The 227,643-nt window shown below is 37.5% G+C and overlaps 4 protein-coding genes across 6 annotated transcripts; 1 reads left to right on the plus strand and 3 right to left on the minus strand.

Annotated features, from left to right (window-relative positions):
• Window positions 1–6,506: 6,506 nt before the first annotated feature.
• Window positions 6,507–106,820, minus strand: HS2ST1 (heparan sulfate 2-O-sulfotransferase 1). The gene is made up of 7 exons (XM_007423784.3): window positions 106,297–106,820; window positions 29,316–29,554; window positions 24,985–25,070; window positions 18,103–18,241; window positions 15,025–15,122; window positions 13,796–13,953; window positions 6,507–11,101 (listed from the first exon to the last, which is right to left on the minus strand). Exons 1-7 carry the CDS (start codon window positions 106,418–106,420, stop codon window positions 10,875–10,877), a joined length of 1,071 nt encoding a protein of 356 aa, XP_007423846.1. The 5' UTR covers window positions 106,421–106,820; the 3' UTR covers window positions 6,507–10,874.
• A 476-nt stretch (window positions 106,821–107,296) lies between these two features.
• SELENOF (selenoprotein F) lies at window positions 107,297–131,823 on the plus strand. Its single transcript, XM_007423785.4, has 5 exons — window positions 107,297–107,455; window positions 109,623–109,790; window positions 121,646–121,709; window positions 129,530–129,579; window positions 130,980–131,823. The coding sequence occupies exons 1-5, from the start codon at window positions 107,360–107,362 to the stop codon at window positions 131,109–131,111; spliced, it is 510 nt and encodes a 169-aa protein (XP_007423847.3). The 5' UTR covers window positions 107,297–107,359; the 3' UTR covers window positions 131,112–131,823.
• Window positions 131,824–145,721: 13,898 nt separating this feature from the next.
• SH3GLB1 (SH3 domain containing GRB2 like, endophilin B1) lies at window positions 145,722–167,563 on the minus strand. Of its 3 annotated transcripts, XM_088154279.1 has the most exons (10): window positions 167,361–167,563; window positions 161,440–161,581; window positions 159,852–159,980; window positions 159,387–159,520; window positions 159,046–159,138; window positions 156,582–156,668; window positions 151,448–151,537; window positions 150,620–150,720; window positions 148,433–148,667; window positions 145,722–146,197 (listed from the first exon to the last, which is right to left on the minus strand). In XM_088154279.1, exons 1-10 carry the CDS (start codon window positions 167,430–167,432, stop codon window positions 146,090–146,092), a joined length of 1,191 nt encoding a protein of 396 aa, XP_088010405.1. In that variant the 5' UTR covers window positions 167,433–167,563; the 3' UTR covers window positions 145,722–146,089. The 3 variants fall into 3 exon arrangements, with proteins under 3 accessions (XP_088010405.1, XP_007423848.1, XP_025019586.1); XM_007423786.4 differs by lacking the exon at window positions 156,582–156,668 and having other exon boundaries at window positions 167,361–167,562; XM_025163818.2 differs by lacking the exons at window positions 156,582–156,668; window positions 167,361–167,563 and adding an exon at window positions 166,816–166,939.
• A 20,998-nt stretch (window positions 167,564–188,561) lies between these two features.
• LOC103058926 (calcium-activated chloride channel regulator 1-like) lies at window positions 188,562–222,984 on the minus strand. The gene is made up of 14 exons (XM_088153526.1): window positions 222,807–222,984; window positions 217,735–217,875; window positions 215,813–215,963; window positions 212,835–212,943; window positions 210,962–211,130; window positions 209,960–210,181; window positions 207,556–207,805; window positions 205,174–205,329; window positions 203,126–203,232; window positions 202,459–202,686; window positions 194,004–194,271; window positions 191,388–191,552; window positions 190,343–190,582; window positions 188,562–189,992 (listed from the first exon to the last, which is right to left on the minus strand). The coding sequence occupies exons 1-14, from the start codon at window positions 222,957–222,959 to the stop codon at window positions 189,604–189,606; spliced, it is 2,748 nt and encodes a 915-aa protein (XP_088009652.1). The 5' UTR covers window positions 222,960–222,984; the 3' UTR covers window positions 188,562–189,603.
• Window positions 222,985–227,643: the final 4,659 nt, after the last annotated feature.

Consider the following 227,643-nt stretch of genomic DNA (forward strand, 5'->3'; position numbering starts at 1 on the left):
GATGTGCTTAACAACCATGGCAGAAGTGAGGTCCTAAGTCCATCACGATCACATGATGTCTCGTTTAACAACTGCATTGCTTAGCGATGGAGTTGCTGGTCCCAATTGTGGTCATTAAGCAAGGACTACCTGTAGAAGAGTTTGACCATGGGGTTGGAGAGGGAGAGAAGAACTTCACCTGTCAAGTGTCCATCTCAACAAAATAAAGTTTCAGACGAATCAGCCTTTGTGGGCCTTCACTATGTGTTTCTTGAGCCAGTACCAGTGGTCACTGACTGTGGGGGCATGGTGTCTTACTGACAGGCTGTGGCCCCTATCCATCAGAAGCTATTTTCCCCAGATGGTGGAAGCATTCGTGAGGAGGAGAAACAAGATGGCTATAAGAAGGAAGGAGGAGGGAGAACTAGCAGAGATGGCAAAATTAACCTGTTTGATTAGAGAAAGATCAACAACTAAATTTGTTAGTGACTGGAAAGTTCTTATGGACTTTTTGCGAAAAAAGGGAAAAATGAACTTGTGATTTATAGGTCTGAAGATTAGAAACGTAGCTTATGGAAAGAAGGAAATTATGATGTAACCTTAGAGAGACAGGGCAAGGTAAAAATGTATAACCACTGTCAAGATCAGAAGCCGCTTGTTTATAATCTTTTTTTTCTTTTCCTTTTCCTTTTTCTATTTTCACTATTTACTATTGTTCTTTATTATCTTTATTTTCTCTTATGGTTTTTATTTTGTTAAAAATTTCTTTAATAAAAATTATTTTAAAAAAGAGAAAAGGAAGGAAGAGAGGAGATGGCAGCAGAAAAAACATGGAGGAAAGACATGGCTTTTTAAGAAGCTGATTCATCCCATTCTGTCTGCCATATGCTGGCTTGGCAGTGGCAACAGAATTGGTGCTGACCGTGCTCCATGGTGATGAGGGGGATTCATGGGAAGAAAATGTTGGTTCTTTAATCCTGATTTGTTTCAGTTTTGATATCTTCAGTCCTGCTGTATTTGGGACTTCTTGAGATTCCAATGAAAAGGAGGAATATAATCCTATAGGCACGTTCAGTTCAATTGCTTAAATGGTCTATTATGAATGTGAAAGGGCACCATCAGGAACAACTTGGGTTTCAAAAAATTGGCAGAAATTTTTGCCTGGCCCCTTTCATTTTGATGGGGTTCCAGTGTGTTCTTATCAAAAGCTGAAAGGTCCTGAAACTTTCGTTTTGAACCTGCAGGTGTTCTTAGCAAGGCTTTTTTTTTTTTTAATTTGCTTTTAAAACAAATAGCTCCTATTGTGAGTTACCACATCTGTGCTATGTGGTTATGGAACCCAGGGGGAGGTCACCACAGGAGGGGGGAATTCTGTAAGAAGAAAACATCTGGATATTGCTTTGAGATTCAGTTGTAGCTTCTTATATTTTATTAAGAAGCGAGGAAAGTTGTGTTATGCTCAACTCTAGCATGGGGGTGGGGAGGGAAAGAGACTCACAAAAAGGCCAGTGAACAAGTATGCCCTCCCCTCAGTGAATTTGGGACTCATGCAGGCTATTCAGGCAGCATCTGTTTTAAAAGATGTCTTGGTAACTAATGTGACAACCCAATAAAATCTGCACATTTCTTGTACAGGATGCTAATGTGTTCCATATTGAGGCATTGTTACGTTCCTGGGCAATAATTGCTCAAGTGGTTCCATATTTCAATTTGAATGAAGGGTGCCCTGGGAGGAAGCGTGTCCACCAGCTTTACAGTCCAAGCGCTCGCCTGCATAAAAGATAAGGCTGCACGGTGAGGGTAGCTCAGCGTGATTTTTAGCGTGGGCTCTACATTTTCTCTAATCCTAGGATAAGTAGTCTTCCATTTTTCTCTTCTCTCCCCCCCCCCCTCAGTCAGCTGCAGATTTAACCTTCAGGAGTCTCCTTGGCTGGCTATATGCCTCAGCCTTAGAAGGAATTGAAACTCCATACAACTGTTGCCTCAGCAAGTAATGCTGATGACTAAATATTTAGGAACTATCCCATTAAGAGATGAAAGCAAGCACGTAAAGTGGACTCAGCTGACTGTTCCACAGCTAAAAGACAGCTGCAGCAAAGTGCGTTATGATTTCAGAACATTTATAAAAGGTTGCGTTTACGCATTATAGCTTCTGGGTAACAAACCGGAAAGTTACATTGGCTCATTCAGTCTCATACTGAATATTTGCTAAAAACAGCATGTTTCAAGGGGCCACTTGGGAAGAGAAAGTACAGAACTCATTTAAGGGCATTCTTCAGGATTCGGTACAGGGGCAACTAGCGCCATGAAGAGGCCTATACTGGTGATTAATTAGAGCGATGTTGCTTTAGCAAATGTAGTCCCCTGTGAGGAAAACCTGGACAGACAACAGATACAGACTTTTGTCTAATTGGATAGACAAAAGATACAGACTGATGGCCAGGCTAGGGATGGTTGTTATCAGTGAAAGAAATTTACCATACATGCCCAAAAGGAAAACAAACATTTTTCTCAAGGGGTTACCAACAAATTCTAAGTGCAGACGTGTTACATTTGCTAAGAATACAGTAATAGAGGAAGCATTGAATGCTCAAGTTCGATGGGGCAGCAGTTAATCTTACTTAGTGCAGGAATATAAATCCAACAGGAGGATGCTGTTGAAAGGGCTCAAGCAGGTGAAAAATGCAACTATTTAAAGGAAGGGTCAGAAGAAAGGAACTCACTTCATAGGGGAATGGGAACAAATGCACTCATTCTGTCTCCTTGTCACCCTTCTAGAGGAAGAATATCTGCAGTGCACAATCTCATCCCCAAAGATATGCAGGGGAATGAGGATTTTGAAAAATCAGTTCAAGCAGCAGAGAAGTTCTGTACTGCAAACACTCACCAACACATGGAAGGGAGAGAGGGGAATGGGGCTAGCATAGACTTAGTTCTTAGGTACAGAACTCCACGGGACTTCCTACAAAATAAACATGCACATTTATTCTATTAAGTTCTCTGTCATTCCATTTCCTTTTCTTACATATAGAAGGGGGGGGGGGGAGTCCAATATCCCAAGAATCTCTTCCCCAGTTTGCACATTAGTTTACACAATTCAGTTAATTGGGTTGGTGGACTAGGGTAGCATGTGGTAGGGATAGATCAGTGTTTTTCAAACTTGGCAACTATTAAGATATGTGGACTTCAACTCCCAGAATTCCCCAGCCACTCGTTAAGTAAAATCACATTTAATCCTGGCCTGGCCCTTTCTTGGAGTGTCATTTGTTGTGTACAATTATATGCAGATAATATATACATAATATATACAGTAATGTCACATGTCCATATTTTGTCAAGGAAAACCGTCTTTAGCACTGTTTTTCACTGAAAATTGACAACGGATACAAGCATCTACAGATAGTCCTCACTTACCAACCACAGTTCGAAATTGTGACAGTGCTGAACAAAGGGTACCTGAACCGGTCCTCGAAGCTCTGGTTGTTGCAGCACCCCCATAGTCACATGATCACAATTCAGGTGCTTGGCAACCAGCTTGTACTTACAGTGGTTGCAGTGTCCTGCGGTCACCTGATCGCCATTTGTGACTTTCCCTCTCAGCTTCCCACAAGCAGTCAATGGGGAACCCGTCAGGGAAGGCTGCAAGTTGCTCTGGCAAGTCCCCCGTGCCTTCCTGCACACTGCGCCATGCCCTCCTTCCCTGGGCCTCCCTGTGCTTGCATGCGTGCACCTGCAGCACCCCCTCCCCCAACTCACATGCAGCCTACACCAGGCCTCCCCACCCCCTTGCAGCACCCCACACTTACCTGAGCTTCCACCAATTCCCACTTAACGACCTGGGCAGGGGTTACGACGGCAACTGGGACTGCCTGGATTACTGTCGCTAAGCGATGCAGGCATGTGATATCGTGTTTTAAGATAGCATTGCTTAGTGATGGCAATCTTGGTCCCAATATTGGCCATTATAACTCAAGGACTACCTCTATAGTTTTGTGTGTGTGATTTTAAACTTATTTTCTATCTAATCTTCCTTTAGGGGGTGAGAGTGTCTCCGATTTAACAGAGTCTTCCTTTCAGATAATGTTCTGCAGAGTTACTATTTGACTGTGAGATGACTCTGCTTTCTCCCTGCCATCCACTCGAGTTATGGAACGAATCCTAAGCAGTGATGATCAGTGAATTATTTGGACTCCACTCCTATTCCTTCAACTGCCTCAGCTTCCTACATAACTGTTCCTATTCAAACCTCAAATGTGGGCTGTCATTCCAAAGCCAACTCTAACTCTGAATATTTCACTCACCCATATGTTTTAATTAACACAAGATCTCTACCTCCTTGTACATTCCTCTCACAAAAAGTCATATCCAAACCAATACACAGGTTCAAAGATTACTGAAGTATAAGAAAGGCACTCCTGCAGCTATTTCTCATTTTAAGTTCAACTGCCTGCATTTTCCTAGGATACATCTACTGAATGTTCACAAAACACATTTCAAACAAAGACACCAGACTTGTCTTCCCCCATTCCCATTGGGTGTTTTATTTTATGTATTATTTGCATTAGGTAATCAACTGAAACACTCAACAAGAGAAAGCTTTCAGCAAAGTAAAGGAAAAAAATAAAGCAATTCTATCAAACAGCTGTGACAAAATGGTTTTAAATTTGGGAGAGTATTGAACAACTGAATCCATATGTGAAAAGGAAGAGTGAGCATCTTCTAACACAGACTGTGAGGAAAAAGGCACTAGTTTTGATGTGTATCTTAAAAAATAATGAGTCACAATCTATATTCTCAAAATTACATTCAATAATGCTTCTGAAATGCTGCAATATAGAAACTACAGCTTGGCTTACCAAAATTTCAGTAAGAGAGAAATCCAAGCATCTGAACAGATTTTTTTAAACCAAATATATAAAAATCACAAGGGTTTCCATTTATAAATAGGTGCCACAAAAGGTTACATACCTACATGGGCTATGTATACAGTATATCTTGGCAATGGATCATTGATTACACTTGTTCTAGTCTGTACTAGAGTGATCACAGAATGCTCCACTCTTAAGAGCTAATTGGCAGTGCACACGGAAGAGGCTTTTTGGGTTTTCGTGGTAGCACAGATTAGGCACTGAATATAGAAAACAACATTTCCAAGACCTCTTTCAGCTGCAATGCTGGAGAAGTTAACGTAAAAGCAAATCTTACTGAAATCATAAAGGTTTTATTTCAGAGTACACAGAGCACAGACAGGGAGTAAGGTTCACGGTGGGGAAGTATCAGCTGCTCATGTTTAGATATGCAAAATATCTAAAAAGCAATCAATTTGTAAAGGACCGCCTTTCCCTTATCCGTTAGGCTCCAAAAACAGTATTACAGCTTAGCTTCCTTCTAATCACTTGAGAACTCTGTGCATATACAGTATTTGAACAAATTGATGCATAAACCCATTGTGCATTTTGAAACATTGTTTGCTAGAATTCTGACATAAGTATAAAAGCTTACTTTATTATGCGGATCAAGTTGTGCACATTGGAGAAAAAGTGTAACAGTTGAAACTTTTATTCAGTGCTGTTTTGTTCTCCAAGGCATGTGATTTCAAAAAACGTATTCTAAATTATCATGTTGAAAGGCAGGTGTGTGTTCAAATTTGGGCATGTACAGCAATGGCTCGGCACGAGGCTATTTTAACCTGTGAAACAGGTCTATGCAACAATGTACTTTCCACAACTGTGTTTTAATTCCAGAGTCAGACGCCTTGCCTATTTATGTGTACGCTTCTCGTTCATTTCAGTAAGGGCAGCAATTCATGCGCATAACCACCCCATCCCCTGCTCGTGTGAATACTACCTCCATCTCCAGTGGGCACGGTGCTTTCGGGTAAGTAATAATTCACTGGATCTGGGGAATACTACTATATCTGAAACATTACGATATACACATTTCATATATTTGGATTTACAAAATATATAAATAATCCGAATATCACTACCCACCTCCCACTGCCTAAAGATTTATAAAGCAATTCTTTTAACTTCATTCAAGTGTTCCTACTAATCAAATTCTTTAAATGCATGCATTAAAATATTTTAAGGAATTTAATATTCCAGACTAATAATCATCTGTACTATGGGCTGCACTTTTAAAGAATATATGTTCTTCAATATTTAATACAAACTTGAGATTTACAGTCTTAAAAAACCAATGAACAAGTTATCCCTGCTTGCTGAAATGTAGAAGGGAAAGTCAGTTGTAACAGTTCAGTATATACTACTGAGTCTGGAATATTAAAAAAAGAAATCTCTGTTTAGCTACTATTTGACAGTCTTTGATTATCAATTTTGTTTTGACAGTTTCCTCTACTCTATCCCCACCATTTTATTTTCAAATTCAAAATGTTTTAAACAACTTTCAGAAAAGTACATTTGTAGTTTTCAACTGAGAAGCAACAGGAAAGACCCATCCTGAACCCACATGTTCAGTATGAAGGAAAAATGCTTCTACTCACAGATAGAAGAGATTGTTCAATGATCTTCTTTATAGAGTGCCACCACAAACGACTCCTAACCACAAATATTTTTTTTCAGGGGACCCAATACTTAAAAGATTGAAGAACTCACAGACCCTAATAAAATTCAGATGTAACAAGAAACTATGTTCATCATAATCCCTCATCCAATATTAAAGTACCATAGTTTGTAAGCAACTATAAACCATGGTTTGTGGGTGTCTTGACAATCCACTTATAGTAGACCATGTAGTATTAATTCAGAGGTAACAAAAGCCCCAGTTTGTGTTGGCTGTTCTACCCTTCAAAACCAGTTTAGAATTTACCCAGAAATTATTAGGAGAGGCGGGAAAAGAGGGAGATCATACTAATCATGATTTGCTCCTATATGTTTGGGATACCAGACAGTTGGTGATGTATCTGAATCAATCCTACATGCAACCAGAGTAGCTACTTATATTTTGCCTGGAATGCAAATTATCATCTATGTGTTGCAAAGAAGAAAAAATGTAAAATTCATACTTGTAATTATTTCAAGGTGTACTTAAGAGTAATTGTAAGACCAAAACTGTTTCTTACTTTTACAAGTCCATTCTGTGGTTTCCCAGGGAAGAGTGAGAAAACTTATGTAAGTTTTAGGGTGTTTATTTTGTGTAACAACAGCCATTCTACCGTTAGCAGCCCTTCCTGGAACACCTTAAAACTATACTAGATCACGTTATAGCGTAAGTCCTATTGAGGCTTTTTAAAAATGACAGTCACAGATACAGTCTGGAGATGTCCATACCAATTTCTACTCTGGATTTCCTGATCTTTATAGGGAAGATCTGAAAACAAACTTCATTCAGTAAGACAGTCTCACTTCCACATTAATAAGAGAATGTAGAAGTCAGCTGGAATCATGTTCCTATAGATCTTCCATAGTTATATTTCTAAAATTCTTGAATATGGCTATAATCCTCTAGACATTCCAGAAAGAGATTGCAGATCAAGCCTGGGTTCAACACAGCCTTTTGTTGCTCTATGCCAGTGTTTACAACTGCATGCAAGTTTAAGACTAAAAAGTAAGGAGACCTCCTCAGCCACGCTAAACAATACTGCCCTGCAAACCCCCCACCCCAACCTAGAGTCTCTTATTTGTCCTTGTTACACACTTCATCAAATGAACCTCTCCCCCACAAAAAGCTCAGCTAAAGTTTCGGTGGAGTTCTAAATGGAATATCCAGAAAAGCTGGTGATTAAAAGGAAAGTATTTAAGCAACACATAAGTCAATTATTGTAGCAAAAATCAGAGAATGTTAACTATTAACTAACAAGAAATAATGTAGTTCTTTAGAGATCAAAGCCCTGACCACCCTCCCTTTGACTAAGATTCAAACAGAACTGCTTCAAAGATTCTTTCTAAAGAAGGAGTAGAAATTGGCCTTTTAAACCATGCTTGTACTTGCAAAGTAAAATCATAGTCAAACAGAAAACCAAACAGCCCTCCCTAGGAAGATAAATAATTCCTTTTTAAAACTTTCAATACTGTTGAAATGTGTAGGCTATCATGTCCTGTTTCAAATATTGTTTGTAATTTGCAAGTTTACGTCAAATGTTTAGATGCCTGTATTTTACTTTGTAAACATTAAGACCTTTATTCAGTGCTTTCTTTAAAAGTAATTTACAACCGCATCATGCAAAGAACATTAGAGAATAAAATACAGATGATTTAAGAGTATGCAATAGCGGTGTTGTTGGTCTCAAAATATTGTGTTTCATTTTAAATGCAATCATACATATTTTAATTTTTTGCCAATATCTTAATATTGCAGTAACCTCTTTCTACAATTCTCTAACTTTTCATACAGCTTATCGGGCCTAAATTATCATGAGGAAAATTATTTTCTCTAAATGGAGTAGTATCTGATGATGTCTCATGAAGCCAAATATAACTCATTTACGATTTACAGTAACTAGGCTAAAACATATACAGCTGCCATAGTTTGTGTTTAAAATGAGCATTTAGGAAATAACAAAAGGGCCTTCCTACTCTTTTACCCACTTGCTGTCTACTTTACAATATTGCCAGCACAATCATATGCATTTACTCAGGAATAAGTCCCACTGTGCTCAGTAGGGCTTAATCCCAGGTAACTGTAGACATCATTGTAGCCTGAGTATCTAAAATAAACCTGAACTAATGAAGATAGACCTAAAGGCAAAGCAGCTCATGTCCAATTAATAGACACACACTCTTTCCTTTAACATACATCCACATAGTGGAGAATTTGCAAGGACTGATATCCCATGTAGTCTGCACCATGGTACTAGGATGAAGGATCCATACTGCTTTTTTGGAAATAATTTGCACAGTCACATATCTACATGGTGGCGCTAGCTCACATTACGCTGGACGACCCCTTGTTCTGAAGCACAACGTTAAATTCTCTTCCTAACACACAAGAATGAAATCAACAGGCAAACTATATAACCATTAGCCTGGACAATCAAGATTTTTGTTGTGCTCTGAACATCAACACCTAAGGTTCATAAGCTTACTATATTTTAAGTAGCCAAGTACTCTAATAGGAATTACTGCGTTTTCCCATAACTAATTCTGCTGGACTTAAATGGCTATAAAACAGTCAGGCTCATGGTAATATAGTAAAGTGACATAATCAGTGTTTGTCATCTAAACAAAAGCACACTGCATAGGAAAGCAGCGCCATTCTAAAATCTCTCTAAGAAGTAGTCAAAGTAAAATATACATAAAAGTAAAAGCTTTACTTAACAGTCTCATTACCTTATTATAATAGCATCATGTTTTTGGCATTAAAACATTCAATTATAGATAGAACTTCTTTCATTTGTATAACAGATACACACTTTTGATAAAGTTTTCCTCTCCATACATCTGCACGTTTAGCACTCTACTGAATGTAAAATTCAAAGGTTGATTTTTAACTGATTCTTTTAAAAATCTTCATACCTTAATGCTATTGTTTTAAAAAATCAAGTAGAATTGTGCACCAACAGGGAATTTTAAGAATGGCAAATGTTCTTGAATTTTGTTTAAAATATAGCATTTCAGAATGTAACTAACTGCGAAACAATCTCATTTATGTTGTAAGGTGCTAACTGTGGCAAATGCAAGTTTACTAAGTAACATAAGGCAGTTCAATGAATACACTGACATCAATTTCTTCATATCTCTCCTGGCCAGGCCACATGCTTCAGTTTTCCTTTTCCTTTTAATCATGATAAAAGGATGAAGATTAAGTTGTTTTCTGAAAAAGGAGATCCTGGACAGACACATGGTATATTTAAATTTGTTATGATCACTGAAGTATGTTTCAGTGATGTCCAACTGTTAACTCAAAGTGGGGACTTGAACAGCAAATGGGATTCTTTTACTTTACATCCAACAAAACTGGTGCAAAGACACTTTAAACAATTTACTTCTAACCTTTTGGTCCGAATACATAAAATATGCATTATTTACAGCTGTTTTCTCCTTCTGCAAATGCAATGCTTTAAAACACATTGTAAAGCACCTTAGTAAAAATATTCTACTGGTAAAAGTATCTAAATAGGAAAACCCTAACCATACCACAGCTCACTATTTGAGTCAGAAAATGGATTTGCCAGTAGTTGTTAAAAATTACAAAGAATCCATGGAACATTGATACAGAATCCATTATCTGTTTTACATTGAAGTGTAGGCAAAAGCTAACTTCTTAACAGTTTTTCCAACGTAGGTTGGAGATTCAAAAGATATTAAAGAAACACTGAGTGATTTTCAGCCTTTTCACAATATTACTACAGGATTTGATTTTTTAAAAGAACACACTGATGACCAGTTCTAACTTCTTAAAATGAAAATCCATATTTATAAATATGGTCATGTCCAGCTGCATCATTTCTTAGCAGAAGGTGAACATTCCAATGAATGTCATGTGATATGAATTCACAAGAACGAAGCACAAATGTCAGCCAGTTATTAATATTATTCATAAGTGTATACAACCCATGTTGACACCAACAGCTTCCTCTCTGCACCACGTTAAGTAAAATAAGCTGTTCTATGAATCAAGAAGACAATAAAAGGAAGCCTTTCCCCTAAACTTCAGCTACAACTGGTATGTGGTTAATTTCTGTAAATTTCTGTGCAAGTTTCTTTAGGTTAGGTTGTAACCTTCTTTCAGAATATTAAAGAAACTGAAGCTTAAACATAGAGATGATCAAGGTCTCTAGTCCTCAGCTATCTTCTTCAAGCAACCCACAGTGCACTCTACTGAGCTCAAGATCAAAGCGCTTCAGTTGATTTATCAATCATCTACCAATTGGTGCTGAGAATAAGGATGTGACCACAAGGTTTGTTTTCTTAACCTAAAAATATGCATTGTATTTAGTTCGATTTTGGGTAGATCTTTTCATAAAAAAAGTTTTGTGCCAGAATATATAGCTCTCCATCTTTTTCTCGAACTGCATGTGCTCTGACAAACTGAAATTGCTCAAGTGCAAATTCATAGAACTCGTTCTCCATTTTCCAGATTTCAGACTGCTGCAGCTTTGCAATGGTTTCTTTTGTGGGGAGCTTTTTCTCCGTTGTCTTCCTAAGGTGAGACTTCTTACCTAAAAAAAAAAGTGATAAGTTACAACTTCGTAGCATAAATATTCTCATTACTGTCCAGCATGGGCCATACATTTGTACAAGCTTGCATAGGTTGTTGCTGCTTTAGTCTGAAGGTTTCTAAATGGATATGCAAAGTGACATAATTTTGGCCAAGATTTATTAAGCTTTTGTAACTGAGCACCAACTTTAACCAAAAAAAAAAAAGCATTTGCATTCATTTCACCACTAAAGAGCTTAATTACTGAAAATGTAAAGAGGAAGTAATTGCATTTCTTCATTATCACATTTATTTATCATGATTAATGGTTATTTGGAAATTCAGCAGTACTGATAACAAAGTTAATAAAAACACAAAGCAATTTGTTTTGTGGTGACATCTCTTATGATATAAATGCTTCACCTTAAAATCTCTTTTAAAAGACAAGAGGACAAAGTCATTTATTGTAGGGATATACCACAAGACTTATATGTGCTTAGAATATAAGCTATAGTATATAGCTATAGTATATTATATTACTTTCGCACTATGAAAGTTAGCTCCTTATGCTCTACTCTCCAACCATAATTATGAAATAATAATAAAGGTCAGGCTATAAACCACAATGAGTTTATTTACTAAAGCAAATAGTAAGAATGTCTCCTATCAAGTGGTGTGAAAAGTGTTTAAATTCCAAACAGTTGTTCTCTACTGGGAACAGGCCATTTTGATCATTTGAGGAGTGTTTTAAACTTGAGACACTTCTGACAGGATTAAAACAGCTTATTTCAAATAGAAAACAACTGTTTTCAGCTTGACACATGGTATTTCAAATTCCAAATAGTTCAAATTTGACATGTTATACACATCCCTACTTATTAGTGATCTGAGTGCTTTGGATTCAAAGGGGAAAAGGTGGTTTGCAGGGTGTCAGGACATGCATGTAGCATCTGTTGGCAACTTCTTAAAAAGCTGGATCTTTTCCCAGGGTTATGCATCTGCTGCTATGCAATCCTGGGGAAAAAAATTTTGCTTAAGGAGCTGCTCACAGGAGCTACACACATGCTGTGAAGCACCATTTTGGCTTTGACCCTGAAGTGCTGCACAGCCCTGCTACATATAACTGAACACTCAAGAGTATATTTGCTATCTAGAAATGCAGTCTAATCCCAAAGGTGATTTGGTCTAGTGCCTATTTCCTAATACCAGGTAGGAAGCTTTACTTCCTTTTTTCCAGTAATACATTAGAAAGCCCCTGAAAAATTGAAGATCCTCTTCAAACTGTGATGAAAAAGTTAGGTCTTTGGAGCCTAAAACAACATGGCAAAGCCATTCATGTTTCGTTTAGTTTCCAGCAAGTAGTAAAAGACAAGCATGCATGTAGATGGTTCTGAGTACAAAAGCGAGAAGTGGAAAAAGCCATTGGTCTTACACATAGGTTCTCAGTAGTAATGTGCAAAACGTTCTGTGCACACAAACTGTGCCCAGACCAAAATACACATCTTCAGGCAGAAGTGCTTTTGGAGGGTGGGGGGAGGCAGAAAAGCAAAGGACATTTAAGGATGCTAGGGGAAAAAAAAGGTGCTTAGAAGATCAGAAGTGGTGATGAGCTGTTTGGATATGCTGCAGCTGAAGTGAAGGAGGCGGAGACTAAGGGGATGTAGGGAAAGGAAGGGGCCGAGAGGATTGGAGAGGTAATCAGGCCAGCTGCATACATCACGGCCAAGCACCATGGTGGCAGCTAAGGGTAGCTAGGGAAAGGAAAAGCCTGGAAAGATTCAGGGGGAAGGGGGAGAGGCAGCTGAACATGCTGCACTTGAAGCCAAAGACATGGGCGGTGGCTACAGAGAGTAAAGTACTGAGATTAGTGAGTGGCCAGTGCTTAGATCAGGGGCTGGCAGCCTTCTTCTGCAAAGAGGCCAGAGACTATGTGGCCACTCACTCTCTTCCTCTTGACATTTGGGAGGACTCTTTGGGTAAACCACAGAGATGCACTGCTTTGTCAGGAAAAAGGAAATGAGGTGTGGCCAGAGAGGAAAACAAGAGTGTGCTCCACAGAGTCTCAGTGTGCCTCTTGTGGTTGGGGAAGGAAATGCTTACAGAGGGAGGAGGAAGAAATCTCAGTAACAGAAGGTATGCTATAAACGCATATGTATATTTATATAGACTTGTAACCCACCCAAATTGTTACAATTTATTAGAATACTGTGGTTCTACATCAGGCCTGAGACAAAATTACTAACATGAATTATTTTTTAAGAACCACCATGGGCCAGGTAGACATATTTCTTTTGGGACTACTGGCTGGATGATTTTGGGCGGCAGGCCAGATCCGGCCCCTCAAGGCTAGGTTATTGGCCAAGTTACCTGGCTTAGGCATGTACAAAAAGAGCAGACTAACTTGCCCTATTCACCCTGTAATAGATCTCCAAATTTTGTTTCAGCCAAACCCAGAATAATTGAAATGCTCTTCAATTTTGCTGAATCACACCCCAGCCAAACAGTTCCAAAAGCAGAACTTCTGAAATGCAGTGTGCGTGTTCTAGGCTTGACACACATTTTCTATTTCATGCACAGCCTTAATACATAGCTTGTAAGAATGAAATAATGAAAATCTCAGAAAACATGCTCCATTTTGTCCTAAGAGATATAAAACACAGAAATACATACACACAAGCACACAAAGACATGATGTAATTGATGGGTATTTAAATACCTGTTCTATATAATTCTGTAGCACCCCTGAAGAAGCGAGGCAAAGCTGCCTCCAGCAACATAATGAAGTCTTCAAGCTCTTCAGTAACTCCCACTAGGAAATATTCATTAATCAAGTTGTATTTGGCTTGTTCCAAAGCCCATCTGCTTCCCACATTCCTAAAATGATAAAAAGTAATTACAGGATGGTTTTGATGTCTGCCAAGAATTTTGGTTCCCTTCATTTAGATATTCTCACACCAGGCTAAAATAATGGCTAAGCTGTTATCTTTGCACAGGCAAGAAAACAAAGTTTCAGCCACACTCATTTTTAATTTCCTTTGCTTTTTTCCCTGCTTCCCACTTTTTACTCTCTTCATTGCCTAGGTTAGATGTCAAAAGATTTACAGCTCTGATTTCTAACTTCTTGATGGCACAAATACCTTTTTAAAGTGTGCTGTGCAACTACTGAATGGGGAAAGTTTTGCTTTTGTACTAAAACATTAAAGAATATCATTGTGAATGTGAGAAAAAAGATTCAAAAGAACATTTGGGTTCTTCAGCAGTCTTCTACAACAACTATAGAATATTTGCATTTTAGCAAGATTGCTTTATAAGCAGAAGAAAGAGATTTTCTATTTCTGGAATGATTAAGCATTCAGATGACACTTAATACTTGGAAAGTAGTTGCTCAGGCCTTGCGTTGAATAAATTGAAGAAATGATCACCAACACATTTATATACAAAAACACTGCGTTGGAAATTAAGTTATACTTGAAGTGGCCTCCAGACATCACATGTTTGGGACATTATCATGACAAACCCTCTGTGTTTGCTCCTTTTTCCCTTACTGATAAATTCACAGTGTTGTAAGTTTTTTAAAATGGAATTCAATCGTATCTATTTCCTTCAGTGAAAATGAAAAATAAGCTTAGCCCCTGTTGACTGAATACTTTTTAAAACTATCAGTACCAACCCCCGCTTCCTATTAAATAGTTTTTAATCAAGATATTCAGTCATTGATATGGAAGTTTAGAAAGGGAAGGGACAGCTTAGCTTGAAAATGGTTTACAATCCTCTGCAGCTTCAATCCTTGGAAGACACCAACAAACTACCCTCGTTAATTAAGGCTCACTATGAGCATCTCTCCCTCCCCCCACCAAATCTAAATTCCTGTTACCCGTTCTCATTAGTTCAAATCAATATAATTCACATTAAGAATACATTTCTTCTGTAGTGTCATATTCTTACCAGCATTCAGAGCTATGGCCACAGAAAAATGGTATTTGAAGCCAGAGTTTCTCAGGAGCACAATCTGAGCCTCCAGCTGCTACGCATTCGTCAAAGGTCTGGAAAAAACAAACTCACTCAGAAGTAAGCTATAAACCTCCTTCCTGCATATGAAACTTTTCAATATGGTGATATTGTTAAATGAGGGATAGAAGAACAATAGCAAAAAGTCCCATTTCTACAACTGTGTCTGCACATATCAACTATGCTTGCAAGTCAATCTCCATTGGGTTCCAATTGTAGATACCATTCAATGAGACAGACACCTGAAAAGCAAATGTTATTTGCAGAGATCACAACAGAACTCTTCAAGGTATTTCCTCAATTATATATTTTTTTATTTTTTTATTTTTTTATTTATCAAATTTGTCACCACCCATCTCGTTGGAACACCTCTGGGCGGTTTTTCAGCAAAAATAAAATTCGTTAAAATACAATATAAAACAGACCTAATAATAAATAGCTTCCAAGGAAGATGGAAAGTTGGGAAATAATTCAAGGGAGCATCATCAGGGTGCTAACCACCCCCAAGCACAGTCAGAGCCCATATCACCCCATGCACACTGGCAGAGTCAGTTCTTTAAACCTTTTGGAAAGCTGAGAGGGTAGGGGCCTGTCGCACCTCTGGGGGCAGAATATTCCAATGGGCAGGGACAACAGAGAACACTCTCCTCCTGGGCCCCGCCAGCCAACATTCTCTCACTGACGGGCTCCACAACATGACCTCTCTGCCAAAATAGATTGATGTAATGGGGATGAGATGGTACCTCAGGCAACCTGGACCCATGCCATATAGGGCTTTAAAGGTGATAACCAATACCTTGAATTGGATCCGGAAGCAAACTGGCACCCAATACAGTTCCCGCAGCAAAGGTGTTACATGTGCCATCCTAGAGGCACCTAATATCATCCGCGCAGCTGCATTTTGAACCAACTGTAGCTTCCAGATACTCTTCAAGGGTAGCCCCATGTAAAGCGCATTGCAATAGTCTAACTGAGAGATGACCAGGGTGAGTGACTGACCAGAGAGCCTCCTGATCCAAGAAGGGGTGTAACTGGCACACCACACAAAGGTGGGCAAAGGCCCTCCTGGCTACGACTGCCACCTGCTCCTCGAGCAGGAGTCGTGAGTCCAGGAGGACCCCCAGATTACACACCGGGTCTGTCTGGGGCAGTGCCACCCTGTCCAAAACCATGTTAACATATATGACAAACAGAGCAATAGTCAGTTCTGTGAGAGAACATAATACCATAACTAGAAATGAAGATTAAAACAGCTCAAGGGAATATAGACAAAATATGCTAATTTTAAAAATGGTTTATATTATATTAGCAGGAACTAATCTGAAGGAATTACATCTGCTGATTAAAGAGCCTGCCTGTTGGTAAGCAAGTCATACTACTACTGCTGTTGCTACAGCAGATCATGCTAATTTTGAAAGTTCTGAATCCTTGTATACAAAAGCTCTCCACTTAGTACATAACTTTCTAATACTACTGGAGCAGAATTCAAACAAATGTTGCAGAACAATTCATGCTTATATCCAATGTAAAATTCAAGTAGCACAAAGGGCTCTATATGATTATCACCAAGCGAGTACATCAAAAGTGTTCATAAAAAAGAAATGTATGGTCAGGAACTGATTTTGAGACAGCATTAGTTATAGCTGACTGATCAACTGGATCACAGCCAACTTCCTTCCTGCTAACAAACTATACAGGCATTGTAGTGAGAGTAGGGCTTCTGGACTGAATTTTCCAAGTAATGCTATGATAAACAATCCTGTAAGTAGAATTCATCTGCTTAAAGAGAAAGGTATCTCCTGAATATGGTTAGTATGGCATCAAAGCAAGAGGAAGAAACATAAAGTCTGGCTGAAATGGATCCACTGATCGCTGTAGTGTTGCCATAACATAAAATGAAGACCCGCCTGAGGGTGGAAATGGATCTACAAGAACCTGTTCCATAAATAGCAGGAGTGCTACCAGTATATGCATACTCCATATACATTGCTTCATACAGTTGCTATGAAAAATAAAGGAAGAAGGCTCAACTCAGTAGGACTGTACAAAAATGGGGCAGGAATAAATTCTCTTATGTTCTTTGTTTCCATATTTCCTGGTTGAATTACCTATTCTCTGTATTTGTGGGTCTAACAGTTTAACTTTGTTTCATACTGAGATTATAGTGATAATCTCTCATAATGTTCAACCCCAAACCATGAAATACTGTACTGGGAAGGGATGACTATATTACTTGCAGTTTGAAGGATTCTAGCATACAACACTCTGTAATACATGGCAAAAGTTTCATGATTCAGCATTAACTAGCTGTAATAATGTCCCCCCAGATTCAGGTTAATGCAGAACAATTTATGGTCTTCACACAATTCATAACAGATTGTACTCTGCTCACGGTATGAACTCTCCAGATATTTGCTAAGAGACGGGAAGCTATCAGAGGCGTCCGTGGAGGAGGGCAAATGACAAAAGCAATGTTGCACTGTGTAAACTCCATCTCTTTTGGGCATGCATCATTACAGTTCCTGCACATACAAAAAGGGTGAGGTTTGCATTGTGACACCATGACACTACTCTCGTCATTTTGATGAAACCTCTGATCCTACAGATGCTTCTAGAAGATATCTTCAGTTAGTCTACACATATTTATGTATTTACTTGTCAGCTGGCAAAAAGGCAAATGTGAGAAATCCAGAACAGAGCTGGGAAAACAAGTATGTTCACAATTTACAGCACAAACTTCTAACATGATATAACCAACCTAAGATCTGCAATAAAGGATTGTGGGGAATAGCAAAAGAAATATATGGAGGAGTGCTTAAAAAAACAGCTTATTCCTGCTTTCATGAACAGATGCTTTAAAGGATCAAAGATTCTTTACAGAAGACTCCTGTGAATGGAATGGTAAATTTTGGTCCAATTTTGGTTTTGAACATTATTGTCTTATGTTTTTCATTTAGTTATAAATTACATAGTTAAGATTGAGCCACAAAGAAAGTGAACAAGGTATACTTTTACTTTTTTATCCCCTTGCTTTCGCCTTCGGAGTCCAGGCCTGTAATCATCACCAAAGCGCAGGAAGTAATAATAAGAAACCAGCCGTTCTATAGGATCTCTTATGACATTGATGTATATTGGTTTCTTTTTAACACCAAATCTGAAACAGAAAAGATAATCCAATTGACAAATCAAAGCATTTCCTGCATGATTTAAAAGTGGGTCCCATGTCAAGTTTGTTTCAAAAGACTGTTCCTCTTCCCCCATATTAATGTATTCAGGAAAAAACAATAAGTAGACAATACATTTTCTATTTCAAGGGTCTTTTAAGAATGTTCATATGCTAGATAGTTTTCAAAGGAAGGTCACTAGACCTTATCCTAATACATTCCATTTTGGTGGATTTTAAATGTGCATATTTAATATTTACATACAGACATTCAGTTTATTTTGTCTAACAAGTATTATCAGCAGAAGTCTCGTCTGGTACTTCTGCTTCCAGCAGATGCAACCTTTTAAAACTATACTTTGCCACAAAGAAGATAATGCAGCTGGTGTTACTACAATGACCAGATGGAGGAAAGGTATGAGAATGAGGGAGGTGCTCAGAAATAGCTTTTGCTTTGATAAAGTCATGCCTTTTAAAGGGTTGTTGCAGAAATGATAATTAAGCTTGATGCATACAGGAAGCTGGAAAAGTGATGATTAGCTATATTCAACAGATCAGAAACCCTGATTGGATTGAGTGCAACAGTTTTGTTCTTTTGTTGGCATGTTATTTTAAGCTGTTTATACAATGATCTTGTGAAAAAAAAAATTTTTTTTTTTTTGGTGCTTTCAAGTCAATGTTGACTCCTGGAGACTGGTTGGACAAGTCCCTGCAGTTTTCTTGGCAAGGTTTCAGAAGTGGTTTGCCATTGCCTCCTTCCTGGGACTGACGGAGAGAGAGACTGGCCCAAGAAAAATCACGGTCTCCCAGTTCCTAGAGTGATGCCTTAACCACTACACCAAACTGGGTTGCCTGTGAAAACTTAGCATATAATAAAGCTTTAATCATCATCACATAGTGCATATTACTGATTAGCAAAACACAGTTAATATTGTACTGTAAGGATATTTTTATAGAATGTTGATGTACACAAGACTAATTTTGTGCTATCCTTATTATTTTAATGTTCCAGGCAGTCTTCATGAGGTTCAAAAACAAATGCCTTTTATTAAATGAAATATGAACATCAACTTGATGCAGCAGGGAAAGCTTAGTTGAAGAAGTGGAATTAACCAGAACACTGGGGGAAGTGCTCATGAAATGTTGGATTTCTTGATTTTAAGGAAAATTAAAGTCAGGTAGTTAAGTGTACGTGTGTGTGTATGCTTAAAAGTTTGTGAACCCTTCTGAGTTTTTAATATTTTTGCATAAATATGACCTAAAATGTGATCTGTTCTTCACACAAGTCCTAAAACTAGAAAAGAGAACCCAATTAAACAAATGAGTCAAAAACCTTATACTTGTTCATTGATTTATACCTGGCAGGAAAAACTAATGGGAAAAGGAGCTCAAGAAGAGAGTTCTTAGAAAAGGAGATTAGAAAAGTTCAACTGCAAACAATGACAATGAGGAAATAAATAGAGGAAAACAGAAGCAACCAATGTGACTATACAGAAAGTTTAATAAAAATCTGAAAATGAAAAAGGATACATATAGGAGGTAAAAAGAGGGACAGGACATAAAGGTGGACTGTATAAAGGCAACACAGAACTGTAGAGACTGTGTCAGAAAACAAAAGCTTAGAATAAACTAAGATTGGGGAAAGGATGCTCAGAACAAAAAAGGCTTATATGGTTATATTCAAAATAAAAGGAAAAGAATCAGTATACCAGTTGCTCAATGAAAATGGCAAAATGCTAAGAGGTAACAAATAAAATAAACAGCTGCTCAGTTCCTATTTTGGTTCAATCATCTTCGACAAAGAAATTACGCATTCTACCAAGCAGTTCAAAAGAACAAAACGAAGGAAAAGCAGTTTGAGACCGATCAGAGCCTGGTCATGGAATATCAATTTATTGTGAATGGGTTTAATGTCCAGGAACAGATGAATTGCATCCTAGAGTACTGAAGGAATTTGCTGATGGTCTGGCTGAAACTTTATATACTGTCTTTAAGAAATCCTGGAGAATAGGTAAAGTGTCTGACAACTGGAGTAAGGTAAACATATTCCCTGCTTTCAACAAGGAAAAAAAAAAGGACTGAGCTAATACAGAGCAGGTGGTTTGACAGAAATACTTAGAAAAATTATAGAATTGATCATAAAGAGGTCAGCCTATAAGGACCTGGAAAACTATACAATTATCAGACATCAGCACCGATTTGTAAGGAACAAGTCTTGCCAGACCAGCTTTCCTGATTTTTTTTTATTGGTAACTTCTTAACAGATAGAGGGGAATGCTACAGATGTGACATACTTTGATCTTAGCAAAGCATTTGACCAATTACTCCATGATGTTCTGATTAGCAAGCCAATTATGGGGTAGACAGACTGGCATAATACTTATACATATATAATACTGGCTCAAAAATTGTACACTAAGAATGCCTACCAATGGCTCATCATCAAGCCTAATATTCTAAAAGACAGAATGAACTATCAAAAGAATCTTGATAGTTTAGAAATACAAGCTAAAATCAACAGAATTAAATGTAACAGTGCCAAATGCAGTGCAAAGTTCTTCACTTACAAAACTGAAAGCGAATGCGTAGGTATAGTTAGGCAATATCTAGTTTGGTAACAGTACTATGGAAAAAGATCTTGGAATACTCTTTGCAAAATGAATATAGGACAGCTGTGTGATATAGCTGCAAAAAAAAAAAAAAAAGCAAAGGCATTTTTAGGTGTTATCAATGGAAGTATAGTTTCTAAATAATGGGAGATTCATCTCAAACACCGTATCCAATTCTTTACCCCCTAAGGCATTACCCCCTAAGGAGTCTGACAAACTGGAACGTGCTAAGAGAAGGGCGGCTGGGTTGATCAGGAGACCAGAAACTAAATCCTATAAAGAAAAAGGGGAGGGGGAGAGAGAATGAGAATGTTTAGCCTTAAGAAGAAAGAGAAGGGTTATGAAAGCACTTTTCAAATACAGAGGAAGGCCAAGAACTGTCTTCCATTGCCCCAGGATACAGAACCACTATGTGCTGAAGTGGAAGATAATTATCTATTGAGGATGCTTTAAAGCTGGATGTACTAAGCAGGAAGTTGGATTTTTTGACCTAAATGGCCCCTTACAACTCCTCTATGAAACATTCATCAAAACTAGCTTGTATCTTGGATTATTTCTAATAGGGTTCTGAATTTCCCATAAGAGGGGGGAAGTGTTTTTAATGCTTTGCAGCAAACTTAACACTGGCAACAAAACTGCAGGCCAAAGGTGTCAGGAGCAGGCAACCCAGTTATGGCCTGTTTTGCTGCTACTCTTGATTTTGTTGTTTGTATTAAGTGCTTTCATTTTGACTTTTTGATACATTTATAGTTTTGTTCATATTAGAAATGCCTCATGGGTATAAATGCAATGAACATATTCTAAGATTAAACTTTCTATCGCAGCAAAGAAAAAAAGAGATGAGTCAACGTCTCCATTTAGCATGTTTCTCAACTCGAGTTTCTCATTCCTTTACTCAAGCAGAAGTGCCAGCTCAGCTATATATGTGGGAAAGTAAAGCTTAGGAAAGAGGAAACGTGAAGCCTACTGTTACAATCATCCATCATATACCTTACGTCCTCTTATGGGAAGATCAGTCTAACATATGCCTTTCATCTCATCTATGGTAGACTATACAGTCAGCTACCAACACAATCCCTCAACAGAGAAGAACAGATTTGACTTTCCTCTGCAGATGGGAGAGGAGAATCAGTACTATTATGAAAAAGACTCAGAATATAACAAGATCCCCTAGAATTCAATCAAGGTAAAATTTAAGCACTAAGAGAGACCCATTGGTAAATTAGTACTGAATAGTTATATTTCAAAGAATGAGAAAGCAACAAAATTGATTTTATAAAATTCTTGGGTATATAAACTCATTATCCTGTTTGATAACTTTTCTATAATATATTCAACTACAGCTATTGTAAAACTTTTTAACTTCATTTTAACTTTATGTGAGTGCATATTGAATCAAAACACTAGGGGAGAGTTTACTAAGGAAGATAAATCTGTAGCAGTGTTTCTCAACCTTGGCAACTTTAAGATGTGTGGACTTCAACTCCAGAATTCCCCAGCCAGCCTTGCTGGGAGTTGAAGTCCACACATCTTAAAGTTGCCAAGGTTGAGAAACACTGATCTACAGCATTCAGAGACTGTATACTTCTCCACTCAGAGAACATCACATATATGTTACTCAAGAGCAAATACTGCACTCAGTTTATTACAAGTAGTCCTCGAGCTACGACCATTCGTTCAGCAGCCGTTTGAAGTTACAGCTGTGCTGAAAAAATGGACTTACAACTGGGGATGCAGGGTGACCAAAAGGGAAGAAATGGTGGGGAGACAGGCAGGTGGGGGGCAGTTGGAGGCAGTCCCTTATCTTACTGAGGCTCATGACTGAGAGGGACCAAGCCCAGAATGGCTTGGATTGTATGTGTGTGTGTGGGGGGTGTCCTCGGCTAATGACCGGTGAAATTCGCTTAACAATGGCAATGGGGAATGTTGGGATTGCTGTCACTAAGTGATGTGGTCACATGATGTCTCGCTTTAAAAGTACATCACTTAGGCACCAGAAACTCCAGTCTCAGTTGTGGTTGTAAGTCGAGGACTACCTGTATTTTAAAAACTAAAATTGCAAATATAAGAAAGCAAGCTGCTTGGAGGGCAGGTGCAGGGGGCAAAAGTCACTTAACAAACAAAAAAACGTAAGGATAATGCAGTCCTGGGGAAAATATGCTTAAAAATGAAAAACGTGATACTGTTTTGTTGCCTTTCTTGAGTAAGATGTTTTAAGTTTTAAACTATGAATAATGTATAGAACAGAGAAACTCTTACATAAAAGTTCACAAGGTTATTAATTCATTATATATTCAATCCAAGACATGGATTAATATAGTATGTTACACTTCTGAATTTGGAAAAACAAAGCAGTTTTATACTCAGGTTTCTTCTTTGATACTGAGGTTGGGCAGTTATTTCTTTGTATGTAATATTTCAACAACAAAAAAATTCTCTGCCATTGTAGCCTGCAGCATTACATGCTATTATGTTTCATGAATATATATAATATGAACTTTTTTGAAGTTGCAATTTTTACCACAATTACCAAAACAAAACAGAGGAGACATAGGACAGGGTTACCTCCCCACACACACACACATTTTTTGTAACTTGATTTAAAAGCTATCCTGCTTCCAAGGTTAAGCAAAACTGAGAATTAAACGAGCACAACATATAAGCAGAAGAATCTGAAGAAAATATGCAAATCCTATCATATTCGATCTATATCCTTTCTATTCTTAAAATAAATGTTCAAACCCAATTTCCATATACTGGAATAAGGATCATGCTCAGGAATTGCATGCCAGCCCTCTGCTCTCTGTCTCAGAGACTGGCAGCGTATAGAACTGTAGAATCTACAGGGGCAAGCATCTGCGGAGGGATCAGGAGAGGTCCCAAAGTGATACAAGTAGTGTCGTGGTACTGCAATGCAAGCCCCACCTTTTTCTATGTATGTTGCACATTGCGCACTGCCCTAAGGGGTGGAGCTTGTGGCACAATGCTATGCTGCTTTAATCCCTCTGATGAAAGCAGCAAGAGCCTGAGGATACCAATGCACAGATGAACCCAAGCAACTGTGATTGTCCCATGCAATCTATTTCAACTGTTCAATGCACAACTTTTAGAGAAAGCTGATTTACCACATATAGGGCAAAAGATTAACTAGCATATAAGTAGGCATTTATTATTTTGACTCAGAGAGTAGACTGTAAAGTATGATACACATCCTCCACCTGACGCCCTCCAGACATATTTGGACTACAACTCCCAAACTTTAAGCCACCAAGATGGTAAGTTATGCTAAATGGAAACTTAAGCATTGTAGTGTCACACAATGAGAGGATGTAATATTTGTCAAGAGGAAGAGAATCTGATGTCACTGAACCAACACTATTATTGTGTCTATCCTGTAGGCCTAAACAGCTAAACACTGACCTTTAAAGCGAGGTTCCCACATAGTTGGAATCTCAGGCAGTAGAGTTACTATTAAGTACCCATTTAATTAGCTCAAATAATAGCACAGAAAATGCTATGCTGAATGGAAGGCCACTGTACAGAAAACACCACAGCAGGTACATAATCATGGTGGATTTAATGGTAAAACTAACAATTACATGGGGTACCTGAGATTTTCACAACAACAACTTCTGCTAAGAAATCCTTTGACGGAGAGTAGGCAGTCACTCCTAACATTTGAAGATGGGATGACATTAACAGTTTAATATCACTTGGAAAGTAAACAAAATTCAGAGAATCTTTAAGTACATTCAAGATTTAACTCTCAGGAAAAATAATTTCTCTGACTTAATGCTTGGCTATTCAGATGTGTGAATATGTATCACTTGGTCTTTTGATGCAGGCAGTATGATTTTCAATATTCTTGCAACCAAAACCTATTAACAGGAAAGGACATGTTAAGAAAATGAAAGACGAGGCTGAGGCAGAGAGATATAAAGCTGGAAGGAGGAACAAAAACAAGTATTTGGAATTCTATACAGTGTACTTTCTGGTCATGACCATTAGAGGGCAGTACAAACTAAAGTGAATCATGAAATACTATTATACTAGGAAAATTACAAATGATAAAGAATTGTTCAAGCTCACATTGGTGCAAATTGAATTATTTGTTGCATAGCTTACTTTGCAAAATCCAAGAAAGATATATGTCCATGATAAAATCCTGGTTTCATCTCTTTCCACGAAGTCACATTCTTCACAAAACGTACCTATAAGGAAAAGGAAGTTTCTGTAGTGTTTTACAGAACAAAAACGCAATAGTTTACATATTTGTTAGATTTTATATCATGCTTTTCCTCCAGGAACACAAGGCAAATTACAGTGAGCTCTGCCTTCATTTTATCCCCATGCCAGCAACCCTGTGAAATAGATTGGGCAGACAAAGAATGGCTGGCTCAAAGTCTGCCAGGAAGTTTTCACAGCTGAAGATGGACTTGAATTGGGTCTCCCCAATCCTAATGCAACATCTTAACCACTACACCATTCTGGCTCTGCCAACAAATATACAAATATTATTAAGAAATGCAACTCAGCTAAAAGAGTATCATGAAAATAGTTTACACTGGTGCTATATTTGCCTAAAAATTTAAAGTGTTTCTCAAGTAACAGCTAGTACTGTAATCCTTTGAAAGGCCAGGAGGGTGAACCAGCATCATCAGTATTTATGATGGACAGATAGCTGAAAACACTGGGATTTGCTAAACCGGGCTAAGTTTTGAACCAGGAATTTCTTATAGTTCATATTCTGTAATAATACTTTGAACAGCTAAGTATATTTGCTATAATTATTAGTCAAGGTATATATTTATTATTCTTTATCATTAGATTTATTTCCCATCTTTCCATAGTTAGAATATAGGAATTTTACACTGACTGACCCAATAAGAACTGGTAAATACAGGTAAAAGTAAAATCTCCAAGTTAGGCTGGTAACTTCAGCAATACTTCAATTAATTTTCTTAGCAATAACACAGAAATGTTTTTTCAACTTTTCATTCTAGCCCACAGTTTGAGTTGGAAATTACTATATATTAGGGCTATGGAAAGTATTTGAAAGTGATGCTTAAAAAAGCGTCCTAGTGTAAACCAAGGACCCATCCTCAAAGCATTAAAGCGGTTACATCCTTAGGACAACTTACATGGCTGTTGAGACTGTCCCCACTTCTCGGCACAGAAAGCCAGTAATAGCCTTTTTGAAGGAGCTATGTGAGGTTTTCAAACATTTTGGCCAGCCCCCTCCCTCTATATGTATGTGTGTGTGTGTATGCTTTCTAATCTTATGCTTTCAGAAGTTTAAACTGTAATGGAAAATAGATGTAAGATAAAGCAAAAATATCTACATTATTCTCATAATTTATCAAGTTAATATATAATGATATTTCTAGAATAACCTTCCTAACACAATGTTCATGCTGACTGGAATTTTTGAGAGTTGTCTGGTAAAATGACTTTAGCTACTGCCAAAGAGAATACCAAACATTTGATGTAAGCTCCATCCTGACCTTTGGAGAAGGAGCTTGCTCCAGCCAATGCACATACACACAATTGTGAAGTAAGTTTAAAATGGGGAATATTTCAACTGTAGGATTTGATTAACTTACAATAGTCAATTCAAGTGCCAACTCCTATCATTATTAACAACAGAATCAGCTATCAACTTGCTCAACAGAATTGCAAAGTTTGAAGTACCCCCCCCCCAAAATAATCATAAAAATCTAAAGAGATAAAAACAACACCTAGCACAATGAGAACTGAGAGTGCTCAGTAATAATAGAACAGTAGATATTAGAGGAGAAATAGAAAACCAGGTGGGGTGATAAAGAAAGTTGAATCCTACAGGGGAATATGGCTACCTGACATCCTAACCAAAAGCATTCCTTTAGGAGGTGAGGAAACATTTTGTGTCATTTGTGACTTTCTAAAGAGGCAGAAATTTAGCAGCCATTTAAATACAAATTTAATTTTGTTTTGGTATTGTATCAATAACTAGTTCTCTATGCTATGTCAAATGGACAAAAATATATGATATAGAAACCAAATGTTATTTAATTACCTTCTACAGCATTATCACAAACTCTGATAGAGTATCAAGAAATGTGTCCTAAGAAATAGCTATCATAATCTGCTACAAACAAACAAACAAAAAAATACACTAAATAGAATTCTTCATTCCATGGGCTGCTGCAAGTTTTTCAAAGCTTACTACAAGTTTGTAGTAATATACTACAAATATATTTTTAATGCTGCTATTCAAAAGTTGCTAGGAATCTAGTTGCTATGGGTCCAGTCTCCAGATCTGAACTCTCCTAGTTTATTGCAAAGACATACAATGAATGAATTCCCAGTGGTTTTAAGTGAACAGTCACTGTAGTGCATCAGAGATTAATCTCAACAAAATTTAAATACTGTCACATGACTCTTAAATTTAACTACACAGCTTATACTTAATAGGATGGCAAAGTTTTGAATATCTTAAATATGAATTGAACAGCATGGGCTACAATAGTCTTACTGGATGGTGAAAATCTGTCCTACAGCTAACCTATGTAAGATCTAGACATAGTGATGATACTCCAGAAGATGACAGAAACATTCCAAATATGACAAGCTAGATAAATAGGAAAAATACTATTCCAACAATCAAATCTCAAGCTCCAATAGGTCACAGATCCTGCCTATTATTATTACATCAACTCAGTTGCATCCAGTTTCAATAGACTCATGCAGTATGAGTTCCCAATTCAATCCAGGGAGTTTAAGTATAAAGGCTACAAATACTAATGTGTGATTACTTTTTTTAAAAAAAACTGTGCTATCTTGATGCCCAAACCCCCACCTCATCCAGTACCCACATGATGAAAGAAAGATCCCGGGAAAGTAAACTGGAGCAAATATTAAACTGCCCATTCCATGTTCTTAGTAACTTTTCTAGGGGAAACCTACCATCATAATAGCAGTAAGTACAAAAAATTGTACTGAAGAAAAATCCTGTACACCTTCTTTCATACCAGTATTTTAGTCTACTATCTCATAGTAGTAAGCAACTGCACTAATAGTTAAATGTATGTTGGTATCACTATATTTGATGCCAAAGCCTTTCATGAACAAAGAATATTAATTTGTCATCAATTATTCAGAGTCATATGCAACTCTGTAAGTATTTTCATCAATACTTCCTCTTTTGTATTGTTACAAAAGTCATAAGCCAAATAGACACACACACACACACACGTTTGGGGTTTTGGTTTTTTGGGGGGATGTTTTGAATTGGAGATTTTTTTAAAGCATTTTACTTAGGAAGGTCAGAAAATATAAAAAGGGTTCTGCAGAATATTTTTTCCTGATACAGTACTTAAAAAGAAAATACTCAAAAGCTATTTTTGAATTTCTGGCATATTTAAACTGTTTTACATTTTCAACCCAGGTGAATTTTCTAGAAATGAAAGATAGACTAAATGAATCCTGATAGAGAATAGGTACCAGAAATCCTACAGGGAAAAAGCGAAAAATGGGAGCTTCAAAAATTATCTGAGGTCCAAAGAATCACATATACTCAGAAAAACACAAGAGAATAAAACAGTTTACAAATTTCAAAACTGTTGACATATATGATAAAGAACAAGTACAATATTTTACTTTAATGATGTATGATTTCATTACACATACGTATTAAGGTTTGAGCAAATATGTTGTCAACATGGTTTCCCAGGGAACTGTTGAGGTTCCCTGGTGTGGGATATACATTTACAGTATGTAAAAAATAGTAATTCAGCATGTTTCTCTGGACATTTAACTTGCCTCAATAAAGTCCTTCTTGATCAGCTATAAGTCAGGTAATGCTTTTTTGCTACCACTGATAGCATATAAAGGGTCATCACATGGTTAGCACTATTAAGCTAATTATAGAATTTTGGAAAAGAGGGCTAAAGGGTAATAAGATAGACTGAGAAAGAAGATGGAAAATGATCTGAATATGAATCAGTGGATTCCATCAAGAAGTTTGTATGGAAAAAAATGATATGACCCAATTGGAAATAAAGGCTTAAACAACTAAAAAAAGCCAAGAATTTTGTATCTGATATGAGGAGAAAACCATTAGGAACTGATATATAAAATACAGAAGGAGAGGAAGAAAGATTAATTCTATTTTAAACAGTAAGAGAGCACTCTCATTTACCATACAACAAATGCCTACAATTGTTTAATCATATATTACACATACATTTGCCTTTATTCAAATTTAAGTTCAGTGAAGCTAGAATTTAAGATAAATCAGATATGAAAACTTCCACTCTGACTCTAAGTCAGCAATTTTATTAGAACCTATATTTTGTTGTTCTCCACTGGGAATGAGACATCACCTCACCCACAATATTGTATGTTTGACAGAGAAGAAACCATAAGTAAGATTAATGAACAATGAAGGATATAGTATCTTAACTATGGTAACTTACCTGATCTTGTAGAGACATAACAGGATTGTTTTTGGTTGTGTTGATATGAAGAACATGATACTTGTTCCGCGCACAAAGATCATATGCAATGTTCGTGAAAGATGTACTTGCAGTTTTAGGTACCCGATTATAAATGATCACCACATCATCGTCTTCATCTGGGACTACATCTGATCGAGAGCCATCTATTGTATGGCGCTGCTCTATTTCCCGAACTTCGTGTTTTGCAATAGCCCTCTCTGTAAAAAGAAACAAAGCACACAAGCAAAATGAACAAATGTTGAATTTTGTCATTTATTAAACCAATTTAATTTCAATTTAAGCCTTTCTTATATGTAATACTAAAAGATGGCTCATATGACAGACTAGGCTAAGTGACCTTTGGTTAAACTATGGTTCAACAGGAGCATCTTAAACATCCTAAGTTCATAGACATACCTTTTACAATGTTACTTTTTTCTAAAATGAAGGAGCTGTGTGCCATCTGAACCTGAAAAGTTAGAACAGTCCATTCTTCTGGCCTCCAGACACAGAAATGGTAGGCAGAAACTACAAAATAGGGTCATATTGGCTGCAGCATCTCTGCTGTTCCCAATTTTCTCCCTTCTGGTATGTGGAAGTGTAATAAAGGAAGGCAGAGTCTTCCCTCCTTGCCTCACCTCTGTCCAAGGGCTTTGAAACTAATCACATTTATCATGGTAGTCTTTTTTTTTTTAATGAAAACTTCAACAACTATCTTGTTGTTAGTTCGGCCACCTCTGTATTAGATCCATGTCTCTCCTGGCTGGTCAAGGCTGCCCAGGAATGAACGTGTGATTGGGTCTGGGTAGTGGTTAATTCTTCCTGGAAGGAGGGGGTGGCTCTGCTGGCTCTTAAGGAGGCAATGGTCTGCCCTCTTCTGAAGGGGACATCGCTCAGGCCAACCAGCCTGGACAGTTTTCATCCAGTTTCCAACCTTCCCTTTTTAGGGAAGGTTGTGCAGAAGATGATCATGCTGCAGCTTCAAAGGACTCTGGATTAAATGGATTATCTGGACCTCTTTCAGTTGGATTCAGGACAGGGTGTGGGATGGAGATGGCATTGACTGCACTCTTGGATGACCTCTAACAGGAGCAGGATGGGGGTAGTGTATCCACCCTAGCTCTTCTTGACCTCTCAGTGGCTTTTGATACCATCAATCATGGTATCCTTCTGGACCAGCTCCAGGAGCTGGGGGTACTGTGCTTTATTGGTTCTCTTCCTTCCTCCCGGCAAGTTCCAGTTGGTGTTGAAAGGAGGGGAGAGATCCAATCTGCGCACCCTACTTTGTCAGGTGCCTCAAGGCTCAGTCCTTTCTCCCCTCCTGTTTAACATCTACATAAGGCCACTGGGTAGGGTCATCCAATGGTTTGGGGTGAGGTATCAGCAGTATGCTGATGATACTCAGCTTTATATCTCCACCCCAGGCTGTCTGATGCCACGAACATCCTGTCCCAGTATCTGGAAGCTATGGGGGCCTGGATGGGGCGCAACAGGCTTTAGCTCAACCTAAGCAAGACCGAGTGGCTTTGGGTGTTTGGAACTTTTGGTGTTCGGGGCCTTCCATCATTGGTCTTGGATGAGGTGGCACTGCCTTAGACAGACACAGTACATAATCTGGGTCCTTCTGGGTCCTCAAAGAGCAGGTGGCAGCCGTGGTTAGGAGGGCCTTTGCCCACCTTCAGGCTGTGCGCCAATTTACAATACAATACAATACAATACAATACAATACAATACAATACAATACAATACAATACAATACTTTATTGGCCAAGTATGTAAATGCACAAGGAATCTGACTTCAGTGCAAAGAGCTCTCAGTGTGTTTGCATAGCATCAAGAATAAGAATACTAAAAAATATAAATCAATAAATAAAAATAATAACAACAGCAACATTATACTAAAGAAACCATGCAGTCAGAAGAGGAAAACTAGAGGAAAGATGGCTCTAACTGTGGCTATTAACTAACATATATTCATTTTTAAAAAGGAAAAGCTATTATCTAACATATATTCACATTTACAGAGCATTATCAGTCACATCTTAGCAGTCATATTTTCATGCAATGTCAACCAGTACATCATACTGCATTAATTAGGTGTTCAGCAGAGCAATGGCACGAGGAAAAAAACTGTTCTGGTGTCTAGATGTTTTAACATACGGTGCTCTATAGCGCCGTCCTGAAGGGAGAAGTTGAAACAATTTATGTCCAGGATGAGAAGGATCTGCAGATCTCTTCTCCGCCCTCCTTTTGACCCTCACAGTATACAGATCTATAGAAGGCAGGCGGATTGCAATTATTCTTTCTGCAGACTTAACTATCCATTGGAGTCTGTATCTATCCTGTTTGGATAAAATAAATTAATGAATAAATAAATAAAATAAAATAAAATAAATAAATAAATATTTTTAATATTTATTAAAAATATTATATATATATATATATATATATATATATATATATATATAAAATAAAATAAAATAAAATAAAATAAAATAAAATAAAATAAAATAAAATAAAATAAATTTATCAGATTTATATAGCGCCCATCTCACAAATATGACTCTGGGTGGTATACAATAAACAGTCAGTCAAAACAATTAAAACAACAGTTAAAAACAGACACAATTACAAATAAAAATAAAACTGCGGGAGAATGGACCAGCATCCTACATACAGTGTAACTATCTCACGGGCTCCCCATTTCTCTGAGATCCCCAAGTCTGCTGAAAGAAAACCAAGTTTTTAGGGCTTTCTTAAATTCCAGTAGGGTCAGGGCTAATCTCACCTCAGGGGGAATGTTTCTAAGGGTGGGTACCACGGCAGAAAAGGCCTACCTCCTAGGTCCCGTCAGATGAAACTCTTTAGCAGACAGGACACAAACATGCCCCTCTTGCTGGACCTGATGGGATAGGTAAATGTGACTGGGGAGTGGCAATCCCTCAAATACCTTGGCCCCATGCCATGTAGGGCTTTAAAGGTCAAAACCAGCACCTTGAATTGAATCCAGAAGCAAACCGGCAAACAATGCAGCTCAAAGAGCAGATGTGTAACATGTACTGTTCTAGGGGCACACATAACTATCTATGCTGCTACATTTTGTACCAGTTGAAGCTTCCAAATGCTGCTCAAGGGCAGCCCCATGTACAGCGTGTTACAACAGTCCATTTGGGAGGTGACCAGGGCATGAGTAATAGTTGCACCTGTGCCTGGACTGGGAGGCCCTGCTCACTGTCACTCATGCCCTCGTGACCTCCCATCTACACTACTGCAATGCACTCTACATGGGGCTGCCCTTGAAGAGCATTCAGAAGCTTCAACCGGTGCAAAATGAAGCAGCATAGGTAGTAAATGGTGCCGGTTATTGAGTGCATGTAACACCCCTACTCCATGAGCTGAATTGGTTGACGGTGTGCTTCCGGATGCAATTCAAGGTGCTGGTTGTCACTTTTGACTTGGGAGCAGGTTACTTGAGGGACTGTCTCTCCCCAGTTTTTTCCTATCCATCTGATCCGGTCAAGCAGGATGAGTATATTTCAGGTCTGGTTGGCAAAGGAATGCCAGTTGGTGAGGCCTGGAAGATGTGTCTTTTCTGCCATAGCGCCCACCCTATGGAACATTCTCCCTCCAGAGATCAAGATGGCCCTGAGCCTGCTGACTCCTTGTAAGCCCTTAAAGACCTGTTTCTATGCCTGGGCCTGGCGCCCTGTGTGTGAGCAGGGACCTGTTTCTTGGTTATATTAGTGACTATGATGTATCATATATTCTTGGCTGCTATGTATTTTAATTTTTGTATTATTGTAATTATTTTTATTTTATTCCTAATTCTGTTCATCACCCAGAGTCACTTGTTGATATAGGTGGCCATACAAATTGAAAAAATAAAATCAAATAAAAACAAAACCTTGAAGGTTGCTAGTTTATGGGCTAATCTTAGTCATGGTTAATGCTAGGAAGAATTCAGTATGTGTGAATATGATCATGGTAATTTGGAACTGAAACTACTATTCAAGGTTAACAAGAATAAGAAAAATGTTTTGCACACTAAGACTTTTTCCATATACATCCTACAAATAACGAGTATAAAATATCCAACATTTTGAAAAGGCAGACAGTTGAAATGATACTGCACATAATATGAATTTTACAAAACATTAGCTGCTGACCATTCTGGATTTAGTCAATTAATTGCAAAAAGGAACTGAAATTTAGATAAAATGAATCCTGCGCTTATTTTAATTAAGGCTTCTCCCTTGTGTATGATATTACAATGAACGACTTTGCAAAATCCAATTAGATATTAATTGCAAGTCTGATAAGAAAAGAAGTAGAAGCACTTTATGACAATATCATCATTAAAGATGCAGAGTTTCCATCTTGAGTACAAAAACATAAGCCACAAAACAGAAAGAAGCTAATGAAGCAAGTAGAAAACCTGAAATGGACATCCAAGAAACTGGGATACCTTACTTTTGTGTTCTTCTCAGCATCTTTCCAAGTCATTGCTAAATGAATTTATCTCAAAACATAGCCAGTACTATTATCCAAATTAAATGTACTTTTTCTATATATGGATGCCTATCACTTGTAACTGGCCTGAAGGTAAACTGCCTAGCTTTACTGTTGGTAGTTATTGTATAACTATACAACTCAAATCCAACAAAGTCCAAGCTAATAAATGTACTCTTTCCATAATGACTATAGCAATCCTCACTGCAATCTCTTAAACTAGTCAAGAAAATAGAAATAAGAATCCTAATTCTGTAGCTATACATGGTATACACTGTCTTTGCAATGGGGAGGGGGGAGAGAATATTGGGATTTTAGGGCAGGAATAGGCAACCTGAAGCTCTCAGACAAAATTCACATAGGTAGAAAAAATACAAAAAGGGGGTAACAGGAAAATCTGAAATCAATAGAGTGAACAAATGAAGGAAAATCCAATGAAAGAAGTCAGTTTAACATTCTGGAAATGATGGGGGTGGGGGGGATAAAGGGGGGGATAAAGAGAGGGAGACTAAAATGGGCAGAAGAAAAGCAAAAAGAGGAAATGCCCTGCAAGCGATCAGTTGAGGTCTCTGGTAAAAAATATATTAGTTTGGCAGTAGCTTGTTGGGTGGGAAAAGAGAAGCACAAGGGCAAGAAAATGGGTGGCACTAACAATGTCTTCCATCATCTCCTTGCTATCAATATGTGTTTCCCAATACATTAACCCCAGAGAAGAGGGGGGCTTTCACAGGAGGGGGAAAAACGGCTCCCTTCCCCAAATAAAGAGCATGCCCAGAGCTAGCACACAAGCAGGAATAATATAAAGTATTTCATTTCTATATTTGCTTTCTGTGGCACATATAGCCTTGGGACATACAAACAAACAAAAAGGAACAATCTGACCAATAAAAATCCTTTTCTGAAAGAAAAAGGACAAGCAAAACCTAAAATATGTAATGAAATGCTCAATGGCATTAAACAGGTGGCAGATACAAAATATATATATTTTACAAAAGCTACCTTTTAAAATTAAATTCTAAAAACAGCAATCTGGGTCATTTTTCTCAATGTACCATCTCCCTTTCTTTTTACTTCCCTTCTTTGTCAGGTTTGTTCACTTGTTTGTGCTTGCATTACATGCAAATTATTTCATTGACCCAATTGTGGAGGCTCACTGTTGCTTTTAGCTCAGTGCTACTGAATGATGGCAGACTTAACTTTTTGTATCTAAAAGCTGGTGGGAAAAGAAAGGTGGGCACTAAAAGAAAAAAAAGGCACTAAAGAAAAGTAAAATAGTCTGTTGTATCTACAGTCATGTGAAAAAGTAAGTACACCCCATTGATTTTCCTTTACATTTTCAACATATTTTGACCTACAAATATCTGATCTTCATTTCAACAATATTAATAAACGGGATACAGTATAATACTATAAACATCATGCACCATTTACATTTTGTAGTCCATTGTGTAATTTAAATAAACATTAATGAAAAATTTCACATGTGGAAAAATAAGTATACCTCTACATTTATCACTACTTCAAATACCTAAAATTAGAATCAGGTCCACCAGATCAGGTGCAAATGATTAGAACATGGTTAGAGAGGATCTGGCGGGAACCTGTCTTTAAACCTCAGACATTTAGATGCCAAACAACTGGACATCAATGATTCCACTGTCTGGAAGATCATCTACAAGTGGAGAATATTTCAAACAACTGCTAACTTGCCCAGGCCAGGCCAGGCCAGGCCAGGCCAGGCCAGGCCAGGCCAGGCCATCCCAGCAAGTTCAGCCCAAGAGCAGAACACAAGATGCTGAAATAAGTCTCTAAGATCCCCAGAATTTCATCACATGACCTACAGGTAGCTCCCAACACTATTGATGTCAAAGTGATGTCACTATTGATGTCAAAGTGCATGAGTCTACCATTAGAAAGAAGCTGCATAAATCATCTACATGGGACATGTTCCAGGACCTTTGCTATCCAGAAAGAATATCAGGGCAAGACTAAAGTCTCCTCATGAACACCTAGGCAAAGACCAGGACTTCTGGAACAATGTGCTCAGGATAGACAAGGCAAAGACAAGAGTTATTTGGCCATAATACCAGAAAACATGTTCAGCAAAAACCAAAGACAGTATTTCACCAGAAGGACCTGATGCCAACTATAAAGCACAGTGGTGGAAATGTGATGGCTTGGGGCTGCTTTGCTGCATCAGGGCCGGGGCAGCTTACCATCATAGAATCCACGATGAATTCTTCATTGCACCAGAGGGTACTTGAGGATAATGTGAGACCATCTGTCAGAAGACTGAAGCTCATCCAAAAGTGGACCTTGCTACATGACAGTGACACTAAACATTCCAGTAAATCCACCAAGGAATGGCTGAAAAAAAAAAAGAAATGGAGGGTTCTGGAATGGCCAAGTCAAAGTCCGGATCTAAATCCCACTGAGATGCTGTGGGAAGATTTGGAATGGGCTGTGCGTACAAGAAACCCCTCAAATATCACAGACCTGAAAAAACTCGTCAAGGAAGAATGGGAAAAAAATTCCTCCCAGTTGATGTTAGAGACTGGTAGACAGTTATAAGAAATGCCTATCTGAAGTTGTTTCTGCCAAAGAGGGCAATACCAGGCATTAGAGCCAAGGGTGTACTTACTTTTTCCACAGAAGGAAATGGTATGTTAATTTTTTTGTTGAATAAATGGTTGGAAAGTCAATTTTTCAAAGTTTGTTGTTCAATTATATCACCTTTCTCTATAAACTACTTGAATGAAGATAAAATATTGGTATGTCCATATACATCACAAAAGAAACAACTTTACATGGGGCGTACATACTTTTTCACATGATCATATTCAGTCTGCAACCCATAGCACTAACACAACCTGTTAAAACCATTCTCATTCACGAAAAAGGAGAAAACTGTTAAAATCAGGCAAGTTAAAGTTGACAGATCCTAATTAAAAATCACCTGTACAGATTCTTGCCTTAAGGCACGTCCTTTATATTTTAATCACATGCTAGCAGTTACTCTTCATTACAGGATTTATCAACATCTCAGTATGAGATATTCAGATTAACAGAATAACTTTCTTTCACATCAATTCAAACATCATAATTAAAATTCTTATGTTTCAGAAATCCTAGTATTCAGAAGAAAAGACAGGAGACGCCACTGGCGTGATGGTTTTTAAACTAGTCTTATAATATAGATATGAATAGCTCTTCCTCCTTCCTGGACTCTTACCACCAACAGGTTTCTTGTCAGGATTTTCACATCAGACCTGATAAAACATATCACCTGGATTAGCTTTAATAGATACTTTGACTTTCCAAAAGATTTTTTTCCCCATGATTCTTGCACTTTGAAATTTTCCTGTTCCTAAACTGTTAAGAAAAGTGTCTTCTTGGAACAGACCAGATTCTAGTCTGATCAAATTTAGCATAGTTCTGTTTTATTACATGATCAAAAAATCCAACCTGTGATCACAACTTGCTTCATTTTTTCTATGCCACCAACTCAGCTTTCTCCTTTGCCTATTTTGTACTCTATTCTTGAATAACACAGAGATTTCTACTTAAGCCCCAAGGGAGCAACATACTTTTATTACAAATTGGACATGTAAGATATGCATCACAGAGATGCAACATCTTTGTGTTTCTACCATTTTTTTTTTCCTGGGGAAAAGTACTTGACCACAATATTGCTATGACCTTGAAAAGGAAAAGACAAGACCTTCCCTTCATTTGCCACCAAAATAGAGCACTTTCTTGAAAAATTGGCAGCAAACTACTTGGGAAGATTTTCTATTTCTCCAAAAGGATTCAGGTTAGAAAAAAACCTTGACTTATTAAAAATACTGTAAGCCTTTAAGACAAATGGATGAACTTTATTTATCCTTATTTATCTAAAGTCAAACCTCACAAATATTTTATAATTAATCTGTTTTATACTTTCAATTGCACTTTCTTTTTCAAGTATCTTCACATAAAATACCTTTAGTCTTATATTAAAGCAGTTCTCTCGATACAGATGAATCCCAAATTCAGAGGAAATGTAGGAAATTGTAAAAAAAAATAAAAAAAATTGTCATGTACTAGGGCATAATGATTGGTTCTAAGTGACCCATTATGAATCAAAAGCTCCATGAATCTTCAGTCCTAATCTACTGCTATGGAGCTCTGATGTCCTACAATGATGCCATTAAATATACACAGCAGATATGGCAGCAAGCATGTAAAAGAGGTTGGGAGGACTTCTGATGCTTGCATATACTGCCATGGTGGAGAGGGAATTGAATCAGATTAACTCATAATCCTTTTGACATTGTCCATGGGGTTTTCTTGGAAAGGATATTGGAGTGGGTTGCCATTAATATGCTACTGGGGAAGAGCGGAGAGCAATTCCAAGTAGCTCCAGAAAGAGTGAAGCAGCTGGGCCAAGGCCAAAAGGACGTTCAGCTGTGGGTGTATTTGGAAGCAAAAAGAAGGTCTGATGCTGTAAAGAACAATATTGTATAGGAATGTGGAATGTAAGAACTATGAACCAAGGCAAGCTGGATGTGGTCAAACATGAGATGACAAGATTGGACATCGACATCTTGGGAATCAGCGAATTAAAATGGATAGGAATGGGTGAATTTAATTCAGGTGACCATTATATCTACTACTGTGGGCAAGAAACCTTTAGAAGAAATGGAGTAGTACTCATAGTCAATAAGAAAGTGGGAAAGGCAGTAATGGGGTACAACCTCAAAAATGACAGAATGATCTCAGTGCGAATCCAAGGCAAACCATTCAACATCACAGTAATCCAAGTCTATGCCCCAACCACTGATGCTGAAGAAGCTGAAGTTGACCGCTTCTATGAAGACCTACAACACCTTCTAGAACTAGCACCAAAAAAAGATGTCCTTTTCATCATAGGGGATTGGAATGCTAAAGTAGGAAGTCAAGGAATAATCAGAATAACAGGCAAGTTTGGCCTTGGAGTACAAAATGAAGCAGGGCAAAGGCTAATAGAGTTCTGTCAAGAGAACAAGCTGGTCATAGCAAACACTCTTTTCCAACAACACAAGAGACGACTCTACACATGGACATCACCAGATGGTTAATATCGAAACCAGACTGATTATATACTTTGCAGCCAAAGATGGAGAAGCTCTATACTGACAGCAAAAACAAGACCAGCAGCTGACTGTGGCTCAGATCATGAGCTTCTTACTGCAAAATTTAGGCTTAAATTGAAGAACGTAGGGAAAACCACTAGACCACTCAGGTATGACTTAGATCATATTCCTTGTGAGTACACAGTGAAGGTGATGAATAGATTTAGGGGATTATATTTGGTAGACAGAGTGCCTGAACAACTATGGACGGAGGTCCATAACATTGTACAAGAGGCAGCAACTAAAACCATCCCAAAGAAAAAGAAATGCAAGAAAGCAAAATGGCTGTCTGATGAGGCTTTACAAATAGCTGTGGAAAGAAGGAATGCGAAAAGCAAGGGTGAAAGGGAAAGATATAACCAACTGAATGTAGATTTCCAGAAAATAGCAAGGAGAGATAAGAAAGCCTTCTTAAATGAACAATGCAAAGAAATTGAGGAAAACAACACAATGGGGAAGACTAGAAATCTCTTCAAGAAAACTGGAGATATCAAAGGAACATTTAGTGCAAAGACGGGCATGATAAAGGACAAAAAAGGCAGGGACCTAACAGAAGCAGAAGAGATTAAGAAGAGGTGGCAAGAATACAGAGAAGAACTCTACAAGAAAGATCTTAATGTCCCTGATGGCCATGCTGGTGTGGTCACTGACCTTGAGCCGGACATCCTAGAGAGTGAAGTCAAGTGGGCCTTCGGAAACATTACTAACAACAAAGCTAGCAGAGATGACAGTATTCCAGCTGAGTTATTTAAAATACTAAAAGATGCTGTTAAAGTGCTGCCCTCAACATGCACTCAATATTCCAGCAAGTTTGGAAAATGCAACAGTGGCCACGGGATTGGAAAAGGTCAGTTTACGTTCCAATTCCAAAGAAGGGCAATGCCAAAGAATGCTCAAACTATCGCACAATTGCGCTCATTTCACATCCTAGCAAGGTTATGCGCAAAATCCTACAAGCTAGGCTTTAGCAGTATGTGAACCGAGAACTACCGGATGTACAAGCTGGGTTTCGAAGAGGCAGAGAAACTAGAGATCAAATTGCCAACATCCGCTGGATCATGGAGAAAGCACGAGAGTTCCAGAAAAACATCTACTTCCACTTCATTGACTATGCAAAAGCCTTCGATTGTGTGGATCACAACAAACTGTGGCAAATTCTTAAAGAGATGGGAGTACCAGACCACCTTACCTGTCTCTTGAGAAATCTGTATGTGGGCCAAGAAGCAACAGTTAGAACCAGTCATGGAACAACCGATTGGTTCAAAATAGGGAAAGGTGTACGACAAGGCTGTATACTGTCACCATGCTTATTTAACTTATATGCAGAGTACATCATGAGAAATGCCAGGCTGGAAGAATCACAAGCTGGAATTAAGTTCACAGGGAGAAGCATCAACAACCTCAGATATGCAGACGATGCCACCCTGATGGCAGAAAGCGAAAAAGAACTAAGAAGCCTCTTGATGAGGGTGAAAGAGGAGAGTGCGAAAGCTGGCTTGAAACTCCACATTAAAAAAACTAAGATCATGGCATCTGGACCCATTAATTCCTGGCAAATAGAAGGGGTAGAAATGGAAGCAGTAACAGACTTCATTTATTTGGGCTCCAAGATCAACGCAGACGGAGACTGCAGCCATGAAATTAAAAGACGCTTGCTCCTTGGGAGGAAAGCTATGGCAAACCTAGACAGCATATTAAAGAGCAGAGACATCACCTTGCCAACAAAGATCCACATAATTGAGGCTATGGTTTTTCCAGTAGTAATGTATGGCTGTGAGAGCTGGACCATAAAGAAGGCTGAGCGCTGAAGAACTGATGTCTTTGAACTGTGGTGCTGCAGTAGACTCTTAAGAGTCCCCTGGACTGCTAGGAGGTCAAACCAGTCAATCTTAAAGGAAATCAACCCTGACTGCTCATTGGAAGGATTGATAATGAAGCTCAAGCTCAGACACTTGGTCACCTAATGCGAAGAGAGGACTCTTTGGAAAAGACCCTGATGCTGGGAAAGATTGAAGGCAAAAGGAGAAGGGGACGGCAGAGGATGAGATGGTTAGATAGCATCACTGAAGCAATGAGCATGAAACTGAGCAAACTCAGGGAGGCAATGAAGGACCGGAAGGCCTAGCGCAATATGGTTTATGGGGTCATGAAGAATCGGACACGACTTAACGACTGAACAACAACAACAACAAACTCATAATCTGACTATAATCAGTCGCCCAATCAGTCTATTGGGTGGATAACAAGAACACAGGGATGGAGCAGTTTGGGCATGGATTGGGTAACATACAGCCAGCTGGAGACATTGAAGTGTAAACGCCTGATATCAGTGTCACTGTTCACATGGCAGAAGTGATCTGAGCAGGCAGTTGCTAAGGTCCAGAGATAAAACAAAAGAAAAAACAAAGAAAAGCAAATAAAATGCCAGTGATAAGTGGTTCCAATTCCAGAGTGATTTGCCACTATCTTCTTCCTAAGGCTGAGAGACTGACTGGCCAAAGAGATCTAGTTCTCTTCCCTGCCCAAGGCAGGAGTACAACTCAGGTTTCTCTACTTCTGGGCCAGCATGTTAACCATTAGACCAAACTGACTTTCCTAGGTTGGTATAATGCTCCTCAAAACAAGATGTGTTTAGAGGACCTAGAGGGAATAGGGCAAAGACTTGCTTTTATTATAGCAGCTGAACTCCTCAATTCCTCAGTTAAAGAATGGAAGAGAGAAATAGACACCCTATATTTATATCTTTTTTTTTTTAATTCAGCCCTGCTACTTTTCTCTGGCCTTGGGCCACTTTTCTGAGTAAAGCTTTGGCATGCCATTCAAAAGTAAATGTATCTCTTAGTTTAAATATTACCCTACCTTCCATGAGAGAGTGCACAAGTACAACTATGGCAACTAACACAGGGAACTCCTACCTTGTAATGAAATCATTATTAATATTTAAAGTACATGCAACAGTGGTATAATGGATTATATAAATCAAATCCAATTATTGGATTTAATGATTGCACAAGGATGAAAATGGGATTTTTGAAAATAGTAAAAGCTGAATGCTAGTTCAATGCTGACACCCTACTAGGTAAACACAAAATTGACTAATATTAAACTTCATTAAAGTGAATTAAACTAATGTGTTATTTGTTTTATTGGATGTATGCACTTTCTACTTACAAAAATACTCAAACAGTATACAATATTTAAATTAAATAGTTTAAATAAATACGTTTAAGCATAATATTACAATCAATACATCAAAAATCAACTTTATCATTATAAGTATGATGAAAAAGATATCTTTACCATTTTTCCAAATACTGAGAGAGTGGCAACTAAGCTGTTCTAGGAAGAACGAAACCACACACTTCTCTCTTTCAGAGCAATGAACCTCTAGCAGGAGCATGTTGAAAAGAGCCTTACCTGTTGATTCAAGTAACTGGGCAGGTTTATAGCCTGAATGTCAGTTTCTCAGTAGGTCCTAAAGTTCAAATTTTATATAATTTCTTGTATTCACAATGCCAGTGATACCTCACTCCATCTTGCATGTTAATCTCAGCTGTCTCTACATAGCCCAATCCATTCCCAAACTGCTAGGCCTCTATGATCTTATTACCCACCCAATACAATATGCTTTGGGTGACTCATTACAGTCTCATCAGAAGAGTTATTCTGATTTGAATTCTTCTCCATATGGCAATGATTACTTCCATTAATGATGAGGCCAGTTCTGTTTTAGCTGGTTTAATCAGCCAAGAGAGTTGCAAACAGGAAGAGCTTTCATCTCTCCATTCTTCAAGATTTATTGTGTAAGAAGACTCTATATGAAGAGATAAGCAATTGCCAAAGTTATGCCTCTGTGACCTGTCCCAATAGCAGAGTTAAAGTGAATCTGAGTTTGTTCATTCAATTCTCATGCTCTTCTTTCAGCCAAATCTTTGTAAGACATGTTACCTAAGTGCTTCTATGTAGAATTATATCTTATATAAATGTTTTATCAGCAAATGACCTGGCATTATAAAACAAGATCTTTAATTGGAGGACCACCTTCATTGTCACCCTGACTTCCTTTGGTAGACCACAATTTGAAAGGATGAGAGATCAGCCAATGTCCTCCCTCCTTTCCTTGATAGCCAGGTTATAGCCCTCCCCCTCAACATATTAATACCTGCCAGTTATTCCATCAATATTTACTGGCAGGCCATGCTCTATTCCTCACTCTCCCCATTTCCCATGACCAGGCAACAGTTAAACAGTACATTAAAACAACTCCTACTCATTAAATCCTCATTTGACTGCTCCAAGATACTAACACTGCAACCACATATAAACCCTATTATCACCACCCCCTAAAAGATAAATTCAGTTCAGTTATTCACAATAAAATCACAATTTCTAGTCCCACAAAAATATCCACAAGCTCTCTTGAATTGTTCTATCATGAACCACTGTTCTTGCAAAAAGCTCAAACATGTTAGTCAGGGAGTCATTGCAACAACAAGCCTCTGTCATTATCATGGCAAACAATCCCAAAGGGCAAGACTGACTTCCATTCTACAAGCATCACACTATCCTGTTGTATCCCTTTCAATTCTGAGGAGATTTCTCCTTAATGCACAGTATCCCAACAAGACTCCAAAATGACTCATTTGTTTCCTGCAGCCCAGACAGTAAAAACCCTAAAAATGTGAAATCAGAGCAAAGATTCTCCTCCCAGTAAGCCCCAACTCACACTATGTCTGAATTCATCTCTAATCTCTCAACTAACATCTGCATCTGATTTCCAAAGGAGATAAATGCAAAGGAATATCCACAACAGCTTTATATAAGCTGTCCTTAGCTGCTTGTATAAATTTCCCTAAAATATCCTCATAAAATAGAAAAACCTACAATCTGCAATTCTGTGTTCAAAACCAAATCGATTCACCAGATCATTCTTACATTCCACTCTTCCATTATGGACACCACCAATGCTGACAAAGAATCAGATGATATTATAGCTCTTTCAATTTGAACATCCTTAATCTAGTCTAACACTGACAATACTGCCATTAATTTAGCTGACATACTTGAAAGACAATCCAACAAATAATGTTCAAGGAAGGAACATAAAAAGCTACACTCACTTCCCTAAATGCAACATCTTTTGAACTATTAGTACAAATTGAACAGTATTGATTCCCTCAATAGTTAGATATACTCAAGGGCCCTCAGTTTTAGATTCTATAGGCTAGACTCACATTTTCCTGTCCCTATCCCCTCAATAAATTCACTTGAACCCAGGAAAATATCAACATCCATGCAGGATAGAAAACAACCCTCTCATAAGGAAGCTACATGTCCAACTTAGCAGAACTTAACCAAGAACAGACTTTTACAACATGGAAATAACACCTAGCATCATCTTTCCTCCAAACAGTAAATTCCCAACACTTCTCATACAACACAGTTATATGGTTAACTGTATATGCACCAATTCTAAATTTTATACTTTAATGTTGGGGGGATCAGATTTACACCTCACTCTTTTCTAGGATTTCAAGATGGTTTTGTTCATAGGATCAACAACTCAGGAAACTGTTCTGAAATGAATTAGACCATTGGTCTATTAGTAGCAATATTTCTTACTCTGGCTGATAGCAACTTTCCAGGATCTTTAATGGGAGTCTTTCTTTTCACTATCTGGAGGACCTAAAGAATAAAGCAAGGAATCTGTATGCAAAGCATACAAGCATGTTTCATCCATTGAACTGAACTGTAGAGACAAAATAGAGTGATAATATTTGGACAGTCATACTACATCACCCCACTAAGAAGTTGAAAAGATCCTGGATAGCCAGCAGAATAGCTAACATAGATCTATGCTAACTGGCAGCCTGGGAATTCAGTCTGATAAGGGTTTCTTTAGCATACGTACGATCAGCCTGCAGCCTTAAGACAGTCAACAGCTCTTTAAGGCCAAAACAGAAAAGAGAGAAAAACATACAGTGGCAACAGTGCTGCTTTAAAACATTTTATTACCACGAATGGATGTATATAATGCTCCATCTGCATTACCAATCTTGGGCTGAAGATAACTGGTAAGATGATATATTGGTGACTTACCTGAAGAAATATTTCCAAATGTAGTGAAAATAATGGGTCTGTAACACTGTTCGCTAATGGAACAGTGCACTGTCAATTCTTCCACAAGAAGTCTACATGAACTGCTTGGAGCTGGCACTACACTTCTTAGATTACCATTTGGACAGATGCTTGTAGAACAGTGGTAGGAGCTTCTTACCTTATATTCATCTCATGAAATTAAATAACATTAAAAATAAATTGCCCTAGACCACATTAAGACATGAACACATTAGGAGGCAATCCTCACATTTATAAATAATTAATGACTGTTGTAAACGCTTTGCCATAAATAGAATTGGACTAATGAACTAGTATTTACTATGTCCAAAGTATTTATTTTCTCCAACAGCAAGTAAAAACATTTTGAGATAAGAATGTAAATAGCACAGCTGATAGCTTATATAGAGAGTTATTTTCACACTTCAACACACACACCTGGTGCTCTCTACTACTGGTAAGCAAAGTCAGCTAAGACAACTCCAGCTGGGCTTTGATATCATTAAATACAATTTAATGTAGCAGCTGTCTGAAAATTGGAGCTAGTGATGCTGAAAACTTTAGTTTTGTAAGCATCAGATAACCCATTCAAGTATCACTTTTGTATACATATAAATATATATAATGCACCTAGAAAGATGTTCAATGGTTAATTTTCAATTAAATTTATTACTAAATGCAAACATGATCAAATGCTATAATTAATCTTATTGTACTTTTACTCTGTGCTTCTTCTATATAGCCATTCTGGATTTCAAAAGGAAAAAAGGTGCATTTTTTAATTAATACAGCTTTATTATAAAATCATCCATACAGTCATAGGTATATATAGGACAATGTATATGCATGTAATATCATAACACATTAAACCTTTTAGACCCCTTGGAAATATATGAGATGTTCTTTTCCCTTTTAATCTTTATACTCAGTTCTTTTTCAGACTGAATGTTTTTTTCAGAATATTTAAATGAAAATTCATTAAAATGTTAATTAACATCTAATTCAGTGTTGGTTCATTTTGCTTATATACTCTGCATAGCAACCACAGCTGTGCAGTATATTTATCACCACTCCCTATTTTCCCACATCATGAATTTTACACTAGGACATTCCTATTTATGGTCTGTGGTAAGGACTGATGCCTAAGTGAAATATGTGCAAATGCCCAGAAAAAGATGCTACTTCCTCGTTCTGCTGATATCTATGTCTCATAATAGGAATTATAACTTTTAGAAGGAAATTTTAAATCATTAAGCGTGGCTTTCTACAATGTTCCATCATATACGATCACCTGATGCATTTTTCCTGAGAACTGAGTGATTCATTATACACATACACACCATGAATCAATATTCCTTTCAGCAGCAGATCACAGGCATGCATTAAAACTTGGTGTGCAGATTGCAAGAAGAACTTCAAAGTTACTAGATCTTAAGGCAAAATAGCCAACCATGTGTACAAGATGCACTGTGAAATGGGAACCTGGCTCACAGGGGTTATTACTTATTGCAGATAATTAGGTCAAAGTTTAATTAGAAAAAACACTGCTTATCTTTGAGACTCTAAGAGTTCATCCATGCAATCACACATATATATTCTGTACCTTCATAGCAGCTTTCAACAGAATTTATTTTAACTGAAGTTTGGGGAGGGGAGAACTCCTTCGTACATGTTTAGAAGTATGATTCCCATTTTCCCCTCTGCTGCCAAGATCAGCACAGCAATTGTTGACCCTGCCAAGGAAAGCAGAGAAGTGTGTGGCTTGACCACCTATGCATCCTTTTTAATTTAGTATTATATCATTGCGCATCACATGTATGAAAAGTAACAAACTTTCTTACACAGGTGAGCAACTACAGCGGCGCTTAAAAGTTTGTGAACCCTTTTGAATTTTCAATATTTCTGCATAAATATGACCTAAAATGTGATCTGTTCTCCACACAAGTCCTAAAACTAGATAAAGAGAAGCCAATTAAACAAATAAGTCAAAAACATTATACTTGTTCATTGATTTATTGAGGAAAATGATCCAAGGCTATATACTTGTGTGTGGCAAAAACCTTTGCTTTCAGTAATTGGTGTGCCCCCTTGGGCAGCAATAACTGCAACTAAATGTTTCCAATAACTGTTGATCAGTCCTGCTCATCAGCTTGGAGGAATTCTAGCCTTTTCCTCCTTACAGATCAGCTTCAACTCAGGGATGTTGATGGGCTTCCTCACATGAACTGCCCACTTCAGGTCCTTCAACAGCACATGTATAGGATTAAGGTCAGGACTTGGACTTGGCCATTCCAAACCATTAACTTTCTTGTGCTTTAACCATTCTTTGGTCATACAATTTGTGTGTTTTGGGTCATTGTCTTGCTGCATGACCAACTTTCTCTTGAACTTCATCTCATGGACAGATACCCCAATGTTTTCCTGTAGAGTTTGCTGGTACAATTCAGAATGCATAGTTCCATCAACTATGGCAAGCCGTTCTGGTTCAGAGGCAGCAAAGCAGGTCCAAACCTGATACTGCCACTCACAGATGAGATAAGGTTCTTATGCTGGAATGCAGGGTTTGCCTTTCACCAAACATAACACTCTTCATTCAAGCCAAAAAGTTCTATTTTGGTCTCATCCAACCATAGAACATTCTTTCAATAGCCTTTTGGCTTATACGCATGATCTTTCACAAACTGTAGGCAGGCAGCAATGTTCTTTTTGGAGAGCAGTGGCTTTCTCCTTGCAACCCTGCCATGCACACCACTGTTGTTCAGTGTTCTCCTGGTAGTGATCTAATGAACACTGTCATTTGCCAATGCAAAAGAGCCCTTTAGTTCCTTAGATGTTACCCTAGGGCTCTTTGGGATCTCCCGCAGTATTACACACCTTGTTCTTGGCGTGATCTTGGTTAGTCGATCATTCCTGGGGCGGGTAACAATAGTCTTCAAATTGCCTCCATTTGTACATTATTTGCCTGACAGTGGAATACTGGAGTCCAAACTCTCTGGAAATAGTTTTGTAATCTTTTCCAGCCTGCTGAGCATCAACAACTGTTTTTTGGAGGTGGTCAGAAATCTCTTTTTTTGAACCATGCCACACTTCCACACATCTGTGTTGTGAAGATCGGATTTTGAGAGTGAATACCCAGAATTCTGTTCTTTAAATAAGGCAGGATCTCCCACGCTCACACCTGAGTATCATTCCATTGATTGAAATGCCTGACTCTAATTTCCCCTTCAAATGAACTGATAATCCTAGAGGTTCACACACTTTTGCCACACATACAAATATGTAGATTTGGAACATTTTCCTCAATAAATCAGTGAACAAGTATAATATTTTTGACTCATTTGTTTAATTGGGTTCTATCTGGTTTTAGGACTTGTGTGGAGAACAGATTGTATTTTAGGTCACGTTTATGCAAAAATACTGAAAATGCAAAAAGGTTCACAAACTTTTAGGCATCAGTATATATCCCTTAACTGAGAACACACATTCATTCTATATTATTACATGAATGCCTACTGGCTAGGCCAAGCCTTACAGAGACTGGGGAGAGCTACTCCTTGAAATAATGCTGTTGACATGGAAATCACTCTTATAGAATGAACACAGAGAGATTATGATGGAGTTAGTCTAAGCAACTGGTAATCAATGCTAATGAGAACCTCTAAGAACAAACAAGAGACAAAAAGCACAACAATTCAAAGGCTCATTTATATGAAAGTCCAAAGGCTAAGAAGTGAAAAACTGCAGGATGGGTAGGTCAACAGTAAGTGCATACATCTTTCTGGCTGATCTAACAGCTACTAGGAATGCTACATTAAAGAATACCAAAATTTCAAGTAGTCCTTAACTTACGACCATTCATGTAGCAATTGCTCAAAAATGCAACAGCGCTGAAAAAAGTGACTAATGACCAGTCCTCACACTTACAATTGTCGCAGCATCCCTGCAGTCACACGATCATGATTCAGGCACTTGGCAAGCATTGTGCATTTATGATGGTGCAGCATCCTGTGGTCATATGATCACCATTCGTGACCTTCCCAATCAGCTTCAGACAAGCAAAGTCAATGGGGAAACTGGCAGGGAAGGTTGCAAGTTCACTTAACGACCACAGCAAAAAAGGTCGTAAAATCGGGTGCAGTCATACCACTTAACAATGAATTTTCCAGTCCCTATTCTGGTTGTAAGTCAAGGACTACCTGTATGTCAATTATAGCTAATGGCTCAGTTCTGTTGTGGAATTAGAAATTTTGTTGGAAGATATACAGTAAATTCACTATGTTGTTGTTGCTTAGTCGTTAAGTCGTGTCCGACTCTTCGTGACCCCATGAACCATATTGCGCCAGGCCTTCCTGTCCTTCACTGCCTCCCTGAGTTTGCTCAGTTTCATGCTCATTGCTTCAGTGATGCTATCTAACCATCTCATCCTCTGCCGTCCTAAACCTTTGTTATTGGACAAGAGAAAAGAAACTTGAAATGGTTATGTTAAGATGGATTGTATATAAATTTTAAGAAAAATATGGTTAATATTTGGTGCTTTATAGTGTTGATTTCAAAAGTACTTAAGACTGATATGAAGCAGGAAGGTGATTATTATAAAGTAGGCTTATTTCTTCACTGATGCCTTCTAGAATCTTCCCAACATCCTCCAAAGATTAACGTTATCTATGAATAAAGGACAAAAGGTCTGGGTAGAGAAGCAGTCCATGCTTCACTGACAGGATGGCTCCATAATGGGAGGAGTAATTAAGTGCCTTTCAGCTTTTGTCTAGAGGACTTTCCACTTGTGGGTGCTCCTAGAGTCCTGACAGAGCCACTTATTGCAAGATGTGAACTTTTCAGTGCTCAACTTAGTAAATGGACATCTGTAGAAGATTTCATTAAGTACATGCTTTATACTGAAAAATTCTGTAGGCACAACACAGCACTATTACTCCACACAGATTGTTTAAATGCACAATAACTGGTAACAGCTTTTCCCATACCCATTTATACCCATTGTGTTACACATATCCAATCCCATAATATGTTTTTCATTCTTGTTTTGTTTCACAAAATTACTGCAATGGATTTTGTCCACAAAACTGTCAGTTTCTATTTGTTCAGCCAGAATAAAGGCAATACTATATATTCTAAAAGAAATACCATCAGACCCAGAATACTGGATAAACATGATCAAAGTATACATTAGTGGTAAGGAAAGAATTCTCAAAAACATTACTGCATTCAGCAATGACAAGCTGTAATTTTCTCAGAGTTTATTATCTGACAAATGGATAGTGTGGAAAGAGGGAAAAGATTCAAAGAGCAATACACAGATAAAATGCATCTGTAAAGAGAAACACACCAGCTGGTAAAGTACGTAGATGCTCACAAGGGCTTTTGGGAGTTAATCCAGTTCCACGCCAGATTAAACTTCTAATTAAAACAGTCTTCCCTGTCTGCATATGATAATACGTTTTGGCTGAAAATCAGTTCTTTTCACATACAAAGTGATAAGTCTTTCAGATTGATCAGAATACAAATATTAAATGTCTCAACTATATTTTGACAATGTCCTACTAGTACCTCGTGTGTCCATTCACACATGAATACACAGAACCTTACCACCAATTTTAAGATACTGAACTTTTCTTTATTTAAGAGCACTGAGGGAGTAGCTCTGTTATAGAGTAATTATGTTTTTGTATCTTGCATGACCACAAGCTTATTCCAACCAGTCTACAATCCTTTTCACTTCATACTTTCCCTGCATGAAACTGCTCTTTGATACTTGGCACTTCAAATTAAACAAAACAAGCATTAGGAATTAACATTTACTAGCTTGTGAATATTTAATTTTCAAAGGAGGACATACATGTACTTTTCCTTTAAATTATAGTCTTCCTATCAAAATTCAATGTTTTGCCTTAATGTCAAAATACTTTAATATTTACCGCTCATTTAAAGAGCCAAAGAAAAATCATGTTCAATCCAATAGTGAGGAATCTAGGAAGCTGCTTTATATGCTAGAGATAGGATACCTAGTTAGCCTAGACCCTATATTGAGTAGAAGTCACTCTCCAAAGATCTGCCCTATTGCATGATTTTTCTATCTGATTATAACATAACTGAAATCATGAACTACTAACTGCAAAGCATGTGTTCTTTTATTAAAAATTGTATATTTTCCTAATTAGAGGCCATTTGCTAACATAATTAGAGATACGGATGTGCTGACTTTCAGATCTGGAGCCCTTCAAAGAAGGCATCCATGCTGCACCTGTCAACACCTCCTTAAAGAAGCTGTAACTTTTCCTGGATTCACATGGTAGCCATGAGATCCCATAAAAATACGTGCTTGAGGAAAGGAGAAGCTGAGACCATGTGATAAAGTGCTTTGGAGCAGGCTTTAGTGCTTAATCCTTTTTCTAGAGCTTACTAAACAGAACACAATCCAGTGTTGTGAAGCATGCCTAAGGCCATCTATTTGAGTAAGTCTAACTCTGTTGAATGCAGACTATTGCTCCTAGGGATGTGCAAAACAATCCATGTACAAAACAGCTGCATTCAGAAACATGTTTGTGGCCCAAATATAGACCAAAATAGGTATATTTTATTATAGGTACAGATCTAAATGCAGTCTTTCCAAGCAAAATTGTTTTGGGGGGATAAAACTGGGAAGAGGCCAAGGAAACCTGCAGCTGAAGGACGGCAGGGAATGGAAGGGACAGGGAAGATTTGGGGCAGGTGGGATAGTGGAATGGGCCATGCTGGGACATCAGTGACAGAGAGAGGAAGGGAAGGGTGAGGCTCAGAAGATGAGGGAGGGCAGATCAATGGGATATACCACATCCTGACATTGGCAGTGGCTGAGAGAAGGGAAGGTGCAGGGAAGAATGAAAAGGCAATATACCCGTATCTCTAATTATGTTAGTAAATAGCATCTAATTAGGAAGATATACAGTTTTTAATGGAAGAACACATGCTTTGCTATAAATAGTTCAGAAATCCAGTTCCATATAAGGTAGAATGCATCAGATATTCCCACAGAGTGGGACATAGGCTTATGGCAGAAAATGAGACCCTTATTGGTGAGCAGGCAGAAATTGTTTGGGGGAAGCGGAGGAAACAGGGCAAATGGAAAAGGTGAGAGCAGCAGGGAAGAATAATAATTAGCTGGGTCCAAGGCACACTAAATGAATACACAATTTGGGGGCACTGGTACCACCAACTGTACACTGAACTCTAACACTTTGTTCACTCCTTTCTACCTGGTCTATGAAGTGCTGGCATAGACCCAAGCAAAGCCAGAGCCCAAACAGATCATATTCCCACTCTATCTGCAGCTGCTGGCTTGTCCAGACAGAACGGGAACGAGTTCTGGAAGCAACTGCCCATCTTGCCTACCACCACTTCTTTTCTTCCCTTATCTGCCTTCTCCTTCTGTCCTCCACCAATGCAGCAGTAGCATCTAAGAGCCCTGGATTATTGACAAGCCCTGTCACTCCTGCTCTGCCTAAACAAGCTAGCTGCTGACAGAATGGGACAAAATTCTGGCAGCGCCTGCTCACCTTGCTTGCCACCACCTTTTCTTCTATCATCTCCTCTCCCCACACTGACAGAAAATAGAATAGAAAAAAACCTGAACCCCTGCTCAGTTCTCTTTCGTTTTTGCTGTCTGTCATGTTGGATTTGCTAAATGGAATGCCTAACTTCAGCACTGGGCATTGTATTTTGGATAATTCAACAGACTAAGGGTCCAAGGTGGGAAGTGTTCTGATGAGCGGGTGATGATAGCTTGCCCACATAAAGCAAGCATGTGATCTGACAGGGCTCCTGTTTTTTGACCGCCTCAAATTTGCTCATGACCCACACTTGAGAACCCCTGGGTTAAAACATAATTTGAGAAACCCTGAATTTGGGTTTTAGTCACAGTTGACAACATTTAGAAAAGCAATTAACATTTATACTTGTCTCTAAAATATACACATTCCCAAAATACCCATTTGTCCCCTCAAGAGGGAGAACTTAAACATGCCAACAGATTTCTACTAAGAACACTTTTAATCTTAACTATTTTATAACCATAAAACTCGAATCACCTAAGAAATTCCAATCTTCATTATACTGCTGTGGCTAGATATCCTTATCCCAGCTTTGTACTGTTACTGTTGTTAACAGCTAAAGAAACATTTCAGCTTGTATAAGAGGCAGACTACAAGGTATTCTTTACATAAATACTAAAACTTACTGAACTATCACACTAGGTTTTAGCATGCATCTGACAAATTGTCTTGAACTTCGCAACTATTGTGAATAATGCCAATATTCCAGTACGGCAATATTCGATACTACCAACAATAGTGTTCTTCTTCCTCTTATTTTGGAAAGAGAATTTTACTAGAACCTTGTTTACAAACAACGAAAGTCTTGTGTGAGTCACCGTGCATGTGTTGGACAGCCATATAAATTTGTTTAATAAATAAAAATGAATGTGTATTTTCTTCATAACTGCATATTTCATGTCGTTATTCCGTCCCTCTTTTTAAATGATGTTTCAAATATTAGGGATATAACTATTTTTAAGCTATCCAAATCACTGATTAAAAAAAAAACATTACTGTGAGATCAACATTATTATCTTAATTTGCAGATTGAGAAGTAACATAGGCAAATTAAATAGGTTGCAAGAGGTTATATGGTAGCTCAGTGACAGAACCAGAAGAGATATTTTCCATTACTTTTTTCATTAAATGTCTTTGGTGATATTTGCTCTCATAGTATGGTAGCTGGTAACTGAAACTACATTTTTTTCATCTTTTTAAATGAAAAGTGGATAATGAAAAGTAGCTATATTACTAAACTCAACACAACTGTCATTTATATCCCCAGATAAATGAGATTGCATCAGCAGCATGTAACTTAACACTGCAATTTCAACCACATTGGTAGAATTTATTTATTTTTCAAATTTATATATGCCGCCCATCTCACTATACATATTGGAATGGAAGAAACAATACCATGAATAAAGTTATGATTATGCAATAGTTAAAGAGTGAGAAAATATACATAAAAATACCTGTTGTAAACCTTTCTGGCAATTATTTCTGGTGAGAAAAAAAAAGCCACAAAACATACTTATTTAAAAAATATGTTCCATAAATTAATGTTTTGGTCAAGACAGTAAACTAATAAAAAAATGGCTTTCTCTAGCCTTAGAGACAACATCTGCCAATCTTTATTTTCCATCTATTTGTCTAGGACTGCCTTCTGAATGCAAATTGATTTATTAATTTGTTTTTGTTCCTATCCCTTTGACAAAATATCTCATTAAAAAAGAGATTCTTAAAAAAGGTATTATTATAGGCTTACTATTCAGTTTCAAATGCATTCTAGTATTTGCTCACCACTAGGGGGGGAGTCAGATCATGCTTTATAAAAAAATATTTTTCATTTAATCAAGGAAATATATAATGTATTGATTTACATTGTCTTATATGAAGTCTTCTGTTGACTAGCATTTCCAAACATGCAAATCCTGAACACTTTTCAACAAAAAAGTTCATCTCAAAAAAAAAGATGTATGCGTGAAATTCTGTACAGAGACAAAATTGTATAGGTTTGCTTAATAGTTAGGCTGTTAACCTAATAGGTTAAGGACTTTTGGAGCAGGATTTGGCCAAAGATTTATTCTTACAGGTAGTCCTTGACTTACAACCACAATTGGGACCAGAACTTCCATCACTAAGCGATGCAGTCATTAATTGAGTTGCACCTGATCTTATGACCTTTTTGCCACAGTCATTAAGCAAATCACATATTAAATGAATCTGGCTTCCCCCACTTACTTTGCTTGTGAGAAACCCCCTGGCAAAGTTGCAAATGGTGGTCACATGACCCCGGGATGATATAACAGTCGTAAATACATGCCAGTTGCCAAGTGCCCAAATTTTGATCATGTGACCACAGAGATGCTGTGATGGTCATAAGTGTGAGGACCGGTCATAAGTCACTTTTTTCAGTGCCATAACTTTGAACAGCCGTTAAACGAATGGTCGTAAGTCTAGGGCTATTTGTACATGCTTTTGTTTAAGTGATATTCAAAGACATATCTCCAGTAAAATAATGACTTTAATAATAACCAAGTGATGCATTTAAATTGTATGTTTCCTAACAAAAGTTCATATCCTAGGACAACCTAACTATTAAGCAAATCCAAGAAAGGCTCTATGAACTTAAAACTCCAAGTGCCATACAAAACATTCACAAACAGAAGTGTTATACAAAACGTTATAAAGAGGTTTCCTCATTGCATTTTTGTTGTTACTTGTTCTTAATAAATCAGACATTCGGGACACATAAAAATGAATGAAATTTACAATTTCTATAGTTCAGTTTCTGAATTTAACATTTCACTCACTTGCACATATAATTGTCCATCCAACTTAGTCTAGCTGGCCAAGCCAGGTTTGAGTTCTAGAAGAATCCATGTGAGACACCCACCAAGCAAAGCAACTCCTTCTGAATTATAGTGCCCAAATACTATAGTTCTCATCTACTGTACCTGTATAACTTTCAACAAAGCTTGAATAGCCTCAGCTTAGCTTTGCCAGTCCCAGCTTTGTATTTATACTGCTGCTACTTTCCATCCAACATTATTACCTCAACCAGTTCATATAGAGCCATATGTTGTTTTGGAAAACATCTTTAATGGTATTATTAATGGTTTATTTTGCCATTTTTGATAAGAATCATATCTTATTTTGAGAACTACATAATCTTGTGTCTTTTTAGAAATCTTCATTCTGTATTTTCCCACAGAATTTGATGTCCATTAGAGCAATTCTTCTGCCTCTCTGGCCTGCTTTGAGTCGGTCACATGTATTACATCTTACATACCCATACAGGTAGAACTTGTCCTGCAGTTTTCTTGGCAAGATTTCAGAAGTGGTTTGCCACTGCCTCCTTCCTAGGACTGAGAGAAAGTGACTGGCCCAAGGTCACCCAGCTGGCTTTGTGCCTAAGGCGGGACTAGAATTCACGGTCTCCCAGTTTCTAGCCTGGTGTCTTAACCACTACAGCAAACTGGCTCTCTTTACACAAATACATAGCACAAAACTACATAACTACAACATGGATGATAAAATATAATTATAATGATAAAAACTCTGTAATATACTAACATTACAATATACTGTTAACTACATGGTAACAGATGACACATCACTTGTTGCAGTAACCAAAGTATTTTGGTTTCTCCAGTAATATTCATATTATATACAGTACGGTGCAAAAGTTTTAGGCAGGTGTGAAAAAATGCTGTAAAGTAAGAATGCTTTCAAAAATATATATTGTAATTGTTTATGTTTATCAATTTACAAAATGCAAAGTGAGCAAACAGAAGAGAAAACTAAATCAAATCAATATTTGGTGTGACTACCCTTTGGCTTCAAACCAGCATCAATTCTTACACTTGCACACTTTGTACACTTGCACAAAGTCAGGGCTCATGTAGAATTAGTCAGGTGTATGATTAACCAATTATACCAAGCAGGTGCTAATTATAATCAATTTCATATGTAGTTTCAAACAGTCATTAACTGAAACAGAAACAGCTGTGTAGGAGGCTTAAAACTGGGTGAGGAACAGTCAGACTCTGCTATTAAGGTGAGGTTGTGGAAGACAGTTTCATGTCACAGGTCATACACCATGGCAAGACTGAGCACAGCAACAAGACACAAGTTAGTTATACTGCATCAGCAAGGTCTCTCCCAGGCAAAAATTTCAAAGCAGACTGAGGTTTCAAGATGTGCTGTTCAAGCTTTTTTGGAGAAGCACAAAGAAACAGGCAATGCTGAGGACCGCAGATGCATTGGTTGGCCAAGGAAACTTAATGCAAAAGATGGAAGACACATCATGCTTACTTCCCTTCGACATCGGAAGATGTCCAGCAGTGCCACCAGCACAGAACTGGCGGAAACGAGTGGGACCCAGGTATACCTATCTACTGTCTGGAGAGGTCTGGCCAGAATTGGTCTTCTTGGAAGAATTGCAGCCAAAAAGCCATACCTCTGACGTGGAAACAAGGCTAAGCGACTCAACTATGCACGAAAACACAGGAACTGGGGTGCAGAAAAATGGCAGCAGGTACTCTGGACTGATGAGTCCAAATTTGAAATATTTGGCTGTAGCAGGAGGCAGTTTGTTTGCCAAAGGGCTGGAAAGCGGTACAAGAATGAGTGTCTGCAGGCAACAGTGAAGCATGGTGGAGGTTCCTTGCAAGTTTGGGGCTGCATTTCTGCAAATGGAGTTGGAGATTTGGTCAGAATCAATGGTGTCCTCAATGCTGAGAAATACAGGTAGATACTTATCCATCATGCCATACCATCAGGGAGGCGTGTGATTGGCCCCAAATTTATTCTGCAGCAGGACAATGACCCCAAACATACAGTCAATGTCATTAAGAACTATCTTCAGCATAAAGAAGAACAAGGAGTCCTGGAAGTGATGTTGAGCCCTTATCTCAACATCGAGTCTGTCTGGGATTACATGAAGAGACAGAAGGATCTGAGGCAGCCTACATCCACAGGAGATCTGTGGTTAGTTCTCCAAGATGTTTGGAACAACCTACCTGCCGAGTTCCTTCAAAAACTATGTGCAAGTGTACCTAGAAGAATTAATGCTGTTTTGAAGGCAAAGGGTGGTCACACCAAATACTGATTTGATTTGGATTTCTCTTCTGTTCTCTCACTTTGCATTTTGTAAATTGATAAACATAAACAATTACAATGAATATTTTTGAAAGCATTCTTACTTTACAGCATTTTTTCACACCTGCCTAAAACTTTTGCACAGTACTGTACGTTCAAACTGTACAGCTTCAAAAAGTTTTTATTTATAGCATGGCTTCTCTAGTTCTTTTACTGTACAATATTCTAGAGGCCTATTTAGATGATCATGGTATCTCCCCTGCCAGGTAAGTACATTCAGATGAAAGCCCTATTAATGAGATTTACTTCTAGATAAGTAAGATTGCACCCATAAGATAACTGGGACTTCTGGAAAGTCTATGAAAAGTGTGCAAATATAAAATTAAAACGCCAGCTGCTACACTATATGAGGAACTTTATGCTCCTGCTCTAACAGTATGGTGGATTTAAAGAGCCTGGAAGTGTGAGAAAAAGAGATGAATTCCGATTTCTCTCTTCAGGATGAATCAGTACAGGCTGTCTTTCAGCTTAACTATGCTCTTTGGTAAGACATCATGGAAAAGATTTGCAGAATTAGAGAGAGAAGCAATGGCCACTGGATCTCTGTTGGCTAAAAACACAGTAAAACAAATTTAGCTATCTATTGTTTTGTCACCATTCTTAAAAAAAAACAAAAACTAAATAGTTCAAAACTATCTATTTTAAAAAAAACTCATATGTGAATTCACTTTACCCCTTGCATTGTTTCACACGACAAAACCACAGTCTAGTTAGATCTACGCAGTATATAAGCTTTCTCTCAATCTCATCTTGCCCATCTTTATGGTTTGGAAAACTGTAACTACTCAAGTTCTTAGAGGCCAAAAGATCATCTCCATCATTTAAAATAAACCAAATCAATTTACTGTTAGCAGCTGGACCAGTTTCCTGTTTGTTTTTAAAAAACAATACTAATATCTACTGTAGGTTTCAACACATATGAAAATACACGCAAATCCTGCAATATTAGTGGCAGGATGCAAGTTGTGCGTGTAGTGGTACCTGCAGCCATGTTTTAACCCATTACACAATATGAACATTAAAACAGAGAACTATCTGAATGACGGCCAGAAATTAAATACCTTTTCAATATACTTGAAATGTTTTTGGAAGAGCTGGGCAAAAAAACCCCAAAACACTGATAAATCTGCTTAAAAAGCAGAGTCTGAAGAAGGTTTCATGAAGTTGAATGAGATGACACAAGTTGAAAATGCCATCTCTTCTCCATCAGCATAATGCAATCATTTGTCTCTGCCTTTTTCCTGTAGCTGTTCTGTCACAGAACAAGCACAAATGCTTTCACTGAGTAGCCTAGGGAATGTTAGAGATACCAACAGGCTTTACCCATGAATGAATTAAGCTAGAAAAGCCTGTTTGGAATACTTTAGGGTAGCATTAATCTTTTCTTCTTAATGTACTGCATTTTAATGTTTTCTAATTCATGTGTCCAAAGCAACTGCATGGAATCTGAAAGCTTTATGGTCTAAGGACAGCACATCAGCACTAAACAGTCCAGATCCTAATCTAGCTTCTGGGAAAAATGATGCCAGCTGTAAACCAAAAGCAATCTAGAAGTTAGAAACTGTCACTGAATCTTCTAGCAATCTTGGGAAATCAGAAGCATTGGTTCTGCAAAATCTAACACCCCAAGATATAAGCATCAAATGCTACTGAAAGCCCACAGATTATTTATACCCACATATACAAACACACATACACACACACAGCTGGAATGGCATTTTGAATTCTGGATTTATTTTCTCAAAATGTTCTGCCTTTAACCATCAAGTTAGTTATAGCTGTTTTGCTAAACGAAAACTGAGCTACTTTTAGTTATCCTGTTAACAGCCATTTCTCCCAAAGCCTTCAAAAATTCTGTTCAAAGCCATTTCATCTTAAGCAAAATGCATTGTAGACAAGATTCAAAACATTCAAGTACGTGGAAGACAATTACAGCACCAACTTAGACTTCAAATGAACTCAGAGCAGCTTAGACTCTCATCTTAAATGCTAAAAGTTGATAGCTCTTTAAAAGCCACAGCCCTTTTCCAGACAGGGAAAGTCTGGCCATTACATCAGAATGCCTTGTATTAATTCCTGTAATGCCCTGTATGAAAAGACTATGAAGAGTTATCTTTAATAGCAGTCTGGGAATTGCAGTTAGCTCAGCATACAGCTGCGAGCAACTGACCAAGGATGGGTGTTAAGGTTAAAATCTTACCAGCCAGCAAAAAGCTGTACTGGCCCCATCTATCTCCAAGCTGAATCCAATGTGCTGTTTCTTATTCCAGGTCCTTTGCTAGATATTTGTCTCAGTGTATATCTTTTCCCTGCAACATATTGCTGGACTGCTAGGTTTTCCTGTACCTGTCCACCTAATCACAAGGGTCTTCAGCTCATGATTTTGGGGTTTCTTTTTAACTCAGTGGCCTTCTGCTGTTCAGCAAGTCACAACTGGAAAGAGAATTCCAAATTGCCTTCTATACCCAGAATGCCATCTCTAGGACTCACTTATCACCTATTTCCAGCTTTTGGGGGGGGGGGGGAGGTTGTCCACTGGCCATAAATTAATGAAGTTATGCTGCTAGGTTTTGGGGGGATCTTTTAGAATCACTCTTTAGCTTCTTTATTATTATGCTACCATTCTTGAATTTATAAATTTCTCCTGATTAACTGTACTGCTTTGTTTCATTAGCTACAGTGACATTTATGATGAGATCTGCAGAATATTACTTCAATAAATAAAAAAGAAAATTAAACCCAAATCAAAACTCTGCAATGTTTTCAAAAATACTTTTCTTGCATGGTTTGATACTGATTAAATAAAAGTAAAAAAGTAAAACACATCAGTTTTATGTGAGAGATGAAAGTAATTAATGAAAGACCGTGTTAGAAAATGAACAATTTTCATGAAATAGTTAAGTACTATTGTTTATTCATAACAAGTTAATGAATTATGACATACAGTCCAATTAGAAAATGAATGACAATACTTCAAAATAATTATGACCAATATAATAAATGAAAGAATGATTTCTACAGTACAGCCAAAGGCCAACAACATAAAACAGCTTAGAAGAACAAAACATGCAAACAATACAAAACAGAACAGAACATACAACATAATACGAAATATAAATATAACAATATAAAAGCAAGAGATTATATACTACAACTGGGCAAAGAGATGGACTACCAGCTTAGCTGATGTCTTTTCATTATCTGTTGCTGTACTCTGCTGTGCAAAGTTTTGCTGTATTATATATATACAAGGCTGCCTGTTCACAAGTAAACAAGGGAAAAGAAATTCATCTGGGTGGCCTGGAAAATTTACAAAAAGAGGCATAACTGTGTTGCATAGATCCCTATAAAAGTGGCAGCACAGCTGAATATGCCAACTCTTTTAACCACTCCAAACCACAAGTATGGTCCTCATAAGGGATCCTGGTAAATCTGCCTTCCAGCACAGCTGTTGGAAGGATATTAAATCAAGTCTGAGACAAGACTCTGCAAAGGATAGGCAGTTCCATGATAATCAGACGTTTAGCTGGCTGCAGCTTCAGATTCAGTCTCCAGGACCTAACATCATTAGTGACTAGATTTAATTTATTTTGCCATTCAATGTCCAGAACTCTCTAGTTAAAGGAATGAACAGATTCACGCTAGCTTGATCATAGCACGTGGATATCCAAACCTCTGGTGAGAAAACACCACTTAGCAGTTCAGTTTCCTTCTCTAGGACAAATGAAAGTTATAAAAGACTATTAAAGAAGTCAGACCCACTGGACAGAAGTTTAACTGGAGATCAAAGCATCTGCAGTGAACCAGCCTCTTGCCTCAAGGCAATGTTAGAGATGCACTTGAGGATCTGAAGTATTCCCTCAGTGTTTTGGAATGTATTGCTTCTAGAGGAAAATAACAGGGGCTTGATTGAGCTCTATATAAAACTTGAGCAACAACTTAGCCTGAAACAGTTTGATAGCAGAAGCAGAAAACTGGCTCTTTCAAACTTAAGAATATTAAAGTACTTGCAGCACTCCTGTGTTATCTGGATAACATAGTGAAAGATGGACTCTTGTGGTATTTACCTGAATTTAAGATGCCCTAACCTGCAAACAGAGTGTAGACAGGCAAAAATATTATAAACCTAGACTAAATTCCTGTGCAATGCTGAGCTCTCCTTCCCTGTCATCCTAGGTTACCAAATCCACTGAAACTCATCCTGAAGATTTCATTCCCCCACCCCTGATACAGGCATTTGTTAGCCTTTCAAGTAGTCCAGACAAGATGCACAACAATGATTGTTGTAGCTGTACCTTTATTGTAAGGTTACATTAACAGAATCTTGCAACTCTGAAAGTATTCCCCCTCTCCTTTCCTTTTACTCTCTGGAAAACTAGGGAGGTCCCTTCTGAAATACTTCCCATGCCCCCTCTGTTTCTGTGGACTGAGATACCTTTTGGATAACAGATGTCTAGTCTGCAGCTCTTCCTCCTGTTTCCCAAGGTCATTCCCACATACCACCACAGCATTTGACATACAGTACAGGTAGTTCTCAACTTATAACCATTTGTTTAACAACCGTTCAAAGTTACCATGGTACTGAAAAAAGTGGCTTACGACCTGTCCTCGCACTTATGACCATTGCAGTGTCCCCGCCATTATTTGATCAAAATCCGAGCACCTGGAAACCAGCATGCATTTACAATGGCTGCAGCGTCCCAGGGTCACATGATCGTCATTTCTGACTTCCCAGGGGGCTTCTGACAAGCAAAGTCAATGGGGGAAGCTGGATTCACTTAACAACCACAGCAAAAAAAGATTGTAAAATCACTTAGCAACAGACGTTCCAGTCCCACTTGTGGTCATAAGTCAAGGACTACCTTTAGTTGTATATATGTGTGTATTTGTGTGTGTATGAATACTTATTTATCCCTTCATTCTTTTATATATCAATCTACCAGAGGGCATGTTTCCTCAAGAAAAGGCAGGGCTCAGCCAAAAAGTTAACTGAATTAGCCTATTAATTAAATGCCTATATAATAAGAGATTCAATTATACAATTAGATGATTCCTATAGGCATATACCAACCATTTTCTTTCTCACATACATAAACCATTCTCACTAACAGGAACATGCAAGTATATACAGATACATTCCCCTACCTCCTTCCACCAGAAACAGCAAAAAAGGAGGAGGAAAATAATACAGGGAAGATATGGATAAGGATAGCTGTATTTGGAAGGGATGAAAACTGAGGAAGGAAAATAGGATGGAAATGAGGGGAGGGAATTAAACAGGGAAGCAAAACCAGATAAGTCCAGTTTAGGCATTAAAGTAGGGATTAAATTCATCATGCAAACAGCTTCTCCAAAGCAACAACTAAAATTCAAGGTGGTTATTTCTCATGTGATACAATTAAAGCAACAACAGATATCAAGTTAGATATTCTGACTTGTGACAACAGTGAACTAGTTAGGCCCTATCAAAGTTTTCTTGTGCCATAACTATTTGCAAGCAGATCGTTTGATTGATTGATATTTCTAGGCTGTCCCACTCCCAACAGACTCTGTGGGAACAAGAGTAATTATTTTAGTAAGTACCTGATCATAATAATTCTTGAACTCAGACTGAAAGATGTAGTCTGTTGGTTTTTGCTTTGTGATGTTTCTATTGCTGAAGAAAACTAGCACTAGGATGGGGGAAAAAAAAAACCTTACCTTTGTGATTAAGAACCTTGGGTCTGAAAGTCTACCACTTAAACTGAATGTATGAATTTAATTGTGTTGGTAAATCTGGTCATAATCCAGATAGGATACGCTTGTTACATACAGAAAACTTAAATTAATTATTAGTTCTTTCATATTTACAACTCAACTAAAGCTAAATATATGAATGTCTATAATAATGTACAGATCTGAAGCTTTCAGTAAAGCTGTATGCAATTTTCCTCATTAGATTTGGCAATGAAAAAGACATTTTCTGGGGAAAAACAAACACTGGATTTCTGAATGTGGTTACTTGGGGAAAAGATAAACATTACTATCTACAATTCTACAAAACAGCCAATTCAACAGTCACATAGGCCTATACTGCTTATCAACCAGGTGGAGCTGGAGAACTCCCTATTCTACTATTCTGTTCACTGTCATCTCACCTCTTCTCCCTATCAGGCACTACCTTAATCTCTAGCTTGCCTGCCCTGCAAATCAATATGTAGACAAGTTATGATTCTCAGGGATGGCTGTTAGAAGTTTACAAACTATATACAAGTAGTGAAGGCATAACAGAATAAGATACCTGCAAATATATTCATGACTGAATATATTTTGGAGGAAGAGAGTGATGCAGTCTCTTTCACATGAGCAAGAGGGGACAGCCAACTCCATTACAGGTTGAAATAAGAAAAAGTATATAAAGTTATGTTAAAATTTTGGATTTTTACAGGAGACCAAAATGTTCTAGAAGAGTCAGAAGATTTAACATGTTTAGATAAAATTATATTGTTTATGTCATAAGATCAAGCCAGTCTTAGGCAAAATTAAATGACTTCATAGAAAGAAGGAGGTAAAACATCTGTATTTTGAGTACATGCAATCAATCTGGGTATAACCTCACTCTGCCATAGCAAGGATTGTAAATTCTTATGCTAAGTCATAGTACCAGGGCAGATGGTCAAGGTACTCCTCTGTTCTTCACTAGTAGTGAACAAAGAATGAAATTTGGTGGTTACATGTCCAAGCACAGCACCATACCAATATGACCTTTCCACAATCTTGCATTAATAACTTTTAAAAAGACTGGCAGAATAATTTATCTGTTTGTTCTTCCCATTATTCATGCCAAGCAATATGTTTTCCTAATGAAAAGGAGAAACACAGTAGTCCCATTTTGCAATCTGTATCATTTTTTAAACATCTTTGTTTAACTTTTAAAGCAGCAGTACATTTTTTTTTCCTTTCCAAGATAGTTGGGAGGCCTCTTTTACCATAAATCTTAATGCAATCCTAGAAATATTATGACAGGCTTTTTAGAGTATCAATAAAGCTGTGGTAATATGCTTGCTATTTTCCTTGGGAGAGATTCCATTACTTTAAAGTACATTGCGAACTAGTCACAATAATGCTTTCCTTTGGGAGCCACAGTGAATTAAAGTCTGGGTTTTAGCATTGATGTTACCAGCTCAGCAGATTTCTGCTGCCAGAAATATTAAAGAGTTGTAGCAATGTTTATCAGTTGCTTCCTAGTTTGCAATTCTATACCGCCAACCCACAGACATGTAGGGAATCCTTACTAAAGGCATTATGGAAGTAATGCAGATGAAGTATTTAATAGTCAGCGGGGGCGGATTTTCTAGATTTTAGATGGGCTGTTGTTTGATGGATGAAACCTATTACTACAAGGTTGTATTTTTTGAGACAACCAATCAGTTATCTATGGTCAGGTGATTAATAGGTTTTTGTTGCTTTGAGGAATCAGATGTAGATGGAAATGTGCTGAATTTTAGTATTTGATCTTATCTCTCAGTTATCTAATTTGAGAATATTGACCAATGTCTGGAAACATGCTATCAATATTGTGGAGAAAGCAAATACTTTCTGTAAGGAAAAAAATCAAAGTTAAAAAGTCTGTACTACTTTACTTGCTTGGTCCAAGTCTTCTAAAGCTGAAGCAGTTATATGGCAATTTTGAAAAAATGGAAGAAAAAATTCTCAAATACTACTATTTATACTACAGATGCTGAAAGGATTCTCAAATAAAAGGAAATTTGAAATACACACATTCATTATTTGAACAGTTTTATGTATAATTCAATTCATAAAATTATATGGTTTACTCTATTTTTTAAAAAAATATATCAATGGCTTACCTTTATTTCGAACAAGAGATACAAGTTTCCCAGTATATAGCTATATCTTAATGTTGTAGAATTTTGCCAAAGTAAGGAGCACAACACTGAGAAGAACCATATTTATTGTAACAGTCATCGGGTGCCTAATTTACAATAAAGAGGAACCCTGAACAATGGAAAACCAAAGATTTTTATAGAAGTTGACTGCTACAAGGTGGGGAATCCTAGGGATCTGATTGGCTGGCCAGTCTGGGAAGGCCCTTGTCTCTGGGGTGAGTTCTAATGTTAAGTAAAATGGGCCTTTCAGGAAGGCAGCAGAGCTGGGGAAGTCCATTCTTAAGGAGATGGAATGTTGAGGTCATCAGCTGATAGAAGATAGAACCTTGGAGTTTCTCTAGGTTGTAATTTCCCTGTAAGGGTTGTCCTTGGGATTGTTCTGTAAACTGGTGAGGAGGCATCTATTCTTTGGTTTGATGGGATTGCAGGGGGCTTTGTCTGGGGCAGGGAAGGTCAATTTGGGTCTGATGGGATTAGGCAAAGAGAGAAACTGGGTTTGATCCTGATAATATCTAAAAGACCGGGGGGGGGGGGGAGGATCCTCGTACAGCCTCAATTTCATTAGGTTTATTTTTTTCCAGTACACTAAGATATCAGGAGATGGGGGGTTGCAAGTTCAATAAACAGGGAAGACAATGCAGTTTAAAAATATAAAAATCTTATTTTATATTTAGTTAAAAATAACCTCACATAGCTAGGATTGAAACCTTAAAAAAATATCAACATTGTAATGTCACCCTGGGCACAGAGAGAACTGCTCCTGTCTGTGCTCCTGCACTCTGAAGATGCCGGTCACAGGTGCTGGCGAAACGTTAGGTAACAAAACTTCAAGAACACGGCCACACAGCCCGGAAGACCCACACCAGCCATCGTATGCCGGCCGTGAAAGCCTTCGACAATAAATTGTTATTGTTGTTGCTATTGTTGTTGTCATTGTTTTCATCTAAGAGTATTACAGTCTTTACACTGGGTATTTTGCTGTGACTCAGGTTCAAATCAAGAGCCTAGGAATAGATGGAGATACTTTATGAAGTTATAAGCAAAAAAGTTTGTTTTTTTTAAGTTAGTGGTGTTAAAACTTCCAAATAGTTCATTAATCCCTTTGGTATGGCTCTAAGTGCTCTGAAAACTATTCTATTAGCATTGTAGTTGAATTTTTTTTCCAAAGTCTTTCAACTTCAATTTGCAAATCCTGATATTTTGTAACTTTTTCTATTTGTTTTTCATCAATTCAATTATTTCCTGATATTGCCTTAATGTTATCATCATCATTACGTAGAAGATAATCCAGTCAATATTTTCTAGAAAAACAGAATACAAAAAAACCCTACAACTGGTATTTTCACATATACTGTATATACACAAATTTTATATTGCATCCTAATTCTTGCTAGGCGCCCAGAATCACAAGTCACATTTGTATTATGTATAAATTGATACAACTAATAATAACAACTCTACAGCATTCATTGTTTAAATATCTTAAAATTATCTGTAAAAGTAAGCCTGACTTAGCTTAATAGTACAGGATTTGAACTTTAAGTCTACAGAATAACGAGACTGCAATTTCAGAATACTCTAGATTCCCTTTTGTAATACTATGATTTATTCTAAACAGATAATAGTAGTGTGATTTTAAAAAATATTTCCCCAAATTCCCATTTTCTGAATAAGAAAATGATTTTATCCACACCTTCGTATCTTTAGTTACTTTAAGCTCAAATAAATAGATAATTTCATTTTAATCAATATTTATAATCTAATTTCAGCAACTATATTCAGTATTATAGAAAAAACTAAGAGAGTGGAATTTCTAAACAATTTTGTGATGTACTATAAAAGCACAAGTTAATACACTTAAACTGTACACAAATGTGATACAGTGGCAAAGGTATTGGAATAGGACTAGGGAGATTCAGTTTGAAGTCCACCTCTGCCATAAAAACTCACAGGTGACTTTAGGTCAATCTCTCTCTCTCAGCCCAAACATTTCATTAGGTGGTTGTACAGAAATCCTAGATGAGGAAATTGCCTTGATCTCCTGGAAGACAGATTGAATATACAACAACACAATAATAAAATGATATAATACAACTATACAAATTAACTTTTAATGAAATGCCATAAACTGAGTGCAGTTGAGAATATAAGATTACTCTAATGGTAGATATAGATTATACGTTCTATTTCTATCCAGCTCACTGCTCAGCAGTCTCCTTATTTGAGATGACTAAGGTAGTTCTAGCATGCTGCTGCAAAAAGCAAAAACCATAGTTTTGGGGTCATATACATGAAATATACAGAAAAGTTTTTTTCAAATTTTCTGAAATCATGCACCACTAAATAAATGTTTAGAAAATGTAATGACCATTCAATTAAATAAACCTCTTGTATTATCACATATAGCCTTCAATGAACCAGATCCATTTTTGCAATCTAGCTGACTGACACTGAATACAAGGAGACAAGGCTAAGGTAGCAAGCAGGTTCTGGCCAGTTGACTGTTAATTAACTTAGGAAGGCCAAGGTGGGCCACTTGGTGGATCTCTGTGGACCACTGATGGTCCAAAGTTAGAAACTGCCGTACAAAAACAAGTGTGTGTGGAGCCCCTGTTGAGTTTTTCTTGCATGTTGGGAAGTATCATTTTGGTCTGGGCAGTTATGTGCTTTTTAGCTGTGTTTTTAACAAATGTATTGGATTTATTGTACACCATCCAAAGTCTTCTTGGAGGAGGGTGGCCTTTAAAAAAACCAAATAAAATAATAATAATAATTCAGATGCTGCCCTAACAACCATCCCTCCCTGGATTGATGGACCCTGTTGGCTTTGTCATTATAATCATTGTTTAATGTACTTTGAGGTAATGTCACCATTCTCATTTGCAGAAGAGGTATACCAGTTAGAATGGTTCCCCACTCAAGAATAGTCCTGATCTACATATGGAAGGTGCTGTATCCAATTCCACCATGCAAATTACTTATGCACCATGCAAATTACTTATGAAGCATGTTGTATAGACTGGGCAAATACATTTTGCTATGCCAAAACCAAACAAAACACATACCACACATCACAGAAATGAATTAGCACATTTAGAAACTGTACAAGCTGTATTATAAAATTCAAATGGTGGATTTTTTTCCATGTCAAGCCAATTTAAATTGTTTCATTTTGGGTGTTTTTATTAAAGATAATAAATAATTTCCATGATCCCTTGGGACACTGATTTATGCAAGAATGCATAATGACCTCCCAGGAATTTGATTAGCAATATGAGTTCATATAATGAAATTAAATACACACAATTTTATTTGCTCACATGTTTAGGTACAAAGGAGAAATGTGCTTGGTTTCTGGTGACACATAATCAGATTTTGCTTCTCAGTAGAATTAAATCACAGGACACTACCACTTGATAGTCATATAATCATTTCAGCACTAACTTCTAGCACTTCAAAACCACCTGTAAAATAAAAGCATTAATGTGTAATTGCTCTTCTAAATGCTCTTCACAACAATATCTTACTGTGATCAAATGCAAGGTGATTAGAAAACAGACTTCTCACCTAGATCAGAAGCAAAAGGACCTGCTTCAAAATAATCCGCCTAAAACTGAGTCATTTACAAGCATAGCTAAAATCTCTAAGACTAGAACAGTAAGTTTTTAAAAAGTGAAACAGAAACATGGTTATCCCAGCTCTTCTCTGTATTCAAAAATAAGTAGGGCCCATTCAACATTCTAGGCTGATTCTGAAAAACGAGTTCCTCCTTCAGATAAGAGAATAGTTTGTCAACATACAAAGTATTGCCCCCATATCGAGTTCAATGCAGGGTAGTTTCAGGGCAATGACTGGAGGCTTCCTTGATATCATTTTCCATCCTTCCTGGGTCATCACCAATCACTTCCTTGAACAGAAGAGTGGGACACCTGAGCATGCAAACCCTACCATGCAAATCAGGGCTGATAATAAATGACAGACTGCTTTTTTAAAAAGTTCTGGAGTGGTCAGTACTGATACACCTACAACTTTTTTAATGATTTCAAGCCCTCCACAATTCCACCTGAGCAATCCTGGTCAATTTCACCCTTTTCTCTCCTTTTTGCTATAGGCTTTTATCCACTCCAGAAAATGTGCAGTATAGGGTGGGCAGAAGAGGTTAAAAACTGACCAGGCAATGCAGAATATCTGTCTCTATTACATGGAAGAACTAAGAGAAAAAGGAGAACCTAACTATGCCTCAGCAGCAGATGGAGAGGGTCTGTTGATGGAGAAGTTCTGACTGAAGCCTGGAGGGTTTGTTCTGTTTTGTGCTACTAGAGCTAGGTTGATAAACGTCTCTGTCAAAATTTGTCCAAGTAAGGGGCAGGCAACCTTTTCCCAAGGCAGAAATGTGAATAGCACTTCTAGATCCTCACCGCAGTTCACCTCCTGAAAAATTTCAGGCTAATGGTAGGCAATCATCTTTAGATGTTAGAAATGCTAGATTTTTTTTTAAAAAAACCTCTCTTACTTGCTGTTAAATAATTAAACTGAGCCAAAATTCTGAGATTTAGTGAACTAGCATTTGGGGAAGGGAAGGATTTAATGAAAGATCTCTATTAAGGCTGAGAGTAGAACTGCCTGTAATTCTACTTTAAAAAGAAAAGAAGCACAGGTTAATAGGTACAGAAACCTCCACTGTCTCTTTTGTTATAACATAAACTCTGCTGAACTTGCAAGGTTAATGTTGCCTGATTTTGCTGAATGCCAATAGTCTATCAATTGTCCAGGCGTTTCTCTTCCTCTTCTGAGACAAAACTGAAAAATGACTTAATGAACTCCTTGGCTGCTCTAGGAACCAAAGGTACTTAATTCCAAGTCACGACTCTGTTAGCATGGGGTGACTTCTCTCTCTCTCCTTTCCAGGCATGCCAAGTCCCTGCTAGGCCCCTTTTTGCCCCTTCCCCTAATTCAACTATTGAAAACCATGCCAGCCTTGTGCTAATTCAACTCCTAAACATCTTTCCAAAAGACACCCCAACATAAAATAAATTCCCCACAACCCTCCTGTCTTCCTTTGCAGCCTGATCCTCTTTTTCTTTCTCACACTGAAAAGGCGAGATTCTATGAAACACCCATACCTACATAGCCACACTAAAAGATTACTCTTCCATTAACAACCAACACAAGTTCCAAATCAAACAGACTGCTAGTATTGGAGCCAGGAGTGGCAGAAGGTAGGAAAAACAGGTGTTACTGGAGAACCCAGAAGCACTGGGCACCTCGATCCATAGAATAGCTTCTCACCTAAGCAAACAAGTTTCACACTGTCATTGCTGAATGCGGTCAGCCAATCTTACCAACTCCTCTTTGCAGTAGGGTGCAAGCAACAACTGTTCAGGACAATTATTTGACTATTTGGCCTACCCATTTGAAGGGAGGTGCAGGGCTATGGAGGCTGAGGTTACAGCTTTGACTGCAGCCAAATCAGGAATAATGAACTGGATGGGACGGAGGATACTCATAGCAGACCTGTCACTCGAATGGAGTAGGGCAGATTGCAAGCCAGATTGCATTATCCAGAGATTCGTTTTCCATGCATCTCTGCACAGCAGTTCTTCAGATAAAGGGAAAATATCACTTTCATGCTAGAACACTTTGGACTGGCAATAACATTGAGGCTATATCTTTTAAAAATGGTAAGTGGAGTACCTTCATGCCCCAACTTGCAGGCTCTGTGGGTGAGCTCTTAGATTTCCCACCAAGGTTAAGTGGTTTTTTAGTATTTTGTTTTCCATTTCATATTACAAACCACCTTATAAACATTATTTTAAAAAAGCTGCAACAACAAAACACATAAGTTGCTATGTTAATTCTTCAGAAGCTCTACAAAATATTTCCCTTGAACAAATCAGGAAATGCTATAGTAGTAGAATCATATCTTAAACTGATAACCTATCCTGTTAAAGAGAGATAGCATGGCTAATTATTTTTTTAAAGTTATAGAGACACTGTATAGATTCCAACTTGGCACCTTGAGAAACTCATTATTGACATTAACAGAATTTCCAAGATATAATTTAATATTAACCTTAGTCTACACATCAAAAGCAAAGTATCTTGAAGATCAGTTCAGTAATAAATTTACAAAGAATCTGGACATAATATTTTTATTACAGTCCAGTAGCTGAACCACTGAGAGCTGCTTTCTAAAATGTTCTCTGTCATCTTTAAACTGGCTTGAGGGCCAGTTATTCAAGCAGTTTCCATTTGGAATAATATAATGATACTAAGTGCAGAAGAAAATCAGTGTTTTTTTAAAAGCAATGTCCATTAGACCAACTTTAGGATTGCTATTTCTACTAATGAACGATCAAGTACATTTGCCATCCAGGAACATACAGCAGTATTTTACAAGTCAATGGGCTCTATATATAGTGATTGCTAAGAACTACTTTGAAAATACATTATCTGGTACGCTGGTCTAAGTCAATATGTTCATTATAAAGGTTATCCATCAGGCAATAAAATAAAGATTATTAGGCAGAATTTTTATTTTTTGAGGCATTACACCCAGTTCCTTGTGTGGCGTCCCTAAACTCCTTCAAAATGGAAGGATGCTTTTAAAAACAATTATAGCTTTAATTACAATAAGGTCATTTTAACCTCATTTAATGAAATAAACCAACAAATTCTCTTACTCTGGCCTAAAAACAAACAATTTAATATTGTATTTACAGATTTAGTTTACTATGTATTTCCTGGGGAAGTTGGTTTTTCTTGTTTCCTTTACCATATACTAAATTTAATTGTATTGGTTTTATAATTTTTTAAAATGTGGTTTGTTTTTTTAAATTGCTGTAAGCTGGCCAGAGTCATGCAGCTGAGATGGGCAGCTATATAAGATGGATGGATGGATGGATGGATGAATGCTATGCTTATTATCTTGCAAGCTTTATAAGCTGGTAGCATTCAAACTGTCTTGAATTTTTTTTTTTTAGTTTAATAAAGCCTGTTACCAAAAAAGAAAAAGATTAATAGAAATGTTGCTTCTGTGTACCTACTTACAAGCAGCCTGCAGTCTCAGAAGGCAACCATAACCCTACTGATACTTGTATGAATTTCTCACCTTAGTGCCACATCAATTTTATTTCCAATCACTAAACAACCATTCTCCAACTGATCACTTCGTAAATGTTGTACAACAACTGTAACTTTTGTCAGTAGTACAGATACTGACTACTCATCATCCTGATGCTGGGAAAGATTGAAGGCAAAAGGAGAAGGGGACGGCAGAGGATGAGATGGTTAGATAGCATCACTGAAGCAATGAGCATGAAACTGAGCCAACTCAAGGAGGCAGTGAAGAACAAGAAGGCCTGGCGCAATATGGTTCATGGAGTCACGAAGAGTCGGACACGACTTAACGACTGAACAACAACAACAACAGATACTGGCCATAGAAACTGGGTGTTCTGGGCAACATAGCGCAGCATTTGGGGAAGGTTGTACCAGAGAGCTCATAATGCAGGTTTTTGGTGAAAGTGGGGAAAAGAGGAATATATGGTATTATTATGATACTAAATCCATAATTTCATTGTGCCACAATGTATTTTCTACATAATATCAGCTGCATCCATTCTCTTTGACTTAAATTAACAAAGCAAAAACTGTTGTAAGATTGTATAAATAGCTTTACACTGATAAATTTACAAATGCCAAATCTCTTCCCAACTATTCAGACACACTGTTATATAAGAAATTATTTACAATCTTCTGTACTTCCCGCAATAGAACCTGCACCATAGCCAACTATTACTGTAAATTTAGACTAAAAATGCTGAATAATGGAATTGAAGTAATGGAGATGCTTTATAAAAAAAAAAATCAATCTGACATTATTTCCAGTTTTAAACTGATTTCCAGATGGCCCACTTTTAAGCAGTGACAAATAGCTTCTCAATAAAGCAGCCGTTAATCTAAAATGTGAAACAGACTTTTTAGACCCACTCCTCTGAAATTCTAAAAATTGCATAAATTACATTAAGTGAGGAACATCATACTTACCTGTACCCTATTTACTAAATTACACCAAGAGACAAAATATAATCACAGTGAATTGATTATAAATTATGAAATCATTATGTTGCATTTCCCTCTTGATGTAATTTTGTAAATGTGACTTTATGTAAATATGAAGGCATCTTCCACAGGTAATGCAATTTACACTCAATTTTCTTTGCCTTTAGAAAAAAGCCCAGAAATAGTATATATCTAATTCTGTGAGCAAAGCAGTATCTTTTATAAGCTTTAAAAAATGATAGAATCATAGCATTGGAAGGGACCTTGGACGTTTTCTAGTCCAACCCCCTGCATAGTACAGTAAGCCTCATACCATCCCAGACAAATGGCAGTCCAATCTTTTCTTGAAAACCTCCAGTGATGGAAGACCCACAACTGCAGGAGGCAGTCTGCTCCACTGCTTAACAGTTCTAACAGTCAGAAAATTCCTCTTTATTTCAAGTTTGGGATTCTATAAAGCTTCCACCCATTGGTGTTTGTGTTATCCTCAGGTGCTATAGATCCACACCCTCTGCCCTGTGACACCCCTTCATGTATTGGTAGACTATCAATTTTCCCTTTCCTTGGTAATGGTATCCCTTCTCCTCCAGGTTTAATTTAAAATGAATAATGAATGCAAAGCTCTGGTTGCAATTTTGAAATGAAACATTTTTTTCCAAGGTACAATATGGAAAGTATTTAATATTGCTTACAAATCAAATTGAAAGGAGAGTACCACATATACTAACAACGTTACAATGCATATCCCATAGGATTTTAAATAGTCTCATACTAAGGTTTCAAAGTATTCATTTAGCAACAGCCCATTTTATTTTAATAATCAGTACTTCAACAGTAAGGAAACAAACTGAATCCATAGTAGATATATCTTCTACAGTAATTCTGTGCTTTTGGAGGCACTTCTAGGGCAATTAATCATATGAAAAATGGCAGTGCAATTATTTGGCAAATGATATAAAAGAATGATAGGAGGGAAAACATACTCATATATAAAATATACATATAACACCGCCCTGTCCCAGTTTGCCTATTATGGTTGGGGGGTAAGCAGTACTATCTGAACAACTGTATGTACATACCCATCACACTTCCCTTTCAGGGTAAAAACAACATAATGTAAACAAAAGAAAAAGGGAGGTAATAGGCAAAAGAAATTGCAATTCTGACAGAAATTAAATAAAATATAACTAAATCTAGTTTACACTAATACCAGTTACTCTTCCTTTCCATACATTTTTGTCCTTGCAAACCATCTAACTTCCAACATGTCCATACCCCAACTCATTGTGTTCATTATTCATTATGTTCCTTGCTGATTCATTTTTGAGCCTCTTATCAGCTTATCCAAACACAACTTTCCTGGTCCTACCCATTCTCAATCCATCTCAATCAAATAAAATCTTTAATATGGTCAAAGACCAGCATAAGGAGGGTGGGGTACAGTCAGTTTAAAAAGCACAGAAAATACCTCAGAAAAATAATAATAAAAAGCTAAAAGATATAAAATAGAAAATATATATCTAAAAGGAATCTAAAAGAAAAATTGTGAAAAGTTGAAAAATATTTAAAATGTACATATTAAAACAGAAAGTATATATAAAAAACAAGAGTCTAAAAAAAATCTAAAAGGAAGGGTAGAAGCATTAGATGGGTGTAGGGGGGCATAAAGGTTAGTATGTCGCAGACTATATCTATCAAATTAGAGACTACTCTAGTATGACGAACTAGATGCTCATTTAGATTAGTTTATGGCACAGGTCATCATCTGATGAATTTTAATTGCTGCTGTGCAGAATCTGGCAACATTATATGTTGTAGCAGGGTTGGTATCTGAAAGCAGCAGGGAGGTGTAGAATTGTCCTGTGCACCCTGGGTATTTATGCAGTAATGGTGAGATGAGGCTAGTACAAATGTCTCTGTAATACAGGTACTGGAGAAGCAGATGCTTTGTTGTTTCTGTGTGTCCAAAGTCACAGGGGCATTGTCTCTCCAGGTAAGGGATCTTCTTGTATTGGCCTTCAAGTACAGCTGAGGGGAGGGCATGGCACTGTGCCACAGTAAAGGCCCTCCGGTGTTCAGGTACTTCAAGTTTGGTTAAGTATGCCATAGAGGAGGCAGAGTACCTGTTGGATTCACTGGCAATAAAAGCTGGTTAGATCCAACTGGCACTCTGTGTCTGCTACACGCTGTTTGATGAGTGCTTTGGCCTAGTCATATCCCATGCTGTGTAGAAGACCTGGAGAGAAACCCAAGGATGAGATTTTAGTTGCTACTGCCTGTTTCCATGTGGACTGAAAATCATCCTTCATAGTTAATGGGGCAAACCATCTCAACATCCTTTTTTTGTACTGTTTTAGAACAGTCTGTGTAAGTTGTTTGTAATGTTATTCACAGAAATATTTATGTATTGTTTTTTAATCTGTAAGATGCCAAAGTGGAAGAGTACTATAAAACAGAATCTGAATACATCAGAAACAATAAAGCCACAATTTAAAAAAAACAGACTTTAGCAAATGTGATGTTTCCAAACATTTACAAGCCGATTAAAATAAAAACACCTACATGTAAGCAATAAAAACAAGATTAATCCAAAACTGGGATATTGCCATGAAAAGGTAATATATTATCTCAGTTAATCATTTTTGCCTTCCTTGACAATAAAAAACACACACAAGAAAAACTCTGTTTTTAACTACCCTGAACCCAAACAATCTACAGCTTTATAAGTCATAACTTACATCTTTTATTGGACCTGAAATCAAATTGGACAAAACATGACCAATATAGGAGGGCTTGAACAACTATTGAAAACATTCTGGCTATTGCTTTTTCGCATCAATTGCAGTTTTCAAACTCTTCAAGAGCATGCAAATCCCCTCTCCCCACTTCAAAGGTAATTATTAGGTTAAAAAAACATTTTTCCTTTAGATAAATATCATAATAGATTAAGTCACCATGTTGAGTTAACCTACTGTATGTGAAATAAAACATTAGCATTGCTCAAAGTATTGCTGTGAGCAATCAAGTAAGCCAACCCGCACAAACAAGAGACTCTCTTTCTCTCCAAAGAGAGTATGACTAGGAATTTAATAGTTACAATTTTCTTTCAGAATACATGAGCAGTTTAGTCAAACATATGCACATGAACAAGCAAATAGGAATTAATATCTTGAACACTGATGCTAAAGAATTCTCTCCAAGTGCCAAGCTTTTAAATCGTATCAGCTTTAGATTATAATATTTGCTATTCTTAAATTCAGAAGTCTTGCAGCCACCATTATCTTTGTTATCTGGCTTTTAGGTCTTAATATTTCCCCTTCCTGTGTGGTTGTTCTCTTTCTTCTATTACTATGCTACTCATGTCTTTGTTTCTTTTAAAGTCCTGAATCTGCCAAGCAATGCCCAACTATATTCTATGTGTGTCATCAGTTCAAAATAACATTTCCAACATATGAATGTTATCTAATTAGCAATTGTATATCTCCTTCTCAATAAATTTTAATAATGCAGAACATACAACTTCACATATTCAGTTTTCCTAATGCCAAAGATTTCAGCCAAAGAGGTTGGAAGGGTTATAATTATTTATTAGGCTGTGTATTGCTCCAGTTTATTCCAGAGGTGCTTTGGAATGTATAGGGATGTGAATATAGGACCTTATCTCTTTCAAGCAGCCACATCTTATCCCATTATCACATGGCAGCTACAAAGGATAGCTATGCAACCTGAGGAAAAAACAAAGTGCTTTAAAGAGTTGCAGATAGATACAACATTCATACTCACTATTCCAAACCATATTTCCTGAAATATTACTAAAGTATCACACAGCCCTATTGTTTAAATATTACTAGAATGTTTTAAAGGAAATCCCCCCTCAGGTGGCTGTATGAAACAAATTTTAAAAAATCAGCTAAAAATTAAAACATTCCTTCCTGCAAAAATCAAGCAATATCATCATGTAACGTATTTTAAGCATTAGCACTAGCAAGGGTAGGGATGGGAAATGGACGTATAAAGTCATTATTTTTTAGATCAACCAGCACTGTTTCAGTATTTTGTCAATTATAATACTTAAAAACCAAAGCAAAAAATAGAATTCAAATAGTCCTTTGAATTTTTTATTAATTTCTTCTAAGTTGCCAGCTCAGCAAGTATCATTCTTTCTCTTCCTTCCCCCATGGGGACCACATTTACATGATTCATCCTTAAACACTGAATGAGTATCACACAGTTCTATTCTGGAGCATAATAGACCAGATCTATTTCTAAAACACTGTGTGAAGCTATCCACCTGGCAACTTTTTCATAATGCACACAGCTGCTTTTTCAAATACGGTCAGTATCTGAAAAATGACTTGTAACTCCACAATTTATGAGTGAATGCATTGGTTGTAAAGATTTATAAGTGATATCTATAGCAAATAAGCAAATTCAACATTTACCTGAAATATACTCTTTTTACTGGCCAACACCACATGTATCCATTTGCTTTAACCATGTAACCTAAAGCAGGTACTAATTATCAACAGCATGCCATGCTACAATGATACAGACACAAGAACCAAATCCTGTCCCCAACCCAGATGGTAATTCTGGTCCCATATCTACTCTGGCAATGATATAGAGGATCACACACTTACTCATCCTCCCATATGATATATGTCATTCTTTCCCACCAATGTCACACTTCATGCAGTGGCAAATTTGTCCATTCTCTGTGGAAAAGTATAAATTAATTAAAAATGACAGTACCCAAAAACCAATACGGAAAACAGTTCAATTTTCCAGGATAGTCTGTTACTCATCTCAAATGAGCCATCTTTGATAAAAAGTATTACAAAGACCAAGTCCAATATGAAACAATGGAGCCAGAATTTCTCCCAATATTTAACATCATTTCTCATGGATTAAACAAAGACGAGTATTTTATTTATTTCTCTTTTTTCTTTTAATCATACTACATTATTCACTAGCTATTCTGTTGAAAATGTTTCATGATGCATTTTAACTTCTGTTTCACTTTAGGTCACTATCAATGGTGGCTGTGACAAAATGGAGAAAGTAGAAACACTTTCTGCCATCCTGTCACAGGATATCTCAGATACACACATGCTTTTATATTCTGATAAGCATATGCTGGGAAATTTTCCAGTGAACTAAGGTGACAAGCAATTACATAGAAACTTTTGTTGAGGGGCGTGCAAGCAGAAAGTTAGAGTTAGGCTTGGAATTAGAGAGATTGAGGAAGATGATGGCTAGCAAGCCATGATGAGTTTAGGCAGCCCTAAATGCTAAAAAACACGTTACTATGTAGGCAAAGTAAGTTCCCTGAACTAGCCTAGGATAAGACAGAAAATGAATGGCAAGATCACTGTGGTGAGGCACATATCCACTCTGTGTCAATGGGCTTAATGGCAAAGATCGAAAAAGACATCCTTCTGTCAGTGCAACAGATTGCTAGCAAAGTGCAATTAATGCTCTTGATTAACTGAGTGCAACAGGCGATCAGATATAGCTCCACACCCAGAGCAAAAGGTTTAAGGTAGCTACATATAAGCAATAGGCTACTTTGCAGGAGGAGAAAGAGAAATACTAGAATAAATAGAAATAAATCACTGCTTTTTACTACATTCCAATCTCTACAGCAAAAGCTACAATGGAGCAAGGAACAGAGAAAATGCTTTAACATGATTAGTGTTGTACAGCTGAAAGTGAAACTACAGTAATGCTTTCCATACTAGGTTATATTCACATAAAGAAAAGAAAAATTACAAGGAGGACTATGTGTGCTGGAGTTGTCTAATCACTTCCTGAAATTCCAAAGCCTTGTGACAGTGAGTCTACCTTTCAGCTCCCATTCATCATTCCTTTCCTTTCCCCCATCCAAAAAGAACTATATCCCATATAAGAGGCAGACTAAGATCAGAACTTTTTACTCCCCCGCCCCCGCGCAAAAAATGACAGTACTTGTAACCAAAGGAGGGTGAAGCTGTGCTGTTGAATCACAATTCTAAGCAACCCCATTAGCAAGGCCAATAGTAACTGATGGTAGGATCTGTAATTCAGCAAATGTCTAGACGAATAATGATTCCCCCATCCCTGATTAAACAGGCAAATCAAGTCTGCTGATATGTAAGAGGGTTAATATATTAATAAACACATACATTTATCAAAATAAGATTAGAACATACAAAGAACTGTTAGATCAGACCACAGGCCCATCTAATTCAGCATTCTTTGTCTGAGGTGTGTGACTAGAAGCATTCAAGAAACCCACCAGCATGAACTGGAGAGTAATTATCCCCTTTTCATTGTTGCTTCCCAATAACCAATTTTAAATGACTGGTCTGTGATGTAAGAGGTAGTAAATGGCCATCAATATTAGTAGCCACTGATAACCTGATCTCCATGAATGTGTCTAGTCCCCTTTTAAACCATCCAAACCAGCTGCAATTACCATAACTGCTGACAACAAATTCCACATGTTAATTAAATACTTTGTAAAATACTATTTTCTTCTGCATATGGATTTTATATTGGATTACAATCACATTTAAGTGACCCAGATGTGCAAAGAAAACAAAGGAGCAAGATGCTTGCTCAGCAGCTATAGTTCAAAACAGTTTTCACTCTGACCCATACAGAACTTGCTGAGCTGTGCAAAATAATGCATTTATAAGCTAGGGATTGAGATATCATGTGCCTTAGGATATTCTAGAGCAGCCCAAAAGTAGAATTAAGGCCAATTAAGAGATGGCATGCCATGTTGCTTTGCTGAAGCTTTGAGAACTAGGCAAATAGCAAAGGATAATGAATAAATAATAGGGAGGTTGAAGCTTATGGAAAGTTATACACATACAACTGTATTTTATCAAAAGAATATAAAATATTAAGCTTGTGCATAAAAGGTGTCAGCGCCTAGCCTCTGGTTTCTGGAAGTATTCTTTGACATTCAGGAAATAAAGCAGATATGGCCCATCTTCTCTGCATAAATCTTTGAATTTCTTTCCCACTGAATCCAGGTTCTGATTTGAAGAGAAACTATAAAACATATATCATGCCTTGTTTTATGTGCTTGCTTTATTAAATTTCTGTTAAAATGTAGCTCTATCATTTCTTGCAAAAAATGGGTGAATGAATTCAGTATTTTGATTTCAATGAATTATATGATTGTGGGACAGCATTTTTTATAACATTCCTTAATACAAATCTGAGAAATGAATGTCCATAACCATACATTTCCCCAACATTGTGCTCATCAGATATGTTTGCGTTGGGCCTACAAAGCACATAGATCCCAGCCGTGATGGCCAAAAAAGAAGGCCCAAGATCTATACTCCTTAATAATCCTTAATGATTGGCAGAATCCATAATGAATTAGAGGAAACACACAGGCATTCACAGAAATATCTAAGATTCCCCTTGCAAGTAGCTCCTTATTTTTGTTAATGCCTGATTTTGCTAGGCCCCTTCAGAACAAGATTTTCTAGAATTAGGGAAAAATTATATTAAAAATGATATTTTCACTATTTTCAGTTCCAATGACTACATGAGAATGCACACAAATGACCAAGTATTAGGATAAAACTTGTTTTTATTATTAGATTTATACTGCAAGCTTCCTTCAAAGGCTCAAGATAGCGTACACAGTGCTCTCACCTGCAATTTTCCCTATCGTAACAGTCCTGTGAGGCAGATTGGCTAAGAGATATTGACTAGTTCAAAGTCATCCAGAAAGCTTCCCAAATCCTAGATTTTGCCAATATACTACACTGACTCTTTATATTACCATAATCTGACGGAAGAAGAGAGGAAGGTTTGCTAATCATGCAATTATAATTGGTGATATAACTTTAGCCACAATTCTTTTGCAGATGGGAACCCCTAGAGCAAACTACAATATCAAGGCTGGATAGGTTTGGAACCACTACAGTAATTTATGTGTGTATGGCCTCAAGTCAGTCTTGATTCCTGAGGGCTGCCTGGACAAGTCCCTGCAATTTTCTTGGCAACATTTTTTGGAAGTGGTTTGCCATTGCTTTCCTCCAAAGGCTGAGAGAGAGTGACTGGCACAAAGTCATCCAGGTGGCTTTGTGTCTAAGGCAAGATTAGAGCTCATGGTATTCTGGTCCTAGACTGCTGCCTTTAGCCACTACACCAAACTGGCTCTCTACTACAGTAATCAGAAGAAGACAGATTGAGCCTCAGTGTTTTGGCTGTTTACTACAGTAATTTGGGGAAAAATAAACAACCAAAACACTGAGGTTCAATCTGTCCATCAGAGCTTTCAACAATGTACAGTATTCATATTCCCATACTTTAGCCATTTTTTTCTGTATTCACTATTTGTGAACTGAAGCTGACACGGCAATCTTTAACACTTTGCACAATAGCAGAAACTGCATTAAAGCTGGAAAGGAGCTCAATGTATATATTGCCTCTACCTTAATCTTTCAGTAAATCAGAGTGAATGTCCCTAATCTTCAATTGTTATCATTCCTATAAAGAGGACTTTTCCCCATAAAACTGCCTCAAACATACTCTGTGGCACTAGCAATGAATTTATTTCTGTACTTGATTTGCTGTGTTTTGCTTGCTATTTGTAAAGCTCAACTGGAGTAAACAACCACAACAGCAACAAAGATCCCTAACTGCAAAATTTTAAAAGGATGAGATGCACCAGTCACCTAATTTCATGTTTAAGTCCAGAGTTGGAAAACATGTAGCCTTTCACATATTTGTCTTAAAACTATTAGCTCTGTAGGACGACATGGAACAAAATATGTTGGCAAGCCAAATTAGAGCATCCAACTATAATTCATAATCTCAAAGATCGCATTATCAATATGGCATTTGTATTCTTATAGGCAAATGCAGAAATTCCTGCCTCTCTCCACAGAAGAAGATAGTCCTCTTTTGATGAAAAAGTTGGAACGCTGTGAATGGATTTCATTTCATCTGCTTCATTCAATGTAACTGATGTTATACAAATATACCCTCTATTGTACTTGTCCCAGGTGCCCAAGGCCTCCTTTCCAAATCAGCCCTTCAGCTGACTACCATGAACAATGCTCATCAGTAACATGTTTTTCAACAGTTAATCTTTAGGGGTGGGAGAAAGGTAAAAATGGAGATGTCTTAGTACTTCTGACAATACTATACTGGAAATATCTACCTGAATTTTAGCAAGAGTATTGTTAGGTAATGGGTAAAGTAGAGTTAAAATAAAACATGTATTGTTGCAAATGACATTCTATGAATGCATAAAATAATAGATTTAGCCTTCTGAAATAAATATTGATCTACAGACAGACACAAGCATGATTTCACAGAGTTGTCTTCAGCAAGATTTATTGAGATGAATGGGATAGGCTTATGAAAATTTCAACAACTAAATTATTTTCAATTTAGAACCAGTATCTCTGTGGCAATATATCTCTGACACTTTCTGACTTTCTTTCTAACACACTTCATATTAAGCAGTGTGGAGATGAGTCTCTTCCCTGATATCAGGGAAGCTTGCAGGAAATCAGGGAACTGACTCTTACATATGTTAATCTCTAGGCTTCACTCCCCACCCATTAACTCAATCACACCAGTGTGGCTAAATGGTGGCAGTGGGATTGAGCCTTAACTAGGTATAGCAGGGTGAGGAGTGGTGAGCTGCTGTTTTTTGTACCTAAGCAATACCCATTCTCTGGCAGAGAAGAGCTCCAAGCCAAGCACCCTTGGCTGCAGCCACAGATTCTGCACTTTGTTCAGAATGAATGAGCATTTCAATCATTTAGTTTGCACTAATCAATGGTGTGGAGGGAATCCATCTGCTGAACTGAAAGGCAAACCTTTCTACAATAGCTCAGGATAGCTAAAAGGAACACTGGAGGTAGGCCTTAGGATCCTGCCCATCAGGACAAGGCATTTGGTTAGCAAGGCACAATGCATATAAAATGGAAGCTTACAATCTGAATAGTCTGATTTATGGGCAAAGACACAACAAAAGACATATTGTTTAACCTCCCTACCAAAGGGGAGGGAGGAGGAGGGTAGGCTGCTAAAAAGAGTCTAAGAGAGATGCCACAGAATCAAAGTGGCATAGCAGTAAGGGGATAAGGAATGGGCAAAGAACCCTTTCAATGTTAAGCTGACAGCTGGCATACTCACTGAGTATACGTCAAGTGACAGTAATCATACAATTTAATTTTTCATTTTAGGTGGCCATGGCACTACAGAGTTTGAGAACCCTTGCATTAAAAACTAATAGTAATTATCAACTTGCTTTTGTGATAATGTCTCTCTAGCTTTTTGTACAATATCACATAAATAGTACTAGCAATTGCTGCCCATGTTAAATAGTAAATCTACTTTCAAATTATCTTTAATGTTTTGTTATCTGACAAAAAAAATCAAATAGTATCTCACTGTGAGTTCATACATTTCTTTAAATATTCAAAGTTCTAAAAGTCCAAAATTAAGCCAATTTTGATAGATAGAAACAAATCAGAAGGGAAATTCTTATGCAGCACTGTCTAATCTTTTAATATTAAGCACATTAATAAAATGCAGGTTTTGTGAAATTAGTATATTGCATTCTTCATTTGCTGAAAAGTCTCCCACAATCAAATGGGGCTCTGCACATTTTGTTTGATTTTATCCATTTCAGTGAAATGACTTCACTTTTCCCCCACTAAAAAAAACACACACCTTTTCATACCAAGCCAGGTGAAATGTACTTCAAATCATATGCAACAGACACAGAAAACATATTTAAGCAAGTTACTGTTTAAAAATATAAATTATTTAAACCCATAAGCAATCAACGTGTTTTATTATATACCTATTAACGTACAAATTGATCTGAATTCATTCTTCTCAATTTATCTCAATATTACATACAACTGAGAAGAGTTTCACTCAATGAACCCTGTTATAACAGCTTAAGTTTTGAGAAACCTCCTATCTTGCTTAACTGAGCTGGATTGTAAAAATAATCAACAAAGCTACATTTGCTTTCTAATCCCTTCCTGCTACAGCACATTAATAAGATCTGGACTGAACAGAGGGCCAGAAATAATACTAAAGGACTATGGAGAGATACACAAACATTAGACCACCCCCAACCCCCACCTCTTAGAGCAGATATGCCTTTCACTTGCCCTAGGGCTCCATCATTTACAACTTCTTGGTAGTGGGCAGCAGAGAGGCAAATGGGAAGTAAGGCCTATTAAACCTGCTAAGAAAAGAGCTGATTTTGGTGGAATAATTCATCTTTCTTAAAGTGACTTCTTCTTGCTTAACTTTCTCACCCGGCCATTGAAAGTAGACTGAGAATTAATCCCTTTACAGGTAGTCCTCACTTAATGACTGCCTTATTTATCAACTGCTTGACAGCACTGAAAAAATAACTTTATGACTGAACCTTTCATTTACGACCACTGCAGTGTTCCTGCGGTCACGTGGTCACGTGATCACCATTTGCGTGCTTCACAGCCAGCTTCCAACAAGCAGATTCAATGGAGAAAGCAGCAGTGAAATCACAAGTCACTGTCACGTGATGCCTCACTTAACAACTGTGTCACTTGGCGATGGAGCTGCCAGTCCCAGTTGTGGTCTTTAAGTGAGGACTACCCGTATTTCATTCTAGACTATGGCCAACAATGGTTACGAGAGCTATTTCTTAGACATAAATTCACCAGGGTCATACTCAAAGCCAATGACTGATTTGGCCAAGTGAGTCATGCTAGGATGTGTTCCTGCCAGTGTCATCTGAGAGATGCCCACTTAATGAAAGAGATTCCTGAATGGCTCACCTGGGTATTCTCAAATTCCTGACATAATACCTGAAGTTCACAGTGGATGGAGACCCTGCGTGCTTCACCTGAATATCTATTTACAAGTCCTTGCAGCACTTGGGTTGTATTGTGATTCAGCCACCAACCTTCCCACCTCAGCCTTATTCTCATAGGCAGCCCATCTTCGTGCATCACCAATGATGCTGCTAGACTCCAGTTAACAAACTGGCTGAGTCAGACAACATGCGCTGGCTTTGATGTCATATACAACATCTAGCACATGCAGCACAGAAGTGATGTTCCGGGAGCAGTCCATCAGAATCAGAAAAGAGCATTGTTTCCCTCACAGCTTCTTGCCATTACCTGCTTGTTTAAATATGAGCTATTGCTGTTGTTTTTTTTAAATATTTGATAACATAAGTTGGATTTTATGTAGATATATATTGTGCGGTCAGCAAAAGAAAGCACTAAACTGTGGCTGAGTCTAAACTGTGGTTGAGTCTGGTTGAAACTGTGATTGACAGACTCAACGACAGTTTCAACAGGGAACTGTGAGCATCCTAGACCAAGCCAAATCCAAAAACTCTAGGAAATTCCTGGAACCCTGGCATTCAGACAAATTAGCCATCAATAAGACACATAGAAATTAACCATATTTACACACCATTCGAAAGAGACAGCAAAAGCTAAGAAGGAAACAAAAAAAGACCAGAACACATCCCCTCCAGTAGCCAACACCCAGATAAGCAGAGATTAACACCAGACAAACAATCAAGCAGAAAACAATACACCAATCAAGGAACTACCAAGGAGAAAACCACATCCCCACCAACACTGGCAGGGCAAGCTACTGTATATGAACAAGAAGCAAACTTCACACTCACTAGCACTGATGATGTTACCTACTTGGGTAATGAAATGTCTGCAAGCAAACAACCAAGCTCAGAGAGCACCAAAGACTCCACACAAGTCAGCCTAGTTGGGGTGGGAGGAATTTCAACAAAACAAACCCCACTATGCCTGCCTTGAATTCTAAGCGTATTATTATGCTAAGAGTTCTGAGAACAAAACTATGGTTATGACCTATTTCAGAGTAGGACCCATGTACAGTGGTACCTCGGTTCACGAACTTAATTTGTTCCACAACTCTGGTCATGAACCGAACTGGTCGTGAACTGAATCAAATTTTCCCTTAAGGTTCAATGTAAATACGGTTAATCCATTCTGACCCCTACGAATTTGGTTGCCAACCAATTTTGGTCGCCAACCGAATCAAATTTTCCCATAAGGTTCAATATAAATGCGGTTAATCCATTCTGAACCATATGTATTTTTTTTTAAACCACAAAAATATGAAACAAAGTACAGTACAGTACAGTATGAAGAGAGAGAACACTAACCTTGCTCGAGGCGACTTCTGGCGTGGAGGACAGGAAGGCGGGTGGGGAGGCGGTTATTGTTTGGAGGGAGAGTCCCCCTCCCTATAGGAAGCCACAACATGTCACAGCAGGGAAAATGGCCGCGGATCCTATTCATCACCCGATGCGGAGTTCGTGAACGGAAGCAAAATTCGGCAGCTGTTCGTGAACCGAACTGTTCGTGAACAGAAGCGTTCGTGAACCGAGGTATTACTGTACTTCAGTCTCCTTGCCTAACTACACTAACACAGAAATTTAGCAGTGCTGCTTGACTGCTACTGTAACACTACTGGGCTGAATTAGGAGTCTGACCCTAAAAAAACAGAAGGGTTCCTTTTGACCATGAAAGATTTTCAACTCTACTAAAGAATTTCACTAGCAGGACAGGAAAGGTATTTTTTGTTAGAACTGTTCCTGAAAATCTTCACTTAGAGTTGAGGGATGGACACTCCAGTAGCCAATGAGTAGTAGCTCTGAGAACTATAGGAGAGAGGGATCTGCATCTTCCCGCTGTCCTCTTTTTAGAATGTAAGCTCATTTTATTCTCAAATATGTAATGTAAGTTACTGAGAGACTAGCTTGATCAAGGATCAACAACGAGCTTCACTGAGAAAGAATTTGAAATTGAACTTCCAGTATTTTTGCCATTACCCAAGACTTCATCTATTGAAATAATCTCTCACAAAGTCAAAACTGCAAAAATTATCATTAAGAATATTCAAGCTACACTTTCCCAGTCTTGAAAAGACATTTTAAGCAGGAATTATGCTATAAACTAACTTGAGCTGTGAGAGAAAAGGTTAGGATATAAATGCTATTAATAAAATAAAAATACTGCCCTCTGGATGTATTGTACATGCAGGGCACCAAGTTGGGAGATACTGCACTATTAACTAATTTAATTTTACCGTTTTTAATGCACTATATGTAGCTGTCTTAATTCTTGAATCACAGAATGGGCTAATAAACATTTAAAGTATTTTTAAAAGTTGTTAAGAAGCTATACTAAAGACAGGCTTCAAATTCAGCTATAATCAAAAGCAGCTAAAGTTATATATCTTTATTTAAAAGGCCTGGAAGTTGTTTGATAGATGGATAGATATATACAGTTTCCCAGAAATTGTGTCCACTGAAATACTAATACTTTGAACTATCTATGTTTCCATTCCTCTGGCTTATACTTCACCATAAGGTATACAGATTTTGATATACTTTGCTTCTCAAGAAAATCACAAAATACATTTCACATTAAGTCTTATTCTATCAAAAAAATTACATTGAAGTTTTTATTTTTACATTTCTCAATCATTAAGTGCAAGAAAGTAAATGAACTGGTCTGCTACATTATATATTACAACAAACTATGATCTGATGATATTTGGAAGTGAACTCATAAACTGCAAGCTGGTCCTAACTTTACAAAAATAGTATATTCAACTAATTTTCAGAAAACAGTGAATTAATTTCTTTTCCTTGATGTTCCATCATCCCTAATTAGTTTATGTAATTTTAAATACCATCTGGAAAGACAGCATACCAAATCACTTCTACATGTATTTGCATAGCAAATTGGAGTTTGGTTCTTGGACGTAACTGTAATCTTTACTGAAAATTACGTACTTGCAATATTATCTTTTAAATTCCATTGTCACTCAAAATCTGCATCTAATAAGAAATATCCAAACAGATCTTGCCAGATATCTAATTATATATTAATTTACTTGCATGTACTGGTGCAAAATCATCATTATATTAACTACCATGTCACTATGTATATAAAATCTTTATGCACACACACATGCAAACACATACACACACAAAAGCATACTTCATTCTTCTATGCTGATCAACCCGGCAATGTAATTATACTCATTATATTAAGTGCTATAGTATAAAAGTGGTAATAATTAGCGTCAGACAGAGTTGATCAAAATCATGTTGCACCACTTTTTTAAATTCAATTATTATGCAGTTTTGACACACAACTATTGAACACAAAAGAGGGCTGCACAATTCTGTTGTTAAAGATAACGTCTGATATGGGAGAATGCTCCAAAGTGCCAGTTGCAGATCTTAAAAAAAGATGCAATCCTGCAAAATTCTCTCCAGCTTCTTCATTATAGGTATCCAGGAATGTTAGCTATAATTAATTAGAAGTTACTTTTTTCATTTGGTGTATAAACACAAAATAGCTTATTGGTTACATATTCAGAGACTCCCAAATTGTGGAACATAAACTCCATTTGTGTATAAAAAGATTATGGAACAATCAGATTATCTGTATTTTACTATGACATCTGATTCAGTTCTCCTGCAGACAAAGATTCAGGCTATTTTGACCAGGGTCAAATTAGCCAACAATTTAATAAGGCCCTGGCAGATTATGCTGGCTTTTATGACAATGCTGGTACAGACAAAAAGCATTACTGGGGTAGGCACTTTAATAAATCTTTTGGTCTACAAACTGAACAGCTTGCCAAGACCTCCAGCAATTACAAGTGATCCACAGAAGGAAAAAAAAATTGGTTAGACATTCTAAGAGACAGAAAAAGCACTATAAAAGGCATTCCCACTTAAGAGGACTATTGTTACAAGAGGCACAAGTTTAAAATATGACCAGCTTCCGCTCTACAATTTCAGATCAATGTAACCTATCTTTAAAGAAGGAATATGAGTATATGAAAGCATAATCATTTAGGTCTACAGACAAAACAAAATCAATAATACAGACTGTTTTGGGGGGGAGCAGAATGTTGTAATATTCTAAATTGTATAGGCAATGCTATATACCTTTCCATTTTGCAGGAATGTCTGATAAAATGTTTTTTAACTCTTGGTTGATGGAGCTTTTGTCACAGTGCGACCAACTAAGCTGAATTAATTCAAACTGGATCAAAGTAGCCTGAGTTACAGTTATCTATACTGATGTAACAAGACCAACTATCCCAATCATTAAATTATGTCTGTTAAATAGTGTGCTGGATAACATATACACAACAGATAAATGTTAGAAAATATCTGGCAATAGTTTAATAGCATAAATTTAGAACTGTTTACATCACTATACAATTCAATAAAAAGTCAAAAATAACTAGTTTTAACATATTTATGAGTATCTCTCTATGTATCTTCTATGTTAACACTACCTTGTGTTTTACTTTACAAGCTTATAAAAGTTCAATTCTGAACTATTTTAGAAATGATATTTTACAGTCTTACACTCTGGTCAACTACTTAATTAAAAACATTACCAAATATGGCATGAAAGAAGTTGCAAAAAGAAACAAAATCTCAGTTTTCAGATCTTAATAGGGAAGGATTTTATTCCTTTCAGAGATGTCTAGCTTTGGGTTAAATTATAATTCTTCCAGACTTGTAAGATTTAACACTCCACTCTAAAGCCTAATGTATATTAGTTTTAACTTCTTTTATTGTCTGAATGCCTCTCGACCTACAGACAATGGATTTATTGAAGGTCTAATGCAGAGATAGGCAACCTGTAGCACTCCCAGTGCTGCTAAACTACAACTTCCTGAATCATTCGCTACTGGCCATACTGGCTGAAGCTACTGGAAAATGTACTTCAGCACTAAATGGGAGTACCACCAACTGCCTACAGAAAGGATCAAATCTGGAGTGGCTGTAATGCAGTGAAATACAACAGGGCACTACAGATGGTTGTGACTAGCTTTAAAAAGTAGTAATAGAACATAATGGATCACCTCTTAAATTAACTCAACTTAATTCCCCAAATACTATCAAACAAATATTCCAGCAATTTATTCATATTATTTTTGTTTATTGATCTTCACTGATCAGGTTCATTTGAAGGAAGATTAAACATAATGATATGATCCTGTTCCTGGTTTTTTCTCAGTTCCATAGTTTGTTTGAATGGCTGCTATCAGATAATCTATCTGTTTTACACAGCAGCTGAACAGCAAACATACCTGCAGTTTCTATGCAAGTTCTGCATTTTTATATACTGAAAACATACAAAGAAAATATTGTCCTACTCTTGAATGTTTTGGCTGAGACAGGCAATCTGTGGGATATATGGGACTTCCAGCACTCCAGCTGCAGTCCCTTCAAAATCCTAAGATTGCTACACTGAAATCTAGTGACAAAATGGCCTATTTGGGGCAGTGTGATTTTAACTTGATTTAGGAACAGTTTTAGAGTTAGGAATGTGGTGTAAGGCTTTCATGAAGAAAACTGCTTCTATACCTACATTTACACCCCCAAATCAAATGACTGAACACGTTCACTGTATCACTAGAATGTTCCATATGACCTGCCAGCTAGTCAGGATGCTAAGTTGTGTCAACCAATCCAGAAGTTACCCAGCCCTAACTCAGGCTACCAGTATTTCTTTCAAATTTCTTTTTCTGGGGGAAGGAGAAAAGCAACTACAGTGGATTAATATGAAAACAGGAAGGGCTCACAGTGTCTGATCAAACTCTTTGCATTTGTTCCATAATTTTCCAATGCTTTTAAAGTACACACTTGGACTATGAATACTGTATATGACACTTGTTGCATGATTATGAAATTAGTTACATGTTAACTCACAACACTTACCCAGGTCCATCTGGTGAACTCTAGATTACATATTTTATTTTTAAATTTGCAGTTCACTGCAAAATACTGTTTTGTTAAGATCTGATCACTAATGTTTCCCAGCTTTTCTACTTGTATAAACAACTAATTTCTATTAGATTTAAGATTTCTGTATTAAACTGTACTCTAATATGCATTGTCGAAATATACCACATTTGAATCACCATCTAAAAAGACCCAATAATTTAAAAAGTCAAAAGAAGTACTGCAAGCTTTTTACGTTGGGTCATTATCAAGTCAATGCTCAATCTCACACAAAAATAGTACCAAGTGGGCTGACACTTGGTGATTCAACTTCTGGTTCAGCAGCAACCCAACCTACTATTTTATTATTAAGAATGTATCCTTTTTATTTTGTTTTTAAACCACTGTGAACAGTGTCACTGAAAATTCTTCCCACAGACTATGTACCCTTTGCATTTTATCAATTTTAAAGGTGAATCAAAGTAAAATATACGATTTATCAGAAATACTGGAATCTTTCCAAAATCTACTTAGCATCTGTCAAAGAAAAAAAAAAGGAAATATATTTATTCATCTATTTCAAAGCTCATGGGTATTTTATTCAAGGCTGCCAAAAATGGGGGGAAAATATGTAGGAGATTTGAATATTAACTGGGACAAGGCCCAATGCAAGTTAACCAGCTGATTCATTAACTCAAAGTCATAAGATAAAGTGTTTAAGATTTATGCTGATTTTTTTTTTGATAAGTAATAAATACATGAAATAAAAATGAAATTGTTTCACAGAGAACAAATTAAAATATATCTCATCACGGAAGCTGCCATTTAAGAATTTTTGTTAAAACATTTTTGGAACCAATTATAGCTAGTTGTATGTCTACCAACAGAATTGACATCACTGGCAGATTAAGCTTAAATTATTACTTCCCCTGCCACATTTGCTTTGGAGGATTTAAGGACCCCATTCAGGGTAGATTTAGAGGGTGTGTGTAAGATGAAGAGGAGAGGAAAACAAGGGTAACTCCCAGTGCATGATAAGTAGCCTGTTCACATGAGACATTTTAGTATCAGGAAAAGGATTATGATTCTAATATTCTCCTTAAATGTACTTTAAAATCTATATCTGCAAATCTTTCCACCTCTGTTGTTTATTCAAGGCTATTCAATGCATGGTTGAAAATTTTCATTGCTTTGTCCAATATAAATTGTATTATATTCATGCATGCTTAGGCTTGATCTTCAGAAATTTCCTGAAATTCCAAGTTCTGACTTCCAGGGAAGAAATGGCAAACTGAAGACAGCTCCGCTAAAAGTGAAGCCAACGACCACGGCAGAACAAATAACTGGCAAGTAGACCAGCTCTTCATAATCCCTCTCCAGACAAGGAGAGGACTTGAGATTGCCTACAAGTGCTCCAAACTGTTGCTCCTGTTTAGAGCTCTGGGAGATGAGGGAATAGCCATCTTGCTCAAACCTCGGTTGGTGCCTTTGAAAGTTCACATACTTCCTTTTCTAATCACTTTCAGAAATGGCTTGTTAACTGCTTTTCAGTTATTAGCAACCTTTGGATCAACATGTTTTACAGCACCAGGTGAGTATCCTTCAATACTTAGCGAAATACGTTTTAAATACAAATTTAAGGATTTAATGGGGGAAGGGAAATAAACAGCAAAAGAGTGATTAGAACTTTGATTTTGGAAAATTACAAATGGACTAAGGGTCCAGATGGATTTGAAATAAGATTTTGGAATTAATTATAAGAATCCTGCTTGTGGGAAAATGCTTTTGTTTTGAATTCTTTTTTAAAAACATGACAGAATGGGACTTTGAAGATTGGACACTAGAGGGTACTAGAAGGAACTAAAGATTACAATTAAAGGAAAAGAACACTTAAATTTGACTTAGTAACACAGAATGGAGCAAAATATTTTAACATTGGACATGTCTCTGCCTCTATAGATCGGCTGTGTTTAAAAGATGTTATTTATGGAAGAGGAACAAGTTTCACCAGACAAGACTGAGACTGATCTAAAAGTTGATTTAAACTTGACAAGCTACAAGAATGATATGGAAAAAGATGCTACACTGGACATACAAAAGAAACTGGCTGATATCTTAATAATTAAAAGGGATATACAAATAATAAACCAAGAGAGTGATCTGAATCATTTTCCTATATTGTATTTACAAAAGAGACTTGTTAAAGCTTTGAAGAATTTTGTGAGAAGGGACAAAGAAAAAATGAAAAGAAATCAAATTCTATGACATTATTTGAAGGGACTAAAGATCAAGATTGTTAAAAGGAAGGGATATAAAGTTGGTTTATCTGATCAAGGTTAAAATAGATTGTTATCTCTGGTAAATTTTAATGGACTTTTGCTGATCAGGACTGAAACGACAAGGTTTTAAGGATTTGTTTATGATAAGAGATGGGATATGGGAAGAAGAGATCATTTGTTGTATTTAAAGAGAAGGTGATAAGTTAATTGTTTATATTTGTGATGAAGGGGGAAGTCATTTCTTTATATATTTCTTTTCTTTTTCTTTACTATATTCTTATTTTTTCTTTCTTTTCTTTCTTTTCGATTTTTTCTAATTTCTTTTTTTCTGCACCTTCTATTTTTTTCTTTTTACTCTTTTAAGTTTGTATTAGTTTTTTTACCATTGTAAGGGTAATTTTATTTTAATAGTAAATTAATAATAATTTAATAAAATTACTATTAAAAAAAGAAAGAAAAAGTTCTTTCTTAATTATTAAATTATTATTCTTAACTTTCAAAGTGTCAAAAGCAATAGTTCCCTTTCTAGTCCTTGAGCAGTGTTTCCAGCACTCAGGGCCATATTTTAAGAAATATTCAAACAAGCTGGAACATATTCAGCAAAAGGAAGATCAAGGAACTAGAAGCTAGATCCTATGAATGAGATATCAAAGGGACAAGGAGCATTTAGCTTTGAAAAAAGACTAATGCATAGTGAAGAAGAATTTTTTTACCAAGTACATTCTGTATGTGTAATGGTAATGAACAACGTGAGATCAATCTACATTACCATTCACGTGTTTTCTTGTTATAATGTAGGGATACCACTGTTATTTGGCAAAGTAAAAAAAAAATCTGTTTCCAATATGTAACAATATATGCCACATATTAAAATCAAATCTCCATGAAGGACAAGTTTATCATATACAGTGGTACCTCAGTTCACGAACGCTTCTGTTCACGAACAATTCGGTTCATGAACAGCTCCGTTCGCAAAATTTTGCCTCCGCGAACGCCGGATTGGGTTACGAACAGGATCCGCGGCCATTTTCCCTCCCGTGACACGTGGTTGCGGCTTCCTGTAGGGAGGGGGACTCTCCCTCCAAGCAATATCCGCCTCCCCACCCGCCTTCCTGTCCTCCACGCCAGAAGTCGCGTTGAGCAAGGTTAGCGTTCTCTCTCTTCGTGCTGTACTTTGTGTCATATTTTTGCGGTTTTAAAAAAAAACAACATATGGTTCAGAACGGATTAACCGTAATTACATTGAACCTTATGGGGAAATTTGATTCAGGACGTGATCAAAAATCGGTTGGCGGCCAAATTCGGAGGGGTCAGAACGGATTAACCGTATTTATATTGAACCTTATGGGAAAATTTGATTCGGTTCACAACCAATTCGGTTCGCGACCAGAGTCACGAAACGAATTAAGTTCGTGAACCAAGGTACCACTGTACATACACACACACACACACCATTCTTGGCATTAGTTATAAGAACAGTTAATTCAATATTCACATTTAAATCGTAAGTCAAATGACCACTTTGAAACATATTCTATATTTGTTCTAGGGTGAGAAATGCTCTACTTGAAACTCAAATCTAGCTTTTCAAACATGTCTATGAAATGTTACTATTTTGGTTACTATTCCAATTTTACTCTTCATTGACAAAATCATTTAAAACTCTTTTCACCTAATATAGCCTAATCAATAACACACTAAAACTGGACAATCAATGGCAAAGCATTCCAATGTGTTTTGTGACTTAAAGGCCAAATGAATCCTATTCATCACTTAAAAGGCAAAGAAACAATGATTTTATATCTGTCAGATGAAAGTGTTAGCTAATTAAAGAGCTGAAGCTAAACAACTCTTGATTTCCAAGTACTGTACACTGTTTTCATAAACAGTGGTTCTTGTTCCGTCAACATCTTCATGACAGCTTACTTTGAGATGGGAATATAAAAAAAAACATCTACAACTAATAAACTAATAAAACAAGGATTATGCATTAGTACAACAATTCATAATGGGAATTAGACTTACCGTGAAATAGGATCAATGGAGCAAACAAGGTTTAACTCCTTTCCTAGCAAGAAGCCAGGGCAAAAAAAAACTTTTCTGCTTTTTGGAAGGAAATTCCTCTTCTATCTTACTTCTACTTTTCTAAGGAGAGTGATGGCATTCTATCAGCTCTAGTTTTCAGACCTGACTGAAAAAAAAAGTGAATTCAAAGGGTGTTTCACTCACTGAATGAGCTGCACTGGCCTAGCTTATATAGAAGAATATAACTAAATGCAGTGGGACTGAATACAGTGTTTCATGGCAGACACGTACATGACTGCACTATTAAAAAAAAAAATACTGGAAGGAAATATTTTCCTTACACGACCCATGATAGAGGCCTTTTCTCCTTGCCAAGGAGCAAGTGCACATGACAATCAAAAGCAGTGGTGCTTTTAAAAAGCTAGTAACAATTATATTGTGAAAAATCAAAGAAATGGGACAAAAGCAGATTCTGATTAAATGTTGAGTATGAAGAAGGTTCCAAGCAGGCACAGCCATTTTAAATGTCAGCAACTGCATCAATCATATTTATATGAAATACCACTGAACTATCAAATCAAATCTTTATTATGGTCATAGGCCAGCATTGGCCACTGGGCTGTAATTTGAGCACATGTAAAATATTTCAGATTTTTACATTTTTACATCACTACCTGATCCTCCCAGCTTTCCAAAGCATATCTGGGATGTGCTGGCCCCTCCAAAGAAAGGGGAAACCTATTTAGCTAGTGTTCCCTTTTCAGTTATGAACAGATAAAAGAACATGGGATTGGAATATTGAGTAGTTTTACTGAGAAATCAAGAATGCATTCTTTAAGGCAGAAAAGGTAAGGCTAACTCAGAGTTCTAGTACACCATATCAAAGATATTAATACTGGTTTTTGAAGTTTGTTTTGCTAAGTTGAGCACAATTCAAATCCCATATGACATTTCAAATACAATTTGTGCAGAAATATTTATTTTAATATGTTTAGTATTGAAACTAAAAAGAAACAGGCATTAGGGTTTTGAAACAATAAGCAGTATATGGAAAATGATTGTGAGAATCAGAAGCATGTAGAAATTTCTAATGAACTATCTTGAACAAATAACATGCTTTGCATGGGCAAAATATACTATAGCGTTAGCCTTTTGAGGTAAGCCAGGTCAGAAAACAGACTCCACAAGGGTTATTTGTACACTGAAATCCTGAGAGTGATTCCATCTCCCCATTCATAAAATAAAGAGAATCAAGACAGGATAATTTTGAGTTTCATGTCTAGGTAATGGCTTTGAATACCTTCTTCAAGGCCATCTCCATACCCCTTTACATATGAGCATTATTGTTTCAGAACTCAGTTTTGTCTTAGGTTTAAACAGTCAGAAGTAATAAAATCCATAATGCTGTAAAATGCCACCCCTCCTCAAAGACTGCAACTACTTAAAATGAAAACTACATATTGTTTGGTTAAAACAATCTATTACAGAAGTGTCAAATGAAAACACTAACAGAATATTCCATATAACTGCTAGATCATAAATTAAGCTTGGTGCTTTAAACTAGAAATTCTGAATCTGTTTTAGACACAAGTCACATTTAGCTTACAGAAGTCTTAGAATATATCCTGTACATTCAATGGAAAATATCTACAGAATATCTCAAAGTTCAGTTTCAGTATATTAGCATTAAATTCTTCACGACTTGCTTAAAAAAAAAGAATGGATTAGAAAATGTGTTATACTTCACTATGGCTTCACATAGAACCATATTCTTATTCCTCTATAGCAATTTTGCTGAAAGCATAGTAATTGCTGACAATAAACCAATATATAAATAAAATATATTAGGAGGATTATCATTACTGTTCTTCCATTTCAAAAGAAATGGAACAAATAAAACAAATAAGCATTCGCAAATAAAGTTACCTTATGGCATTTAAAACTGAGCTAAAGAATTGCTCAAGAACTTGGGAAATAAACTTGTATCCTTTCAAATCAAAGAACCAGAAAAGAAACAGTCAGATATCTGATTATCCAAATAGAGATGCTTACCTGAATTCCCACTCAGTATATCTTTGCATTGTCAAGACAGTTAGCAATTTTATAGTGCCAGGTCATCAAAATGCTATTAAACAATATAAAGAGTACCTTTCCACTCATACTATCAAAATGTAGCTGAAATAGGAGATAACTTTAAAGCCAATTTTAAAAAAACTGCAAGTTTCACTTTTTATCAATCCTAAGAATCAATCCATTAGTCTATCTAGGTTAATATAGCTTACTTAGATTCCCAACAGCTCTCTAAGGCCTCAGATACAAAAGACATTTATCACTCTAATGATAACATTAGACATCTCAGGAAATTATTGTATTTGTATCTATATCCAACTCATTAAAATGTATTTAAGGAATTAAAATTAATGATACATTCTCTGAAACAGTTCTAAATTAGAAAAAAGTAAGTATGGAATTCTGAATAGAATTCTTTAGTATTTATATCCATTAATAAATGGGTTCTGAAACTTTGTGATACCTTGACTCTCTTTTAAAAAAAATAATGTAGGGACAGACACACCTAATAATTTCACAAGGTAAGAGCATCTGTTCTGATGGTCACTGGCTTTAAAATGGGGGGGGGGTGCTCCCAGGCAGTGGAAGCCCTGCCCCTTTTTACATGCTTGCAATGCATGTGACACACATTTAAAAAAAAGGTGGGGTTTGATCACATGGTCACACCCACTATTTTGAAGCCAGTGACTGTTGTTGCCCTGTGTTGGGCAAAAACTAAATGTATCATTTATTTAAAAAAAAATAAACTAACTTACTCAGCAAATAAACATGATAGACTCTTACAACTGTTTTGCACAATTTGTTTCCAGATGCTTAGCTTCATGCTCTTAATGAACAGTATTTTCTGAGAAATTATAATGAAGCCATTCTTCTGCAGTAACAAAATGTTTGTGAAACTAAAAATGATGTATCTTTCACCATATTTTTGCTATTTTAGCTTACTTTTATTAATGCCACCAAATGATTGGTCATATTTACTTCTGTCTTCTACCCAACAAAAACATTTCCATTTTGGAAAAAAAAAACATGGAATGTCATTGAACTTCAGTTACAGTTCTACAGACATTCCAAAAATTATAGATGTGCTATTATATTCCATGCTGGCAAACATTTTGAAAACACACAATTATTTTCAGTAGAAACTGAACCTAACTATTGGTGGTCAGTATTAATGGACTGCCCATATTGAATAATAGTTTGTCACATGATCAATAGATACCAGTTGCTATATTTTGAAAAAAAATAGAATTTCATCAATTTCAATTGCTTTAAAAACCCTAGTCCACAAAATACATTACACTTTAATCAAAGTATGTTACAAAACTTTATTGATGTTTTTGTCATAATGATGGATTTTAACAGGTAAATTGAAACATTTTGTAAAATAGATATGAGACTATAAAAAAGAACTTCATTTTAAAGTAACATCCTAGAACATAAATAATAATTTAAGGAATACAATACTGTTGGGAGTTAATAAAACCTTGTGCCTCTACAAAAAAAAGAAGGAAGGAAGGAAGGAAGGAAGGAAGGAAGGAAGGAAGGAAGGAAGGAAGGAAGGAAGGAAGGAAGGAAGGAAGGAAGGAAGGAAGGAAGGAAGGAAGGAAGGAAAAGCAAGCCAGCAAGCCAGCAGGTGAAAACTGATTCATAAGTTTAGTAATGCTCAAAAGTCCAAGCTTGGCTCTCAAGCCTCAAACATTTTAAAGGCATTCTGCAATGCTCCCTTCCCCCATGCTTATGACTTCCTAGGGATTACAACCCACAGTATGTAAATCCCTGCATTAATAATCAAGATTTAAAGCGTTAAAATCAGGAACACAATCTTCTAAATTTTGTTAACAAAGTTGTAAAAAAGTACCTATTTGACAAGCTCAGGACAGAGATAGCATGAATTAATTTCTATATTTCAATGGAAAACATTTTGCATTATTGTTTCCATTGCAATTTGCTATAAAACAATAGATTTTTTTTTCTTTTCACCTTTTTTTTTTACTGGAAAAAACTCTAAAGCTTACATTGCAGTATTTCCCCCCTGTCATTGTTCATAATAAGCTGCAACTCTTTCTTCAATTAGTAAAATCACAATTGCTGTCAATATTATAAGTTTCCTAAATTTGATCAGAATGGAGGAACTGGAATCCTGACATACATTTTCAAGATATTACCCATCTACAATTTATTACTATAAGCAGAGCTGAAGCTACATACAGAAGTCCAACTGTGGATGCAAAATTCCTAAAGACCCAAATATTTGTTAAGGAGTTTCAACGGAGAGCTTCCTAGATTTTCTGGTGACTAGAAACTTGCTCTCTATCTTCAGCAATTAAAATGTTAAATTAATCTGCTTCATAAATTAAATACACATAAACATGTTTTATAGATACATATTAAAATAAACACAAATGTCACATGTTTACTGTAATGAGGGTTCTAACTATACTTCAAATTTTGTGTTATATATGAAGCACCTCTAAATCAATCTCCAGACTGTTATCATTTGAGCCATTGATACACATAGCCGATTTTTAAAGCCACAGACAGACTCATACTGTGAGGATAAAGACTGTTAAGTACATAGAAAATATACCAGTATATCTACGTATTCAGAAATATACTATAATTCTCTAGCTCACTTCTAAATATCAATTATGCTGATCCTGTTCAACTGAAGCAGCATTATATAATGTGTTATGGTTAGTTAACTAAGGCAAATCACAAACTGTATCTCCACAATCAACATATTATACCATCACTGAAGCAACAGCACTAGCAGTCAATTAGCTACTGAGGGGTACTCCTGGCTAATGTATGACATCTATGGTTCTTAACAACTTGGGATGAGAATACCTAATACACTGTCTATGTCTGTAACAAGGAAGGCGTTTCCTAAGGTAGTCAGAGGAAGTCCCACTGTATGTGCCCTGACAAATTATTCTCAAGTGTGCATTCTCTGTCATGCCACCTGTTCTCAGGAATGCTCTCCTGCTGAAATCTGTGGTGAATCTACCATTACAACCTTCAGGCAGGCCTTCCATGTAAAGGTAGCACGGATAAATGGTTTGGGGTATTTTTTCATTCCTCCATCTTTTTGATGCATATTAAAAGGCTGTAAAGATCTAAAGGGGGGTGGGGAACAGATTAAGACTCAACCCTAGCAAGACAGAGTGGCTGAGGATTCAGAAACTGATTGCCTCTGAGTCAGTACCAATTTTAGTTCTGAACAGGGTTGTGCTCCCCCAGAAAGAGCTGCTACACAATCTAGGGATGTTCCTGGACTCTCAGCTCTTGCTGGAAAAGCAAGTGCATGCTGTGGCCAGAAGGGACTTTACCCAGCTTTGACTGGTGCACCAGTTGTAAACATTCCTGGAGCAGAAGGTGACGGCTACAGTCCCTCATGCCCTTGTCACTTCATGGGTGAGCTATTGTAATGTGTTCCATATGGACTGCCCTTGAAAACTACCCAGGAATCTCAATTAGTGCAAAGTTCAGCAACCTGTATAACCTGATATTGTCATGTAACACCAATATTATGGGAGCTACCTGGATTGTCAATTTGTTCTGAGTGCAATTCAAGATACTGGTGGTCAACTTCCTACATGGCTTGGGGTTAGGCCAGTCAGTTATTTTATTTCAGTCACTGACCAGCAAAGAGGTTAGGCTATATTTGAAACCTCTCACTCCAAAGCGAGCTGACAGTCCCTACACTTCATGAGGTGTCACAGATTGACACTGGGAGGCAAGCATTTTCTGCTGGAGCTCATCTGCAGAATATCCTCCTCAAAGATATCACTTTTAATATTTAAGAAGCTTTAAAAAACATTGCCCTTTCAATGTGCATTGGAGGACTGGGGCAAGAATAGGAAATGTACCTGAGCTTGGAATGAATCTAGATGTTTTGATGTTATACAACACCATGCTTTTATGATTGTATTATGATTGATGATGACCATATTTATCATTTAATATATTTCATACATTGACTATTTGATAACTATTATAATGCTATGTATATTGTGGCTGTAAAAGCTCAATTAGATAACTGAAGCACCATAAAAACATTCATAGCAGCACCCAACTGTTTAAGACTTACTAACTTTCAATTGCAAAAGGGGGATACAAATGTAGCCAAAGTGTACAGCAAAAACTAGATCTTCATTTTAAGGACCAATTGTATTTGCAATACAATTAAGAGAAAATTATAACACATCCCCATATTGTAAATAAATATAAGTTTATTTATTTACAATAAATTTTTATGAAAGTTATTTGCAACTTTTGCCTAAATTCTTAAAATCTAATATTTAAAGTTAAACAAATATATATACTCTTCTAATTTCAATAAATAGTTCTTGTAGTTGGAATTGTCATTTCTTAGCATTACCATTACCAAAAATATGTGTGCAATTGGTAAATGCAAAAAAATGCCTCTCTTTATAGAGTGCTTTCAAAGGAACAGATTAAATTAGGAGTGTTAAGAGAAACTAATCATAGCATTTAAAGCAACAATTTTCATTTTCACTGGCACATGTAGTGTGGATTTGTTGGACTAAATTACAGTTCATGTATTAAGAAGGGCTCTCATTTCCATTGTTACACAATGTAGGAATTTCATTTTTGCCACATGCCAATTAATTCACATTTCAATTTAATTTGAGTGATTTGGTTATATTTAGAAGTATAAATTGCTGGCATGTCGTTATTACAGATTGCTGCTCCATGAGAGTGTATCCAAAAATGTTGTTAGGTCACCAATTATTTCTAAAACCTTATGCTGTCAAAGATGAAATCATGTATTACAGTGTTCACTTAAATGTCAAATAAATTTTCATTTTCTAACTTTATCTGAAATCGTATCAGAAAAAAATGTGATCATATATATTGCTAGGTTTTATAACACCATTGATAATTCTAAAAACTATTAATTAAACAGCAGCAGTTGCTATCATACTGTACTACAATCATATTTATATGAATCCAAGGAAGTTATTTTTCAGGAACAAAACACTTTATTTAAATTAATATAGCCAGAAATTACTGGATTGGTGAAAATAGTACTATGGTAATAACACCTTAGACTTTAACATAATGGACTCTAATTTTTTTTTATCAGTCAATTGTTGACATATTGCCTATTCCTTACTGACACATTAACCAAGACTACTATAATTCACCATTAAACCTAGGAATTAGAAATGACAAATTATTTACTAGTCAAGATTCTCCATTATATGTAATGAAATATTTTAAAAAGTATCCCAAACCAAGACAGATGAGATCAATAGGTTATAATCATACATACATACTTCCACTAGTGGAACAAACACCATGAGCAGATCAGCTTCTGCTCAGAAGAACTAGGAGGCGTACAGAGGACAAAAGGTTAAAAAAAAAACACCTCCTCCCACTGCGTGAGCTGAAATCTACTTACATGAAACTGGATGTAGCTCAATGTATTTCAAGTAATCAAAACATGATTTAATTTCAAAACTATAGTAAATGAATATATATGGTTCTCTTAACTCATAATGCTTTAAAAAACATTCTGTTTACCTTTTTGTGCACAAGTAAACATGTAGAAAAATCTCTGACTTTGCAGGTCAAGAACCATAGCTTTAAACAGTGCATTAAAGTTTGTTCCTATCAGAATATTCCATAAGCAGAGTGCTATCCAAACGTGCCAACCCTTAAAAAAAACGGGAAACTATTTTCATCAATTTCCCTCTATAACCTCTGTGCCATCCATTAAATTCTAGAACATCCCTAAATCCTATGGAGCAGATTTTCAGGGGGCTGAAAGGATTTTCAGGGGCCATAGAGATCTGGAAAGGAGGGAAAAGAGTGGAAGAAATCTTGCCTCTTTCCCCAGTTCATCAGCAAAAATGTTTTATCAGACAGTGCTCTGACGGAATATAGATCCAAGCTGCATTACTTTTATATTTATCATGCATTTATTATGGCTTCCTAATGGAGCCAGGCAGTCCCATGTACAATACTACCGTCCAGGAAATGTTATTTACCACATGTACAGAACCACTCACCCAGTACATATCCATTTTATCATGTGCTTTCCAACTATGCAATTATACAACAGGTTTATTTCTCAGATTATAAATTACCATTCTACCAAACATCATCAACATTAAATATTTCAACCTAATAAACTGAAGCCCCTTTCTGAAAAGCATTTAAGACTTTAAGGTTGCAGCCCTACAGAGTCTTACACAAGGGGCATAAGGACACATTTACATAAACATGAATAGGGCAAAACGTTATCTTGTTTAAGGGTCCCTCCATGTGCCTAAATTACACCAAACAAAAGTCTATTAATTTCAGACCCCATTCCCTTCTCTATATACAGCTCTGTACAAAAGATATGATTGAGTTGCATAATCTTAAAACTGTGAAATGCTGCATAACAAAATGCTAAACAGACAATACAATACAAACATATTGGATCAGAAAATATAAATCATATTACAAAGTGAAAAGCCTTAGCTAGATTATTTTCACATAGGCAAAGCATATCTATACAAGGAATTTAAATATGGTTACAAGTTATGATGTTGTAGTATTTCATTCTTTTTCAGATTTAGCACTTCCTCTGGGCTTGGGAGCTACACAGGTCCAGTTCTCAATAGAAGAGTATCAGAGAATCCTAGGGCTCTAGGATAGATTGGGAAGTTGAAAACCAGCCTGGAAGATGACAACAGCAAGCCATTTCCATATGTTGCCAAGAAAATGACAGAAACATGTCAATGAAGTCACCAGAAGTCAAGTTCCACTTGAAAGAAATTCTACTTCTTTCTATTTATATAGTTGCTTCTAGATATTATAAACAATATTAAAAGATTGGTATTAATGTTTTGGAAGATAAATAATAATATAATACAAATCTGCTTTCCTTATTATTTTTAACTGCATTACTCCAAAATGAGGACCTCATTATAATGCTTATGGCACAGCATAAAAGCCAGGGTTTTTTTTTTTCACATTTTAAGATTAGAAGTACAAAAACCAAAAGTTCTCTCCCCCCCCCCCGCTGCAATGAGAATGCTTATATATAATCAAGTCATACTGAAAAGTGGAATATATCATCATTTTTATTGGTTTTGCATGGCACACACTGGAAAGGGAAGACGCACTTCCGTTTTCTAATTCCCATCCCAAGAGGTCTATAGCTTTTAACAGAGTAAGTTTTATAAAAAAATTGATTTTATGCGATCATGCTTAAGAACCATAATGTGTATTATATGTTTATCAGATCCAAGTCCTAGTTGGCTAGATTTAGAACTGATTGTGTGACCCTGGCTTTGTGTAATGTGTAAACCAATCAAGTGTGGCTTTTCAGTAAACCACATTTTAAAATGTAATAGCTTAGCATAATGAATAAGCTAGACCTTGAAATCCTTCATTATTGTATGGCATATTATATACAGAATAGATTACAGACTGCTAAAGAAAGTTTATAATCATTTACTGACATATGTAGGGAAGCAATTCAACAAATGATGTCAGCAAACATAGCTAAAGTTTAAAGAATCTTACACAAATTCAAGTTTAAATTTCTCAGCTAGAGTTCTTCCTGATGTTTACCCACTAATTGATGTAGCAATAGTTATGGAATCAGTTATGGAATACATAATATGCCATATTCAGCAGCTGATATTTCACAATCAACAGACATTGTTCATTAAGATTACATGTCTGCCTCTCTTCCCTCACATTTAAACCTGTTTGAAAGTTTGCAGCATAAACAGAAGAAGCACATTCCAAATATTTCATTTGAGACTGAAGAAAAAACTTCAGAAGGATTCACTTATCCAGTTACACAGCAGAGATCTATGGAACTCAGGAAAACGTGCTCATTTGTTTTTAGCTAAACACATTACTCACCTCTTACTTTTTTTTTAATTTAATACCCTGACAGGATCTATGTGCTGTATAAATCAACTACGGAGCCAGTGCTACTACTTGCACAATTGAGTTATTTTTTCACAGGGTTTGTTGCGGAATCATACTGAAAGAAACGGGTTATCTCATTTGCAGAGATCTGACAGGACAACGAGTTTTCGGTTGTTTTCCTTATCGATCTCCAAAGCTTCTCCAGATCAGCGCCTCCCGCTCCCCCGTGACCCCATCCTTGCCATCTTTCTAATTCGCAATAAAATGAGAGGGAACTTTCCCCCCCCGACTCACTTCGGGCAATCCCATTACCGTCCAACCTCTACTTTGAGACGGTACATCTGCCACCTTCCACACGGCCCTAGTAGCTCCAACTACTTTCCCACGGCCAAGGCCGTCCAGCACTCACCAAGCTTCCCACGGGATTCCTCCAGTTTCTGGATCTGGTTCTCCAGGAAAAGGACGGACACCCCGAACGCCATCACCGCCAAAAGCTGCAATTTAGGCGGCAACATAATCCGGAGCAGCCCCATCGGCGGCTGCAGCGGCAGCAGCAGCCGCCGCCACCTGAGCGCCGCCTCCCTGGTCGCACGTCCGCCTGGAGATCACGACATCACGCGGGGCCCGACAGGGGAGGCCGGGGGTGGGGGAGAACCTCTGCGGGAGACAAAACGGCGGCCGCAGACGAGTGAAAGAGAGCCGGGCGCCGGGGAGAGCTCGCGGGAAAATCTGGGCTTCTCACATTCCTTAGGAAACCTCGCGACGGCGCCTCCACGCTTCTGCACACACCCACCGACAACCTCCCGCCTTCGAGCGGCTCACTCCGCGAGCCCCACTCCTACCACGGTCCCAGGCACGCGCCCAGCCACCCAGCCGCCAATCTGCGTGCGCTGCTCAGCAACCGAACGCCCGGCCGTACTCACGCCCCCTTCGCTTTCCCCTGACCAGCCAGAATACAGGTCCCGCCCAAAAAGGTAACTTCCTTTGGCTACCACTCTCCTTGTCCCTCTTCTATTGGCTCTGCATTTCATCAGCCCGCCTACAAACGCTTCCTCACGTAGCTGGAAGGAACTGAACCAACACCCCGCCTACCCCTTTACGTACTGATTGGACAAGCTTGTCCCGTAGGCCTAGTTATTTTCCCTTAGGGTATTGGATGCGACGGTAAAGGCGAACGCCAACGTTCCGCCATTCGATTGGTCGACCGTCTTGTTAATCTCCATGAACCGTTCGATAGGGGAGAAGCTAGACCTATTCCAAAGCGTCTTAAAAGATGCCTGAAAAAAAGAAGCGGGAGCGAGTCGCCCTTGAAGGCATGAGAATTGCTTCTTGCAAATTCACGCATGTTCTTTCCCTCTTCGAATGTTTCTACTGGTCAGTTCCATGTGTATGGGAGAACTTTATAGATATTTTCTTTGCTCGAACCAGGCAGTACTTCAGTCATCCTGTCGGTTTAGGGGCCTATCAATGGGATGCCTATGCTGCCGGTCTGTGCCAACATGGCGATTCGAGACGGAGCCATGGGGCTTGGGCGCTATTGGATTTGGTTGCTAGCGACGCTTCAGGCGGTAAGAAGCACCGTTAGAAGTAGGAGAGTAGCGACTATGAGCTTGGGGAGCAGCCAACAACGGGGAGGGCGGTCTTGTGGCGAACTTATTTCTGTCAGTATTTCTGACTTGTTATTTCTTCGACTTCCGTGTCGTGTCGAAACGGTTCCATTGTGCAGGTACATTAGATTTTTTTAAAAGTAAAAGTTAAACTGGATACGGTCCTTGTAATACCGAAGTTAAACACTTTGAAATCAACGTAAGTTCGTCGTGGTTTTACTCGAATAAGTATGACTAAATCTATTTTAATCGATTCGGTATAATTATTTTGATGTTCGTCATTGGCTAAACTGGATACACCCCCTTTTTAACTTCTTAGTCATACTGCGGAACATATTGAAGAAAAAATATTAACTTGTTGATATATGAATATTAATGGATACTTTGGAACAGATGTCTTGGAAGTAAAACTAATAGGACTTTTACGTAATTAATTAGATTAAATTTTATTTATTTATTTAGTATGCCGCCCCACTTTCAACGACTCTCTTAGGTATGATTAGACCTTTAATTTCCAGCATTAAAATCACAGGCATCTCGGTAGCTTATAGATCTAGGTGGCTTATAGGTCAGTAGTAAAATCACTAACACCCAGTTGAAACAGAAATAAAAAATCCAGCCAATTATATATAGTAACTGAAGCTATAACATTGGTGTTAAAAGGCTTGGGAAATAAATGTGTTGAGCCCCACTGTAAATAGTAGCAATTCTAGAGTTTTGTGACTTGACACACCCATCTAGGAGCATTTGTAAGTTGGCAAATCTCCCTGTCCCCCCCATAGTAGCAGTTTTTGTGGGCATTTATACTATGTTTTCACCCTAGCAAGTAAGACTTTGGAGTGGCAAGTTAAAGCCTCTATTCAGCAAAAAGCTTCCTGAATGACCTTCGTCTACTCACTAGCCCTCAACCCAATCTGTCTTGCAAGACAGTTATGAAAATAAAGCAGATGAGCTCCTTTGAGGAACAAGATAAACATTTAATTACTAAATCAAGAGCTTACCACCTTCACCAGCTCTGCATAAATTCATGTTACCATTTTGAAAAGCTGGGCTTTTCAGTATACAAAGCCATAAGCTGATTTTCAAATTACTATGGCTAGCTCATATAACATGTTGAGCTAAAATCAAATATAACAGTTATATTTATGGTTAGTGCAGTATGTAAACTTAGACAGGAGAGAGAAAACACTTCCTGCAGCAGTAAACATTTCCATACAGCAAATAAATACAGTGAAATTGTATACTGTACAATTCAATACACTGAATTAAATTCTAGTGAATATAGTTCCCTTTTACCTGGGTCCTCTCAAAATAATGACCAAATTAAAATGTATGTTGTTTATAGACTGCACAGTAAAAGACTTGCTGAAACTTCCATAGTATAAAAATATAGATTGCCATGTTTTTGTAAGAGTTCCCCCCAAACAATCATCTGATGATGATGTGTTATGTCTTTTGTTGGCATCCTATAAAAAATCATGAAAATTTATGTAGTGTCTGAGTTTTGGAACCATATTGTTGTGTGATAATTCTTGATATTACCAGGTATGTATATGTTAATTTAGAGTAAGTTTTAGTGACATAAGGTAGGAATGGTAAATTACTGTGAATTTTTATAGTCTGCTTTTGAATAGCTAGTTTTTATTTCCTTCTTCTGTGACTGGTTATGATCATATGGCAGCCATTTTTAACTGGCTCAAATCACATGGCAGTTGTTTAGTAACTATATAGCATATTATAAAATGGCAAATATGTTTGCAGATTCAAAGAATGGAGAATGCTTGCCTTGGTAAACTGTTTAGTATTGCCTTCTTTTTAATGTGTGTGTGTGTGTACTTCATTATTGACACTTGTATATGTTTTTTTGAACTATTAATACTATTAGTCTAAAGCCAATGACCTCAATTATTGATGGATTATTAATGTAGGTAGTATTGTTTTATTTTATGAAACTATGATCATACTTGGTCCATATTTTAAAACAAATTCCTTTGTATGATTTCTTGTATGCCATGGGAAATGGAAGATCTTGAAAATACGTTATTTAGAAACTGTTACCTATGGACACTGAATTGTTACAGATATCTGTGTTAAAGTGATTGGTTGTGTAAATCTTATATGATTTCAGATATCTGCTTACGGAGCAGAATTATCATCAGAGGCATGCAGAGATCTTGGCTTTTCTAGTAACTTGTTGTGCAGTTCTTGTGACCTTCTTGGTCAGTTTGGCTTGAGTCAGTTGGATCCATTCTGCAGAAAGTGCTGCCAAGAAGAAGTTCATTCTGAAACTAGAAAGGTAGGTTTCATCATTATGCATAAAAAACTGTAACTTTCCTGTGTCACAATATTATCTACATTGAGAGTTTTTATTAAATTTTATTACTGTAAATTTTGGCCACAAAAGGTTGCTGATATTTTCATTTGTTAACATTACACTGATTTCCCTAATACATGAATGTCAAACATGAGTCAGCTGGCTGTCTGCTTTCTGTTTCTTGAGGGACTGTCTGCTTTCTGTATCTTGGGGGACTCTGTTAAGTTTGAGCAAAATGAAATACAATCAGATGTTAGATGAAATACAGTCAGCTGAAGGGAAAGCTGAGCAGATTCCAATTGTTAGTTTAATAACAGATTACTGTTTTAGTGGAAAAGTTCAATAGAATTTGTTAAACAGTTATATTTCCTTTAAAGTATAAAATGCCAGCCTTTAGGGCAAAAGCCAAATATTCATTGATGCTGTAATAAATGCAGCATACATGTTTGCTTTGCATTTTGTAATAGATTTGAAGAGTATTTATTTCTCCTACCTGAAGGGAGGAAAACATGTAGTTCAGATCTGAGTATTTCCATTTTGGCTTGTGGTAAACTGTTTCTCTTTAACTGTTCTTGCTGGCCTTCAGGAGAAGCCAATTAGTTGTATGATTATTGGTAATAGTTATTCCCATCTGTTTGAAATGCAAATGGAAATGTATGTTTCCATTCTTGAGTAAAAACATTATCAGATGCCACACATTTAAATGAAGTTAAAAACATAATATTTGTTAGTATAGTAATGAAATCTTTGCAGAGAAGTAATTTCTGTGTATAATTATCTTGTGCTGGACCAGGGTGATAAGAATGCTCAGTTCATTGTAAAGAGGTTTCTGAAAGAATTCCATTGTGCAATTGGCTTCAAATAAAGTGAAGTAACAACCTGTCTTCAATATCATGAAGGATAAAAACCCTGGGATAATCTCCAATCTGCATTGTTTTATAGAAAATTAATCTTCTACTTTTAGTAGATAGGTTCTCAATAATCATTATGTTGCGAGTGCCCTGTGCCTTGAATTGTATGCTTGATAATTCAGAAATTCTGTTTCAAGAAACAAAATTTGTATCTCAGATTTATTTATAGAGGTTTCAGAGTTACATAGTTGGAAGCTTCTATGAATATTGTGTCTTTCTAAAAAGGCATGAGTGAAGACTTCTTGACAACTTTGTTATTTTAAAAGCTGACAGTTTTTATTAAACATCGTATGAGCAACTGTTAAACACATTGACTTCCACAGATAACTATTGCATGTCACTGTAATAACTGATATATGACAATGTCTGAACTAGCCCATTGTTGCTTATATCCCATTATCAGTGTTAACTCTTTTTAAATTTTAGTTTAATATTATGACTTTTATCATGTCTGGACTGAATAAAAATGATAATCACATTATAATATATAATCACATAATATTTGAAACTATATTTCATATGTATTTTAAGCATTGGCCATCAAGATTTTGGTGAGTTAGCCAACTAATAGATGAAGTGGCACTGATGTGTAAATCATGCTGATGAATCTTTAAAATATAAATGAAAGATGTTTATTCATTATCATGTGCTTACCTAGATTGTGTAATGCTTAGAGTGGATTTTCAAGAGAAGAGGAAAGTGAGGGTCTATGTGTTCAACCTTTAATTTGCCTCCCCCTTTTTGTCTCCCCTTATTTTTCTCCTCTTGACTAGTACTGTCTTTTATGGAGCCAGATTGGGGAAAGATTTATAATAGAACAGGAACTGATTACATTTCTGAGGCCAAAATCTGCTGGCTTCCCCTATCACAAGCAAACTGACTGTGGGAAAAAGCCATATCCTAACACTTAGGCCCGTTGTATAACAGAGGGGGATCGTTCCAGAGAACAGGGACAGTCATGGAAAAGAATTTGAGTAGAGAGAATACATTATTTCCTTTGAGAAGTACTGGCAGAAGCCAATAACTAAGAGATATCAGTAAACTGGTTAGAGCAGCAAAACTTCTGGTATACCTATATGGACTGCCAACTATTAGCAGCTGGATCTATGACACCAAGAACAATGGCACTTGAGGTCTGTAGTTCAGATATAGAGGTTGAAAGGCAATCTCACTGTGAAGCCCTAATTAGGTAGGGATGAAGCTGTTTAGAGAGGCCGTGGAATCAGCAAAAGCAAGAATAAGAAGACCTCATCTACAGCGGATGGAAGGAAAGATCTATAGCGGCCTTTTGTGTAGGCTGAAAAGGCTTTGTGCAGATATGGAAGCACATGCTGCAGCCCTCTGCCTCAGCAGTGAAAATACTCATCCAATAGACCATGCAGAGGAGACAAGAATCAAGATACATACCTTTCAGCATAAAACCATTACCTCCCAGGGGTTCAGGCAGCTGTGGAAATTTGGATTCTAGAGATAGGCTAGTGGGGTTTTACAGTAGAGTTTACAAGAAATGTACTAGAACTCATAGAAAAGCCACAAGGTGGGTTTCTACCATCCCCATCTTCAAGAACAAAGGGAAATGCGATGAAGGTGGGGGGGACATTACTGGACATTGGTACACAACCAAAAATGGTCATCTTTGTTGTGCTTACTATATTTTTTATGGTTCCAAAGGAAAACAGAGATTGGACAGGTCTCAGGCCTCCAGATAAGTTAATCAGAATTTCAGGACATAGATATTAAAGTTAATGGCAGAAAACATCCTGCTGGATGACATTCTAAGTTTGATTATTTTGTCAGAGGTCTAGTTATACATCCCAATCAAGCATCCTGGGACTATTATTGACACTAAGAAAAGGGAGCCTTCCTATCCCAGGAACAGGAGTCTCATTAATTTAAAAAAAAAAAAAAAAGTAACTGGCTCCCTGAGTGGAGCTATCTAACTTTATAACACATTGCAAAATAGATAAGTTCACCTTCTCTAACAGCCTTTAGCCACTCTGTGCTGTGAAAAGTGCTGTTAGTGGGAATACTGCTGTCGTATATCTGTTTCCTGTTGGCTCTCTATCTGGTGACTGAGAATGGACTTACTGTGGCAAAATTGGAAGTTTTGTTGTTATATTGGAATATGCTATAAAAGAGGACAATACTTTGCTAAAATCAGTGCATGTGATTGAAGGCAGGGAGCTTTCTGCACAGGACAGGAAAAAAAAAATTAAGCCTTGTCTTCTGGATAGAAGAGGTAGCATAAATCCTATCATATTGGTCCATTTTCCAATGACCTGAAAGGACTTTACAGTAAGTTATACAACTGTTCTCTACACAGAGGAAGAAATTGCTGCCATATTCTTCCTGCCCAGGGAGACATTGTCTTTCCTCAGCGTAAAGTGAGTGCTAATCAGTGATCTCTGATTTTTTTCCTATATAAGCTATATATCAAAACACAATCAGTACTTTACCAGTCAAGTAAGATTAATAATAGCATATTTAAGTGTAAGTATAAGGAAGAGGCTAAGGAATTTCTGGTGACCTTTCACACACTCTTATTCCTGTTATTTTCTTGATTTGCCTTTTGGCTCAACTCTTTGGGCCTTGTCATTGAAGAATCAAATCTCGTTTGATGTGAAAGGGTATGTATTGCATGCTAATTTAATAAAGTTAATAATATGACGTCAAGGCAAACATCAAGAGAGTACAGAGCATAATTAACACAGTTACAAATTGAATAAGAGAATGGATAGTTAATACATTGGTTCATTACTGTGATTATCATTTTTATTGAGAAGTGTGCATACATGGGAAAAGATGATGCTTTATGGATTTGTCTATAGATAAGGATGGGATATGGGATAAATAGATAATAGTTTGTAACCTTAGAGGTGGTGAAGAGTTGCTAATTTTGTTCATACTTCTTGTAATGAAGGTTGGAAGTCACTTCTTTATTTCTTTTCTCTTTATTATATTCTTTTTTCTCTTTCCTTGCACTTTTTATCCTTTCTTTCTATTCTTTTTAAATTTGTTTGTATTAGATTTTATTATTATAATCAAAAAAGGAGTCTGCATACATGGGAAACAGCTGTTAGAATACCAGTATACTAACTCCCATGTAGAAACTAGTTTATTGTTAGCTATATATAGTATTATACATGTTACACAATTGTTTAGATATATAATTGTTTCAGCATTATCTTTGTTTTAGTCCTTCTACAAGACTGCATTTTAGAACTATTCTTAATGTGCCAAACTGGATTTTAACACATAATAGTATCCAAATAATGGAATGTGATCAAATAAATGTTAATTGATTGTTACACCCATCATGACTAGTAATTATTGAAAGCCTGTCTTCCTTAGATCTATCCAGTGAAGCCATCCAACATAGTAGTGATCACTACATTGTGAATTACTAAGCTAGTTAACTCTGTTCTGCACAGACATACTTTTTAATTAGTTAAAATTCTCCTATCTCCTCAGTGAAAGACATCCGGCATTGACAAATATATTTTTATTCTTTTTAAATATATTAATGATATTTTATTAATTTGTTTATTTTATTGTAGATTTTATTTTTGTTCGGAATTATAATCTTGTAACTTTAATGCATTTTAAATTATCCAGTGAAAATGTGGTTTGGAAAGGCAACATAAAACTTTTAAAAATAAGCACCTTCCACACACATTTTAGAGGAAGATGTAGATTTCATAGTTATAAATTTTGATAAATATAATGACAGATGTTTGCAGGATTAAACCCTCTCCATAATGTACTTATTAAATCATTGTGCAATGTTGAGTACATTGACCATTATTCCTCCTGCCTTCACATTGGAGCAGGCTTCTGCATGTACATCTGTTGCTGGATCAAGGAGTGCATGCAGGATTAATCAGGTGCGTGTTGGGACATATGTCCTCATATTCCCACTCAGCTAGTTAGACAAATTAGCACATGATTAGAGCACTGGCTATGGAGTTCCATAACTCCCATTAAGTGGTAGGATATTTCCTTTTATATCAGGGAATATTAAGATTTTATCCTCTTTATACTGCATCCCAGGGGAATGCTAGACATTTAAGTTTTCTTTTTTTGTACAGTTTACAGCTTATAAAAAAGAAAATATTTCGGTCATAATAAATTTATCCTGACTCAGGTATATTTGTACCAAGCAATACACTTCTTTACTTTAAGTGTCTGAAACTCTTAGCTCCACTTTCAGGCTAATTTAGAAGCTTTCTTTATCAGCATTACTTTAGGCAGCTGAACATTGTAAGCCTCTGTTTCAGTAGCACAAAATAATGCTGGCTTCTTGAAAAATGGAAGGAAGGGTGAAATGGAGGCCAAAGTAACTGCTTCAAACTAAAGCAAGGAAAAGTACCAACACCTTGCCATTGATATAAACAGCCATGCTTAAAAATCTCTGTTTCCCTATATCTGACTATATTAAAAGCAGTGTTCTTAATTATAAATCAATCTGATAATCAGAAGGAGCTGTTCTAAATGTTATAGACTGAATTGCAGTTACATATGGAAATTAAAAATGTTCTTAGACTTATATAGCCCACTGAAACAATATTATTATTGTTTAAATGGTGAGATTTCCATTGAAAATTATGTTTGTAGTTTTTTTTCAAAATGATGATTACCTTGAAAGTATTTGTTGAAAAAAAAAATAAAAATCTATTAAATCATCTGAAATGGAGGCGTGTGTGTATATGTGTATGTCTGTCCGTGCATGTATGTTTATACTATTTTGAAAAAGTTAAGCCTGCCAAAGTTTCAGTTACTTACGGCCTTCTCACAACATTTTGTTTTCAGTCTTGTAAGCTACTGCCCAGACAAATAAAACCTAGCATTAAAACAGACTTGTATGATGGATCTGTTGCACTTTTGAGTTGACTTTTCCCTCCTGCTTATTAGTGACAGTCAACTCTTTTGAAATTATCCTTTAGTTAATACATTCTTTAACTTGCATTTTCTAATTTCTAATACTAATCCAGTAGTTTCTGATATTCTTCACTGTTAGAACTTCATTTATAAACAAGAGTGAATCTAATGATTAGTCTGATAATGTGCGTGTGTGTGCATGCGTGCGCATGTATGTGTGTACACACACACACACACACATACACACACACACAAACATACAGGTAGTCCTTACTATCCGGCCACAACAGGGACCAGAATTTAGGTTGCTAAGTGATTTTGTCGTTAAGCAAATTGGAGCTGATTTTATAGCCTTTTTATGATGGTCTTTAAGCAAATCACTGCTGTCGTTAAGTGAATCCAGCTTTCCCAATGGACATTTTTTCCTGGAATTTGCTTAACAACCACATGATTCGCTTAATGTCCATGTGATTTACTTAACAACTGCAGTGATTCACTTAATAACCACCGTAAAAATGTTACAAATCGCAATCACATGACTCCAGGAGTTATGAAGCACTTTTCCCAAGGCATCGTAACTCCAGACCATTGCTAAACAAATGGTTGTTAAGTGAGGACTACCTATTACCTACACGCGCGCGCACACACACACACATTAATCTAAGAAGTCTGTTGTCTGCTAATCTGATCAGGTGGGTTCTGAAATGGAACAAGTATGTGAATCTGAGGCTTTGCTTTCTGCTTTCACAACAACAATTTTCATCAGAAAGACAACTGGCTTTTAAAGCAGAATGTCTGCCTCTTTCTTGGACAACAGGAATTACTGAACTGAAACATACAGCCAAATTCCAGCTGTGAGTCCATTCACAAACATTCATCTGTATACTCTCTCTTATGAACCTTCTCTGAATTCAGCACACACATGCTTTCATTGTTTTTTAAAACATAATGCTTCTTTTTTAGTATGCTGTGTCAGATATCTGCAGATTGTAATCAAGAGTGCATACTCATATGCATATACTCATATGCGTGGTCTTTTTAAAAGGCAAGGGCTGAAGCAGAACAGATGGTTGCTCCTAGTGCTTTTCAAGGCTCCATAATGAATTTCTCATGACAAATCTCTGTTTCCCCATTCTGGGAGGGAGGAAGAAAAGCATACTGGCATCATTCTCCAAAGCATTGTAATGGAGACTTAGTGTGAAGCCTTTTTCTGTTCTTGGAATAGAACCTTTGGCAGCCCAAAGGCTGTTATGTGTATATATATATTTTTATTTTTGCCTAATGGTCAACTGTCAACAGCTGCTCTGAAACAGCTTCCCATTTCTAAGTTTCCATCATTGACCAGGCATTGGGGCTAATATGGAAAGACATTGTTTGCACAACAAATAGTATGAGACAATGCATGTAGAACAGTGATCTGAGAATGCCCAGAAGCCAAGTAAGCTACTTAGTAGAAGTACTCCTTTGCATTATCAATGTTAACATTACAATATAAGGAAATTATTTCTACAAAGATTCCATAATTTCACTCTTCCAGTAAATGTTCTCTTGCAAAAAAAGGGGGAAAAAACCTGTACATGAAGGGAATAGATAAGAGAAATAGAAATAGTTGAAAACAGATCTTTGAGAATAATTTAAACCAAGTTGCCATGAAGAGCCGCCAGTTCCTGGTACTGATAATACAATAAAATATGTTTAGTGCTTTAGGCTAATATTACTTTCTATGACCTGATTTTGCTTCATTTTAAAGTCACTTTCTGCTACACTAATTAAAATATAGCTGTCACCTTTAAGGATTTTGACTGTTATTTTTAGTTTCCTATAGACCATATGCCTCTAGGCTTCTGCTGCAGGCTTTACCAAAATAGTATTAATTGCACAATGGACCTGATTCTCTTAGTTATGGCAATGTCAATGGGAGTACTTCTTCCCATTTTTCCTCATTTTTTTTTATAACATCAACAAATGAAACAATGTTCTCTTGAAAGTATAACTATTATGCTAGAGATAAAGCCTTGATATTCATCCACCATGTTAAGTTGTCATGTGATCCTATAACTGGGATGTGAAGAAGAAGAGAAATGTCTTGTAATAGGGCTAGAAATGGGAAAGGTTCATTCTAGAATAAGGAAAGGACAGGATTTTCTTTCTTGACTTTCATCCCAGATTCATTTTTAGCTTGAACTTTATTCCTGCTCGTCCTTCGAAATACACTTACAATTTTATTTTCATCTCAATCCAGTGAAGTAGATATATAGTTGAAATGCTGAATATTCTGGGATGACTCTGTTAGCTTCATAGTTGAATAGGGATTTGGTCATGAGTCTCTCAGGTCCTGCAATCAACATTTAGTTTAGAAATGGAGGCTCTCTTGGAGATGGTTTACATTATGTATTATTTATCAGTTTGCCAGGATTTCAGAAGAGATAATTTAGTGAAATATAGAAATAAATATAAGCTTGGAGTACTAAATTATGTTGAAATGCAAGATGCCAGTTTAAAAAAAAAGTTTATATGCATTTTTATTTTAATAATGAGAAGACATGGGTGAGCTACAATAAATGTCTGGTTTAGAGGAAAGACTGAGCCAGTCAATAAGCAGGTAGATGTGATTGAGCAAGAATTAAGCATTTCCCTTTCTCACTGATTTCAATGGAATATTTAGCTTGCAGATATAAACTTCCCTCTTGAGGAGATGTTTATGGATTTAGCTGTTAAAGTCTGCATAATTCTCCCTTGAAATCAGTAGGATTTAAATATGCCTGACTTCATTGTTTTTGGATATACAGGTAGTCTTGCTATCTAACCATTCATTCAGCAACCATTTGAATTTACGACAGCGCTGAAAAAATGGACTTAACTCATGCCTGAAGATACGGCTGTATAGCGCGCCTGCAGTCACACAATCAAAATTCGGGCACTTGGCAGCCCACCCACACTTACGACCGCAGGGGTGCTGCACCTCCCCCCACCCAGCTATCTCCCCCCAGCTATGCCTTTTTGGGTGCCCTGCACAGCAGCATTCAGTGGCCTCAGGGCTAGGGCTGAAGTCTCGCAATCCTTCAAAAACCTTCTGGTCTTCTCCAGATCTCACAAAAATGGAACACTCCAGGGAAGGGAAGGAGAGGCGTGGCTTCCAGAAGGTATGGGACATGTGGCTTCGGGAAGGAATGGGTGGAGCGGACGCCAGGTTTAAGGAAGGAAAGAGGGGCCAGGTGAGGAATGGAAGGACAAGAGCGCGAGGGGGACGGTGCAAGGCGATGAAGGCCAGGTGAGGAATCGGAGGATGGGAACAGCGTGAGGCAGCAAAGGCCAGTGGTGTGGGGTGTGAGGCATGAGGGCTTTATTTCTCAGTGGCAGCAGCAGCACTGTTCCTGAGTGCTGCTGTGCAGGGCAGCTGAAAGGGCAGAGATGGGGCAGAGATAGGCAGGTGGGGGAAGTTGCAGCGCCCTTGCAGTCATAGGTACTGCTGGGTTGGCTGAGGCTTCCAGGGGCAGCTGCAGCTTTGTGCCGCACTGCAGCACCTCCCCAACTTGCACGTGGTCTGCACTGGGCCTCCCCATCCCCTGAGGCATCCCTGCACATTTTACCTGGGATTTGTCCACTTAATGACCCATGATTCTCACTAAACGATGGCAGCTGGGAGTGCTGGGATTGCCATCGTGAAGTGAAGCAGTCACGTAATAATTCACTTAATGATCATATCGCTTAACGACCTAAATTCCGGTCTCAAATATGGTCAGATAGCAGGGACTACCTGTATTAGATAATTTTCCAGTGATACAAATAATAAAATTCCATCTTTATAAACTACAAATACTGTAAGTACCTTTAAATAAGCTTTCTCTTTTATCTGCATTTCCAAAATGCATTGTATCATTTTCACTGGTACCTTTTAGCTGCTTGGTCAGTACTAACTGTGATGAATTTCTGCATTTTGGCTCTGTTGTTTTGAATGTGTCTTGCTAATGTAATATCTTCATATGCATTTTCTTGTAGGTTTCCTTGTGTTGTTTAATTAAATCATGTTCGTAGTTTTATATTTCAGTAACTTGTACCTTTTGGCCTATTAATTCCTTTACCTGGAAGGCAAGGCATTCTAAACAGTAAACACTGAAAAGATCACAAAGAGAATGTGGCAGTGAGTAGATTCTAAGGCTTTTGCCTGTGTTGCGGTCCCTGGGCTTTCTGCTCCCCACCCAAGGTGAAGGAAGCAGGCAACACAGTAGCTGTCATGACAGAAAGCACAGCTAACCATACCATGCTTGAACTAGGTTGGAATGAGGTTTGATCAGTCTACTCTGATGAAATGTATGCATTTTATAGCAGCAGCATGTCAGGATGCACTGACCTCATTAAGGCAACATACAGGATTAAACATATAGAGATAAATAGAAACAAAACAAAATGGAACAGCTAAATATAGCAGCCCCTGGGTAAACATTTTAAAATATTAAAATAATCTGTCTTTAAAACTGGGGTGGTGAGGGTACTGACAAAGTCCTACCTCCTGGTACACATTAGTCTAACATTGGTGGGCCAGAGAATAGGACTTCAGACCCTGATCTAAGCAATTGGGAAGGATCATACAAATACAGGCAGTCCTTCAGATAATGTGGACTACACATTTAAGCTTTGAATCTAAAATGAGCACCTTGAATTGGATTTTGAAACAGACAACAAAAACCAGTGTCACAAATAGCAAATCAATATGATTTGAGCACTTTGTCCCATGAGTGTACAGGTAGTCTCACCTTATGACCACTCGTTCAGTGACCACTCAAAGTTATGACAGTGCTGAATGAGGGGGAGTTACAACCAGTCCTCGAAGTTGTGGCCATCGCAGCATCCCCACAGTCAAGTGATCATGATTTGGACGCTTGGCAACCAGCTCACAGTTACAATGGTTGCAGCACCCTGCAGTCACATGATCGCCATTTATGACCTTCCCTGCTGGCTTCCCATAAGCAGTGGGGAAGCTGGCAGGAAGTTGCAAGTTGTTCCTGCTGCTTTTTCTCATAAGGAGCCCCCAGGTGGCATGGAGCTCTCATCTGCCCATCTGCCTGTACTCCGTAGTGCCCGCTTTCAGTGCCTGCACTCCATAGCACCTGCCCGCATTATCCACCCGCCCATACTCCGTAGTGCCCACGCACCCCCAGCATCTGCCTGCCCATACTCTGTAGCACCCACCTGCCTGTACCTCTTGCACTCCGGCTGCTTGCTTGGGACATGGTTTCAGTGCCTCTTCCCAAGACGTGGTCATGCAAGGTCCTCGCCTAATGACCTGCGTGGTCCTCGCTTAACGATGGCAACAGGGACTGCCAGGATTGCCATTGCTAAGCAATGCAGTAATGCAGATGTCAGACTTTATGACCACATTGCTTAGCGATGGAGATTCTGGTCTCTATTGCCATCATAACCCAAGGAGTACCTACCAGCTTTTGCATGCTGTATTAGTGGCAGTTTCCATACTACCTTCAGTGGGCTATAGAACATACTACTGTAATGAAATAAATTCAAGGCTTGTGTTACTATGGCTAGGTCCATTTTTTTTAGCCGTCTTTCAAACCAACCTAAAATGTTTTTTAAAAATCATTAAAAGTGCCAGAATTTCTTAGAATTGAATTGCATAGACTGAATCCAGTAGTATGATTATCACTCCATCTAGAATTGCATCTAAATATAATTCTGGCTAAGTATGTTAGCCCTTGTCCCTCCAAATTGTCCCTAGACATCTGTCCATGCTTTCAGTGTCTCTTAGGGGAATGTTTCCTCTGCATAATTTTGTGTGAACTGGAGAGAATGTAGGCAGTTTTTTAAAGGTAATGTGCAGAATGTGCTGTCTTGCACAACATTATTAGTTAGTAATTTACTAGAGGTGTCCTTTATCCTTAGACGACCAATGTATTATAAAATTCAAGCATGTGCATCAATTATCTTCGTAATTTTTTTCTATAAAATATATATATATAAAGTTGGATTGATGCTTCATGCGATGAGTAATAATGTTGGTTCAGATTGTTAATATATGTTACTAATCTCTTACAGCTCTATGCAGGAGCAATCCTTGAAGTGTGTGGATGAAAATTGGGGAGGTTCCCTCAGGTTCAGGGTAAGTGCAATTGCAGTGGTTGGTATTTCTTTTCAGTGTCGTTACACCCCATAATTTGTTTAAATTCTGAAGGAATGTCTAGTCTGGCATAGTATGTGTAGATACCCAAATAATTTATAAGGGATGGTCAGTCTGTTTTTCCTCCACATTTTGACCTCTTGTTCCTGTCAGTGGTAGCCAGCATGGCCAGCAGTGAAATCTGATGGGAGTTGTAATCCATCAAAATTTGGAGGGTTTTATCTTTTCCAGTCTATGACTATATAAAACATTTGAATTCCAATTTATAGAAAAAGGAAATAGCATATTTGAGAAATGAAGAAAGAGAGAATTGTATATTTAAAGGAAAGCAGATTGAATAAAAATCATGAATAACTGAGGCATTCTCATTTATTCATTTATTAAATTTCTATTTGGGGAAAAATATTGTCTCATCTTCAAAACTTTATACAGAAGTTCACTGCACTTCACAAGTTTTTAAAAATTATGTAGATCTACGTAATAAATGACAAAACCAGAAAAAGTCTTGTGGCAGCTTAAGGAATGAATAGGCAATCTGGAGGACCGATTGCCTAATTTATTCAGGCAAGGTTTCGCAGACAACATCCAGAAAACAGATAGTCCTCAATTTATGACCACAATTGGGACTGGAATTTCCATCACTAAGCAATGCAGTTGTAAAGTGAGATGTCGTGACTGCATTGCTTAGTGATGGCAAACCCAGCACTCCCCATTGCCATCGTTAAGCAAATTCCAACAATCGTTAGCCAAGGACCCACCACAATCCAAGCCATTCCAGTCTCGGTCTCTCCTAGCCTTGAGCCTCAGTACGGTAAGGGACTGCCTCCAACTTCCCCCACCCGTCTATCTCCCCCCATCTCCCCCCTTTTGGCCACTCTGCACCCTGCCTTGAGGGGCAGCAAACAGCCCCAGAACTGTGCAGCTCTGGGGCTGCTTGCCATGCTGCGGCTCAGGGGGTTCTTGGCCCTCCTTCCCTCTTCAGTCACTCGCACACACTGCTCCCTCCTTGGCTCACTTGCACACATCAGTGCCCTCCTTCCCTCATACCAGCACCCTCCTTCTCCCTTCACTCACTTGCACACACCAGCACCCTTTTTCCTTCCTTTGCTCGCTCGAGGACTCTCCAGGGGCACTTTCAGTGTGCACTTTGCAGTTCATGTTGGAAGTTGCTGGCTTTCTCCTTCCTCCTGAAAAGCCCCAGAGCCACAGCATAGCGTGAAGGGGGCACAGTGCATGCAATCAAGCAAAGGAGGGTATGTGAAGAACACACACATATGGATGTACGTATATATGTATATACTTACACATAAGTATATATATAATAGTTATATATGAGTTGTCCATAAGTCAGACATTCTTAACCCAGGGACTGCCTAGATAGAAATATAGATAATATACTGTATATATACAGTGCATTTGGAAAGTATTCAGACCCCCTTCACTTTTTTCAATTTTGTTATGTTGCAGCCTGATACTACAATCGTTCAAATTCATTTTTTTTCTCATTAATCTACAGTGCCCAATAATGACAAAGTGAAAACAGAATTTTAGAAATGTCTGTAAAGTTATTAAAAAGACAAAACTGAAATATCACATGTACTTAAGTATTCAGACCCTTTACTCAGTACTTTGTTGAAGCACCTTTGGCAGCAATTACAGCCTTGAGTGTTTTTTAGTATGACGTGACAAGCTTTGCACACCTGGATTGGGGGATTTTCGGCTATTCTTCTTTGCAAATCCTCTCAAGCTCAATCAGATTGGAAGGGGACCGTCGGTAGATAGCCATTTTCAGGTCTCTCCAGAGATGTTCAATAGGGTTCAAGTCAGGGCTCTGGCTGGGCCATTTTAAGACATTCACAGAGTTGTCCCTAAGCCATTCCTGTGTTGTCTTGGCTGTGTGCTTAGGATCGTTGTCATGCTGGAAGGTGAACCTTCAGCCCAGTCTGAGGTCCTGAGCGCTGTGGAACAGGTTTTCATTGAGGATATCTCTGTACTTTGCTCCATTCAGCTTTCCCTCAACTCTGACCAGTCTCCCAGTCCCTGCTGCTGAAAAACACCCCCACAGCATGATGCTGCCACCACCATGCTTCACTGTTGGGATGGTATTGGGCAGGTGATGAGCAGTGCCTGGTTTCCTCCAGACATACCGTTTAGAATTGAGGCCAAACACTTCAATCTTGGTTTCATCAAACCAGAGAATCTTGTTCCTCACAGTCTGAGAGTCCTTCAGGTGCTTTTTTGCAAACTCCAAGCGGGCTTTCATGTGTTTTGCACTGAGGGGAGGCTTCCATCTAGCCACTCTGCCAGAAAGCCCAGATTGGTGGAGGGCTGCAGTGATGGTAGTCCTTCTGGAACTTTGTCCCATCTCCACACAGGATCTCTGGAGCTCAGTAAGAGTGACCATTGGGATCTTGGTCACCTCTCTTACTAAAGCTCTTCTCCCCCGATTGCTCAGTTTGGCCAGGCAACCAGCTCTTGGAAGAGTCCTGGTTGTGCCAAACTTCTTCCATTTGAGAATTATGGAGGCCACTGTGCTCTTGGGAACCTTCAGTGCAGCAGAATTTTTTCTGTAGCCTTCCCCAGATCTGTGCCTTGCAATAATCCTGTCTCTGAGCTCTGCAGGCAGTTCCTTTGACCTCATGGCTTCTGCTCTGATACAGTAGGCATTGTCAGCTGTGAGGCCTTCTATAGAGAGGTGTGTGCCTTTCTAAATCATGTCCAATCAATTTAATTTACCACAGGTGGACTCTAATCAAGGTGTAGAAACAGCTCAGCAATGATCCAGAGAAATGGGAGGCACATGTGCTAAATTTCAAGTATTGTTGCAAAGGGTCTGAATATTTATGCCAATGTGATATTTCAGTTTTTTCTTTTTAATAACTTTACAGACATTTCTAAAATTCTGTTTTCACTTTGTCATTATGGGGTACTGAGTGTAGGTTAATGAAAAAAAATGAATTTGAGCGATTGTAGTATCAGACTGCAACATAACAAAATTGAAAAAAGTGAAGGGGGTCTGAATACTTTCCAAATGCACTGTAAGTAGATTTCTAAGAAGTGTTCAGTGTAAGAGATTTTGTTACAATTGTTCTGTTCAGCATCTCTTAGATCTTAACCTGCACCCAGCCATTTTCTAGTAAGAATTACTGGTTTTGTTCTGAGGGCTTTGTTTTCTACGTGTCACTTGAATAACTGTAATAGAATGTAAGACTAGATGAAGGTCATTCTGCTTCTTCAAAAGATGGAATATTTTTAGATTGTATTGAATTGTGTAACCTGTTATTGCCAAGGCTCTCAAGGCAATATCTCTTTTTTTAAAGTTTACTTTTGTCTGATGGAACCCATTTTTTTTCATTACTGAATATCCCAAAACTGGGACATTTGTTTTCTGTACTCTTAAGTACATTATTTTTATTTTTATAATAAAGGGTAGTTCTTACAGTTTAGCTGGAAAGTTTTGATACAGGAATAGCTGTACCATATTGACAGTGCTGATCTATGAACATTTTATTTATTCATATAGCAACTTGTGCATCACCCCACTCCAGAGACTCTAGGTCATTTACAATAATAACATCAACCAATAAGAAGTAACTCCGACAGACAGAGTAAAAAAGACACATTAGCCCTATATAATCTCAGGCAATCTGTCCATATCACTAGTGCAAAAGTCATACAGAATAAAATGCTCTTTAGCGCCTTATAAGCCAGCAAGTTAGAGGCCCCATGAACCTCAGAGGAAAAGGTGCTCCAAACCTCCAAAGCAGGAGGTTGCCACTGAGAAGTGTGTAGATTCCCTTCACCTCAGGATCTTCAGCATATTTTCTGGGAAAAATGCACCGGACAGATCACATCTGGCTGGGAGATTGTCTTGAAGGTCTTTGAGGACTAAGCCAGGTAGGGCTTTAGAATATAAATCCAGCACTTTAAATTGCACCCAAAAATATATTGTCAGCGAAGGCTGCCACAGAAGAACCCATGTTATGCTGCTATACCTCCTCTTGCCTATTAGCCCTTGGGCCAACTGCAGTTTCTGGTCATCTTCAAAGCCAAAATTCTATAGACCAGATTGCAGCAGTCTAAATGTAAGGTGATAAAGACATGAGTCACTGTCTATATCTTTTTGGTCCCAGAAAGATATACCAGCCAAAGCTGGACAGAGGACTCCTTGGCCATGATCTCCACCTCCTGAGTCCAGCAGGACACCCAAGCCATGGCTCTGCTCCACTGAGCTAAACTGAATAGATTACCTACACGCAGTGGCTCCGTCTTGCAAGGATTTGATTTGAACCTGTTCTGCCCCATCCTGTAGAGAACATAGGGCTGGTGCATCCAAGCCCTCACAGCTTGTAGACATTAAGCAAGAATAAAAAATACATACTGATATTTTGTAGACTGGTTCTCCAGAACTGTAGAAACAAATAAATACGTAGGCTCCTAATAATGCTTCAGTCAGAGAGATGCTTTGGAAGTCCCATCCTTAACGGCTTTCATTTCAATTCAACTCCAGTCTTTTTTTATAATTCTGATAAATCTGGAATTCAGTTTCCCAGACATGTCAAGGTATTTTAATTGATTTACAGATTTTTTAGATTTTAGCTCCATGTTACTTTTAGATGAAACTGAGTTCCTGAGGAACAAGCAACTTTAGTTTCTAATATAAATCCAATATAAAGGTGAACTTCATTTCTTTGTTGAATTCATAATTTTAAGAATAATTTAATTTATTAAATAATTATTTAATCATAATGTTTAAAGCAAAGCAATTAAAGTTATGAGGCCTTTTGAATCACTTTCTTATTTAAATTTTGAAATTGCTTAAAATGAATGTATCTATTCAGGCAGTGCTCCAATAGATGAATGGATGGTGAATGCTATAATTTAATTGGGTTTCTATCCACTGACATTATTTAAATCTGCTTTCATATAAACAAATTATTATCTAAAGTGGATGATCATTAGCACAGCCAGCAGTAATTTGTGTGATCTCAAAATCTAAAGAACCTTCATTGTACAGGCATTTGGATGAAATATGTACTAGAGTATGAAGTGAAATTAAAAGAGGAAGTTGTTTCAAAGGAACACCTTATTAATGCCCATCATGTTTCAAAACTGACTCTTTCAGATATAAAATGGGTATAAAACACTTGAGGTATCGCTGCAGGTCCTGTTGTAAATATATTTGTTAGTAAATGTCAAAAATAGGATACATTAACATGAAACAAGGGATGTGGCAACAATCATAAATAAAATACCCAAATAGTGTTAAACTGAAACAAAAACAGCAAATATGATGAAGAGCACCAGTCTGTGATCCACATAAAATAGTCAACACTTTGATCCTAATACCGTTCCTCTCTTACAATGGGATACTTATTTAAAAACAAATACAGGTACTCCTCACGTAGTGACCACAATTGGGACCAGCAACTCCATCACTAAGTGCCACAGTCACTAAGTGAAACCTCACATGACCGTGGCAGGCTTACGACCTTAACTTCTGCTGTGGTTGTTAAGTGAGACATCACATGACCACGATTTGCAATTTTATTGCTGGCTTCTCCGTTGACTCTGCTTATCAGAAGCCGGTTGTGAAGTGTGCAAATGGCAATCACGTGACCACGGGATGCTGCAATGGTCATAAATGCAAGGACTGGTCATAAAGTTACTTTTTCAGTGCCATTGTAACTTTGAATGGTTGCTAAATGAGGCAGTCGGTAAGCAAGGTCTACCTGTAGGGTATTAACATTTAATTATTTCATGTTATCTATAAGAAAGCAAAATGACATCTTTGCTGAGTCTATCCAGAGTTCATTTTATAAAATAACTGAAAGTAATGCTGAGATTTGAAATACTTTCTCAACTGTCCCTTGTCAGTAGTAGTCTGTTTCTTACAAAAGCATGTCTATTTTTAACTGAAAACTTGTTTTAACTGAGCAGTATTCTTCAGATCCACCAAAATGGGCTTGTAGTTTGCAGTTCCTGGAATTAGAGCAGTTGCTTTCAAATATAGAGATTGTCTACCAGAGATTATTTTTTGTTACAAAAATTAGTTACTTTAAGGTTAAAAGGTAAGTATTGTGAGTGTTTGTGCACTAAAGAAGCACCAAGCAGATCATGGTGAAGGCCCTAAAAAGCAGGTGCCTGGTTGGTTTCACACACACATCACTTCTGCCTGAAACATGCATATCTCAGCCCTGAACCTAACTGTCAAATGGATGGAATGTTGTGCAAATCCCTGTAATTCCACACTCATTCTCTCATTTTAACCTACTGCTGTCATGATATGGATTCATTACTTCTGTTTTAGGATAAATATCTATTTTCTCTCAAGAAACTAATAAAATCTCATTTATTGTAGTGGAAATGGCATTTTTCATCTAGCATCACTGTTTTTTCCTTCTTCCTTTTTTAAATTAAAATTCTCTTGACACTTACTCATCCTCAGATAACTTCACATATTGAGAGTGTCTCAACAGAAAATAAAGCAGGTTGTTTATTGCCTTTTTTTAATCCAGAAGGTGCCTCAGTTCATTTTTACTAGTGTGAGAAAGCTGCAAACTATACAATATGTCTTATAGTTTTGAATTGACATCAGACAGAGCAACACTGGTATTAGACTTATTTCTATCATCCTACTTCATTTTGTTCTTGGCACAGTGAGAACTGGTCTGTCTCATGTTACTGAAAAAGCAAGAGAGAAATCTGTCTACAAAGGAATATCTTTGAGTTGATGAAATATTCCATACTACTATTATAAATACTGCAAGCTTTTAATCCTTCAGTCAACAAAGCAAATTTGCAGCTCATCTGGACAGTTGCTGAGTTTACTCATTGCATTACACATAATAGGATTTATTTGGATTTGATTTAGCATAGTGTGTGAACTTAGCCACTGTGGTTGGTATACCATAGTTCATCACTTTGATAAATCTCATAAATCTAGCTAAATTTTGTGAGGTGAAGGGGACAAGAGCCAGAAAATGATTTTTTTTTCAACATGGTTCCCATATTGTGGAACATCCTTCTTCTAGAAGCTGATTTGGCCCCCTTAGCAATGGTTTTCCAGAAGGTTGTGAAGGTTGTACTCTTTCAAAGGGCTTGACTGTGCGCCAGCTGGAATTGGGTTTTATTTGTTAATTTATTATTATTTTATTGTATTTTTTTAGTTTGATTATTTTGATCTGCTGATATTGTAGTGGTTTTATTTCTTTTTTGCAAACCACTGTGAGGCAATTATGATTCCATGGCATATAAGTAAGGTTGATAAATAAATAGCTGTGGGTTATTCATCAGCCCATTGTTACGTCATGGTTTAGTGTTATATGCAAATCTAGCCAGCTAACTTCCTGATGATACCTGTCTGCTTTCTCTACTTCTGATCCAACATGCAGCCACGTTAGCATTCATATGCTGGCCAGGACAATAGAGTAGGATACTATGGCTATGACTATACTATAATGCATGATAAACATGTAGAACATTTGCATGTCTGTATTAGGTAGGAAAAATGAATAAGAAATTACTGTAAGCACTTTATGGTGGTCAATAGTGCTCCCTTTTTTCATATCCTGTGACACTAATCATAATTCAATGGCTATCTATTTTCTTGAGGTGGTATTCTCATTCAGTTGTCTTTAATATGTGATGTTCATAGTAGTATTCTAAACTCATTTTTGCCTTCCAATTAGACTTTTAAATCTATAAACATTTAAATTCCTTAATGCATAAAAACTAATACAGTATTTACTTGGAGAAGTTATACTTATTTAGAATTCCTTTTTCTTTCCTTTGAATTCTAGCTTTTGTCAAGAGTGACAAGCCCAAACTGTTCAGGGGACTACAGATTAAGGTAAGTATTGATTTTGACTGGTTCTTGTACTGCCTTTTTATTTTTTCTAATTAAAAACTCATAAAATAATATCTTCATATGGGATAAAATATTATAAAGCATTTAGAAATCTTTCATGCATAGAGAGCGGAAGTCCAACTAAACAAGCCAGGAACATGTTCAGCCATTTTCTAACTACTTTATTACAACATATTCTATAAGAACATGCATACACACATTCATGCACACCCAGAGTATATGCCTACCAAAAAGGACAAAAGGAGAGACCTCTTCTCATTCACTAGTCAAGATGTGAGTTGGGAGATTCCAAAGAACTCTTTGTAGGTGAATCTGTTTTCCAATTCCATACTTCCATCTTTTATGCCTAACGAGTCATGGTACCTGTGCTGATAAGAAAACTTCTTATAGCAAGTTTTCATTCACAGTTTGTTCGCCCTTGTACATTTTCTCCTTGTTTGGTGTTTTCAGTTTTTTCTCAAGGGAATAAAGCCTTGTTTATTATAAATCATGGTTTATATTTTTTTCATGTTTATCAGCTCTAAAGGGTGCTAGTTGATGGTTAAGTTTGCGTTCTTCTGCTCTCTTACTGTGTTCTCCCCTTTGTCCCCCTTCTTCTGGTCAGTTAGTAATAGGTGGATGGATATAGAACATACAATTCAGAAGAATATAGAGAATTCAAGTATACATTTTATATCAAAAGATGCAAATGATAGATTTAATCAATAATAATATAAAATAGTGACTAGCTTGGTTACTTGTATAAAAAAGAAATTTAACTTTTAAGGAGGCAATAATGTTGAATTGATATCTTCTCAATGTAAAATAACTTGTACTAGTACTGATTCATTTATAAATTTTAAAGATATGAGGGCAGTATTTTTATCCGTAATGATTTTTCAATATTATTTATATGATGGTATCAAAGTGCCTTTAAATTCTGTTAACTCCATGAATCCAGTTGCCAAGAGCTTTTCCATTGATGTTCTGTAGCAAAAATTATGCTTTCCATTGAATGAATAACACAGAAATTAGGAGTGATAATATATATTTGATCTTTTCTACTCCAACCACAACTCTGCTTTATTTAATGACAACATCCAGATAATTCTGCTGGATCTAATGTTCATCTCTGATGATGGTATTTTTTGCAGTCAGGGTCATAGACTTGGATTCACTGATCCAATTTTGTCCAGACTCAGTTAAAGCAGTACTGCCCTGTGTTTGACCTTTTCCTCAGAACATAAATAAATACAACAGCCTTTACAACAGGCTACAATAATTAACTCAGTATAAAACTGAAATTTGAACTTTGACAGGGAAGATGAGATTTGACCATGCAAAATAGGCTGAATGTTTTTAATCCAGACAGACAGTAACCTTGAATTTATTTTTCTCTACAGTATGTGCGTGGCTCTGACCCTATACTGAAGCTCTTGGATGACAGTGGGAATATTGCCGAAGAACTGAGCATCCTCAAATGGAATACAGACAGCGTAGAAGAATTCTTAAATGAAAAGCTAGAACGTCTCTAAATACTTCCTCCTTTTACAAAGAATTGAAATCTTGATTTCTCATATTACTTTTCATCATCATAATCCCATATCCCATATTACATGGATATTGATTATAAGAAATTTCAAGCAAAGCAGAGTTTATAAATTGGCAGGCTGAACAAATGGCTGTCAGGTACAGTTCAGTTCACCTTTATAGATGGAGATCTTTAATGATAGGCTTTGATACAAATCTGATGCAAATACTGAAAATTGTTACAATTTGGTTATTTTTCTTGGAAGAAAGCCTATTTGTCAGCTCCAAATAATTAGGTGAATGTTCTGTCTTTGCATATAAGTGTGCACATTAGTTATGCTGCCACTCATTATACAGGGATGGGACATTGGTACCAAATAAGATATTTTCCATTTCCCCCCAAAATACCTGCTAGCTTCCTTTGCATTTTGTATTTCCTAACTATCCTTTTTTTTAGAACTGAGAATATTCATAATGGGCCTTTGCTTTTTTTAAAAAAAATGGTGTGTGGTTTTGGAGGGATTCATGCTGTTGGATGACTGGAGAATGCTGGGGAATTGCACTTAATGATGACTACATAGAAAGCCTTAAACGAAGGCATATGTATGTCTGATGTCAGGTGTACTTTCACTAAATTGTTTTATCATCTTCAGCAGACATGAGTTCAGTGAAGAGGAAAATTATTTGAGAGGGCAATAAATTACTTCACAAATAATGTATTGAATGAGTCATTTGTTCAGTACATTGCGATTTGATGCATTTAAATTTTATTAAATCAACCTGTTTGTGCCTCAATTACAAAGGCAACTCTAGGTGATTTTGCAAACTTGCTTAAGACAGAGACGGCTTAAGAAGAACAGTCAGTCAGTTTCTCAAGCAGGATAATAATACCAAACAAAATAGGTTGAGCTCTTGAAGTACAGAATCTGTTTTTAATCTGATCAGTTTCTTCACAGGCATGTATAAAAATTCTCATTATTGCAGCTTGAACAGTTATAACTTGAGCAGTTATGATACAAAAAAGATTGCAAATAAGTAGCTGTGGCTTCTTTCCGTTCTTACAGTTTTACTAAATATTATTGAAATAATAAGCCCAGAGCCTATAGAAGTATAAATACACATCAGCAAAACTGCTTCTTAAATATTACATTTAGGACTGCACATTATATTTTATGGGAGTGAGGTAGCTGTGCTCTTTGAATTTATATTTAAAACTGGGACTGCAAGACTCAAAAACCACAAGATGATTATATAGACAGCAGAAAAGTACATCCTTCTAATGTATGGAATTGCAGCTTGGCAGTCTTGGTGACTGAATAGTTTTGATTGGAGGATTATGGGAGTTGTAATTCAACGTATCTGGAAGGCACTAGGCTGGGGAAGGCTGATCTAATACTTTGTACTGATCAGTGAGCATGTTTGACCCACACACTAAGCCGAGCTTAGTAGATTCACCCAGTGAACAATTTCTAGATGACACATCTACAGTCAGCTGCGTTTTAACAAGTCCCCTCATTCCTCTGATAGCCAATGATCTGCAGTGTCTGAGCAGACAGTACTTCCTGGGCTATGCATGTATGACTTAAATTTTAGGAGGAAAAACTAACACTTTTGCAGCATCTTTCTTTGAAAAGTAACCTGTATTCACACACACATTGCACATGGTGGTATGAAACAAAGAGGAACAGTGAAGATTCTGCTGCAGGGGGGTCTCTGCTTTGCCATTGTCATCCCTTCCTTCCTTTACCTGGAAGAGAAGTGGCTGCTGAACAATATATTAGCTCTCGGTTGAGATTCAGATGGCACATCCAATTATGGTTAAGGTCAGCTTAGCCATAAACCATAGTTAAAGCACTTAATCACAATTTAAGCAACTGAGTTGTGGCATGGTACATAAAAGCTCTTAACTCTTCAGCTCCTGGAAATGGGGCAAGATGTAATAGTGCTTGCTCTTTCTTGGATTTTACAGAGCTTGGATTTTCACTGTTTTTCTTTTTTGATGCCACAGTAAAAATAATAAAATATTATTTGTGTATTCCTTTTATTGGTAAACTGGATTTCTTATGTAGAGTTATTGCAGGCAAAATGAAGCTAGGCAACAGAGAAGGAACGAAGAACATAAAAAGAGCCTGCTAGACCAGGCCAATGGCCCATCTGTTTCAGCATTCTGTATCATACAATGACCAGCCAGATGTATGGAGAGAATGGTGATAGCTCTCCTCCACCATTGCTTTTGAGTAGCTGGCTAAGACATGTTGCCTATGATTCTGAAAATGGCCAACAGCTATTCAAGGACACTTCAGATAACTTTAAATTGTTGGCTGTTAGTAAACTTCATAGCAGCAAATACTGAGTTTAACCACACATGCATTTTCTGTTTAATCATAATTTCCATTGTGTTACTCAGAAGAGATAATACTTTATTCAGATGTATTGGCAGCTTCAGTCACAAACAACCCTGCAGCATATACCTCACAAATCCCAGATGACCACACAAGACATTGCCCATATCCTGGATTCTGCCCAACCAGCATCTAACTCCAAGTGAAGGGATTGGCAAAAAGGTTTCAGTGGGTAGGAGGAGGTTTTTTTTCCTCCACTATTTCCAAGAAAGGAGCAGATAACTCTAAAGTTGCCGGATGGTGTAGAGAGCATAGGGAATGGCCTTGAAGGAAGGACAGAAGGAAGAACTACCAAGGCAACAGTCAGACAAGGGGGCCTTGAGCCTGGGCCAAGAAAATAACTTGAGAAAACGTCTCAGACAAACCCTTCCCTAGTTCACAAAAAGGGAGAGGGAAGCACATTCAGATTTGCAAGATTCTGTTACTATAGCTGTTACAATAAAAGTCATGACCTATATGGCATTGGTTTTTGGTCTGGTCTACCTTGTAGGCTAACAGATGGTGATCTACACACTATAAGAATGTGACAACACAAGTTTTTAAAGTATTTTCCACTTCTTTTACTGTTCTGCAGAATATTTGGCTGCTATAAAAACTAAATAGACCATGAGGGAGAGAGGAGTTCTAATTTAACGTGCAGGGTATATGAGTTTCCTATTCAAAAAGACTACAACACAACCACAGAAAAGCACAAGATAACAGAGGCAACACCTCATCTCAAAATCATTCACAAGTTGCCTCACTAGGAATATGTTTTTGAGATTTATTTATTTATATATATACAAATTTGTTGTGGATATTTGGAATGTTTGGGGTGTTTTACTATTTTATTGACATCTTGCCTTTTTTTGTATTGAGAATTTGCTTTGTTTTTCTATACGGGCTTCCTAAGCAGATTAGTATCATGTCAGTATTCTTCTGACTTGACTAGAAGAAAGGAATATGCTTTTAGCTCCAGAAAAGCTGCAGTAGACAACATAAACAGCTGAGACATTAATTCAGCTTGTTGATCCATTTACTCCTGATAAGCACCAGACTTTTCATACTCCTAAATTAACTTAGTGTTAATTGAAAGTTGAGCAGTCTGCATCTATATTACTGATGTCTTAGAAATATTATTAAAAAGCTATTCTGGTCCATAATAGGAAAGATGTAAAATTAAGCCTGGTCTTCCTGGAAATGCTCAATGTCTGGCTGCTTCTCACTCTCACCCTGTATTAGCACACTGTCCATATGGCCTTGGCCACTTAGGTGTGTCCTAGATTCAGTTCTTATGCAGAAAGATAAAACAATGGCCAATATTTCTGATTCACATGCAAATGCCCCGTTTCAGTTGTGTATAGCAACATTTAATTTGACCTAGCTTACAATTTCACATGTTGCTTCTTATGTGTTTGCTTATTTCATTCATAACTATTCATGTAAGTCATATTGTGTCAGACTAGACAGGGAAACCATTAATGGCAGGGCAACATATAGAAGAGCAATGTCAATAGGTTTGCTCTCATACAGTTTCTTAGGCATTTTCCACACCCCACATTAATGATGTGAGCACAGACTACTGCATTGTCCAGCAACGGGGCCAAACAAAATTATTGTTACCCTGCTCATATTGTTCATCAAGCTACAAGAATCTTGAAAATTTGAATTTGGTCACCATTTCAGGCCACAGAAATTGAAGCACTTGTCAGACTGGTCTCAAGAAAAGATAAAATGGCATGTAAAAGAAAAAAAATGTGGAGTCTGGAAAGCATTATATGCAGAGATAAAGAAGCTAATTTTCTGCTAATCAGATTTGACATTAGGAGGGAGATGAGAGTTAAATTACATATGAGGCTAACCACATTAGAATTGGGGGGGGGGGGGAACAGGTGCATGGCAAGAAAGCAGTCAAAACTGAGCATGGAAAGCAATTTAACACTTTCCTGTCATAGGGCTGATTTTAAAAAAATCACACCTAAATAGATATTTTTCATTACCCTTCTAACTAGTTTCAGAAGCTATTCCTATTAGAAGTTATGCCAATAGCAGTTTGGGGACGAAGCTACTTTGGATGGGCATGCAGGATGGATGAGTTGAACTCTGTATCTGAAATCCTGATGAAAACCCTAGTCCCATTATCCATATTGTTTTTAGTTTGCTGTTAGATGCGCTTGACATAACTTTAGCATCATGCCAAGCTTAGCTGTAAGATGATCTAGACCGCGGATTGTTAGTACTACAATCATCACCATCATTGTGGGGATAACATTTCAACTTTCTGTCAAGGAGATGTCTTTCAGCTGGTTGCATGGCCAAGCTGGTTATGCTTTGCAAAAGTATAGAATATGGGATATAAAATGTGATGTGAAGGTTTGCATTTAGAAAAATCTGTTCTTAGGTTTCTTGATTAGCTATACTCATTGATGTCAATTTGCATCTATAGAATAATGCTAAAAACTCAAAACTTCTTGAATATACCAAGAGAACACATAAAATGTAATTATGACCAAAAAGTCCCATTCACACAGAATTAAGGTTTCAACTAACACTCCCAGAGCTTCAGAGTGTTTAAAAGCATGCCATTTTTTAAAAAAATTAGTTTATACTTAATTATTGGTAGAATTGAATGCTCATAGTTCAATGGTCTTAAGACTACAGATCAAATTATTAGAGATGGTGCACATAGGAGTTGTATACTTACTCTAATCCAAGACACCATTACAATGATGCAGTCATTGTGCAGCCTCTCTGCACTTGAAGTGCAGCCTCTCTGCACTTATTATCCAGAATGTATTTTCTTACAGCATCAATCCTGTGACTAGCCCAAGATTTAATTATTAATATATGGTTTCTATGGATAGCCATTTTGAACACCCAAGGAGAATACTGTACATATTATTTAAACTACCAGTTGAAGCTGATCTTTAAAAGCTCTGATGTTAGAAGCAAGAAGGAACCAATTTGTGGATAAAGAGTTCAGGGACAGATTAAGATTCCCAGATGTCCCTCCAATTTAGAAGGATATGTATGCCATCCCTATAGCTGGATATTTCACTGTTGGTTCACATGGGAGGGAAATTAATAACTTAAGGGGGAAAAAACTAGCAAGAAGCCCTCTCACTGAGCTGGCCTGAAGCCAGGAGGGTTTGGATAAAGTTAAATTTCAGCATTCCCTAGCCTCAACCAGTATGACTGAATTATGCATCGGCATTCAAATCCGATCTTTAGCAATCCAAATTCAATACTAATGACTCCCATGCTTGCAAAAACAGGATAAAAGGATGCAGTTAAATTAAGAGAAGGGAACCAAGAGAGAGGTTGGAAAATGTGGCCAAGGATTGAGTTGTATTGTAGCTGAGATCTCTCATGTAGAAGCACTCCCAATATGCCAGCATGGTTTTGATACTTGACAATAAAGGAGAGGCTTTCCACCCAAACTCCAAGACCTTATTCTTGTATTGCAGAATTGGAGTCTAGCCTTGAAACAGCATTCCACTGAGACTTGGCTCAAGTTAAATCCTTTGCAGACTGGAACATACATTGCCTTGGGTAAACTGAGAGGTCACAATAGATCAAAACAAACAAGGTTCATCTCCCAAACATCTGCTTTCAGATTTGTGCTAAAGAATTGAAACTAGAATAACGTTTTGCAGATTTCCACTCATTTTGGAGCAAGGCATTAGAGCCTGACATGATTTTTTTCCTTCTCATCTTCAATTTTACCAGGGGAAAAAAGAGAAATGTATCCCACCATTACTAACCAGATATCTAGTTCCCTCCACCCAAAACTGATGTGCCTGTACACTCACTTGTGCTGCCTTCTCAAGTTACTGATTGTGTTTAACACAAAAAGCCTCATTGATGTTTACATTACATGAACTGAATTAGTCACAGAGTGTCTAATTTTATGAGGCTTCATTCCTAAAACTCAGGGCCTCTGCAAGTATGCATAATTTGGTCCCTCCACTCACTAATGCAGGTTTTTTTTCTCCCTCATGGAAGAATTACTTACTGGTGTGTAGGGAGCTCAGATGCACTAAATGCTAGGGCGCCACCTTTATTCTTATAGCAAACCTTTCAAAAATCTTAAGGTTAAAGATAATATTCCTCAGAAATGGATTAAGAACACTAACAGAGCCCATAGCAGACCACTTTAAGTTGAGATGACAGGAAAGGGGAGATAATGACTGTACTTAATTTCAGTTGGTTTTTCAGGTTCTAAGCTAAATTGAAAAAGCTGTCTGATACTGAGCCAAAGTTGCCAACCTAAAACTAAAGCTTCACACTTAGTGTGTTAAAAATATTTTTTTAAAAAAACCTTGTAAATCAAAGCAGGACTTTTTGCAGTTCTTAATCTTTCTTCGGAGCAAAGGGGTGAGAATTCCTGAAGAACAACAGCTGTTAGCAGCATTTGAACAAGCAGAGTGGGGCCAAGAAGGAAAGCTATTCACCATTCGGTGTGATTTTTTTTTTTTGGGGGGTTGGCTCCTCTTGGATAAATGATTGGTCTTGCCATTGGACCCATAATAAACATTTCCATTTACACTGGAATTTGATGCCACCAGTCTACTTGAAACTGTTATGGCAGCCCTCATAGCTCTATGCTCATAATAATACCCATGTGAGGATCATCTGCCAAGCATCAAAATGGCTTGGACAACATTTAAAAACTTCCTCTTTTACCATAAAAAGAGTTTATGGTGCATTCATACACATGCATACTCAGTCAGAAATAAGCATCCAGATAAGTGATTATTGAAATGAAGCTTTACTATATGGCTTAATTGTTTTTTTAAAAATCCAACAGTTTTGAAGGAAGGATCTATTGGCAGCTCAAGGTTTGGATTTCCTAGACAGAATAGGCAATGGCATTTCATAGGAAGTTTGGCCCAGAAAAATATATATAATATTGCAGATTTTGAGTGCACTTTATTTTAGGAACCAGCACATCAGGGCATAACATAAGGGCCTGGAATCACATCTACACAACTTAATGGACACCTCAAATTTTACTAATTTAAACAACTATCTAATGTTGCCTTAGTACATATTGGCTATGCTGTGATGCTGCTTTAGAAATACAAACAGCTAGCAGTTTCCTACCTGATGACCCTGAATCAAAAATTAGAATGTAATCATATAGCTTTCCCCAATATAGTATCCCTCAAAGATCATAAAGGATAATGTTAATTCTAGTCTGGCTCATCTGAAGACAGTCACCCGTGGCAAAGGCTGCCTTACTATAGGCCCAGAACATGTATGATTATTAGCCTTTCTCATTACACTCAGCCCTTGGGGATCACCCCACAAAGTTTTACTGGCCAAGTTCCCCACCCCTCCTATCATATTGCTATCCTAGGACTTGTATTGCATACAGATATAAGCACATACCAAATATCCGTTACACACTGTCAGAATGTGCATTCATCTTCTTACGCAGTACAGTAATACCTTGGTTCACGAACTCTTCTGTTCACAAACAATTCGGTTCAAGAACAGCAGCGTTCACAAAATTTTGCTTCCATTCGCAAACTCGGCATCGGGTGACAAACACAACCCGCAGCCATCTTCCCTGCTCTGACGCGGTCACGGCTTCCTCTAGGCGAGATCGCGGTCACAGACAGACGCTTGCTGTGAAGCTTTTTGGTGTTGCCTCAAGCAAGGTTGGTGTTCTCTCTCTTCATACTGTACTGTACTGTACTTTGTTTCATATTTTTGTGGTTAAAAAAAAATACATATGGTTCAGAACGGATTAACCTTATTTACATTGAACCTTATGGGGAAAATTGATTCGGTTCGCGACCAATTCAGTTCGCGACCAGAATCGTGGAACGAATTAAGTTCGTGAACCGAGGTACCACTGTATTTATTTGGGCTCAAGCTATATAGGTAGCTCCATATATATAAGAATATTATCCTGTTCTCTTATTGTATACTTCAGAAACAGAGTGATGATTGTGACCCTACTGTGCATGTTGTGCCTTCTACATTGTTGCTTGTCTTTTCTAGTGATCCCACCCACGTTTCCAGTGAAATAGGTAAAGCACCTAATCAGGGGCAAGTGCTGTGCTAGGAAAATATACAATTTGATGGTGACTTTGAAGTTTGCTCTCAGTAGTCCACCAAATCATGTGAAAGGTTTATTTTGAAGCACTGTAAAGTCCTTTTAATCTTGATCATTTGTAATATATGTTAGAATGGCTTGATGTAATTTTGCCCGTGTTTGCTTTTGACTGTTTTCATTTTTATATACTAGGATCAATAATGCAGTTGTGATCAAGGTTGGACATAGAAACAATGGGTAAATAAAATGCATTTTTCTCAGGTTTTTTTTCATAATGTGTTCATATATGTGAGACTGACAAAAGACTTTTCTTTAACAATACATGTAAATTCACAGGATGAATTACTGAGGTCTAGGATAGGAAATCAGTGCTCTCTAAACATTTTGGACTATAACTCCCTTAAGCCCTTAAAAGTGGAACGGCTGGGTGAGACCGATTGGAGTTGAAGACCAGAGCAATTGGAGGGCCGCAGCTTATCTACTGATTTAGTTGCACAGTAATAACATTCATGATAATGAAGCTTGCAACTTATGAATTGTGACACTGCAGAGTCTAGGTTTTACTGGACATACTGAATCACAAATCCAGTTGTTTGTGATCAATATACATTTGTAGCTGCAATTAAACAAGATAATATATTAGACATTGTTCTGTGCACTGATTACTGCTGTTCTGCATACATATTAGTAAAGATGTGTTATGCCTTGAAGACTGCAGAAAACACTCCCCGATACTAGGTACTCTTGGTAATGCAATATATTCAAGCAATAATTCTATGTTACTTTTAGGAAATAGATGATGCCATCTACTGGTGAAAAAACATCATTAAGAAATAATAAAAGGCATGCCATTAAGAGGCAGTAGCAAACTTCACATTACTGTATAAACAAGAGGCTGGGGAACACATGGGCCTTCAAACGTTGAATTCTCCATCATCAGCTATGCTGGCTGGGGCTAATGGGAACTGCAGTTCAACAATACTTAAAGGTTCACAGTGCTTTGATTAGAAATGTGCCCACATTATAACAAATAAAAATCAAAAACAGGGTTAGTACTGAGGATCCTCGTGAGTTAAAAGATTTGACACAAAGTCATCTTAGCAGTTTGCTTTCTAGTAAATAGATGTTTTACATCTGGTAGCTTATTAATGGCAGCCATTTTGTAAGAACACCTACACTATGCTCACAAAATTCCAAATGTATCTATTGGCCTAAATATGTGGTCATGAAATTCTATTATGTAATAATGTGTGCCACTGCTGGTAAGTTGTGCAGGTTTAGTGAAGGTGAAGCCATGATCTTTAGCGTTTTCTGATCAGTAAATATATAGAAAGTATTAATACTAGAAATTCTCTTTTACTGCTTTTTCTTCAAATGTTAGTTTCGCAGATTTCTAGCCAATAGGTTGTGCGTTGTGTATCATGTGTTAACAAATTATTCAAAGGGCTACTTAAACAGGTTATAATTTCAAAATGGCTAGGGTTGTCATGAAATTAGGCCTAATTTGCTGAATTTGAGCAGATGTTGTGTCTGCAGAATTAGTTTCACTTTTCACTTGACTCTTAAGATCCAGTCAGCAGCTGACGACAGCTGTGAAATACTTAATCAGGAAAATGGGCACAGATTTATAAAACAAGGTGTTCCTGAATATATAGAATTGGAACTTACACACCTTTACACATACTGTTATGACACATGAATCTACTTGTCTTCCCCTCCTGTCATCCACATTTCTTGACCAGTTTAGGAGAGAAAGATATTTTATGGCCAGTACTTTTAAATCACTGCAAGTTGGACATCTCACTGATTCATCACAAATCATAGAGCTTTTCTAATTAGTGCTATCAGATCTAGGCTGCAAAAATCTGTATGACTATTAGCAAGTAATGTTTTCTGTTTCTATGTTGCCATCTAATCTTTATCTCAATTTTTATAGCCTCAATCTGGTGGCTTTATTTCTAATAGATTCCAGTTTCTCTTCTGCATAGGTTTGTTATTGGTTCTTTATTATTTAAGGCAAGCAAGGGCTTTCTTTTCTGTTACCTAATCCTGTAGTGATGATGATGATGATGATGATGGAAGCTAGGGACTTTCTACAGACTGTACTACTGAGTATTTCATCCTTCCAAAGAGAATGCACATCTAGTTGGGGGAGATTGCCTAAGAGGAAACAGATGGAAGATCTGATTTTTTAAAAAAGAAATCAAATATGATTTCTGATGCCATTCATTACTAGTGACTGGGAATGAGATCTTTCATTGACATCCCCTGTCTTAACACGGAAAGCAATTTAAACAGATGGGCCATAAAAATACACCATAGGACTAGGATTAGATAAAATACTTAATTTTAACACAGTATATATCCCATGTGGTGTTTTTAAATACACTATCAGGAGGTAGTACATGACTAGTTTCATCCTTACGGGGACTCATCAGACAGTTGCACTTCAGATGACTGTATTCAGTGCATTAACTCTGGAAGCTATCCAGGTCCCAGCACTCAGTAACATTGTAGGGATATATACAATTATCAGAATGATATACATAGTCCATCTTCTCTTAAGCTTTATAATATAAAGATGTATAGTACATTTTTTTTCCTGAGAGCTTCCTCTATAGCACCCCTCCAGCTTGGAGAATAGTCTTCAGCCAATAAAATGGGTAATAGGCCAGGGGGGAAGAACTAGGTCTTTAGCCAATAACTGATCATCAGCCTCTAGGTCATCACCTCTATTTTAGGCATTGCCTAAAATAGGCAATTGAATTTGAGTGTGATTTTGGCTACATATCTTGGGGCAACAAAAATAGTTCCTAACATTTCATTTGCACCATTTCTGTTGTATTCTTAATGGCACAGAGATAGATACCTCTGCTCTGTATAATCTCTCAACTAATGTTTCAGCTTTAAAAAGTTTAAGAGCAACAGAAACTAACTCTCTACAGTTGGAGAAAAAACAGCACCAAAAGGTGGCAAAAGATCATAATGCTGCCTCAAAGGCATAATCATGATGCACTTAATGTAATTCTTTGGTGTCAAAACCCACTCCAATGTATTTAAAGGTATGAACTTGCTAAATCATTGCCAATCATTTTCTTGGCTTCGATTCAATTCTGAAGTTTAGTGTTCAGGCGCTTAGCATATAGTTTACAGATCCTGTTCAACAGACTAACTGGTTTGTAATGTATTAGATCTTGTTCGTTCTTCTTATAGATAGGTACAATTATTGTCAACTTCTCTCTCCAGTCCTTTCGTACAAGACCAGGTTGGTTGATATATTTAAACAGGGAAGCTAATTTTGGTTCCCATCAATTGGGATTCAGTATTGCTTCTGATAGAACTTGGCCAATGCCCAATCTTTCCTATCTTCAGATATCTTATCAGTTTTGCTATTTCTGATACTGAAACTGGGGGCCATGTTTCAAATTTTGCTAGCCCTGTTGTATAGCTGTATAACACATATTCAGAGATAGGGCTTTATAATGTGCCTCCCATGCCAATACAGGTCTTGGATGTATTACAAAAGCTTGAAGCTGTTAAATGCCAGAACAGTGAAGCTCAGCAATCTCTTGACAGATTGAATCAACATCTGCCTGGTTTTCATGGTGACTTTGGCCTTCTCCTTTATAAGAGATTTATATGATAGTTTGATGTAAGGAGAGCCACCTGGTCTACCTCTGTAGACTGCTATTTATAAACAAATGTCTCTGAATTTTAGTCTGTATGCATTCATGGTCAAACCACATAGGTAGTTTATGGCCTGAATCAACCATCTGTGTCTTTTCTCTATGCCCAGATCAGATTTAATTACAGTCATTAACTGTTCAAATATGTCTATTTATCCTACATGGCATCAGTAGAAATTAAGCTAGTGAAGATTTCCATGGTGGATCAAGAGTTTTAGCCATTCAGTGATAGCAGTTGCATTCTTGTCATTCCACTGGATATATACTCCATTATTACAAAGCAGTCACTCTCCAAGTGTGGCTTCATCACCAAACTGGACAGATAATGTGTCATATTATGAGAAGCCAACCAACAGTCAATAATGGATCCACTTTCTCCCCAAAATTGTATTCAGCAGAACAGTGAGAGAGCCATTTAATATGCACAAGGCCAAACACAGAGACAGCTGTTTGACACAGAAACTGGCAAAGTTACATCTCTGGTCCTTGTCAGTTCTTGATAATAATGGGGCCACTAATATATCTTTTTCAGTACCACACTTAAACTTCTAAAATAGACTTTGTCACTAGTACTCCTTCTAGTACAAAATGGATAGAAGTCTGATTTGAAAATCAGTTATCAGTGATTCTTTCAAAGTTGGTAATATCCATCTTGTATCAAGAGGGACCAGGTGCTTGGCTATACTCAGACTTGCAGAACTTTGTACTTGGGAGAACTATAGGAGTTAATTGCTCCAGGAAGTGATGGGGTGCTTGATTTCTTCCCCATTTATGAACGCCATTCTTCCTCTTCCAATGACCTTTAAGTCTTAAGACTGACAGGGTCATATTGTATGGTGGGAAATTAACCAAATTATGATGTGTCTAACTCTATAGTGGGAAAGTTGACAGCTTGTTACCCTTATTATCATTGTTGATAGCTGAAATACCCCAGCATTTTTTAAGATTCTTCCAGCTCCTGAACCTTCTCTAAAGTAGAGAAGAAATCCTGGAGGTGGATACTAGCTTCTCTCTGCATGCACCCCTTTCCAATTGACTTATCAGTTATGGACTATGTGGGCCAGTTTTCACAGCTTTCCTATTATCTCATGTAGACTATGTGGGAGTACTTGAAGTACTGAGATTGACCAAGTATTATTTGTAAGGTTACATGCTCACTAACCTTATAGAGGCATGCTTCCCCTTATTTGCTCTGCCTTGGAGGAGCAGCTGTAAAGCTTGATCTTTAAAAAGTCCTATGGGAATAATAAAGACGTTGGCCAAGAAAGCTTTAATACACCATGGCACTGTTCAGCTAAATTGTTGTCTGAAGGTAAGGAGAATCCTTTTCTGAAGCAGATAGCTAGAAAGCCAAACTATTCTCAGACTAAAAGCCCACTGATTACATTTTATCAGGCTACATAAGAAACACCTTAATATCATCCACTTTCTGTTCAATAACTGAGTCTTTTAAAATAGCTATTATGGTATGAGCTGAACATAAACATGACCTAAGTATAGGATCATCATCTGGTGCATTGTTTATTGTGGTCTGAGATCCTGGGACCTAGTTTCAGGATGATTTCTCCAGCAGTAACTTTCCTGGCACCTTCCTCAGAAAGTGACTGAATGTTAATAGAGGAGTGACACTCCAGAGTGACACTCCAGAGTTACAATTGGTTTAGGTCTGCTGATTACATTGGGGGGGGGGTTGAAATACTCACAGTTTGTTTCCTGGCAGCCATAACCGTGTCAATCTTCAGCTGTTTAGGAGACTTTCCAGCTGCCTGTTCAGGAGTAGGCTTCTTATGTGTCATCAGTCCCCTGTCTCAATAGTGTTTATGACTCAAGAAGACCCTCAGCTTCAGTGACAAAGTGGAAGAAGATAGTGGCATTGTGAAACTGGGAACTTCTTTCTGGTGTAACTAGAGAAATGTTATAAAGGTAGCTTGCATTTAGAGTGGCTGGGCAATATGTGTGTGGAGACTATTTGTGGCTGACTGGAAAAAGGCTGCTACTGATTCCCTTACACAAAAGGAAAAAGTGTTTCACAGGAAAAATGAAATGAACAATTACAAATTATAATGATAAATGGTGAAAATTTAGACTGACTAGATGAATTATCATGTCCCCCAGAGGCCAGTTCACAAAAGGCTTCCCAATTCCGATTACCTTAGGTGTAATTCCTTTCCTTTTGTATTCAAGGTGATTAACAGTGGTAACACTTGTAATCCAAGCAACCTGTCAACAAGATGCTTGTATGCTTGCTCCCTCACTCCCATGCCAGGCAGCGCTATTAAATCTGAGCAAAAGTCAAATATGTGGAAGTGGGGGAATAAATGAAGGATACCCAATAAACACTGCCCTGTAGTAACCCAGTGTCTACCCTACCATGTTATGAAGACTCTTCTTTAAGGCCACAGTGTTTTGCTGCACACGAGTACAGCTATAGCCCTTTAGCATATTAAACTTCAATTCTAGCCAGCAAAAAAAAAAGTCAACAATTTTTCAACAATTTATTGTTGTGAAGAAGCTTGTCATTATGAAAAGTTCTGTAGAAAACTGTTTTCCCTGCTTTGAGGTTTAGAGTACTCAAAAGCAGAAAACTGTTATCAGTGAAAACTCCAATAGAAACAAAGTTATGTAGGAAACAATCTTGGCACATAAAGTAAAAAGCCCTTAAACAACTTAGTTCTGAAAACAGTATCTACCATGCAACAATACTGGCAAGAAAAGCCCATTTCTAATGCTTGTTACTCTCATCCATTAAGACATTAACATGGAAGACACTTAAATCTGGTTTATATAAAGTTAAATTGCATATAAATATGGTCTCACCATAACTGGCAGTCTTTATACAAGCCAACCACTCAGTTTAACAGTTCTAAGTAAGTAATAGGCACTTTGCCTTTTTGATTTCCTCGTTCACCCATCAACCAGTCTGAATCCATGCCAGGGATACTGTACACTGTTATTACCTAGAAACAATAAAGAAAACATTTATTTGTATTGTATTGTGTTGTGTTTTATATTGTGGTGTGTGGTGTGCATTGCATTGCATTGCATTGCATTGTTTGCCACCTGACTCCAACATAACTCTGGGTGGCATACAGAATAAAACAATTAATGTAATACAGACAATATAAAAAGCAAGAATCTGCAGGCACTATGACAGAGAATACCAACTTCCTAGATCCCTCCAGAAGACACTGTTTAATGGATGGGAGGCAGAGTATGCCAACTCTGCTGGATCATATAGGATGGGCAGAACCTATGTAAGATAAACCTCAGATAGTCAGGCCCCATGCCATGAAGGGCTTCATAGGAGGCAATCAACACCCTGAACTGCACCTGGAAGCCTGGTAACCAATGCAGCTCATGCAGCAGAGGTGCTACATGGGCATAAATGGCATGCCCATAACTGCTTGTGCCACTACATGCTGGACCAGCTTCAATTTCTGAGTGGTCTTCAAAGCAGCCCATGCACACTGCAGACCAAAGCATGAGAGACTATCTGAAGGGCCTCCCAGTCCAGGTATGGGTGCCAACTGGCACACTAGATGAATTTGTGCAAAGGTCTTCCTGGCCACAGTGACCACCTGATCCTTGCATAGGAGCCGTGAGTCCTGAAGGGGAAAGTGTAACCTTCTTCAGGATTAAAGACAGAACATCTCCAGATCTGGGTAATCCAAATACCCACAACCACTTAGTCTTGTCAGGGTGAGGTTGAGCTGTTCCTCCTCATCCAAAACCACACAGCCAAAGATTTTGACAGCATCACCTGCTCATGATGTATGAATGGATATCATCAGCATGCTAATGATACTGACACCAAACTGATAGATAACCTCATCCAATTGCATCATGTAGGTATTAAATAGGAGAGGCAAGAGCATCAAGCCCTGAGGCACCTCATATGTCAGGGTCTCTGGGTTGATCTCCCCCACACACCTGCCAACATCAACTGGACCTGACCATAGAGAAAGGAGAACCACCAGAATGCTAAGTCTCCCACTCCTAATCACTGCATGGTATCCAAGGATACCATGGTTGATGGTATAGAAAGCTGACAGAAATCAAAGAGAACCAGGATGACTGCACTACTCATGTCCTGGCCTTGCCAGATGTCACCAAGCACAACCAGTGCCATCTCAATATTATGTTCTGGTCTCAAACCTGACTGAAAGGGGTCTAGATAATCCATATCTGCCAGAGACCTCTGAAGCTGTAACCTAAGTACCTTCTCAACCATGTTCCCCAGAAAGGGAAGTCTAGAGACTGGATGAAAACTAGGCATTCTAGTTACCATTCCCTCTCTCAATGAAGCAGATACTATCACAAGGACCAAACCACATATCACCCCTGGGCAGTGTTCAAGTGGGGCATGGATCTAATAAACGGGTGGTCAGATTAACAGACCTGAAGACACTGTCTCCTTCCACAGGAGTTACCAGCCCAACTCACTCCAGATAACCACACAAGTCCTTGCTTCTGTCACCTTGATAAACTTACCCAGTTGAAGTCCAACTCTGAGCAAATCCAAACAACTTTATCTGCCAGATGCCTATTCCTCATACTACCCTCCAAGTAATTCTATGGTTCATCCCTCCCCACCAAGGAACAAGTCACTTTAAAGAGGGCCATTGGGTGGCTATCTGCAGACCCAACAAGGGCAGAAAAATAACTATGTTTTGCCACCCTTATTGCCTTGATATAATCCCTGATATGGACTTTTACTCATGCTTGGTCAGATTCGCTGTCTTCTTCCAACAATGTTCTAGATATCTTTTCTGGCATTTAATCTCCCAAAGTTCCTCGGAAAATCAAGGAGCACATCAAGATCAACACAGTGAGAGTCTGCAGAGGAGCAATCCAATCCAGGACCCTTGACACATGCCCATTCCAGGCAGTGACCAAGGCTACAATTGAACCACCCATCAGATCCTTGGGAAAAAGATCCAAGGTCCATCTGAAACCTCATAGGATTCATCAGTCACCTGGGGCAGACCAATATAACCCTAACCCTATATCCCAGTAAGGCTGGAGGGATCACAAGTGAGTTAAAAAGAGATCAGACAGTAATCTGACCATGGCAAAGATCTGATGGTAATATCATCCACACCCACATCACGTTGCAACTGCCCTAAGACAAAAGCAAGATCTACCATACAGCTAAAAAATATTTGCTTTTATTTACAGTAACAAATGTGTACCTCATCTGCAAGAAGTGATAATTCAGTGCTGTTTGCAGCATCATAATCATAAAGTACTCTGGCTTTTCTACTACCACTTGAGGACTTCAATTCACCAAAGCTTGAAGAAGCTGCTGCACTGCTTATTGAAGATAGTGAGGGTGTAACAGTAGCTGAGGACATATTAAGAGAAGAACTACTTGGAGCACAGGTTGAAGATGACTGGTTATTGTTGGCAAGAACTGTAGATGGAAAGCTATAAAAGACAAACATTAAATTAATTATTATGGGTAAACAATGCTGTAACAAACTTTCAAATGACAATTTTACTATGGATTTTCTTTATCTTCCAATATAATCTTTCAATAGCAAGCAATTCTATTTTCCAACTATAAAACACAATGTACAAAAGCTTCCATAAATTATAGCTTTAAAAACAAAATTATAAAAGTTACAAAATATTTGATTCAAATTGTTTTACTACTTTGCTTCAGAGGAAAAGTATACTATTAAATTCTAGCTGTCATGAGTAAATACTGATCTTTGATTTTACGTGAACAGAAATTTTCCAGAAAGATATTCTCAAGCATTTGCACTAGCATGTTTATGCAATAAAGAGTTCATGTTTAGTCCAGACAACTGCAGAGTAATTTCAACAATACTGTATTGTGACATAAACAGCATTTAGGATGCATGTTCACATCCAATTACATTTTAGAGCAGTAGGCATTATGTATTAAGATTCTGGGAAACAAAAACTAAAAGATCTTATGGGGCTCTGCAGAACAAAACATTAAATTTCTTATCATTACGAATACAAGAGAAGCTAATTGGGTATACACATCTGTTTTATTAAAACTGTAACTCCATACAGTAATGAAAATATTATTTTTACACATTGTGAGAAAATTATGTTATCGCAATGCTGCATCTTGTTTCTTTAATCAATTAATTATTATTTTAATTGCTTATCAATTTTATACCTGCCACACTTAGTTATTATATTACTTCACTAAGCTAGGAAGGTTTTTTTGGGGAAGCAGCTATCCAGCCTCAGGACCACTACCTAAAAGATTAAGTATCTAAAGCTGAACAGGCCCAATATACAATGTATTTTCTTAAAGCCTACATTACAATATATATGCTTTCTGCTAATGTTGATAAACAGTAGAAATCAAATCCTTCTGAACTTTGCCTTGCCACTATCTTCTTGAATTAAACACTTGAAAATGCTAGGTAAAGCTCCATCTTGCAAATTTGGAAACAGAGAACAAATACATTTTAATTAATTAATTAATAATATCTAATATTGTGCAGAAATTTAACTATCCCCAATTGTTCTGTCTGATGCATCACTGGGATACTGATACCATCCAGAAAAGTTCTCTGCATCCAAATGTCTCACAGCCTCTGAAATATTCATGGCATAAGATTACAATCTCAATAACCCAACCAGATAATTCCTCCAGAGGGGGTGGGGGTGGGGGAATGAACCACTTCAAAATGGCAGGCATGACCAGAGAATGGAAGGCCCACTCCTTTTTAATATGCATGGCATGCATCACAGTCCTACCTGCCACTTGGAAGCTGTTGACCCCCTTCCCACAGATGCCCCTGAACCCATTTTGTTGTTAAACAAGTGCAAAATATTTTACAATGGGTCAGGTAATCTTGAAGCTTGCAGGCTACATGCAGCTCTCTAAGTTTGGTCTTCAAAACATGCTGATTAAATTTGGGGAGCAAAACAACCAGTTTTTCAAATTATTTTGCATATTAAACTTTTCCAAATCCACCCCCCTAAAAAAAAACTACCCTATCCCCCCACTTTGACCAGATATATCAGCATGTCTTACCTAAAATATTACTTTTTGCACTTGCTCTGCATAAAGTGCTTGCAAATTCATACTATATCTATTCATATGTTATTTTAACAGTGAATGAAAGAGCAATATTCTCTTTTATTGAATGTTACAACTGTTTCCTAACTTGATAATTAATTGTTTAAATGAATTATCAGTTCACCTACGTGGGACATGTTTGTCTTTCTACTATATATGTAATGCTGGTTGACCTATTACTAGAAATGGTACTAATATTTCATTATGAGATTTGAATAGCCACTACACAAGATTAAAAAAAAAATCTAAAATAAATCTATTTTATCTCTTTAGTTTAGACAAGCACCTAAAGAGTTTATTATTCTGTTACCTTCCAAGCTGTTTCTGAAGGTCCAACATATACTGATAACATTGTGCATAGTAAGTCAGCTGGGCTTCTACAAAATCATTTAAACAGCGAAGATGATGTGCCTATGATACAACAAAATGCAAATGTTAGTATCAATTAATTAATTGTGTTAATTACAGGGATGTATCCATCTTTCAAAAATTACAGGGATACTAATTTGGGAGGATATGGGGAAATTAAGGATTACCTATATCAGAGGTGAAATTAGTAACTTTCACAAATAAGACAATTAACATAGGATAACCACAAACAAATACAGGTAGTCCTCTGTTAATGACAGTAATTAGGACTGGCAACTCCACTGCTAAGTGTCACAGTCATAACGCATGATGTCATGTGACTGCACCGATTTACGATGGCAGTTGTTGTTGTTAGGTGATCCAACACTGGACCATCATAATTGCATGCTGGTCACCAAACACCCAAATCATGATCATGTGACAGTGGGGATGCTACAATGGCCAGAATGTCGAAGACCAGTCATAAGTCTCACTCGTTCAGCACTATCATAACTTCAAACAGTCCCTGAATAAATGGTTGCTGAACAAGGACTACCTGTACATCTGAACTTAAGCTGCAGATTTTCATTTTAAATGGGGGGAAGGGAGGAACCTGAATCTTAAATTCTAGAGCATGATCTTTCATTTACTATAGTCTTACTATATCAGATGATCTAGGATGGTAGAGAGAGTGGCAGGGATATAGTCTTAATATTTTGTTATAATTGCTTTTGATTTTCTTACCCTCAATAATTAAGCAAAACTATCTTCCCTTTTACTCTGTACTTACATGTGTACTGTTGATGCCTTCCAACAGAAGTCTAGTAATTTCTGCTTGCCGGTCAAACTCACTTTGGGCTATCCGAACTTCCTGTTCAGACTGAAAAACATATTACAACTTTTCATATTGTTGATAATACAAAATAATGCTGTGGGCAAAATATAACTAATAGTTCAATAAATGGTGGTTCTTCATTGGACTGAACAGCCTGTCCCAGAGCAGCTGAGCAATGTATTTTTCATTGGAAGCAAGCCTGTTACAAGTCTGAAGGCTATATGGACAAAACAGTTTTTTTAAAAAAAATTCTCAACTAAACTATATTGAAAATAATTCAGGAGCTGGGTTCGGAAAAACAGCTATATTCACATTCAGTGTAATGTACCCTAGATCACACTGACAAAGATACTCATGTTTAAAGAAGGCAGATACATGTCTGTTTCAGACCACCTGCCAGAAGGTATAGTTTGGAAAGCGGTGGGAGCAAGCCTGTCTGCATGTCCCATTTTCTCCCCATTTTAAGCTCTCCAAACAATCAAATGAGTGCCTAAACAAGACTATATAGTTCCAGCTAGAAGTAGTACTGAGCGCATTTCAGATACAGAACTGGAGACTGAAGCTCACAGAATAATCAAGCAAGTTCTTGTCCTATGTAGCAAAATAGAATTATCTTTTGTAGTTGACATATTTTGGGGGTCTTTTTGGTAATTGTATATCATTTTGCCATGACCACATCACATTTCATTGACCAATAATACTAATCTCTGGATATCAGCATTTCAGCATTATTTCTTAATCAACACTTTCACTTAGGAGTACTTACTTTTGTCACTTCCTCTGCCCATATCTTGTAAGCATAAAGAAGTAAAGAAACAATAAGAATTTATATTGCTACTTTTTCCTGATTTTTCTCCTGATGTTAATTAATCAATGCTCATTTCATAGATTTATTTTATAACGTATTGCCCACGCTTGATATTAGCTGAAGTTTAAACTAGTGAATATTGTTATAATTGATAGTGTTATTACTACTGCAGTTTCTTACAGGCTAATTTTCCAAAATTATCATCAACATTATTATCCTTAACTTTAGGAAATATTAGTCTAACAAAAACTGGTTTTCACTGCCAGTTAAAACCTTTATGCAACAATTTTCCTCACGGTAGTCTAAGAACAATTGTATGAAAGGAAGGTGTGGAAACAAGGAATTTCTACGTTCTGTCAGCAGCTTCTAACATGAAACAAAGGGGTTTGTTGTTTGTTTGTTTTTACATTAAAGGCTTAAATAGATATTCAATATTTGGATCCAGAGTGGCTTCTTTAGAAAGAAAAGGGCCCTTTGGGCTCTGATTCAGTCAAGACTCCCCCCCCCCACAAAATGTCTCTCCACTCCCTTACAATGTTCAATATTTCAGAGGTGGTGTAGGAGGTGGAGTAGTAGGATTGTACACACACAGAGAGAAAATTTCTCATTTTTCATGACTAATGTTTTGTTTATGAGATCTCTGGATCCAATCAATTAAATGTGTCAAAAGCATAGTCTAACAATTTTAGAAGAAATTATATCTTCAAAAGCAACAAAAAGAATATACTCTAAGAAACAATTGACAGAATTATGGACAGATGGATGACATTTATTTTTAAAAATGGCCTATATAAGCCAAAGCTATTCAAAATACAGCACTACAAACAATAATGGAAAGATAAGTGATTTCTCTTGCTATCCAAGCCTGCCTTTGTCATTTCAATAATTTAGCCCATTCTGGTGGTTACAAAAAAGGGCCCACTCATTCTGTTACTTTTATGCATTAAATACAATGCAATATTCAAATTGCTAGCACTCAAATGTATTATGTATTTTTATAAATTAGTCTACTTTAACCAGTGTAATTCTGTTCTAAAAGATTTCTGTCAACCTACATATATATCAAAAGCTTCTATGATATTATTTAGATGAGCCAAAATATTTTCACAAGGCCTTAAAACACATCAAACTTGTGAATAAACTGTTTTTAAAGTCTATTTGAAACTTCAGTAGAAGTATTTAATATGTAAAAACTGTAACTTTATACATGATAATGAAGTGGAAATTTTGAAAAAAAGATTTTTTTTTCTCTAAAGTACTATATAGGACTTCATTTTCAGTCATTTAAGGCAATAACTAGCAAGTTTAACATGGAACAGACCAAGATTGCTGATTTTCAATTTTTATTAAGCAGAAAACTATGTTCCTACTAACATTAAGATTCTAGGTAAGAGATCAGCTAACAAATGCTCTGCAAATACACTAAACACTATGTTCTGAAGAACCAACTGTACTAGATACCCAAATTAGCTAACCTTATAGATTGAAGTGAAAAAAAGCAGCGGATGAAAAAATGCACAATGAGAGAGATTATTTATAATGGAAATACATAGAAAAAGATGTAGCAAATAATTTAGTCCAAGACAGTAATGAACAATTAAGAGTTTAAAAAGGCAGAGAAAATGCGGAGCAATTTCAATGGAAATAAAAAATGTTCTGGAAGTAGATAAAAAGGATAAACAAAGAGTGAATGGAAATAAAAATGAAAGTGATGAACTATTTGAAATTAAGTGAGATGAGGTAACACTGGGAGGAGTACTGATAGCCGTGATCACTGGGTGGTGGAATTATCAGTTGAAGTACAGCAATGTAGGGCACCTCCTCCTAGTTTATACTACGGAGGAAGGAGGAAAATGAGAAAAGAGGGATTTGGGAGGTTTGGGTGAAAAGACAGGTTTGAGAGGTTCAGAGTTCTAGTCTAAGAAAAGCTCCATCTTCAAAGAGACAGGATTATGAATATATTTAGTGCCAGAGAAGAGAAGTGCTGACAGACTACAAATAACTATATTACATTAATCTCTTTATAGCCCATTTTAAGCTATTTACTGAAATTAACATCTTTGTTTAAAGGTTAACTGACTGTGCCATCCTGTATCTTCCCTACTTAGTCATGTTAGGAGAACATAAAGAAGAACCCTAAGAAACAAAGGGAGAAAACCATAAGCTTTTCTAAACCAGAAAAAGTGTTGGTGGTGGCAACAAGACAAACAGAGATCTCCCAAAATTAACAGAACTTCACTTTAATTTTGAAGAACAAAAGGATAAAAAAGGACTCCCATAGCAAGGAAGGAACACAACAATACTCATCTCTTGAAGACCAGAATTGAAATGAATGCTATAAATTCATTTTTCTTAAATGCTGGTATTTAAGCTATGAAAAGAAAATCATATATGCTGTGAAGATGATGAAATATGGTAAACCCTTATGTGTAGAAGATGAAGATGAAGAAATATTAAAATATAGACAAGGACTGCTTATGAAGTAGCCATGTGATTTGTTTAATGTGTGTGAAGACTGCCTCTGTGACTGATTATTGGAAGAATGTTAATGTTCCTTTATACAAATGGAAATAAAGCACAAGTGAATGCCAAAAGTACAAGAGTGTTAAATATACCTGGGAAGGTATTTAGTAGAATTCTGACTTTAAGAATATAAAAAAGTAACAATGAGCAAAATTTGGGAAGTGCAATGTAGCTTTATACTAGACAGCAGGCACATAGTTCAGATTTCTGCTCCTTAGCAAGCCATTGAGAAACATGAATGTGACAACAAAAGTTTATTGTCCATCTGTTGATTCAGAAAAAGCATATTATAGATAGGCTTGAATTAAGGAAAGTTTTGCATGAATATGAAGCTTCAAGTTGGTTGCTGAATGCACTACAAGTGATATGATGAAAGGAAAGCATGTGAGAGAATAAACTAGCACTCTTAGCAAATAGTCCAGTTTTGAGCAGGCAGTAAGACATACATGTCCCTTTGGTTGATTAATGTAGTTATGGATAGATGTATAAGGAATGTTTGGAGCTATGTATGTGGAGGATGCTGTGTTGTTGGCTGAGAATCTGAATATGCAACAAATGTTAGACAGACTATATGACACAAACAGGAGCATAGATAGGAAAATTAATTATCAAAAACAGTTGTGTTTTGAAAAGGAAAATTGAGTATTTGCAAAGTATACTTAAATGGAAAACTTCCAGCTGATGAAACTGAGTATATTCTGCCAGTGTCTACCATTTTAATTTCTTTCAACAAACATTCATCCCTCATAACAGACCACATACCACCTGTTGTCTTTCTACAAGCACATACTAATATTTCTCTATTTGGTTCTCACCTTTACTAAACAATTAATTAATAGAAAGTATGTGGTTTGTTGTGAGGGATGAATGTTTGTTGAAAGAAGTAAAAATGACTATATATAAGAGGGGGCTTCTGCCCACTTTGCTGTATGGAAGTAAAAATTGGGAGGTATTGGAAGAAATATAAAAGGTGAATGCAGGGGGAATAGGATACTTAAGAAGTATGTGCGGTAAAACAGGAAAAGGCAGAGTCAAGAATGAATGGGTGCTGAGTGAACGTGGACTGAATATAAATACAAGTGACTAATACAAAAGAAGTATATTGAGATGGTTTAGTCACAGAAAATACAACACAAATTTATGAAAGTAGAATTAATGGGGAAAGAGGAAAATCAAGAAAGTTGTGGTAGGATGGAGTCGATGAGTTCCTGAAAAAAGAGAGGTAAGAAGTTTAAAGAGCAAAAGGGAATACATGGAGTAGTGTATCAAAGTGGTGGAAACAAGAATGCTTTTCAAGATATGGAAAAAATATAATGAATGGTGTTGGTATAAATAAATTTTAGATACGTTTCTTTTTCTCTTTCTCTTGTATCTTTGTTTTAGCTTATTTTTTCCTACTCATTTTCTATGCTCTAAATATTGCTGCTTAAACTGAAAGTGAAAAGTATGATGGGGATGCATGTAGGTACATATATTATTTCCTAAATATCTACAGCGCCTTAGAAGAAGGGCCAGAAACATAAACATAAAAACATAAAACATAAACATAAAATTATTTAACCTATTAGTGCTTTCAATCAGAAAACAGCTGTTTGAGATACAGCTCCCCCCCTCCACAAATGAAGATGTTAGATAAAACATTATATATATCGACATGGTCATTTGATGTACTCCTTCATCTAAATAAATAATACAGATCAGCAGGAAAGCAAGAGGAAACACCTAAAGAAATGTTATGAAGACAAAAGGCCAACAAACCTTTAGCCATTTTACATGCAGCAAGTTGAGCATGTAAGAGACATTTACCATAATGTTATTTTCATCAGGTGGAGACAGGTTTAGTTGCTTAAAGTATAAAGACAAAAGGATGTTATGTTGTGGAAAAAAGCTACAAAATGCAACGTAGATCGGTAAGTTATATTGCAATATTGGTAGGCAGAGCCAAGGATGTAAGCTGCACATTGTCTGAGAAGTGACACTGAATAATTTTTTTATCCTTTTCAATATACAGAATTTAGTTCCTCCAGAACATCCTATCTGTACCTTTAGATTATCACTTAAGCCTTATCTATACATCTTAAATAGTACAGGTAATCCTCATTTAGCCACCACAACTGGGACTGGCAACTCAGCCATTAAGCAAAGCGGTCGCTAAGTGAAACCGCAACTGTGCTTATGATCTAACTTCAGCTTTCCTTTGCTTTACAGACCTGCAAAGGTCATAAATGCGAGGATTGATCGCAAAGTTACTTTTTCATCACCATCATAACTGCAAACACTCTCTAAATGAGGCAGTCTCATTTATATAGGTACAAGGACTACCTATAACTAGAATGTTTTCAATATTTTCCTTTAATAATGATCTCCCTCAGGAAGACTGCTTAGCTCTTGCAATCATTTAGATCAGAGATAGGAAATCTGGTCCCCAGGTCCTCTCTTGATGGCCCTAGGAGTCCCTTTCTTTTATTGTCAAAAATTGATGGCTGTTTACTCCCATTTTGTACTGGGACACAAAGTAAGATAGTGATACGAGCTCTAAAGCATGTATATATTTATAAAGAAAGAAACCCCCAAAGTTCAGCCTTTATAATATGGCTCCTCTCACTTTATGGCCTCTCCTAAAAATATTAAGGGTGGCTCTTGGCTACAAAAAAATTGCCTGCCACTGATTTAGAAACAAGCCAGTTACATTATCTCAGATTTTTAAGAAACACTAATGTCTGCATTTTCATTTTTCTATATATCTGAATTAACAGTTGTTGGTCACTGTATTAGGAGAAGTACAAATGATTTCTTCCTAGTTTGTCAGCTGCTCTAAACAAGCAAGCAGGTAAATAAATAAATAACCTACAGACCAGCTTTTTTTTAAGTACAGCCTATAAGGAAGATGCCACACAGATATAGTATAAGCCTGCAAAGACTAACAATCTGTATTTAAAACACACACACAAAACACACACGCACACACAGTGTCCTTCCACAAGCCAAGAAGACAAGTTTGTTGAGACGTGCTTTTATTTATTTATTTAAAAAAATTATAAGGCTATCCAATTCTATATTGACCCTGGCTGGCCACAACGACCCTGAGCTTTAATAGACTGCACTGTATTTTTAATTGGATTTCTGTTTTTAGTTAACACTTTTTTGGTTAATGTGACTTTTTTGTGGTGTTTGGATATTTTGAGTTTTTGTTCTGTTCTTATAAACTTATCTGACTTATCTTTAGACAATAGACAGTATCTAAGACAGCCAAAATTTATGCTCACCATGAATAGACACATGAGGACAAGCAGATTCTTGTTCTGCTTTTGAAATGCTTCCATCAGTTTATCAGTTTCCAACTCTGGATGAGGATTATATTCTTTCTGGTGCATAACTTGGAGGGAGGTGGTCACATGTTTATATGCCTATGTGCCTTCAATGAATTGTACCTTTTATTAAATTTAATAAGTTCATCACTTTTAGCTTTTTCTGGATTTGCATAGCCTGGCCATGATGATTCACGCTCTGAGTTTTAGCACTGCTGTATTCAGCTCTCTTTCTCATAGGAACATCTCAGAATTAAAGCCAATATAGTGTTTTTCTCCTGTTGTGTGTTCTTCCTTGAAATTATGTACCTGGAAATAGCATTTTTATAGCCTTTCTTCCACCAGTGAGTTCCTAGAGATACTCCTCATTTTCTAGATAACATTTCAGGAATTATTTAATTTTGCCCAATATTGTCTAATTTCAAGGAGTAAAGATTTCCTGTTCCAAAGTGTCTCCTTAAACTGAACAAAGTTCTTCTCCTAACATGTTCACAGCCACAAACCCTTTAACTTTGTTAAAACATGACATGTTTGTTTTTGTTGTTTTTAAATTAAGAACCAACAGTGACTGTTTTTAAAGGACTGGATCCAGATTTCATGTTCTGCAAACGAAAGGTCTCCTAATATCCATAAAAGTGTTTGGTCCAGCTAAAGCATTCTGCTGGCAGAAGTGTTTTGCCAACTCTTCTCTCCTCTTTCAATACTTTGTGCATTCCAAAAACGTGCATGGAAGCAGATTTTTTTCAAAGGGTATACAACATGGCTATAAAAGAGAGGGAGGAAAAAGCTGCTAAAGTTGTTGTCTATCCCTTCTGCTATTAGTAGCAATGTCTAGATTGTGAGGATCTGAGACAAAATGCCAATTAAACACAAAATTATATCTTCTGAAGTTCTTAGAGGTAGATCTTACTTACTGAAGCACGAGCTTCTGCTACTTTTGCCTTCTTCAGTCTAGTTTTGGCAGCATCCAAATCTAGCCTTTTATTTTGTAATAGTTTGCGTTCTCTCTGTAAAAAACAAAACATTATTATTTGGGAGAAAATGTGAAAAAGAGTTTCAGTTTAGTTTCACAAAAATAAAGCAGCATAACTACTGCAATTTCCTGTTCCTACTTGTACTACGTAAGACTGCTACATCGAGACTGTGTTACATTCCTTGATAAAGATACCAAATGCTTAAATATAAAAATAAAAATTATTCTTTGAGCTTTTACAATTATTTCAAGTTTCATTAAGAAATTATATTCATAACTTACAGTAATTGTTTTATAATCTCCTTCAATAAAATTTCTAAGAGGGGTAAGGAAGTTTATTGCAGAAGTCTGTATTAGTTCTCTGTCGGCTGCCCCAATTCTTTTTTGTGTTTCTCCACACTTAATAAGAGCATTTCCTGTAACAGAAAAATTGATTGCATGATTCAAATATCAGGTTATATATAGACTTAACTATAACTATAGGAACTTAACCCAGAAGTATTGACACCATCTTTTCACAAAAGCTATCCTTAGTTATTTATTTGTAATTATTACAGATTTAAATACTGCAACCACTTTTTTAACACTATGTTCAAAATGTTACTTTCAGTACCTAACACACAGTTTCAAAATGTAAAGTTCTAAAACACTTTCACAACAATGAAGATACGTTATTCATCATAGAATTAGTATCTAGTTCATTCATTCTAGACATTCTTTTCATACAAAGTAATAGTTACAACTTACCATATGCTGTTCCTGGGCCAAATTCATTCCCAGCATCAATCATATGCTGGCCCTGCAATTCTGGATTATTCATACGACTTGGTGCTTTGCGATCCAGTTTCTCATAAACAAATTCTTCTATTCTAGCATCTGGCAAAAAAGAAAATTTATCATTTATCCATTACAGGTAGTCCTTGGGTTACATCCACTCATTCAGCAATCATTCAAAGTTATCACAGTGCTGAACAAGGGGGACTTACAACTGGTCCTTGGCATTCTGGTTGTTGCAGTGTCCCCATGGTCACATGATTGCAATCTGGGAGCTCAGGTGTCTGGCTTGCGATTACGATGTTGCAGTGAGCCATGGTCACGTGATCATGATTTCTGACATTCCCTGGCATCTTCCGACAAGCAAAGTCAATGGGGAAACTGGCAGAAAGTCAGAAGTCACTCCTGCTTTTTTGCCTGCCCGCAGTCTGTAATGCCTGCCTGCAACACTCCACTCGCATTCCGTAGTGCCTGCCTGTGGCACGCCCCACCCCCGTGGCACCCCGCACCCCCTCATGGCACCCACGCAGTCCCCCGCACTGCTTGCCTGGGACTCCCATCTCTTCCTGCTTAATGACCTGCATGGTCCTGGGATTACAAGGGCAACCAGGACTGCAGGGATTGCCGCTAAGTGATGTGGTCACACAATGTCACCCTTTATGACATCACTTAGTGATGGAAATTCCATTCCTAATTTCCATCATAACCCAAGGACTACCTGTATAGCCAAACTTGCAATAATAATATACATAATCAAATAAATTGTAATAACAATATAAATAATCAAATTATTGCTGAGGTGCAATACAATGTGATGGTTAGGGTGCTGGATGAGGAAAGGGAAGAAAGAAGACCAGGTTCAAGTTCTCCCTCAGAGATCTAAGCTCACTGGCTGACTTTGGGCTGGTCACATTCTCTCAGCCCAACCTGTCTCAAAGGGTTGATGCTGTGAGGAAAAAATGGAGAAAGCTGCCTTGAGCTCCTCAATGAAATGCTGCCTTGAGCTAATGAAAGCTGGGATGTAAATCTAATAAACAAAGTTTTTTTTTTAAGGATTTGTACTTGAAGTTAACAAATAATGTATTTCCTGAAACATATTAAAGCTTTTAAGAAACCAATTTTCAGAACTAGCTGCAGAATTGAATTAAGTTTAGTTGCATTAAAGTGGTGTATAGTTTTGGTTCATTATTAAATGAACTGTTAAAGTGGTGTATATGTTCATTATTTCTGCTTCAACAAATCCTAGATCTCTGACATTCAGAGAGTTATACCATCAATTTTATCAAATCCTGATTCACTTAAGAAATTATAAAGTTGGTCTTTATTTTGAAGCAGTTTGTTTTGCAAAATTATGTATAGTTAACATTTTAAGTTCTACAATTATTGCATATTTTGTAAATATTAAAGCAATTGAAAGATGACATGTGAATTCAGTATGAAGAATTAAATGCTAGTTTCTCAAAAGTCAAAACTCAGGTTACATTATTTATTTGTATGTATGTATAAAATATCAATATGCAAATCAGTTAATGACAAAAGAGAAATAAAGTTTTGCTCTTACTTGGATTTGGTTGCAACAACACTTCTGTCTGTTTCATAATCTTTTCTGTCCACTGTTTTGTACATTCTGCCTTACACAAAAGATTTTCTAAGTGAGCATCCAATTCTGTCTTCTCTGCTTGCCCAAGTTTCTCTTCCGTAAACTATATTGATTAAACAAACAAAAGTACTTCTCAACATATAGATGAGCAAAACAAATTTATCAGCAAAAATACAAAACACACACACACACGGTAATAAAGGGCATTTCAGAATGCAAACTTTTGCCTCATTTTATTCATTCAGTTTTTTCATCTTCCTCTTACTAAAAAAAAACCCTCCCTTCTGATATTTTTAGCTAGAATGTTAAAAACAGGTAGGCAAGGCTTTTCAAATACAATACATACTATTTTCTGTAACAGTTGTCATGTCTTACAATAGGTCTATACACAAAGAATACAAGGATAGATGTATAAAAATATCAATAGAATGTGACATTCACTGGGAACAAGAAACAACACTCCCATTTTTTGCACAACTTCCCAGAGTAAACATAACACAGCAATCTATTGCTCTGGGAAGAGAAGGGAGAACTCTAAAGATTTCCAATTTTTAAATCCTCTCTTCAATAGGAAAAAAATATATGGGAAAACACGTAGTAGCAATTCTACATACTCTGCTGATTTACAACATGTGCTTATGAATGGGTTTCCAGATTTCAAAGTATTTTCAGTATGTTTAAACTGGAGCAGAAGACAAAGGGCAAGAATTCATTGCCATAGTTGCCAATTATCTAATCATGTATTATTTGATTTCAGTAACTGTTCGCCTCAGCTTCAGCATTACAGAACATCCCTTCCTTTCCTTCCAATATTCTGTAGGCATTCTTATGTAGTCAGACCACATTGCTTCTAAAGTTCTGTGTTAAATCAAAGAAAACTTTCCTCCTCACAGCTTCAGAATTTGGGGGAGGGGGGCAACAATATAAGAACAAATAACAACTGGCTACTAAAGGCTTGCATACTTGATGAAAAGCCTTCCTTCAGTAACATGTTTAAGCAAGTGATGCCTGTGCAATTCCAGAAATTCTTTATCCTTTTCAATCTGAGTTATCACAAACTATCTTTGTCACCCTGATGGATGATATGTAGAGAAGGTCAGGCAGGGTGTAGCTCTAATAGTTTCCCTAAATCTCTTAACAGCTTTTAGTACCATTAACCACATGGTATCCTTCCAGTTTAGCTTGTAAGTTGGAGACAGAACATTAGTGGCTCCATTTCTAAGGATTGATTTCAGAAAGGGCTGCTGCTAGATTGTCATATGACACCTCATTATATGCTTATACTAAAAGAACATATATCATTTTAGTTCCTTCATCATCTACACAAAAATGTCAATATTTTTTGGAATTTGAGAGTTCAGTATTTGTAAAATACAAATTTTGTCTCTGGAATTATATGACAAAATTAATTAATTAAAAGCAATTAATCATTTTTGCAATCTGTAAACTGCAAGTTTATCCTGGAATGACCTTGGTGGTTCAGGTAGGTATTGTTCAAATTATTTAGGTTAGAACTACAGTACACCCTCTCTAAAAGGCTAGGTTCACATTTAGGTAATGTTCAAACATGTTGATTCAGCTTATTTACTAAAATGGAATAGCATATGTATCACTTATGACCTCTCTTTCACAAAAGGAGCTTGGTCACCATTAATTTTCCAAGCAGAGTACTAAAACATTCCTGAAGATTGCTCTAAACACCAGTCATTCTAATGGATACCAAATAATAAACAAGTATCAACTGATGCTTTTTATGTTTTAGATACTAGACTATCATTAATTTCCCCAAAACTTAAAATTTTGGATAGATTCAGAGATGCCTTTAAATATTGCTTGTGTACTATCCTGAATGCTTAAGAAGTGCTGTATGCTACAGTTATGGTAAGTATTAAACAAGGTATTATGCAATGTGTGAATGAAACACTGCATGAGAATGTTTGATACAAACCCAGCATATGCAACTGTTACTAATGAATATCACTTGAGAGATATAAATTTGTGCAGGCAATCTCAAAAAACCATGTGATAGACATTCTATGGACCAGTTATGCAATTACCTATTGCATATAATTGTGGAAGAATGTAGAAAAGTAGATAACAACCAAGTACCTAATTCACGATAAAAATATTATTATGATAACATAGAAATAATTACTGATAATAGTATTACTATTACTATGATGACCTACTAGTACTAAAGTTATTGGAGCCTCTATGAACTAGTTTAACCCAGAGCAAAAAAAAAAAAAAAAATTATTTGAAGCCAAGAAAATGCAAAGTAAAACAGAAGTTCATTTTTTTCATATAAAAGTGAACAAGTCATCATCATAAGACAAGCATCATAGGATCTCTTAATTAGAAGATAGTTTTCTTTGTCCTCATTCCAGCACCAATGAACGAACTACAAATGAAGAAATGTAGTTCTTAGAATAGAGGAAGAACAGTGAAACACTGTAGTCTGTTAAGCAATTTATGAAATATTGACATTTCTTAAAAATAAGTTAACTTTGATTTATGTTAACTTTTAGCAGTGAACTTGGAGAATTGGGACAGACATCTATGATCTGGATCCTTTCCATTTCTGCTTGGCAAAAGGCTCCAAGGAATGACTCAGTGCTGGGTTGGAATGCTGGTAAGTGCTTCCTTGAGAAAGTAGCTGATAACCTCTGTTTAGAAGGAGATAGTATACCTCTTCCTCAAGAAACCATAACTCAGCCTAAAAATTCTGGACAATTATTGACTGGTCTCCAACCTTCCCTTTCTAGGGAAGGTTGTTGAGAAGACTGTGGGGAAGCAGTTACAGAAAGCTCTGGGGGAAACATTATCTAGACTGATTCCATTCTTGATTCAGACCTAGGGATACCACCAAGGTTATACTGATTATACTTTTGGATGACCTCTACTGAGATTGGGTTAGGGGGAATGCAATCCTCTTGGTGTTGCTTTATCTCTCAGCAGCTTTCAATACCATATATATATGTATAAATAAAAATACAATAAACTTGTAGGATTCTTTGCAAAGGACCATTAGTGCTGATGACCTGAAGTGTGAAAAGAGACCAGCTGAATGAAATTCTGTTATGCATATTGCCTGTCTTCCTCCCTCTCTCTTCTGAGTTCCTTGCAATCTAAATCTAATGTAAATAAAAGTAGAGTATATATTATGAAAACAAATGTGTAAAACCTTTTGGGGAATTAGTAGCAATGGCCATATGGGAAGGGAAGAGAAGAGGCTATGGGAGTAGACTTCTAATATAATATTCTGCTCCAAATGTCATTCTAAAGATTACAGAGCACAAGGTCATCAACAGAGAACTTTTAGGGATATCCCTCACATACAGAGAACTGTATGTCAATCACCAATCTGTCCATATCTCCTACACTGCTCCCTAGTTGTGAAAAATTCAGCCCTAATATTTGGCATTTTGGAAATGAATTAACTTAGACTTAAATGTTCTTTTAGTATATTTATTTTACAATATGTATAGCCTAGGCTATTCCTAAGGAATTCTGGATAAGGTACAAAGTCAAAGTAAACAAAATTAAAAACCAATATACACAGTTAAAATGTTATAAACATTAAACAATAAACTGATTGAACATTCACAAAACTAAACCAGCTAAACTCAAGGCTCAACACATGCTAGAATAAGATTGATCTACTTACGAAATGCCAGCAAGTTTGGGGGCAATTCATACCTCCAGGGCTCTCATTATAGGGGCTACCACTATAATGTCAGCATATCTTTCATTATGTTATTCTATCCCTATATGTAAGTATTAATATTATGTAATGAACAAAGGCAAGATTTGCATAAGCAGCTATAAATATTATCAATAAATAAACAATACTTAGCCAACATAGACTCATCTCAAAACACAAAGTAGGTCAAATTTGGTTAGGACTTGGATGGGAGAGCCTCCAAAAAAACTCTGGGACTGTAGGCTAGACTGGAAAATCAATCCTGGCAGAAGGCAATGGCAAACCATTCCCTTATTGTTACCAAGAAAACTACATAGACCTGGTGGCCATGGTGTCAATAGCAACTTAACTCAAAGGAAACTTTATTATTACCTTGTTTCTCAGTTTAAGAAAAGAGATGAGAAAAGATCAGAAAACTTAATATAGAAACCAAATGGATGGTTTAAAATTATTATTATATAATGGCACTTTAGGGGAGAGGCAGAAAAAGAGATGAATACAGTTCTAGAGGTATTGGCAATTATGTAACTAACAGAATTCTACCAAAAATGAAATACCATCCTGTAATTAATTGGAACAATGTCATGGAAGATCTCCCATATCTTTGTGCTATACCAACAATTGCATAACACAGGAAGCCTGATGTAAGGTAGTTAGAAACAAAATCCAACTATAAAGCCACTAATTCACCCATCTACCAATAGTGCAATTACCGGAAAGGGAATACTGTTAAGCAAATAGGCACAATTCCACTCTTCCACCACCATATATTAACAGGAATAGGCTTACAGTTTCTTTAGAATAAGAAAGAATCAAAAGAATTGATCATATATATTAGGCACCATAAGGCTCTGTAGACAGATATTTTCCTTTTGCATTACAGTCTTTCTAAAGTTAAACATAATCTTGCTGTGCAGTCACAGTCGTATGAAGTTACCTTTGAACTTTAGCTAATAATAGCTGAGAGCACCTACTTTTTCGTTTTTGAAACAATACAAAGGGAGACACACCAAGAACAAGAAATAGGCCTGGCTTTGTTATCTTATATATGGTTATTCTACTTGTACTCTTCCAACATGACAGTACAGATACAGAATTCTAGGTAGCAGCTCATGGCTCTTGAAGGGCCACTAGTCACATACAACTATCCTAATTGCTTGCATTTATTTGTCTACAGACAATATCTAATTTAAGTGGAAGAATAATGGCACAAGAAGAGCCCTGCTAGATCAAACTATAGGGCCATCTAGTCCAGCATTCTGTGTCACAAAGTAGTCAAATAAGGTGCACTTTGGAAACTTCAAGGCTAGAATGAATGGCAAAAGCTTAATTCCATTTGCCTCCCAACATCCAATACTGAAGGATCTGCTTATGATTTACAACATTAGTAAGCAGCTATCAATATAAATCACGTTCCCCCCCCCACCCCATCTTCCATGAACCTGTCCAGGTCCTTTTTCAAACGATCCACATTGACGGCTATTATCATGACTGGCTGCGAATTCCAAAGCGTGGTTATGTGCTGCGTGGAAAAAAGATTTTCTTTCTGTTAGTCCTGAATGTCCCTGCATTTAACTCTTCATGTTGTCTAGGCCATTCACGGTTTTATATCTTCATCACGTCTCGTCCCTTACCTTCCTCCCTTTCGAGGGAAACGCCCCCGGGAGATAGGGAGAAAGCTGACAAACCGAAGCGAATAAAGAAACCGAAATGGGGGGGGGGGGAAGTTGGGGAGAGAAATCTTGCGTAAGCGCTAGAGCTACGGAACAGCTGCATTTAGGCCAGCTGCGCTCCCCACCGCCCGAGAGGCTGTGAGGACAGCCGTTCCCGGGCCGCGGAAGGGCAAGGGGCGGACAAATAGGCATTATCAATGCCTCCGCCTTCTCCGCGTATGCAGACAGCGCGGTCCTGGGCAGAGCCGGGAGAGGAGACTGAGAGGCCTAATTTGGCTCCTGACTCGGCTGCCCCGATCGACCAGCTGCTGCCCCAATGCCAGAGGGGCTGGCTTCTACACCAGTTTGGCAGGGGAGAAGAGGGGCGGGGTCTCGCGCGAGGGCAGCGAGCGCGTGCGGCAACGGCCTGACCAACGCCCGAGTCCTCTCCCAGAAGAAGGCACCGTCTTCGGAGGGAGGAAAACAAGGCGTCGCTTCCTCAGTACTGGTTCTCTTCTCTGTCTTACCTGTACGGCTCGGCTGAGGAACGTGCCGGCATCCGCCGCCAGCTTCTTCACATTGAAATCCATAATATTCATCTTCAGCGGGAGCCAACAATTCTGGGGTGTTGTTGGCGGCGCCGGCCTGCCGCCCACCACACTTCCTCCCTTCGAAAGCGCCGGCCAAGGCGGCGGCAGTGGCGGCGACAGTAGGAGGGTGGTGCCAGCCGCGGCAGGGCCTCGGCCAGGAGTTACGAAACCAGCAGCCGATTGGATACATTGAGCTCGTGGGCGGAGCCATGAGCTAGAAGTAGAAGGCACCGCTACTAACTATGCTCCGCCCCCAACACTGATGACGAGTTTCCTAAGTGGAGCTTAATAGAACCTTCTCCATAGCCTGGGCGTGCTCCATTTCCCAGTCGCTGCAGTGTAGATTAGATTACAACGGTCGAGTCACGTATTGACCTCTCTTAGTTAGTCTAATGAGTAACTAGGTGGATCCTTTTTCCTGTCTCGGTAATTAGTGCTTGATGTGAGACAGTGTTGTGAAGCACCAGGCGCGCTTTTCAGAACACGGTCGTTATCCTGAAAATAGTTCCCAGGATCAGAAGGAACTTCTCTAAAAACATGCGACATAAATTCTTGTGAGTCCCAGTGAGTACGCCCTTTCCACAACGATTAGCTGTTTTTATGTGTTTCCGGCTATGTGGCATACGTCGTAAATCCCATATAGCAAATGTTTTCATTGATGCCATAGTAAAGGTGTGCCAACCTTTAAAATATAAATTGCCAATCTAGTAAAAAGTTTGTGTGCCTATTACCTCAGAATCCCAAGATAGCCTTTTCGAATTCATATTTGGGCTATACTGCGACCCTGGTAAGGTTACAAAATTAACTTCTGTAATAGAGCCAAGAGAGTGTGAAACATGTCAATCACATTGGGTTAAAGTGTTCATTGTCAGTTTACAATTTACAGTCTTGAAACTTACCTAAGGAAATGCAATTTGCTGGTACACACAGTCTAACCTTTACAGTACCCATTATCAAATCCAAACTAAAATGGATGTGAACAATTTTATCTGCAAAGTGTTATCTCACTAATCAGCTTTTCACCAGGCTGTTAGTAAAAACTATTCATAAAAAGGTTCTCCAAATTATGTTGTGCAAAATGTTTCACCAAAATCACTGCTTCAGAGCAATCTCTCAAATGAGTTTTGCCCATCATTTGTTGAATTCATCTTCCTTCACTCTGCCTCCAGGTTTGTTGCTCTCAATTTCCCAATATAGTTCTTGAAAATGAGAAAAGGCGTTGCTACTAGGGTGATCCATACAAATTGTCCCCATATAGTCTGAAGACAACAGAATACTTTAATTTCATCAGGTAATCATTTTTATGATAAAAAAATTATTCTTTATTTAATTTGTATGACTACTCAACTCACAGCAACTCTGGGCAGCATACCAGAACAATCACAAAAAGAAAACATTACTTATTAAAACAGTAAAACAAAATGGCAATTGAAGATGGTAACCAATATACTATCATACTTCCTAGAGATGGGCTTGTTCAACATTCTGGTGTAATGACCAAGGGAACAGCTAGGTCTTAAGAGCCTTATGAATGGCCAATACGATCAGGTGCATCTGAAACTCAAGGGGCAACGTGTTCTACAGGTGGGCACCACAACAGAGAAGGTACTTCTCACACTAGTTCTATACCAGCCTATCCCAATCTAAAAGGAACTCCTGAGTTTGGCATACATCTGTAGAATCCAAAATATATTTGCATGCGCCTGTTGCTCATGTAAATCACTCAAAGCTAGCTTTTTGGCATTGAGACATGAAAGAGGGAATCCAGTACTTTGGCCTTGGTGGAGGCAGAAAAGATACAGGGACTTTCAGCACAGTCTACATACATACTCAATGCAGCACCTGCCTAATAATACCCAGTATAGATCATTTGGGGCACTTCAACCCACTCAGCTGCTTATTTGTACTACATCCTGCATTGCCCTGCAACAACCACCAGCAGCCCTTCCATGTGCAATGGTGTCCAGTGGTAAACTACATGCATTGCTGATGAACTCACATAACTAGCAAGTAAATTAATTGAATTCAGTAATGCTTATTTTTAACACAAAATGTAAAAAGTTTAGAATTGATAAAAGAATTAATCATTTATTAAATTGCTCATATTAAGGAAAGTAAAACTAAGCATTAAATCTTTTCTTCAGGTGGAAGCAGTGGTTTTCATTGAATCTGGAGATTTTGTCAGAATGACTAAATGTGTTTGGTGACATCACAGCATGAGCTTCTTCCCTTACATGCATGCAGGCTTGTGACACATGAACAAAAGGCTGAGTGATTGCATTGTAAAGTCACAATGCATGTTGAATTGTTGAGCAACAAATGCAACATAATGTATATTTCATTTATCAATTACACAGTGCTCACAAAATCTTTTAAATAGTAATAATGAGGCATGATACAGCTAAATTTAAAGTGCAACTTGTACATGTATACTGAAAGTAAGCCCCACAAATTCAATGGAGCTTAGTGTTAGTAAATTATTTACCAGATACATAATCACTTTTTAACAATTAAAACTTTATTTAACAATAGCACAGCATATGCAGATATACAGATATAGATACTGTAGAGATATATGTTCATTTCCCTTTTTTAAAAGGTAATCAATAATACTCTCTGCTTGTTTTATTTTTACTTTATTTTTTACTCTTACTATAATTTAAAACAGATGTATTTTCAAAAAAAGATTATCTATGAATTAACAGATAATTACTGAGGTTATACAATTATTGTTCAATATATCATTATTAAAAGATACCAAGCAGAGTGTGTGGTGTTTACAATATTAAAAAAGAAGTATAAATGAGTTTATTGCCAAACTCTCCACTATATTGTTCATAAATGTTAAAAAAAAAAAGAAAAAAACCCAAAATAATATATACTTAAATATTTAATTTCTGACTTCCCCCTTCTTTGTACTCCAACTGATTTGCAGTACTTGCTGTTATTAGACACCATACTCTAAGTGTTTGTATTTACCTTGCAGTGTAATATATAATATATATGGAAACCGTGCTTAAATTTAATATAACTTCTGTTATGTATTAAGTTTCACCATTGCTGCATATTCTCCAAGTTTAAGTTCCCAATCAGATATCATTGGTTCTATGTCTTTTGTCCAGTGTTGTGCAGTTTGTCCTCGCGGCTGTTAGCATGTATCTTAATAAATTATGGTGTTTTTTATTGATGTGTTCTGGAATTTCACCTAATTAAAAAATGTGGTTTCATTTCAAATTTGATCCCTGGAGTTTTCTGAATGGTGCTGTGTATAGTTTTCCTATACTTTGAGGGGGGGGGGTTACATGTCTACCACATATGGTAGAATGTTCCTTCTGTTTTGTGGTATTTGCAGTATTTATTACTGTATGATTTGTCTATTTTGGCAATTATTCATGGAGCTGCTTACCATCTGTAAACAAAATTAAATTGTCAGGTGATTTCACTATACATTATTTACTTAACATGGTCCTTAACTAAGGCATTATTTTGAAATACGATTTTGGTCTGGAGTTCTAAATACATTTAAGTAAGGAGTAAGCCCAGCTGATAATTTGAGTAAATATAGGATTGCACATGAGTAATACTGAAAATCCACTAGATGTCAGTATACTAAAATTAATTTAACATTTTGTTTAGGAAATGGAGAAATACAAGCTGACTTCACACCAATATTTAACAGTAGCTTGATTTATATATTACATAAAGAGCAGTTTGTTGAATAAACTATAAGTGAGTTCACATATAATAATAAGCCACAGACTGTGGTTTATAATAAAATATCACTTTGTGGAGTCCTTTTTTCTACCACTCCAATTATTTCTTCATAGCTAACACTGTCTTCAGACAACCAAAACAACACTTCCATACATGGACATCATCAGATGGAGTACATAGAAATCAAATTGACTATTTATTGCTAAAAGGAGGTGGAGGAGCTCAATTATAGAATCAAAGATATGGCCAGGTGCTGACTACAGAATAGATCATGAACTGCTCATGTGTAAGCTCCACGTTAAGTTAAAGAAGAAGAAATCCAGTCAGTTTCCATGTTATGATCTTGAACATATAGGCACCATTTTCAAGGAGAACATCAGGAATCGCTTTGAAGTCCTGAACTTCATTGATAGAGAACCAGAGGAATTATGATAAGGATGAATATGAAAAGAGACTTCCAGCAATGAAAAAAGAGAAGGAAGCAAACTGGATGTCAGAACAAACCATGGAAATTGCCAAGAAGATAAGCCAAGGCCAAGAAAGACAAAAATCTCAGAAACTTAACAAAGAGTTTCAGAGAGCTGTTAAAAGAGCCAAGAAAGAAGCAGTGTTACAACAAAATCTATAAAGCCATTGAAGATGGAAACAGACATGGAAGAACAAGGAAAATCTTTCAAAAGATCTCTGAATTCAGAAGGAGGTTCCAGCATCAAATTGGTATACTAAAGGATGTCAATGGACAGATAGTAACCGATTCAAAGGATATCAAAGGAAGATGGAAAGAGTATACTGAAACACTATACAGTAGAGATATCAGCATCCAAGTTACCTTAGAAGATATTCCTTATTTAAAAGAACCTCTAGTACTAGAAGATGAAATTAGATCAGCACTTTACCAAGTTGGAATGCTGCAAGAACTGATGTAATACCCACTGAAATATGACAAGCAACAGAAGAAGAATCAGTCAAGGTTCTAGCCAAGGTATGCCAGCAAATCTGGAGAGCAACACAGTGGCCAACCAATTGGAAGAGGTCAATCTACATTCCAATATCAAAACAAGGAGATGTAATAGAGTGTGCAAACTATCATACAATATGCTTAATTTCACATGATAGCAAAATAATACAGTGGTACCTCGGGATACGAACTTAATGCGTTCCATGACTCTGGGCGTATCCTGAGTTGGTCGTAACCCAACGCAAATTTCCCCATAGGGTTCAATGTAAATCTGGTTAATCCATTCCGCTCTCCGAATTTGGTCGCACCCCGAAGCAAATTTTCCCATAAGGTTCAATGTAATTACCGTTAATCCGTTCTGGCATCCGCGGACCACGCATCAGGGGTGGGAGAACGGCTGGGCGCCGCACGGCGCGGTAGGAAAAAGGCCGGGCGCTGCACGGCGGGAAAACGGCCGGGCACCACGCCGCGCGGCGGGAGAACGGCCAGGTGCCGCGCCGTGCGGCGGGAGAACGGCCAGGCGCCGCGCGGCAGGAGAAAGGCCGGGTGCGGCGCGGCGGGAGAATGGCCGGGCATGGCGCGGCGCGGCAGGAGAACGGCCGCGGACCACGTGTCAGGGGCGGAAAAATGGCCGCGGACCACGTGTCAGAGCGGAAAAATGACTGTACCCCAAGGCAGAGTTCGCACATCGAGGTAAATTTTTGCGGCCGGAGCTGGTTGTAACCCGAAAAGTTTGTTAGAGGCGTTCGTATCCCGAGGTACCACTGTACTTAGAATCATCCAACACAGATTAGAGCCCAACATGGAAAAAGAGATGCCAGATTTCAAGCTGACTTTAGAAAAGGCCGAGGAACATGAGACATTATTGCTGATGCACGCTGAATAATTGAGAAAGCCAAAGAATACCAAAAAGAAGTCAGTATAGGCTTCATCAATTATAGAAAAACCTTCAATTGTGTTGACCACATCAAGCTGTGGGAAGTACTCAGAAAAATAGGAATCACGAACATCTAATTGTCCTCATGAGAAACTTATATACAGGTTAGGAAGCCACAGTACAGACAGAACATGGTGAAACAAACTGGCTCCTGGTTGGCAAAGGAGTATAATAAGGCTGCATACTCTCCCCTTGTTTATTCAACCTATATACAGAAGACATATTAAGGGAAGCTGGATTGGAAAAAGATGAGCATGGTTTTAAAATTGGAGGAAGAAACATCAATAATTTGGGCTATGCTGATGACACTACCCTGATAGCTGAAGACGCAAAGGATCTACAAGCCCTAGTACTAAAAACCAAAGAGCACAGTGAAAAATGGGACTAAAATTAAACATAAAGAAGACCAAACTAATGGCTACAGGTAGAACAACCAGCCTTAGAACTGACAATGAAGTATTCAAGTGGTGGATAGCTTCTGCCTTTTAGGATCAACCATCAACAGTAAAGGAACAAACAGTTAAGAAATACGCCACAGACTAGCACTCAGTAGAGCAGCCATGAAGGCCTTGGACAAGATATTCAAATGCCATGGTGTGTCTACACCCACAAAGATTTGAATCATGCAAGCAGTAGTATTCCCTGTGACACTCTGTGGAAGTGAAAGGTGGACTTTAAAGAAGCAGAATAGGAAGAGTATTGACACCTTTGAATTTTGGTGTTGGAGCAGACAGCCAAGAAAACAAACTGATGAATCATTGAACAAATCAACTCAGATTTCTCACTCAAGGCACAAATGATCAGGCTCAAATTATTCTACTTAAGATACTTTATGTGAAGACCAAGCTTTCTGGAAAAGGCTCTAATGCTAAGAAAGGTGGAAGGAAAGAGAAGAAGAGAATGACCAGCAACAAGGTGGATGGACTCAGTTAAAGTGGCGATGAGTGCACCATTGGAAGATTTGAAAGAACAGGTTAGGGATACATCATCATGGAGAAAATCTGTCTATGTGGTTGCTAGGAGTTGAAAACGTCTTGATGGCATATAATCAGTATACATTTTATATTATATGCTCCAACCATTGATGCAGAAGAAGAGGAAGTTGATGAGTTTTATGATGAAGTTCAGTTTGAAACTGATAGAGCATGCAAGCAAGATGTGCTCCTTGTGACTGGACACTGGAATGCCAAAGTTGGAAACATTAAGAAGGAAAATGTAGTTGGATTGTATGGTTTAGGAAACCAAAATGAAGCGAGAGACTGATCAATTTCTGTCATTCAAATTATTAGGAATTATTAGGAAGGTATTTATGCTGCACTGCAATTACAAAGTAATCTCTGCATGCTTGATTTGTAATAATTCCTACTGAGTTCAGTCATTCATACTGCCAGGTAAGTATGCTTAGAACTATTCAGTCAGCATGCAAACCTCATTTTCCCTTGGTTGAGGTCCAGCAACACAGGGACAAGTACAACTGTAAAACTTCTTATAGCTTGGATAATTTGGGCACAAGTTTAGCATAACAGTAACTCATTCATAATCTACTTTTATGCAAGTTTACTCACAAGTAAGTTTGATTTCAGTGGGCCATATGTGATACTGAATGTAGTTTGGGGATGTCCATACATGCAAGCGAAGTTGGTGCCCTCCTCCAGGGATCTGAGTATAGTTAAAACCCCTGCCCTCCTTTTCATTTGCCCTTTTTTGATTTAATAATGTTGCAAATCACTGCTGATTTTCTGAGAACAAAGTGCAGCTGTGTTGCTCCCCTCTTCTGCTGGTAGCTCCCCAAGATCACAGGAGACATCCCACTCTACAGCTCCATCTGGGTATATGACTTCCTCCCACCTTTCTCTATCTGATTGGACAGACGTTGCTACTCCCACCCCTTCCTGCATGCCTGCTGTCCTCTAATCCGATCTAAGAGATCAACAGTCTGTCTCCCTGCTCCCAGATTTTCAGGCAGGTCTGACTTATGGTGGGACTCAAAGTTGCTTGGCTGTAGCATGGGGGGAGGTTTTGAGTATGGTAGGTCATACTCTGGTTTACGTGAGAGGGCATCCTGAAGCCTGTTCTGTGAGCCTGGGATGTAGAAAATTTAAAAATCAAAATGGAAGAAAAACTGTGCCCACCTGATTTGTCGAGGAGTGAGCAAGTGTGCATTCTGCAGAACCTCTAAATTCTTGTGGTCTGTATGAATTTGTATTGGATGGGCATGTTCTTCCAGCAGATGCCTCCATTATTGAAAAACAGTTTTCACAGCCAGCAACTCCTTATTGAAAATGTCATAGTTCCTTTCTGCTGGGAGAAGCACCCTGGACTAAAAGGCACACAGCAGTAGATCTGAACTACCACCCCCTTCTTTCTCTGCCTGGAGTAGAACTGCTCCTACTGCCACATCTGAAGTGTCAGTCTGTACTGACTAAACGAGCGGGTAGGGTCTGGGTGCCTTAGGAGAAGTTGTAAAATGAAGAGCTCTTTTTAACTCTTGAAGTGCCTTCTGCTCTTGAGTAGACCAGGAGAATCATCTAACCTTTTTAAAGAGCTGAGACGGTGGTTTTACACACAAAATTAGGAATGAACTTCTGGTAGAAGTTAACAAAGCCTAGAAAACACTACACATCTTTCATGATATGGGGGTGGGGACAGAGGGCGGGGTGCCGTGATAGAATAGATTGTATTTTTGCAGGATCCATTTGTGTGCCTTCAGTTGAAATCCTGTACTCCAAATAGTCTAATTAAGGCAGATCAAATGCAGACTTCTCCAACTTGGCAAAAAGCTGGAGCTTTTTGCCAAGTTGGCAAAATTCCTGGAGCTTTTGTAGGACCTTTCTGACATGTACGTCATGCAAGGCAGGATCTTTGCAATAAACCAGGATGTCATCTAACTGCACCACCACTTGTCTAAAATTTCTGAAAATATTTCATTCATCAATCTAGAAAAGACAGCTGCACAGCTAACTGAGCTGAAAGGCATCACTGTGTATTCGAACTTACCATATCTAGTATTGAAGGCTGTTAGATATTCATGTCCAGCTTTCATTCTGATCAAATTGTAAGCACTTCTTAAGTCCAATTTTATAAAAATGTGTCCCTTTTGTAGCCAGTCTAAGAGATTTGAAATAAGGGGTAGAGAGTAGTGGTCTTGAATATTTACTCTGTTCAGATCTTTGTAGCCATGAAATTCCTTTGACATAGAAACCAAAACAACAGATATAAAACAGCAACCATAGAATCCTATGAAAAAGTGTGGAACCCATTTTAAAATTCAGAAGTGCTTGAACTATTTTAAACTATAACTACATTAGTGCAGGAACAGAGAGCTTAGTTGGTGCTGCTACAGATGTTCACAATGACTTCCCCACTTGCATGGTTATTCCCAACTTGTGTTTTGATCATCTTTAAAAAAAGAACTTGTCGCTATAAACTACAGAAACCATTTGACATTCTGGACCCCATAGTGAGGAAGCTTTATAATCATTATGCCTTGCAAGGAATAATTTGTGTCAGGAAATTAATCTTTTCCCACATGGCAGAAGCATACAAGCCTTTCAGTATGTTTGGTCTGATATCTGTACCAAAATGACTGGGTCTTTAGGGCCCACAGTCAGATTCACCTGAGAACTCAGGAGGGAGACTGAGGCTGAAGGGGGAGGGGTGATGCAATGGGATGTGAGAATGAACTTGGGAGACAGGCAGAAGAGCCGCAGCCAAGACAACAACCTGATAAAATTTGAGTCCAAAGGAGTGATGGGGTAGAGAAAACATCTCAGAAGAGACCCTCCCTAGTTTTCTGGAAAGTAAAAAGGGAGGGGAGAAGTGCTTTCAGACATGCAAGATTCTGTTACTGTAACCTTATAATAAATGTAGTGTTAGTACTCATGGTTTGTGCTCCTTGTCTAGGACTGCTTTGTGAGCAATAAGAAGAATAAACTATGTTTCAGTATGAGGGAACAATCTGGGGAAGTTTAAAAGGTGAGTGCCTTAAATTAGTTCTTTTTGGTTATGCAGAGAATAAAGAGGATGGCCTTGATGGAGAGAGGGAACCAAGGCAATGAACAGATAAACATTGCAGAAGCCCAAATGAAAGGAGAGTAGTATAAAAGTGTCTCAGACGAACACACACCCACGCACCCAAATTCACATGAAGGTGAAAGAATAAAGGAAGCACATGCAGACTTGCAAGAGAGCCAATCTTAATAAAAGTAGTTTTAGGCACACATGGTGCCTGTTTCTTGGTTTGGTCTACCTCGTAGGACTGACAGATTACGCATAACTTACATTTATCCATGAGAGGTTTCTATTAGCTTTACAACAGTATGGAATGACAAAATAGTACACTGAAGTGTATTCTAATCTCAGGGCACAATCTGGAAGCCTATGACTGGGATGGAACATGTAAGAGGCTCTGGGAAAGCAGAGGAGGAAATTAACTCGGAAAGCCTGCCACAGCAATTCTCCCACTCAACTTACACCTAGCGTAACTAAGGTGGAGTTACTCGGAGTTTCTTTCTCGCCCTTGCCCTTCCCCTGGGCTGGGATGCCTCTTTTGCAGTGGTCCTGTTTCCTCCTAACTTTCTCAGGATTGCTTACACATTCCATCACAAAGATATAAAAACCTGCTCAAAGCAAAATGAGGGGATAGTCAGAGATGAAAGCAGGGAGGCTTTCTGCACTTTGAATAATAGCCTCCAAAGCAGAATTTCACTAGCTGTAGGGCACATAAATCGCTGCAGCTGCTGAAATTCCTTTTATGTGATGCTAAGAAAGATGCTGAAGCCCTGTTCCTTTTTGCCTAACCATCCTATAAACAGACCAAAAGTCATGTAGCACGTACTGAGGAACGTAAAGTGAAGACACTGCTGATTTCATGCATAACTTAGATGCTTCATAGAGTTATCATCATATGAAAATAAGCCATTTATTTTTTAGGATTTTTCTTTTTATTATTGTTTGTGAAATGTTTTAATGAGAACTGAAAAATAAATTGGAATTCATGGGTATTACCTCAAGAGCCATAAACGGCATGCAAGCTGTCATTGGTCAGGAAGTTAGCTGTGGAATGGATGTATCAGCCAGGTTCCCCACAAGTTCCATACTGCAAAGTGTAGGGTTCATCTCCATATTTCAAATAAGGATCAGCTACTATGATATCAGCCTAAAATAAAACGAAGACATGGTATAAAGATTGCCAAGAGGAATAAAAAAGTCCAAGTCCTTTTGTGGGGCTATCATATATGGTCTGCAAATGTGAAATGCCAGGCTGGAAGAATCACAAGCCGGAATTAAGATTGCAGGGAGAATCATCAACAACCTCAGATATGCAGACGATACCACCCTAATGGCAGAAAGTGAAGAAGAACTAAAGAGCCTCTTGATGAGGGTGAAAGAGGAGAGTGCGAAAGCTGGTTTGAAACTCAACATTAAAAAAACTAAGATCATGGCATCTGGACCCATCAATTCCTGGCAAATAGAAGGGGTAGAAATGGAAGCAGTAACAGACTTCATTTATTTGGGCTCCAAGATCACCGCAGATGGAGACTGCAGCCATGAAATTAAAAGACGCTTGCTCCTTGGGAGGAAAGCTATGGCAAGCCTAGATAGCATATTAAAAAGCAGAGACGTCACCTTGCCGACAAAGATCCGCATAGTCAAAGCTATGGTTTTTCCAGTAGTAATGTATGGCTGTGAGAGCTGGACCATAAAGAAGGCGGAGCGCCGAAGAATTGATGCCTTTGAACTGTGGTGCTGGAGAAGACTCTTGAGAGTCCCCTGGACTGCTAGGAGGTCAAACCAGTCAATCTTAAAGGAAATCAACCATGATTGCTCATTGGAAGGATCGATAATGAAGCTCAAGCTCAGATACTTTGGTCACCTAATGCGAAGAGAGGACTCTTTGGAAAAGACCCTGATGCTGGGAAAGATTGAAGGCAAAAGGAGAAGAGGACGGCAGAGGATGAGATGGTTAGATAGCATCACTGAAGCAATGAGCATGAAACTGAGCAAACTCAGGGAGGCAGTGAAGGACCGGAAGGCCTGGCGCAGTATGGTTCATGGGGTCACGGAGAGTCGGACACGACTTAACGACTAAACAACAACAACAACAGATGGCAGCAAGGAGATAGTGTTAAATCTGGTAGCCCTAGCGTGCTGTGCTGTGCTGTGCTGTGCTGTGCTGTGCTATGCTATCTCTACGTTAATGTGTTTGTCCAAAAGATACATCTCTTAAGGTAGAAAATCCCCATTCCTTCTGCATGGGATATGGACCAAAAACTATATAGTCAGTGTTACTCAAAGTCAGATTCACCAGCATAGATATTTGCAAGTGGAGCAAGAGGCTCAGTTGCCTCCCTTGGAAGAGCCATAGCCAGACACTCAGCCTCAATGCATGACTGTAGCATAATAGTGAAAGAATAAAGACTTGATGCAAGTTCAGTTGTAAGTAATTCTAAATGGTTTCAATGGCCTGCAGGTTGAAGGTGAACATGTACCCAGATCCCCAGGCATATACCTAAGTCATTCCTCCAGAGATTTCAATGTGGCCTCAATATTCAATGTTGCAACGACTGTTGCTTTTCTTAAAGGCCCAGTGGCCAGAAAATCATCTCAATGCAGATACCAAAGCATCAAGCACTCCAACATATCTTTCTAGTTATTGTCCCATGCAGGAAGAGGCCTTCTTCCAGATTTTAAAAAAGGAAGGATAGGCAGGAACCAGCGGAAGTGGTGACATGGGAAAAGGGCAGAATGAAAATAGTGAAGGGGAAAAGGCAAAGTAAGCAAAATGTTACTAACAGAGGTGTTGTTTCTAAATGACACATTCCTGAACTGGGGAGGGGAGGGGAGGGGAGGGGAACAGATTTGTTTTATACTGAAATCATGTATTTTTCTTTCCTGCCTATTGAAAATTACTGGCACAGACATAGAAGCATACAATACTTTGCCATGATGACATAGGTAAGTATTACCCTGCATTGCTGAGAAGGATGAATTTTTGACCACATAATTCAGTGTCAATTATCAATCATTCAAATATAATTTCAGTAAACAAACACAAGAAACTAAGTACGTTTAGGATTAGTGTCATTTATTCGGCTCTAAAATGCTTAAGTACTGAATAAACAGAATTATCAAGTATCTCTCTCTTCTTTCCTTGAAGCCATACTTCCAAGGTTTGGAATAGATTGCACTCAGTTGAATCTGATTCCCAACAAAGAAGCTCTCCCATCTGGGACAGTGAGCATATCTGTGATGCTTGACTAACTTCCACATGACACAGTCTTCATCTCACCTCCAGCCACAGCCAAGGGCAGCTGACTCATTTCGGAACCAAAGCTGAATCCATACCCAGTATCAGCCTTGCCTGTGACCCTTCAGTTGCAACCAAGCGAACGACACAACAGAAGTAGGATCTGCCCAGGTCCCATCAGCTGCTTTGGGCTTCTGCAGGATGCCCCCTCCCCTCCAGTTGTCTGTGCTATAGTGGCTGATGGGCAGATCATGCAGAAGGGGAAGGTATGACTCTATGAAGTTTTATTTTCTCTTCTCTCCACGATCCTTTACACAGAAAGGCAGCAGATTGTATACAGTGGTGGTGGCTAAAGCGGAAGAATCTTCCCACTTCAGCCAGGGCCTCCAGTACATGCAACCTGCTGACATGGCAGCCCGCAGCTACACAGCCCACATATGCACAGGTTGTACAAAGTTGAATCCGTACCCAGTACCAGCCTTGCCTTACTGGACCTGTTCTACAGGATGGAGTGATAGAGGCTGGAACCCCACTCCTGTTGGTCAGATTCTACAGGATTCCTTATCCAATCAATTTTCAGAGCCTGTTTATAAACCATGAAACGCAAAGGGAAAGAGGATCTTATTAAGTCTCTTTCTATATGGATGCTGGAATTAACTGGAAGGAGTCAGATTCTGCCAATGAATAAGCAAAAAAGCAGGATGACTGTTCAAAATGAGCAAACTCTGTCCTTCTTAAATTGTCTAAAGTGTTGCAATAACCCAGTTATTGCAAACATTGCCAAATGGCCTTTGCAGTGCGTTGAGATAAGTGCTACCACTTACCATATTTCAGCTTACAACAAACTTCTGATGGAGGCCAGTTTCAAAATAAATCTTTCCACAGAGACTCTGCAATGTCAGAAGCATACAAATGCTGCTTCTAAAAACAATGCTTATCCCATTTCCTTTGCTGTTTAAGCCAGAGAGGCATATTGTAGCCCATGTCGAGTGCATCTGTACTTGTTGATTTTGAAATGGACGTTTTATTTTGGTGGATTTTTTAAGGTACTGCTATACTACCTCCATTTTTCCCTTACATTTAAAGACTGGCTGACTGTGCGACCAACCATAGTAATAATAAAAAGACCTGACTGTTCAGGAAGGCTTTTAGCATGTAGAAATTTAGCTTATCACCAGGGATGGCAACGTCAGTGGACATTAATCAGAATGATGCAACATTTTAAATTATGTTTGGCATTCTGTGAACTCTTCGAGCCTGCTAATCAGCGCTAATCAGCACTTTTAGCATATGCTAATTATTTATGCTAACATTAGCAGACACACACAGTCTGATCTTACCCATGTTGTACGCTCAGAAATGCTACTTTCAGTGAGAATACAGGAGCAGAACACAGGATTGCAACGTACTCAGTTCTATCAGAATCTTAAAGCAGGAAAAACAAACACACAGTACAAAGAAGTGACAAAGCAAAACAGATGATTCAGCTTAAGTTTAATATTCCTTTCTATTCTATTGTGTTATGCCCAGGCAGAACGCCAAATATGTCTTCCCATGGTTATAATGAAGTTCTCCACCCTTCTTGTGGAAATATTGCAGAATTAAACACATTAATTTAGAGTCATTTATGTACTGTAACTGGTTTCCTGGAGCATCTTTAATCTGGGATAAAAGACAACTGATAAACAAGGTTCCATAGCCTCACTGCCCGATCTGAAATCTTATTAAAAACTTGTAAAGTCTAGATACTGAAGCATATTAAAAAGCTGCTTAAGCCAAACACTTGTATCTGTTGTGTATCTGTTACATATAAAGGCTGTGACTGACCATAAATTCGTTTTCAAAATTATCATTAAGAATCAGAAATCACAGGGACAAGTACCTCTTAACTTGAAACAGATACGTCAAAGCCAGTTATTGTGCAAAAAGAATGTTTGAAAATATGAATAACTCCCCATTAGTCTGAAAAAAATGTGCATTTTGCCAGTATGACATCAAGGGCAAGAAAAAACAATATAGGGAAGGGAGAGAGGAAAGCATCAGCGTTCTTTACCAGTATAATACCATCTAACTCAGATATTCTGACTGCTAATTCAAAGGAGAGGGAAAGTCAGGAAAACTTTGAGACTGTAGAGTTAATAGGTTCTTCTTTCTGACTCATTTAGGCTTCAGGAGGGACAAATATATTACCAAGAGAAGCAGTAAATACCAAGGTTCACCCCCTCCCAATTTTTTTTTTTTTTTAGCTAGAAAAAGGGGCAAAAAATGTCAAAACCCCTTTTGCAGGGGGATAAAGTGTGTTGAAAAACCGAACTTTTCTGACAGAAGACTTTTTTCTCTCTTGTTTCTCTCACCTCTTCCTCTTTTGGCATCTTGCAGAGGTCCATAAGAAAGATAGAGGATCTCAGGGGGACAGAAAGAATTCCCCAGGGCACCATCAGCAGAATCCCTTGCTTTTTCCTCTGAAGTGAGAACATGAAAAAAAAAAAACCTTTCCCATAAGAATATAATAAAATTAAAGCCAAATTTGCACAATAAATCACTCTTGGGAACTTCTACAAGGATTTGCAGATTTAGAACGTTTCACAGTCCATAGCATTAGAAAGGTATAAAAAATCCCTTTTATAAATAAACTCTGAGACTGTGGACATTCCCAGTTACTCTATGTAAAAGTTATAACAATATAAGGCAACTTTATAAAACATTAAGCTAAATCTTATAATACAAATAACAGGCACTAACTTGACATATAAATGATACAAACTGTACACTTATAAAAAACTGATGTATATCATTCTTAGTAACTTATTAAACTAAAGGTGCAGCAAAGAAAAAGAAAAGTTTAACATGATCAAAACCTTATTAATAAAAAAAAAAATCTTCATTCCCTTTTAGCAGCCTGGCAAAGCTATATGAGCCTGGGAAGCAACTGAAGAATTTAAAAGGCAACAGGAAAATGTGTTTATTTCAACCATAATATATTTACCCAGAAGGGAGATAGTATAGCCAAGGTCAAGGAATAAATTTAGATACCTTCACACCCACACCCACCCTTTTTCATTCCCTCTGACTCCCCCCCCCCACACTCACTTTATTCCTGCCTCCCATTCAAGGCAGTAGTGTACCAACCCCCCCCCCCCACACACACACACACACAACTGCCTTAGAAGTTTTACCCAGTGATCTCATTTCTCAGGAAGGAAAAAGCCCCCCAAAAGGAATCAAATGAGGAGAAGCAAAGTTTTGGAAGGTTTTCCTCTCAAAAAAGTGAAAGATTTTGCCAAGAGCACATTGTCATTTTATTGCCTTCGTAAACAGCTGCAGCTAATCACTTTTTAGTCTTTTTTCAAGTCTGGGGAGAACTTTCACATAGCCAGGCTGGTGATGTGAGGCAGGGAGAAGGAAAGAAGTTAGGAAGGCAGGCAGGTTTTCCAAGAGAGAAAAAGCAGTTGCTTGAAAACTCCAGCTGGATGCCATTTTCAATTACCCAGTCCTCGATCTTGTATAACCAAGATCCAGAATCACAAGAGAATTAAAAAAAATAGAACCATAATGAAGTAGCCAGCTTGTTACTTCTGTGTAGGTTTTAACCAGGTGGCAGATACAATTTGAATCAGCCATTTTCAGATGTCATCTCGTCAAGTTGTTGGTGTACAGAAAGAGGAAAGGGATGCATTTGCTGGGGCCAAAATAGTAGGATGGTGTCTTGCAACTCCAGTAAAGGCTACTTGGGTACCTAAAGAGTTTAAAATTAATCAAATAGACTTGGGTAACATTTTTTGAGTGCTGACCAGCTTGGGACACACAGAGTCCTTCCAGTGTTATGGGCATGCAGAACCTGGTCACTTGCCAGGAGAGAGAAGCGGAACAACATGCTGTTCTTTTTGCATCTGCCCCCTTTCACCTCTCCAAAATTCTAAGCCTCAGTTGCTTGGGATGCAGATTTTCCAGACAAAACATAGATGCTGCAAAATCTTAAGATCAAAGTTTTGTTAAGCAGAAGGTGAAATTCTTTGCTAGCTCCAGGGGCCACAGATATTTACATGAACTGAGATGGAACCTTGCCAGTTTTAACATGTTTTACACAACTAGATCAAATATATTCCATTTTTCTCAAAGTCTGATGCAGACACAAATGCATACACCAGGGAGAGACAAAGACGTTCTACTCATTCCAAGGTATCCCTTGACCCCATTGGCTCGAGGGAGGGGAAGCCTACTCATTCCAAGGCTCACAGTCAACATGGCTGTCCAGGACATGATTCCTTGTGCCCTGCCATCCTGCAATCCTTGGAGGCATCAACTTGACCGATCTATGTTCTCACAAGGGAGGAATGCCCAGCATGCCCACTCATCACACACTGTCGCCACAATCCTCCGAGGCAGCATCTCATGGTATTCCTACAGACATTGGGAAGGGGAGACAATTTTACCAAGCTCTACTCGGGGTAAAATGTCTGGTACTTGTTGCAGAAGCAAAATCCTGCCTTCTGTGTGCCTGGCATCCCACCTTTGACACCAGTTTGTAGGAGAACTTTCCCAGGGGTAATTTGAACCAGAGACCAGGACACAATTACATTGAAATACAAATAGGTTTATTGACAGCACTGGAGGCAAAGACAGACCAAAAGCGGGGAGGGGTTACAATCCCTCTTTATAGATTTATGCAAATTAGAGTATATAGTACCTGTGATTGGTACCATAGCAAGATTTGGGGGCACAGACAACAGCAAGTATTTGATTGGATATGCCACACCATATACCTAGTGAGGTCAGTGAGCCCATTAAGATAATGGAATAGGACTATAAGGAGACAGTACTTCATGAACATAATTTCTTTTTAGGGAGGTATTTTCTTTTTGCTTTTCTAGAGCTCTGCTCGCCTCCCAGGATCTTTCCTAGCTTATCAGCATTTCTTTTCCCTCTAAATGCTTTACGGCTGAGCTGAGAGTTTTCATTTCCCTGGGGAAATGTGTTTGGGTTAGGGGCATTTAGCCTGATTCCTCAAATTCTCCTTCAGCAGTAAATGCAATCAGCCATTCTGGATGGACATTTTGTGAAATGTCACTGTCACTGCTCTCTGTGCTCTTCTCACAGCAGAAAGGTTCCCTCACTGTCATTTCTACTGTCCAGTCCTTTCAGCAGTATGTTTAACATGTTCATATTGCTTTCTAAGAACAAAAGCTCACAGTATGGCTCTTACCCATTGAGCTTTCGATGGTCTCAGAGTACAAGGCTGCAGTTAAAGAACATGTGCATTTCCATGAGCAAACTAATGGCATGAACCCTTGGCAACTTGAGTGAATTATTATTTTTTTCAGTTAAACACCTTGAATCTACCACTTTAAATCCAATTTCTGGCATTCATGTTGAATAAGATCTTTTTAAAAATATATTGATAGTTTGGGGGGGTTGCCATGTAATCATTATTGGTTGAACCAATAAAGCTGCACCTCTCCCTATCTCTGAACCCCTGGTATGTTGTACTTCCAGGACCAAAGAATCCAAAGAGATCCACTGGCAATTAGGAAAAATAGCTACAGACATGTTCAGCCAATCACTGTGTGGGTAGAAGGAATTACAGGAAAGAAGCAGCACTGAGGTGGGTAGGACTGTCTTGCTATGTCTTGCAATTATTTTAAATTCTTTTAGCAGTCTCACTTTTTTCTTATTAGTTGTTAGATTTATATCTTACCTTTCCTCAGGAGCACAAGGCAGTATACAGGGCACTCTGTCCTCTGCACACTTGCTAAAAATACTTCTAATATGGTTCAAAGGCATCTTTTTCCAGGTACACCTTTAAAAAGCCAGCTTCTGTCATATAAGTGTCACCAACCTCATAATCTTGTTTGCATCTAATTAATCCTTTCTGAAAATAGCAGAGCTTGGAATAAGTAATTCTGGAGCTGCCTATTTTGACTCAAACCCTGAATCACAAATGGAATTCAAGAAACTGAAGTTTGGTCAGCATGGGTAATCAACAATGTTTCACTGGTGACATAACCAAAGATTGGAAAGTGGAGAGTATGATGTAATATTGAAATAAGATGTCGGAAAAATTAGAGTGGACTGATGTCAATCATATTCAATCCACTATTTACATTCACCTTTCTGTTATGACATGATTTGAGATTTCAGTATCAGCTTCATATATGTGCTCCAGAAGCTGCTGTGAAAATGTAAAAGAGGGCCACTCCTGGGAAGACAAACTCTGGTGGTTAGAAAAACAGACCCAGGAAGAAAGGGGATGCTGGCTGGAGAGGTAAACATCTATAGTGACAGCAAGGTTGTGTAAGGCAATTTAGTCTAGCAACTGGCAAGACTATGAAAGATCTCAAGGAAAAGATTTCAGTAGAGCTTCTCTGTCTGGATGGAGGACCTTGAACCAAACGTTTGGCCCACTTTAGTTGCAAAAGGCAGGTGAGTAAAAGGGGGAATGAATGTGCAGGTAGTAGTGAGGGCAAAGAACTTTCTTTCTCAATAAAGCTTTGTAACCTATGGAACATTGTGTGCTTATAGCTCACTAAAAATTCTAGCTGCTCTTTCTGCTGAAGGGAAAATAGGGAAAAGAATCCCACTGAGTGTGATTGCTCTTCCTTCCCGTCTTCTTCACCTCGACTGCGCAAAATTAGCTCCCTTATGATGTCCGGTCACTGTCGCTTGTGAACAATTGATCAAAGCAGGTGGAAGGAGCTTGAGAAATTATTGAAGAAGAGAAAGGAGAGACAGAAGACAGAACTCAAACATTCTCTCTCTTGGAACCTCCTAGTGACTTTAAAAGGTCTCACCAGCCTAAAAGCTAACATGGCACAAGCACAAGCATCTCAAAACAAGCCATCATGAATATGATTTAACAGGTAGTATAGGGACCTGATTGGGATACAGCAGTTATACTGTATCATGCTGTCATTTTATTGCTCATTGGGTTTGCTCTCAGCTGCCATTATAGGTTTTTATACTAATGTATTTTAATGTTTATTGGTGGGGGGAGGGTTGTGATGTTACTGTAGCTGCCCAGAGTCATTCCAAAAAGATGGATGGCCATATAAATTGAATAAAGAAATAAATAGTTCAAAAGGAACAAAAGAAATAGAAAGGCAGGAAGAGTTGAATCATATGCTAAAAGTATCTATGTCTGCTCAGAAATATCAGTGTATAAACCCAGCAGTGCTATGGAGAGCATCTGAGTGAAAATTAGGGGAGGAACAAATACAAGCAATACTGTAGTTGGTCCCTCTCATTGCCTAATCAGTCAAAGAAAAGTTGTGGATAATGTTTACCAAAAACAAATTGCAAGTCTTTCAAAGCAGCATGAACAGTAAACACGGGTACATCTTTGGAGAGGCAAATTCCAGATGTCTCTTAGTGACAAGTTTCTCCTTCAGAGAGTGGAAGATTAAAACAATTTTTATATATTAATCATTACATGTTCTATTTTATGGATGTTTTTATTTGTATGTAGTCTGGTCTCTGATATTAATAAATTAAATTCAAATCATAATCCCATATCATCCTGAGATATTTTATTACATTTCACTAAACCATATGTTCATTCAAAATATATTGAATTAGCATTGAATATGTTAACAGCTGCATGGATTTATTGGAAAAGATCTTTGATCCTCTGTATGGAAGAATGGCTAACCAAATTGTGGGAGTGTGCTTCGATGTCTAGAATAACTTGTATTTAAAAAGTAAATCTGACGAAGAATTCAGTTCCACTTCAAAACCTACTACACATGGAATTGTGATACATCCAAAACTTGGGATTTAAAGTTTATATTTTAATTTGATTTATAATCTATAATTATTTACCGTATTGTATCAATGTATAGTTTATTATCTACAGTTTTTCTTTTTTCCTCTCATAGACTCCAGTTGTCTTTACTACATATATTTAAAGTTCAGCAGAGACATGTTTTGATTAGAAATGGGATATGAAATATCTTATGGTATTTTAAGTTTTTAATGATGTATTAGAATACACTAGTCATGCGATATTTTAGATTTGTTGATTATCCACCTGTATTTTACTACTTATATAGTTTTTTATTATCTGTATCATCTATTTTTATATTCTTGTATCTGTGTTAGTATTATTTTTATTTTATTCTTTGAAAAGTATAACATGTAGCTTGTAAAAATAAATAAATAAACCTCACCAAAAATATCAATTCAATTTTATAAATGAGTAGTCCACATGATACCGCAGTTAATACTGAGAGAGAGAGAGAGAAATCACACACAATAGCAAACAAGAGCTAGAATCAGTTTAATTTATTCAGTTTTAAAACCAGAAATGTGTGAATTAATTGTACAAAAGGAAGAATCAATCTTGCTTTATTTGGGTTTGTTACAGTTTTAAATAAATTTCGCCCACTTTTAAAGCTTGGAAATAAAAGGAAAGACTTAAAATATCTCTTTGACCCAGGAAGCATTCTCATGTTGGAAAGTTTTGTAGAGATTAGAACAGGATTGGAAAATCTGGACTAATATTGTGGATGAAATGGAATGTTATGTTAGTAAACTAATGTGCAGTTGGCTCCTCCTGCTTCTTTATTCTAAGTATAGCCCCAGTGTGAGTACAATAAGGCGGGGAGGGAATATACAACTCTTTTCCCTGCTGATTCCTCCTGCCTTTTTTAAAAAGTGGCTTTAAAAAAACAACACAAATAACCCTGATTGCTACATGGCAGTGTGCCACCAAATGAGAACATGTCTTGGTGCTTATTCAAACATTTTTGTGGAGTTCTAACCACCCCACCCCCGATACATCTTCCACTCAGGTTAAATTTGCACTTTGATTAGAGATGGGCATTTGGCTGCTGTATTGACTTATACATAAACTTGAGACTAGTCAACATATCCACTGGGACAAAAATGAGTCACATTCAATGGCAATTTTGTTGCAATATGAAATCTACAAAAAATATCAGATCAGAATTGAATACTCAATAAATAATTGAGACAAATGGAAAGCAGCTATGACTGACAATATTAGATTGGCTATTTATTTTAAAATATGGGATTAGGGAAAAGCTGTGTATATGGTAAAATATTTGCATTGAAACTAGTGTCTTCCTTGTTTGGTGGTCATAATGACTAAAATCTAGAAATGTATAGAAATATTATCTTGACCTCAGTTTGTTATAGGAAATATTAATTGGCTTTCAGCACATAAAAAGGATGGGATATGTTCTTAAATATGTATGTATCTGTGTTATATTTTAGATATAAATACCTACTTCAGCATACATACAGAGATGGGTTTAAAGATCATGTTCTTAAACAGCATTGATTGTATTCTTTTCTAGATTATATACTATAGATCTAGAGTATTTCGAGCTTCAGGGGTTCCACTACTTAAGTTATGCAAACTGCAAAATGCTATACTTATTAAAATACAAGTAATCATCAGAATACCACATATTATCGCTACAATTGAGGCTTTTGACAAAGAAGGAACAAGCACAACTGCTTTTGCTATATTAGATACTTGCCCAACATTTTTGCTGTCATCAATGGCCCGAATGGCAAAAAAGACTTCAGTGCCATTTTCTTTGGTGAAATTTTTTGTCTTATACTGAAAGTTCTGTTTGACCCCAGCAACTTCAGGTTTCAGATCAGATAAGTTCACAGAAAGGGCACTATGAAAATTAGCATCTTGTAAATCCAAAGGATTTTCACTCATCTTCATTTCATAACTTTCAGCTACAAAATAACACAACACATTAATTTTAGAAATATACATGTTCAGAGGTGAATCAAGTGAAATGTTGGTGTTCTGTTGTCAGAAGCTGTCTCCATATTACTTTAGAAGTCACCACTGTCATGGAATCCTTCCAAGCTGCAGAGGACTCTGACACATGTTCAATTGCCACAGATAGTTGATCCACTCCATTTAAAACAAAAGCATGCCTTAGTAATAAAACAAGTTGCATCTATTCAATTTTAACTAGCAAGGGCGGTTCCAGGAAGACAATCCTCAAATTAATAATAGGTAGGATTCCCTCCACTTCATCTCTCCCCTCCTTCTGCTTACGACAGAATTTCAGACTTACCTGTTCCATTGTCATAATCATCCCCAGGAGCCGTCCATGACAAAGAGAATTCATCATTAAGATTGAACAGAACCTCAAGGTCAGCGATTCTACACGGAGGGTAGATATCTTGATAGCCTCCAGGAGGCACTCCTGTCACTGCAACTGAACTTGCTACTACAGTTCTATTAAAGTTGAACATGCCTCCTGTCAGTTTGGTCTTATCAACTGTTGGTTTTGGTGGATTCATGTGTATAGTGCCTAGCATAAGAAATTTAGGAGAAGGAGAAGGAAGAGAAATCACATTACATTCCAGTACTCTCAATAATCTAATAGCCTATTTGAATTATCTGTAAAGACACTGATATCATAATTATCACAATTCACATTTGGGAAAGCAAAAGAGTAGGTAACATCAAAATTTTAATAATGCCATATATGTATTTTTATAGCTATTAGTTATAGTATTAGTTATAAAACGAATGACCTATAGAGTATATAAACAGAGAGCAAACCCCATTCCATTCTAGCACTGAAGATGTTACCGAGCCAGGTAATGAAACCTTTGCAAGAAAACAACCAAGCTCAGAGAACCCCAAGGACTCCACAGATCTAGGTTATCCACACTGAAGGCACCTTGGGTTGCTTTAGGTAGTATCTTTGCTTCTAAAGTACACATTATTACATTGAAACCCAAACATTTAGTAGATAATGTAATATTAGCCACTAGCATATCTTTCCTACATAGCCTAATATTTTTACTTCATTTTGTAACAGTTAAATATATAGTTGAAAAATTATATACTGAAAACTAAATTTACTTGGAAAGCTAAATGATAAAGGAAACAGAGACAGAAACATTGTACACTGTAATGCAAAGAATTATTAGGGAAAAAACATTGTCAAAAGAGAGAAAACCCCAAAGCAGTTACAGGGTAAGGAACGACAAGGGAAAGCCTCTCCCTGAGAGTCCTATTTCATTTTTAAGCAACATGGGTTCATTCTTTCCCCCCTCATTCTCATTCCTCTGCACTGAAATTATTGGTCTTTGATAACGAATCCTTACCATTTTCTATATAACCCGGTAAATATAAAGCTAGATTCTCTCTCAGGACTTGTCGGGCAATCTTATCTTTCCTGTGGGCACACACTTTTATACTGTATTTACCATTCTCTTTGAATGAAGTGAAATACCTGGAGTAGATTCCATCATGCTTGATAACGTCTGCACCTTGGCAAAGAAATAGTAAAAATTAAACTCCAATGACTGTAGCAAAACCATCAAAAACTTTCTGTATCTATTTCTGTTTTCACGGAAACAAATATTTGCTTCCAGGATAGAGAATCAAGTACAAGTGGGTGGCAATGGAAATCTAACTTTTAAAAAAATATTAGAAAATTGGTAATCAGAACAAATATCTATAGTACGATGGGTTTACACTTGGTAAACTATCAGACAGGACCTTTTCTAATTCCAGAATTAGGAATATACTGTGCATAAGTCTTGGTGTGGATGCTCTTGAGGCAGTAATTCTTTAAAATCTAACAAAATGCTAGTGATAACCAATAACGTTCAGATGGTGTGATTTCAGTGAGACATGATTGGTTGAGTGAAAGATGGTTGGGGAACTCCTTGCACGTATAGCTTTACGCAGCCAAATTTGCATACAAGAGAAGAAAAACAAACAGAGGCTGGTGCTGTTGATATGATGATGATGCCTCTTCTTGTCACCCTTCCCAGGTAGACCAGACAGGAAACACAACCAAATGAGCTAATTCTACTTTATTGTAAGGCTACATTAACAGAATCTTGCAAGTCTGAAACTACAAATCTCCCACCATCTCTTCTACCTCCTGATAAGCTATGGTTTTTCCAGTAGTAATGTATGGCTGTGAGAGCTGGACCATAAACAAGGCTGAGTGCCGAAGAATTTATGCCTTTGAACTGAGGTGCTGGAGAAGACTCTTAAGAGTCCCCTGGACTGCTAGGAGGTCAAACCAGTCAATCCTAAAGAAATCAACCCTGACTGCTCATTGGAAGGATTGATAATGAAGCTCAAGCTCAGATACTTTGGTCACCTAATGCAAAGAGAGGACTCTTTGGAAAGGACCCTGATGCTGGGAAAGATTGAAGGCAAAAGGAGAAGGGGACGGCAGAGGATGAGATGGTTAGATAGCATCACTGAAGCAATGAGCATGAAACTGAGCAAACTCAGGGAGGCAGTGAAGGACAGGAAGGCCTGGCACGAGATGGTTCATGGGGTCACGAAGAGTCGGACATGATTTAACGACTGAACAACAAAAGTTAGAGAGGTTCCTTTCTGAGTTTCTTTCTCTTCCCATTATGCAGCTGTGGGCTATACCTCCTGTTATCTAAACGTTCCCTAGGTAGCATCTCTTCCCCCTGTCTCCCAAGGTCATTCTCATTCCATTACACTTCTAAAGAATATTCAGCAAATGCTGGTAATTGGTCAACTCAAGCTTTATTCCAAAGATTAAGAATTGTCCAAATACTGCTATAATATATGTGGTTCCCACTAAAGCTGGTTTTTTGTAAAATAAATATTGCAAGGTCAAATAATTCTAATTTTATCAGTTCCATTGTTACAGCTTCTAACCTTTTGCCGGATGAGGATAATAATTAAACAGAATAACTTGTTTATTAGAAAATTATATTTAGATCAGCTATAACTACCTGATCTAGCTGTATCCTAAATAAAAGAATGAAAAGATGCAATCTGCTGGACCACATAGAGTGTACCATGGTACCTACTCTACTAACAGAGGACAGAAAGAGAGAAGTTGTGGGGACAAGGCACAGGAACTGAAAGTGATTATAGCCCTGAGAACGTCTAACCAGTTAGAAGCATTCTAGGTTGTGTCAAAGAGGGAATATAAAGGAGTCCAAGAATGGAATTCATGCATTAACTATGATTACATTGATTGGCCCAAAGACTGCTATTTTGAGAAAGGATGAAAAGGCAATGCATACAGAAGTACAGCTTCTACCAGTGCAAGGATTAGTTTATTTCCCAGGGATTTTCCACTTGAAATTCAGCAAAGTGGATACCAAATGCAGTGGGGTGCCACAACTGAGAAGACCCTATTCAAAATATTACACTATAGAATATTTTCATTGGTGAAATAACATGCAGAGATTCCACTGCCAATCTTATAGCATGAAGGCTAACCAAACTAACAGATGAATGATACTCTTTTGATTTTAATTTTGATTTTGTGACTAAGTATGGAGGATGATTAGCAGGAAGTGGAGCAGGATGTACAGTACATACAGTTTAGTTTTCCACAGCATTTGCACACAATTAGCTTCTGCTTGAAATGTTTAATCTTGGAAAAGCAGAAGATTCCTTAGCTGTTCTGCTAAACCCAGCCAAGGAAAGAAGGGGCAGAAGCTGAATAAGCTGAAACAACAGCAGAAGAACTAAGATAAAAATCCAATACAGGTCACTTCCACATGATTCTGCCCTGGCTTGAGGTCTCACTGAACCCACAATATCAGCAGTATGAAAGTCAAGCTAATTTATGTTTTGGACAACTATGCAAAATACTAGGCTAGATGGGCTTCATATAGGTAGCTTTATAAATTAATAACCCTTAAATACCAGACACAGAGGTACATCCAAAAATGCATACCCCCACAGTTGCTTCTAAAGACATTTACCAGAGCCATTGTCCCAAAGTTCTATCTCTTCCGTTCCAGAGCTTGATCTGATTTTAGCTATGACATTTGCACCAACAAAAGGCAAAAATCCTTGACTGAGTTCTGCATAAATAATCACTGGACTGGGGAAAACACTGTTGTCTGTACTTGAATAGGGCTTCACATTCAATGGAGGCACAGTTGCTGATGCTGGTTGGCTGGTTACTATGATTGATAAGGTTTGAGCCTTTGGATAGGCATTATGAAGCATGTAAGTCCAATCTCCCAGCTGCAAATCAAAGTGTTAAAATATAAAAGAATATTCAATATGACATTTCAAGTTTTCCTAAGTATAAATGAAGCTTATACACTTGAAGGTTCTACTTCATATTATGTTGAACATTTGTACATGTGGGACTTTAAAAAACCAAATCCATATTCTTTCCTCATATTTATTTTTGCTTATTTATACAATTTTAAATTGCCTCACCATGGCTAAAGCCTGCTCTGGTTTTCTAGGCATCCTTGGTGACTGGCGGGCTGGCACATAGGGCAAGCAGGCTTTGCCAATAGTTTGTTCAGACAACAGTGAACCAAAATGGGCAAGAGTAACTAATTTGGGGTATTTCAAAGTGGAATATGGAAGTTATGATGAAAGACCACTCTCTTTTGATTATTTCTCTCTCTCAACTACCACTTGATAGCAGCCATTCCAACAGGCTTCAGTGAATAAAGACAATGGGCCCATTCCACTGACTCTGCTGAAGATGCCATTTTCTATTGTCTTATCCTCTCTGTCATCTATTTTCTGTCGGGCAGAGTGATAATCACAAACACTCCTGTTTGTGCAGAGCGCAGCAAAAACTCCAGGAAGATATTAGCCATGACAGCAAACACAATGCAATGTCCATTTCTTGTTTCCCAAAGAAATCCAGTCAGAAAATATATACTAACTGGTGTTTATTGATAAAAATGCAAAATTCCATAAAATGCAAATATCATACAAAATATAAAGAAAAACACATCTTCTCATGTAATGTAGCATCCAAGACTTATTAGCAACACAAGCTTAACAAAATCTCTAGCTACAAATTCTTAGAGAAGAGGTACGCTACTTGGTACTTTGTTACAACTACATAGCCCATAAAACCTACATAGTGGCTAGCACTAAAACAACTAACTACTACTCAAAGAGGCTGAACATTTTCCTCCCCTTGTATTATAGCTCTATGCCACCCCCACTGGGTAACTAGCATACACACGCCAATAGGTGGCAGTAAATAGCACAATACACAACACACAATAACAGGTGTTTTTCACATGATCTCTGTAGTCAAAATATTATTTGTTATTGTTGTAAAGATAACGGGATGAATCCTTTCCCATGAGAAAGAAAATCCTGACACCCCTCTCAGCCCATTTTCGACACAACAATTACATGTTACAAAAATAATACAGACAATTGATTACAACAAGATAGAATCAATTACATTTGTTCAAACCCAAGTCTGGTTAACATTGTTTCATGTTGTACAATAGGCAATGATTTGGTAAATACATCTGCAAGATTTGCTTCAGATACACAATACACAAGATCAATGAAATTTTCTGACATAGCTTGTCTTACATTTTTGTACTTTATATCCACATACTTAGTACGAGCTTTTAAGTTTTCTGTTTTAGCTAACCCTATACAGGCCTGGGAATCTTCATGCACTGTATAAGGCAATGACACTTTGATGCCTAAATCAGTGAATAATTGATGAAACCATCTTAACTCACAGATTGTTTCTGACAAAGCTGCAAATTCTGCTTCTGCAGTAGATAAGGCAATTGATGTTTGTTTCTTTGCTTTCCACGCAATTGTGGATTCACCAAATTTACAAACAAACCCAGTTATTGACTTTCTATCTCCTTCTTCTGCAAATGAACTATCAACAAAAATTACAGGCTTTTCAGACCCTTTGGTTGACATTTTGAGACAAAAATCTACTGTACCTTTTAAATATCTCATTACCCTTTGTAATCCTTGCCAATCATGCTCAGTTGGTTTAGCCACTTTACGGCTCAAAACTCCAACAGCATAGGATAAATCAGGATGTGTCCATTGGGCTAGGTGAAGGATTGAACCTATCACAAAATGGTACACTTCAGGTTTTTCACACAACTTTTCACATGTCTCATGTTTTAAGAAATCACATGTCATTGGGGTCTTTACAGGTTTTGCATCTGACATCCCCATCTGTGCTAACAACTGTTCTATCTTTTTCTTCTGACTCAGATAGATTTCTCCATTTTCAGTTCTATGCACTTCAATACCAAGGTAGTATCTTGACATACCCAAATCCTTCATTTTAAAATATTTCTCCATTTGCTTTGCAAATTCTTTTACCAAGTTTAAAGAACCAGTGACAAGACAAAAATCATCAACATAAGTGATAAGGACTGTATAATTTTCTCCAGTTCCTCTGGTGTACACACATGAATCAGCTAATGATTTCTTGAAACCAATTTCTAACAAAGCTTTATCTAAACATTGATGCCAACATCTCCCAGCTTGTTTCAATCCATACAGTGCTTTACGCAACCTGTAAACTTTCTGGGAATCTCCACATGAATATCCTGGCGCTTGTTTCATGTAAACAACTTCAGGAAGATCATTTAAATAAGCTGTATCCACATCAAAATGATGAACAACCATGTTTCTCTGTGCAGCTAAGGCCAACATTACACGCAATGATTCAGGCCTAACTGTGGGTGCATATGTCAGGTTGTAATTCACAAACTGCTCTTGTGAATAACCTTGTGCCACCAACCTAGCTTTATACTGCACAGTATCATCAGGTAAAAGCTTCTTTCTAAATACCCATCTGGAACCTATGGCTTTTTCTGATACAGGTAAATCAACAATTTCAAAAACATTTTGTTTTACCAATGAATTAAATTCTGTGTCCATAGCAATGTTCCATTTATCTTGCTCATCAACAGGTAAAACTAACATTTCTTTGAAGTCTTTTGGTTCGCAAGTGATGTGACATACTCTCACTTGTTGAACAACAAACCTTTCAGGTGGAACCCCTTTTGTTATACGGGTTGACCTACGTGGAATCTCAAAAACGCTTTGTTCCTGTTTTTCACTTTTCTCTTGTGCCTGTGCCTTTAACTGCTCAGCTTCAGCTACAGCCGGCAACTCCTCCGCTGCCGCTTCTTGTTTTATCTGCGGAGAGGGGGGTGCATAGGCTGCTTGCTCTCTAGCTAAGTCTGTGTATGAAGGCAAAATGACTTCTGAATTTGCATGGAGCCTTTGCCAATTAGAAGGCTCTTCAAAATTACAATTTCAGGAAATAATTACTCTTCCTCCTCCCACTGAAAATCTATATCCTTTAGATTCTCCTGAATATCCAACAAATCTCAAATGCTGTGTTTTTGGTTGGTTTTTCCTCCTTTGAGCCTGAGGAATCTGTATGTAGGCAAACGTTCCAAACGTACGCAAGTGCTTTAAGGAAGGATATCTCCCATACAGCAAAAAATAAGGAACTTCATTCACAGCTGAATTCCAGTGTCTATTCGTGAGAAACACTGCTGTTAACATTGCTTCACCCCAAAAATGGGATGGAACATTAGCATCCTTCAGTAGGCTATCTTTCAAAACCTTCAGAACGCCAACCTTGCGCTCAGCTACACCATTTTCTGCAGACACACCAACATTTGTTAATCTGTGGAAAATGCCTTTTCTACGTAGCCAGTTTTGAAACTCATTGCTTACAAACTCACCCCCTCTGTCCGTTTGCAAACTCCCTACTTTGTGCCCATGTTTTCTCTCAACAAAAGCCACAAACTCTTTGAAACGAGAGAAAGCTTCAGATTTCTGTTTAAGCAAATAACAAAACGTGAAACGTGTTTTATCATCCACTAACACAAACATAAATCTTGCTCCACCTTCACTTAAAGGAAACGGACCAGCCAGATCTGCATGCACAAGATCAAATGGTTTTTTAACAATTCTGCTACTTTTCCTAGCAATAGGTGCAGATTTTATCTTAGATTGCTTACACACAGTACAATCAAGATATTTTCCACACTTCTTGAATCTCAAATCTGGATACACTTTTGCCATTTTTGACAAACATTTCCATCCTGGATGTCCAAGCACTCTGTGATAATAATGTATACAATTATCATGCAAAGACATATTGCCAGTGCAACTTCCAATTAACACATCTTGTTTAGGAAGCAATTCATACAATTGATTAATCAATTCCCCTCTAGCACATTCAATTCCCTCTTTACTGACATAGCACTCAGAACCTTGGAATACAACAGTATACCCAAGTTTCGTTAATACAGGGACACTGAGAAGAGAATAATCAAGTGTAGGCACACAAAATACATCAGAAACCACTTCCCCCAAACAAGGAATGAACACGTTACCTTGCATAGTGACCTTAGCTACAGAACCATCAGCCAAGTTAACTTGTTGAATTTTAGGCTTGCATTTGGTCAGTAACAACTGCTCATTGTTTACAATGATTTCACTACAAGCAGAGTCCAACAACCACTTATCAGTACAATGTTGGTTTCTGTTAGACATCAAGGCAGACACCATTCTAGTGCTTGCTTGCTTTTTAACAAATTGTCCTTTTCCACGACGAGGAGCCTTTCTGGAACTCTCAGTAGGCTGATTTTTCATAGGACAGTCTTTTAGAAGATGTTTGGTAGACTGACAACGAAAGCATTTCCTCACCATGCACGCAGTCTCTGTGCCAATAGAAGAGCGCTGCTTTACGTTATCAAGCCTCTTCTTTGATGGTAATTGTAAATCCCTTGAACTCTGAATTTGTTGCAATCTGTTTGTCAGGTAATCAACAGTAAGATCTGCTGGCGGTAAAACATTCACAGTTTCTACAAGCATATCAAACGAATCATCCAGACTCGAAAGTATTATACATGCTTTTTGATTCTTGGGAAGCTGCATATTCCGATCTGCCAATTCAGCAAACAAAGTTTTCATCTTGTTCAGATGCTCAATCACATTAGCACCTTGCTCCAATTTAAGGTTATACAACTGCTTTGACAAACTTACGATGGCAGCTGAAGTCTGTCTTGCATAGATTTCACGCAATGCCACCCAGCATCCATTAGCAGTCTCCAAATTACGAACATGCACTAGTTCTGAAGACTCAGGTCCCAATATAAGATTACCATGTGCACGGTCAAGCAACACTCTCTCGGCATCTGTAGGAGCTGCTGGCGCAGGATTGTTTACAACTTGCCAGAGCCCTTCCTTCATGAAGAAAGATTTCATCTTTATACTCCATGTCTGGTAGTTCTTTGAATTCAATCTTTCAAACGGAAGACTCACCGTTGTCGTTGCCATGTTTTATTCTTTATAACAGGCACTTGACACAGAAAGAATCCAAACTTCAAACGAAACGTTGACCAGATGCTCACAAGCAGGGTGATAAATCCATAAATCTCCCGTCACTTAGGAATTTCAGTCCTGGCTTCCAGCACCGGCATCCATGGCAAAACAAGCCTGGAATTTCACGCCTGGGCTAGCACACACCTGGGACCACAGTCCTGGGACTAGCACTCCTGGAACCATAATGCTGGGACAACACTCCATACCTGGGCTGGCACAGCACCACTGGCCATAACCTGGGCCCATAACCTGTCGGGCAGAGTGATAATCACAAACACTCCTGTTTGTGCAGAGCGCAGCAAAAACTCCAGGAAGATATTAGCCATGACAGCAAACACAATGCAATGTCCATTTCTTGTTTCCCAAAGAAATCCAGTCAGAAAATATATACTAACTGGTGTTTATTGATAAAAATGCAAAATTCCATAAAATGCAAATATCATACAAAATATAAAGAAAAACACATCTTCTCATGTAATGTAGCATCCAAGACTTATTAGCAACACAAGCTTAACAAAATCTCTAGCTACAAACTCTTAGAGAAGAGGTACGCTACTTGGTACTTTGTTACAACTACGTAGCCCATAAAACCTACATAGTGGCTAACACTAAAACAACTAACAACTACTGAGAGAGGCTGAACATTTTCCTCCCCTTGTATTATAGCTCTATGCCACCCCCACTGGGTAACTAGCATACACACGCCAATAGGTGGCAGTAAATAGCACAATACACAACACACAATAACAGGTGTTTTTCACATGATCTCTGTAGTCAAAATATTATTTGTTATTGTTGTAAAGATAACGGGATGAATCCTTTCCCATGAGAAAGAAAATCCTGACATTTTCATCATCCTAACTGGTCATTGTATGTGAGTGATTGTGGGAAGGGTGGTGGTGGAAGAAGAGTGTGCTTTATCTGAGAACAGGCTATGCAGCACAGATGTAGGAACTCTGGAAAGGAAGCATTTCAAAGAGACTCCGCCTTAATTGACTCACTATAAGTCTGAGAATTTACTCTTACAATTTTCAAGATTATGTTTTCATACCTTACTAGCATTAAAGAGGCCTTTCTGCAATCAGTGTGGTTCTTGCTTCTTGGTTTTGTCAACTATGTGGGGCCATTTTTATAAATGAAAAACTGATCTCCCACTGGCTTACTCCTCTCTTCTTTCACTGTGCCCATTCCTTTGTTTAATCATGGTTTTTAGTTTGCAAATCTGAAGGCAAAAATTATCTACCTATAACATTTCTGACTTGTGTCAGTTATAGATGTCTTGAATGAATGAATGAATGAATGAATGGACGGATGGATGGATGGTAGCCAACAAATGGTCTTTTTGAGATAACTGGTGGTGGGGCTGCATTGCAGAGAGCTCTGGACAAAATGAATTACTTGGACCTGCTTCCGTCTGGTTCTAGTCAAGGATATGGTACTCATATGACATTGATTGCACTAACAGATGACTTCTGGTGAGACTAGGATAGGAGGAATGCAACTCTAATGGTGTTAGTTGATCATGTTATTCTTTTAGAGCTTATCCAAGAATTGAGAGTGGGAAGCACTGTTTTCCAGTAGTTCTGGCCCTTCTTAAAGAAGCAGTCCAGTCTGTGATAGTAAGATGGGGGAAACTAAGCCTTCACTCCTTACTTGTAGGTTGCTGCAAGGTTTTGAGTTTGAAAGCCATTTAGTTCCAGCAAGATACCATCTTTAGTTCTGGATGGAGTCACATTTTCTTAAATGGAAATATTTTCCAACTTGGAGATGTTCCTGAATTAACAGCCCCTGCTACATGAGCAAGTGGGCAGCTATGGCCAGGAGGGCCTTCACACAGTTCCATTTATGCACCAATTACAACCTCTCTTGGAATGAGAGGCTCTCCTTATGACAACTCATGGCTTAGTCAACTCGTTTCAACTACTGCAACATACCCTGAAACATTCAGAAGCTTCAGCCAGTCCTGAATGCAGCAACTTGAGTAATTATGAGTGTACCTTACATTGCTCATAGAATACTACTACTGGCGTCTAGATGCAATTCACAGTGCTAGTTGTCAAGTTTAAAGTCCTTTATGGCTCATGACCTAGGTGTTTATGAGACTGCCTACTCCCAATAGGATCTGCCAATCCAATAACAGCTGGGACAGCAGGCTCCCTTCATAGCCCTTTATCAACAGGAATCATAGAAATGAGCGTTCTCAACTGCTGCCTTCTTTCGGTAGAAGAGCATTCTCATGGAAATCCAAACTGCTCCTACTCTGCTGATTTTCAGGAAAGCCATTCAAACTTGGTTATTTCAACAGGCTTTGGGGATTGGGATGCTGGAACATTTTACAGCCTTATGTAGCTAGCAAACCTAAGAAGCAAAAATTACATGGATTTCAGAAAAGCATGTTTAATGCCACTCTGAGTAAAAATATAATCTTGAAAACTGTAAGAATAAATTCCAGTCAGGCTCTTCCTAGTCTCTTTGAAACACTTTCTCCTCATGCCTTGCACATCTGGGCTGTGTTGGCTTTTCTTATGTAAACTACACTCCTCCTCTGCTTTGATCTCACATTCTCTTATGCTCTGGCACTAGAATGTTTCTTTTTTGGTAATGTAATTGATGATGTTTATATAGTGTCTGTGGTGTGTGTATATACGTACGTACATACATACATACATATGTATATATGTATTCTATTACTGTGTTGCTTTTTAACCTGGTATGTATCTACCCCAGAGTGGCCAGGGAGTGGAGTGGCCTATAAGCCTAGTAATTAAATAAAACAAATATATAAATAATTTATAATAAATATGTCTGTGAACATCTGTCCCTTGTTTTGCAAAATATCCCAGAAACAGTTTGTGGGCAAATAAAATGTTAAAAAATTATGAACAAATGCACTGAAAATCCTCAAAAACCTTCCCACTTGCCATCAAAGCAAACCTTTCTCTCTGAAACTCCTGATACTAATTTTGACAAAAACAAAACAAATTACAGCTCTTCATTTCACCTGGGCTCTTAAGGTTACAAGGAGAAAGTATGGTTTTGGTTTTTATTTTTTACCTTTGCAAGTCCATTTATCTTGAGTCGAGCTAGTTTGATGTTGGTGTCAACTACAAAGTCACCATGATAATATTTGTGTCCTTTCGGATCCTTCAGGATTATTTGTGGTGGTGAATTGTTTTCACTCCATGTAACTACAAAGAAAGTGTTCATTCCCACAGTATAATCAATGGACACAATACCCTCAAGAGATCTGTAGCCATCAATGTGTTCACTTTCACTTTCAAGCTGTTAGAAGAAGAAAAAGACAAGGATTACAATAAAGCAGAAAAATATTAAAAGAATGTATTAAAAGAAAATATCAAATTTCCCATAAATCTGATATCACTTCATAAAAAGCTTATATTCTGTGGCTTCATCTACTGTTAAGATAAGACAGATTCCCAATGAAAACTAAAATGAGGGAGCTATATGACTTCTTCAAATGACTGTCTAATAAAGAAAAGCCACTTTTTATTAAACAATTTCAAAATAATAAATTGCCATCATGATAAATCATGACACAAAGATTCCCATGCTTGGTTTCTTAGTTTCACTTATGCCTGCTCTTTATTTCATGACATTACTAATATGGTACAGCAAATTAAAGCTTAAATGGTATCATGTTAAATAATTTTTTACTTCATACTGCACACCCCACTGGCTTCCAACTTTCTAAAATCCAAACCTGAATTGTCTGTTGAGTGATGTCTCTGCTTCTTGATGAAATCCCAGTGAAAGCATCTATGAGATCATTGGAATTCAAGCTATCGCTGCAGGTAAACTTGAAGCCTCCTACAGTACAATTAGAATAATTGAGATAATTTGCAGGTGCAATAAAAACTACTATTGTGCATTGCATTCACTTCAGTAATAAATGAAGGAGAATGTAATTACAACAGTCTGTGAGAATGAGACAAGAACCAGACTAGTTTCCGGTTTGTCCCGTCCTTATTCCCCCCTTCATGTTTAAGGCAAACATCTGTCAAGGCGAGCCTTTTCTATCCAAGGAGACATCCTTCATGATATAAAACCCTGAAAGTGTTGAGGAAAACAGAGCTTACATGTCCATTTTCCCTCTACCTCTTCAAGTTGTTATAGCAAAGGTTTAGAATATTTTAAGTGTCCCATATTTGAGGACCACGTTTTTTGAGGCTCCAGCCATTACAGAAACCCTCTGGTAAAATACTTCTGGCAGGATATTTATATATATGGAAAAAGAGCTTCCAATCTCATGAACCAGCACCTCTTTGCTGTTCATTAACTCAACTTGTCGTTTTTCAGGCTGTCAGGCAAGCTTAGATAAAATTGTTGCTGCTTTAAGCAATCTACTCATCAAAGTTAATGTGAGTCTTAAAGTTGTGGCACTTCTTTTTTGAATGCCATTTTATTTTTTAAAGACAAGAAGAATGTTTCAAACAAAGATACGCTTTAATTTTCCAGCATTTCACAATAGGAATCTGACAGCAAAGTATAGGAAATTAATGTTGCATCAATTCCTAAGACTGGAAAAATGGACTGTAAAGCAAGAGCAGCATTGATGACAAAAGATTCCCAAGTTCTTCAAACACATTTGTACAAAAAGAAAAACTAACTGGGCAAGATGATAATATGTATCAATTTGCTTACAATCCTTTCAACACAGTTTAATAATATGACAATGTATCTATATACTACTAAAACTAGTGTTTGTACCCTTCAACCGGCCAAAATGATGTGTCATAGGGCAATAATTTTTGAACCAAGGTAGCTCATATGGGCTAACTTACAGAATGCATCCAAAATCCAGGACCCATTACTTCCGCAGGATTGAAATTTGGGAAATTTGTGGCTGCTTCAGCACTGCTGTGCTGCTGTGCCGCCATGGTCAGCCCAGGTCACATTATCATCATGGGTGTACCCCAACCTCTTTTCCACCTCCGTCTGTCCCCTGCGCCCAATTGGCTGGCGGCAAGGCCCGATGGGTGAACGGCAATTGGCTGCTTTGGAAATGAGGCAGAAATCTGAAATCTCTTAACAGCTGTGGGTATTGAGGGAAGGATAAGGGAGCAACTTGGATGCCTGCTGGCAAGATAGGGCTGGCTGGGAGGTGCCAGCAGTCAACAGGTGAGCAATCTTCCTCCCTCGAGGGAGGGGACCCTTGGGAACACTCTGGAATGAGGAGCAGGGCTGAGGTTTTCCTCATGGTCTGCAGCTTCTTTTGTTCCACCTGCCCCCAGCAAAGTGGCAGGCAGTTACTCAGATCGGTTGATGAGGTGGAGGCGGCTTCAAGGGGACTCTCCTGAGGGTCATGAAGGGAGGGTAGATACTGCAAGCCTATATTATATGTGGAAAGGAAGGGAGGGAGGAAGGAAGGAAGGAAGGAAGGAAGGAAGGAAGGAAGGAAGGAAGGAAGGAAGGAAGGAAGGAAGGAAGGAAGGAAGGGGAGAGAGTGAAGAAAGGAAGGAGGAGGGAGTAAAAGAAAGAGGAGGAAGGGAGGTTTCTGATGCTCCTTGCCAGCTTCCCACAAGCAAGCCAGCAGCAAGTTGCAAGTTGCTCACACTCCCACTGCTTTTTTGCCCTTGGTCATTTTGTTTCTCTGTTTAGGTAAGGAAATATCTCTGAAACAATGACCCAGTGGGTCATGGGTTGTCTAGTATAATCTAATAGAGGAGTATAATGCCACCATAGATTATCCTCATGACCTGCTGAAATTGATGTAAAAGGGATTCCACATTACAATGAATGTTCATTTACCTGTCATAATTGCCAATGTATCTAATTCATTTGCAACACTTGATCCCAGAGAAATTATGTGAATTATAGAGCCACTATTTTTAACGTCAGTCAAACAAGAGCTGATAGTTATGTTACTTCCACTTGTCAAGAGCACAATCTCATAGCCTGTAACACCTTTCAACATCTATATATAAAAAAAGTGCATTTTAAATTTTACCAGCAACATAGAGCAAAAAATTGAAATAAATGTGATAAAGAAGCTATGAATACATCCCATCAGTCCATCTCACCTGCTCTCCCCCTTGCTTTATTGTGTGGGATGAGTGGCGTGGAAACATACAGGTCTCATCACATTGTGTTAAGTATTCTAAAACTGAATTGGGAAGTGAGGAGGTTTTTTTTAATTATTGTTATGTTACTGAATTTTTAGTAGTTTGCAGAATTGCAATATAATGTCCCCAGAATTTGTTTCTCTTAAGTATTTTATTGCAAATCAGTTGCAATAAAATCAGGTAAAATCAGTTATATCATATACCGTATTTTTCCGTCAATAAGACGCCCCCATGTACAAGACAACCCCCACTTTTCCAACCCAAAATTAAGAAATCAATATTTTAAATATAGTGCAGAATACATTTTTATTTAGTAATTAGGTAACATTTACCTGATACACTCAGTGGGAGGAGGTCCAAACCGTCTCTCTGCAGCTCTATTTCCATGCTCTTTTGCATAACTGATTACATTTAATCACGAGTGAAACTGCCAATAGCTTGTCTCTGCGAACAGACATCCTCTAATTGGTTTGTTCAGCATCAGCTGACATCGGTTACATAAGGCTCATGATTGGAGGATGACTGTTTGCAGAGTCAAGCTATTTCACTCATGATTGGAGGCTAGCAATAGGAGGAAGCCTGTTTGCAGGCGCGGTTCTCTCCTTGGCTTACTTCCTTGAATAAGACACCCTTCAATTTTTAGCGTAAGAATTTTGGAAAAAAGTATAGTCTTATAGTCGGAAAAATACGGTGTATGTATATATAAAAAGAGCCACTTCCTAGTGAGATAGGTGGTGATCAAATCTGAAATATAAATAAATTATATATATATATATATATATATATGTGTGTGTGTGTGTGTGTGTGTGTGTGTGTGTGTGTGTGTGTGTAATTTATATTTCAAATTTGATCACTGCTCATCTCACTAGGAAGTAATTCTTCATATATATAATATTCCTGTTTTATACATACATACATTCATACATACATACATATGAAACAACATATGTATGTTAATTAATCAAGTGGACAACTTAAGTTACAGTTTTAGCTTTGAATAGTGTTCTCTGCTTTACAAATTCAAATCTTGGAAAAGTGGATAATAAATACTCCAACAATTATGTGAATGCAGATGGATGGGGCAATGATGCAGTGCAGGTGTGACAAGCCACACACAAGGATACAGCTGTGATTTTATTTTTCTGTTTCTTATGAGAGTGGGCTTGCTTTATTTTTTAAGTGTGTTAAACCTCTGTTAGATTTACACTGCTGTTTTTGTTTCTTTCCCACCTCAAAATGTCAGGAAACTGACTACTTAAATCCATTATAAAAAACTGGGTGGAAGGTAGAGGAGAACAGACTATTTTGATTTGTAGGTGTAGAAAAATGTACTGGCCTTGAGAAGGAAGTAGGAGAGGTAAAAGTAAAGAGGTAAAGGTCAATCCTGAGAAAGTAGAAAGCATGAGAAAGATACTTAGGATAATCCTGCTTTGACTTCATTGTCCTTAAAAAGAGGGGAGAAAGCTATTGGATGGGCTTTCAAGGTTGATGTCAGCCTTTTGAATGAGGCCAGGTCAAGAAACAGACAACAGGGATTCTTGAGGCTGACAATAAGAATGGGTTATCTTGCACATTTCTGTACCCCCCCCATCCCCCAAATTTTTTCAGTGACCAACAGAAGTATATCTGTACTAAATTACTTGTATTACTTTGGGAAAAAGAAATCTATTCTACCACTTATGTAACAGCCATACTGGTGTAATGAATATTGTGAGTGCTGTTCAGAAGTACATGAACTCCATGGGAATGGAGCCATCAGACAGAAGAAAGTGAAGTGTGTCTAAAAAAGACTAACCAAGATGGGATTTAAGCAACTATATCTATATTCCTCAGCTGGGTTATCCTTTCAACCAACAGATATTCTTTCATAAGAACAACATACATATTTTTTACCACACAATGCTTGGTTGTCCCTTTCAAAGAATCAGACTGTAAATCAATGGAAACTCAGCTCTTCCCCCACGCTCTAACTCTTTCAAACTGATCCTCCAATAATATAGTCTGGCTCTCCAGAAATCAAACGTAGTAATGATGTTTATAATTATAAAATAGACCATCTAGAGAAAACGTAAGAAAAAAGTAGCTTTTTGCACCTTAATTCCTTCATTTATTCCAGCACAAATGTCTGATTCTCCGCTGGCTATAGTAGGCAAAAACTTTGACAGGCCTTGGCGCACTTTATCATTGACAATCTGTTGTAAATAAACCTTAATTTGTGCACTGCTTTGAAATGTTGTAATTCCAACCCAGGAGCCAGTTTCAATATACTGTAGAAGGAACAAAGTTGCAGCCTGCTTCAGGCGATTAATACGATTATGCTGCATATGAAGAAAAAAGAGTGGGGAGGAATGATAGCATTCTTAGCTCTTAAGCTGTCTGAACAACCAACTTATTGGCAAAGGTAAACTTGGTCTGGGTAAAATAGCAAGCCCATTCATGTTCACTAGATTAGCCACATATATCTCATTAAAATGCAAGCAAATCCTCCTTTCCATTTAACTGTTACCTAGGATCACCAGACATCCAGCAAAAGGAGAACATGTCCTCCTTTTTGTCCTCGTGTCCTCCATCCCGCAGGCATAGCCTTAAAATCAAATATTGTCTGGCCTTTAAAGTGTCTTTTTTGGGGAGGGGGGAAACTACTGTTTTCACAACAGTAATCACTGAAACTTTCGTGTATTGTGAACTTGTAAATTGTCTGCTTCTTTCTATCCCTCATCTGTCGACAGGCTCGACAGCCTAGATTAACATTATTTTAATTTATTTCCTGATTCCAGCAATCGGCTTCATTCCAGCCCCTTCAAATCTATGATCATTGTAGTCTGTAGATTACATGACTCATCATACATTTCTGTGGTGAAACTTGAAAAGAGCATTGTTGTCAATTTTATATTATCGCTAGCATATGCTCTCGAAAATAAAGATTTGTTGGAAAAATATTGCGATTGAAAAACCAGTCTTTCTGATGCTTGAAAAAATAATTTCATATACATGTAGGCCTAAGTACTTTTTTTTTTTGGCAGTATTTTGCTGTAACTTTTGTCATAGATGCCAAGAAAGTTAAACAGTCCTCTTTTCCGATTGTCACTGTCCTCCTTTGCCTGTTCAGATATCTGGTAACCCTACTGTTACCTTTTAAACTTATTCAAGAGTTACTGCATGTTAGTCTTCTGCAATTAAAAATCAGTCTTGTGGCACATTTTCTACTTCTCTGCGGTATGTAACCTTCTCCAATACAGTACCTCCAGAGGTAGTGAACTGCAACTCTCTCCATTTTCAGCCAGGATCAACTGTTGTTTCCGAATGTTGGGAGTTGTAATATATACAATACCTCCATAGGGGACCAGTATGGGAAAGAAACAGTGTATATTTGGCTTTTATCTAGAACAATGTTTCTTAAAAGTTTTGCTCTCAGGACCCCTTTTAATTTTTTAAAAAATTATGGAGACCCCAAAAGAGCTTTTGTTTGTATGGGTTATATTTATCAATATTTACCACATTAAAAATTAAAACTGATGCATTCCTAGAATATTTATTTATTGAATCATGTAAAAATAACAATATTAAACCCATTAGATATTATCACAAAATACTTTTCATGAAAAATATATTTTTAACAAATAAAAGAATAAGAAGAATGTCATTATTTTAAATTTTTGCAAGTATCTTCAATATCTGGCAAATAATTTTGATTTGGAGGATCCCTGAGAGGGTCTTGGGGGACTCCCACTGATCTGGAGTAACAATCATACTGTGGATGTTTAAAATAAACATTGCACCTCTATTTTGACCTGTCAATTAACAACTGAAAGAGTCTTTAACAATTAGGAAGAGTATGTAAAACTAGATCAACATATTCTAAGATTTTTTCATCCTGCCTCAGCCCTAAGGCCTGGTAAATGAGTCTGGACAACTGAAGAAGGAGAAACCTGTCATGTAATCTCATGTTCCTTAAGCCTATTCAAATTAGTTTCTGAAGTACAATATGCACAGGCCATTCCAGGAAACAAACACAGCATCTGAACCCTAAATCAGTAACACACATTCCCCAAATGTAGAACTTGAAAGCCCACCCCAAAACATTTCCTAGAAATGTCAGCTAGTCTATAAAAGTGTTTCAAAGACCTATGTGAGATTTTAATCCCAGCTAAATGGACCACTTTCTTTTCCCTCTAAACAGTTGGCCTGAATAAACATATGTCTTTTGGGTGCTCAAGTTGGGAGGTTCAATTCAGTCAATCAATACTAGATGTTATAAGTTGCTTCTGTTCTGTATGAAATCTTATTACAATGTAATAAACATCCATAAATAAGTGAACAAAATTGTACATTACGGTAGCACTGCAAACACTGAACAGTTTTATTTCTCAGATGTAACACTAGAACTCCTGACAAAACATCATTTTGGTACTATCCAGTTTTGTATGTAAAAATAAATGCATAAATACATAAAAATCTAACAGCAAACTTACCTCATTCATAGTTTCAGAAACATCAAGCACTAAACCCAAAACTCGGTCCTGTGTTTGCATCACAGAAATTGTGGGGTCAGGTGGAGGAGAAGTGATTGGTAATGATCCCATAAAGTCCGGAGAATTCATAATTACTTCCCAAGTACTCCTGCAGTTGCAGATTTTGTTCTGCATATTTGTTGCTTTGATATTATGATTACTCTTGTCACAGAATTGGGTAACCTTTAAAAAAAGTTATAAAGGAACAAATGAAGGATCAAAACGCACGTAGTCCTCGTGCAGCAACCACAGTTGGGATCAGCAACGTGGTCACTAAGTGACACGGTTGCTAAGTGGAAAACCACGTGACTGTGCTTACAATTTTACTTCAGCTTTCCTTTTCCCCCTCTCTCTTGCCCTTTGGAATGCTTACCCTGGCCCTGGGTTAATTAGCAAGAAAGGGAATTAATGTTTGTATTTACATTCATTGGAGAGGAAGGGATTACAAGAGACTAAGCAGGCACACAATGGGAATACACATCAAAAAGTATGTGCTAGCGCCAGCTGTTTGCCTAGCATGCTCCCAGCTCAAGTGGGAGCTGCTTAGGAAGCAAACAAAAGCCAAAGCTGTGAAACTGATTAAAGTCTCATCAGTTACAGGCAGCAGCTGCCAGCCAGCTAATTAAGGTCACAGAGCTGAACTTGTTAACTTGCAGTTAGCATCTTTTGGGGTTAACTTGCTGTAGAGAAAAGCAGCTCAGGAAGAGATTGCTTCTTTAGGCAATCTCTATGAGGGGGAGGGAGAAAAAAAATGGGCCAGGCACAGGACAATGCGTGCTAACTGACTGTAATGGCAAAACGTGACTGAGAGAGAGGGAAAGATGCTGCGGAGGTCATAAATGCAGGCATTGGTCACAAAGTTACTTTTTCATCACCATTATAATTTTGAACAGTCACTGCCCAAGGTAGTCACTAAGTGAAGATTATCTGTAAATCCAAGGGATAGGTACTAGGCATACTAACAAAAGGTAGGCTTTGCAGGTACATTATAGATGATGAAATATTTTGGTTTTTATCTGGCACAAATTGGCATCCAGGATTATACAGCTGAGTCTTCCTTTGGAACCAGCATTTTCTAAATTTTCTTCTTCTAGTTGGAAACACATATCGACCAGAAATATCAGCTGAACATCTGAACAGTAAACCAGAAATGAATAGAGTTAGCAAGTCAAAAAATCAACAAAGAAGAATACACTGGCATGTATGAGTAAAACCTCTTTCCTGGTGACTTCATGGACATATCCATGTATTTGTCTTGGGAGCAGTATTGGAGAGTTTGCCATTGTTTTCTCCCAATATATATTTTAACTCCTAAGACAATACTTCCCACATATTTCCTGGTCGTCTCCCATCCAAGTACTAAGTCTGACCCTCCTTAACTTCATGAGATCAACCAAGCTTGGCTGGTGGATGCCATCTAGCCAGGCTTTGAGAAAAAGCAGATTTTATGGGAAAGTACTCAAAACCCCTTATTTCATCATTTTATTTATTTATTTATTTATTTTATTCATCATATTTATATAGCCACCCATCTCATAAAATGTGACTCTGGGTGGCACATGATAAAAAATTAAAAAACAATAATATAAAAAAAATATCTTGTTTTATTGTAAACTGCCCAGAGTCACTTCCTTGTGAGATCGGCGGTGTCTAAATTCAAAATATAAATAAATAAATAAATCTACCATTAAAAAATTAATATTACAATTAAAAAAAGGCAAGGTAAGAGTGACAGATATTAACAACACTGGAGCCATTTCAACAGCTTACTGTTCCCTTGGAGCCCCCAAGCCTAATGACATAGCCAAGTCTTGAGGGACTTGCAAAAAGTTAGCAGGGATAGAGCCAGCCTGACCCTGGGGTGGGAGGGATGATGTTGCATAAGGTGGGCACCATGGTAGAAAAGGCCCATCTCCAGATTACCACCAGATGTAGTTCTTTAACAGATGGGACCTGCAACATGACTCTTCTGCCAGATCTGATGGGATGGGCAGATGTAATCGGGAAGAGGCGGTCCCTCAAATAACCCAACCCCATGCCATGAAGAGCTTTAAAGATCAAAAACAGCACCTTGAATTGAACCCAGAAGCAAACTGGCAACCAATGCAGCTTGCGGAGCAGAGGTGTAACCTGTGTCATTCTAGGGGCATACATAAGTGTCCGTGCCACTGCATTCTGCACCAGCTGAAGCTTCTAGATACTCTTAAAGGGCAGCCCCATGTACAGTACATTACAATAGTCCATCTGGGAAGTAACCAGGGCATGAGTGACTGTGAGCAGAGCCTCCTGATCTAGGAATGGGTGCAACTGGTGCACAACACAAAGCTGAATGAAGGCCCTCTTAGCCATGACTGCCACCTGCTCTTTGAGCAGGAGTTGCAAGTCTAGAAGAACCTGCAAGTTGCGCACCAGATCCGTTTGGGGCAGTGTAACCCCATCCAGAACCAAAGATGGCATAGTCCCAGAAATAGAGGGCCCAAAAACCCAAGCCACTCAGTCTTGCCAGGGTTCAGCAAAGCCTGTTGTTCCCCATCCAGATCCCTACAGCTTCCAGGCACTGGGATAAGACATCAACAGCATTGCTTAATTCTCCAGGGGCAGAGATGTATAATTGGATATCATCATGTATGAAAACTATTTCATGTTTCACAAACAAAATCAATTTAACACTTCCTCTAAGGAAGTGAGGGTAGCATACTTGTCCTTTCCCCTTCTAATTTTTAATCCTCACAAAAATTCTTCAGATGTGCTACACTGACAGTGAGCTGTGCATTTTAATCAGCATTTCTTTATTCCTACTGCTGTGCTCTAGCTCAGCTGAGGACAAGGGAGGTACCTTGTTGCTTCAATCTTCTTTTTTCCATCAGTATAGAAAAGTGCATCCCTATTATATTCATCAAAGACTCCCCATCTCAGATGAGCCCATTCATGGACAAAGACTCGGCCTGTGGTAACACAACAATGATTGAAATTTACAGTATTTTCCTAGCAAGCAGTTGGTTATTGTTGTTTTTCTTAAAAACTATTCTAAAATTAGCTTTCCTTAGCTGTATACCAAGCTGTTATAAGACATCATATTACAACACAGTATGGAAATAGCAATACACAATAGTGAAGCAGTTCATTTTCATGTCGGAGCATAGTTCTGCACAAGATACAGCAAACTGGATAAAGCTAAACAAGGAAGGCAAAAAGCAAAAAAAACCCTGAGCTTTTAAGAACTGAACGAAAGAGGGGATGCCACATGATGTAGCTAAACACTATTAATTCCTTGATCTGTCTGGCTTCTGAGGAAGAAATGGCCGATTGAACATGGCTCCAGTTTTTGTGGCGCCAACACCCATGGCAATTAGAGGAGCTGGCATAGGTTCAGCTCTTCAGAATCATCTCCAGATAAAGGAGATTGACAGGATCACCCACAGGTACTCCTTACAGAGAATCCCTGTGAAAAGATTGCAGTCTAGCAATCTCTAGCGGGTGAAGCGCTATGGTAGTCAAGGGAAAAACACTGAGCCCAAGCTGGGGTGCGGAGCCTTCAAAAGGACAGTAGATTTGTTTTACTTCTTCTTTTAATTAACATCATAAACTGCCTATTTGTAATTTATTTGGCAATTAAAAACCTCCTGAAAGACAAGTTTCTGTACACCAGGAGAATCTCCTACTATCCTGAGAGAAAGAAGATTAAAGTAAGTTTAAAGATCAAAAAGAAATATTTTAACATTTGGAAACAGAGAAAGGAAATTAAGAATGTTGATTGGGGACAGTTAAGAGGCTAAATGATTTTGAAACAACTTTTTAAAGGATTGTTTTAAATGTTTAAGAAAATATAGTAAGTGAATTTGGATTTAATTGCAAGAAAATCTGTCCTGGGAAAGTTTTGCTTCTGAAAATAAACACCAGATAAGACTGAGCTTTCAAGGTCAGAGGGAACGGAGACCAATTAAAGGAAATATATCTCTTTTAACACAATGGAGGAGTATCCTTCTTTCAAAGAGGAATTTTTAGCTGTTTGAAATCAGTGTGCCCAGGAACTATTTTTAAAATTGGAACTAAAAGAGGTTGTAGAAGAAGAAAAGTCTTTACTGGATAAAATAGCAGCTGAGGATGACTTGAATAAGAGTTCTAAAATGGGCTTTAAAGAAATGCCAGATTATAAGAGAGACATGGAAGAAATGGAAAAAGATGCTGTGGATCTGAAGATGGACTCAAAGTTGCTTGATTATGAGAAGGATATGGAGAAAGAAGCTGTAATGGATCAGAAGAATGACTTTGAGAATTACCTTATTTTGGACCCACAGAAGGGAAACACCAAATCTCTGAAACGTTCTCTGAAAATAGACAGGAAAAGAGACTGTTATCTGGGACTTTATTTGGAGAAGAGATTGAAGATTGAGCTTTTCAAAAAGAAGAGAAAGGAATTCAAAGATCAGGGTTAAATTGTCTGTGTTTTGATCTTGGATTGCTAGTACTGATTTTTCTTTTTCTGACCAGGACTGTAAGACAATGATTTATACCTGTAAAAGTGATTTATTTGGTTTAGTTTAAAATACACACGTGATTATTATTGGTCTTTTGTATGTTTAAGGGGAGAGTTCTTTTAGGTTTTATTTTTCAGAAAATATTTAAAAGTTAAAGTGCAAAATAGACTTATTTGTTTAAGCTTAAAATATATAGTTTATTATTACTGGCACTCTTAATGTTTTTGCTGATTAGATTGACTGTTGAATATTTTTCATAATTTGGTTATTCAGGGATGAGAAAGGGGATGAAGAGGACTTTTTTTTAGTAATATTAGAGAAGGTATTAAATTACTGTTAATGCATATGCTTGTTTGGAGGGAAGGGGGAGTCATTTTTTATATTTCTTTCTCCCTCCTTCCTTCCTTCCTTCCTTCCTTCCTTCCTTCCTTCCTTCCTTCCTTCCTTCCTTCCTTCTTTTCTTTCTTTTCTTTTTGTTTGTAGGTCTTTTAGTTTTGTGTTAGTATTTATATATATAAACTTTAATAAAAATATATATTTTTAAAAATTCCTTGACCTGTCTGTTGTCACCATATTGGCTAGATTTGGAAGCCGATCAGTTTACTTCTGGCTCAAATTTGATTGATTTGAAACAGAAAAAAGGTTGAATTGTTGTAGATATGTAGAGCTTATGGGAGGACTGTTTTCTTGCCACATTCCAGCTCCTTGACATAAAACAGTTTCCAGCATCCTGTTCTGGGTTCCAGTCTATAGGCATTTCTGAATATATTGGTCCCTCTACACATTCCATCCATCACAGTTACATGCAACCATGATTTCAGCTACTGGGAAATGTTTCTGTGTGCATAACTGCCAGCTATATGACACTGAAAAGCTTGCAAAAGCAAGAGAAATGGCAGCTGCTCTTAGCTGTTATTTTTGCCCCCCCCAAAAAACCCCACCAGACAAATACGCACAACTTACAAACATTGGGTGGAGAGGAGTATAACAACTCTTTTTGTGGAGTGGGGCTGAGAGAATTGGGATGCACTGGCTGACGTATGTTTTTCATACTTTTCTACAGCTCAGTTGGAGGGAGCATTGCTTGGCTTATGGTGTTCTTTGTGTCTTTTCGGTGTTCACACATCCACAGAATGGAAGATGGCTATTGGCTTCAAATTGTTTTGTAAGGGATTGAAGAATGGAAATGCTGTGATGTGAAAATGCCCTTAGATCCTTTAGAGAGATTACTAAATGGGAACTTCATTTCCCTGGAACTTTCTGTTATCATTTCAAACTTTGATGATTATATCTGAACAATGAAAAATGAAATATAATCTCAGTTAACAGATATTACCTCGTGGTCCATAAACAGTGATTAAATTGTCATCAGTCAGGAAGTTTGGTGTGAAATGAATGTATTGTCCTGGAACCCCACAAGTTCCATACTGTAAGGTATATGGGTCATCGCCATATTTCAAATTAGAACCAGCTATTATGACATCAGCCTAAAATAAGGTGAACATGGACATGTTTTTAAAAATCATTAAGGAAAAAATGGTTTTATTTATTTATTTTTTGTCTGTCCAATTTATACCAGACTGTAAACAGAAATGTTAGAGTTGCCTTTCCCCTGGTACTTTCTCCCTTATATATTTTATTATTTATATATTAAGCTTTTTTTTTTCTTGCCCAAGGTAAATGCCTTAAAATAGGACCCCTTCTGCTTCACAGACATTCAAACCTTCATATAATCCAAGTTTCTTCAAAAGAAAGGCTGATTAGGGTCAGCCAACAAACCCAAATCAGTATATGTAGGAATGTAGTTTTACTATCAGTAAATCTGTGTAAAAGAGGTGAGGAACCTGTGGCCTTCCACTATTGTTAAGCTAATGATTGAGCAGCTGCAACCATGAGGGATATTGTTGAGGGATACTGTGAGTTATATTTCAGCCGCATTTGGGTTTAATGCCACTGCAATATCCTGCAGGTTTTACACAACAAACTAATCCATCAATCATGATTAACTGATCACAAAAACCATCTTCATGTATTACTCCAAACCAACCCCTTTATTGCATAATATTATGGCCTGATTCACAAAAGAAATTAAGACATAAACCCTTAGCCATGGGATTAATAAACTATGGTTCAGTTTGTTGTCTTGTGTGGATCCAGTCACAGAGTATCATCATTAAACCATAAGTAGACCATGAATCAACTACAGAGTTCAGTATTCCATTTCCGACAGTAGTCATGAAGTTGCTACAAGGAAGCTGCACCCGTTTTCTCATTGTTTGGCCCTCAGCAACTGGTAATCCAAAGCAGATTTCCCCTGAACATAGCAAACCTATTTAGGCCTTACCTTATTGGCAAATAGCCATTTTTAGGTCAAGCCTGAATCTGGATATTTCTTTTTAAAGCCACCAATTCATCAATAGCTTTGTATAACAACATCTGTAACAGGGTCAGTGAACCATGCAAATCTCCATGGCGCATCCTTCATTTGATTCATTTTATCCTGGTTTTTAGGCAAAAGACTACTGTATTTGGCCACAACTTCCAATTACAGTAGTATCATTAATAAGACAGTACTCATCCTCTAAGACTCCCTTCATAAAGTGGGCCTTCCAAAATACAGTTATGTCTAATCTGAATACCAAAACATAGTTTCCATGGAGGTTTTGCATCTTTAGCTGGCTTGGAAGTTTATATTCTGGTTTATTTTCTGAAATATGGACTTTGGCTGAATGGGTAGTGAGACAAGTGGAAGTTAGGGTGCTTTTTTGCATCAAAGCCTTCTAGATCTTTTCTCTGAATCCATGTGTGATTGATCAGTTTGGCTTGATGAGAAGTGGATATTCAGAGCTATCTCCTCATTTACTGGTGTTGTAGTCACTGGTAGTGTATTTAGCTAAAGATCAATTACCAAAGAGTCTTTTTTGTGCTGGTGCCAGAACAAACATCACAGTTTCTGTGCAAAGAGGCCTCTATGGTTAATGGTCTATGCAAGGGAAAGTTAATTTCCAGAAAGGAATTCTTCCCTGCAAGGCCATTGATCATAAAGCTTGTTCATTACAGAAACCTGAATGCCAAATAATTTCAGAAGCAGGACTGTCTGAAAAACTTGTAGAAGCACTTGCAAAACTTGTAAATTGGAAAGAACAAATAAAGTGGAAGGACATGTGGTGGGCTACACCAAAGACAAAACTTGTTTGTTTGTTTTTGTCTTAAAACAATGCAAATACTTTTGAGTTTTAACACATGCTGCATACTTACATTTTCATAGGTTTCTATGGTTGGTTTTTTATATTCTTTTCTCGGTATCCATGTGAAAGGAACTATAACTTTTACAGACTTGAAATAAAACCTTTGCTTTGTAGCACTGAAGAGATATCTGGATGCCTTTTTCACCATGCTCTGGCCAGGAAACAGAACACAAAACATATTCTCTATGTTGTTGAGATTTATTCACACATTACTGCTCAAATTAGGATTCAATGCACTTTTAAGGGGATAGTTAAAAATAAACAAAGTATCCAATCTTTCATTAGTTATGCAGTTCTAATCTGTGTAGACTTTTTCCGAAAGTTCACAAGCAGTCATGTTTAAATTTAAAAACTAACTTCCATGTGACTTCCATCTGCTTTCAAACCTTTGTATTCTCTAATCCAATACTTTCCATACCCTCCACTCAGCCATACTGGTAGGGGACCAGTGACCTCAGATTGGGGAAGACTGACTTACACTAAATCTGATTTACACATAGTACCAATGATAAAATTACTATCAGCACTTGCAATATGTACATGTACATACTTCTCCAGGCTTCAGGGTAAGTAGATGTGGACCCCCAAATAATCAGGTCATTCCAAATTACGTAGAGAGCTGATCTCTGAAGCTCATGGAGCCTCTTCAGAAGGGGACAACTGGGACAATTGTTCTGAACTTCGAAGAAGCATCCAAAGACTAGGTCAGAATTTGATAATGATTAGATAGGTACTTTCATTCAAGTCAATAAAACTAACCAATCAAAATACAATTCCTAGAGTTACTTCAGAATTGTAGGTCTTCTAGAGAGAATAATAGGGCCCAGTTTACCATGCCATTAACTACAACGGATTATGTTAGCCACATTGTTTGTCCTGCAATTTTAATAGGCATATGGCCAATAAATAACAAGCAACTTTTTGTGGCCATGGCCCACTCTTTAAAAAAACTGTATTTATTTTTCCTTCTACATATTTTTATTGGTAAAATAATAAAATACAAGAAAGACAGAAAAAAATAAAAAAGTAAGATGAGACAAAAGAATAACTGCTAAATATAGATTAAAAATATTGTAAGGGGAAATAAAACCCTAGTAACACATCCCCCCACTTTCCTTCCATTTGTGTCCCCAACTGCTAACGTTAAGTGAATTCCAGCAAAAAATTCCCAAAAAAAAGTCCATTGGGGAAGCTGGATTCACTTAACAGCCATGTGATTCACTTAATGAACATGTGAATCATTTAACGACTGTTGTAAAAAGGTTGTAAAATCAGCTCAGGTCACGTGACAATTCGCTTAACAACCAAATCTTTTAGTGACCTAAATTCTGGTCCCTATTGTGGTCAGATAGTGAGGACTACTTGTATATGCTTTGTCTATCTTAGCAATCATCGACAAATCATGTACAATCTAAAGAATATTTTATGACAATTTTCGCTTAAATTGTAACTTGGAGTAAATTTTATTGATTTTTTTCTATAACTCTTCCCATTAATCCATTGTAATTGCTTCTTTGAAATTTTGTGTCCATTTTATCTTGCAGTTTTTCCTTTGTTCTGTCCCCATACCATATTTCAGTAACAATTCTTCAAAGTCTGACTTTATCTTCCAGGGAGTATCATAGAGAATACCATAGCTTACATGATTCTGATCTTTGTAGGAACAGATCATGGCATTTGAATATATTTTCCAAGGCCTTCATAGCTGCTCTACCAAGTGCTAGTCTGTGGCAGGTTTCTTGACCGCTTGGTTCTTTACTATTGATGGTTGATCCTAAAAGCAGAAGCTATCCACCACTTTGATATTTTCACTGTCAATTCTAAGGTGGTTGTTCTACCTGTTGTCATTAGTTTTGTCTTCTTTATATTTAATTTGAGTCCCATTTTTTCACTGTGCTCCTTGACTTTTCTTAGTAGAGCTTGCAGATTCCTTGCATTTTCAGCTGTCAGGGTAGTTTCATCTGCATAGTGCAGATTATTGAAGTTTCTTTCTCTAATTTTAAAGGCAGCTCATCTTTCAATTCAGTTTCCTCTAATATATATTCAGCATATAGACTGAATAAATAAGGGGAGAGTATACAGCTGTGTCACGCTCCTTTATCGGCCTGAAGCCAGTCTGTTTCACCATGTTTTTTATATGAAATTGGAATCAGTGCTATTTGGAAAAGAAGCTTCATCTTCAGTAATACTCATCTGCATTAACCCAGTAAGTCCTAGCCAAGAAAGTTTGAAATGTTTCTAGCTTTAAAGATCTTGTTTTATTTCTTTCCATAATTTATTGTAACCATTTTGAAATCTATCTTTATTACATCCTGTCAAGTAAAGTCCTAGATATTTCACTGAATCTTTTGTTATCTCACAGCCCCTCTGTTTTTTCATAAAATCATCTTCTTCAGAAGTTAAATACGTTCTCATAAGACTTGCAGCGAACCAGAAAAATGAACACAATTGACAGAAATCACAACTGGGAAAAAAAAAAAAGGAATCACAAAACTAACCCAAGATAGCAATTGCTGAGAGACCTAAATAAAGTTAAACAACAACTAGGCTTATGGAAATGGAAGAACTCCAAAAGAAGGTACAATATGTCAAACAAAACCATTTGGAGAACATAAACCAGGTAAACTCTTGGTGCATGAAATCATAAGAGAAACAGAGAAAGACAATAACAGTGATGGAGAAATGGAATTAATTGTTATAAACAAGAGTGGAAATGATAGAATAATTTGCAGAATTTTTCAAAGAACTATATTATAAACACAAAATTAACATGGAAAATTTGAAAACATATATTAAAGACTCAGAACTTAAAGAATTGACTGAAGAACATAGACAAATAATACGCAAACCTATAACAGTTTAAGAGATTGAAGAAGCAATAAAGAAAACCAAAATTGGAAAGGGCTGAATGCCCAATGTTACAGAAAGTTAGAGGAGGTACTGGTAGAACCACTACTGAAGACAATGAATGAAATTCAGACAACAAAAGCATATATACTTTTAATATACAAAGAAAAAAATGACCGAAAGAAATCTCAGTCATATATATCAATCTCTTAATTGAACGTTTATTATAAAATATTCAGTGATACACTAGCTAAGTGTATAAGGACGTACTTTCCTGAAATAATACACACAGAGCAAACAGATTATATTCCAAAGACAAAGATGATGGACAAAAGCAGACATATTATAAATGCACTAGACTATATTAACATCAAGGAAAAGGAGGTAGCAGGTAATATTTTTAGATGCAGAAAAAGCCTTTAAAAGCTTGGAATAGATGTTTCCACTGGAGGTTCTAGACAAAATGAACTTAAGAGAAGAATTTAAAACTTGGGTAGAAAGCATGTCAATGGCAAACTGCAAAGATTATAGAGAATGGAGCATTCTCTGCAAGCTTCCCAATATGCAAAGATACAAAGCAAGGGTGTCCACCTTCTCCTTTACTATTTGTAACTGCTTTGGAAGTCCTGGCAAACAAAATTCAAAATGATAAACAAATAACCAGGATCAAAATTCAAGGAGAGGAATACAGGATGAAATCCTTTGCAGATGACATACCATTAACAACTTTGCAACCACAAAGCTCCATACAATAGCTGAGGCAAGTAATCAAAGACATGGCCTTTCGTATATAAAATTATTCATTTATTTCTTTGTCATCTGAGGGCTACAGGGTATCATGGTGATTGTCAAGTTCTTTGAGCAGAACTTGGCAATAGTTCTCAAACACTCACCTCAGTGTGCGGTCTTAAGCTTGAGCTGGCTGAAGGCTCTTGGACATTTGACGTGGCTTGGCTAGATAAAAATCTTTATTGTATCCCAGAATGTCAGCCCCATTATGTAGATCAGACCAAGAAATCAACTCCACAGGAAGGCTAAAACTACTTTTATTATAGTAAGCTATAATAACAGAATCTTTTTGGGAAAGTTGGGGAACATAAGATAAACTAAGTGCATTAAACCCATTGGAAACATAACATACATAAGCTATTGCTTAGCTGAAAAACAAAGAAGCATGTATGTTGGTGAGGAACATGAATGTGTGTGTGTGTTTGGCATACAGACAATATGTTTTTGGCAGAGAACCAAAATGATTTGCAGCTAGACAGATGTATGATAGAACAAAGAGTCCATCTTTGCTAATGAATGGATCAAAAACCAAGGTTGTCCTTTTTGAATAAAAATGGCAAATGATACATACAGTAAATGGCAAAAAAGTAGAGCAAGTAGGTAAATTTGTGTACCTTGGTAAAATGGGGAAATGGATGGAGAAATTTTAAATTCCGCAAAAGCTGGTAGATTGGTAGTGGTGTTAGGCCAAGAAGCCTGCTTTTGCCAGAAACACTATATCAAAAAGCATTAACACCATGCTTAAAGCCTGAAACTTTGCTTCAGCTCAAGTTTTTAAGAGCTCAGATCCTTTCCCTTTTACCTAGATAGTTCAGACTTCTTCCCTTCTTCCCCATTCCATCCCTTATCAGATCTTGCAGGATCCCTTATCAGATCTTGCAGATTGAACCCCAGACAGTTCATAGGTTATATGACAGAGGAAGAGGTGCACTGGCCTTGCCCTGTTCATTCCATAAGATCCCTCTTGAATATATCTCAGTCAAAACCTGGAACAATCAAGGTGTTCTGGGTTTTGATTCAGCTTAACTTCCAAGCCACAATGTATTTCTTCTGAATTCAAAATAAAACACTGTTTCTGTTTGTGCACACTCCTACATAGGAAATGATGGTGGACTTATTGTGATCCATTAATCTGAACTTAAATGTTCCCTTGCTGTTTCATTCACCAGAATGAACCTGACTGGAAATTCCCAATTGCAGTATGGAATTCAGAAAATTAAATATTACCACAAGGATAAAATTAAATTTACACATATTACTTTATATGTATTAATGAAATTTAGAAACTATTATTATAATATGAATAGAATAGAAATATACTATGTCTAAGCAGGGAGTGTTCTGCTGCCATGATCTGAATGGTTTTCCCTTCTTATTCTTTATCCTTAAACCAAACTTAAACTTCCACTTTTTGTATAATCATTCAAAAACACGTAACAATTTTACCTTTATATTTCCAATAATTCTCTTGTCTTCTGGGATATTGGGATTAATTGCAATAACAATGTCTTCAAATCCACCATTGTTGAGCTTGATCATTGTACCCATCACTCCACAGAGTATCACTAACACTACCAGAATCTCTTGACTGTGCCCCATCTTTGCTTGTGCTACTTCTCCCAGGCTCACTGAAAGGATGATACAGAAATGTCACATATGCAAGTGCTTTTATATACAGAAATCTTCTACATGCTTAATATAAGACTTTGATTATCTTTTTTTTTAAAAAAATGATACATTTCTGATATGCAAATGCAAGGTATAACAGGTATCACTATTAAGTATTTCAAACCAAAGGAAAGTGAAGTCTGAAGTCATCTCTTACAGTATTACTTTCCCCCCATTTTTATATGTGCATACACATGTTTACAAGAAACATCTCCACAGACAAAACAAAATCCCTCACATATTTTGTCCTCTATAACTCCCCAACCTTCCCAAAGATTAGTTTACATGCAAAAAGAAAAAAAAATAGGGAAAAAGAGTAAATCTATATAAGAACATATATATAGTATATGCCTTCCCATATACTAATGAAAATTATTCTTCAGAACATATTCATGTCATATTATTCAACAGAATTAGTGACATTTAAATCACTTATTATTATTATTATTATTATTATTAAATTATTAATTATTATTTTTTCTTATAATAATAAGGAAACATTGATAATTAAATATAAACCAGTGTATGCCTTCCAAATTTCTAAACAGTCCTCAGATCAAAATTCCTAGCAATTAAATGCTTGTTTAGGTAAAGAAAGCTACATTCTTCAGCCTGTGGTAGAAGAACAGAGAATGGATACCCTGGGATCAAAGATGACAGCTTATTAGGGAAAGATACAGAGCTTTCTCTGGGAGGATTGAAGTTTTATCTCCCCCTTTCCTAACCATGGTAATTGTGTATTCTTACAAAACTGTTAACAATCAGAAATACAAGAGCAACTTTATCTGTCAGAGATAGCTTGGAGTCAAGTCAAGCAAGTTTGGTGGATTTTTAGATTTTCATGGATGTTTCTATCTTCTTCCATAACTTGAACATTCTAGGGACAGATTTCCAACAGACTGGCAAAACTCTACTAAGCTAAAACATTGAACTTTCATAATATCTTTCCAGTTACACTTTAATTTTTACTTTTATTTCACTTTATAACCTCAGAATTTATTGGGTCTAGATTTACAATCTGTTACTCTGTACACTGATTTTGGTTATGCTTCATATCTTGGTCTTTTGGAGTTTCTACTGTTATTACAATTAAAGGAATATATCAAGTTGAAAGTCAATATATCATTGCTTTTTATATGAAAACACTATACAAAAAACAGGAACTAATTAATAATAGATCAGATTATCTACATGTTTTTGCAGTCATCAAAGTGTGCAATATACTCTTATTAGCTTTGAAGAATGTATCTCTAAAAAGCAGTGAGACCTCTAGAACAGATTTAATATAACAGTCCAGTAGGCAATCAGATCATATGAGCCAATGTTGCCATATCCCCCAATATAGAAAGAGGGGATTTGTATAAATGGCAATTAGATCTTAACATCTGACAATTTACAGTATACCGAGCATCAAGATGGTCAATGTGGATGAGTTCCTAAGAAGCAAAAGTAGCCATTCATTAACTTGAGAAAGAAAATACATCTAATGATATAAATCCAGAAAACTAAATCCTCCTTCTTACTGACAGTAGAAACTTCCTGATTGAAAAATGAAACTGCGAATTTCCTCAATGAATCTCCAAAACAATACATTCAATTTCTAAAATCACATTTTAGAAATATGTAGAAGAATATCACATATAGTATGAATTACCCATGACTTACCAATAATCTCACACACTCAGCCCCTAGTCTACACTGAATAAATATTACTTGATCCTAGAATGTACCTCTTTAAAAGGACAATTGAATCATTGGGGGTGTCCAGATCATACTAAAAATAAGAAAAGAAAACCACATTTTGGCAAATATGTCACACTGTTCAATTCCTTTCAATTTTCTGATGCTGGATGTTAATTTCTCAGACACAACAATATTTAGTTACATAAATACACTGAACATTAAAATATATTACATATTTATATTTTATACAGATGTTTATATTTATATCCCATCTTTCATTTAGGAACTCAACACCTTTAGTCACTACACCATACTCTGTGTGTGCGGATGTGTGCACACCTTCGACTCAGTGACTCCTCACCAAATATTTTTCTCTCTCAATTGCCTCTGTTTTTCAAGCATTATCCGCTCCCTTTCCCTTATATCTCTCCAACATTTCTTTGGAATTAGGTATTGACAAAGCTCCTAATTTAGTCCCTTAAAATTTAATTCACTTTAGAAATGAATGTTTAATAAGCATTACCACAACTTTATTTTCTTATCTGATGAAAGAATGGGGACTGATTTTCAAAAAGAAAAAGCAAGTGGGACACTATTTTTATCCTTATAAAAGCAATATAGGCATGAAAGCCGGCTGGATGACTTTGGGCCAATCACTCTCTCTCAGCCGAACTCACTTCACAGGGCTGTTGTTGTGGGGAAAATAGGAGGAAGAAGAAGTATTAGGTACGTACACCGCCTTGAGTTATTTATAAAAATAATATAGGCAGGATAAAAAAATCTAAAAAAGAAAAATGCCCCACCAGGAGGGATAATAATAAAATCTGCCATTATTAATGGTCACATTTTAGCCAGTAGTGCATTGGTATAATTTATTGATATTAGTTGGTTAATGTTATTTTTTAAAAAATCCCAAGAGGAGAGTAACATCCTTGTAGGAATTAAAGAATTATGGCTGCAGCAACACTAATCATAAAGATATTTTTTAAAAAAATAAAAAAGATGTATATGCAGCAGAGTTTTCTAGAAAACTTCTGTCAAGCCCTAATCGAAGTGCAACAAAATTAGCACAATGTCATCTTGTTCTTGCAAGCAGAGAAAGAAGATTGAAGGGAAATCTAGGTATCTCATTTCCCTTTGTTGAGAAAATGCATCTTCTTTCTTCTGTAACATGGACACTGATAGGTCTAGTGCTTGAGTTTGAGGAGCACCAACTACCCATTTATTATTATGAGACAAAAGCAGTTTGAAGGGGAAATTCTATATCTATTTCAAAGGGCTCTCAATATCTTGGTAAAAGATGCAACAACTTCTTTTGCCTTAGAGTAATCCATGTTACTACCCCTGCTATTGCTGTCCAAATCTCAGAGGTAAAATCCCTGATCAAAGCTGAGGGGAAGGTGTGCTTATATCCCTCAAGAAAGTCCTATTATTATTGTCCTTACCGAGCAATACAGCTTTCTACTCTGAGGGGAGGTAGCAAGAAGTAGGCAAAAACAAGTGCGACTGGATACAAATCTAATCCGTATTGATCACCTTGAAGGTAAGAGGAAAGGGAGAATCCTGCAAGGAGTCCCAAGCCGTCTGTCAGACAATTAAAAGAAGAAACCCTCAGGTGCTCAGCCCTGGATGAGGGGATGATTCAGCAGCTCCTCTGAATAGCCCACACTGAATAACCAGACCCACTAGAGCAGTGTTTCTCAACCTTGGCAACTTTACGATGTATGGACTTCAACTCCCAGAATTCCCTAGCCAGCATGATGTCGGGGGAATTCTGGGAGTTGATGTCCACACATCATAAAAGTTGCCAAGGTTGAGAAACACTGCACTAGAGACACTGGGAGAAAATCTTTCCTCTCAGATCTGTTCTTTCCTCTCAAACCTTTTCCTCAGATCTGTTCTCCTGTTTCCTCAGCTGAAGTCCCTGAAGCGGCCCTTTGTTCATCCCAGAGAGCCTCTTTGAGCCATCTGGGAGCAGGTCTCCTTGACAGACCCACCTTGAGCTTGGCAGGTGCAACCATGAAAGGGGAAGGCCCCTTTGTGGATCCTCCTCAGAACAGGGCCGAGCCCCTTCAGGTTGGTGTCCTTCTAGGCCTCAGAGGCACCGCTTCCCAAAGTCCCTGAGGCAGCTCCTGCTGGGTGGGTTTCACAGCCTGGCACACACAGCAGGCTTTGCCTGATCAGCTGGCTCCAGAAAGACGAGCTAGGGGTGTAGCAGCACCCATCCTCTGCTTGCTGTAACTTGGAAAAGATTCCTCCCTTCCTGTGTAAATCTGTTAGTTGTAATGTAAACGAAAAAATGGGCCAAGTGGTTACATCATGTTTTTCTCAAGGAGATATTAATGTAAAGATATGCTGTTACTTGGGTACAATAGCAGTGAATTTACATAGCCTTACTGCATGCTTTTTGGGTTCAACTTTGAATTTTTAAAAATTAGGTGGCCTTCCTTATTGGCACAACAACAGCAGCAGTCATAATGAGTATTCACAGAGAACTTTAGAGCAGCCTGGAATCCCTCAACTAAAAAGAAGACATTATTTCACAATGCTGTCAGAGAGGCAGAGAGAAATCTCAGTAAATAATGCAAATATTGCCTAGTGGATGAATAATCATTGTGGCTGGAAACAGAAGTTCATAATGCCGAGATTCTCAAATTGTGGGTCGAAGTCCCTCAACCCAGGGGTTCAGGATCAGTTTAGAGGGAGGTGTTTAAACCCAAATCAGCCTTGTGCAGGGCAAGTAGGAGTACTATACAGTGATTGTATTTTCTTGGAGAAAATAAAGGAGAAACCTGAAAAAGGAGCAAATCTGAAGGAGGTTTATAAGGATAAAAAAATTAACTGTTCATAACTTTGCTTTACAAAGGAAAATTCAACAGCAAAACCAAGAAAATAAGTAATAAAATAAAATCTAACAGACAGCTTTCTGAAA

The sequence above is a fragment of the Python bivittatus genome, unplaced genomic scaffold, assembly GCF_059951505.1.
Source record: "Python bivittatus isolate LINGU-HERP-01145 unplaced genomic scaffold, Pbiv_v1 ctg000700_np1212, whole genome shotgun sequence".
NCBI classification, from domain to species: Eukaryota; Metazoa; Chordata; class Lepidosauria; order Squamata; family Pythonidae; genus Python; species Python bivittatus.

What these genes read in the sequence shown, in the direction of transcription:
- HS2ST1 (XM_007423784.3), bottom strand. Translation starts at nt 106,420, where the DNA reads ATGGGGCTGCTCCGGATTATGTTGCCGCCTAAATTGCAGCTTTTGGCG. An exon ending in GGAATCCCGTGGGAAGCTTG is followed by an intron (nt 29,555 to 106,296) that starts GTGAGTGCTGGA and finishes TTCTTTTTACAG; the next exon opens with AGAGGGCTATTGCAAAACAC. An exon ending in GGCCATAGCTCTGAATGCTG is followed by an intron (nt 13,954 to 15,024) that starts GTAAGAATATGA and finishes TTATCATTTTAG; the next exon opens with GAATGTGGGAAGCAGATGGG.
- SH3GLB1 (XM_088154279.1), bottom strand. Translation starts at nt 167,432, where the DNA reads ATGAATATTATGGATTTCAATGTGAAGAAGCTGGCGGCGGATGCCGGC. An exon ending in CTTCAGAAACAGCTTGGAAG is followed by an intron (nt 148,668 to 150,619) that starts GTAACAGAATAA and finishes TGTCTTTTATAG; the next exon opens with CTTTCCATCTACAGTTCTTG. An exon ending in TATCACTTCTTGCAGATGAG is followed by an intron (nt 146,198 to 148,432) that starts GTACACATTTGT and finishes TATTGTTTCTAG; the next exon opens with GTAATAACAGTGTACAGTAT.
- LOC103058926 (XM_088153526.1), bottom strand. Translation starts at nt 222,959, where the DNA reads ATGGGGCACAGTCAAGAGATTCTGGTAGTGTTAGTGATACTCTGTGGA. An exon ending in GAATTATTGGAAATATAAAG is followed by an intron (nt 217,876 to 222,806) that starts GTAAAATTGTTA and finishes TTTCCTGGCCAG; the next exon opens with AGCATGGTGAAAAAGGCATC. An exon ending in AAGAAGATTGAAGCAACAAG is followed by an intron (nt 211,131 to 212,834) that starts GTACCTCCCTTG and finishes TTTACTGTTCAG; the next exon opens with ATGTTCAGCTGATATTTCTG.